The following is a 288,358-nucleotide window of genomic DNA, read 5'->3' as shown; positions in this document are numbered from 1 at the left end:
GAGGCGAGGGAACTGAGAGAATGGGATGGATTCCTTACAGGAAGTGGGGAGAAAGGATCTCCCATCAATGAGGCATGGCGCCACCTTGCGGCATAGCTTTGTAATGCAACGTTTTGATTCATAGCCCAGTATGTTGCTGCAAACGTCACTGCTCCGTAATACGGGGCTTTATGCACGGTAAAATAAGAAGTAATCTGCACTGGCCCTCTAAATGTTTGGAGATTGCATTTATTTCTGGGAGATATTATGTTGCATAAATTCCAATGAGAATACACAAAGAGGTAGCGGTAGATTCAGCGAGTGCGTAAACAATTTCATTTGTTGTGGAGAAGTGTGAAAGCAAGAAACTTCATTTCTTGTAACGTTAACAATTGTGTGAATCACAAATGTAGGTGTGTAAATAAGTCAGTCGGCAAAGTCTTCATTAAAAATCTCCAGCATTAACCCCTCGCCCCTGCAGAACATACATAATGAATCCTCTCGCAGCTATTGTGTGCAATAAGTCAAAGTACTTCCTTAAACATTAACCTGCAGATATTGATTCAGTCGGGGTTCTTTTTTTCGTCCAAATGATTCAGATTTCATTAGGTTGATTTAAATGTCACAACGTCCGCTTCAATGTTGCTTCCTGCTGGTTTTTGCAGTTTTCGGTAGTTTTGATCACCTTACGCTCTTTATTCCTTCAGGTTACATTCAATCAGTTGCTATGCAGACATCCAGAACTTCATTTGGATACATTGTTTGTTTTTTTGCCATTACCCTTACAACTCTCTTCAGCATTTCCATCATGAAATTCTTTCTCTCTTGCAATCCACCCTCACAGGTATTCGCTTTGGTACATTCTACTGCCTCCAGCAATCTACTCGTTTAAAAAACTTATATTTATATTTTTCTTCAGTTGTGATGAAAAGTCATCGACCTGAACCGCTCGGCTTGTTTATCTCCACTGACGCTGCGCTGTAAACGCTGAAGAGCTGTCAGTTGGGCAGTATCTATATTTGCACTTGCGGGCACATCTCTTTTCCTCTGAAGCTCTTTTATCGCATGCTTTTTAGCTTCAGTAGAGCATGTAAATGTAATCTGTAAGCTTCCAACTTCTTATATATAAATCATGACTTAGATTCGAATAAACAGGGTATCACTGACGCTAAATTCTCTACTATCTGTCTAAATATCTTGGACAATGACAGAACTGGAAAACTTTGCATAGCCGGGGGAAATTTATGTAGTTGCTGATGACCTGCTTGTACCACAGTAATTGATTGTAACTGGGTCGTTATATTCTGGTGTAATTAAGAATGGACAGGAGACACACAATATTCCCTAAATAAAGTCGAAGTAAATACGCAACTGAACGGGATCAGCATTTAGTAAAATAATGTTTTCTCTTTGTCTATTTCACTGTAGTATGTGTCGTAACGGAAGTACTCTATTTGGGAGCAGATTCCTATTTCTCAACGTTGTTAAAGAAGTGATGCATTCTGTAATAAGATATATGATTTATGAAACATTATGTTAATGTAGTGTTAACTGGTGATAACTTTGTTATCGATGATTCATATACTCGTTTTCCAGTTGGTGATTTCCTAGTATTGCTGCTGACTGACCTCTCTTCCCCTTCATTCATTTCTCCTGATCAAGCTTATTGACTTCGACAGTCTCCCAGCCTGCATTCTACTCCTGCACAGGCACCTCCCTCCACCCAAGCTCACTGCATTATTTACTCTGCCAACCCCCATTGCGCTCCCATGCCTTGTCCTTCATTTCCTCCACTATCAGACTCATTGTATTGCACAACCCAAGTTCACTCCAGATCACTAGTACAATGAGCAATGTCACTGAAGGCCAGTCAGCGCATTGAGCTGAAATCAAGAGTGAGATGGTCAATGAGAGTCTTTACCCAACTTAACAAAATGGATCATGAGGGCAATTCGAAGAGGGTCGAAAACATATAGATTCACAATTGCTGCTGGACAAGCCATGTGTCTAACATCAATTCATATTACAAACAATGGAACAGAATATTGGCAGGATTGTATTACGGGGAAAAAAAATCGCAATCCGCTTGTTTTCAGTCCTCAACAATGTCCATTTTCACCATCAAATTATGAAAATGAATTTCAGATAGATCAAGAGATTTACTAAACGTCATTTCATTCTCGGAATGTGATCACGCCTTGAAGGCGAGTGCAGCAGGGGATGGATGCAGCAAGGATAGGCTCGCGTCTGTTTGAATGGGCCCATGATTGCTGCCAGCGATCCCTACTTCACACTTTTTTAAGCGCCAAGTGGGACATTCTTGTTTTGGATGAGGTGTGAAAGGTGGGGCGCTATTATTCACTGGGGACCATTACAGAATGCCAGATCCTCATGGAATCAATGGAAGATGTTGAAAAATCAATTTGATAAGGAGGACGCTATAGACCTAAGAGAGACATAAACTAAGGTGAAATAAAAGTAAATGTCGAAAGGACCAAATGTTCCGGTGAATAGGAAAGAAACAAGGAAGAACAAAAGATGAGGTAAACATGTAACAAGAGCTACAAAAGGTAATATGATAAGAAACGGGCAAGTATGTTAATAGCAGCATACTTGCATAATTACTAGAGAGTGAATGAAAATAGTGAGATAGAAATGCTAAATATTGAGCATCATACGATGTTAAGAATGTCAAATCCTCTTGGAATCAATGGGAGATGTTAAAAAAACTATTTTAAAAGGAGGCACTTGTAGACCAGTGGGAAACTATGCTAGTCCACTGAAAAACATCCACTAAAGTGGCAAGCGAGAATGTAAACTAAAATAAAATTTCAGAAGAAATGCTGGGAATACTGGACATTTCAGATAGCATCTGTTGACAATGAAAGAGATGCGAAATTGCAGAGTGTTTGGTGAATTGTTAATTTGAGCTTAACCTCTGCTGGAAATCTACATAAAGCTTTTGCCTGAGAGGGTTTGGAAGGAGATTAAGTATTGTGAGAGATCATTGGCATCGCAGCCATGCAGAGTACATGTCGCTTCCAAGCAATTCAGCAATGGGGTACTCACTGTGCGATTTGATATTTTGTTTTTCCCCACGTGCTTCAACTTAATTTGTAAAACATTAGGAGGGGAGGGTGGTTAATATTAGGGAGAGTAGCCGAAAACTGCAGGCTGATATCAATGAACTGGTCAGGTGGGCAGAGCAGTAGCAAACGGAATTCAACCATGGAAATGCTCGGAAAACATTGAAGATCAGTGGGACCTTGGCCTGCATATCTACAGAGGCATGAAGAAACCAGGGCAGGTAGATAAGGTGGTTAAGGAGACATGTGGGATGCTCACCTTTATTAACCGAGCAGGGAGGTTATGCTGGAACTGTTTAAAACAATGTTTAGGCCACAACTGGAGTACTGTGTGCAGTTGTGGTTACCAAATTATGGGTAGGATGTGATTCCACTGGAGAGGGTGCAGAGGAGATTTACCAGACTGCTGTTTGCGTTGGAGAGACTGAGCTAAGGGGAAAGATTGAAAGGGCTGGTGTTGTTTTCTTTGGAGCAAGGAAGTTTGAGAGGGGACCTGATAGAGGTGTATAAGATTATGAGAGCTGTAGATATGATGGATAGGAAGCCACTTTTCCCATTAGTAGAGGGTCATTAGCTCGGAAACATTGATGCTAGGTAAGAAGTAGAAGGCTAAGAGGTGAGTAGAGGAGAGGTTCATTCAGCCAGAGAGTGGTGGAAGTCTGGAACTCACTGCTGGATAGGGTGGTTGTGTCAGAAATTCTCGCAACATTTAAGAAGCATATAGATATTCACTTGTGTTGCCATAGCCTCCAGGGCTATGGGCCAAGCACTGGAAAATGTGGTTACTGTAGTCAGATTTTTGTTGACACGATGAGCCGAGTGACCTCCCCCTGTGCTGTAAACGTATATGGGTCTATCACAGCCCGTTGTGCAGCATTTTAGAAGTCATATTGAAACAGCAAGTGATTTTTGGCCTAGCCAGCGGTTTAATTCCTATTCAAAATGTATTTTTAGAATAGGCTTTGCTGAACGAGGCAGAGTTTGGTTTTTTGGGAAGCTAGTTATTGTTTTGTGTAGGGTGTTGTTAATAGCCTGAATTCAACATATTGCACAATGTATCAGATTATCTATGAGGCGAAATTGTGCTCCTTGTGGTTTGCATTCGGCAGAATGGTTTTAACTCTGAGAAAATAAAAAAGAGGAAAGCAGCCTTTGCTGCGCAGCTTTGTGAACTTCGGAACTTTCAGGCAGCTCTTGGAATAAATTTGTCCTTCCAGCTCACTGGTGACCTGAAGCTTTGAGTTTGCAAAAATGAGAGTTCTGATGTTCCAGCTGATGCGTGATTAGACAGTGAGGAAGAATACTGGATTGTCCATTCACTGATCGACTGAATCAGAATATCACTTGATCTCACTGGGGAAATTGGAAGGCTGTGAATGTTTACCTCAGGTGCTTAGAGCATGGTGCATATGATGCACAACTCGCAGGATTGATACCCATACTGGTACGTGAAGCTTCTCCATCGTAAACCTCATGTTGACTGCAATGTTCAGTTACAGCCCTGAAGTAGTTACTGGCACGCTGCAAGACTGTTTCAACCGGGGTCAATTACTCCAGTCGGATTGCAGTTTTCATTTCTTTCGTGCTTCTTGGAAAATTTGCGTTTTTTGTTCAGACAAATCCTGGCTTATTTAAAAAATTCCGTGCCACCAATCTATCGGTAACATGTGATCAAGCAATTTGTACTCTACAGCCGAACACTTGCAAATGAGCAGTGACATCGCTGTCAACTGTGCCATGCCTGTAGTTCGCTGTAATGTTGCAGTCAAATTCACTCGAGCCAACAGCAATCGCAAGTGCAACAAATCACGCTCTCCTATCTTAAAGCGATTGTATTCAAGTCATCATCAGTCCTCTACATGGATTGAAAACTCGCCTCCAAACAATTGACGCACATGCGCCCCCTTTTAGCAACGCCTATTCATGAGCACATTTCTCAACATTCAGCTGCTGGATGGGCCAAAACACATTTGATGCTTCTGTATACCTTTTTTAAAAAGCCGCACAACGGACTCTTAATTTGTTGCTAATTGCTTTCAAACAATCCCAGAGCAGAACATTATACCTAACCGCGCAACGTGTCCTTCAGTGTTGAGGTATATTTATGGAGTTCTTTATCTACGTGGCTGAGAAGCCAATGCTTTCAAGCATAACGTTTTCCAATTCCAATCTATCTCACATCATCTCCCTAGGGAGACACCCAGCAGAGGATAAACGCAAGACAAAAAATTAGTGAGCTCCCCCAACCGTGAATTGTCACTGCTGCATGATGTTACCGAGGTAAATGCATCAATCACAAGGGCAGCTGGCCTATGAATTGTTCTGTCATTTGCTAGTTTCCCAACTTGCTCTAAACCCCCAAAGTCATTGATTGAGAGCCAGGGGGAAATATATTTAAGTTCTCTGTCCTTGCAACTCCCACGAATTTAAATACCAAATTTAAATCCAACGGGGAATTGATCATTTCGCGCTGAAACCCCAGTCATGTGTTAGTAACCACCTAAATTCTCATTCGCAATTAAGTTCAAAAGGTTAAATTGCAACAAACTTGCGATACGGCAACATTTCAAGGCTATTTTTCCTTCAATGTTTGAATTGCTTTCAATCTTTACATTTAGCGATCCTTGTCAAGGCAATTCTGGATGAGCAACTTACGCTGATCATGCGAGACATGCCCACTTACCATGAAAGAAATAAAAAAGAGAGATGGCATCATATTTCATGGCGAGAATCTTTTTTCATTTTGACGTTTGCTTGGGATATCAGCCTATTTATGGGGAAAATATTTAAACTTGCGGCAGAGTATTTGCAACATTGAGAAAACGCTGGACGCCGATGCTGCTCAGCAGCTTCATGTAGATCGGAGCAATCAGACAAATCTAGGGAAAAATGTTTCCTTCCAGCTCGCTGCTAACCTGAAGGTTTCAATTTGCGATATTTTTAATTCTTTCACGGGATGTTGGCTTCGCTGGTTTGGCTAGCATTTCTTGCCCATCCCTACCTTCACTTGAAATGTTGATGGTGTGCTGCCTTAATTAACAGATGTAGTTCATGTGGTGTGTGTGCCCATGGTGAAGTAAGGTGGAGCTCCAGTATGTTGACCCAGCGACAGTGAAGGGACGGCAGAAATTTCCAGGTCTGGATGGTGAGTGGCTTGGAGGGGAGCTTCCATGTGGCGGTGCTCCCATCCCTCTGCTGCCCTCGTACTTCTATATAGTAGTAGTCGTGGGTTTTGAAGGTGCAACTAAAGGAATCTTGGTGAATCCCTGCAGTACACCTTATAAATGATACAAAACAAAAACAGAATTACCTGGAAAAACTCAGCAGGTCTGGCAGCATCGGCGGAGAAGAAAAGAGTTGACGTTTCGAGTCCTCATGACCCTTCGACAGAACTTGAGTTCGAGTCCAAGAAAGAGCTGAAATATAAGCTGGTTTAAGGTGTGTGTGTGGGGGGCGGAGAGATAGAGAGACAGAGAGGTGGAGGGGGGGGTGTGGTTTTAGGGACAAACAAGCAGTGATAGAAGCAGATCATCAAAAGATGTCAACGACAATAGTACAATAGAACACATAGGTGTTAAAGTTAAAGTTGTTTGCATAGCCGGGGGAAATTTATGTAGTTGCTGATGACCTGCTTGTACCACAGTAATTGATTGTAACTGGGTCGTTATATTCTGGTGTAATTAAGAAATCCACAAACAGAACTGCCCCGGTAGACAGATCGTCTCAGCTTGCTCCTGCCGCATAGAACTCATTTCTCGTTATCTTGACTCCCTTCTCTCTCCCCTTGTCCAGTCACTTCCCACCTACATCCGTGATTCCTCTGACACCTTACGTCACATCAACAATTTCGAGTTCCCTGGCCCCTACCGCTTCCTCTTCACCATGGACGTCCAATCCCTCTACACCTCCATCCCCCACCAGGATGGTCTGAGGGCCCTTAGCTTCTTCCTCGAACAGAGGCCCGAACAATCCCCATCCACCACTACTCTCCTCCGTCTGGCTGAACTTGTTCTCACGCTGAACAATTTCTCCTTCAACTCCTCTCACTTCCTCCAAATAAAAGGTGTGGCTATGGGTACCCGCATGGGCCCCAGCTATGCCTGTCTCTTTATGGGATATGTGGAACATTCCTTGTTGCAGTCCTACTCCGGCCCCCTTCCACAACTCTTTCTCCGGTACATCGATGATTACTTTGGTGCCGCTTCATGCTCTCATCAGGACTTGGAAAAAATTATTAATTTTGCTTCCAATCTCCACCCCTCCATCATTTTCACGTGGTCCATCTCTGACACTTCCCTTCCCTTCCTTGACCTCTCTGTCTCAATTTCTGGTGATAGACTGTCCACCAATATCCATTACAAACCCACCGACTCCGACAGCTATCTCGACTACAGCTCCTCACACCCCGCTTCCTGTAAGGACTCCATCCCATTCTCTGTCCCATCCCTCTGCTGCCCTCGTACTTCTATATAGTAGTAGTCGTGGGTTTTGAAGGTGCGACTAAAGGAATCTTGGTGAATCCCTGCAGTACACCTTATAAATGATACAAAACAAAAACAGAATTACCTGGAAAAACTCAGCAGGTCTGGCAGCATCGGCGGAGAAGAAAAGAGTTGATGTTTCGAGTCCTCATGACCCTTCGACAGAACTTGAGTTCGAGTCCAAGAAAGAGCTGAAATATAAGCTGGTTTAAGGTGTGTGTGTGGGGGGCGGAGAGATAGAGAGACAGAGAGGTGGAGGGGGGGGGGGGGGTCCATTACACCACCAGCCCTTTCAATCTTTCCTCTTAGCTCAGTCTCTCCAACGCAAACAGCAGTCTGGTAAATCTCCTCTGCACCCTCTCCAGTGGAATCACATCCTACCCATAATTTGGTAACCACAACTGCACACAGTACTCCAGTTGTGGCCTAAACATTGTTTTAAACAGTTCCAGCATAACCTCCCTGCTCGGTTAATAAAGGTGAGCATCCCACATGTCTCCTTAACCACCTTATCTACCTGCCCTGGTATCTTCATGCCTCTGTAGATATGCAAGCCAAGGTCCCACTGATCTTCAATGTTTTCCGAGCATCTTCCTTTTGTAGCTCTTGTTACATGTTTACCTCATCTTTTGTTCTTCCTTGTTTCTTTCCTATTCACCGGAACATTTGGTCCTTTCGACATTTACTTTTATTTCACCTTAGTTTATGTCTCTCTTAGGTCTATAGCGTCCTCCTTATCAAATTGATTTTTCAACATCTTCCATTGATTCCATGAGGATCTGGCATTCTGTAATGGTCCCCAGTGAATAATAGCGCCCCACCTTTCACACCTCATCCAAAACAAGAATGTCCCACTTGGCGCTTAAAAAAGTGTGAAGTAGGGATCGCTGGCAGCAATCATGGGCCCATTCAAACAGACGCGAGCCTATCCTTGCTGCATCTATCCCCTGCTGCACTCGCCTTCAAGGCGTGATCACATTCCGAGAATGAAATGACGTTTAGTAAATCTCTTGATCTATCTGAAATTCATTTTCATAATTTGAAGGTCAGGTGGGCAGAGCAGTAGCAAACGGAATTCAAACATGGAAATGCTCGGAAAACATTGAAGATCAGTGGGACCTTGGCCTGCATATCTACAGAGGCATGAAGATACCAGGGCAGGTAGATAAGGTGGTTAAGGAGTCATGTGGGATGCTCACCTTTATTAACCGAGCAGGGAGGTTATGCTGGAACTGTTTAAAACAATGTTTAGGCCACTTTGCAGCGTTCCTGACTTAACATTGAGTTCAACAATTTCAGATCATGAATTATTTCCTCCATCCCCACTCCTTTCCGATCCACCCTTTACTCTCATAATTTATATACTTTTTAAATATAATTTTCTTTTCCAAATTTTTTCTATTATTATTTTGAGACTGATTTCCAATCAATGTTTTATCGCCACCTTTTAGCGCATTTTGTTTCCTTTCCCCCTACCCCATTCCCAGTAGGGCCATCTGTCACTTGCTCGTCCTGCTTTCTTCCTTTAATATCACTATTAGTGCATCCTTTGTTAATATCACCGCCGTTTACACCCCTTTGTCCTTTTGTCTATGACCTCTTTGGCAATATCTTCTTTGCCTCCACCTATCACTGGCCCTCTATTTAGTTCCACCTGTCCCAACTTGCAACACTTTTGTTTATTAATTCAGTGCACGCATTTTTAAACACGTTCATATTGCAAAATAGTTGTAATGGCACTATCAAGTTTCCCATCGTGGATGGCATTCATCCGGCACACATGATATGCTGGGTCATAACAGTAGGAACTGTTCCAGAGTCTAAAGAATCTCGAAAGATGACCACCAATGCATTCACTATTACTAGGGCCACTCCCTTAAATACTCTGGTATGTAGATTATCAGGCTCCAGCTATTTATCGGACTACAATGCAATCAATTTCTCCAACACCATTTCCCTACTCATATTGATTTCTTTCAGTTCCTCCTGATCACTCTCCAAAGTGTTCCAAAGGACGACTGTCGAAGGGTCATGAGGACTCGAAACGTCAACTCTTTTCTTCTCCGCCGATGCTGCCAGACCTGCTGAGTTTTTCCAGGTAATTCTGTTTTTGTAATCACTATAACCTCACGATAGTAACTACCAAACGCGATATTTCCAACATGCCAGTCAGTGCACAGCCAGTCAGCAAGGCAAAATGCTGCATTTCCCCCCTCTGCTGCTGGTCTGAGTTTGAACAGCAATTGATCACACTCGGACTGCGTGGAAGCAATCGCTGATTAGGTGCTTAGATTTTTTTTTATTAATAACATCAAAATCGGGGGTTCCATACTAGTATTGGAGAATGCTGTATTGAAGCAAGCTTTTGGCGTTGCGTCACAATGCATATATGCTCGCCGTCATACAGCAAAACAAATCCGGATAGTGGCACTTGCTCCTGTAGCAGTGCAGTTTTTCTTGCTTTTCAAAAATACCTGCCTTCTGATGTGACAAGCATACCCGTTTAACACCTCTGTGCCACTAATATGTCGGTAACATGCGATTAAACGTTAGCAACTTTACAGCAGAACACTTACAGATGAGCAGTGACATCGCTGTGAACTGTGCCCATGCCTGTCATTCGCTGCAATGTTGCAGGCAAATTTAATCGAGACAACTTGCAACCTTCAGTACAAGCATTCATGCTATCCTTTCTTAAAGTAATTGCATTCAAGTTATCAACAGCCCTCTACATGAATTATTAATGCACTTCCCAACAACTTCATGCAAATGCTGCCTCTTTCAGCAAAGCTTAATCATAAGCAAATTCCTTCAAATGCCGTTAGTTGCTGGCTCGGTCAAAAACATTTGCTGCTTTGAGATGTATTTTTGAAAAGCTGCACAACATGTACTTCATTGTTGAGTTGTTCGTATGCGGCACATAACCTGGGTCGCTGAGAAGCCAATGCCTTCCCTGATACCTTTTTTTTTATCAACCTCTGCTTAGCTTTAACCTATCCCTGGCCTTTTATCTTGCTCTACCTGCTCTATCCCTCCTAAGCAGTATAACATCCATCACAGGTATTCGTGTACATGCTTTGTCAATAATTTAATTAGTAAGAATGAGGCCCGCGAGTGCAGTCTCACTGAGGCGGTCAATGCAGGAAAGATATTTCAGATACATGTCTTGTTAATTTGTTGCAAACCGACAGTGTTGTACAGGATGAGAATGGAAAAGTTACCATGGTGTTACGGACCGTGATGGCAACTGTGTGGAGTTAAATCTAGCACCACTTTTCCACAGGTCTCTAGAATACTTTGAATGTTTATTAACTCACCAAATGGTCATCTATTTACCTTTGATATTGCTAAGCCCAATTATAAACAATCTTTAACCAGGCTTCTTTCAACAAAGACAAAATAATCGCTTTAATGGAAAAGAAATTATTTTTTGAGAAAAAGTCGCAAAACTGTTTAAAAAAACAATTTGTACTTTGGAAGTTGAATGGCTTCCCTCCGACCCCTTAAAAAAAAAGATATCCCAACACCCGTGCACTCACACACAAACAGCAAACTCAAAACAAACACGATCTCTGCAGGGACTCGCGTATCGGAGAGTATTCTTTTAAAGCATAACGTTGGTAAAGTTCTCGACACTGTTGATCTAACAGAATTCTGGTCCCAATAAATGTGGAAGTCATTTCAGACGGATCTTTGGTGAAACACTGTCTTTGATAACTCTCGCCTGTCACAATATTGTAGACTTTCAAAAAAATAGATAGATGAGTTATTCTGATGCGAAATGTCAGGTTGAAGATTAACTCACTCTGCACTGCATTTAATTCTGCTTCGATTGAGGGGGTGGGACACCGACTCGCTTTGCAGCCTGCTCTCAGGGCACAATACACACAGAAACTGACTCTGAGTTCAAAAAGAATAAAATGTTCATACTTTCTTCCAGGCCAAGTGTTTCCAATGAATCAGCAACAGTCTCTATCCTGGCAATCGTCGTTCTTCTTTTACTCTGCTAAACACAGGAGCGCTTCCTTCACCACGTGTCCCTTTTGGACATCCAGTTGTTTTTTGAACCGTGGTTTCTTCAAAAAAGATACGGCATACTCACAGGTCGGAATTAAACTTGCAGAGTTGTTAAAAAAAAAAAACAACTGAGGAGGATGATAGCCCAAATTCAATGTTTTCCACTTTGGCAAAAAACGGGTTCCTCACAATGGTTACATTTTTACAGAATATGCCGGATAGCAATGACTGCAAGGTGACAGCATGGAGTGACATTTGAAAGGGGACTGAGTTGTAATGCCAGAAATTCTGCTCTTGTTCAGGCTTGTTTTTACATTGCCGTTCAAATAATTTATTAATTAGGATTAATGGGTATTTAAGCCCGTTCTCTAACTCCTCTCTAAATTTACTCTGGGTTAGTGCATAAATGTAAGTGTTGGTGCAAGAGCTCTGAAGCAGTAGCATGAATCTACATCGTTGCAGACAATATACTGGATTGCTAATTGTTTTGGTGTGGAAAATTCTAGTTTGCAAGCTTGTCAATGTGATGAATGTGCAACATATGTAAAGCACAACAGGATAAAATTGGCAGAAACGCAGCAGTAAATTGATGGGTTTCCTTCGGTTCTCCATTTCTGGGTTACTATGATTCCCTCTTTCTCATTGGCCTCGAAGGCCCCTCTGGAGCCGATTGACAATTATAATGTTCCTGGCAGTCAGACAATAAAATAAATTGAAGCAACGGTGTTCGTAAGCTCTCAATCCACTCACACGCTGTCCAAAAGGATGAGCTTTGACTCTTGTGCTTCAATGCAAAACCATGGTACATAATCGATAATTATTAAAATAACAATGGCGACTTACCGGGGAATAGACCTCACACAGCTGACAACGCTCATAATCCCTATAAATAGAGTTGCCATTTCCTTGCTGTAATTTCGCTGCTCCTCTCACCCACTCTAACCTGTCTTTTTTTTTTTACTTGCCACATTCCGTTTTCCCAGGTCCAACCCTGACTTTGTCATCAAGCCTGCTGAGAAGGGTCTTGCTGTTGTTGTCTGGAACACTGACCTCTACGTCGCAGAGGCTGACCATCAACTCACAGACACTTCCTCCTACGTTCCCTGGACTATGACCCCACCACTGAACATCAAGTCATTGTTACCAGGACTGTCACTGACCTCATCTCCTCTGGAGACCCTCTCTCCTCAGCTTGCAACCTGAGAGTCTCCCAAACTTGGACGGCCTGCTTCAACCTCCTACCCAAAATCCAAAAACGGGACTGTCCCGGCAGACCGATCATGCCAGCCTGTTCCTACCCTACGGAACTCATTTCTCGCTATCTTTACTCCATTCTCTCCTCCCCCCCGTGCCCAGTCTCTTCCCACCTACATCAACAGTTCCTGACGCCCTACATCATGTCGACAATTTCCAGTTCACTGGCCCCAAGTGCCTCCTCTTCACCATGGACATCAAATCCCTGTACACCTTCATCCCCCACCGGGATGGGCTGAGGGCTCTCCATATCAGCCTCAAACATTTGCCTGAAAGTCCCCATCCACGATCATTCTCCTCCATCTAGCTGAACATATTGTCTCAGTGAACAATTTCTCCTTAATCTCGTCTCACTTCTTCCACAAATAAGGTGTGGCTATGGTTACCCGCATGGGCCCCAGCTATGCCTGTCTTTTTGTGGGGTATGTGGGACATTCCATGTTCCAGTCCTACTCAGGCCCCCACCCACAACTCTTTCTCCGGTACATTGATGACTGCTTCAGTGCTGCTTCATGCTCTCCTCTTGTCCAAGAAAAACATATTAATTTTTCATCCAATTTACACCACTTCATCATTTTCACATGGTCCATCACTGACAATGCCCTTACCTTCCTTCACCTCTCTGTCCCAATTTCTGGTGATAGGCTGTCCACCATTGGTCAATACAAGCCTACCGATTCCCACAGCTACTATGAAAACAGCTCCTCACACCCCGCTTCCTGTAAGGACGCCATCCCATTCCTTCAGTTCCTTCTCCTCAGTCGCACCTTTTCTGATTATGCCACATTCCAAATAATTTCTTCTGACAGATAATCCTTCTTTCTTATCCGAGGCCTCCTATGCATGGTGGTTGATAGGGCCGTCAAACGTGCCTGGCCTATCGCTCACTAATCCGCATTCACGCCTTTCTCTCCCTCCCAGAAACATGACAGGGTCCCCCTTGTCCCCACTTATCACCCCACCAGCTCCGCAATCAAAGGATTATCCTCCGCCATTTCCATCAACTCCAAAGTGATGGCACCACCGAAAATATCTTCCCTTCACCCCATTTGTCGGCATTCCCCAGGGACAATTCTCTCTGGGACACCTTGGTCCATTCCTCCATCACCCCCTATACCTCAATCCCATCCCATGCACCTTCCCATGCAATCACAGAAGGTGCAACACCTGCCCCTTTAATCTCCACCTCCTCACCGTCCATGGGCCCAAACACTCATTTCATGTGAAGCAGCATTTTGCTTGCACTTCTCTAATGCATTCACTGCTCCCAATGCAGTCTCATCTACATTGGAGTTACCAAAAGCAGCCTGGGTGACCGCTTTGTGGAAAGCCATCGGTCTGTCTGCAAGCATGGCCCAGGACTTCCTGTTGCTTGCCATTTCAACACACCACCCAGCTCTCATGCCCACATCTCCGTCCTTGGCTTGCTGCAATGTTACAGTGAAGATGAACGCAAACTGGAGGAACAGCACCTCATCTTCCGAGTAGGCACTTTGCAGCCATCCAGCCTTAAGATTAAGTTCAACAACTTCGGATCATGAACTCTCTCCTCCATCCCCACCCCGTTTCTGATCCACCCTGTTATCTCATACTTTATATATTTTTGAAATATATTTTTCCTTTCCAAACTTTTTCTATCATTATTTAAAAACTGATTTCCATCCATTGTTTTATCTCCACCTTTTAGCCCATTTCGATCCCTCCCCCCTTCCCAACCCTCTCTAGCGCCATCTGTCACCTGCTCGTACTGTCTTATATCCTTAATGTCACCATTAGCATATCCTTAGCTCATATCACCACCGTCAATACCCCTTTGTCCTTTTGTCTATGACAGCTTTGGCAATCTCTTCTTTACCTCCACCTATCACTGGCCCTCCATCCAGCTCCACCTGTCCCAAACCCCTTAAACAGTTTATATTTTACTTCATTTTTATTTGTCTTTAATTCTGATGAAGAGCCATACGGAGTCGAATGTTAACTCGGCCTTCCTTTCCGCAGATGCTGTCAGACCTGCTGAGCTTTTCCAGCTATTTGTGCTTTTGTTTTAGATTTTCAGCATCCACAGTTTTTTGCGTTTATCTTGGTGCAATATTTTCGTTTTATATTCCGACAAGAAATGGCAACAAATCGATCAAAGGTAAAAGCCACTGTGAACCAGACGGAACAAGTCAGGGCTGCAAGAGCCAAAAATATTTTCAGTTTACACACTGGAGTGATGTATAATAAATTAATTGAGAAAGTGATGCTATAAATTCGAATCAGTATAACATCAATTTTGATGAGTAGTAGAATTGCTTTTTCCATTGACATTAGTTACTGAGTGATACATTTGAAGATGCATCAAATCCCTAATTTCAGGATCACAACCACCACAAAATTGACTGCAGGGAATAGGATTAAACACCATCAGCTTAGTAGTAAAATGTCAGAGAAAAATTATGCCAGATTTACAGGGTATGCTGCAAATGATACGATTATGGATCAATTGCAACAAATCTACTACCATATCACAGAACAATACAATGCTTATTTGAGATATCATTATACAACAAGTCAAAAATTCAATTAAATCAATGGGACAACGTTTAGGTCAAATAGTGAATAGAGAAATTAGAATAAATAGATAAAGAACAACAATGGTGTATAAAGAAATCAAATATTTTGTTCGGTGGAACGTGTTGACGTTATAATTCTAATTCGTGTCAACATGCCCAGTTTTGTACATACCATAAGACGACAAAACATAGGAGTAGGAAATTAGATTATTTGGCCCATCGAGTATGCTCTGCCATTCAACCATGCTGATAAATTTCTCAACCCCATTCTCCCCGTAACCCTTTATCCACTTACCAATCAAGAACCTATCTATCACGGTCTTAAATGCACTTAATGACTTGGCCTGTACAGCCTTCTGTGGCAATGAGTTCCAAAGTTTCACCACTCTCTGGCTAAAGAAGTTTCTCCTCAACACTGTTCCAAAAGGTCTACCCTTTATTTTGAGGTTGTGCCCTCGGGTTCTAGTCTCTCCTACTAATGGAATGACCTTCTCCACGTCCACTCTACCCAGGCCTTTCAGTATTCTGTAAGTTTCAATCAGATCCCCCCTCATCCTTCTAAACTCCATCGAGTATAGACCAAGAGTCCGCAAACATTTTTCATATGTTAAGCCTTTCATTTCTGGCATCATTCTCGTAAACCTCCTCTGGATCCTCTCCAGGGCCAACACATCCTTCCTGAGATACGGGATCCAAAATTGCTCACAATATTCTAGATGTGGTCTGAACAGAGCCTTATAAAGACTCAAGGGTGCATCCCTGCTTTTATGTTCCAGTCCTCTCGAAAGAAATGCCAACATCGCATTTGCCTTCCTAACTACCGGCTCAACCTGCAAGTTAACCTTAAGAGAATCCTGGACTAGGACTCCCAAGTCCCTTTGCACTCCAGATTTCTGAATTGTCTCCCCATCTATGCCTCTATTTTTCCTATCAAAGTGCATGACCTCACACTTCCCAACATTGTATTCTATTTGCCAATTCTTTGCCCATTCTCCTAAACTGCCTAAACACTTTTTCAGCCTCCCCGCCTCCTCTATATTACCTGTCCCTCCACCTATCTGTGTATCATCTGCAAACTTAGCCAGGGTTCCCTCAGTTCCTTCATCGAGATCATTGATTTAAAACACCAAGTGGTAAAACTAAATTAAATGAGCTGGTATTGCCTGGAGTGTTACCAGACATAATCTTCGAACCTGACAGCTACACGTAAAATCAAAACTGTTTCGCTTTGTCCTGAGGTAAAGGAACCGGAGTCCTTTTCTAGACAGGCACACTCGACAATATAACAAGGTAAATTATAGCTAACCGAAGTTGAATGGATTTTCATCAAAACTGAAAAACTAAACATATGAACATAAGAAACAGGAGAAAGAGCAGACCAGATGGTCATTCAAGTCTTCTCCATGATTCAACGTGACCATTGTTGATCTATTTGTGGTGTTAACTCCGTTTTCCTAACTGGCCCTCATAACTCGCAGCCCCCTTTAGAATCGATAATCTGTCTAACTCAGCCTTGAATATTTTCAATGTCCCAGCCTCCACTGCTGTCTGGAGAAAGAAAATTTCAAAGATTAACGATCCACTGGGAGAAATAATTCTTCCTCTTCTTTCCCAAGTTACAGTTCCAACCGGTTTAAGCAAATGTCAGAAAGTGAGAATTGGCGAACAACAGAGTGTAGTGTCGGGGAGATTAGATGACGGTGCAAACGGTGTTGCTAATAAAAAGCAGATCATAACGGTACAAGTCAAGAAAGAAAGGATATTTGTTCAAACGGAAAATACAAAATCACCAGCAACTGCTTCTTTACATTGATAACCATCCCTATTGCCATTTATCCTCTCATCTCTTCTATTCTACCACAACTCTGCCCCTTCGTTCTCTCCTCCCCCATTTTCTTTCCCCGACCACTGTTCGTGGATTGCCAGGAGAAAATTGTAAAAGGGAAACGATACGGGATTTGGGAAGGAGAGGTGTTTAGGAGCAGTATTACTATTGCAGGGAAAGATGATGATGCTTTACAACAGATGTTGTCGTGTGGTCTTTACATTATGGGACTAGGCTAAGATCGAATGGTAGTTTGCCGATATGAATTTCATTCAAAAATAGCTCATTTTCGCAACATCAAAGCTGATGTCACTAAAGGGGCAGCAGCAAGGTGAACAGGAATGTGGCTGTGAATTAGGAAACTGAAAATATCTCTAAATTGTTTAATTTCACGGAACGGAATTACACACCTGTTTCCCGGTTATCAGAACCACTCGTCGTGTTAATATAAACTATTCAGCTGAATTTCGATTTACAGATAACGTTTTCAATACTTAAGATTGACACAAGACGAGGAATTATAGAAAATCGCGAGCAGAAGGAAAGAGTCGTCATGAGGACACAAACTGAGAGGTGAAAGGTGCAAAAACATGACAGACCAACGGTGATCTGGATAAATGTGGTGCTTCAGCCTAGAAGAAAAAATCCTGATAGGCTGCACTAACTTCATGCTAAAAATGTAAAACAGCTGGAGGGTCCCTGTAGTAAACTAAACAAATCAACGAAGGCGGCAGATCATGATTGGGAAACTGTTAAAAAGGCATAATAACGATAATAGAGACATTGAGAAAAAAAAACAAGAAAGTTCCGTTTAACATTTATCAAGAACTTCTACAGGGGCTTCATTCCGCGGAGAGCTTGGAGAAACTCGAAGTATTCTTCCTTGAGCGTGAAATGTAAACAAAGCACATTAAAGGTGATTAAAAGTATTAAGTGCTTTGATATATTAAGCAATTAGAAACTCTGTTCACTGGTATGAGTGTCAGTAACCAGAATACATCAATTTATGGATAATTGTCAAAATAAATACTCAGCGAGGAGATGCAGGCGTTTTTCCGTTTACACTACATATTCCTGAGGTGTGAAATACTTGTTTAATTTAATGGAGAAAGCAAATGCTTTCAGGAGATTCAGAAGCGAACTGATTACTTTACAAACGCGTTTTCAGACTACGAGAAAGAGCAGGAGCGTGGAGTTATAAGACATCGTAATTAGAAGCATTCTAAAATGAAAAAAAAAATCTTTCTATGTTGTTTGATTTAATGGATTAAAGGTCATCCAGCAGTAACATTTACTATGTAGATTTTTGAATATCGTAAACACACAATAGGTTCGCTAATATCCTGTAGGTAAAACTCGAATCTCTTATCTACCATCTGCATTTGTCCAGTAATCCATTCAGCTGCATCATTGGGTAACAAGCCGCAATGTGGAAGCACATGAACCTCACGGGCTGTAACAGTTAAAGATGGCGGATCACAAGGGGCAGGAGATAAATATCAGACCTTCCAATAGCGCACATTTCCCTAAATCTAATAAAACCAGTATTTGTTTTCAAGTTACTAATTAGCTTAATTAATTAAGATACAAGCAAAAAAAGTTGTGTTTGCGGAGCAGCATCTTTTAAATCGCCACTAATCCTGCTTACAATATTAAGCATTCATTCAACTCTGTATTTGAAAAGAAAATGGAATACATATTTACATAACCGCATTCAGGTTCACTGGAAGTCGCAAAGTTCCGCAGAGTTAATGAAGTTCTTTGGAATTGCTGCCACTGTCATACTTTAGGAAACGCAGCAACGGCCAATTTGCATGTAACAAACTCTCACAAACACCAACGTTATAATGTCAAGATAACCTGCGGTTTGTAACATTTATTCCGGGGTAAGATTTGGCCAGGATACCTGCGATATCTCGCCCAGTATATGAGAAAATGCCATGAGATTCTGAACACCCAATTCGGTAAACAGAGGTGACTGCATTTACCGACTCATTGGAAAGACAATGTAAAGCTCCCTCAATACCGCACTGAAATGTCGGCCGTTGTTTTTGTCTCCGAGACCCGGGGTCCGCCTTGAACACATAACCTTCTGACAGAAAGGCGAGAAGGCTACCAACTTAGATAAGGTGGAGACATTTGATTGCAATATTTGCAATATAAAGAGTTTTGCAATGAATTAAATTCTGGTAATAATTCAAAGAGTCTATGTCGTTGAGCTTAGGAGGTGAGGAGTGTTGTCAAGTGTCACGTCTGGTGCTAAAATTGCGAGAAAACTTTCAAACTGCATATTTCTCTAGATGCCCCTAAGGCGCTGAAGTAAGAAGAAATCGTTGCAGCCATCATTCAGAAAGGTTTCGTGCCTCCGGCAAACTATTAATTTTACATTGAGACATTAGACGTAAACGATGGAGTTATGAAAGAAGCAGGAGTTTTCCACCCCGGTAATGAGCCACAAAGCTCGAGCATTTGGTTACAAACAACTTATTGCAGATATTACCTTAAGTTGACTTGTGACCATCAAACAACATGTAGAGTGGTTGTGTACAGTATCCTTCTCCTTGCTGTACATTATATTGCTCTTTTGGTTTATATTGCTCGTACAAGAATATATATTGTATAGATTAACTTTATTCACTTAATTTGCTATTGACTTAATTTGCTATTTCTACTTCAACAAGAGAAGTATAAGTTTTGATGCTGCGGTAACGGGTAGAAAGTCATCTCGGACAATAGCGAAAAGTGCGAGGTGTCGCGTCCGTCGCCCATTACAAGAAATGCTAAGACATTTGATTCCCTGGACAATAATGACCCTCTATCTGATCCAATACCGATCCTTTTGTACTACTATTTGCGATGAGTTCATATCTGTGAGTTAAACATTACACAGCACATAGTTACAGAACGTATGGAGTACAACATTTCATCCGAAATAACATGACACATCGCGAGATATATGAAGAAAGTTAGAAAAGTTAACATGCTGGACATCATCTTTAAGTCAATACAGATATTAAATTTCTATTTGTTACATTATAACACATTGTATTGTGCTGTTTTCCTTATCATGAATATAAATTTGGACTCTGATTGTAGCATGTGCACTGGAACTTAGACTGTACATGAGTCAATAAAGGTGAAGAATGCAGCAACATTTACTGTATCGAACGCTGAAGGATACAATAAGTGTCTCTAAATAAACCTTCCACAAGAAATAGCGAAACCGCTCTTGGTTGGACTAGCAGTACTGATTTTTTTTCATTATAACACGCAGAGGAATCTGAGTAGGTTCCTGCACAAGGCGGGGACCATCAGTAGTAACAGTTGAACATTGCTTAGCGCCACTGATACTGGATTCAAAGCCTTACCAGTAAAGCCAATTTGCAAGACTGGTTTGCAAGTGCTTCCTATCTGCAAGATTAATGGATATCCCATAGTCTATGAGGTAAGTGTACCTCTGACTCTGACTACTTAAATATTATTGCATGTTCGAATATTCAGCAATCTATATTAGAGATAACAGTCCGACGAAACTATTGGACTGGTTACATATTAAACAGCATTATTTACACTTATTTTTTAAAAAAACATTAAAGCAAAAATATTGACCACGATAATGATGATAATATTGTTTTGCCATTTCTTCAGGAAAAGAAATAGAAATGCTGGTAGCAATACAGCCATTCTTATCTACATAATATTAAATGCGTGTAACCACACCCCTCAGCTACAACTCGGATACAAATGTTCTGCATGCAGTTATAGGAACCAATAGTCGCCTGGGCTTTGCTTCTCAAACTAAGTTGAATATTTCTTCTCAAGCCACACGCCATCCAGACATGGATAGAAATGATAAAAACAAAACAGAAAAAAAAAACTGCGGATGCTGGAAATCCAAAACAAAAACAGAAACAGAATTAACTGGAGAAACTCAACAGGTCTGGCAGCATCGGCAGAGAAGAGCACAGCTGAAGTTTCAAGTCCTCATGACCCTTCAAGAGAAGTAAATAAAAATAGGAAGGGGTGAAATATAAGCTGGTGTAATTGGGGGGGGGGGGGGGGGTCGGTTGTTGAGACAAGCAGCCAATGATGGGAGGAGATAAACAAAAGATGTCACAGACAAAAGAACAAAGAGGTGTTGAAGGTGTTGATCATATCAAAAGGAATGTGCTAATTAAGAATGGAGAGCAGGACACACAATGTAAAGATAGCTCTAGTGGGGGTCGGGTGAAATCAGACTAAAAGAGCATAAAATGTAAAGATACATGATGGGTGGAATTATATTTAAAAATAATGGAAGTAGGTGGGAAAAGAAATAGATTTTTAAATTATTGAGAAAAAACAAAAAGGAGGAAGAAATGGAAAGGGGGTGCAGAAGGAAGAGAGAGGACAGAGATCAACATCTAAAATTGTTAAACTCAATATTAAGTCCGGAAGGCTGTAAAGTGCCTAGTTTTAGTAAAAACTTTTTCAAACAAATTCTATTACAAGCTTAATGACTCCCACAGCTACCTCGACTACAGCTCTTCAAACAGCGCTTCCTGTAAGGACTCCATTCCATTCTCTCAGTTCCTTCACCTCCATCGCATCTGTTCTGATGATCGTACATTGAACAGCAGTTCATCTGACATGTCCTCCTTCTTCCTTAACCAAGGTATTCCACCCATGGTAATTGACACAGCCCTCAACCTTGTCCAGCCCATCTCCTGCACATCCGTCCTCACTCATGACGCCTTCTCCTCCCTCCCAGAAACATCAGATGTGTCCCCCTTGTCCTCACTTATCACCCCACCCGCCTCTGCATTCAAAGGATCATGCTCCGCCATTTCTGCCAACTCCAGCATGATGCCATCACCAAACACATCTTCCCTTTACCCACCAACCCCACCACCCCCCCCCCCCCCACCCCCCCGGCGGTATTCCATAGGGATCGTTCCCTACATGACACCCTAGTCCACTCGACCATCACCCCCTATTCCTCACGCCCCTCCCATGGTACCTACCCATGCAGATGCAAAAGATGCACCGCCTGCCCCTTCACTTCCTCTCTCCTCACCATCCAAGGGCCCAAACACTCCTTTCAAGTGAAGCAGCATTCCACTTGCACTTCCCTCAACTTTGCATACTGCATTCATTGCTCCCAATGCGGTTTCCTCTACATTGGAGAGACCAAACGGAGACTAGGTGACCGCTTTGCAGAACACCTTCAGTCTTTCCACAAGCATTACCCAGACCTCCCTATCGCTTCCCATTTTAACACTCCACCCTGCTGTCTTGCCCACATGTCTGTCCTTGGCTTGCTGCACTGTTCCAGTGAAGCTCAACGCAAACTGGAGGAACAGCACATCATCTTCCGACTAGCCACTTTACAGCCTTCCAGAGTTCAAAAATTTTAGATCTTGAGCTCTCTCCTCCATCCCCACCCCCTTTCGGTTTCTCCCCCCCACCCCCACCTTTTGTTTTTTTCCAATAATTTGAATAGATTTTTCTTTTCCCACCTATTTCCATTATTTTTAAATGTATTTCTACCCATCGTTCATCTATACCGTTTATGCTCTTTTAGTCTTATTTCACCCCACCCCCACTAGAGCTACCTGTAACTTGCTTGTCCTGCTCTCCACTCTTAATTAGCACTTTCTTGTAGATAATAACGTCACTTTCAACATCTCTTTGTTCTCTTGTCTTTGAAATCTTTTGGTTATCTTCTCCTATCACTGGCTGCTTGTCGCAACAATCCCCCCTCCCCACCACACTTAAACCAGCTTATATTTCACCCCTTTCCTATTTTTACTTACTTCTGTTGAAGGGCCACGAGGACTCGAAACTTCAACTGTGCTCTTCTCCACCGATGCTGCCAGACCTGCTGAGATTTTCCAGGTATTTCTGTATGTTTTTTTTATGGATAGAAATGATTCCTCCCTCACCATTTCTACCCAAACCTCTGGAAATAATTTCTAAGAAGGCTTTATGAGCACCAAAAGTTTACCGACTGCAGCAGCTCCAGAAGAAACACAAAGTGGCCTTGCCGATTTCACCCACATCCTAAGCACAAGTTTAAAGAAAAACCTTGGCATGAACAATGCGGAAATGACACCTGCTTATTCAGAATGATGATAGTTCATTAAAGTTGTTGATATGTTTCAAAATTAGAGGCTGAGGAAAACAGCAACAAACTTTTTACCCAGGAATTTTGGCCAGGGCCTTGCTCCGGGAATTAATTTAACATCACAATTGGTGACAAAATTTGAAAGTGGGTTCAGGCAGGAGTAGGTCATCGGTCATTCTAGGAGATCCATAGTGTCCCCTTCAGACTGCTGCACCTCCTATCCACATTATTCCCTTCAGCCCGTCGTCCTTTCTCTCCAGAATATTCCCTTCAACACATTTAGCTCAGCAATAAACAGTATTCCCTTTAGCACACTTAACTAAATGAAAAAGCCCATGCAACAAGGTATTCCCTTCAACAGCTCTAGCCTACTTATTCATAGTGTTCTCTTCAGCTCATTTAGCCCATCACCCCACAGTATTCCATTCAATCCATTTAAGTTTCCCATTCGCCATGATTTCTTCAGCAAAAAATTCCTGGAATAAGGCCCCTCAGTTTCCATTGTTTTTCATTGTTGCCGGATTAATTGCATTAAAAAGCTCCAGATACCCAGGATTCACCGACTTCCTCTAACCGATTTCCCTTCTGCCATCTCCCAATCACGTGGTCATCTAGTCCCTAGCTGTTTGTTTTCTATACATGTGCGGTCTGACTCTCCATCTCACCCATTGAATGATCGGCCTCCAGGCCAGATCATATTGTCAGTTCACGATGAGTTCTGCTGGAATGTTCACACTGTGCTCATAGTAATCACAGAACGTTTACAGCACAGAAAAGGATCGCATGTGCCATCGTGTATGCGGCTTCCAAAAAATGATCTACCTTGTTGAATCCCCGACTTGATAACCCCTCCACGACGGTATGCCAGTGCGTTGCCTCCTCTGGTGGGTCTGGCCTGTATACGCTTTGAGAGGATAATTCGGGAAACGTGCAAGTGCAGAGATTTGAAACATGTTTCCGCCTGGTTCTCAGTCAACGACTTTAGGTGCTTTGAACAAGTTAGGAAACCAGGAAATGACAGAACAAATATCAGGCCAATAGCTGTTTTGATTTATGTAATTATCTCAGTAACAAACATACAGCAACGCTGTTTCATCGTGGGGAAAGCTCACTGTTATTTTGCCTCTGCTGGGTGTCTTCATAACGAGATTGTTTGAGAGAAGTCGGAATTACAACAAGTTACACGGGGAATCATTGGCTACTCAGCGAACTAGTTAATGCATCACCTACAAGTAGCTCAGCAATGAGATAGGCATTGCCCTGTTCGCTATTTTATTTCGTTCTGGGCGAATTTCATAGTAAGAAACTACACATTAGGAGTACGTTGTGTAGCTGTTTTAAAAAGCAACATATCTGAACAACAAATGTTTTTTTGTGGCCTAGGCAACAGCAGACTGACTGTTAAGGAATTTGCTTATGAATAGGCTTTGCTGAAAGATGTAACCAAATGGCTTCCGGCAGCTGCACAGCCATAAACAGGGCCACAGGAAAATTCAAGAAAAACATCTCAAATTTAACCATTGCAAAATAGTCAATAATCGCTAAAAGGAAATGTGGGCTGTAAAATGGTCTCCGTCAACTATCGTAACTCAACGATGGAAGTCCATTTCCTGTTCCTTCAAATTTTCAACCTCCAATTCATTTCAAAGTAAACTCATAATTTAAAGCTTGGTTAATGTACACTCCAATTGCATCAACAGCAGTGGATACTTACAGTTGTGAATAATTCCACAGACGAAAGGATGCACCAGCATGCGAATTAATACAGCAAGCTTTGAGAAATCCATCCATTCATTCAACACAGAAGGAGGTCATTGGTTTGATCATACATTTGGCCATTTTTAAACGAGCCATCCGATTGGCATGAATGCAACTGCCTTATCCCGCTTGAGCTGATGTGTTCATAATTCATGGCGGTGTTCGAACGCTCTTTCAAGTGTTTTTTTTTTCCATTGGTCATGCAGCCCCTAACACAGGTGAATTCCCAATGATGTTTGCAGCAATAGTGTGAGACATAATGCAAAACTTTCCATTACCCCTTTCGAGGCTCAGAATTCCAAAAATTAATTTCCCTTTCAGCGAAGTAATTTCTCATCATCTCAGCCCAAATGTTAGGTCCCTTTTCAAGACACTGTGGCCATCACTCAGCCCCAACCTTCACCCCATCCGCACCCCCGTGTTTTAGCAGAGAAAGATATCTCAGCCTCTGTCCTATCAATCCTGTTTAGAATTGTGCGCGCTTCACTGAGTTCACCTCTTATTCTTCTAGACTGTGTAAAATCTAGGCCCAATTTACTCAGCTTCCCATAACAGCACAAGCTGTTCCTTCCTCCAGACCAAATTATTGAACATTGGCTTTAGCGCCTCCAATGCAAACATATCCTTCCTGAAATGTAGGCTCAAAAACTGCGCACATTATTCCAGATGTGGTCGCACTGAAATTCTCTTCTATTACACCAAGGCTCCTTTATTCCTATGCTCCAATCCCCTTTCAATAATAGTGAACATGTCAGTTGCCTTCCTGATTGCTTGCACTCCCTGCCAGCTAACTTTGTTTGTTAATTCAACGTGTACACCCAAATCTCAATGATCATCAACATTTAGTAGTTCAATACTTTAAGAAAACTGCTTAATATGTCTATTGTGGCCAAAGTGAGCAAAGTCTCACTTCGCCATATAACAGCATTTTGCGCTGATTCACTTAACCTGTCCTTGTTTTTTCTGAAGATTCTTTGTGCCCTAACTAACACAATGACAGTGCCTTCCTCACACTCATGTCTCTATCAGAAACTCTACTTTGTTGCCTTTTTTGTGCATAAAAGACTATCTGAAACTTTATTTTTCACATGCATATGCTCATTAAAATCCTGCTTGACAAACTGTCTCTCACAGCAAGATACACAAGAAGAGAACATGTCTTAAAATAATAACTCAGAAACGCATTTTCTCTTTCTTTCACACTCATAACATCCCGCCTCCCACCCACAAACCACACACCATGTAACCATCTCACTGTAACCATCTCACTCATTCTGTCTCCCTCTCTCTCTCACACACAAATACACACGCCAAATGCACACACAAACACATACAGACATACAAACACACACACGTTCTCTCCATTTGGATTTTCAAAGCACATTCTAATTATAATTCCGGCAATAATCAAGGAATGCAAATTCAGGACACAGGTTAGCAAGTTGACTCGAAATGAAAAATGAACGATAGAGAGCCTTCTCTGACTGTCAGTAGGTAGATTTTCACAAAAAGCGATGCAAGGGCCACTGTCATTCACCACATAGCTTTGAAACTGCAATGGGGAGTCAGAAGTACAATTTCAAAATTCACGAATGACTCGATTTTAAGGGGAAAGAGAACTGTGATAAAATGCAGGATGGCATTCATAACTGCGAGATTGTGAATGTTATTGACAAATGAACTTCAATATAAAAACATAAGGACGTGTGAAATAAGAGCATCAGGAGACCAAACTGCCCATTGGGACTGCTCCGCCAGCCAATATGATAATATGATCTTCAACTTCTTCTCCACTAACCTTCATGCCCCCCATTTTCTTTGATTTCCGGAGAGAGCAAATTGGGTCGATCTCAGCCATAAACGTATTCAATGTTGGACCATCTATAAACTCCTGGAACAAAACTTTTCATAAATTCAAAACTTTGAGTGAAAGCATTTTATCTCAAGTCAGTCTCAAACAATTGGCCCTTTTTTCTGAGATTATGACAGTTTATAGATTCTCCCAACATGTTAAAATATCTTCCAGCATGTATTATGTCAAACCCCTCTGATTCTTCTAAAATCCATAAAATATAACAGGAGATCACTCAGCCTCGAATCATTGGACAACTGTTTTTTTCGGGGAACCAATCTAGTGAACTTACACAATACGGTCTCCAATGCAATCATTTCCTTCCTAAAGTATAGTGACCAAGACTGCACACTTTATCCCAGATGAGATGTCACAGAAGCAGCTGTTGTGAGTGACTTTTTTCTGCTGTACTTGCAATATCCACTTGCGCTAAAGCCCAACGTTTCATGTGACTTCCGAATTGCCTGCTGTGTCTTTTCTGAAGCGGTATTGATGACTAGAATGTTGCTGGAAATTATATTTTAAAATAGAGTTCCAGTGAAGTCTGTCTATTGTGTCTGTCTGATTGTGCGTTAGTTGGATTAAAGTCCGCTAGTATGGTGATGATGTTACACAAAGTATCCAATAATAAGTTAACTGAGTTAGCGGATATACTACATTTCGGGTTGCAGGTAGTGGCAAGAAAGCAGACATCATTAAAGTGATAGCACATCAATTGAATTTGGAAGGAATACCTGAAACTCAGAGTCCTCCAAGGGATGGTTCATTATCAAGGCCTCAAATTCAGTTACAAATGAAACCGATTGAATTGGAAGAAAAAGAAAGAGAAAGGGAATTCTCTGGAAACAGGCATAGAGGCGGGAGAGAGAAAGAGAATAGGTATTTAGAAATTGTGGCGATAGAGATATAGGAAAGAGAATGAGAGAGAGAGAGAGAGAGATAAAGAGAATTCCAAGTGACAAGGTTACGAGTCAAAAAGGGGCGCCGAGAGGCGAGGCAAAATATCCCAAGGGTTGAAATCAGTGGCGTGATGTTTAACTTTGACATTATCTTCCAAAGTTTGAGCAAAAAAGATACTGAAACATGCTTTGTTTAATTTGAGAATTTAGCTAAAGAGATGAAATGACCACATGAAAAATCAACTTTATTGTTAGTATCCAAGTTAGTGGTTAGAGCACATGAGGTATAGTCTTCCCCATCAGGAGAAATGCCAGGGAATTATGATGTGGTAAAAAAGGCTATTTGGACTGCATATGACTTGGTTCCTGACGCATACAGGTAGAACAGGTAGAATATGAAAAACAGCCAGTGTGAACCTATACTGAGTTTGAAAGGGTCAAACAAAATTATTATGATGGCTGAATGCAGGCATTAAACATAGAGACAAATTTTGCAGCTCTTAAAGAAGTAATTCTTTCGGAGGAATTTAAAGATTCAATTTCCTCGGCATTGAAAATCATGTGAAGGAACAAACGGTTGAATCTGTAAGTGAAGCAGCAGAGAGAGCTGATGATTATGAGTTAGTGCATAAGACTACAACTTTTTCTCATCGCCCTTTTAAATCTGGAAAGGCAAGAAAGTGGGAAGGTGAAAGAAAGACGGGTAGGCATGGACGAGAAGGAGTGGCTGAAAATCCCCACGAAATTTTTTCTTTGAATAAAAATGAATGTCCTGTGGGTAGAAGTGACATTCGAGAGCTGAGGTGTTTTCATTGTAATAAATTGGAGCACACAAAGTCAGTGCGTTGGAAATTGCAGGGAAAAACCTATGAAATGATTGGATGGCATAAATATCCTGGAAGTAAATGTGTTGTGGGTTTGAGGTTCAGGTAAAGCAAGCAACAATGGTTTATGTAAAAGCGAAAGCAGGTGAATCACTGAAAGGTAAAGAAGCAGGAAAGTGCTCACAATTTAGCCAAGAGAATTATGTGGAGCAGATTGTCGAAACTTTTAAAGATTTTATGCATGAAGGGAAAGCCTTTCCATGTGAACAGGGTGAAGTAGATAAATATGATAAAATGTACGAGACACATGGGCTAGTCAATCATTAATGTTGTCGGACACTGCTATTTGTTTTTCAAAGGGAGTTTTGCAGGATCAGGTGAGTTTGAGTGGGGTTCATGAAGAGGCTAAATCTATTCCATTGTGGAAGGTATTTTTTTTTAATAAAGTGGAAAACTGGCGAGATGACTGTTGCGGTGCTGGATATAATGCACATTGCCGGACATCAGTTTATTCTGGGTAATGAAGTACAAGATCCCAAATCTGGGTCATGGCTGTGGCAGTTGAGCAGCCTTTAAAAGTGTTTCAAACGGAGGTGTTAGAAGAGGAGCACCCTGGATTTTTCCACATTGTGTGACAACGAGATGACTAGCAAATAGGTTGAAGCAAGAGAAACAAGATGGGCAGGGAGCTTAAAGGCAAGAAGAAGGTATTGGAATCCAATTATCAGCCACTGTGTTTGATAACATTGTTCATAAAGACAAAGCAGTGGAACCTTCAGCCGGCATGTTTACCTCAAGAAAGTTAATTGAGTAGCAGCAAAGGATTTGGAATTGAAAGAGTTTTAACAGTCAGCTTATTCGGAAATAAAGGCTATATGTATTCGAGAGTGTTATTGCCTTAATGGTGACATTTGAAATGCGAAAATGGAGGCCGGACCATGTCTCAGCTAATGAAATCTGGAAGGCTGTACATCAAATTGTCATCCCATTAGGATATGGAACTGAGAGTCTGAGGAATGCACGTGCTATTCCAATGGGAGGACATTTCGGAATAGCAAAGACAAAGGGTAAAGTGCAGAAATATTTTATTGGCCAGGATTGCATCAGGATTTATCCAAATTCTGTGGAGCATGTCATACATTTCAGTTGATAAGGAAACCTCAGTCAGTGATTAAGTCAGCACCTTTATTCCCGATAGCAGCATTTGAGGAATCTTTTATGAGGGTCATGATTGATTGTGTAGGGCCATTCCTTAAGACTAAAAGTGGAAGTCAGGACTCACTGACAAGAATGGATATGGCTACAAGGGTTTCTGAAGCGATGTCTTTAAGAAACATTATAACGAAGAAGATAGTGGAAGAGGTAACAATTGTTTTAAAGAGATATGTTTTACCTAAGGCAAAACAATCAGGTCAGGATTCAAAATTGGTATGATACAGCCGTTTAAGGGCCTACTGAACAGATTGCAGATAAAACAGTTTAAGTCAACTGGAATCACAAGGAGCTTTGGAAGGATGGAATCAAACTTTAAAAAAAACTTTGATGAGAGCGCACTGTCAGGATTATCCAAAGCTTTGGGTTGGAAGTGGTCCGTTCTTGTCATTTGCTATTAGGGATGCTCCGAATGCATCGGCTGGATGCGTCCTTTGGAACTAGTTTATGATCCTGCATTAAGGGGCCCGTGATATTCATTTATGAGAAGTTGGTGGGTCAAAGTCCAGAAGCTACTCCCATGGGTTATGAATCAAACATCAGAGAGAGATTAGACAGAGCATGTGAGCTGGCAAGGGAACATTTAAAGAGATCACAGCAAGTGATGAAAGTGAAACCAGACAGGAAGTCTACAGCTCAGAATTTTATTGTTAGAGAGAAAGTGCTACTTCTGTTACCAGCACTGAGTGACTCATTAAAGGCAATGATTGACAAAAAATTTAGGATGTAACTTATTTAATAATTACTCTAGTTAGAAGAAAGAAGCAGAGGTTGCGTCCTGTAAATATGCTTCAAAAATATTTTGTCAGGGAATAGGATAAAAATGAGCTATCAGTGATGGTAGCTAATGAGAAAAAGGTAGACTTGCAGGAAATTGACATTGATTTTCCTCTACTCAAATTGGATAATGAGGTGGTATGGCAAGTTAAATATAATATTGAGAACCTTCCAGATAATTGACAAAATGATTTGGGTAGGCCATTGCAGTCAAACAAAACGATATGTTTGAATGCGTTGGGGAGGTCAGATTTAGCTGTATATGTTGTCTCTGTAGAAGTTTTATCATCGATAAGACAACAGCATTATTTGTTAAATCCAGCGAAGTTATCACAAGCACAAAAATAAATTAACTTCCTGCTTCAAAATTATACTATTAAGTCTACTGCTAGTAATTGTTTTTTGCATATTGTCCTGTCACCAAAACCAGATGGAACACAAAGGCTGTGTATGGACTATTGAAAGGTGAATGCAGTGACAAAAGCGGATTTGTTTCTAATATAACGGTTGGAGGATTGTATTGACAAAGTGGGGTAATCAAAATTTATCACAAAGATTTTCCACTGAAAGTATATAAGCAAATTCAGTTCTTGGCGAGAGCAAAGGAGAAATCTGCTTTTGTAACGCCAAGTGGACTATATCACTATAAAGTCGTCATTTTGCATGAAGAATGCACTTGTGACATTTCAAAAGCTAACAAAGTAATTGCAAGTCTAAGCAACTGTGCTTTTTATATTGATGACTTCAACATCTTCAGTCAGACGCGGGAGAAGCATTTAGAGCACCTGGAAGAATTATTTACTCGATTACAGGAAGCTAATTTGTTGATGAATTTCTATCAAAATGAATGTGAAAAAAGTGCAATTTACGTATCAAAGCTATACCATTATATATGGTAACGTGGCTGCAGGAGATCTGAAAATCAAAACTATCGTGGATTTCCCAGTGCCGACAAAACAAGAAGTTTTGAGATTTCTGGACATTGTTGCGTTTTACTGGTCGATTTGTAGCAAGTTTTTGCTGTGTTATTGCTCCACTGACTGAACTATTTAAAAAGAACGAGCAGATTCATTGGATACTGGAGTTTAAGAAGACATTTGAGAATTTGAAAACTGTCTTAACTGTGACGCTGCTTTGGCAGAACCCAATTACGACAAGTAATTTAATTTGGCTGTTGAGGCAAGTGATGTAGGCACTGGGGCTTGATTGTTACAAGAAGATGACCCTGAAATTGAAAAATCGATTTGGTGTTTTTCACGGAAGTTGAATGCGCAACAGAGAAGATGTTCAAAGTGTTTATTGCTGTTGAGTGCGATAAAAAAGCATTAGGTTATTCTGCCCTGTTTGGCTGATGTTGTTCATCAGGTTTTCTGAGGGACTGAAGTGACGCCTCCAAATATTTGGTGGCGGGTTGTTTCCCATGTGAGGAGGAAGTAAAGAACGTGAAGGCATGGAATGAAAACCAGGTGTCAGAAAGCGGTTCCTTGCAAGAAGCAAATAAGAAGCATCATATGAGCGTTTCCTTAATTCCCGACATGTCGATATGAATGAAGAGCAGCCTGTCGCGATTGGATAGCTATGACGTAAATGGTATTTTGGGCACTTCTGTTGATGCCGTATCTGACTTCCTTTACAGAAGTGCAGTTTAATCGATTGATCACCGATCTGAAAGCTTACATCTCCTTCTCTCTTCACAGATGCTGCCGGCCAACTGAATATTCCCAGCATTCTCTTGATATGAGCTGGATTTTAGAATATCAAACTGTGGAAATACATCTCCCCCCACTCTTTCTTTGATTACACTGCAGCAATATAATGGTATACAATTCGCAACATTGGACTGCAATGCTTGCTTGCAGGTTGTCACCGTGCCTTTTTTTAGTGAAAGCAACTGTCTATTAAACTGAAGACTCCAATCCACTCAGCAGTGCCTCTGTTTCTGCAAAGTACGGCTTTAAATTAAGACGGTAAATAAGTCGTCATTTTCCAGGCGGAAAGGAGCAAATCAAATGTGACAATAGGGAAGCACTATTGGATCAAAATTATCTATGAAACGATGTGGACCGCTGTGCAAACATGTCGCAGCGTCTTGAATTTATCCCAAGGGAATTTGGCAGCGTAATTGAAGGATAACTGCATCTACATCTTTATTATCGTTGTCACAAAGTATTTTGATGTAGCCACTTTCAGTTATCTCTCCAGCATGAACTGAAACTAGTCTGGCATGCTGTATCATATAGGGAGCAGTTGAGGGCCCAGTATTTGAGCACAGTCAATGCGCTATGACACTGTCTGCCCCAGTGCTGATTACCATTGGTTGCGCTGTGAGTCTGGCTTGGATTCATTTCCTGTGCTGAAGCCATTCACATTCAAACTGCGATAATAATAGGTTCAGTATCACGAAAGAAATCATTACTCAATAATGTTCAGTTATTAATATTCTACCCACTTTAAATGGACAGAACCATTCAGATATGTGTTGGAGGCGGGCTTACAAGAACGGGTTGTTCATGTTAGCAAATAAGAACGGTCGTGATGTCGCCCTGTAACTCCATGAAAAAATGTCATTCAATGCATTTGGACAAATAAGGATACTGAGCCGGATAATTAAAGCATTAGTGCAAATGAACAGATGTTAGTTTTAATGACGATGTTATAGGAGGAGAGATAGGTTTTGGGATAGGATTCCAGAGTTAAGATCCCAGAGACCTGAAGGCAAGTCCAACAATAGTTTAGTGAAGAATTAATGGATGAACATGACGCCAGAATATGAGGAATACAGAATTCTCAGAAGATTGAAGAGCAGAAAGAGATCACAGACAATCGCAGAGGCAAGACCATGGGTGGATTTGAATGCAGGAATGAAAATTCTAAAATAGAAACGTGTTAAGACTCCTACAGAAACGTATTGATTAACTTGTTTATTTGCACTTTCTTGACATTCATTGGAATTGAAATTAATATGATTGATATGTTTGGCGAGTTGTGTCCAGGTGATTTAACATAAGAAGGGTGTCAAGCAGCACACTGCTTCCATGATGTGAAGGTTCAGGAACCACCGCCCAGAGATTAGAAGATGTAAGGAATTTAGAACTGACAGAAGAAGCAATCCCTTTGCCTCGAAAACGAGAGTTTGGTTACATATGTGGGTAATCGTGTTGGGTGGGTATTCTGGTTGGGCAGATGAGTAATCCAGTTATGTGGGCAGTTGGGCCATTAGGGGGCTGGGGGAAAATCTAATTTGTCTGGTCATCAGATCACGTAGGTGGATAATTAGGTTGGTCCGGCTGTAAGATTGCGTAGTTGGATACAAAGGTTGGGCGGGTAGTTGTGTCAACTAGGTGGGCATTTGGGTTGGTGGGCAGTCGGCTCTCTATTTGAGCATTCAGGTTGTGTGTGCAGTTGGGTCATGTAGGTGGGTAATCGGGTTGAGCGGGCAGCCGGATTGTGTCGGCAGTCCAATCAGCAGTAGTCAGTTTGGATCAAGTGGGAGGTTGAGTCGGGTGAGTAGCCAGGTGGCTTGAGTAGTATGGTTGGGGAGTGCAGTCGTGTTGGCAGACAGTCAGTTCAGAAAAGGGCAGTCAGGTAGTCAGGCCTTGCGGAGGGCTGGGGAGGATGGACTTGTTGAGAGAGAAGCAGCTGAATTGAAAGGAGTAGTCGGGGCTGAGAGAGGATAGTCAGGTGAGGCGGGCAATCAGTCGGGTGGGCAGTTGGATTAGATATACTGTCAGGGTAGTGGGGGTAGTCAGGATTTTCGTGGGGAGGTGGGGGTTGGTGGTTTTGAGTTGCAGCGCTGGATGTGGTGCTCATTCAGTAATGCTGCTTAGTCTCTGAGTTAGATTAAGTTTTATCCAGCGTAAGATTCGCAGTGCAAGTATGCAGGCAAGTCCTCTATATCTGACACCAATTCTCTGATTCCGAGTTCAGTGTGGGAGACAATGGCAGCGGATCCAGGACAGAGCAAACAAGCCAATCAGAAATTTAAACTTCCAGGGCAATTTCAGAGCTTGTGCACGTGTCAGGACGTCCGCAGCATTTGGGATGTGCAACAACAACTTAAATTAACTACTGTGGACATTGGACGTTTTGGGGCCTTAGTTGTCAGTATACTGGCACATCCCATTGAATTACCGGCCATACAAGGGAGTAAAGGTCAGCAAAGGTTTTACTCCAATGCAGAAACAAGTTAATGACTGTTCTCGGTGCACCCTGAGTGGCATGTAACAACTTTAGGAAGAAACAATTATAATCCCCATGGAAAAACAGCAGACATAAGACATATGACACAAACAGGAGCAATGTTTTCTGATACCTTTTAAAAACAATATATTGTCGTGGTAGCAGGAAGACCACCATTCAAAACTGGAACATTGACTACAATTTAATTATAGTTAGAACAGGAAGAGTTGGTTTATTTTTGCATTTTTTATCATAATCAGAATAATTGTCCAAGGAGATTTCACTATCCTCTTCAGCTCTTCCCTGAATATGGTTTGTGAAGCTGCATAAATAAACACGTTTGTGCAGGAACTCAAATACATGAGCATTTGTCTGGTTTGAGTGGTGATGCATGCTGGAGCTGTATAATCCGGTCGTACATGAATGACCACACCACTGACTAATGTACAAACGACTGCTGTCAGCCACAAAAGTATAAAAGTACCCGATACAGTGAACAGTAATATAATCGACTTCCTTCGGTTCTGTATTTCTAGATCACTCTGATTCTCGCTGCTGTGACTTCGGATCTCCTTCCGGGCTCGGCTGGCTACTAAAATCTGTCTGACTGTCAACCAATTAAACAGTAACATCAAAGTGAAAGGAATCCAGGGCAACAAGATAATATGTAGCCAAATGAATATTACACCGAAAGTAGTTGTATAAAATTCCTGGCTGGGTTGGAAACCCCAGTCAACGTTGTTAAAAGTTCGCTTCGGATCAAACACAAACCAATTTGGTATGTTCTCTAAAATTGAGAGGACACAGATTGTTGTTAGAACTGCAGCCGCAGTTCTCACTCTGCAATACCTTGTCTTAAACTTGTGGCTACATATTGATACAAACCTGTCAAATGTCAAGGACACTGTAAACCACATCGATAAATCCTGACAGCTCAACAGCCAATAAAGGGGAAGATTCCTGCGACATGAAATGTATCCAAAGAACCATAGAACCATAGAAAAGTTACAGCACAGAAGGAGGCAATCTTGCTCATCTTGTCCATGGCAGGTCGATGACAATCAGGTGCCTCTTTTAATCCCAGTTTCCTGCTGGTAGGCGATAGCTCTGCAGCTTACAGCACTTAAGGTGAAGATCCAGATACTTTTGAAAAGAGTTTAGAGTTTCTGCCTCGACCACCAACTTGGGCAGCGAATTCCAAACACCTCTAACCTTTGCGTACAAAGTTATTCCTCATGTCTCAGCTACACCTTCTGCAACTTCTGTTGAATCTATGTCCCCTAGTTCTAAAGATTCTCCACAAAGATAAGCAATTTTATCCTGCCCACTCTATCTATTCCTCTCATAATTTTGTACACCTCAATCAAGTCACCCCTTAGCCTTGTTCTCAGGAAAAGAACACCAACCTATCCAATCTCTCCTCATAGATACACATTTCTAACTCTGGCAATATTCTTGTAAACCTCCTCTGCACTCTCTCCAGAGCTATTACGTCCTTCCTGCAATGTGGTGACCAGAACTGCACACAATACTCCAGTGGCCTCACCAGTGTTTTGTACAGTTCCAACATTATTACCTTAGTTTTATATTCTATACCTCTGCCAATGTAGGAAAACATTCCATATGCCTTCTTTACAACCTTGTCTTCTTGAAGTGCTGCCTTCAGGGACCTGTGTACTTGTACGCCAAGATCTCTCACTTCATCCCTCTCAGTATATTCCCATTAATTGTGTGATCCCTGTAAATGTTTGACCTACATAAATGTACGACCTCACAATTCTCTATGTTAGCACACATCTGCCACTTTATCACCCGCTTCACCAACATATGTATATCAGTTTGGAGATTATGGCTATGATCTACACTATCCACTGCTCGGCCAATCTTTGTGGCATCTCCAAATTTCCCAGTCATGCACCCGCCCCCCCCCTCCCCCACCCCTCCCATACACACACACACACACACACATACACACAAACACACAACGTTCACGTGCAGATACTTAATATTTAACATAAACAACAAGGGTCCCAACAGTGAGCCCTGTGGAACACCACTTGAGACAGCTTTCCATTCGCAAGGGCATCCATTGACCTCTTCCCTTTGTTCCCTGTTACCAAGCCAAGTGGTTATTCAATTTTCCACATTATCCTGAATCCCATGGGCTTTTTCTTTCCTGACCAATCTGCCATGTAGGGTCTTGTCAAATGTCTTACTAAAACCCACGTACACAACATCCACTGCAGTACCTTCATAAACCCCTCTTGTCCCTTCCTCAATGAATTCAATCAAATTTGAAATGCAAGACATTCCTTCAACAAATCCATGCTGACCATCCTTGACTATTCTATGCCTTTCCACATTACAGTTAATCCGTTCTCTCAGGATTGATTAAACTAATTTGCTCAGTACTGATATAAGGCTAAATGGCCAGTAATTGTTTTGCATTTTATTAGATCCCTTTTTAAACAAAGGAACTACGTTTGCATTTCTCCAGTCCTCCGGTACCTCCCCTGTATCTGGCGAAGATTAGAAAATCATCCTCAGTGCATCTGCTATCTCCTCCCTGACTTCCTTCAGCAGCCCCGAAAACAATCCTCCTGGCCCTGACGACTGATCAACTTTGAAGGATTTCAATCCTTCGAGTTTTACCTCTCTTTTTATGACTATCCCGTCCAATGCCTCGCAGCGTTCCTCCTGGACTACTGTATCTGCATCTTCCCTTTCCTTTGTAAAGACGAAGACAACATATTCATTCAAAACCCTTCCCACAGTCTCTGCATTTACACACAACTTTACATCTTCATCTCTGATATGTCCCACTTTTTCCTTAACTAACCTTTTAGCAGTAATTTATTGGAAAAACGTTTTTCGGTTATCTTTAACTTTACTTGCTAATCTTTTTTTCATGCACTCTCTTTGATTTCCTTCTTTCCTTTTTTACTTCTTCCCTGCATTTCCTACATTGGTCTAGGCTATCTGCAGTGCTTAGTTCTTTGTGTTTATTGTACGCTTTATTTTTTTCTGTTTGATCTTCGTCTGCATTCCTCAAGACAACCAGGACGGTCTAGATTTGGCAATACCACTCTTATTTTTGTCGGCAACATGTCTACTTTGTACAATTAGGATCTTGCTTTTTACTGCTTACCACTGGGTTTCCACTGTTTTATCCTCCAACCGCACTGTCCAGTCCACCTCAGCCAAGTCCCTTCTCATTTCTGCAAAATGTGCCTTCACCCAGTTCAAGAATTTTGCGCTTGCCTTATCTTTGTCCTTTTCCATGGTCATGCTAAATCTAATTGAATTGTGATCACTGTCCCCGATATTGTCACCAACTGTCACTTCACCCAATTGCCCTTCTTTTTTCCCCAAGACGAGGTCTAGAATGGTATCTCCACTCGTTGGGTTTGTCACGAATTGGTTGAAAAAAAATCCTGGATACACTGTATGATTTTTTCTCTCTCAGTGCCCCATGTACTGCTGAATCCCAGTTGATATTAGGATAGTTGAAGTCTCCGACTATTATTGCACTCTTGTCCTTACAAGCAGAAATTTGCCTGCATATTTGTTCATCTTTCTCCATTTCAATGTTTGGGGGTCTGTAGTATACTCCCAGTAGTGTGACTGGCCATTTTTAATTGCTAAGATCAATCCATAAAGCCTTCTGTGTTGTCCCATTTAATATATCGCCCATTCTCACAGCTTGGTGATACAACTGTGAGTGCTACCCCGCCCTCTTCCTTTTTTACCTCCTACTTTATCGTGTTTGAAGATTTTATAACCAGGAACATTAAGCTGCCTGTTTTCCTCTTCCTTTAGCCAACTCTCTGTTATAGCAATGACTTTCTGCTGCCTTGTCTCTACCTGTGTCTTTAATTCATCTACGTTTTTTACATTACTCCTTATAAACAGTTTACCCCGTCAATTTCCCTTGTTGGGCACTTTGTAAACTTTGATTCTCCTGTAATTCCTGGTCTATCACAATGTCCCTGGCTAATGTTCTACCTCCATTTTCCTGGTCTGAATCTGACCTATCTGATCCTACTCCTGGGATCGCATCCTCCTGCCACATTAATTTAAATACTCCCCAACAGAACCAGCAAAAGCCGCCACAAGAACACTGGTCCCTACTCTGTCTGGGTAAAGCATTTCCGGTTTGCACATGTCCCACCTTCCCCAGTACCGGTCCCAGTGCCTCATGAATCTGAATCCCTCCCGGCTATACCATCTATCCAGCCACGTGTTCATTTGGTCTATCCTCTTGTCCCTGCTCTCGCTCGCATGTGGAACAGGGAGTAGTCCTGAGAGTACTACATTTGAGATCCTGCATTTTAATTTATCTCCTAACTTCCTATAATGTGATTATAGGTCCTCATCCCTTACTTTTACTTACGTTGTTGGTCTCAGTGTGTACCACGACCAGTGGTTGTTTACCTTCCCTCCCCAGAATGTCCTGCAGCCGTTCCGTGACATCCTGGACCCTGGCACCAGGGAGGCAACATAAGCATCTGTCTGTACCCCTACATATTTAATTCCCTCTCACTATAGCCCTGCCACTTGTTTTTCTCCCTCCCCTCTGAGCAGCAGGGCCACGAACTTGGCTGTTGCTGCTTTCCCGTGAGATTTCAGCCCTGCCACCCCCTCCCCCCACCCCTCTGGAAAAGTATTTGAAACGCTATATATGTTAGAGAGAGGGATAACCACAGGGGGATCCTGCGTTACATTCCTGAGTCTTTTACTTTTTATGATAGTCACCCATTCCCTTTCTGCATGTCTAACCTTCACCGGCGGTGTGATGACCTGACTAAGCCTGCTATCCATGACTTACTCAGCATCGCAGATGCTCCACAGTCAGTCCACCCGCAACTCCAGGTCCAAAATCTGATTAGTTAAAAGCTGCAGTCGGGCATACCTTCAACACAGATGGTCACCTACTTTCCCATATCCTGCAGGAGGAGCATATCACGAGCCATCAGTTCCCCTGTCATGACATCCCTCTCGGTTAGCTTGTTACTCGCTTAAAAATACGCCAGCTCGGGTCCTTATTTATGTTAGTTAGGAATCTTGTTTCTTGACTAAATATACTTATACAGTACTACAGTATGCAGCACTGAAAAAGAAAGCGAATAACTTATCTAAGAAATCTGCACACAACAAGTAGCATAACTACTCTTGGTTGAACTGGTGACACTGAATTTGTGAGTAGGTTCCTGTACAAGGCAGGGATTAAGAGTAATAACACTTCAACATTGCTTAACAACATTAACACTGGATTCAAAGCCTAACCACTAACGCCAGTATCCGCAAGAACAAGGTGGTAGCTGCTTCGTATCTGCAGGATTAAAGGACATTCCATTTTGTATGAGGTAAGAATGCTTGTTACTTTGGGTGCTTAATTATCATTTCGCGTTCAAGGAAGCTGCTATTTATATTAGAGCGAACTCTCCAGTGTGACTATTGGGCTGGCTAATGAACAAACAATATTAGTTACAGTTATTAAAGAAGCAATCAGGGAAAAATGCTGACCCAAAATAAAGACGATGATATCGTTTTGAAATTTCTTCAGAAAAACTAGAAGCACTGGTAGCAATACAGTTATTCTGATATACATATGTTTAAATGTGCATACACACCGCTCAGCTGCTACTTGATATAAATAGTTTGCATGCAGATTTAGGAACAATTAATTGTCTGGGGTTTTGCTTCACAAGTTAATTTGAGTATTCCTTCTCAAGCCACACACCATCCAGGCATGAATATATGCGATTCTTCCCTCATCATGTCCACCCAAATCTCTGGAGGTCATTTCTAACTCGATTTTACGAACACCAAATTTTAACGACTGCAGCAGTTCTAGAAGAAACGGCACGTGCTGGACGGCAACGTCTGATGGTTAATATAAATGGCCTTGTCAATATCACCCACATCCTAAGCGTAGGTTTAAAGGAAAAACCTTGGCAATCACAATGCGGAAATGAGCCCTGTTTATTCGCAATGATAATAGTTCATTAAAGGTGAGGATAGATTTCAAAATTAGAGCCTAAGAAAGACAACAATAAGCGCCCTGCACAACTGTTTTGGCTAGAGGCTTGACCTGGGAACAGACTTAACATACATCGCAATTGCTCACAAAATTTCAAAGTGGGTTCAGGAGAAGGTCATCGTCAACCCAGAAGATCCATAGCATCTCCTCCACAATATTCCCTTCAGCTTCTTGCAAGGCCTATCCACAGTATTCCCTTCGCCATCTTGTATGATTTATCCACAATAATCCGTTTAACTCATCTAGGTCGGCAGTGAACAGAGTTCCTTTCAGCATCTTGAACCATCTATTCACATTGCTCCCTTCAGTCTCTTGTACCATTTATCCATAGTAATACCTTTAATTCATCCAGCTCGGCAAAAAAAAAGTGTTCCCTTCAGCACATACAATTAAATTGTAAAGCCCTCCCTACCAGATATTCCTTTCTAGCCCACTTATTTGTAACGTTCCCTTCAGGCCATTTAGCCCATCTACCGACAGTTTTCCATTCAATCCATCTAAATTTCCCATTCGCCATGATTCCTTCGGCAATAATTACCTGGGATAAGGCCCTTGAATTTCCATTGGTTTTCATGGTTGCTGGATTAATACTGACTCTAATTGCATTAACTGGGTCAAGATAACCAGACCATGAACAGCTCCTCCCACCCTATTCCCCTTCCACCCTCTCCCAATCCTTTGTCATGGAGTCCCTAGATGGCTACAGCCGACACAAGGCAGTCTCACACCTCATCTCACCCACTGAATGATCGGCCTCGAGGCCAAATCAGGTTGTCATTCTCCTATGAGTTCTGCTGGCACCTTCACACTGTACTCAGTAAAAGACTTACAGCAAAGCTGCTTGATGGTGGGGAGAGCTCACTGTTATTTTGCCGCTGCTGAATGGCATCAAAAGAAGATTGTTCGAGAGAAGTTGGAATTACGACAAATTATACGGGAAAGCATTGGCCACTCAGTGACCTTGTCTCCGCATTACTTAGAAGTAGCTCAGCAATGAGGTGGACTTTGCTCGGTCCGGTATTTTGTTTCATTCCGCATATGTTTCAAAGTAATTTAATAAAACATTAGGAGTACATTGTGCAGTATTGTTTTTTTCTTAATGACATCTGGAAGCAGCAAATGCTTTTTGGCCTCGCCAGCAGCTGACTTTCTGTTAAGGAATTTTCTCATGAATAGGCTTTGTTGAAAGAGGTATTGGAAATAAAATTCCGGCAGCTTCACAGTCATAAACAGGGACACAGCAAAATTCAGGGAAACAGCAACTCAAATTTAAACATTGAAAAATAGTCAAAAAATCGCTGATGGGGAATATGGGAAGTAAATATGGTCGCTGTCAATTGTGGTAACTCAATGTTGGAAGCCCGTTGTCTGTTCCTTCAAAATTGTACCTCCAATTCATTTCAAAGTAAACTCATACCTTAATAGCACAGTGAAGCGGCACTCCAGTTTTTTCAATAACAAGCGACACTTACAGTTGAGAATAATTCCACAGATGAAAGGATGGACCAGGAGGTGAATGAATGGGGCAGGTTGTGAGACACTCATTGATTCATTCAACACAGAAGACGACCATTGGCTTAATCGTACATTTGACCATTTTTAAAAAAGCCATTCGATTGTTCCAGATGTTGTCCCATCAAACTCTGTGCAATTAAAGCACTAATTCTTTATTCATGTGCTCTCCTTAAAATAATTGTCAACATACCAGTTCCCTTCTTAACTGCTTGCTATCCCTGTCAGCTAACTTCATGTGTTCATTCAACAAGAACACCCATATCTCCCCGAACATCAATATTTTGTAGTTTCACACTTTAAGAAAACTGGTTTTCTATATAATGACCAAAGTGAGCAATGGCTCACTTTGCCACGTAACACTATCCTGTTACTGACTCACTTAACCTGCCTTGTTCCCTGTGGAATCCTGCCTCCTACTTTACTCAATGGGCATGCCTCCCTCGCATGCAGCCATTTATCTCAAACTCTATTCTGCTGCTTTTTTGGTGCATATTCTTTCCAACCAACTATTTGAAACTTTATTTTTCATACGCATTCTCTCGCTAACATGCTCGCTGACACACTGTCTCTCAGAAACAAACAGAAAAACAGGACCAATTTTAAAATAATATCTCAGAAAAGCACTTTTTCTCCCTTTCATACGGATACTCATAATATCTCGTCTCGCACCCACAAACCACACAAAATATTGCTCCAGTTGGATTTTCAAAGCACATTCTCAATATAATTCTGGCTAAAATCAGAGATGCATATTCAGGGCACAGTTTAGCAAGTTGGCTCCAAAAGCAAAAAAAAAGAGAGCCTTCACTGACTGGCAGTACCTAAGTCATCACAATGAACGATGCTGGGGCCACTGCCCTTCCCCATATATATATGAAACTGCAATGGGGTGTCAGAAGAACAACATCAAAATTTCAGAGAACTGTGAGCGTGTGATTGGAATTAGCAAATTAACTACAATATGAGAATTTAAGGACATGTGGAATAGGGGCAGGAGGAGACCAAACAGCCCATTGAGGCTGCTCAACCAGTCCATATGATCATAATTGGCTTTCAGCTCCAAATCCACTTTCCCACATGCTCCACATTTCCTTGGATTTCCTGACAGACGAAATTCGGTCTCTCTCAGACTTAATTATTGTCAATGCTGGATCGTTTATAAGCTTCAGGAACAAAACATTTCAAAAATTCATAAACTTTGAGTGAAGAAATTTTACCTCATTTCAGCCTCAATAATTGGCCCTTTATCCTGAGAATATGACCACTTACAGATTCTCCCGCCGTGGAAAATATCTCTTAGCATCTAATATGTCGAACCCCTTCTTGAGTGTTTCAGTAAGATCGCCTCTCATTCTTCTAAAATCCATATAATAGAACCGAGTATCCTCAACCTCGCATCATAAACAACCGTCTCTTCCGGTAACCAATCTAGTGAATTTACACATTACTCTCCCCAATGCAATCATATTCTTCTTAAAATATGATGACCAATACTGAACAGAATATTACAAATATGGTCTCAGAGAAGTCTCATGCAGCTGTAGCAAGTGATTTTTAAAAATTACACTTGCAATATCCGCTTGCAAAAAAGGCGAACGCGTCAATTGCTCTCTGAATTGCTTGCTGTGCCTTTTCCTGAAGAGATATTGATACCTAGAATGTTGGTGGATGTTATGTTTTAAAATACAATTCTAATCGGGTCTGTGTCTATGTGTCTGCCTGTAAGTGTCTTAACTGGATTCAAGTCATCTAGTTTGTGTGCTTTGATATATAACAGTTTTGAGACGGTAATTAGTTGAACCTAAGGAGGATAGAAGGTAAAGTGCTAATTTGCATTTGCTAAAGCAAAAATTCAAAGTGTGGGTGAAATCCTGCACCAAGCTAGGAGACACCACGTAATGTGTTTAGTTTGTGCTCAACTTATAATAAAATTGGCCCGATGAAAGGATGTTATTGTTAGAAGAGGTGAAGTTAAAAGGCTAGTGATATGCTGAAGAATCTGCTTTCACCGGGAAAGGTATGTATGAAGGAGAAACGGATTGTGGGTAAGGAAGAGGCATTTTACAATCAAAAAAGTGTGAGAAGCCTCAAGCCTGTTAGCCTTAAGCTGCGGTCTGCAGGAGCCCAGAGCTGAAAGAAACTCATTTGGAATGAGACTGTCTGGGATGTGCTTTGCAGGGCGTCTGTTTAAAGCTATGAGATTCAGTGTTGCCTTGCCGGGAGTCTAACTGAGAGTCAGATTAATTTGCGGGATTGTTGTATTTATTACAGAAGCTATTGTGTAGACATAATTATGTGCCATAGCCTTCCTTTTATTAATAAAGATTTAATTTAGTTTTTAAAACCCTCTTGATACTCCGTGGTCTAATTACTAATGACTTTAAAGCCTGCATTTAAGAACATAAAATCACAAAAATGTTTTATGACAAGTGTTTCAAGATTCCTCTGTGGTCTGAACAGCTCGGCATTTACGACCGGCTGTGTCATAATAATTGGGGCCTCTTTGAGCAATATATTTTTAATCCTTGATGTTTTGGAATTGGTGAATCTTGAGGCTTCGAGAACGAGAAGCTGTTTGAATTCAGGGTGGGTGTGAAGTAATTTTGAATTGGCAAGACTGCAAAAATGGCTGTATCCGTGGCTAAAACTTTTGTGGAAGCAAAGTATATAACTCTGATTGGGATATAGAAGGTATTGAAGAATATGTTAACAGAGCTGGCGGATATATTGTAGTTCGGGTTACCTGTAGCGGCAAAGAATACAGACATATTTGAAGTGATAGCAGAGCAATTGAAATTAGATTGAATGCCTGAGCCACAGAGTTGTCCACGTGTGCTTCATTGGAATGGGCTCAAATTCAGTTTCCAATTAAAATGATAGAATTCAAAGAAAGGGAAAGTGAAATGGAATTCCAAAGGGAACAGGCAGAAAGGCAGGAGTGAAAACGAAAACTTGGGTTTTGAAATTGTGAACATAGAGAAGGAAGAAAGAAAAGTAGAGAGGGAGTGAGAGATGGAAAAAGAGAGAGAGAAAAGGAGGGAGAAAGAGAGAGAGAGAGAGGGACAGATACAGATAATTTCAATTGAAAATGTTTGGGGTTACAAAAAAAGAGACGGCAGGAGGTGAGGAGGAACTTAATTCCAGAGTACAATTCAATGGCGAAATGTTTAAATTTGTACAAGCTCTTCCAAAGTTTGAGTGAAAATATATTGAAGAATTCATTATTGCATTGAGAAGAGAACTAAACAGATGAAATGGCTTCAAGAAAACAGGACATTATTGCTGCAATCCAGGTTAGTGGGTAGAGCACATAAAGTGTATCCTTCGCTATCGGAAGAAATTGCGAGAATTATGATATGGTAAAAAAAGGCTGTTTTGCGTGTGCATGAATTGGTTCCTGACGGAGACAGGGAGAACATTAGAAATATGAGAAAACGGCCTGGGAAAACTTATGTTCAGTTTCAGAGTAAAGCAAATTAGTTTTGAAAGGTTGGAGCAAGCATTAAAAATAGAGACAACTTCTCCAGCTCTTAGTGAAGTAATTCGATTGGAAGAATTTAAAAATTCAATTTATTCGGTAGTGAGAATCAGGTGACGGAACAAAAGGGGCGAATCTCTAAGGAAAGGATCAGAGAAGCTGATGTTTATGACTTAGTGCATGGAGCTGAACATTTTTCTTGTTACCCTATTATATCCGGAAAGAATAGAATGTAGAAAGATAAAAGGAAGATGGTCAGTCAGGGAATAAAGGGAATAACTGTGTATCCCCAGGAAGTTTTATCTCTGAATGAAAAGGAAGGTTCTGAAATGTGAGGTGATTTCATTCTAAAAAAGTGGGACACATGAAGGCAGTGTGTTGGAAATTGCAAGAAAAACCTGTTGGAATTATTGGGGGTCAGAAATGTTCTGAAAGTAAATGCACTGTGAATATTGATGTTCAGGCACCGGGGGAAAAAAAAACGCTACAAGTAAAACCTGTAGAATCTGTGGTAAAGAAGTTGGAATGTGCGCAAAATTTACCCAAGAGAATTATGAAGAGCAGTTTGTAAAAATGTTTAAAGATTATGTGTGTGAAGGGAATGTCTTTCAATGTGTACATGATGGAGTAGGTAAAGATTTAACATTTCAGCAAAGACAGCAGCTAGTCAATCATTACTGTTGTGGGATAGTGATGTTTGTTTTTCACACGGAGAATTGCAGGAAGAGGTGATATTGAGTGAGGTTCTTGGAAATGCTAAGCATATTCCATTGTGGAAGATAAATTTAAAACTAAGTGAAAAACTGGCGAAATGACGATTGGGGTGGTGGAAAAATGCCCATTGCAGGGGTTTAATTTATTTTGGTCAATGAGTCGCTGGACCATCAATGTGGCACTTGAGAAGCGTGTAGAAGCATTTTCAGCAGACGTGTTACAAGGGGAGCATCCTGGATTGTTTCCAGAATATGTGACAACGAGATGACTGGCGCATAGTTTGAAGCAAGAGAAACCAGATGGACAGGCAGTTCAAATGCAGGAAGAGGGTATTAAAATCCAATTAGCAGGCAATGTGTCTGATATTATTGTTCAGAAAGACACACCAAAATATATTTCTGCTGAAAGGTTTAACTCAAGGCAGTTAATTGAGATGCATCAAAAGGTTTTGGGATTAAAAGAGTTATATCAGATGGCTTATTCGGAAATAGAGTCAAATGCACCACAGAGTGTTATTACTTTACGGTTGATATTTGAAATGCGAAATTGGAGGCTGGACCATGTCTCAGAAAACGAAAACTGCTGAGAGACACATCCCATTGTCATCCCATTAGGATATAGAAATGAGCTTCAGAGCATTGTTCATTAAATTCCAATGTGGAGGCATTCCGGACTTAGGAAGAGACAGGCAACAATGCAGAAATATTTTTATTGACCAGGATTGCATAGGTTTGTCGTCACCTTCTGTAAACATGTCACAGATGTCAGGTGATAGGCAAACTACAAGCTGTGATTAATCGGTACCGTTAATCCCAATACCAACACTTGATTAGCCTTTGATGAGAGCCATGATTGATTGTGCAGCACCCTTTCATAATATTAAAGTGGAAATCAGGATTTACTGAGAATGATGGATGTGTCTACCATGCGTCCTTAAGCGATATCTTTAAAAATTTATTATAACGAAGAAGATTGTGGAAGGGTTAACAATATTTTCTATGAGATATGGTTTATCTCAGGAAAAAAAAAATCAGATCAGGTTTCAAATTTAATGTCACAGCTGTTTAAGGGCGAAAGTAACAGTTTAAGGAAAAACAGTTTAAGTCAACAGCTTATCAACAAGGAGCATTGGAGAAAAGGAAATCAAACTATTAAAATTATAATGAGAGCGTTCTGTCACCTCTTCCGAGGAGGTGGGAAGAGGACAAAATTAGTTATTAGTTGCGGTAGATAATGAGGAAGAAGTAGAAATGCAGAACTCTGAAATTGATTTTCCTGTATTCAAAATAGATAAAGAGGGAATACTTGAGTACGTAAATGTAATATTGAAATGCCTTCCAAAATCTATCAAAGTGGTTTGGGTAAGCTACTGCAGTCAAAAAAGCTTACTTGTGGGAATGCTTTGGGGAGGAAAGATTTAGCTGTGCAAGATGCCCCTGTAGGAGTTTCATCTTCGATAAGGCAAGATTCTTATGGATTAAATTCAGCAAGTGATCACAAGTACAGAAATAAATTGACTTCATGCTTCAAAATTATATCATTAAGTCTAGTTGCAGTAACTTGAATTAACCTATTGTCCTAGCACCAAAACCAGGTGGAACACAAAGGCTTTGTGTGAACATTCAAAAGGTGAATGTGGTGACAAAATAAAATTCAAATCTAATAGAACGGTTGGAGATTGCATTGAACAAGTGGAGCAAACAAAATTTATAGCAAACATTGACTTGCTAAAAGGATACTGACAAGTACCATTATCGGAGAAAGCAACGGAGAAATCGGATGTTGTGATGACAAATGGACTATAAGAGTTTAAAATCATGCCATTTGGTAAGAAGAAGACACATCACATGCTGACAAACAAAGTCGGTGCAGATCTATGCAATTGTTCTGTGTATGTTGATGAACGAATCACTTAAAGTCAGTTGTGGGAGGAGAATCTACAGCATCTGGAAGAATTATTTATTCGATTAAAGAAGCTAATTTAACTATGAACTTGTCTAAAAGTGAATTTGCAACATTGCAAGTTACGTTTTTAAGCCATACAATTGGACATGGAGAGGTGCTTCCAAGAGGTGTGAAATTCATGGCTATCGTGGATTTCCCCGTGCTACAACAAAATGGGAAGTTTTGAGATTTCTGGGCATGAGCTGGTGTTACTGGAAGTTTGTACCAAATTTAAGCCGTGTGCTTTTGCTTCACTAACTGAAATAGTAAAAATGAATGAGAATTTGCAATGGACACCGGAATTTCAGAAGCCATTTGATAGTTTGAAAATTGTATTAAATGCGACACCAGATCTGGCAGCACCCAATTACTCCAAGGAATTTAAATTGGCCGTTGACGAAGTGATGTATGCATTGACGTTTGACTGTTATAAGAAGATGACATTGAAATTGAAAAATCGAGAAGGTATTTTTTCAGGAAAGTTAAATGCACAACAGAAAGGATATTCAAGGTCTTTATTTTTGTCCATCTTACTAATAAAGCATCAGGTGGTTCTGCCCAGTCTGACTGATGCTGTTCCTCATGTTTCCTGAGGGACTGAAGTGACACAACCATAAATTTGGCAGTGTGTTGTTTCTCCTGTCCAGAGGAAGTGTAGAGCGTGAAGACTTACAATTAAAACCAGGCGGCAGAAAACGTCTCGTAGCAAGAAGCAAATAACATGCATTATATGAATATTTTATTGATCCCCGTCATGTCCATCTGAATGAAGGTCAATCTGTCGGGATTTAATAGGGCTGAGGTGAAGCTTATTTTGGACACTAACTCTGATTCGGTATCTGAATTCCGTTACAACAGTGCAGTTTATTCTATTGGCCAGCGATCTAAAAGGTTACGTCTCCTGCTTTCCTCACTGATGTTAACTGACCTGCTGAGTATTTGCAGCATTCTCTTGATATTACCTGGATGCTGGATTGTTAAAATCAGTTAATACAGCTTTCCCTCTCTTTCTTAAGATTATACTGCAGCAATATAGTGATCTAGAATTGGAAGCATTGTATTTCAATGCTTGCTTGCAGGTTGGTGTCACCGCAGCTTATTTCGTGAATGCGCCTGTCTCTTAAAATGAAGATCACAATTGTGAATCTCAGTAGTGCCTCTGTCTGTTTCTGCAACGTGTGGCTTTAAATTAATCCGGCAAAGAAGCGGCCATTTTCAATGCAGGAAGATGCAAATCACGTCCGATTATAAGGAACCACGATTGGATCAAAATCATGTATGAAGCAAGCGTGAACCGTTGCGTTAATATGCCGCGATATCTTGAGTATGTCTCAATGGTAATGGCGGGGTCCGGGAATGATAATCGCTTCGACGTGTTTTCTTGTCGTTGTCATAAAGCATTTCGGAGTTGCCACTTTCGGTTATCTCTCCAGCATACGCTGAATCTGGTCTGACATGGTGAACCCTGTAGGGAGCAATTGATGGCCTAGTAGTTTAGAACAGTCACTGCGCTATAACAATCTCTGCCGCTGGGCTGATTACCAGTGAATACCCTGTGAACAGGGTTTAGAATCTATTCTTGTGTTGAAACCGTGATTTGTGAAGATCAGGGGTTCATTGTCACGAATGGAACCAACACGCAATAATATTCAGTAATTTATGTTCCATCCACGTTAAATTTACAGGATCCTTCAGGCATGTATTGGGGACGGAATGGCAAGAATGGATAGTTCATTTTAGCAAATAACAACTTTCATTGATATCACGGTGTTAACTTGATAAAATAGCGTCGTTGAGCTTAAAAATATTGTATTTGGATAAATAAGGAGACTAAGCCAGATATTCAAAGCATTTGGAAAAGGGACCAGATGTTAGTTTTAATGACGACTGTAAAGGGGAGAAATAGATTTTGGGAGAAGTTTCCAGAGATTGCATCATAGAGATCTGAAAGAAAGTTCAACAATTGTCCAGTGAAGGACTTAGGGGATGAGAAAGACGCCGGAATATGAGGAATACAAAATTTTCAGAAGGCTGTAGAGGAGATCACAGACGATGGTAGAGGCAAGGGTAAGGATGGGATTGATACGAGAATGAACATTTTTAAATGGAGGAGTTGACCACACCAGAGTAAATATTCAGCGAGCGCTAGTGCTGTGTGAATGGGGCTCAGTGCCAGTTGCATTCTGGCCATCAGGTCTTTCGCTGATATTATGTTTCTGGATAGTTGATGGTGGAAGGCCGGCAGAGTAACAATGCATAAGCCAAGTCTGGAGTGACATCAACTTGGAGGTTGAGGTTGGCAGCAAAAAAAGGCGGAGCTGCGCGACATTGTGTAATCGATGCGATCGAGACGATACGTGGTCAGATGCTCCTATCCTGCATGCGTGTCTTCTGTGACTTTGACAAGCACCTACTCAGTGTCGTCGCACTGGGTTCCAATGTGAAGTTCGACTGTTGAAGAAACTCATCATGAATGAGAACATGGCAGACTCAGGCTCAAAGTAAGCAGCTAATGACAGGCCATTCAAAAACAGTATAATTATATCGCTATTGCAGCAGAAATGTTTTAAACAGGTTCTAGAGCATTGGAATGAATGATTCTCTTATTGAGAACGCACTCCCTGCAATTTTATTTCAAATACATTTAAAGGCATAAATTGCAAAGGCACGTAATGATTTTATATGGCGGCGGAGGCGGGTTGGAGGGCGGCGGGTGGGAGGCGTGGGCAGATACAAATCTTCAATTTTTTAATAACTGAAATACTACGATTATATTTTTACACGTTGTTCTCACTCCGTCTATATAGCAATTCCTATAAGTTTGCTTTACACTATTTTGTAATTGTTAAATTTCATTTTCATATAGTGAGAGTATAATTTGTTTATTCTTATTCAATGTTGATAATTTTCCCTACTGAACAAGTTTTTTTTTTACCAAATTGCCAAGAGTATTATTCCCTTAACTTGTTGCCTAATTGATAAATTCAATCTAGGTCAACATAATTGAAATTCTAACAATTGTTTATTTATAAACCTTGCTATTCACCTGCATCTTTGATGCAAATTGAGATGATGATTTATGATAAATTATTATACTTCTAGACGGTATCCAACGAGTAAACGTTTTTTTAAGTTTATTAATCAGTGTACAATAGCATATCTTTAAATAACTTTCACAACACTTCATCCTGAAACTGATGCTTGCTGCAGGGTCAGTAATGGCGTGATAGCCTCATGTTGTTGCAAGTTGAAATATTCTTCGCTACTTAGCATATAATGGCTAAAGATAGCAGCTACTACAATAAAAAGAGTAAACAAGAGGATATAATATGGACAAACTTGATGACAGTCTTATCAATTATAATCGAGAAAGTCTTCCAGTCTGCGTCATTTAATAGAAGGCATTCTTGTATTTTCTGCCTATCCATTCCAGAGAGATGGGCCTGCAGGTCTTTGCTTGGAATCTCTCCTGCACGGTCCCTGTCATTTGGGCAGCTCCCACCTGTAAATTCCATTCTTCTCCCGCCTGTAGATGCAAGGACACAGCCATTTCTCACTGAAACATGTTAATTAACTGGTTTAACTGCACTTTGTTGACATTCACTGGATTTTGAATTTATTTAGGGTTGAGGACGAACGCCCACAGATTAGAGAATGTAAGGAATGTAGGACTGACAGAATAAGCAATCCCTTTGCCTAGGGAACTGGAGTTGGGTTTCATAGGTGGGTAATCACATTGGGTGGGCAGTCGGGTTGTGCAGATGGGTAATCCAGTTGGGTGGGCATTTTGGTGGTTAGGTGTGCGATCGAATTGGTTGGGCAGTCAGGTCACGTAGGTGGGTAATCAAGTTGGCTGGGCTGTAAGATCGTGTAGTTGGGTACTGAGGTTGGGGGGGTAGATGTGTCGTGTAGGTGGGTAATCGGGCTGGGTGGGCAGCTGAGTCGGATAGGCAGCCCGATCAGCAGTAGTCGCTTTTGAACAGGTGGGCCGTTGAGCCGGGTGCATAGTCAGGTTGGCTGAGTAGCTGGGTTGACGAGAGCAGCCGTGTTGGCAGGTGGTCAGTTGGGGAAATAGCAGTCAGGTCCTGAGAAGAGTTGAGTGTGGCTGGGGGCTGGTTGGGAGGGAAATAGCAGAGTTGGAAGGAGTAGTCCGGGCAGAGATAGGGCAATCAGGAGGGCTGGGCAATCTTTCAGGTGGCAGTTGGATCGGTGGACCATTGCATCACATGGGCAGTCGGATCGGGACGGCATGGTTGGGGGTGGTGGTGGTGAATTGGAGAGTTGAGTGTGGTGCTCCGTTCAGTTCTGTCGTTAATCCCTGAGATAGATCAAGTCTTAACCAGCATAACATTCGCAGTGTGAATATGCAGGCAAGTCCCGTGTATCTGACCCCCAATTTTCTGACACTAAGCTCATTTTGGGAGACAATGACAGCGGCTCCCAGACAGCGCAAATCAGTCAATCAAGAATTTAAACTTCCGGGGAAATTTCAGAGCGGGTGCATGTGTCAGGACATCCGCAGTGTTTGGAATGCGCAACAGCAACTTCAATTCACTGCTGTTGGCTTTGGAAGTTTTGGGACCTTAACTGCTTATTAAACTGACACTTCTCATTGCAGTACCTGCCGTGTAAGGGAGTTAAGGCCAACAGAGGGAGGTTTTACTCCAGTGCTGAAACATGTTAATAACTGTTCTCTATGTCCCCTGACTGGCAAGTGAGCCGCTATAACAAGAAACAATTATAATCTCCGTGGAATATCAGCAGACATAAAGCACATGGCACAACGTGGAATAATGCTTTCTGATGCCTTATTAAAAACAATACATTGTCGTTCCAACAGAAAGGCCACTATTCAAAATTGAATCCTAGTCTGCAATTTAACTATAGTTAGAACAGGAACAGTTGGTTTCGTTTTCTTTTTTTTTATCAGTATCAAAATTATTGTCCATGGAGATTTTAGTATTTGCTTCAGCTCTTCCCTGAATTTAGTTTGTGTAGCTGCATAAATAAAAGTGTTTGTGCAGGAACTCAAACACATGAGCATGTATCCGGTTTCAGTAGCGATGTATGCAGGAGCTGCATAATCCGGTCGTACATGAATGAGCATACTGCTGACTAACGTGCGAACGATTGCTGTCAGCCACAATAGTATAAAAGTACCCGATACAGTGAACAGTAATATAATCGATTTCCTTCGATTCTGTATTTCCGGATCACTGTGATTCTCGCTGCTGTGACCCCGGAGCTCCTTACGGGCTCGACTGGCTATTAAAATCCGCCTGACTGTCAAACAATTAAACAGAAATATCAAAGAGAAAGGAATCCATGTCAATACAATGCTTTGTAGCCAAATAAATATTACACCAAAAGGAGATGTATAAAAATCTAGGCTGGGCTGGAAACCCCAGTGAGAATTGTTAATTGTTCGCTGAGGTTCAAATGCAAACCAATTTGGTATGTTCTGTAAAAGTGAGAGGACACAGATTGTTGTTAGAACTGTAGCCGCAGTTCGCACTGTGCAATACGTTGTCTTAAACTTGTGGCTACATATAAACACAAACCGGTCAATTATGAAGGAGACGGTAAACCACACCGATAAATACAGGTTGGTATTAATTGAGTACATTATGAACTTGCAAATGGGTGTATAGGACATGATTATATTTGGAAAACGTATACTCAGGATTTGATACACGAGAACGTTGTTGAGCATGACCAGTAAATCGGCTGTTGCCATGGACACCATATAAAAAGCGATACATTTTGAAAGGCCGCAATTTCCTCTGGAGAGAATCACGATTGTCATAAGGTTCGCTGCGGGAAAAGGGGAGAGAAGTAGGTAACATGGAAATTCAGGTACATTCCACAGAATATTATGGGAAGTGTTACTGTGCATTTCTACCCAGCGTTATATACATGTATACAATTGTAATATTAGCCAGTGTTGATGAAACTCCGAAAATAAATAAATAAATATGCACTCTATTGTGATTAAATAGTTTCATGAGCAGTAATTTTGAGACTGGCCTCTCCCTGAAACAGAGACCGGAATAAGATTTATGGGGGAGCGATCTCTTCGTTGGACAATAGAATTCAGAGAAATTAATGTGCGCATGAAATAGTTAAGGGAGTGCAAACTGGTTGGGAAGTGTAAACAGTATGGGAAATCGGATTTCAGCATGTGGTCAGAATAAGCAGGAGTCTAAAAAGCTCAATTGCTTTTCAGCAGAAGCAGCCCAGGCCCAGTGGTTCTCGTTGAAGCTGCGTGTGGGAGCAATCTTAAAAGACTAAAAGTTGAAAAAAGCTATGAGCCACCCAGGCAAGATGAAGAGCTGGCAGATTTGTTTTTCCCAGAGCTGATCATGCTGTACACGAGAGCGCTATTGATTGGTGAGTGACAGTGCCTTTGGGAAAACTCCACTATCAGGACTGTTGTGACTCGAGTGAAATAGGCCACAAAGAAGTAGGCCTTGCTGTTGATAATCATACCCTTGGAGCTGGAGTGGATTCAAGTGGTTGTTGGAGGCCACTTGAGAATCGGAGCCTGCTTTAAGAACAGTGATTGAGCACTGCTGGAGCAAGATGGAGTTGTGAGAGACATTAGGACTGAACACAATGCCACATGTGTGCCGTGGGCTAGCTGAGAAATCCGTGAGACTATCAATGTTGTATCAGCTACTTCAACATAAATAAATACCTTCTACTGAATACAACTAGCAGTTAATTAAATACTTTCTGACTTTGGTTTGATTTTTTACAGTAAATGTTTTAAAAAGTGATTTTTTGCCATTTGTCTTCTTCTGTCGGGGTCCTTTTGGAAGTTCGGTTCTTTCACGGAGTTGATCCTCAGTGTAGAGAAACACTGTGTATCGGGACTGGACCGCCGTCATCCCAGTAAATTTCAGTCGAATGTCATCATGGTGCTGGGAGAAGGGTCACTCGATTTCAGTCTGGAATATGGTAACGGAGTGTAGCTCCAAACTCCTACTACTACCACCGCCCCTTATGCATTGATGCCTGAACTGGGCCTCATGTTAACTTCGGACAACAGTGTAAAACTTGCTAAATCGGATCAGCCGTCCGGCATACATATCGCCCGATTCCCTTTCATTGACTATTTTCCCTGGCGCAGGATTGAGGCTGAATGGAACTGTACAGCTCAGGTCAGCCGTCAGCACCTTGCAAAGGCAGTCCAGTTACCGATATACATTTCGTAAAGGGAAAGTGGGATATTCTTATATCTTCTTGAATTTCAACAGTCAAATAATATACATATTTCCTTTCAAACAACCTTCCTGTCATCAGGCCGTTACCATGTGATACACCGAGCGAATTTGATAAATTGCCACTGGGGCTCCATGTTACACTAAAAATAATTTCACAGTCGGTTCCCTCTGATTATTCAGAGATGAGAATCCCGGGAAGGGTATCCGATGCCAGCCGTATTCAATATAATTTACAATCCATTACAGGACGCAATAAATTCAAATAAAACATTCAGCTGAAAATAAACTACCCAATGTAATTCAAAACGTTGGCCTTTGCCTCTTTATAAGCGGTCTGAAGTATCCGCTCAGGAACTGAACGGGAGGCGGTGGATCCGAAAAGATTCGCTACCAGAGAGGAATGAGGAGTAGCCTCGTATTCCTCAAAATAACTTCCGCCGACTGCTGGGCGGAGGACGCTGAAGTACTTGGAATTATCACTGTAATGTAGAGAATGGGCAACATTACATATGAGATGACAGCCACTGACACTAAGCAACACATGCTTTAGTTTTGTGGGGGCGTGAAATTAACCTCATTCTCCTTCCCTGTGAGCATATGCTGAGCAGAACCGCGGCTCACGGGGCCTGTGAAAGGCTAGGATTCCCGCCAATATTCAGCAATTTCTTCTGGCAGTGAAATGACTCGGCAGTGAGACATTCCTTCAATCAGCCACATAATCACTAACAGTGAAATATTCAAAAGATATTAGAAAACACTAACTTACCAGGAATACCGAAGCCTGCGAGAATTGGGTAGTAAATATCCCTTACATGTAGAATCGTTGGCCGGATCATTTTTTTTTAGAAGGATGCGAGATTTCACTCAGTTTTCTGATTGTATATAAGAACCGTAATTGTTTCCCCCTTTATAGGCCAACCTGTATCCGGGTGATGAAATCAGCTCACTTAATAATTTGTGTTAGTTATAGTCACTTAACAAACAAGCGGGTAATTTACCTCGTCAGAGACCCCTGTCCGCCAATGGGGAAATTTAACAGCTCAGCACCAGAAACTTCGTCAATTAAAACTAATGATCGGAAAGTATCCCCAGAGGCAATGTGTTCTGCGCATGCCACTTTTGAATGTTGAATGGGACGTCCCCCCTGAAGAGTGTTGGTCTCTTGGAGTTTCATATCATTCTGGTGCGATCTTGACTCAGCCATTGCAGAATGTAAACGTGTTATGGACTGTAATGTACAACTTAAACTAATTGTATTCTGTGTGGATACCTCGTGATGACTCGGCGCTATTATGACTGGCGATGATATTGCTCGAACGTTAATAATACTGGACATCTCCGTGTATTTATGCTTTTGCGTCAGTCATCAGTCCTGGTCTTTACCAAAAAAAAAACAATAATAGTAGGAAAAATTAGAAAATCATCCGTGCAGATTTTAACTTATCATTATTCATGAAAACTCCACTTAAATATTAAGATGCCCTGCTCCAATTATTTTTGTTCTCAAATACAATCATAAAATGCTAGGAATACTCAGGAGATCTTGCAGCATCAGCGGAGAGTGAATCATATTTTATTTTTCAGGCAATGGTCAGCATTGACTTTTAAGTTTCAGATTTCCAGCACGCAGCAACACTGAGGAAGCCCCTACACGAGCAATAATAGTTGTGTCCGTGCAGAAAATCATTCTAACATTTCTAGCTGTAACACTATAATGTTACTGCGGAGGCCTGTACGTAAAGTAATTCGTGATAACATCCCGCAAAGATCGCTGGGGGTCATCGAGTGCCTCAAGGCAATGTTCCGCATTGCCTGAGTTAATATTTTAATCAGCACTCTGGGTAAAATTGGGAAAGCCCCTATTATATGAATGCTCCAATCCTCTTTTTCACATTAGGAGCATTTATAATGCTTTGGCGAAATATCATGGCACAAGTACACTTGGGCACAACCAAAAAAAAAATAAGGAAAATGAAAAGATACTTTTAGGTTGTAACTGCGCTTGGAGAATGAAAGGGTGTCATGACATATCACTGTAAAAATTCTATTACGGCAGATAAATCTATTCATCGCTCAAACTTAATGCAGCAGGAACCATTTTATCCTTGAATATGCACAGTTTATATTGACGTTTACACCTTATAACTAAACACAAAGCGGAGTCACAAAATGAAAAGTCATGCTATGGAGAATATTACTGCTTCCAATTGGCGATAGATCGATTATGCATCTCCCCAGTTGACAGCGAACAAAAGAGTAATAATTCACCTAAGCGCAGTTGCCTTATGAAGGACAATGGTCGCTTTCAAGAGGGGAGCTAAATGTGGCTATTACACTTGAATGCAGATGCAAGGGGAGATGCGCCAATCTACCAATAGCAATCAATGTTATCGAAGATATAGCGGGCAGGAGCATAAAAGACTCCTGTGTCTCAATCATGACTAATCACTTAAAATGTGGTAAATTTGTTGTAAAGCAGCCGTTTTTGGCATTTGACAGCACTTAAAACAAGGACTCTGCTCTCTTTACCTCGCAACCAGGTGGAAAAACACCTTATGTTTAAGCAGCGAGCGGTCACTAGTGCTTTCATTTAAATGATATTTCTTCATTCTACCTGCCATAAATTAAAGCCATTGTGAGTGGCAAGTGTCATCCGAATTTAAATTGCGTTTGCAGAAGTTGTTACTGGATTTACAGCATCGGAGGTGACGCCTGTAACAATTTCTGCTTCAATATAATTTTCATTGTCAACCCTGCAGTGACGCATGGAGCTCGTAAACGGTGAACTAGTCTTGCACAATTATCGTTGCTCGCAAAACAGACCACAGAAACGAAAGATGACTGGTACTTCACTCCTACCAGGGTTTGTTCCGTAAAACGACGAAGAAATGGGAGGGGAATGGGGGGAAGGAGAATCTTCCGTTTCTCTGAAGCATACAGAAAACCACTGGCCACAGATGTCCTTACAGATATTTGTAATAGAGCCAGAGGATGTTGGAAATACTCGACGGGCCTGACAGCTTCTGTGAACAGAGACAGCAGAGTTAACGTTTTCAGGTTATTTATACAATAGGGAATAATTTGCTTTATACCTCCACACAATTTAAGACATGAGCATAATTCCTCCACCCAGATCATCTAACCAATCTCCTCTCAATCTTCTATTCTCGCAGAAGAACAGCTACAGCTTTGCACATTTATCCACATAACTGAAGTCTCCCATCCTTGAATCATTCTCGTAAATATTTTTGAACTATTTCTAAAACCTTCGTTTAAGTTGAACCATAATTTTATGAAGGTTCATTACCTAGTTCCTTTCGTTCTCTATGCCCTGATTTATAAAACTGAGTGTTCAGGACGAAGGACTGATTTCTAAAACTGCCCTGCCACCTTCAATGATTTATGCACATGTACACCCACATCCCTCTGCTCCTGCATCCAATTAGAATTTGGACCATCATTTTATGTCACCCCTCCTCGTTCATCTGACCGCATTGTATCGCTTCACACTTCTGTACATTCAATTTCACCTGCCTTGTGTCTTCCCATTCTTCAGACCTACCTATAACCTATTGAAGTATATTATTATCCGCCTCACAGTTCGCAATACTTCCAGTCTTGCACCATCCTCAAATTTTGAACTTATGCCCTGCACACCCATGTCTAGGCTATTGATATATAGCTTAAAATGCAGTGTTCCCACTACATACCGGCAACCCCAACGCACCCCACACCCTCACGCCCTCTCTCCACGCCCCAGTAAGAAGTAAGGAACGTTTGCTATATGTCATGCTTTAATAGGCTTGAATTCAATTATTAAGCTGTGGCACAATTGAATTCCAGCTATGCTAAAAAGTAACGATTCAGAATGCCACATGGTTTGAAATAAAATGCTTCTGGGAACTAATAATGTTAACTACAAAGCAGAGGCTTAATAATTTGCGGAATCAAATGATTAATACAGGGGGAGAGAAGGTTAGAGTAGATAAAGGGATAATATGACGAACCCATTTGCTTAGAGCTCCTGCACTTCCAAATTCCCCACTTCACCACTGAATTTCCATCAGTCATAGTGTTATTAATAACTACATCAAGTCGCATTTATATTGCACCTCTAAAATAATAGATGTGAGGTCTTGTGGACTCAGCCAGAAACTTTGGTTCCAAGTGCCATTCCAGGACTTGATTACCAATAATTAAATTTATTCAATTATGGTATTTGGCTTGGCTGTGTAGGCCAACATTGATTGCCCATCCTTAATTGCCCTTGTGGTGGTGATCTGCCTTATTGAACTGCCGCAGTCCTTGTGATGTAGGTACACTAACAGTACTTTGAGGAAGAGAGTGCCAGGAGTTTCATCCAGTGAGAGCGAAGGAACCGTGTTATATGTCTAAGTCAGGATGGTGAGTGACTTGGAGGGAAACGTTGAGCAGGTGTTGTTCTCATGTCGCAGCTGCACTTGTCCTCCTAGATGGTCGTGGTCATTTGTTTGAAAGGAGCTGGCTAAGGAGAATTGGTGAATTCCTGCAGTGCATCTTGTAGATGGTACACACTGCAGCTACTGTGCGTCAATGGTGGAGGCCGTGAATGTTTGTGGATGGCGTTAAAAACAAGCAGGGTGCTTTGTCTTAGATAGTGTCAAGCTTTTTGATTGTTGTGGGAACTGCACGCATCCAGGATAGCGGAGAGTATGCCATCAAGCCCCTGGATCATGCTTTGTAGATGATGGTGGTGCTTTGGGGGGAGAGAAGGTTTGTTTTAGTCACTGTAATTATATGGCTAATCCAGTTCAGTTTCTGTTCAATAGTAATCTCCAGGATGTTGAGAGAGAGAAACTCATTACCGTATTGCCATTAAATTCCAAGAGCAATGATTAGATTCTCACTTGCTGGGGATACTCATTGCCTGCGCTTGATTGGCACGAATTTTACTCTGCTGATTATCTTAGCCACGAGATTGCCCGAGTGATATGCCCGAGAAAAAGTGATATGGGAATGCATTGGCTTCTCAGCCACGTTGATTATGTGTCACTTACAAGAAGCACAGGAATGAAGTAAACATTGCGCCGTTCAGCATTTTGTTTCATTCCCGACGTGTTTCAGTCTAAAATTTATAGCTCATTGGGAGTCCGTTGTGCAGCATTTCCAAAATAATATGGAAGCAGTACATGTTCTTTGATCTAGCCAGCAGCTGACTGAATGCCTGTTAAGAAATTTGACAGGCAATCGGTCATTTTGCACTGAAGCACCCATCATAAGTTTAACACGTAGGAGCAGAGATCAACGATTCGGCATACTGAGTGCGCTTCACCAATCAGTGAGATCATAGCTGACCTGATAGCCCTCAATTCCACTTTTGCCTTTTCCCATGTGCCTTTTCCCCATAACGCTTGATTCCCTTATTGGCTAAAAATCTGTCTGTCACAGTCGTGAACGTACTCACCGATACATCGTCTACAGAACTATGTGGTGAAGGATTCCACAGATTCTCTTCTTTGCTGAGAGACGAAAGTCCTCCTCATGTCTGTCTTAAAAGGGCGACCACTTACTCTGAGATTATGCCCTCTGGTCGGAGACCTCCTGAAAGGGGAAACCAACCTCTCAGCCTCTATTCTGACATGCTGCCTCAGAATATTACATGCTTCAATAAGGCAGCCTCTCAATCTTCTAAACTGCAATAAATACAGGCCCAGACTGTCCCACCACTCTTCATAAGAAAATCCCTCCATACCCGGCATCAACCTAATGAATCTTCTCTGGTCTGCGACCAATGCTAATGTACCTTTCATTAGAAAAGAGGACAAAAACTGTTCACTTTGTTCTAGGTGTGGTTTAAATATGTTCTTGTATATCTTCGGCAATACTTCTCTATTTCTATAATCCATTCCCCTTGAAATAAAGGCCAGCGTTTTGTTTCCCTTCCCTATTACCTGTTTCCTGCAGCCCTTCTTTATTTAAATAATATTCAGCTTCCCTATACGCCCAGCCAAGGTAGATAAGCTCACGTTTTCCAGCATTATATTCCATCTGCCAAGTTTTTGTCTACAAACTTGATCTGCCTTTATCCCTCTGTAGGCTCTTTGTGTCATCATCTCAACTTGCCTTCCCACCTATTTTCCTGTCATGCACAAAGTTGACGATAGTACAATCACTTCCCTTATCCAAGTAATTAATATATTTCGTAAATATTTGTGGCCCCAGAACCAATCTGTGTGGCTAGTTGGAGGCTGCCACCCTGAAAATATGTGCCTGTCTCAAACCTTTGACTTCTATTGGTTAGCCCGTTTTTTATCCATACTAAAGTGCTACCCCCAACAACATAGCCTCTTATTAAGTAGCCTTATGCGTGGTACGTTATTGATGGCCTTTTGGAAATCCTGGCATCGTATATCTGCTGGTTTCTTTTATCTACCCTGCTTCTTACCTCCTCAATGATTTATTTTAAATTTGTCTGGCCTGATTTCCCTTTCATGAAGCCATGCTGACGGTGCTTGATTATATTATGCATTTCTAAATGCTCTGCTATTACATCCTTTGTAACAGACTCTAACATTTTCCCAATGACAGGTGTTAAGCTAACTGGCCAAAAGTCACCTGCTTATGTCTCCCTCCCTTTTAAATTAAAGTTGTTAAATTGGTAGCTTTCCAATCCTCTTGGAATTTTCCAGAATCTAAGGATTCGTGAAGTAATACTACCCGTGCATCCACTCGGCCTTTAACCCCATTAGTTTCCCTAGTCCTTTTTCTCTAGTGATAAATATTCTATTTATTTCTCACTCCGCAACTCCACCACCCATTTGCCCCCTTGATTATTTCTTATTTTTGGAATGCGATTAATGTTTTCTACTGTAAAGACTGATGCAAAGTATTTATTCAACTCCTCTGCCATTTCCTTTTTTCCCTTTATTATTTCCGCAGCCTCATTCTCTAAGGGGCCTATGTTCACTTTGGCTTCTCTATTCCTCCATATATGTTTAAAGAAGCTCTAGCGATCCGTTTTGACATTACTTGCTGGTCTATGCTCCAATTTTATTTTCTCTCTTTTGTTATTTTTTGGTCAGCTTTGTTTTTTAAAGCTTCTCCATGCTTCTGGGTTTCCATTAATCTTTGCCACATTGTATATATTTTTCTATCAATTTGATACGATCCTCAACTTCCTTCTTTAACCGTCGAGCCTGCTCCGTCATTCAATAAGATTATGGTTGATCGAACAGTCCAATGACCTTTACTCAAACTATCCCCACAACCATTTACGTTATTGTAAATCCGAAATCTTTCAAACTCCTCCTTAAACATACTCAATGACTGAGCATCCATGGCCCTCTGGGCTAGATAGTTCCAAAAATTTACAATGCTCTGAGAAAATACATTTCTCCCATCTGGGCCTTAAGTGGCTTCCCTCTTATTTGGAATTGTGTCCCGTGGTTCTAGACTCCAAAGCCAGGGGAAACACCCTACCAACATCTACCCTGTATATTCCTTTCAGCATTTTGTAGGGTTCAGTGAGATTTCCTCTCATTCTTCGAAACTCTGCTGGATGCAGGGCCAGTTTCCCCAATCTCTCTTCATATGATGGTCCCGCCAGACCCAGAAGACGTTTGGCGAATTTCGTTGCACCCTCTGTAGAAATGCTATCCTTTCTGTATAAGGTGACCAAAACTGCACATAGTACCCCAGGGGCGGTCATGCAAAGCTTCAATACATTTGAAGCAAGTGTTCACTCCTTTTTTACTCAAACCCTCTCCTGATAAAGGATGACATTTTACTCGCCTTCTTAATTGTTTGCTGCACCTGTATGTTAGCTTTCAGGGACTTATGGACAAGAACGCGCAGGTACATCTACACTTTCATTCTCTTACCATTTAGGAAATAATCTGCACATCTGTTCCTCCTACCAAAATGCATAACCTCAAATGTTTCCACATTATATTCCATCTTCCATGTTCTTGCCCGCAAACTAAGTCTATCCAAATCTTTCAGCACGGTCAATCAAGAGAGCAATTAAGCCCATTAACGGCACAATTGTTCCCGAATTTTATTGGTTCATCCAAGCTTACAGTTGGTGGATGGGCTAAACGGCCTTTACCTATTGCATTAAACATCATGCAATGGATGGATTAAATCTCTGTTTTGAAATAAAATTTATAAAAACTGTGCTTAGCATTTTATTCGGTATATTTTCAGGTGATTGACTTTGATGCCTAGACTTTTTTTTCCGCTTTCTAAAACTTTATATGATGATTTTCAGGTCAGAAGCTGCCTGAGGCAGCTGTCTGCCTTCAGGGAGCTGTGCCACAGCGCTCACTCGCACCCATGGAAACCTCATCGCCAGCCCTCTTCCCGCCCTCTCCTCGGCAGCGATGAAATTTTCAGCTCACGCTACTCTCTCTCCCCACCCTCTCTCTCTCTCTCTCAGGCAAACACACACGTGCACATTCGCAGACACACCTACTAACAAGAAGAAACAGACAAACACATATGCAGCTACTTACATACACACACACAGTCTCAGAGTACAATCACACAGTCAAAGAAACACAGTCCTGCACAGTTTGCACTCACACTCTCTCTCACATATACGCAAACATGCATACTCACACGCACACACACACAAACATGCGCACACACACACACACAAACACGCACTAACACACATGAATACACACAAAATATCACTGAAACACTTAGGATAGGCACACAAAATAGACACATACGCACTCACTCACCCATTCCTCCCTCACTTTCTGGCTCTCTCTCTCTCTCTTTCTCCCTCTTTCTCTCTCAGGCACATAGACACATGAACACTCGCAGGCACACACATTCGTGAAGAAACGCACACACAGACACAGAAAAACACAGTCAAATAAACACTCTCTCCCATAAACGCATTAGCACTCACAAACACTCACGCACGCAGAGTCACAAACCCGCAGAATCACCCATTCATGCACTCTCACATTCTTACATAAACCGCCATAAAATAAATCATAAACACAGCCATGCACATACGCACACACAGGCTTGCACACAAATGCACTGCAGCGGACAGAAATTCAAAAACACTCACAAGTACTGAAAATCAGACACATAAGAACAAACTCTCTCTCTCTGTCTCTCTCTCTCTCACACACACACACACACACACACACGTGCACCGTCACACACTCAACCACTCATTTAGCAGCTCATGCGCACAAACACACGTGTTCGCACACATACAGAAACACACATACACACAGAAACCCACACACGCAACTTCACCGAGACTCAGGCAAGAAAACACGTACCCTCACTCACAGATACATACACACACACACTCAAACAGACAAACCCGTGCACAATCATGCACTCAGAGTCACACACTCGGTGAAGCATGCACATACGCACAAAATATCACAGAGCGCAATGGTCACATACACACATGCACAATCACACAGAAACACAGAGACGCACACAGACACAGATACAGACGCACAAATGCAGATACAGACGCACAAAACACAGACACAGATACAGACGCACAAGACGCACACACAGACACTCTCAAACTGAAGCACTAATACACATTCTTACATGGGCATAGATACGGACACACGCATTCACACACAGACACACTCATGAATACAGAGATAAACACACACAGAGACACAAAGGCACACGCACACAGGAACATACACGAACAGAGAAACACACACACAGAGACACACGCAGACACACAGGCACACACAGACACACACACTGAAACTTTCAAACTCGAGCACGAATACACATTCTCGCATGAGCACAGAAGCACACACGCACACGCATACACACACAGTCATGAATTCACACAGAGAAAAACACACAGACGCACACACACACACACACACACACGCACGCACACAATCACACACACAATCATGAATTTACACAGAGAAAAACACACAGATGCGCACAAACAAAACATAACATACACACACACACACACACACAGGGCCACGCAAACACATGTACACTGACAGGGAAAGTGACAAGCAAGTGAAGGAAAAAATGAAGAGTTTGGGATAAAGAGACAGAGAATGGGATTAAATTTGATGTTCCGGAGAGCTGATAGAGGCTTGATAGGGGATAGAATGTCATCCCTACGTTTTGTGCTTTTCGATGATCCTATTTTTGCTGCTACCCAGAATTTCCCTATTTTCTGATTCTTTCCAAAGCATTTGATAAAGTCACACATAGACGACTTGTTAACAAAGTTTAAACACATGCAATTAAAGGAGGGATTACAGTGAGCCCTGGATATTGCATTGGTGACAGAAAGCAGAGGACAGTAGGGAATGGTTGTTTCTCGAGATTGCAACTACGTGTCCAGGGTATTCCCCAGGTTCAGTGTTGGCCTCAATATTCTGTTGATGTATTTTAATGCCGTGGGATTCTTCAAACAGGGATTGTTACAAAAGATTTCAGATTGCAGGAAACTCTGAACTGTTAAAATCAGTGGAAAGGAAAGTAACAGCTTTCAGGAGGGTTGATGCTGACTGGTGAAATAGACAGATAAATGAAATATATAATTTAACATAAAGAAGCGTAAAGTAATCGATTTTTGTAGGAACGAGAAAGGGAGACAGCATAAACTAATGGGAAGCAATTTACTTCTGGTGCAGGGACAGAGAGACTTGGACAGTGGTGGGGGTTTCTGTGTTGTGGGCTCAGAAAACACAAGTCTGACCAATTCCCAGCTTCAGAAAACCTGTACCAACCTCCTAGCATGATTACTGCCACTTTCATTCTCGGAGAGACGTGGAGGGATAAGGATGGGATTTCTGACTCCCGTTTGGGTGTGGGCACGGGACTGGTCCCAGGAGAACTCGGATGTGGATATTCGAATTTTTTCGTGGGATGTGGCTTTTGCTCGAAAGTCTAACATTTGTTGTCCATCCCTAATTGTCGTTGAACTGATTGTCTTACCAAGCCATCTCAGAGGGCACCTAAGATTCATCCACGTTACCCTGGGTGTGGAGTCACTTATAGGCCACAACAGGCATGGGGGGCATACTTTGGTCCTTAAAAGGGATTTGTGAACCGGATGAGTTTTTACAATAATTGATGATAGTCTCGTGGTCGCCATTACTTAGAGCAGTTCTGAACTCCAACCTCTCTGAATAAGTGTTATGCAGTCTCTGAACGTTAATCCTATTTCTCTCTCCACAGATGTTGTCAGGTGTGCTGAGGTCTCCCGCATTTTCAGTTTTCATTTCAATTCAAGAGTTATTAACTGAATTTTATTTCCACCAGCTGCTATGGTTGGATTTAAACCCATGTCCCCAGGGCATGAGCCTGGGCTTCCGGGTTCTGTGTCTCTAGTTGAAGGATTCTGATCTTTGCAGTGTGAGAACTTACTGTTCATGTCACTGATGACTGAAGCATTGTTGCCCTGTAAGAAGTGACCTATTAAGAACATTTCCCATGGTGTACTCTTTAGCTATGCTGTGCCCACTGTTCAATTCCAATGTTGTCCATCCACTCTAACCTCTCTATACTCTGTTTTAACTATATTTTATTGCTTGTCTCTAAAGTACACAGACTTAAAACAAAAAAAAACATTATGTTTCAGCTTGCACAGATCTGTTTGTGACCACAGGAGACAGTTCCAACTGATTCATTCCTCACTCACAGCTCAGAACCACTGACACCCACGACACCTATCTAAATCTATTCCCCTTCAGACGAGGCAGCACGCTAAACACTCCCACCTTTATCCACGGAAGAACCACAAGCCAATTCAGGAAAGCTGCTCGAGGTCCACGAGAACTAATCTGTATTGGTGACGTGGGACTTGGCAAGTTAGCCTGCCACTTGTCCGGCAATGATGAGGCCACAAAGCCTGTGCCATGAAAACCGTTTTGCCATATCGCACATAAATAGCAGCACCTCTCGTCACTAACAGTACATCCCATTAGGTTAATGATGGGGATACAATCCTCACATCTTGAGTCATGTACTACCCCAGAATGGCAGACCGATGAAGAAGCCAGGAGTCTCAGGAAGCAGCAGCACCCCCCATCAAGGAGCACGGACTGGACATTCTCCTGACAGTGGTAGGCACACACACAGTGATATCCGGTTCTCTAATGGATCCAGGTTTCCTCCTGCCACAGCAAGTGTATCATGGGTGAAGATAGTGGAGCTCATCAGTTACACTAGTGACCACCGGAGGAATTCGCTACCGTGTCCAAACAACTTTTTGTTCTGCACTTTGCTAAGGTGCAGAAGGTGCCCCTACTAGGCATACAGCTTTTTATCGCTGCATCGAGCCTGTTGGTATTAGTGTGGGTACATTGTAGCTGCTGTTCAGCAGCACTACAGGTGCCTGCGCCCATGGCAAAGGTGAAGCAAACAATGTCAACGATAAAGAATGGCAATGAGGATAATGAACTTTAAACTGCTTGTAGTAATCTCCAATCAAATTGGCTCGATGAGACAGCACATCACACTGTCCCTCTTGTCCTTGAAGGATAAGAGGCCGATGAATGTACAAGGGTATAGACGGCCATGGGTAGGACGTGAAATATTCGTGCCATTCGACCTGTGCTGGACAGTACAATGTACATTTCCAGAATATCATCCAGGGAAATCATCAGGGTGACACGGAGTTCTCCCTCTCAGTTTCACATGGCCTGAATGTTGATGAAGTTGTACAGGTGGTGATGTGGGGTATTAGGTGTGTTGGTGGTAAGAGGCGGGAAATGGAGGGCTGGGATTTGGGTTTGACAGCTCATTTGGGAATGGTAATTTGTCACTCCAAGATTTTATAATATTTAGCCAGGGAGACATGGATGACATCAACCGAGTACAGATTAATCTGTGGAAGAACCGTTATTAAGAAAGTCGAAGCTCTACATGACCTCATCTAATGAAAGCCTTACATTTCTCTCACAGATACCGGAGTTGCTACTTGACCCCTGGAGAGGATTCAGGACTCGGACATGAGGAAGAAGTAGACTTGTCCAAGGAAGCAATATGATCACCATCATACTCAATGTGCCAAGCCCAGAGACTCACTTTCCAGTGGGTACTCATGTGGAATCAAAATGGGGAGAACTGGGTGATGAGCAGATCACTGCCATCCAGGAGGAGGTATCAACAGTGCAGGTTTTTGTTCACATTTCCCGCTGCAGGGGGAAGGGCAGGAAGAGGGATGCACAGCGAGACAGCCAGACTGAGCCTCTGGAGTCTCAGTTTGAGATTTTGTGCTCGCACGGACAACAGCAGTTGTGGCCATTGAACTGCATTCCCTGAGACATTGAGAGCTCATGCATTCCGATTGAAGGATTCCATGGTTACGGTGACCTCGCCCCTGTCTCTGTTGGGAAATCTAAGAGGACCAGTCAAGAGAGAGTTTCCGACTTCATTGTGAGTTTATGTAGCAGCTGTGAGACCCCATTCTGTGGCACTAGCTCCGTTGCAGTAATGGGAGAGGAGCTCAGGAGCCTGAACATGACTTTCACATGGGAGTCAGATCGCTGTCTCCAGAGGATGGTAGCTGTGCCCCAGCATTCGGAAAACAACTGCATGGGCTGAACAGTGCCAACAGGAGCATGTGCGATTGAATAATGTTATGTAAAGCTCCCGCCCTTCGGATTCCTCGCCCCTGGAGTTTGGAGTACAATATGATACATGGGTCCAAGCGAGAGTGGCAGCCCCTGCAGTGATGCAGGCAGTGCAGCCTCAGGGAGGGTGCCAACGGGTTCCTGAACTACGAAATTGATAACCACGATCCTCACAGCCATTTAGCCAGATAGGTGAACAGCCAGTCTCCACCTCCTCGGAAGGAACAGGAGGAATATTACATGTATTGTTCCAACTGAGGGGGGTATTGTGAAGTGAATGAGAAGCATTCTGGGAGAAGCCAGCGCACTCATCTCAACTCAGGGAGTTGAGGAAAATGACCCTTGCACTCGAGGAGGAATAGCATCCCACAGAGTTCGGTAGCGAGAAGTGGCTTAGAAGTATTCTGAGATAAGTCAGCACAGTCACTGCAACTCAGCTGCGGATTGAGGAGAAGGACACTTGCACTCAACAGGAGAAGTACATCCAACAGAGGCCGGTGGCGAGAAGATACTGAGAAGCATTCTGGGAGAAGTCAGTGCAGTCAGTGCAACTCAGAAGGGTGTGAAGGAGGGCCCACTGTCAAATAATGAATGGCCGCAAACATTACATTGCTGTAGTGTTTCCATCCCTCCCTCCTCCTCAAACCAAAGGAAAAGAGGGAGAGGCAGTACCTTCAGTAGTGCAGCAGACCTGCAAGGGACACTCTTCTGAAAGTGGATTTTTATAAAAGTAGCTGATAGGTGAGTAAAACCTGGTGAGTTTTTTTTAATCTATTAAAATAATTCAATGCTTTATACTGGGTTTGGAGCTATATGAAAAGTACAGAGTAGTAATGTACATGTGTAATTAGTCAAGTAACAAGTTTCCTAGCTAACATAAATAAGGCCCTGATTTAGTGTATGTTGTAAGGGTGAGGGACGTCATGGCAGGAAAACTCGGACCCGTGATATGCTCCTCCTGCAGCATGTGGGATATGAGCATTCCTGGTGACCTTGTGTGCGGAAGGCGTGTCCAAATGCTGCTTCTAGATACACGGATCTCGGAGCTGAAATGCAAGTGGACTCATTGTGGAGCATCCGTGATGTTGAACAAGTTATGGATAGCACATTTAGCGAGGTAGTCACCCATAGTGAAGAAAGGGAATGGGTCACCGTCAGGAAGAGTAAAAGACTCAGGAAGGTAATGCAGGAGTACCCTGTGCTCATCCCCCTCTGTAAAAGATATACTGCTTTGGATAATTTTGGGGGTGATAGACTCTCAGGGGAAAGCAGCAACAGCCAAGTTCACGGCACTGTGGGTGGCTCTGCTGCTCAGAGGGGCAGAAGGCAAACAAGTGGCAGGGCTATAGTGATAGTGGATTCAATAGTTAGGGGCACAAACGGACGCTTCTGTGGCCACAAATATGAATCAATGGTGGTATGTTGCCTCCGTGGTGCCAGTGTCCAGGATGTCATGGAGCGACTGCAGGACATTCTGGGGAAGGAAGATAAACGGCTAGTGGTCATGGTACGCATTGGTACCAACGACATAGGTAAACTAAGGGATGAGGACCTGCAAGTTCAATACAGGAAGTTAGATGATGAATTAAAATGCAGAACCTTAAATGTAGTAATCTCAGGATTACTCCCAGTTCCACATGCTAACGGGAGCAGGAATAAGAGGATAGACCAAATTTACATGCGGCTGGAGGGATGGTGTAGCCTGGAGGGATTCAGATTCTTGAGGCAATGGGACCGGTTCTGGTGAATTTGGGATCTGTACAACCCAGACGGGCTGCACCCAGGCAGAGCTGGGACAAGTTTATTTCCGGGGGCTTTTGCTCGTTCTGTTGGGGAGTATTAAAACTAGTGCTGCAGGGAATTGGGAACCCAGGAGTATGATCAGATAGGTCAGGTTCAGATCACAAATATTGAGTTAGAACATTAGCTCTGGACGTGGTGATAGACATGGAGTTACAGGAGAAGCAAAGTTTAAGAAGTGTCCAGAAAGGCAATTTGACAGGGTCAAACTGTTTATACTTCAAAGCTAGGCGTACTAAAAGCAAGGTAGATGAGTTAAGGGCAAGATTTCTATGCGTTTTACATCAGCCCACATAGAAAAACACCAGTTCCTGGGAAAAACATTATTTACATTCAGACCATTGGTAGTATTCTTAAGTACCTGAAGAAGACAAGGCCTAAAAATGCTTTCTGTATTGTTGGAATTACAATGATTGACACATGGCAGCAGGATGTCATTGCTATAATGCAGACCTGGCTAAAGGAGGGACAAAACTGGCAGCTAAATATCCCTGGTTTAGAGTCTTCAGACACGATATAGAGTAGGAGATAAAAAAAGGACAGGTGGTAACACTAATGGTTAAAGAATCATTCCAGTTGCGAGAAGGGATAGTATACTAAATGGGTCAAAAAACCAGGCTTTATGGATTGAGCTTAGATATAAAAAATGGGCAGTTACAACACTAGGAAGATACTACAGATCCCAAATAGTGAAAGGGAGATTGAAGATGAAATAAAAATAAAAAAACTGCGGATGCTGGAAATCCAAAACAAAAACAGAATTACCTGGAAGAACTCAGCAGGTCTGGCAGTATCAGCAGAGAGGAAAAGAGTTGACGTTTCGAGTCCTCATGACCCTTCAACAGAACTGGGTGAATCCAAGGAGAGGGGTGAAATATATGCTGGTATAAGGTGTGTTTCGGTGGGGGGGGTGGGGTGGGGGGGGGGGTGTTGGGTTGGGCGAGAGAAGTGGAAGGGGGTTGGTGTGGTTGTAGGGACAAGCGAGCAGTGATAAGAGCAGATAATCCACTCATCCATCACCCCCTACTCCTCAACACCCACCTATGGCACCTCCCCATGCCCACGCAAAAGATGCAACACCTGGAACAATGCAGTAGGCCAAGGACAGACATGCGGGCATGAGAGCAGGGTGGAGTGTTAAAATGGCAAGCGACAGGGACGTCGGGGTTATGCTTGAAGACAGACCGAAGGTGTTCTGCAAAGTGGTCACCCATTCTGCGTTTGGTCTCTCCAAAGTAGAGGAAAGGTAATCTACACTCCAGTGTACGAAAGGAGGTGGCCATGGAAATAGTGAATGCCTTGGTTGCCATCTGCCAAAATACCATAAATTCTGGAACATTCCCGGCCAATTGTAAGATACCAAATGAAAATCCAATATTAAACAAATCAGGGAGGGTGTGAACAGAGAATTACAGGCTGGTTTGCCTAATATCAGAAGTAGGGGAAATTCTAGATACTCTTCTAAAGGATGTGCTTACAGGACACATAGGAGATTACAAGGGAATTAGACAAGTCAATTTATGAAAATGGCACCATGTTTGACAGAAATACTGGAGTTTTCTGAGTTTTTAACAAACAGAATATTTAATGGAAAACCAATGGATCTGGTGGGCTAAGATTTGGAAACCTATACCAAAAAGTTCCACAAAGAAGATTGTGTGTACAATTAAAGCACATCACCTTGGGTTAATGGATTGGGAACTGATTAACAGATAGAAAACAAAAAGTAGGAATAAATCAGTTTTTTCTGAGCAATGGCAGGTTGTTGACTGGTGGAGTTCTGGAGGGGTTAAAGCTTGCACCCCAGCTATTCATATTATATATCAATGATTTGGGTGAATGTAACAAATGTAATATTTGTAAGTTTGCTGACAGCACGAAATTTAGTGAAAATCTGAGTGTTTCAAAAGGTGTTAAGAGGCTTTAAGGGGATTTGGACAAGTTTGCTTAGTGTGAAAATGCATGGCAGATGCAGTATAACGTGCAGAAGCATCAAGCTATCTAATTTGGTAGGAAAAATCGAATAGCAGTGTATCACCTAAATGGTGATGGATTGGGAAATGTTGATGTACAAAGGGACCCAGTTGTCCTTCTAAACAAATCATTGAACGCAAGCATGCAAGTGCAGCAAGCTGTTAAGATGGCAAATGGTGTGGTGGCCTTCATTGCACGAGGACTTGAGAGAGACCAAACCTGGAATATTGTGTGAAATTTTGTTCTCTTTACCTAAGAAAGAATGCACTTGCACAGAAGGAATGCAGTGAAAGTTCTCCAGACTGATTCCTGGGATTGCAAGAGTAGATATTTGGTCGACCAGACTTGTATTCACTGGAGTTCAGAAGAGTGAGAGGGGATCTCATTGAAAAGTATGAAGTTCTGTGAGGGCTGAACAGACTGGATGCAGAGAAGATGTATACTCTGGGTGGAGGTTCAGGAACAAAGGGGTGTGCAATTTTGGACTCAGCTGAGCAAAAACATCTTCACTCAAAGGCTGGAGAACCTGTGGACTTCTCTACCACAGAAGGCTGAGAAGGCCAAGTCTCTGAATATATTTAAGAAGGGAATGCATTGATTTCCAGGCTTCTAGTCAGTAGGCTGCACGTAATGTCCTCGGGGCCCAGTGGGAAAAGAAGATCGTGGTTCCTGCTGGATGCTGCCATGAGCAGACATTCAAAGGCTTTTGGCAGAACACACAATGCCAGAAACTGCAAACTATCATCAAGACGTTGTCTGGCTGGTATGGTAAAGCCCTCACCGTCAGACCCTTGTTGCATGTATAGAGACTACATCTTCTGCACGTTGCCTTCGGGGTGGCTGTGATGGAGAAGAGACCCACGTCTATCTCGTTCTGGAATTTTCCTTTAGAAAGAGAGATTCACTGATTTTTGTCGAGGTTCACCCCGAGAAGCTCATGACCCAGGACTCTGTGCTCTACTGGCTGTTCCCAGGGTCAGACAAGGAGACAAGCATTAACAGCTGCAGGAGTATAATAAACTCGGTGAAACACGTTCTTTCGCTTGCCCAGAACTTGCTGGTTTTCCAGTGCAGAGCGTTGTCCATGACTGAATGAAGCAGGCTGGCACATTCCAATGCTGATAAATATGTGCCAAGGGATGCACTGAATCTTGGGGTAGACTGCACAGAGGAGTAATGCGGGTAGGTCGCTGTCTAGGTCCTTTGAAAGTACACGGAGAGGGTGGAAACTGTGTAAAACCTCTCGGACTGCATGCCTGACAGGGAGTATATATTTCAAGCTTCAAAACTATTGAGGCAACACAGAGTGGGACATACTGTATGGAGAGAAAAAATAAATTTTATTGCAACATCTGTAATATTCAAATTTTAAAAAATGCAATGCACTTTTACACTTGTTATGAATAAAATATTTTGAAAAATAAGAGGAAGAAAACATGTATAATCCAATGTATCATACGTTATAGGAAGCTATTCTAACTTTAAACTTTATATATAGAAAGTTGAAGTAATGCCATTATAAGGGGAAAAAACTTAAATGTACCTATTCGGTGATTCTGTTAATTCTTTTGACTGGTAACTGAGTTAAGCTGTTCAAGTTAACTGTTTCTCTGGTATGTGTACAATGTTTCATTGTTGAATTTAGACACAAATTAGCACGTGTTTCATGGCAATGTTATACGTTTCTGTTTTTTTGATAACATGTTGTATTCTGCTAAGCTGCCCACTGTCGTTTAAAAGTTAATTGCAATGTAATTCTAGGTCATGGGCTGAATGTAAGATGTACGTAATTTTATCAAGTTTGCAGTTTACTGCAAGAAAAAACAGAAAATGCTGGAAAAACTCAGCGGTCCAGCAGCAGCTGAGCAGGGAGAAACATGGTTAATGTTTTGCTTCCTTGTGACCCTCTGCAGAACCTTCAGGCTCTTTTACAATTCACTGAATAAATTTCAAAACAGTCTAAACATGAGTGACAGATGTGAACAGTCCCCTCCTCAGAACATTGACCTTATGTGCGATTATCCATCCGTGAAGATATGGGGTTTGCACGAACATTGGAGCCGGATCCAGTTCATGATGAATAAACAAGTTGTGAGAATTGTAAAAGTAACAGGCCCAGGCATGAAGGAACCTCTCGTGATTGTCACAGAGCAACGGCACATTCCATAACTGTGCTGATTATTGGGAGATGGTGGACGATGTGGTAATTGGATTGGATTTGTCTTGCTTTTTGTGCACGCAACAAAGCTTGGTAATTTTCCACATTGACGGGCAGATACCAGTATTGTATCTGCAATGGAACAGCTTTTTTATTTCTGCATTTATGTGGTGTGGATGTCACTGACAAGGAGTTTGAAGCCCATCCAGAATGTTCATTTAAAAGCAATTTCAGGCAATATTCAAGTGTCAACCACATTGTTATTGGTCTTGAGCCACATGTATGTCAGGCCAGGTAAGGACGGGAGATTTCATTCCCTTAAAGACATTCATGAACGTATGGCAATTAACATTGTTTTCACTGGATTTGACCCGTGTGCCCTGAATATTTGCCTAGGACACTGAAAGCAGCGACATTAGCCTCCCACAGCCAGTGGGCCACTGTGTACAGCCAGTCCCAAAGAGTAAGAACTAAGGAAAGCCAGACTGATGTTACATCCAGGGAATTGACAAGGATCGGCTGTCAGACTCAGCAAGCTGAAGTACAGGGGCATGAATCGCAAAAGGTTAGTATGCAGGCGCTGCAAGTAATTAGGATAGCTAATAGAACGTTAGCATTTATTGTGAGGGGAATTTAATACAAAAGTAGGTAGTTTATGCACCAGAGCGACTTCATCTGGGTTACCGTGTACAATATTAGTCACCTGTTTTAAGCAAGGATGTAAATGAATTGGAAGCAGTTCAGAGAAGATTTAGCAGACAAGTAGCTGACATGGAAGGGTTTTTGGATGAGCAAAGATTGGATAGGAAAGGCTTGTATCTGCTGCAGTTTTCAAGAGTAATACGTGACTTCCTGTGAACACGTAACATCCTGAGGGGTCCTGACAGGGTGGATGTGGAGAGGATGTTTCCTCTCATGAGAGCATCTAGAACTAGGTGTGATTGTTTAAAATCAGGGGTCGCCCAATTAAAACCGAGACCATGCGAAACATAGATATTATTTCAGAGACGGTCTTCAGTCTTTGGAAAACTCCTCCTGAAAAGGTCGTGGAAGCAGATTATTTGAAAACTTTTAGGGCAGATGTGGTTACATTCTTCGTAAGCAAGTGGGTTATAGTTTTCCAGGGGTAGGCGGGATGCAGATTTCAGGTTAGTATCATGTTAGCCATGATGTTATTAAATGCCAGAGCAGGCTAGGGGGCCGAATAGCCTACAAATGCTCCATCTTGTTAATTCACTGGGGAAGCACTGTGTAGGAGCAATAGGCAAGTCAGGCGAACCCACCGGGCAGGAACTAAATGAATATGCAAGGGTACATAATTCACTTTTGTATAGTGTAATCAGATTCAGTTAAGGTGGAAGTATTAATAAATTCAGAAAAAATAACACAATTAAGATGGCAGGAAGCTCAATTCGTCTCTACTGCAGCATGTAGGCATTCTCGGAGCTCAGTGCAATCTATTGCACCACATTGGCAGTAAGTGTCTGCGGCTTGAGGAGCTTTGGTTCAGGTTAAATTGAGGCGATCTGCATTTTGACACAGCAGGGATGTGGGAGTTTCCTGGACACTTTACTCAAGAAGGCAGTGTGTCTCAAGTCATCATTTGGTCAGGGACAGGAAGGTGTGACTGCAAGCCAGGCAGAGAATGGGATTAGGAAGCTAGGAGTGAAAGAGCGTCAGCCCGTAACATTGAGCAAGAAGTTTTTGTTTTTTTACAGCTTCTATGGGCAAGAGTGAGGGCTGTATTATGGACAAGCAGCCTGACCATGTGCCATGATACACGAAGCTTTCCAAGTGAGGGGAGCTAAAAGGAATGCAGTCCTTCTAGAGAACAGTATAGTCAGGAGGATAGATACTGTTCTCTGCAACCGAGAACGATGGTCCAGTAGTCTGTGTTGCCCACCCTGTGCCAGGATTAGTGATATTGCTTTGGGTTAGAGAGAAACTTGTAATGGTCTGTGTAGGTACCAATGGCATAGGGAAGAAGTTCTGCGTTGGGAATTTGAAGAGCTTGGCTCCAAATTTTAAATCAAGCAGAACATCAAATGTAATAATTATGCATTATTGTCTGAACTATGTGCAAACTTGCAGAGGGCTAAATATGATCAGAAGATGAATGTGTGCTTCAAAGGCTGGTAAGAGAAGTGGTTTCCAGTTTGCTGGGCACTAACAACAGTATTCGGGAATTAGGGGGCTGTTCCATTAGGATGAGCTTCTCCTGAACTGTGCTGAGGCCAGTATTCCAGCGAACAGTATAATTCGGCAAGTAGGTGGGGCTTTAAACTACATAAAGTGATGAAGTGGTCATATCGGGGAAAGTTATCCAAATTAAAGTGAGCTGACAAGGCAACAGATCAGATAGCACTAAAGATATTGATAATTAGAGTATGGCAGGAAGGGAAAGTGATTATTAACTTAAGAAAGGAGCAGGTTTTAGAATAACATTTAAAATAATTAATTAAGTGCTCAGTATCAGATTGATCGCAGCATCCTCAATAAAACAGTGGAAGGTAGCAAACGTACGAAAGAGGGGAGAGGGAAAACAGCAAACTACTTTTGAGAATAACATTCATCGCAGGGAAAATGCTACAGTCTATTATATAGGATGCGATAAGGGGACAAATAGCGTTTTGCATGATTTGGAAGAATTCAGCATGGATTTATGAAAGGGAAATTATTCTTAACAGACCTGTTGGAGTTTGTTTGCTTCTATAGCTAGCGGAATAGATATAGGGGCGAGCGATGAATGTTCTACATTTGGGTTTTTAGAAAGCTTTTTATGAGACCACACACAAGAGGTCAGTAAACGCGATTAGAGCACATGGGATTGTCCTTCATATGCTGGCATGGATTGTGAACTGATTAACAGGCAGAAATCGGAGAGCATGAATAAATGGGTCAACTCCAGGTTGGCAGGCAGTGACTAGTAGGTGCTGCAAAGATCAGTGTTTTGGCCCCAGCTATTCACAATATATATCGATGATTTACTTGTGTGTTTTGAATGTAATATTTACAAGTGTGCTGATCATGGAAAACTAGGTGGAAGTGTGAGTTGTGAGGAGGAGGCAAATGTGCATCAAATATATTTGGAGAGGCTAAACGTGTAGGCAAAAAATCATGGCAAATGTAATACAATGTGGAGAAATATTATATTATCCACTTTGGTAGAAAAAAACAGAAATGCAAATCATTCCTTAACTAGTAAGAGGATGGACAGTATTGGATTTCAAAGGGACTTAGGGTGCAATATGCAGCCCCCGTAAGCAATGAAGAAGCGTCATGGAATACTGGAATTCATTACAAGGGGAATTCTGCATAGAAGTAAATATATCTTACAGCAATGATATATAGCCTTGGTGAGACAAGACCTGGTTTATTGTTTGCAGCTTTGTTTTCTGCACCTGAAAAAAAATAAATATATGCTTGCAATAGAGGGAGTGTAATGATGTTTCCGCAAACCAATTCCTGGGATGGAGGGATTCTCTAATGACGAAAGGTAAAATATCTTGGACCTTTATCCTCTAGCTCAACAGTGTAGGCGCAGGAAGGATGTTTCCCTCGGCTGGGTGTTCCAGAGCCAGGGAACATAACCACATGAAAAAATGGGGCAAGTATTTAGGGCTGAGATGAGGAGGATTTTCTTCACTCAGAGGGGGTGATTCTTTGGAATTGTCTACCCCACGTGGCTGTAGAGGCTCAGATGCTAAGCATGTCAAAGCACGGAATCGATAGATTTCTAAATATTAAAATTGTCAAGGGATGCGGTGGTGGTGCAGGAAAATCATTTTGAACTAGAGGATCAGCCTTGGCCTACTCCTACTCGTGTTTCTTACATCTTAAATGATGGAAGTGGTAGTGGGCATTTCAGGGAAGGAGATAATACGGGTTGCATTTCAACTCAGTGTCAAATGGAGCATGGAATTGTGAACTGCATCAGGTATCAGCCGGAGGTGGGGGGTGAGCGTGTGGAGGATGGATATTGGATAGATTTAGTGACTGGACCTGAACAGAATGGTTCCAACCTCTCGAAAAGTTAAATGGCAAAGACAGTACTGCAGTTCAACATTGTTTATAGAATAATTAATTGGATAGAGAGACTTACCCGGGACACCAACAATTGCCAGGATGGGATAGTAACCTGCTTGAATAACAATAAGTGTGTATTCGATCCGCGATGCTAAAGGCATCCAATCTAGTGTAAGCCAGTAAAGACTCTGGGATAAACTTCTGCCCATTGTTGAAGCATTCCAATCTATTTTCCTCATATTCAGATCCATTGTACGAAGATTCAAATTTATTGTTCTGAGATTCTCATCCATTGTTGTAACATTCCTGTCTATTGTTTTGAGATTCGGATCCATTTTTGTATCATTACAATTTAACTTTCTCAGATACTGGTCACTACGCTCCCTCTCTCTGGAGGTGTTGATGCCTGTTCGAGTCGGAGGTGATGCTCCTGCTGACAGAATTGGCGAAAGCATTGAAAGGAGTCTCTTATTATTAGAAGAGGGAAACCCAGGAACTACAGAAATATCAGAATAATGTCAGAGAATCATTAGGGAAAGCTTTGAATTGCATATGCTGGGAAGAAATCACTGGAGGCCATAATCAAGGAAAACTTTATTCTTTATTTGTGAGTAAAGGGTTTTCAAATGATCAGGATCACAGATATTTTCATGGAAAATCGTACCTGATAACATGAACGTAGTTCTTGTCTAAGTAATGAAGGGTGATGAGCGAAGTGAGCATGATGGTATTAATATGAACACGGTGTGATCAATTGTCAGTTGATGGATTTTCTATAGAAATTGAATGCCGTGGGTTAAAGGGACAGTGACAGCGCGGCTATGACATTGGCTAAGACACAGAAAGCAGAGAGAAGTGGTGAACGATCGTTATTCTGACTGGGGTAGGGGGCGGGTATTCCGGGGTTGGTGGGGAATTTAAAGTGATATTCTCCAGAGGTCGGCATTAGGAACACTACTCTTTATGATACACAGAAAGAACATAGTTTTCTGTCTTATGAAGAGAATTTGCAGATAAGAGGAGTTTGTATATGTAAACAGTGAGGAGGACAGCAACTAGCTTCAGGAGTATGCACACAGATTGGTGAATTAGAGGGACATGGAGCAGGTGAAATTTAATTCAGAGGTATGTGAAGGATACATTTGGGAGCAGGAATGAGTAGAGACAAATAAAACTAAATGGGGCAAGGTTAAATGGGGGGTGGAATTTTCCCTGCCCGCTGTAGTCGGCCGTGTTCCATTGGGTAAGGGGACAATATGGCAAGAAGTTACAAAATTGGTTTCCCAACATTGAGAAACCAGTTGGCAATCACCACTCTGCCCGGCAATAGTGATCAACAGTTCTGTCAGACATCGGCAGGCTCACAGAAATAGATCTGCATATCATTATAAGCAAAGCCCGCTGGAATCACCTCCAAGCCTTATATTTCCTTCTGCATTGCGCAACAGCATAAACCGCTCGAGCACTTGATGGGCTGCACTTCGAGGTGAACGTTGAGGTGAGTAAGACCATAAGAACATAATGTATAGGAGCTGAAGTTTGCCATTTGACCCATCGAGCCTGCTCCGCCATCCAATAAGATCACGGCTGATCTGATAATCCACAACTCCACTTTCCGAGTAACCCTTGATTCCCTTATTGAATATAGTCTGTCTATGTGAGCGTTGAATCTGCCTAATGGCCCAGCCTCTGCGGCAAAATATAAAGGCACAGATTCACCACCCTCTGAGAGAAGAAATTCCTCCTCATCTCTATCTGAGATGGTCTACTCTTTACTCTAATGTTCTGCCCTTTGGTCATAAACTCTCCCACAAGGGGAAATCAGTTCTTAGCATCTGTCCTGTAAAATCTCCTAATTGTATATGTTTCAGTAAGGCCTCCAGTAAACTTTGTGTAGGCCCAACCTACACAAACTTTCTTCCTATGAAAATCTGCCCACACCTGGGATCAACCTGGTGAACATTCACTGGCCCGATTCCAATGCCAGTAAACCTTTCCTTAGACAAGGGGACCAAAACTGTTCACAGTATTCTAGGTGTAGTCTAACTCGTGCCTTGAATAGTTTTAGCAATATTTCCCTGCTTTATACTCAATTCCCTTTAAAATAAAGGCTAATATTTATTTTGCCTTCCTTATTACCTGCCGAACTTGCATTCTTTTTTCACGGTTTTGGGGGTTGAGACTGATGCAAAAGACCCCCAAATCCCTCTGTGCTGTAGCTTTATGCAGTTTTTCATCATTTAAATAGTGTTCATCCCTCTATTGTTTCTGCCAAAGCGCGTTACCTCACATTTCCCCACATTATATTCCATCTGCCATTTTTTCCACACTCACTTAACCTGCCAATATCCCTCTGCAGACTCGTCGTTCCAGCACAATCGCAGACTAAAGGGGGGCCCATTTAAAGGAGAAATGCGGATTCATTTCTTCTCTGAGTGTAGTCAATCTGTGAATGTTCTTACCACAGAAGGCTGTAGGGGCTGTGTCGTTAGGGAAAGTCAGAGCTGAGGTAGTCAGATTTTTAATCAGTAATGGGATCAAGAGTTATGGGGAAAAGGCAGGAAAGTGGAGTTGAGGATTATCAGCTCAGCGATGATGTCATTGAAAGAGCAGACTCAATGAGCAGAATGGTCTACTTCTGCCCCTATGTCTAATGTGCTTATGGCCTTGTCAACACCATTTGCCTTCCAATCCCATTTTTGCATGATCTGCAAACTTGGTGATAGTACATTCACTTCCCTCATCTAAGTGATTATTATATATCGTCAATAATTGTGGCCCCAGCATTGATCACTGTGGCACTCCACTAGTTACAGGTTGTCATTCTGAAAATGTGTTCCTTATCCGAACTCTCTGTCGCCCATTACTCAGGTAACCTTCCATCCATGCAAGTATATTACCCCCTAATCCATTGCCCTATCTTATTATGTTACCTGATGTGCAGCACTTTGTTGAGTGACTTTTAGACGTCCAAATATAATAGAGCAACTGGTGCTCCTTTATCTATCCTGTTTGGTACCTCCTCAAAGAATTCCAATAAACTTGTTAGGCATGATTTCCACTTCATGAAGTCCTGCTGACTCTGTTTTATTAGGTTATGCATTCCGCATAGTAACGTTGCACAACACTGGCAAGGGTAGCCTGTTTTCTGTCAAAGTTGAGAAGTATTGTGTGTGTTTGTGGGGGAGGTGGCTGGAGGGGAGGCAGGCGCAAGGCCTCCCTGCAGGTGAGGCAAATTTTGGAGGGGGATGGGATGCACTGCCGTTGAGGCATGTTGGCTGGGCAGGACAGCCCTATGGTTGAGGCGAAATGACGCAGTTGAAGGGCTGCATTGCATTTGCTGGAAGTGCAAAAGCACGTTTGTGGTTGGGCGTGGGGGTGTGGGGGGGTGGTGGGATAGTGGGAGGAAAGCGGCCACGCCCTAGGGAAACATTGCTAATGTCACCATTTCTCCGCAGCTGAGAAAACTCAGACGCTGCTCCATTGAAATGCTTGGAAATGGGCCTACAGCATATCTGTCCACTTAAGAAAGGCAGAGGCATGCAAGTGACATGAAGAGCTCCGGAGCTGTTCACACGTCAGGCTGCAAACTGATAAACCTTTTAGTGGATTGCAGAACAGTTCAGCTACTGAACACGCTGTACAATCTTCTTGCCAAACCTGCCCATTGAGCAGCCTCTTCTGTTGGCTCTCACAGCCCCTTGAAACGTCAACATCCCGGTTTGGACTAGTCTCCCCTATGGCTCAAGGTAATAGTGCAGCCTTGCTGGTTCGGAGAATGCATCTGAGGAGAGAGCACAGCATGCAGTCCAATTGATGCAGTTGCCTCCAATCGGTCAGTGGGAGTGGGGCATGGGTGGGTGGGGTTTCTGGTAGCCATGCAGTGCACTAAGCTCTGTCGATCCATGTTGTGGCCATCACTGTCCAGGAGGCATTGAGGTGCCTTCAGGTTTAATCAATAAATAGTTTTAGAACAACTAAACTAAGCGGTGAGTTTCTCTCTTTCACACTGCAGGAGGAGTACGTCAGGATCATGGAGCCTTGTGAACTAGCCTTATACCTTATGGATTAAAGTGAGTGAAGAAGACGGAGATGAAGGAAGCAGAGGCGCCTGGCTGTGCAGAGGGAGGACCAGCACCCTCAAGAAGAAAGGGCCATTGGGCCAAATGCACACACTGCTGAAGAAACACAGAGAGACATCACTGGCCGGTGCCACGCTAGGATCTATATTCCTCAAAATTACGTAGAACCTGCATTGCTGATGGCTGTGTATGTCCATGGAACTGGTCAGTTGTATCTAATGCCAGCTGTAGGATTTTGCGCCATGGTAATGGGCAGCATTCAGTACCATGGCCAGGAAAGTTACGGTGGTGCACTGTTCTCATGTTAGCAGCTCTCTTCAAAGCTCCACAGGTGACATCTGCCTGATATCGCAAGCATCCACCCACAGATGCGCCCCTCAGATCGGGAATGATACTGTAAGGTTGGCACGCCACCCTTTGCTTTCCACCCATGGCCAGGAAAGCCAGGATGCGAGGCCATTTGGTCATTCCCAGACCTCATGCTGCCCACAGCTTCAGAGTGCAATTGGCTGCACTCACATAGCATTCAGATCTCTGGCGCAACACACAGTCAGCTATGGAATAAGCAAGGGATTCCATTTATTGAATTTTCAGCTAATGTGTGGCCACCACAAATGCATGCTGCAGGTTTGTGCATTGCTCCAGGAAATGTCCACGGCTCCTGCATTCTCAGACATGCTGCTAGTTTCTCAGTCAATCAGAGATCCAATGCCGTCTCCCAGAGTCCACCGCTGTTGCAGGGATGGCTCTTCGGGGACAACGGCTACCCACAGAGGACATGGCTGATGACACATCTATGATTGCCTCGCTGCCACAGAGCAAATCTTTAATGAAGTTCATGCTGCGACTCGCAACTTGGTGGATCAGCAATCAGGATGCTAACTATGAGGTTCCAGTACCTGAAACTTTCAGGACGTGCCCTGCAATATCGTCAACAGGGGGCGTCACGCAACGTTGTTGCCTGCTGTGCCCTTTACAAAGTGGCACTGCAACTGGGAGAGGAGGTGGGTGATGAAGGAGATGCAGGAGCTGGAGGTCTCCCCTGATGAAGAGGACATCAATGGGGATAAGTGTGAGGATGCGCTGGCAGGCAACAATGACGGCAAAGAGCGTATCCCTCTGGTCAGGCGTGGCAGGTGCAGTAAGGCGGCCCTTGTAGATTCTAGAGCGTGGAGGATGATGGCAGTATGCAGTGAGGATTCTCATGGATTTTCACATTGAATCTTTCAGCGCTGACTCCTGCCTGGATAATAGCAGCAGTCATAAATTCTGTGATAAGGCTATTGTCATGGAGGAGCGGTGGAGGCCTTAACAATTGTTCGATTCGAGAAGGATAACGATGACATGCAGTGATGACACTCCATAGATTTGCAGACTTCCTCTCTGACACCCTGACTCCATTCTGGCTGAGGGCAGCTCACTTACGCTCAGTCATCAGTGTCATATCATAGAGATGCGGTGTTGAAACATTAAGTGCTCCTGATACTGTACCAGCCTGCACCTAACTCCTCCAGGAGCACGGCGTCACCAGCCACAGTTACTGACGAGATTTGCATGGGCGCAGCCCGACCTTAAAGGTGCTCAAAGCACAGAGAGACAATAGACTGAAATTTGTGATGGCTTCCCTGACAGCAACGACAAGCACCTTTGAAGTGTGAGCATCAGTACTATGGCCAGGGATAGTGAGGCTGCACCATCACTTTGATCTGCAGGCTGCAAGTAGCACAGAGAAGATGGCCTGCACTGAGACACCTGACTGTATCTCGTGCAGGAAACAAGCATTCGCATCTGAGTGCACAAACACTGCTCATCAGATAAAAGAGATATCAGCACGGAGGCATTATAGGAAACTTATTTACACGACTAAACCCTGTGCACAAGTGGCTAATACCCCTCCACAGGTTGTGCAAGTATGTGTTCCGAGCCTCCCTAATCTTGGACATCCACAACGGTGGTGGAGCCAACCTGCTGACTGCTGCACCCTGTCTGTGACTACCTTAGCGGCCATCTCCGGGGGGCCGAGTGTTGGAGGGCCAGGGTCTGCTTTCAGAATGCTGCACTGTGGCAATTCTACCCTCTTTGTTCTGTGGATCTGAAACTGCTGGAGTCAGAGGAACAGGGGATTCAAATGGGCTGGAAACTCGCATAGTCACTTGGGTGCATACACCCGTGGGGTATACATATTTATCCTGCTCCCTTTAGGTTCCTGAGGGCATATGGCTGATTCCATGAGCATGAGCAGCAGCTGGGCAGAGATCGAACTGCCGACCACCCCTCTCGACTACACACTGTGGGATGGCTTCATGAATGGAGTTCAGACTGAACAGTAGTGCAGGAACAGTAGCGTCTTGGGCCACGATCTCCTTGGTGGATTTCATCCTACCTTATGTGCCCTTAACGCATGCCGGCGCTGTCACATCAGCCTGGTGGCGGACAGACTCCCCCATCATGCCTTGCAATCTGAGGAGTGCAGTGGGCATAACTTCCTGATATTCCCGAAGTTGTATTTGTAGATCCAGCAACTGAGTTATGAACAAGTGCAGAGGCTCATCATCTGATGTGGACTCAACAGGCTTCTTGCCCCAACATTCGGCCAAGTGCCAAAGACCTGAGAAGTCCATGCCCCCGCCTGCAGTGGGTCAGACAGTGCGATGTGGTCACCTGATTGTGATCCAGATGCTATTCTGGAACTCAGTCTCACCACAGTACATCCTTCTGCACCGGTGAGATGCTTGCTGAGCGAGCTGATGGTTAGTACAATGAGGCAGCATTCAGATTCATTTTCAGAGGTTTCTTCGGTACTTGGTTGGAGGCCCTGGGCTTTGGACTGCCCCATCTGCTTCCCAAATGAATCTTCAAAAGTGAGGAGTTGTAATTAATCCATGGCAGCGGCCTGTAAAGCAGGACACATCACCCACAGCATGGCTGTCTTTTGGTAATGGCTGGGTCACAGATATGGGTAAAAACAAAAAACAAAAAACTGCGGATGCTGGAAATCCAAAACAAAAACAGAATTACCTGGAAAAACTCAGCAGGTCTGGCAGCAATGGCAGAGAAGAAAAGAGTTGACATTTCGAGTCCTCATGACCCTTCAACAGAACTAGGTGAATCCAAGGAAGGGGTGAAATATAAGCTGGTTTAATGTAGGAGGGGTATGGGTAGGGTGGGGGGAGAGAAGTGGAGCGGGGGGGGTGGTTGTAGGGACAAACAAGCAGTGATATTAGCAGATCAGGAAATGTTGTCACAGACAACAGAACAAAAGAACACATAGGTGGCAAAGTTGGTGATATTATCTAAACGAATGTGCTAATTAAGAATGGATGGTAAATCTGCTTTCCAATGCCCATTCTGCACAGTGGGTGTGTGATTAATGCACAGTGCAATAAGAAGATTAAATAAAAATTGTTTGTTATCTCAAATCAACACAACAAGCGTGTAATTAATGGAGATTATCATGAGCAGATTAAATAAATATTGTTTGATCAGTCTAAACAAACCAGAATGTGTGTAACGAATGAAGAATGCAATGAGAAGATTATATAAGTATTGCTTTTCTGTCCAATCAAGACAGTAATTGAGTAATTAATGAGCGTTGCAATAAGCAGGTTGAATAAATATTATTTGCTCTGTGCAACAAACAAAGTAAGTGTGTAATTAATGAATAGACACATAAGCAGATCAAATAAATATTACATAGTCAGCCCAAACAGCATACAAATTATTTTATTAATGTGCAGTGCAATAATCAGGTTAATTAAATAATGTTTTTCCTGCTCAATCATAACTGTACACCTGCATTTAATGAACAGTCTACAAAAGCAGCTTAAAGAAACATTGTGTGTTCTGTCCCAAGAGCAGAGCAAGTGTGTAAATAATAAACAGTGCAATAAACATGTTGAATACATATTATTGTGTTTTTTGTCTAATCAGCATCCTAAGCGAGTTATTAATGAACAGTGCAATAAGCAGAATAAACAAACATGTTTTGTTCAGTAGAATATGCCCAGTAAGTGTGCAAATAATGATCAGTGTTAGAAACAGATTAAATAAATATTGTTTGTTCCGCCTAATCCGCACAGCATGCGTTTAGTTAATGAACAGTGCAATACGCAGCTTAAATAATAATTATTTTTTTCTGTCCAGTTAGCATAATAAGCGTGCTTTAATGAGCAGTGCAATAAGCAGCTTATTGTTTTTTTTTTCTGCCGAATCAGCAGGTTAAGTTTGCAATTAATGAACATTGCAATAAGCGCCTTAAATAAATATTAATAAAAACAAAAAGCTGCGGAGGCTGAAAATCCAAAACAAAAACAGAAATACCTGTAAAAACCCAGCAGGTCTGGCAGCATTGGGCAGCTTCTGGAATCAGCTTCTGGTTCAAGTCAGATTCAGCCGGAGGAAGAATACAGAGCCCTGGAACCAGCAGAGTGATAAAACCCATTTCGATCGAGCATAAGACGTCAAAATCACATCAGAGGTTGCCCCTGAGAATTGTTCTGAGCAGAAATTAACGGGATTTGCTAGCTTGCCTACCATTAACCTGGTCGAGTGGTTAAGCCTGTGGGCTCGGAATCCATTGTAGTTTTTCAGTGCAGGTTCGATTTCTGCCAATTACTCGTCTTTGCTCGTTAAGTTTCAAAAGTGATGAAGTTCTTTAAGGTGATTTATGCCTTAAGCGGAATGAGATCCCACACCTACAAGCGACAGGAGCTTGTGTATTTCTCATGATTGTTCATCCACGTAGATTCACTAAATGTCTGTCATGAAAATAGCAAAATTAACCAAATTAATGATGCTCTTCTTTCTGGCCCTCTCTCCCTTTTTCTTAGTCACTCCGTGTGTAATTATTTATGTATCTGCCGGTGTGTTTGGGCTATTTGTGTATGTTTGGTTGTGAGTTTGTGCTTGATCCAGCGTGCGTTGCTTTTGTTTATTGATCATGTGTTGTTTTTGTCTGTAAGATGTTTGTCTTCAAATAACTTTCCAGTTCTTAAAAAAAAATGTTGGACTTATCTTCCAACACCTTTTCAGGTACGGCTTTCCAGATCCCACCAACGCTGGGTGAAAATGATGTATCTGCTCCCGTCCTCTCTGTATCTTTTGTATATGGCTTTGTTTCTACGACCACTAGTTATTGACCGACATTCAGAGGGACAATTTTCCACGTTTACTCTCTCCAAACCTCACATCATCTGAAAATCACTATTAGGTCATTTTTTTAGTCTTTTAGTTTCGAAGTAAAACAAACCGAACTTGCCCAACGACTCCTCAAAACTGACGAATTTCATACTTGAAATCCTCCCAGTCTCCGACTCATTTCTAAAGACTTTACTGAAGAGTGGTGACCACCATTATACACAAGGCTCCTTTCTCTGATCGAGCAGCAGGTGTTAAGATCCTAGCATGATCCCGGTGTTTTTAAGTGCTATTTCTCGATTTATAAAAACAAGCATGATTTTCGAACTATATTGTGAAATCTGTGTATATGTAGATCAATGTCTCTCTGTCCATCGACAATTTTTCTGGCATGACAGTGTACAGGCTTTACATGTTAGTCCTCCCAAAGTTCACAATTTCTCTTCTTTCTTACTCGTATTGAAATGTTTCCACTTTTTTCATGTGTTATAATTGTGTGTGTGTGTGTGTGTGTGTGTGTGTGTGTGTCTCTGTGTGTGTAACATCCTGGTCTCCTTTCTGAGCAGATCGTTGTTCGTTTGGATGTCTTTCTCTTTGCCACTTTCGACTAATGAAGAGATGGATTTGTGACGCGAAACTCCTTCTGACACTATTGGAATGTCTGTGTTTTTGTGTCTCTTTCCCTCTCGTTGACCTCTCTATGTAATTAAATATCCTTCTAATCGGGCTTTTGCATTAACCCAGGGGTGTGCACATATCGTGTGATCTCCCCAATATTCAAAAATCGATGGATTTCAGCTTTAGAAACATTGAGCGCTCCCAGGCCGCTGGGGTTGAGATTTTCAATAATTCACAAACACCGCAATGAAGAAATGGCCCGCCGTAAATCATTAATCTAAACTCCAGAGAGTATAGAATCATTTTACACAATCTTTTCCATGTACCCAGGGATGAATCTAGGGTTCATTCTAGAATTTTAATGTCCGCTCGTTACAAAAATGGAAACTGCTGGGACGCTCAGCAGATCAGGCAGCAGTTTTGGGACACTGACCTGAAACATTAACTATGTTTCTCTGCAAGGTTGCTGAGTATTGCCAACATTGTTTTTCTCTTTTTGTTCCGACATGCAAAAGGGCTGCGATTCTCCAGCTTTTGGTGACAGAATAATTAATGTTTTGTCCATGAGTGCTGTACATCGTGCTCTGTATGAACTTGAAACGCTGCTAGCAGCCACCATGGTTGAAATGAGTATCGTCTCCCATCAGCTCCCTGACTTTAAAGTGCATTAAATTTAATCCATTGACCCAAATCATGGAACCAGAAATAGTTTATCGACATCAATGAAGTAAAATGGATTTGTTAGAAAATGAACAACCCGCAATAACGGGTGACCAGCAAACTCAGAAAATTGGCTGATATGCATTTTAACGAAAATCTCGAAATGTTTGGGAGGAAAAGCATTCAGCTCATGACGGGCAGTTAGACCGGATTTATCTGCGTAAGTCGATTGCAGCAGTACTTGAACCTGCAATCTTCTGATAATAAAACATAGGCCACCAAACTTAGACGCTCTCCCGTGTGCTGATCCACTCCTGGAGATGAATGCTGACAGTTTTCTATGAATCTTGTTTGTCGTTGTGTTTAACAGGGAAACACAATGTTTACCGCGGGAAATCAGCATGCACCGCACGGCAGGAAGTGGAGGCAATGGTTTGAATTTCACAAGAACAATTTATTTCCCTTGTAGTAGAAAGAACAGTCAATATAAATAGGAATAGGGACATGTACTGAATTTTAGTTAGGAGAAGAAACTTCTTTCTATCTTTCACTTTTCAAACCAATGTCGGAATTATCGTCCAAAAAAAATTATTCACATTTTTCAGCCCTCCCCTGAATTTAGTTTGTGTAGCTGCATAAACACACGTGTTTGCAAACACACTCGAAGGCACCAACATTGAGTGGCGATGTATGCCCGTGATATAGAATCGGGTCGGTAATGCACGGCTTAGTTGTTAGTTACGGAAAAGGCAGCAGCTGTTAACCACAACACTGTAAAGCTGCCGGATAGAGTGAGCAGGAAAATAATGGATTTCCTTCTGTTTTCCACCTGTGGATCATTCTGATTCTCACTGTTGTGAGCCCGGAGTCTCCTACAGGCTCTGAGAGCTGTTAAAGTGTATCTGATTGTCAAACAATTAAGTATTAATATTAAAACAAGTGAAAGTAATGGAGATAAAACATGTCCTAACCATTAGTGCGGAAACCCCGCAATCACAATCATTCTATTCTCCCATCACCCAGCACCATAGGGTTGTACGGCTGCGTATTCAATCTTGCTCCCAGGCGTGTCGAGTTATTTCTGTGTCTGAAATTGAGATTGAAAATTCCTGTGGAGATGGAACCAGGTTCCAAGAGGGGAGCCTATAAGACGTTGAGCAAATCTCCAGCGAAGTTCGGTAAGAAGCGGAGAAGTTCGAGAAAGGAGAGTTACTCCATCAGCATCTACAAAGTGAAGAAGCAGGTTTTCCCCGACACCGGCACCTTCTCCAGAGCCATGAGCATAATGAACTCTATTGTGGGCGATATTTCCGAGTAGTTCCAGCAACTTCTGATTTTATCTCGATAATTTCGTTCTGGTTTGGCACTACAGTTCATGGAAAATGATAGTTACTGACAATAAGTAACAGGCCTGAAGCTACGTTACATTTGATTTACAGGCACATGCATTTTGGATGTAAAACGGCCGCTAACTGTGAAAACTTCTGTTGGGTGCCGGAGCGACTGTTTTGGAATTTAACGATTGGGATGGCTGCGAATCGGACCCGGGTCAACTACTTGGCAAGCAGCTATGTTCACCACTGCACAACCACTGACGCCAAATCCTTAGCGAAGTGTTTCTCTATTTTTTGGTAGAGAATTGTTCCCGCTTGATTTCTGTTTATTTTTCAACAGCCGACAAGAGGTTCGTGATGCGCATGATTCTTTTTTTTTTATTATTGTTATTCGTTCATGGGATGTGTACGTCTCTGGCTAGGCCAACGTTTATTGGCACCCCAAATTAGCCTTATTCAGGGGGCATTTAGGAATTAACCACATTATTGCGAATCTGGATTCACATGTTCGGCCAGGCCAGGTAAGGACATCAGGTTTCCTTCCTTATGGGACATTACTGAACTTAATGGGTTTTGAATATGATTCACCTTGACTTGAACTCTAAAGCTGGCTGATACCAGCGATATTTGAAAGGCTTTAAATGGACTTTCCTGCAGTTCATATCAGCCATTAAGTAGAGCTAATTCATAATTGCAATTGTTTTTCACAAGATTCAGGCCTAGATCCTTTACTTCATTCACAGATCTATAACACGTGCCCAATGATATGAATTTGATTCAGACAGACAAATAATCACATAAATATTAAGAGCTGAAGGGGGAATTCTACCTGGCGCTGTCGAATCACTGAATAATAGCACATATTTCATCATGTGGCACCTTTTTGCATGGAGTATATTCCAGGGGAAAAGAGTTTGAAAGCAGGAGATTGTGATAAACATGCTTAAACACTGTTTTTCCCTTAACCGCAAAATTACGTCCATTTCTGGGTGCTACACTTTCGGATGGATGTGAAGCCCTACCTTCTGCTCTGTAATATTTCTGTGCACAAAATATTCAAGAGAATTGTTCGATGGATGAGGAACTTCATTCATGCAGATAGATTGGAAAGGCTGTGGCTTTTCTCCTTGGAGAAGGGAAGGTTGTGAGGAGATTTGATAGCCGCATTCATGTTCATGTGTGGCCTGGATAGAGTAGATAGGGAGAAACAACTGGAAGCATTGAGCTATGATTCCGTGAGGATGATTATGTCAGGCTGTTGCTTGAGTAGTTGGTCAAGCTCTCCCAATTTTGTCACTGTCCCCCAGATGTAAGTTACAAGGACTTTGCAGTGTGGACAGGACAGGTCTGAGAACAACTATGTCATTTCCGATGCCTCGGTCGATGTCTGCTGCTCAGTCGGGATTCATTCCTTTTTTTGTAACATTGCAGGGATTATTTAGTGTCAGCAGGCGAGCCATGGTGGGGGCGGGGTGGGATCTGCAGCCATATATAAGATCAATACGCCAGATTTCATTTTCTAAAGGGCATTAGTGAACCAGAAGTGTTTTTACAAAAATCGACAATCATTCCATTGACATCGTTACATTTTTAATTCCTGACATTTGATCAAATCAAATTCTGCTATCTGCCATGGTAGGATTCGAAACCTGGCCTGGACTACTAGTCGAGTGACAATACAACAACGCCATCTCCTAAAAGGGTGGTTGAGTTAGAAAATCTTATAGCATTTAAGAAGTATTTAGATATTCATTTGGATTGCCATAGCCCCCAGGGCTGTGGGCCAAATGGTGGGAAATGGAATTTGTGTGGTCAGGCCTTTGTTGGCCTGCGCAGACACGATGGGCCGAATGGCCTCCTTCTGCGCTGTAAGCTTCTATGAGCCTATGACTCATACTACCCTCTCTATGGCTTGTCTAAATTTGGAACATGAATGAGAGAATTCGATGAGTTTGTATATCCAAGTAAGTTCTGCAACTAATGATGACTCTCCCCGTGCTTCTATAAATGATATATCTCTGAGTCATTAGCTTTTGGTTTGTTTAAAAAGGGAGAGGAGCCACAGGCTATTCCGTTAATAAAATGTAGGCATGTAAGCAACTGAAGGGAACAATTTTTAATGAAGTTCTTTTTTTTTTCCTGAGTTGAAATCATGAATGAGCTGGCGAATGAGAATTTTGCACTATTTAATACATCGGTGGGTGAAGCTAATTTGAAGATGGGCCGGGCGGAAAACAGAGATTCCCAATTGTTGCCCATCAATACATATGTCTGATATCACGCCATATTGCAAATAATAGCACAGAATAATGAGCACAGATAAGCCAGGGAACAAGAGGCCAGTGAGCCTCTCTTCAGTGGTAGGGAAATTATTGGAGAAAATTCTGAAGGAGAGTATCTATCTCCACTTGGAGAGGCAAGGTTTGATCAGGGATAATCAGCATAGCATGGCTTTGTCAGAGGGAGGTCATGCCTAACAAATTTGACATTGAATTTTTGAGGAGGTGACCAGGTGTGTAGATGAGGGCAGTATAGTTGACGTAGTTTATATGAATTTCAACAAAGACTTTGACAAGGTCCCACATGGGAGATTTATAATGAGGGAAAATGCACATGAGATAAAGAGTAATTTGATAAGTTGGATTCAAAATTGGTTTAGTTGCAGAGGACAGAGTGTGATGACGGAAGGATGCTTTGGTGACTGGAAGCCAATGTCCAGTGGTGTACCAAAGGGATCTGTGCTGGTTCCCCTATTATTTGTCATTTGTATAAACAACATAGATGACTATGTTGGGGGTAGAATTAGGAAGTTGGAAGATGATACAAAGATAATCCTGGTGGTTAATAGTGAGGTTGAGTGTCTTGGGCTACTGGGGCATATAGTCAGGATGGCTAAATGGGCAGTTAAGTGGCAGATGGAATTTAACCTTGAAAAGTGTGAGGGGATACACTCTGGAAGAAGTAATTTAACAAGGAAGTATTCAATGAGTGCATAACACTAGGAAGTTCTGAGGAACAATGAGATCTTGGCGTGCATGTCCATAGATCTCTGAAGAAGGAGGGGCATGTTAGTGGGGTGGTGGAAAAGGCATATGGGACAATTGCCTTTATCAGTCGAGGCATAGATTACTAAAGCCGACAGGTCATGCTGGAGTTGTATAGAAATTTGGTGAGGCCACAGCTGCAGTACTGTGTGCAGTTCTGGTCGCCACATCATAAGAAGGATGTGATTACACTGGAGGGAGTGCAGAGGGGATTCAACAGGATGTTGCCTGGGATGAAACATTTAAGTTATGAAGAGAGACTGGCTAGACATGGGTTGTTTTCAATGGAGCACATAAGACTGAGGGGCGACCATATCGAGATGTACAAGATTATGAGGGGCATGGACAGGGTGGATAGGGTACAGCTGTTCCCCTTGTTGAAGGGCCATTCATGAGGGGACATAAGTTCAAGGTGAGGGGCAGGAGGTTTAGAGGGGGGATGTTAGGAAAAATGTTTTTACCCAGAGGGTGGTGACGATCTGGAATTCGCTGCCTGAGAGGGTGGTGGAGGCGGGTTGCCTCACATTCTTTAAAAAGTGCCTGGATGAGCACTTGGTACATCATAATATTCAAGGCTATGGGCCAAGTGCTGGAGAATGGTTTATGGTGGTATGTCAAGTGTTTCTCATGTATCGGTGCAGACTCGATGGGCCGAGGTGCCTCTTCTGCACTGTGTGATTCTGTGATTCTGTATAATGGTAATCTGATAGGAGTCCACTTGTTTTTAGTCCTCGACAATGCCTATGTTCACCTGCACATTATGGAAATGGATTTTAGGTTGACCAGGAATTTTACAAAAAATCGTATTATTCCTGAAAATTGATCACTACATGTAGGCGAGTGCAGCAGGGTGTGGATGCGACAATGACAGATCCATATCCATTTGAATGGGTCAGGGATTGCTGCCAGCTGCCTCTAATTCACACATTTAACCAGCGCCGAGTTGGCTATTCTGGTTTTGTATGGGATGTGCATACTAGCGTTACTTTAACCTTCAATGACGACACTTAAAACATGTCAACTTCACTTGGGATCAATAGGTGGTGTTAAAAAAACACCATTTAATATGGTGGCAGTTATAGACCGGAGGGAAAATGCACTGCTCCCATTCAAGTATCCGTGGATGTCTAAGGGAGTAAGACACAAAATAAAACTTTAAAAAAGTAGGACAAAAACAAACAAAAAAACTGGAAAAGCTCAGCACATCTGACAGCATCTGTGGAGAGGGGCACAGTTGACATTTCGTGGCTGGATAACCCTTCATCACAACTTAGACATATATAAATGATAGGAATTTTAATTGAAAGAAGGCGGTGGGACTGGAGAACTTGATAGCGTGCTGCTTCACTTGAAATGAGTGTTAGGGCCCTTGGACGGTGAAGACGGGGAAAGTAAAGGGGCAGGTGTTGCTCTTTCTGCGGTTTTATGGGAGGGGGTTGAGGTGTAGGGGGTGATGGAGGACTGGACCAGGGTGTCCCGGAAGGAACGATCCCTGTGGAACGGCTGCGGGGGTTGGGGGGTTGGCGGGTGAAGGGAAGATATGTTTGGTGGTGGCATCAAGCTGGAGTTGGCGTAAATGGTGGAGGATGATGCTTTGAATGTGGAGGCTGGTGGGGTGATAAGTGAGGAAAAGGGGAAGCCTCTCATGGTTCTGGGAGGGAGAGGACGTTTTGAGGGCGGAAGCATGGGAGATGGGCCGTGCACGGTTGAGTGCCCTGTCAACCACTGTGGGTGGAAAACCTCGTTTAAAGAAGAAGGAATACATGTTAGATGAATTGTTTTGGAAAGTGGCATCATTAGAACAGACGCAACAGAGGCGAAGGAACTGAGAGAATGGGGTGGAATCCTTACAGGAAGTGGGTGTGAGGAGCTGTAGTCCAGGTAGCTGTGGGAGTCGGTTGGCTTATAATGAATGTTGGTGGACAGTCTCTCAACACAAATTGAGACTGAGACGTCAAGGAAGAATGGGAAGTGTCACTGATGGACCATGTGAAAATTTTGGAGGGGGAGAAATTGGGAGCAAAATTAAACATTTTTTCCAGATCCAGATGAGAGCATGAAGCAGCACCAAAACAGTCATCGATGCACCGGAGAAAGAATTGTGGCAGGGGGCCGGAGTAGCACTGGAACAAACAATGTTTCACACCCAATAAAGACATAGGCCTAACTGGGGCCCATGAAGGTGCCTACAGCCACATCTTTTATTTTAAGTAAGTGAGATGAGTTTAAGGAGAAATTGTTCAGTGCGAGAACAAGCCAGACGGAGGAGAGTAATGGTGGATGGGAATTGTTCGGGCTTCTGTTTGAAGAAGAAGCAGAGAGCCATCAGACCATCCCGGTGGGGGATGGAGGTGTAGAGGCATTGGACGCCCATGGTGAAGAGGAAGCGGTTGGTGCCCAGGAATTGGAAATTGTTTATATGATGTAGAGTGTGAGAGGAATCGCAGATGTAGGTGGTGGGGCGAGGCTGGACAAGGGGACAGAAAATGGAGTCAAGATAGCAAGAAATAAGTTCGGTGGGGCAGGAACAGGCTGACACGATTGGCTGCTGGGACAGTTCTGTTTGTGGATTTTGGGCAGGAGGTAGAAGCGGGCCGTCCAAGTTTGGGAGTCTACGAGGTTGGCAGCTGTGGAAGGAAGATTTCCAGAGGAGGTGAGGCCAGTGACAGTCCTGGAAACAATGGCTTGATGTTCAGTGGTGGGTCATGGTCCAGGGGCAGGTAGGAGGAAGTGTCTGTGAGTTAACGCTCAGCCTCTGCAAGGTAGAGGTCTTTGCGCCTGACAACAACAGCACCACCCTTGTCTGCAGGTTTGATGATAATGTCAGGGTTGTACCTGAGAGAACGGAGTGCAGCAAGTTCAGAGAGAGACAGGTTAGAGTGGGTGAGAGGAGCAGAGAAATTGAGATGACTGATGTCACACCGACGGGTCTCAATGAAAAGATCAAGAACAGGTAGAAACCCAGAGGTAGGGGTCCAGGTTGAGGGAGAATATTGGAGTGGGTAAAAGGATCCATTGAATGGGGGGCGGACTCCTGCCTAAAGAAGTGAACACAGAGGCAAAGACGGCGGAAGAAGAGTTTAGCATCGTGCCGAGCCTGATATTCATTGAGATGAGGGTGTAAGGGTATGAAATTGAGTCCTTTGCTGAGCACTGAACGTTCAGCGTCAGAGAGGGGAAGGTCAGGGGGTATAGTGAATACACGGCCGGGGCTGGGATTGGAAGACGGGATGGGGACAGAAGGACAGGCAGGCGTGGAGGGTCGAGGATGGGCATTGGTGTCGATGAGTTGTTGGAGCTTGCATTCCTTAGCACCTGAAAGAAAGAGACAAAGTTTCTTGTTGAGGCGTTGGATAGGATGAAGAACAAAATGAAACTGTGGACAAGGACAGCATAGAAAATGGATGTGTTAGTGCTGCTGGAGGGAGAAGTCATGTGTGTTCATTTGGTAGTGCATGGCACTGAATGTGGATCACAGAATGCGACAGAACAGCAGTCCGAGGAGCGTTCTATGTCACGGAGATACCGCTAATTATGGGAGGGTTCGAAACATGAGGGGTGCAACATCTCTTTGAATCCACATGTGGTAATTCAAAGACTGAGACAGTCACTGAGGAATGAAATATGACTGCGAAAGCGAGTTTTAGTAAACACCTTGTCAAGCACCAGGAGAGAAATGGAAAGAAATGAAAATCAACCAGGCAAAAAAGAGAGGCAGAAATCCTATCGGAGAGAAGAGCAATTCTTCTTCAAGTTAGACCTTCCTTGAAGAGAGGTGGCAGTCAAATTAGACACTAAGGTAAAAACAAAATACTGAGGATGCTGGAAACCTGTAACACTATTAATGTTATTGTTATTATTTTATACACACTATATTTTTCTCTTTTCCCTCCGATTTTTAAATTTATTTTGATCTATTGTTCCATCTCCACTATTTAGCCCATTACTATCCTTCCACCCCACCCCACCCGTACTAAGGCCATCTGCTACTCGCTTGTCCTGTTTGCTACGATTAATGTTCCCATTATCACTTCTTTTGGATAATACGACGCCCATCAACACTCCTTTGTCCTTTTGTCTATAACATCTTTGGCAGTGTCTTCTTGGCTTCCAGCTATCACTGGCCCTTTATCGAGCTCTCCTGTCCCACAACCTTCTTCCAACTTATATTTTCTCTCATTTCTATATGTCTTAGTTCTGATGACGGGTCATCCAGACTCGAAACGTCAATGTGTCTCTCTCTGCAGATGCCGTCAGACCTGCTGAATTTTTCCAGGTATTTTTGGTTTTGTTCTAGATTTCCAAAATCCACAGTATTTTGCTTTTTTTAAAAAAGTAGATACAAGCTTAAATGTAAAGAAGAGCCTAGGTCCCGGTGAATACAAAGAAGATACAAAGAAGAACAACTAGCGGCAAAACACGGAGAGTGAGCTCCTAATAGGGAGTATAAAAAGAGACTTGCAAGGGATATGAATATCGAAGCAGAAACACTTCCAGAATTTGATAGTACTTTTATAATTACTTAAAGGGGAAAAAGAATAGGCAGATGCTGGAAATACTCAACTGTTCTGTTGAGATGTAAAGGACGGGCTCTTCAGAGCAAAATTATCAAGCGCCTGTTGAATTTTAAATTTGGCACTGTAACTTGGCAGAGTTGCAAGTGCAGGAGGCTGAAATATGTATCCGCCTAGATCTCAGTCGACGATTATAGGAATTTAGAGCAAGTTGGGAAAACAGTTCGTGACAGAACAAAAAAATAGGCCAACTGCGCTTTATCTCAGTATTTATTCCAGTTCCAGTCTTTCGGCAAAGCTACTTCACAGTGGGGAAAGCTAACTGTTGAAAACAAAAACAGAATTACCTGGAAAAACTCAGCAGGTCTGGCAGCATCGGCGGAGAAGAAAAAAGTTGACGTTTCGAGTCCTCATGACCCTTCGACTCGAACTCAAGTTCTGTCGAAGGTCATGAGGATTCGAAACGTCAACTTTTTTCTTCTCCGCCGATGCTGCCAGACCTGCTGAGTTTTTCCAGGTAATTCTGTTTTTGTTTTGGATTTCCAGCATCCGCAGTTTTTTTGTTTTTATTATTATTATTATTATTAATAATAAAGCTAACTGTTAATTTGCCTCTGCTGGGTGTCTTCGTAATGAGAATATGCCAGAGAAATTGTAATTAGACAAAGTTATATGGGAAAGCATTATCTCCTCAGAGACCTAGATTTTTGTCGCTTACAGCAATGAATTGCAAGTTTCGCTGTGTGTATTTTGTTTCGTTTCAACGTGATTCAATGTAATTAGCAACACGTTAGGCCTCCAGAGGAAAGTCGCAAACTTGATCCAAAAGTGGCTGTGAACAAATGCCAATTGCCGACGGGTGTTTTGGGGACTGGAAGGTCGTTTCAAGTGGGTTCCAACGGGGCTCAGCAGTAGGCTTCTTGCGTTTTCTGCTGTATATTATAATTTGGACAAAGAAAATCGAGGGAATGATCACAATATTTGCAGGTGTTTCAAAAAAACGGCCGTGTGGTTGATAGTGAGGAGGATAACTTTAGAGTGCAGGGAGATATCAGTGGACTGGTCAATTGGGAAGAAAAGTAGCAAATACAATTCAAACGACAGAAGTTTGAGCTGTTGCAAGGCAAAGGAATACACAATAGTTCGAGATATCCGGCGCGGTGTAGAGAAAGTGAGGCACCTTGGAATTAATGTCCACAGGTCCCCGAATGTAGCAGGAGAGATAGACAAGGCTGCTAAGAAGGCTTGAGGAATCCTTCCCTTTATCAGCCGGAGTATAGAATATTAGAGTAGGAAAGTTTTGCTGGACTTATTTAAAACCTTAGTTTGTTAACAACTTAAGTACTGCGTGCAGCTGTTGTCAACTCATTATTGAAAGGATGTAATTGCACCAGAAAGGGTGCAGAGGAGATTTACGTGGGTGTGACCAGGATTTGTAATATGTAGCTATCAGGAAAGATTGGATAGGCTTAAGCTGTTCTCCTTTGAACAGATAAGACTGAGGGGAGATTTGATTGATATATACAAAATTGTGACTGGCCTGTATAGCATGGATGGAAAGTGTCTATTTCCCTTAGCAGTGAGCTCAGTGACAGGAAATATAGATTTTTCGTGATTGGTAGAAAGTTTGTAGGGGAGATGAGGAGAATATTTTTCACCCAGAGGGTTTTACAGTCTGCGGAACTGACTTCCAGGAAAGGAAGCAGTGGCAGAAACCCTCAACTCAGTTATTAGGTGTTGGGCTTACACCTCAACTGCCCTAAGGCGAAATGCTGTGGCCTGAATGCTGGAAAGCGGCAGTAGGCTGGGTGGGTCTTTTTGAGTAGGCGCAGACATGATGGGCCAAGCGGCCTTTTTCTGGGCCGTTAATCTTCTATCATTTCTATGAGTACAGTGAGAAGATGCCAGCAGAGATCATCAGGAAATGGCAACATGACTTGGCCTCGTGGTGGATCAGACAAGTTGTAAATTCCTCTGAGTGTAGGTGTGACGCGGTGTCGAGCACTCCTTGTACCGGCTCTAACCAGGCAGGAGCTCGATGAGTTAATGATTGAAATAGATCACATAACGCGCCAAGGTTGTGGTGTTGGGGAGCATGTGGGTGTGGAGTGGGGGTGGGTGGACTGGGGATCTTGAGTCATTTTTTGTTGTTGAAGCCAGAATTAACTTAACAAATATGACAACCACTGGATCGCCAATGGCATTATTCCAGGAAACGATTGCTGAAGGAAAAATAGTGAATAGGAAAATTAGACAGTTGGGTAAGTGGGCTGAAGGGAACACTGTGAATAAGTGGGCAAGAACTGTTCAATGGAAGCCTAGTTGGCTGAGCTATATTGGTTAGTTACATGTGCTGAAGGGAATGCCATTGGCTTGCTAGATGGGCGGAAAGGAATACTGTGGGTGGATGGCACGGCAGGCTGAAGGTAGTACTGCGGCAGAATAGTACGACAGGCTGAAGGAATACCGTGGATATGTGTGGACCAATGATCTTCTCTTGCATGAATCCAGTTGAGATTTTGTCACCAATTGGGTTGTGCATCCTGTTAAGTCTGTTCCCAAGGCAGACGGTGGCCAAAATAGTTGCGGAGAATACTTAATGTTGTCGTCCTCAGGCTCTAAATTATAAACCCATCATCAACTTTAATGAACTATCGCCATTTTGACAAACAGGAAACATTTCTGCATTGCTCGTGCCATGGTTTCATCTGGTGCTCAGATGTGGGCGATGTTTCCATCGTCATATTTATTACCCATTCCTCACTGCAGGCCAGGCCTTGATGTTTTTTTCTTGAACGGTTGCAGTCATTAAATTATCGTGCTACTAAAATCGTCTTAGAAATTATGTTTTATAGATTTGCCCAGAGATGATGAAGGAAAACGATATATATGCATGTCAGAATGGTATGTGACTTAAAATGAAACACTCAATTTAATTAGCAATGCAAAGTCATGGCCCCATCGCCACGACGATAAATTGTTCATATGTCTCCATGCAGAGTTGCTGAATTCGAGTAGGAAGTGAATGGTATGCACACTTATTTAATAACATGTATATACAACAATGTTGTATACAACATTTCTTTCCTTCATTTTCTGAAGAGATATTAAAACAATATTATCATTGTTGCTTTGGTGTACATATATACTTTACTGTTTGTTAATTGACTGTAACTAATGTTGTTTATTATGTAATGTGTGTAACATTCTCACGGGATTGCTTTCTCTCATATAAATAGCGTCTTCATCGGACAAGCATATATATTTACTCAGTCAGAGTCGCGGATATACCTAGCTGACAGAAAATGGACTATCCAGTCATATTTCAGATAGAAAGCATCTACTATCCTGTCCTTGCAGCTATTGGCGTCACTGGTAAGGCTTTGAAGCCAGCATTAATTATGCTAACCAATGCTGACTGTTCAAATCGTGTTAGAAATGAATTTCCAGAGATGATAAAGGTGCAACGATATGTATACACCTTGCTCTCTTCCTGGTACTGTAACATTCTCAGATATTTCTTTCTGTTATAAAGTAAAAAAAAAATCAGTGTTACCAGTGCAAATAAAAGTTGTTTTACTATTAGCTGTGGAACTGTTATACAGAGAAGTTATTTATTTTCTTCACTGTTCGATACACTTTATGTTGTCGGAGTAAATGCAATAATCAGAGTCTAAATATAAAATAATGGTTTATGGCCAGTTTTAGTTCTTACATAATGGTAAGTGTTTGACATGTTCGATTAGATCATTTTAGTTACAGCCTTTTTAAAGAATTATTTTGCATGAATGCTTTAAATGAATGTTTAATTTTATTCCTAGCAAGGTGTAATCGAATGGGCTGTTATGGTGGGATTGATAGAATTCTTTGGCCATTCAAAAGTAAAATAGTACAATATTACATGGTCTCATCCTGCAATATCACACATAGAAATTTAATTTCAATATTACCTTAGAGATGAGAACCAGCATATTATTATTTGCCGTTGCATTCATGTATCATGAGGTGTGTTATATTAATTCCTATGCAATGTAACACTCCATACTTAATGTATTTATGTGTTGTGGCATTTTAAGCTCTGAGGGGAAGACATTCATCTCAAATAGAAGCACAAAAGAGACGGCATTGGATCAGCTGGCTTTCATAGTCAGCAACCGATATGTAGGACCATTGCTGTAAATGCAATTAAATAGCAGGCATTGATTGTAATTGGCAACTGACACAATACCTCTGATTTTGTGCTACAGTCCGAAAAGGTTCTCTATCTCTCACTATTTGACGTAGCATTAAAAAAATTACCTGTTTTTGTTGGAATAGAGGCAAAGTAAGATAAGTAAAGCTATTCAGCTTTAAATGGTATACATTGTCTGTACAAACAGTAGGAGGCAAAAGTACAATCGACATTACATGAAATATATTGCACATAACCACTCTATATGTTGACTAATGGACACAAGTAAACGTCAGGTTAAAGCTGGAGTAATTCAAGTTTATCATTCAATGCTCCAGTATTGCACCTATTGATAAAGCATCCTCCTGTGCATTTCAGACCTCCATCGTTTGCCCTTAATGGTTCAATTGCAAGAGAGCAGTTTTCCCCAGGAACAAAGCCAAACTGAATGATTGCTGTAACAATTATTAATTACATAAAAGCCTCAATCACATCAGGAGAAATATGCTCTTTGAAAGCTTTCTCACCAATTTGACCAAAGGCCTGAAAATTGGCAAAACACCATAAATCCCCAGCCCCAAGGATAGACTCTTTGACTCATAGCCGGAAATTAATTCATTGCAAAAATGTTTAATTTTGTAATAAAACGTGTCAGTCATATTCAGTAGGTACCACTCTCGCCTTTGTCTCAGAAGGTCATGTGCTGAAGCCCAACTCCAGGTCTTGGGAACAGAGGTAACGGCCGACATTTCAGTGAGGTTTTGCAGGAGAGTTTCACTGTCAGAGTGAAACCTTTCAGAAGAGTCGGAAAGCGGAGTCCCTTATCTCTCAGTTGGGTGTTGAAGATCGCATGGCATTATTTAATAAACAAGGAGAGTTTCCCAGGATGTGCTAGCCAAAACCTATCCCCCAACAATACTTACAAAGACACTGATTTTCTTGACATTACATTGCTACTTGTGAGAATTTGTAATGCACAAAGCGGCCACTGCATTTCGTAAAATAAAACATTGACAACAGTTCAACAGAACTTCATTGCCTGTGAAGAACTTTATGAAGTCTTGTGGTAGTGAAAGCAGTTACGTAAGTGCATGTACTTCAGTTTTATTTTCAAGTACTAATCAGTTTTATTGAATGTTTTGTACAATATATAGAATTAATTGTTATTTAAACGATGACCTCGATTCACAAACATCAGATGCTCTATTTATTTCTTAATCGAATTCAGACTTAAACAAATTAGTAATTTGGGGGAAAAATCATGTTTTGATTCGATTTTCAGAAATGTGAACCACTGGCAGGGCTGATATTTGCTACCTGTCCCTTGTGACTCCCCTTCTTTAACTGTTACAGGCCATGAGCTGAATGAGCAACTACATTGCCGCTTGTTATCCATTGATACAACTGAATGGATTACAAGCCAATTCAGAATGTCGTTAAGAGTCAACCAAACAGAACTATTATCGCTTTAGCTAAAGTACAGTACTGGACCGATTGGGCCTATGTAACAATCCAAAAGCTACAAAGTCATTTTTTACTGCTGGCACTTGTTTATTTCATTATATCACATAGCATAGAATAAAGCCATGTAGCTCATCTTCTGATGGAGATATCAAATAATTCCGTGCCCCCGCTCTTTCCCCGTCACTTAGCAGTTGTTATTTTTTAAGTGGAGGTCCATTTTGTTTTTTTAAATTTCGGAAACATCTGTTTATTTCACTAAATTAAGCAAATATTTCAGAACATGGCAACTTGTGGAGTAAATGGCAAACCTCTGCATTTCCTCCCTGCTTAGTTTTTCTTCGTTTTGTTTTAATTATCATAAATCTGTGCCTCTTGGTTACTGGGCCTGCTGCCAGGACCAAGTGTCCAATGATCTTAACTATCCAAGCAATTGGTATTTTTTAGCCCCACTTTTATAGCTTCATGACCATTTCCCGTTCAAAGTAGAGTAACCCCAGTTTCCCCAGACTCTCCACATAACTAAAATCTACCAGCCTTAGTGAAGTTCCAATCTATCTCGTATACACCTTCCCCTTGAAGGCCTCTCGATCTTCCATGAATTGTATTTCACAGAATTTCACAAAACACTATAGCTCATGTCCAACCAGTGATTAGTAAATGTTTCATTTTACCTTGTTGTTTTTCTCCTCTATAACCCCTCAACTTGCAAAGCTTTTATGCCTTGTTTACAGCTTTCTCAACTTGAGCTTCCAGCCGGACCACAGTGGCGCCTCCAACTGTATACAAGTGAACAATGTAGTTGGTTCACCTCTCAGCATGTTTCTTCCAAAATGAATCACCACAGTTGTCAATTTCAGCTTTCATCTGCCTTGTTTTTTTAACCTTTCAACTCTCAGCCTCTGCCCACCTGACGCCTGTTACCTTCCTTGCAAATTAATATAATTCCATGCCTTGTGTAATTTTAGCATTTTGAAATTATTCTCTGTATGTCGAAATTCAGCTAATTAGTGTAAACTAACACGAGGAATGTCTCAGGTTTACTGAGGGAGACCGTTATGCACTTTCTTACACTTAAAAAAGTAACAATTCACAACATTTGAGGGCTTTCGGAATTACAACCAAATTCCTATTCATCACGACTCCGTCCCTTTAATGTCATGAAATTCGCTTTTGAGAACAGGAATCATTTTAAAACGAACTTCAAATTGTCAGTGCAGCATTCGACCTTAGACTAGACTCATAATATAAACTCCACATTGTATCTATTATTAACCATTAACTATCCCTAGCACTTTAACTGTTATATTGCTCATCTGGACCTCTCCTTCCCAAATCCTTTATCTGTCCCTTGCTCCAATTTTCGCAAGGCAATCCAAGACCAACTGAGGAGGAAGGAAAATGGGGAGAGTAGGAGAGAGTGGGATGAAAGATTTGCGATGCAGTGTTAGGAATGAGAGAATAAATTAAGAAATGTGTGATGGATCAAAGTAAAAGAGGCAAGTTTCTGGTAACGTTGACTTTTGCAGTTACACCTCCTCTAGACCCATATTTTATTTTGTTCCTTACACCGTTATCATCTGTTCTTGATTCCAAAATCATCGCCTTGGTCATCTATTCCCTCCTAGCTTTCCTTGTGTTTTCCCAACACTTTGTTCCTCTTGTCCTGTATTTGATTAAAACCTGTGACATATGTAACTTGTTTTGTAAGAGGATGAATTTCTTCTCTCAGAGGTTCGTTATTCTTTGGAAATCTCTTCACCAGAGATCAGTGGAGTTCTCTCATTGAATATATTCAAGACTGAGTTAGAAATCTTTTCGATAGAAAAGGGATTTGAGGGGTTTTCGGGTCCCAAAGGAAGTGGAGTAAAAGCCACAATTGGATCAAAAATACTGAATGGCAGAGAAGGTTCGACAGGCAAAAGAGTCTCCTCCCTCTCCTATTTCTGGACTTCATACATTTTTGATGAAAACCCGAAAATCGAGTTTTGGTGAACCATCATTTAACCTAATGACATGTTTGAGGCTGTCAGTTCAGGTGATTGTTTCTTTGTCCTAAGGAGATACTCAATCAGTATTGGTTCTATGTCCGTTTCTAAGTTTGTTTCTCATTCCACTCCACACATCAGCAGCATTATTGAATTTACTTTTGGAACTTGTGATTTGAAATCACAACTTCGCCTTACGAGTTAATCAACAATGTCATTCTCCAAACAAAATATTTAATTGCATTATAGATCATTGTAACGTTTTATCTCTACTGTAATTCCTCGATTTACTTTTAACGTTTATTACTAATCGAGTTTTTATTCCATTGATTGTGTTAAATATTTGTCCTCATTGCAATTTTATGATGTCAATATACATTGCACTTTTCCGTAGAAAGGCAATACATGTATTTAATTGCTACATAATTACAATTTTTACACTAAGCCCTGTTAACGTAATGCAACTTCTCTCTCTGAATTTTCAAACTAATATGTGGTTGTGTATTTCTATTTCCTCAGTTAACTCAGCGGCGATTGCGATCCTGAAACGAGGGAAATGCGGCCTCTCCAAATGTATCACTCAGTATCTAATGGCAATGACAACAGCAGATCTACTGCTCGTCATCATTGATGTTATACTGAATCGAATTAATAACATTTATTTCCCAATTAATTTCTTATTCATTACTCCTCTGTGCTCGCTGAAAATTGTCCTCTTTCTTGCAGTTTTGCATTGCTCTGTCTGGTTCACTGTCGCCTTTACCTTTGATCGGTTTGTAGCCATTTCTTACCAGAAGCTAAAACAAAAATATTGCACCAAGAGAACTGCGATTGTGGTTGTAGTAATTGTGAGCGTTGTCAACTGTTTGAGGTCCATTCCCTGGTACTTTGTCTTTATTCCTTCAGCAATTGTTGACAATGTGCCATGGTTTTGCATTCTAGCCGCAGACTATTATACCTCTTCATTTTGGATAGCGTATGAGTGGATTGACAGTATACTAACACCGTTGCTTCCATTTGTCTTAATTTTGGTGTTCAACTCTCTGACTGCCAGGAACATTATTATTGTCAATCGGCTCCGGAGGAGTCTCCGGGGACAAGGAAAGGCAGAGAATCATACTGACCCGGAAATAGAGAACCGAAGGAAATCCATCGTTTTACTCTTTGCTTTGTCCGCCAATTTTGTACTGTTGTGGATTACCTATGTTGTACATTCGTTAAACTGGCAAGTTGTAAATTATAATTATACAGACAAAAAATTTAGCAATCCAGCATTTATCATTCAACAATGTGGATTCATGTTCCGGCTTCTGAGTTCGTGCACCAACACGTGCATTTATGCCCTGACCCAGAGTAAATTTAGAGAGGAGTTAAAGAACGGGCTTAAATATCCATTCATTCTAATTGTTAAAGTACTTTCACGATAATGTAAAACTGAACATGAACAAAAGCTTCCTTTCTAACTTTACAACCAAGTCACATTTCAAATCTGCAGTCCATACAGTCACTTTACATTCATAGAAATCCGGTATAATATATAATAACTGTGAGCATCGTAGATCTCCACTCGCATCCTAAACAACCTTGTAAGCTTCTAAACCGTTAACACCCCACTCAACTGAAACAACTATCTTCCATTTACCAGCTCAGTGGGATTGCATTTCTTACATAAAATGTCGTAGGCAGAGCATCTCCACCAATAGCTGCTAGTCTTGACCCTGCTTTGCTATATGTGTACTTGTACAATGATCTATATTTGGAGCACTCCTCTTTCGCATTTACATGCTGCAACTTCGTGATATCATAAAGCCAGGTACATTGCTGTGGCCTAGATCTACAACGCCACCATCTTTCTCAACATGAACTGCCTTTGGCTTGTGGAGCTGCTTGTTTGAATCGAAATATGAATGTGATGCAATCTCGTCTAGTTAAGCATCGGATAGATAACAGCTACCAGCCTTGGTTCCTGTTGCAAACTCAGTATGTTTGCCACTAATTCTATCCTTTTCCACAGTTATTGTGTCATGCTGCTTCACACTGTGTACAATTTTGACATCCTGTAAGCCAGCCCGCTGTGATTATGGCCTTTATATCCTGTTCATCACACAGAGAGCTCCATTTCTCCCTTGTAACATCACCTGTCCCTGAGAGGACACACCTGCTGCTAAGAAACTTATCCATGGAGGTGTCACCTGTAGATGCGAATAGTTCAATGCGCTCGTGGTCATAATTTTCATTAACCAAGGCTACTCATAAAGCATTGCACATATTGAGGACCTACATTGGCATCCAATTGACACAAAGTGCTCAAGTACTGACGCTCACCTGCGTGTTCAGTGCACTTCATGTGACTCTTTGCTGCTCCACTCGGTATAGCCACTTGTGTCTTGCCTCGGCCCTTTGCTCCCCCGTTTCCCGACGTGTCATCATTCGTGTGGCCCAGGTTCTGTAAACCACACCCCAAACCCATTTCCATCCGGACACATTTCGCTTCGTTTAAAAGCCCTCTTCAAAACTCACTTGTTCAAACCGATTTTTTTAATGCCAACTCTGCTTGTACATCTTACTCTGACTTGGCATTCATTTTTGTTCAATAAAGGCTCTATGAATTGTCATGGGATGTTGGGTTTTGTTGCATTAAAAGAGGCAAATTAATGCATTTTGCTCTTGTATTCTTTTATTTCATTTCCTGCTTTTACAATTTTACACGTTAGAAGGAAATCACTAACCCAACACATCTGTGCTGGTCCCATGAAGCAAGAAACTGCTGAAGCAAATTCCTGGCAGTTTCTATATTGTTATATTTTTTGACCCTGTTATTCCTTCATGGCCATCTGCATTAATGTAATTGTACTTTCATTTAATGGTTGTAAAGGTAAGATTTGTGTCCCCTATTTTCGGATTTATCATACTAAGTACACAATTCACTTAATCAAAATCCTCACAACTTTAAACAAATTATCTGGTCATCACTTAAATGTCTCATGTCTAATGCAATGATTTACAATAACATCGCAGTTTTGCAGATCCGTGTGGTTAGCCCTGTTACTTATTATTTTTTGGGTGGGTGCCGCTGTCAAGGCCGGCAGCTATTCCTGTTTATTTAAGCTGGGAAGATGCTTCAGTAACTCTGCAGTCTGAATGGTGGTGGTGCTCTCAGAGTGTTGACAGGGAGGGAAATACAAGATATTACTACAGGAATAATGAAAGAATGGCCATATGTATCCAGATCAAAATGCTGTGTTCTTGGAAATAAACTTGGAAGAAAACTTGGAGGTCATGCTTTCCCGTAGTATTTCCGCTCTTGCAAATAGTGCTCGCAAGGCAGAGAGGTAATGTTGTACTCAACACGTTAACTTGTGGAATTGCTTACTGTGACATGTCCACACTCCAGTCTCAGTACACTGGTGATGGAGAAGGCTTATTTCTATTGTCTGGTCACATGTGTGTCAATCAAGCCAACTACTCTAGCCTGAATTGTGTGGGGCTGCTTTAGTGCATTTGTGGGTGTACTCATCCAAGTGGTGGAGGTGGGCTCTATCACAGTCCCGAACTCAGCCTGGTATGTATTGGATATGCGTTGAGGTGTTGGGCATCGAGCCACTATTTTAGAATACCTGGACACCTGGAACATCATATGATGTTGAAGGGATTCACACAGAAGGGATATTGTCTGAATGTACAATGCAGAAACATTTTAATCCAAAAATTAGCTTGATGTCTTGGAATTTTCATATTTGCAAGACTATTTTCAGGTGCCACAGGCTGTAATTTTTCACTTATTCATGTGACTGCTGCTGTCCTGCAAACACGTGTAGGTATTCTCCGGATACATTCTTTAATGCACTCGACAATCTCTCGCATTTTGCCAGCATTCACTTTTTAAAAACAGGGCCATGGAGATATGGTTATCTGACCTCACCAGTTGAGTTTGTCTCCTATTGAGGGGTCTTTGATCCTTATGTCCTACCTGTCCCAGTCTACAATGCTATCAGTCATTTTTCGTGCTGACCCGCAGCGATGTATGTCCGGCTTCTGGGGCTGATGTCTCCAAAAATTGATTGGCAACGGTGTAACCTGTGACAGTGCTGGCTGGTCTGCCGCTGCGGCGTTTCAAGGGGCTGTTGGTGAGAAAAGCAGGACGGTTAAGACCAACCCTTTGGAGACTAGGAAGACACTGCAAATGCTTACAAAAGGTATAGATGACATTGCGACTGAGAGTGCAGCTGCTCTTGTAGCACATCCTTCAGACAGGATGTTAACTTGCATTGTTCCAGAAGGACTCGCGAATACGACGCTGTGCTTGGGTTGATTTCTTTTTTTGCCGCTGTCAGCCATCTTCCAGCTGTTCTTTCTGGACCCATCTCTCTCGCCCCCTCCTCTCCACCAAACCCCCCACCCCACCACTCTCTCTCTCTCTATCTCGCTCTGAATTTAGTTTCTGAAATGTTCACTGACTAATCATGTTATTAACAACTGCCGGCAGTGTTCTAGTCCGGAGTGGGATTATTAAAGAGTCGATTACGGACAGTGTGAGAGCTCGGTGCAGGGCTCGGCTCTACCAGAATTCCTTCAGGAGTGTCTGTGAATAGGGACGAATGTTCAAGTCTAATTTTCACTTTGAGAAACATTGAAGTGAAATGTTTCTGTTCAGGGAATGTGTGTGAATAGGGATCTATCCCCGCCCGTTAAGTATAAAAGCGACAGCAGGATGAACCAGAATTGATATAGGATTTTAAAACTGCGCCTTAGATTGGTGACGGAAAGAGCAGAATACGGCAAGCTAAAAATAAAGGATTTTAAATCTCTAAATGAGGACGGCGTTTATTTCAAAGCGCTCCTTTCCCACACCGAAATTGACGGGCATTTTGAAATGGGGAAGATCTCTGGTCTGACTGTTGTGGCGGGTAAATCCCACCCTCGCCTATCTCCCAATTATCAGATTGGGGAAAAATACAGGAAGAAGGTTTTTTAAACAGCAACCAATCAGTGTATAAGAAGAGTAAATGCTGAGTAGCCTGGTTATTCTCTTTACAGTCTGCCACTAGACATGTCTGCAAGAGGAAAGGGCGGCGGGGAAGCTCAGGCTAAAGGACAAGACTTGCTCTTTGCGTTTTATCGGTTGAAATTTTTCCCACTTCACTTGCTCTTGGAGCTCTCAGCGCTGCTCTTCTGGATATTCGGCATACCGTCCGCCCACCAGCACCAACAACCCCCTTTCCCCACAACACCCCCACCGGAGAGACGGGGACACCTACCAGCATTTTGTGAAGATCCTGGTGGGTACGGACGGGCAGCTGCGGGTGTCTGCGGATGCTGCTGCTCTGCCTTGGAGTCTCCAGCGAACTCCCGAAACCAGGCGCTGGAAGGGGAGTTTGCGGATGAACGGCTGGGTGGATTTCTGGTAGCGACGGATCTTCCTCTGTGCCACAGTGCCAGCCCTGGAGTGATGAGTCTCCTAGACTCCGCCGGTGGCTGATGCGCACTTCCGTCCTTGGGACTCTCCCTTTGGGAGTGAGCTGTTTGCGAGGAGCGTTCCCCCTGTTGATTTGAGCGCTGTCGGCTTGGCCCCGGCTACTTTCAGAACTGTTGCTTGCACACTTTTTAAAACAGGAGTTGTTAATAGCGAGTCTGCTGCATGTCCCCCTTTTTTAAACACAGTCAGTGAGCATCCCGAGCAGGAATCTGCTGAAGCAGGCAGGTTTGAACCAAACTCTGACCATGAAATTTAAAAACGGGAAACGACTGGCTGCCATTGGCTGATCTTTAATTAATCAATTTCCAAAAAAACAAACATATATTTCACTGCAGCAACAAGGAGGTGGCGGGGTTCTTTCCCCTGCATAGAAGGAAATCGAATAGAGAGTTCCTTCATATCGTCTGCCTGAAAAATTAAAAAAAACTGTTATATTGTATATTTAACATGACCATTTCCAGAAATATTGATCAAGACTGTATACTTTTCATTGTCATTCACAGCTTTCTGAATTCAATCCAATACCAGATCTATTCTGGCACTAAAACCAGAAAATGCCAGAACAACTCAGCAGCGCTGCGGGAGGGGTAATGCGGACTCGAAACTTTAACTCTGTTTCTCTCTCCACAGAAGCTGCCAGATCCGCTTCGTTTCTCCAGCATTTTCCGTATTTATTTTAAATGTCCAGTTTCCGCAGTCTTTTGCACTTTTACCAGATCATTTGCGCACCACCAGCCCCTCCGCCGTTCATTCAGCCGCAGGAAGCCCATCACATTTCTGCTACTCCCCGGTTCCGAATAAGAATCATATTGAACTTGAAGGGTTAAGCATGGTTCTTTCTTCACAGAAGTCACCAAACCGGCTGAGTTTTCCCTGAACTTTCTGAGTTTTCCTCCGTAATTTCAGTCTACAGGACACGGAGTTAATTTTTAAAGGAAGCTGGAAGGTACTGTCATTAGGATTACACCCGCAATTGCATTCGAACATGTGACTGGCTGAGATTCGAACCCGGGTTCACTGATTGGGCGGTAACCATGCTCACCACCATGCTGGTCGGTGGGGTTGTTTTTCTCAAGATTTTGTTACTGAACCGTTCCCACTCACTGACATGAAGTTCGTGACGCACATCACTTACATTTGATTCACCTTGTCTTGAAATGAAGAGATAGCTGATACCTGTGGTATCTGCTGACCTTTAAATGCACTTTCCTTTAGCTCACAACAGCCATTAAGTACGGTCAATGTGTAATTAGGATTGTTGTTCACAAATTCAGGCGTAGATTCTTTACTCCGCTTACTGATCAATAACTCATGTCCCATGATGAAACATTTATTTTATACAGACCAAGAGACACAGAAATATTACAGAGGAGAAGGGGGCCATTCTGCCTGGATCTTTCCATTCACTGAATAAGAACAGATGTTCCATCGTGTAGCACCTTTTCACATGGAGCACATTCTATCGGCAAAGTGTTCAAAAGCAAGGGACTGATGATAAAATTATGTAAAACACTGTTTTATCCTCAGCTGCAGTATTTCGTCCTGTTCTGGTTGCCACACTTTAGGATGAACGTGAAGACATTAGACTGAGTGCGGAAATTTTTCTACAGTATGGTTCAATAGATGAGGAACTTCATTCATGTAGATAGATTTTCTAATTGGGGAAGAGAAGGTTGAAAGGAGATTTAATAGAGTATTCAAGATCACGAGTAGTGTGGATGCAGGTGGTAGAGAGAAACGCTGGAAGCATTGAGAACAGGAGGGCTTAAGGTGATTAACAAAAGAAGCAAAGGCGACAGGAAAAAATATTTCTCTGTGCAGATTCGAATCTGCAATGCCTTGCCTCGGCGTGTGGTGGAGGCAGCTACAATCACTGCTTGCAAAAGAGAATTGGGTCATTAGATGTAGAGGAAACATTTGCAGAACAATGGGGAAAAGTTGGGGTAGGGGCTGCGGTGAATTGTTCTTGTCGAGAGCTGGTACAGATATAACAGGCTCCTGCTGTGCTGGAACCGCTCTATGATTCTAGCATCTTGCATTTTATGGCACCTTTAAAGTAGTAGAGCCTCTCAAAGTGAATAATAAGAATTTTACCTCTTTCAAAAAAGCTTACGCTAAGCCGCAGAAGGCAGAATTAAACGCGTGAAAGCAGTTTGGTCAAAGAGTCAGATATTAAGGAACCCCTTACAGAGAATAGGGAGCTGGAGAAAAAGAAAGGGGGACATTTGAATAATCAAGTCTAGAGCCTAAACAGTCTCTCTAACATTATGTAATTTAGTGAGAAATATTGGGGGTGAAATTGATACAGTCTCAACTCTCATTGTCTAACAATTAGAGCGTTTCTCTGTCTGTATTTCTGGAAAATTATATATCTATGCAGTCATTTTCACATGTCAAAGTTAGCAGAAATTGAACTTGTAGTATAGACTGAGAGCTTGCGAACATTGCCTTAAAATTTTCCATTTGGGAACATTCCCTGCAGGATACTTGATGATCATAAGGCCAATAATATCAATCATTCTTGGCACTGAGAGAGATGAAGAGTCTGTGAAGAGAGTAGAGTGTCACAGTTGTCTTGTTCCTGACTCTCCAGCTCCCGATCTGTTAGTGCCGATTCGGTCTCCCAGGAAATGTGTTGTCCCCAGTTCCATCCGATCCCCGAATTAACACTGGGTGAACTGACAGCTGATGTATTAAACTCCAGTATATGGTTGTTGGTGAGATGGCAGCTAGTCTATTCGTGGGAGGGATTCAATAATTATGAAACAGAGTTCAGTTCACTGACCATTTAACACTTCAAGCAGTGGTGGGGGGGTGGGGGATGAGGGTGGGGTGGGATGGGGTGGGGGTGGGTGGGCTGGGTAGGCGGCAGTGCTGGTGGTGCAGGGCTTGGTGATTAATGCGGCATTTGCCGTTGTCCAGAGATTTCTGACCCTCATTAAAACATATCATAATAGAATGATGAAGGCTCTCTGAAAGAGCTATCCTATTAGTTCCACCCGCTTTACTTTCTCCATAAGCACTTAACCTCTCAACTTTACGAATTAATGAAATCCATTACAATAATCAAAATTGATTTGCTTCCACCACCCTTTCAGGCAGTGAATTGCAAATCAATACAACCCGCTACATCCATGGAGCTCTCTCCATTTCCCCTTTACTTCGTATTGCAGTCCCGTTTCTAGCTGTGGCACTATTAGGGTCTCACTGCTGAAGGAGCGCTGCGCAGTCAATGGATGAGGACTCAGTGAGCGCTGCACTGTCGGAGGGTCAGCAATAAGGCAGCGCTATGCTATCAGTTGGTCAAAACAGAGGGAGAGCTGCATTCACAGTCGGTCAGAAATGAGGGACCATTGCACGTTCAAAGCGTAAGGAAAACGGGAGCACTGCAAAGTCAGTGGGTCAGGAATGAGGGAGCGCTTCACTGTCAGAGTTTCGGGAATGAGGGAGCGTCGCACAGTCAGTGGGTCAGCGTTGTTAGAGGCGAGCTGAGCCCTGGACCGAACTCATAAACTGACGCTAATCTGCTCCTTAATAATTCCACTTTGAACTGGAACACTGCCGGCAATTCTTTGATCATAAGAGGAATAGCCAGTAAACATTTCAGGAACTAAATTCAGACACAGAGAGAGAGAGAGGGAGAGGCCTGAGTAGAACAACTGGAAGAAAGCTGAAAGCTTTGCTGAAGTCCAAGTAGACTACGTCAATTGCATTGCTCTCATCTGCACACCTGGTCACCTCTTCGAAAAATTAGCCCCACCAACAATTAGCCCTCTCACAAACAGATTTCTGATTAATCCATCTATTTCTAACCTTTAACCTTCTTTTCCTAATTACTTGATTACAAACTGTAGATAACATACCAAAGGTATTAAAATGATCAGAATCAACAACATAAACCTTTGAGCTGCCCCCAAGAATACATTTAAAACCTTTTCCAGTAAAACGTGGTAACTATTGACTTTGATTCATCCTCCCCACCTGCAGATCACCTCACGCAATTCTAAATTGTTGGAATGTCGTAAGTACATACAGTTCAAACAAAAGTTTATGCATGGACTTTAAAGATTCTCCAGCTCTCTTCACCTGCATCCACCTTGTGGATATTTTCAAAATCAAAATCCCTTTTCATTTAAATTTTCCTCCTCCTGTTAGGTACCAGTGTGTTTAATTGTACCCCGATTCTTCTAATGTCACTTCTTCTGTGGAATATTTGTTTTATGCCTTGGTGATTTACAATGTTTTATCACAGTACTGATCACATGAATCCATTTATGTGGTTCTGTTGCCAAGTATCGGAGCAAGTCTGGGGCCCATTCTCCAGTGCAGGACATTTCCACATGCTAGTTACTGCACGTTAACAAAACAGATCTGCACACTCATACCGATATGCCAGTATCATGCCATCTAATACAAATCACTCTTCAAACTTAGGTCATCTTACCAGTACCAGAAGTTGTTCTGGGGAAAGGGGTTGATGGGAGGAAGAGGTGGCATCTGCCTGCAGATATTTACTTATCTCCCTCGTGTGCTGCAATGTCCGAGGGAGTGGACAGACTATCAAAAGGAGTTTCCTTAAATCATTCAGAGACAAACACACAAAGATCTCAAGAAAACGCTTTCAAAGTACTAGTTTCATCTACACTTTCCTGACTGTCATTAAAATGTCCATAGATCTATATGCATGATATATTCTAATCAAGTATCGTTATTCATTTCCATTTATTGGTGTGATTTTGCTCTTATATTCTAAGTGGGACATCCCATTAATTACTCTTTGCTCTCACGCATGAACCCTGGAGGAAGTTATCATCCAATAATATTCACATAATCCAGTGTTTTACATCAGAGACTGAAGTTTTTGCAAACGGTTTAGGGATAACTCCCAAATCTCCTGTTCTCAAGCAGTTTGTCCTGTAAGATAACAAATGGGATGAAGACACATCTGTAAAAGGGAAAGGTTTTAGTTCAATAATCACTCTGCTGACAGTGGAAAGGGTGAACTTCTCTGCTTCTTTTCAAAAGGGTGGAGCAAACATTCTCAAATGTGCACAACTGTGTCAACTTTTAGTAATCAGGTAAAAGACAAAGCAAAAACTATTTTAATCATTTTTTTTCAATCCTTTTGGTGTTTGTCTCAGCTTTGCCCAAGAGCTTTTTTTTTTGCTCTTTCATCAGACACATTTCCAAATGCCTGTAATATTACTAGAAATAAAACTAAAACAGTTTGCTTTCACTGGAAGAGAAAAACTTCAACGTTGTTAGAACAATAAGAGTAAAAGTGGGCTGAGCTTCCCACAGCTTGTGAGCTGCGAAAAGAGGCCTGAATTTGATGCACTGTGGCTGGCTGGTTTGCAGGCGGTTGGCCGGGAAGTTGGAGGGTGGCCGAAGGGGGCGGCTGGTTGAGCGTGCAGTATCACTGATAGGCTTCCCACTGCATTCACCGAGAGCAGGAGCAAAGAGGGAGCAAGAGCATGAGAGAGCAGGAGCACAGAGAAAGCAGGAGCACAGAGAGAGCAGGAGCACGAGAGAGCAGGAGCATAGAGAGAGCAGGAGCATAGAGAGAGCAGGAGCATAGAGAGAGCAGGAGCAAAGAGAGAGCAGGACCACAGGAGGAGCATGAGCTTGCAGAGAGCAGGATCAAAGAGAGAGCAAGAGCAGGAGAGAGAAGGACCAGAGGGGGAGCAGGAGCATGACGAGAGCAGCAGCACAGAGAGAGGAGGGGATGGTGTTTGAATATTAAATATCACATAGGCTTCCCACTGCATTCACGCCTGCCTGATCTCTCAGCAATTTAATGCTGGGGTGGACAAGGTCTCAGATGGGCTGCCCACCCCTGTCCCAATTGAGAAACATAGGAAATAGAAGCAGGACTCGGTCATTCGGCCCTTCCAGCCTGCTCCGCCATTCAGTATGTTCATGGCTGGTCCTCTATCTCAACACCATCCTCCTGCTCTCTCCCCATAACACTTGACACCTTTAGAGTCCGGAAATCTATCAATTTCCTTATTAAATATATTCACTTAACGGCCCTTTCCTGCCCAGCCTCAATTTTTAATCTGGCGGGAGTACTTCCCGAGTATGGAGGATCCTGACAATGATCCAGTTCAGGCCTTGAGAGAAGGAGTGAATGCCCCTCCATCAGGAGTGGGTATGGTTATGTAGTGGTATTGTCACTGGAATAGTAATCCCTATTCCTAGGATACTGCTCAGGGGATACGGGTTCAAATCCCACTACAGCAGCTGGTGGAATTTGAATTGACTTAAACAAATTCTGGAATAGAAACTAGTCTCAGTAATGGTGACTATGAAACCATTGTCAATTGTTGTAAAGACCCAGCTTGTGCACGAATGTCCTTTAGGGAAGGAAATCTCTCATACGTTATCCTTACCTGGTCTGGCCTACATGTGACTCCAAACTCCTACATTACTCCAGAGTAATGTGGTTGACTCTGAAATGCCCTGGGAAGTGGCTTAATCAGCTACTCTGTTCAGTGGCAATTACAGATGGGCAATAAAGTCTTTCTTTCCTGAGACACCCACAACCCATGAACGAATAAAAAAAAAATTGCCCCCACCCTTTAAGCCCGGTAGCTGCAAGGCCACCACCGCACCCCCCCCCCCCCCCCCCCAACCCGGACTGAGGCCCCCAAAACTTACCTGTTGCTGGAATTTTGGGATTTAGGCTCTGGGAGCTGCTTCCAGTCCCGGTCCTTTCCACTCCTGGAGCCTCAGGGACCAGAGACCGCTCGGCCAATCAGGATAGCCAGCAGCTCTCTGGGGCTGGACTTCCTCCCAGTGATGGGCGGAAGTTCCACCTGCAGCCAATTGATGCTCATCACAAGGAGAAATGGCTGCGGGGCAGTGGGAGTTGGCGGGGAAGTGTTCACCACCAACTCTTCGGATGGAGGGAAGGGAGTCCTGGCCCTGATCATATGAAATAGCGCAGCAGGGTGGACGGGCTGTGTGGTTTACTCCTGCTCCTATTTACATTGTTCTTGTGTCAAATTTGTCTGTAACCCTCCTGCAAATTGTGACATTTTACTTTGTTAAAGGCGCCCTATAAATGGAAGTTATTGTTTTTGCTGCAGTTATGGATTTTTTATGTTTTAATTATGGTCGTTAATGATGAAGTGACGAGAGTATCTGAACCGCCCTTGTGGATAACCATTAGGAAACGGCTGTTACTGGTCAGGGTCACTGATTCCTTCCGAACCTGGTTAATAATCTTAGAGACCATGGGAAAGAAAGCAACAGTTCAGACGTTGTGAGGGTGACAATAAAACAGGATTAACAGGAAGAGTCCCAATCAGACAGCTCACAGGCAAGAAAGAAGCAGAGAGTTCCTATTTACTGCCGAGTGTCATCCCCAAGACACCGGGGAAGAACAACCCAGGATGTGGGAACAGGAAAAGCCTGTTCAGCTCCCTTGACCCATTTAGTAAGGAAAGTCCCCGAGTCAGGACTTCTACAGGATCCTAACACACATCTTCTCACAAACACCTCATTTCTGACCATCCAGAGACAGGAAGATTTGGGCCCATGGAATTTAAAAAAGAATGTTTTAATACAAAATAAGCAACTCTGAAACCAAAATAAAACATTATTAAAATAAAGATGGGGAAAGTTCAAATCTCTCTGTGGAGAAGCTGGATTATCTTTTCAGGTCTAGAAAAAGTTCAGGGCACTGAACTGTTAACCCGAATTTCTCCACAGATGTTTCAGAATCAGCCTGTCCAGCATTTTCAGATTTGTTTCATTTTATTCTGTTTGTATTTCTCCCCCATCTCTTTGGCTTTTATTTCCAGTGAAGCTATCAGCTTAGTTTTTATTGATATTTGTGTACGTTTTATTCAGTCATGTAAACCTAAGAAATCAGACAGAAATGGTGCTTAATGTCTAGTAAAGGATAACACGGTTAATTTACAATAATCCAATGAGTGAAACAATATCGTTATTATTTCTCTATTCTACTCATTTCCCTCTATATAATGTGGAACAATATAACATAATTAACAGACAGAAACTATTTGCTTACATTGCACATTGTGGTTGTTTTCGTAACACTGACAGTAAATGTGAATCTGAGCCGCCCTGTTACAGTTTTCGGTTCCGGCCAGCAGATGTCCCCACGCACCGGAACAATGGAGTTTACAGATGAGAGAAGAACATTACACAATAATTGTTCAAAACAAAAACAGAGTTACCTGGAAAAACTCAGTAGGTCTGGCAGCATCGGCGGAGAAGAAAAGAGTTGACGTTTCGAGTCCTCATGACCCTTCGACAGAATTGTTCACCTTGATAAAAACAAAAAACAAAAAACTGCGGATGCTGGAAATGCAAAACAAATACAGAATTACCTGGAAAAACTCAGCAAGTCTGGCAGCATCGGCGGAGATCTGCTTCTATCACTGCTTTTGCCTACAACCACCCCACCCCACCACCCCCCTCCATGTCTCTGCCCCCCCCCCCCCCCCCCAACACACACACACACACACACACACACACAGACACACACACCTTAAATCAGCTTATATTTCACCCCTTCCTGGGATTCGCCTAGTTCTGTGCAAGGGTCATGAGGACTCGAAACGTCAACTCTTTTCTTCTCCGCCGATGCTGCCAGACTTGCTGAGTTTTTCCAGGTAATTCTGTTTCTGAATTGTTCACATTGTATTGGACAGGGGAAATTTGGGAATAATAGGGAAGAAGACAAGCTCTAGGTCCATTAAACAGGAGACACAACACATAATAATTGTTCAGATCTGACAAAGAGAAAGCGTGGGTGTAGCACATGTTTCTTACTGATCGCTATAGAGAAGGAGCTGGGCCGCAGTGCCATTTTCCTGTGGTCCCAGCTCTTTTAAGAGAGATGTGATGATGCGGAGAAGAGCCTCTAAGCTCTGTATTTAGGTGTTAATCTCTGGCGCTCTCTCTCTGTTCCAGTGGATATAACACATCCCAGCCGCTCTAATACAAGAAGATTTGGGCAGCTACCCGGTTTCTGCATGAACATTTATCCCCCAACTTGCTCCTCTGGTGAGAAACTGGCATTAGAATTCAGCGGCCTCACAGAAAACTTTCAATTTCCATTTCAAGGATCTGAAACACCAGTTTTACGCCCGAGTGACAAGTTCCACCCACTTCCCAGCTGTGGCTGTCGCTAGTGAATTCACTATAATTGTCGACTCAAATTGCCCTGAGATGTCGCTGTTGGGGCATCTCCTTGAATGATCGATGTGACTGTTTGATACAACTAAGCGGAATACTCGGGCACCTCAGAGGCCGCGAACATGACAGTCAATCACATTGGAGTGTCTGGAGTCAGAGACAAAACAGGCCAGTTAAGGACGGCACGTTTCCTTTACAAACACTCAGGAAGATTAATGATCAATGACAACAGTTTCTATTTAAAATACAGCTTCTGTTAAACTGAATTAAAATTCTCAAACTGTCATCTGAACTCAGGTTCTCTGGGTTATCAGCAAAACCCCTGGATTGTTCGTCCAGCAACATAATCCCAAACACAATCCTTCCCTGATAGTTGAAATCGATTCCATTAAAGGGCCCACTTATCTCATTGCAATTTGTGGGTTATGAGCGTAAACTGGCTGTCAGTGAAATCATAAAAGTGTGGAAAAGACTTTACAAAGTATGGTTGTTTGTCTCTGTTACCTGTTCTTTCCACTATATCAGTATAAATCTCTCATTACTGTATGGTGATTATGTTGACATTTCTGAGTTGATTCCTACATTCAACCATAGAGTCTTATCTCTCTGTCCCTTGATCTGTCAGTCTGTGGCCCCAGGAGATATCTAATAACAGATCATCTTTCTTGTGTGAGCCTGTTGTTCGAATCTGCTCATTACTGATTTCAAATTATTGGTTCCAATTCGTTAATTTTTTGAAGCCTGATGAACACAGTGAAACTTCACCATTTATTGCACCACAGTGAGGGGAGAATAAACAAACTGTATGTGATGGTGAATGCAAAATAAATCAGGAAATAATGTAATGTACAACAGGTCCATCAGTATCTGGAAAATAATATCAATCTAACAAAGTTACATCTTAGGGAACCTGACCCAGAACATCAAACTATCTTCTCTCTGTTTAAATGTTGGCGATGCTGCTCTGTGTTTAGACCACAATCCATGCATTAGGCCCGCAGAGGTTCAGCCTGTGGGTCCCTACATGGATCCTGTCCATTTACTGCAGTGTAGTTTCCACTGGGTCACTTAACTTCCACAACTTGTTACTCTTTGAGCGGATGGGTGAATTTACCAGGTCAACGTCTTTATTTGACACACTCCAGTCCTCTTTGTCATTCCAGCTGTTTAGAAACTCACCCTTCAGTGTGTAAATTGCAGCAATATCAATAGGGCAGAGTCTAAATTCAACACATTGTTTCAACAACTGATGATTTCTTTCTTAGGGACGACAGAAAAGCGTTGTTAATTCAGTTCAATCCCTCGTTACAGAATGCGCTGGAACCTCCCCGTTAGGATACTCTCTCTGGGACACCCCATGCAGTGGGTGTTTATCTCTATTGGACAGTGGGATCTATCCCAGCTGAACAGACCCTGTACCCACCCTGATCCCACACAGGTTCACTTCCCAGCAGGGTCACTGGGCAGTGATACTGAGCGGGAGCCCGAGGGGCTATACCCCCAATCCCAGGAATACTGAGTGTCATTGTCAATGTCCCACTGCAGCCCAGACTGATCCCCACCCTGGGCCCTCCCTGTCTGTACATTTCCCCAGTGCCCCATGGGGGAACATTCAGCCCCGTATATCCTGCAGAAGCAGCGCCATTGGTGCTGGGCGGCTGTGTCTCGTGACCCTGTTGCTGGGCCTCAGACGTCACAATGGGAGATGACGCTCACTCAGCTCGAGCTGAGAACTGGGCAACGGCCAATAGGATTAAGACCTGGAGCGCGGCCGGTTAAAGGGGAGGGACAGAAACTCCGTTAAAAATGTTCCTATAATGAGAACAGGAATGTTTATAAATCCAAAGGTTCACATCTCACACTCAGTCCAGATCTGGTTCCCTGCAGCGGCTCCAGCTGATTTTTTTTCCCTTTTGACTGAACTGATTGTATTTCAGCCTGAAGCAGATGAAAGATTAAAGAGGAATAAACAGATTGAACAACAGTGTCAATAACAGTTAATGGGACAAATCTCCTGCTCACTGGGTCATCAGAGACCAGACATATGGCTGAAGATGGGCAGCGGGTCCCTGTCATGTCCTGACTCGCGGGCCTACGTGGGAATTGCCCCAGAGGTTTAAATTTCCACTGGGTAATACCCCTGCTGCCCGGGACCCTGTGTGAATGTCTCTGACTCTGGGTTAGAATCGGAGACTTGGGACAAATCCACAGGACTTACCTGGGTAGTTACCCAGGAAATGTTAGACTGTAAAACCTGGTCTAATAACTGGGTAACTCCACAACCGAGTCCCCGAATCACCCAACCCCACCCCCCACTGACCATCATACTACACCCACACTACCCGATTAACCCCTCCAACCACCCCCACCAACCCGACTCCCTACTGACCCTCCCAATTCTGTCCTGGACCAAATCTGATTAAACTTCCAGCTTTACAGCCCGACCCAACAAGGCCGCTGACCAAGCTCCATTAGCCGTCAACTTGACCGCATTAAACCCCCCCACCGACCCCGCCGACCCCACCACTCTCCCCTGACCCGACTAGACTCTGATCTGATGGGACTCCGGGGGGCGGGGGGGGTGTTGGGGGTCACTGCTGAAGGTCCCGGGAGGAAAATGGAGCAGTTTCAGTTTGGGAGAATCTTGTCGAGCAGCGGCAATCCGCTTTTCATTGCTGCTGTTTGATAGATTCAGGCCAATTTATATTTTAAAATCCCAATTATATTTTAATTATTACACTAAAAATTAACAAAAACACTCACTTGATCAGATTCAGAGTCCTGCAGGTCAGGATGAGGCGGCAGAGAGCGGGGACAGATTAGTCTGTGAAGGAGTTAAATGCCAGGTCCAGATCTGTCAGTGACCAGTTTGTACTGAGAGCGGAGGCGAGATCCTCGACACAAGAATCAGTGAAACGGTTACCACTTTAGAGTAAGGAACAGCGGGAGAAAAATAACAGGAATCATGGTAACTCCACAGTGTTTTGACGAATACTATTAATAATAATATACAGTAAAAGACATTCCAAAAGAACAACATCCATTTACAAAGGAAAAAGAAAATACTACTAATGCTGCCAAATTAAATACACATATAATATACTGGAAATACTCAGCAGATTAGGCAAGTATTTGTGAAAAGAGAAAGAGAGTTAGACATAGAAACATAGGAATTAGGAGCAGGAGTAGGCTATTCGGCCCTTCGAGCCTGCTCCGCCATTTATTATGATCATGGCTGATCATTCAGCTCAACAGCCTGCTCCCGCTTTCTCCCGATATGCTTTGATCCCTTTCGCCCCAAAAGCTACATCTAACTCCGTCTTCAAAACTTACAATGCTTTGGCCTCTACTACTTTCTGTGGTAGCAAATTCATAGGTTCACCACTCTCTGGCTGAAGAAATGTATCCGCAACACAGTCCAAAATGGTCCACCCCGTATCCTCAGGGTGAGACTCCTAGTTCTGGGCTTCCCCACCATCGGGAAAATCCTTCCTGCCTCTACCCTGTCTACTCGTGCTAAAATTGTATATCTCTCTATGAGATCCCCCATCATTCTTCGGAACTCTAGCGAAAATAATCCTAAACGACTCAATCTCTACTGATATGTCAGTCCCGCCATCCCAGGAATCAGTCTGGTTAACCTTCGCTGCAGTCCCTCGACAGCAAGAACATTCTTCCTCAGGTAAGGAGGCCAAAACTGCATACAATTTTCCAAGTGTGGTCTCACCAAGGCCCTGTAATATTGCAACAAGACATCCCTGCTCCTGTACTCGAATCCTCTCGCTATATAAGCCAACATACCATTTGGCTTATTTGCTGCCTGCTGCACCTGGATGTTTACCTTCAGCGACTGGTGCACGTGGACACCCAGGTCTCATTGCACATTCCCCTTTCTCAATTTATCGCCATTCCGATAATAATCTACCTTCTTGTTTTTGCTACCAGAGTGGATAACCTCACGTTTATCCACATTATACTGCATCTGCCATGCATTTGCCCACTCACTCAGCTGGTCCAAATCACACTGAAGCATCTCTGCATCCTCCTCACAGCTCACCCTCCTTCCCAGTTTTGTGTCGTATGCAAATTTGGAGATATTACATTTAACTCCCTCATTTAAATAGTTAATATATATTACCAATAGCTGGGATCCCAGCACCGATCCCTGCGGTACCCCACTAGTCATTGCCTGCCATTCCGAAAAATGCCCGTTTACTCCTGTCTGTCAACCAGTTTTCAATCCATCTCAAATCACTGCCCCACTTTAATTTTACACTCTAATCTCTTAGGCTGGACTTTGTTGAAAGCCTTCTGAACGTCCAAATAAACCACATCCACTGGGTCCCCCTCATTAACTCTACTAGTTACATCCTCACAAAATTCCAGTACATTTGTCAAGCATGATTTCCCTATCATAAATCCATGCTGACTTTGTCCGATTCTGCCACTTTTCCCAACTGCTCAGCTATTAAATCTGTTATAATGGAATCGAGAATTTTCCCCACTACTGATGTCAGGCTGACTGGTCTGTAATTCCCTTTTTTCTCTCTACCTCCCTTTTTAAAAAGTGGGGTTACATTAGCTCCCCTCCAATATGTAGGAACTGTTCCAGAGTCTATAGAATCTCGGAAATGACCACCAATTCATCCACTGTTTCTCGGGCCACTTCCTTAAATACTCTGGGATGGAGATTATCAGGCCCTGGGGATTTATCGGCCTTCAGTTCCATTAATTTCCCCAACACCATTTCCCTACTAATGCTGATTTATTTCAGTCCCTCCCGTGCACTAAATCATTTGTTCCCCAAAATTTCAATAATGTTATTTGTGTCCTCCTTTGTGAAGACAGAACCAATGTATGTGTTTAGTTGGTCGGTCACCTGTTTGTTCCCCATGATAAATTCCGCTGTTTTTGTCTGTGAGGAACCTACATTTGTCTTCACCAATTTTTTTCCCTCCACATACTTATCGAAACTTTTACAGTCAGTTTTTTTATGTTCCCCGCTGGCTTACTCTCATACTCTATTTTCTCCATTTTAGTCAATCATTTCGCCCTCCTTTGCAAATTCTAAACAGCTCCCAATCCTCAGGTCTGTTGATTACTCTGGCCAATTTTTATGCCTTTTCATTGGATCTAATGCTACCTCTAATTTCCCTTGTAAGTTATGTTTTGTCCACCTTTCCTGTTTTACTTCGTTGCACGACAGGAATAAAGAATTGTTGCCGTTCACCCACGCGCTTTTTGAATTTTTTCCGTTGCTTATCCACCGACACCCCTTTAAGTAACGTTTTCCCAATACATCATAGCCAGCTCGCACCTCATACCACTGTAGCTTCCTTTATTACGATTCAGGACCCTAGTCTCAGAATCCACTACTTCACTCTCCATCTTGATGAAGAATTCTACCATATTAAAGTCGGAGCCCTTATTAGAACTGGGAAATAGCAGTGATTTGACAGATTTTAATCTACGAGGTTTGGGGGATATTGGGGCAAGGAGGGATCAAAATGGAATTTGAGGTGTGATTAAATGAAAAAAGGGATGATGGCAAAAGACAAAAGCACAGTATCTCCACGTCATGAGGGCGTGGGACACGGGATGGTCCCTGACTCAGGAAATAAGTTTGTGGTCAAGTGGAGGATGATGTTTGTGAGCTTAATGGGGCTATGAAGGCAACATCCCTGATTTACTAATGCCTCCTTGGAGGCGCTTCTCCAGGCTGCTCTGGCTCAGAAGGAGGTCTTATTCCCTCAGGACGGGAGGAAGAGATCGGCCCAGTCAATCCAAGCAAGCCTGGGTGGAGATTGCCAAGGAGGTGAGCAGGTGTGGGGCACGGTGTTGGAGTGACACAAAAGGATCAATATCCTGATGTATTCTGGGAAGGTGAGTGCAGCAAACAAGTTTAAACGTACAGCCTTATACGTAACTAAGAATGCCCAGGTAGCAGCATTGACTGTCAGAGACATGTCAGCCTCTCTGTGGAAGGCCTTGGCCAGTGCGAGTTGACTCCTGCACTACCAAAACTGAGTGGCCACATGCAAAGGGCATCTCTGTGGTGACCTGATGCACAGCCAGGCTAACATCAGCATAGACTAATGTGTATCTTTGATGGGTGAGTAGCGATAGAAATTTATGTGCTTCTGGAAGAGAGCACGTGATGTCAGGGAAGGAGCGGGTGTCCACATCTTGCCATCCTTACACCAATGGAAGATGAAGAGCTGCAGCTGGGAGGCCTGAAGGCAGGGCGGATGGTTGGTGGAGCTGAGAGGTCGAATGGCTTAATGAATGGCCACAGGAGAGCCTCTGGTGGCCACAAAGCATAATGCTTCTCTATCCATCACTGGTCACAGATTCTAGTCTGAAGAATGTGTTGGAATAAGAACAGAATAACTAGGAGCAGGACTAGGCCATTCAGTCCCTCAAGCCTTCACCGTCATTTGATAAGATGATGGCTGATCTGATTCTGGCCTCAACTCTGCTTTCTTGTCGTTCTGCCATAAACCTCAATTCTCTTGTCAAACAAAAATCTACCTTAACTCAGCCTTGAATATATTCAATGACCCAGCCTCCACTTACCTCTTGGGAAGAGAATTCCACAGACTAACTGCATTTCTTCTCATCTCAGTCTTAATTAGAAGACCCCTATTTTTTTAAACAGTGTCCTTTAGTTCTACTCCTATAAGAAGAAAGACCTTCTCAGCATACGCCCTGTCAACTCCCCTCAGGATCTTGTATGTTCAATAAGATCACCTCTGAGCGTCCTGAACTCCAACGTGTATAATCTCTCAACTTTTTCTCATAAAATAAACCCCTTCATCCCAGCAATCAGTTGAGGGATCCTTCACTGAACTGATTCTAATGCAATTATACCCTTTCTTAAGTAAATGGGCCAAAACTGTAAACTTTACTTCAGATGCTGCCTGACTAAGGCCCTGTATAGCTGCAGCAAAACTTCCTTATTTTTACAATGCATTCCCCTTGCAATAAAAACATATGAAATAGGAGCGGGAGTAAGCTATTCAGCCCTTCAAGCTTACTCCACCATTCATTGAGATCATGGTTCATCTTCCACTTCGACAACATTTCCTTCTATTAACCCGATATCCCTTGATGTTTTCAAAGTGTAGAAATCTGTACCTCTCAGTCTTGAACATATTAAATGACTGAGCCTCCACAGCCCTCTGGGGCAGTGAATTCCAAAGATTCACCACCCTCTGAGTGAAGAACTTCCTCCAAATCTCAGTCCTAAATGGCCTGCCCCTTATTCTGAGACTGTGTCCCCTGGTTCTAGACACTCCCAGCCTGGGGCAACCTCCTACCTGCATCTACACTGTCAATCCCTTTAAGAATTTTGTATGCCTGAATGAAATCACCTCTCATTCTTCTGCAATCCAGAGAATAGAAACCCAGTCTATTTATTTTTTGTCACCAAGCATTGCTCCAGGAATGATTTTAGTGGAATCTTCATTGCACTTAGTCTAGACAAGTATATCTTTCCTTAGATAAGAAGACACAAACTGCATATAATGCTACTGTTGCGGCCTCACCAAGGCAGTGAGACATCTTTACCCCTAAACTCAAATCCACCTGTAATAAAAGCCAACATACCATTTACCTTTTTAACTGTTTGCTGTCCCTGCATGTTAGCTTTAAATGAGTCATGAACAGGGACATTAAAATACCTTTGAAGATCAACGCTTCTTAGTCTCCCACTACTTAGCAAATAACCTGTATTTGTTATTTCCTGCCAATGTGGATAACGTCACATTTCTCCAGATTGTATTCCTTCTGCCAAATTTTGGCCACTCTCTTATGCTCTCCAGACCCACTTGAAGCATCTTTGCATCCTCCCCACAACTCACACTTCCACCTAATTTCCTGTCACCTGCAAACTTCTAAATATTACATTTAATCCCCACATCCAAATCATTGATATAGATTGTGAATAGCTGCGGCTGTGATCCTTGCGCTACCTCACTGTACCATATCCTTGGGTCTCCTCTTGTTTACTTTGCTGACTGCATCCTCAAAAAACCCCAACAGGTATGTTAAACATGATTTCCATTTCATAAATCCATGTTGAATTTGCCCAATGCTACCATTATTTTCAAAGTGTTCTATTATCACATACTTTATCGCAGAATCTAGGATTTTCCCTACTACTTATGTCAGGCTAACAGGTCTCTCGTTCCCAGTTTATACTCTCCCTCCTTTCTTAAACAACATGGTTATATTTTCCACTTTCCAATCTGCAGGAACCATTCCAGAGGCTACAGAATGTTGAAATATGATCACCAACTACTATCTCTGCAGCCACTTCCTTCAACATTCTAGGATGTAGATCATCAGTTTCAGGGAATTTATCTACTTTAGGTCCCAGTAATTTCTCTATTTTATTTTTCACTAAGATTAATATCTTGCAGTTCCTCGTTTACACTAGTACCTTGATTCTCCTTTATTTCTGAGCAATGTTTAGTATTTTTCTCTGTGAAGAAAGACAAACAATTTGTTTAATTTCTCTGTCATTTGTTTATTCTGCATTGTAAATTTTCTTGACTTTCCTTGAAATGGACCCACATTTATATTTCCTAATATTTTCCTCTTTACATACCTACAGAAGCATTTACAATCACTCTTTGTGTTTCTTGCTAGTTTACTCTCATATTCCATCTTTTCTTTCTTCATCCATTTCTATGTCCTCCTCTGCAGTTTTCTAAAATGCTCCCAATTCTCAGGCTTTCCTTTTTCTGGCAACTTTGTACATCTCTTCCCTTGATCTAATACAATTCTTGATTTCTTCCGTTGGGACACTTTGGTTATGGGGTTTTTGTGCATCAAAAGGATATATTTTTGTTGTAAACACGTCACATTTCAAAACCTCGTATGGAAATTGGGTAAAGACACCACTAAGATTCACACTTAGGATCTTCAGTTTACTAGGCAATCGTTGCAACTGCTTTATCCACAACATCCATGTAAACGCCAGCATACCAACTGTCTTACTAATCACTTGCTCCACTGCATGCCGAATTTTAGGGATTCATGAACTGGGGCACCCAGATCCCTCAGTACCATACAGTCTGCAGTCTTTCTCCATTCAGGTAAGATAATGCTTTTCTATTCTTAGAGCCAAAGAGGACAAATTCACATTGTCTCACATTAAACTCCATTTGCCAATTATTTGTGGAATTAACCGATCTAAATCCCTTTGTAGACTCGTTATGTCCAAGTAACTTGACAACTTACTTTCCTACCTTTGCGCCATAGGAAAATGTAGCTACCATCCATTCTGTTCCTTCACCCAAGTAATTTACACAGGTACCTGGAAAAATCTCAGCAGGTCTGACAGCATCTGTGGAGCGGGACACAATAGACATTTTCAGTCTGGATGACCCTTCATCAGAACTAAGACAGAAATAAATGAGACAGAATATCGCATTTCTACATGTCTTAGTTCCGATGAAGGGTCGTCCAAACTCGAAACATCAACTGTGTCCCTCCCCGCAGATGCTGTCAGACCTGCTGAGTTTTTCCAGGTATTTTTGGTTTTGTTCTAGATTTCCAGCATTCGCAGTATTTTGCTTTTAATTTACACAGGTACTTGAGGCCCCAGCACTGACCTCTGTGTCACTCCACTAGTACCAGTTTGCCAAACCGAAAATGGCCCTTTACCCCAACTCTCTGTTTGCTGTTAGCTAATCAATGATCTATGCATACTAATATGCTAACACCTGCATAACAAATTCTTATCTTGTTATCTTTTTTTATCTTTGATGTGACACCTTCTCAAATTGCTTTTGGAAATCCAAGTGCACCAAATCTACAGATTCTCCTTCAGCAATTTTCATGTTACTTCCTCAAATAAATCTAATACATTCGCCCCATGTGATTTCCAATCCGCTGAACCTTCCATGAATCTAGGGAATTTTGGAAGATCACAACCAATGCATCTACTATGTCTGCAGCCACTTCCTTTAAGACCCTATGCTGAAAGACATCAAGTCAAGGGACTTGTCAACCTTTGGTTCTAATAGTTTCCCTAATACCTTTTCCCTCATAACCCTGATTGTTTTAAGTTCCTCCTTTATTTTCCCCCCTTGAATTTCAAGTATTTTTGGGATGTTTCTTATGTCTTCTACTGTGAAAAGAGACACAAAATGCCTGTTCAACACTTCTGCCATTACCTCATCTCCCATTGTTAGTTTCCCGGCCTCATTTTCAAAGAGACCTATGCACACTTTAAAACTCATTTCCTATATAAATATTTGGAGAACCTGTATTAGCTTTTGTACTTCTAACTGGCTTGCTCTCATACTCTGCTGATAAAAGGCACCTTTACTAAGATGCCATTAATTAATCCGGTCTCATTGAACATTCGCAGGTCTGAAATAGCCATTCTGTGGTTGGCACTGGAGCATACTCACTACGAAACTGTCTTGAATACAGTCTACGAACACATCTTTCAGGCAACCTTTGCCATTCTGTTTCATCCAATATGTATGAAGATTAAAATAACACGCAATTATTGCAGCACCATTCTTACAAGCGCAGATTTTTTTTTTTGTATATTCTGTCCGAAAGTGTGAAGATATGAGGGGCCTATATTCTACCCCCATATGGACTGCTGCAGTTCAAGAAGGCAGCTCACCACAACTTTCGCAAGGATAGGTAGGGATGGGCAAGTAATGTTGGCCTAACCAATGATGCCTAGATCCCATGAAAGAATAAAAAAATGACATTTTACCGTTGCCAATACTTATTTCTGCTCAAACTAATTCTACATCTTGATCTTCTGAACTAAGGTCATCTCTGACTACTGTACTAATGTAATCAGTTATTAACAGAGCGACCTCACCACATTTCCTCGCTTCTGACATGTAACCATTTTTCTCTTTTTCGCAAATTAATGGCCATGTGACTGGGACAGCTGCCCAACTCTGAGGAGGAGGGTGGTCTTCACATTATTCCCCTAAACCCCCAACAGAAAGATCTTTGGGAACGGCATCCCATAGCCTAAGGGTCAGAGAGAAATAACATGAATCAAATTAAATGTTTGCTTTTATTCATGGTTAACACTAATAATAAAGGAGAGTTTTTTTTCAATACTAGTAACAGTGCTCAAAATATATTGTTAAAAATTTAGTTACTCTAAACACAATCTCACACTGTCTAGTACTTACCCCAGTTTCTGTATTTTACAGTCCTGTCTCCTCAGAGCTACAGACAGTTGTTTCACTCCTGAATCTCGCAGTTTGTTGTTACCCAGGTTCAGATCCTTCAGTGAGCGATTAAAAACAGAGGCAAGATCCTTTGCACAAGAATCTGTCAGATTAGTGCCCCATAGACTGGGGGGTGGAGGAGGGTTCGAGGTAGAAAAATAACAGAAATCAGAATATATTTCCAGTTTCTTTCAAAGAACGTAACTAATTAAAATAATAATAAACAGTGTGAAACATTCAAGAAACAATTTCAAAACGTAAAAGCAATCTATTATTGATACTGTCATTGTGAAATATAAAGGGATATTCTGTAAATATTCAGCCTGTGAAACAATATCTCTGAAGGGATAAACAGAGCCCAGAGTCCCGCAGGAGGGCGCGTGCCGAACGCAAGCAGGTGTGGAATCGTGCGAGATGATCACGGACGAGCGTCCTGACGTCATCGCGCACTCGCGCTATTTCGCTTGGCGGGCATTCGCAAACGTTGAAGAGCTCCCCGCCCCGCGTACAATTAAGCGGGAAATTAAATCCATTAACGGCCCAGTTGTCAGCGGGTTTTCGTGGCCCATCCAACCTGACGTTGGCGGACCAGCCAATCGACCTTTACACTGTTGATGAAGCCTCATCCAAGGGAGGGATGAAATCTCCGTTAGGATTTATAATAAAAATAAATATCTGGGGACTTTTTTTTTGTGAGACCTGCTTTCAAGTGTTTGATAGTGCTGCATGGACAGTTTTGCAGCACTTTTGTGCTTTTCTTTTATTATCCGGGGGGCTGCAGCTCTCTGAGGCATCTGTCTGCCTTCAGGGAGCTCACTGGAAGCGCTCACCAGCACTTACAGTGAGGTCGGTGCCGCCCTCTTCCCTCCCCCAGCGGCAGTGCTGAGCCTTTCCCCGGGAACGCTTCACACTGGCTGCCTCTCCATTGGCCAAGCAGCGTAAGATCATGGTCGCGGGGCTGATCGGGCAGAGGTGCATTTTACAACCGCTTCCAGGTCCCCGATCGTGCACCCGACAAGGGAAAAAAATCAGAGTTAATGTTTCATTTCGATGAGCTTACTTTAGAACTGGGAAAGACAGTGTCTTGAGTGGTTTTAAGTGACAGTAAATTAGGGAGGAGGGGGATTACAAAACGGAAGAGCACCGATTATTAACGTGATAAAACTGGCGAGGGTGCAAAACAAATCACTGGACTCCACCACTTAAACCCGTGTCACTCGTTTGAGGACATGGAGCGAGGATGGTAAAGGAATGGAGTTTGTGGTGGGGAGAAAGATAATGGCTGTGAGGTCAGTACAAAATGTTAGCCTCATAGCCTTATATGTGACTAAGTATAAAAGTGAACTTGGTCAAAAGGTCTTGCCCACCCAGCCACCAGCAATGCCCAGGCAACAGCATTGGCTGCCAGAAGCTAATACTGGTAACAGTGCTCAAAATATATCGTTAAATATTAATTAATCCAAACACAATCTCACACTGTCTTATATTAACTCCAGTTTCTGTATTTTACAGTCTGATCTCCTCAGAGCTAGAGACAGTCGTTTCACTCCTGAATCTCCCAGTTTGTTATTACCCAGGTCCAGATCTGTCAGGGAGCGATTAAAAACAGAGGCAAGATCCTCAGTACAAGGTCTGTCAGAGCGGTGCCCCATAGGGCTCGAGAGAGAACAAATAACAGGAATCAGAATAAATTTCCATTTTTTTTCAAAGAACATAACTGATTAAAATAATAATATACTGTTTGAAAAAAATCAAGAAGCACAACTTCAAAACCTAAAAGCAATCTATAATTGATGCTGTCGATGTGAAATATAAAGGAATGTTCTGTAAATAGTCAGCCTGTGAGGCAGCATCTGTGAAGGGAGAAACAGAGCCCAAAGTCCCGCAGGCGGGCGCGTGCCTGACCCAAGCAGCATGGAATCGTGCGAGATGATGTCGGACGAGCGTCCTGACGTCAACGCGCACTCGTGCGATATTTTGCTTGGCGGACACGCGCAAATGTTGAAGAGCTCCCGCGGAGAATGAAGCGGGAATTTAAACCCATTAAAGTCCCAATTTTCAGCGGGTTCTCGTGGCCCATCCAACCTTACGTTGGCGGACTAGCCAATCGACCAGGCGACCTTTACATTATTGATCAAAGCGCATCCCAGGGAGGGATGAAATCTTCATTAGTATTTAAAATAAAAATAAATATCTGGGGCCTGTTTCTTGGGAGGCCTGCTTTCAGGTGTTTGATTGTGCTGCATGGACAGTTTTGCAAACTTTTGTGCTTTATGCTATTATTTGGAGGTCTGCAGCTCTTTGAAGCATCTGATTGCCTTCATGGAGCTCACTGGAAGCGCTAACCAGCACTTACAGTTCAGTCGGTACTGCCCTCTTGCCTCCCCCAGCGGCAGTGCTGAGCCTTTCCCCGGGTACGCTTCACATTGGCTGGCTCTCAATTGGCCAAGCAGCGTAAGATCATGGTCGCGGGGTTGATCGAGCAGAAGCGCATTTCGCATCTGCTCCCAGGCTCCACGATCGTGCACCCAACAAGGGAAAAATTCAGGCCAGGTTAATGTTTCAGTTTGATGAGCTTACATTAGAACTGCGAAAAGCAGGGGCTTGACTGGTTTTAAGTGACAGTGAATTACGGAGAGGCGGGGTGGGGTGGGTTGTGGGGATTAGTACAAAGTGGAAACGCACCGAGTATTAACGTGATAAAACTGGCGAGGGTACAAAACAAATCACGGGACTCCACACCTTAAACCCGTGTCACTTGTGTGAGGACATGGAGGGAGGATGGTAAAGGAATGGAGTTTGTGGTGGGGAGAAAGATAATGGCTGTGAGTCCAGTACACAGTGTTAGCCTTACAGCTTTATATGTGACTAAGGATGAAAGTGAACTTGGTCAAAAGGTCCTGCCCACCCAGCCACTGGCAATGCCCAGGCAGCCGCATCGGCTGTTGGAAGCATGTCAGCCTCTCTGTGGCGAGCCCCAGTCAGTCAGAATTGACTCCTTTGCTCCCGTGACTCATTGTGTTCCAGCATGAAGCATCCCTGTGTCTCCATGATGGACAGTCAGGCTGTCACCAGCATAGGCTCGTGTATGTCTCTGTTGCGTGAGTAACAATGGAAATTTAGGTGCGTGTAGAAGAGAGCACACAATGTCTTGGAACGATCCAAGATGGGTGGCTATATCCAGATCTTTTCACACTTAAGCCAATGGAAGATGGAAAGCTGGCGATGGGAGATTGGAATCAGGGCGGGCAATCACTGACAGTGAGATTGTTGTGGAACTGGGAGAGTGAATGGCCTAAAGGATGGACACAGGGCAGCCTATGGAGACCACAAAACATAGTGATCATGCATCAATCCCTAGTCACATGGATTAGTATGAAGGAAATATTGGGATTCACATTGCCCGATAATCACTCTCCTCGCTCTCACAAATCAAGGGCTGCTGTGATTGGGTGCAGCCATCCACCTCTGAGAAGGGGGAGAGTGCCCCTGGATGTACTGTCACATTTCCCCCCACACCCTTGGCACACACATCTCTTGGACTGACATCGCATAGGGTGGGGATTAGACAGAAGTAACAGGAGGCAGATGACATACAGTTTCATTTCCAATAATAACATAATAACTGACATTAGTAATAATGGACAGTGTTTATTTATTTTTTAATAACATTGCTGAAAATGTTATGTTAGACATTCAGTTATTATCAACATAATCTCACACCGTTTGGTACTTACCTCAGTCTCTAATTTGCAGTCCAAGTTCTGCAGAGCCACAGACAGTAGTTTCACTCCTGAGTCACCCAGTTCATTAAGCCCCATGTGCAGATCTGTCAGTGACTGGTTTGTACTGATAGCCGAGGCAAGATCCTTGGCACAAGAATCTGTGAGATTGTTATTCTTTAGACTGGAGATATGGGAGAGAAAACCAACAAGAATCAGGGTAAATTCCCGGAGTCTGGGGGAACAGCATTAATAATAATAGTAGTGTAGAGTGTTAGACACTCCATTATATACAGGGAAAATACTATTGATGATGAAAATCTGAAATATAAATAGAAAATGCTGGAAATACTCAGCAAGTCAGACACTATATGTGAAGGAAGAATTAGAGATAGCAGTTTGAATTTTAAGCTCACCCGCCATTGGGTTGTTAAGCAATGGGTGAGAGTAATGTTTTTCGGCTGGGCTTCCCACCAGACGACGCATCTCACCAACTGACGCTGGGGTGATCGAGGCCTCAGAGGACCATTTGCCCCTGCCAGAGAAATGGGGGAGATGGAGGTAAGAAAGAAACAAAATGGAAGTGCAGGAGTGATTAAATGACAAAGGACGATGGTGCATGAAGGATAGCAATCATTAACTCCTGGTGTGAGACTTTGCTTTTTGAGAGCGAAGCTGCAGCATGAAATTTGGTCAAACAACTGTTTCAGGTGACTACTAACACCTGAGTAGGAAAGCTGGTTTGGCGTCCGCTAACATAATCAGGCAATGGGGCCTGTATGGGTCAACCATCAGCAGAAACAAGGCCTTGGTGATTCTTGATTAACGATCAACCTCTGTTTAAAGTGAGTGAGAACATAAGCTAACAAAAAAGCCAAATTGGCCTCCAGAGAAAGAGCAATCACCATTTTGTGAAGAGGGCTGCAGAAGTGTGAACTGAGATCTGTAGTATAATACACACACCTGCAGCAAAAGGTAGTCACCAGAAGCAGGATCTACACCCTCATCAGAAGACCAGCCGAGGGGTGATTGTAAGTGTTATTCTAGCAGCTTTGGGAATAGCTAGCTCAGAGAGAGGTAGCCTAGGGACTTGATGTCTCATATATATCACATGTGCGACTCAGTGTAAGCTTACTGTAAATTGAAGTAATGTGGGAACAGTTCAGTACAGCCTGAGAGTTCATTCTGAATGTCCAGTTGGGCACTGAACCACGTCGCACCCGCTGTAATTCTATGGTTAACACCTCTAATGGATAATTTCCCTGCTTGCAAGTCCAAATCACAGCACCCCCGAATCCTTGCCCGGGGTCGCTAGAGGACATGGAGCATCAGTGATCAGGGTATGGAATTTGTAGTGGGGATGAGCATAATGGAAGTGAACGTAGCACACAAGGTGAAGCTTACAGCTTCAATTATGACGTATGATAAAAGTGAAATTGGTAGAAATGTCAGCCCCAAGCAGCCACTGACAATGCCCAGGCAGCAGCTTTGTCTGTTAGGGATATGTCAGCCTCTCTGGAGGGCCCTGTCAGAGTTGATTTGTGACGACCAAATGGCTCCATGTAGGAGTCATGCCTGTGGTGTCATGATGGACAGTCAGCTGCACCAGCTTAGTCTCATTCCGGACCTTGATGGAAGGTGAAGCGCTGGAGCTGGGAAGCCTAGAGTCTGGGCGGCAATCACTGATGGTGAGATGGGTTGCAGAGCTGAGAGAGAGAGTGGCCTAATGGATGGACACAGGAGAGCCTCTGGTGACCACAAAACATCGTGTTCATGTGTGCATCACTGTTCACAAACAATAATCTGAAGGGTGTGTTGTAATGTGCATTGGCCTCGAATCACTCTTCTCACTCTCACAAATCAAAGACTCCTGTGACCGGGGACCAGCCCACCTCTGAGGAGGAGGAGGGGTCCTTTATTCTCCTGCACTCTCAGCACAAAAATCTGTGGGACGGAAATGTCATAGATGGGATTAGAGACAGAAATTACATGAATCAGAGTAAATGGAGAATTTTTAAATTAATAACTTTGTCACAGGCACTAATAAAATTGGACAGCATTAATTTATTATACCAGTAATTGTGCTGACATTGTTTTGTTTTCTATCCTGCTATTATAAACATAATATCACACAGTCTGTACTTACTGCAGTTTCTGTATTTTACAGTCCGGATTCCTCAGAGCCTCAGACAATAGTTTCCCCCTTGAATCTAACTGTTTATTAAGACCAAGGTTCAGATCCGTTAGTGACCATTTTGTACTGAGAGCAAAGGCGAGGTCCCCGGCAGCAGAACTGGTGAGATCATTATAACCCAGGCTGAAATTCAGAGGGAGAATGATAAAAGGTTTCAGGGTAAGGTCAGTTTTTTTAAAGACCGTTAATTACGACAATAATACATGGTGTACAAAATTCAAGAAGCAACTTCCATTTATCTAATATGTAAAATACAATCCTTGGTATAAATCTGAAATCTAAATAGAATATGCTGGAAATACTCAGCAGATCAGCCACTATCTGTTCAGAGAGAAAAAGAGTTAAATATTTCTATCAATGCGCTTTCAATAGAATTTTTTTTAAAAGTAACCTAATCAACATGTTTTAAGCAAAAGTGAAATGGGGACGGATGGGTGGCAAGGAAAGGACGAAATGGCAAAAAGGATGATGATATGACACAAAAGCACAGGATTCCATGTCCGTATCCGGGTTCCTAGGGAGGGGCAGGGGATGGTCAATGGCTTGGGAATGGAGTTAGTGATGGGGCTGAAGATAATAACTGGAATTTTACCGGAGGGGGCGAAGGCCTGATCAGATTGTAAGTGGGTGTTTGGATGTAGGCTTAGGGAAGTCAGAGTTAACAATGCGATATTATCAGAGCTGAGAGGTGGGAGGAGCCGTCCATTTCGGCGGTGCAGACGGGGGAAATCCTGGTTCAAAAAATGCTGGGGCCATCTGTAAAGGCAGCCAGCAGTACTTTCAAACACAGCAGCTCTGGAGGGACTAGCGAGGGAGCCCTGGTTACTGAATGAAGAGCTGAAATGGCAGAAGACAGATCAAGGGTTGCAGGCTGATGAGTGCTGCATGCAGGAGACATGCATGTGGTGCCATGTGGGACAGTCAGGCTGCCACCAGTATAGGCTTGTGTTTCTCTTTGATGGGCGAGGTACATGAAGATTTCGATGCTTGCAGATGAAAACAGCTGACGAGAGGGCCTGAGCCAAGATGGGTCACTGTGTCCCAGATCTCCTCATCCTTAGACCCATGGAAATTCAGACACATGAACTGGGAGATCTGGAGGCAGGGTGGGCAATCACTGATGTTGAGGTGGGTTTTGGAGCTGAGAGAAAGAGTGCCCTAATGGATGGACACATGAGACACTCTGGCGAGCACAAAACAAACGTTTCTCTTGTAACGCTACTTTTCCTTTCACAGATCGAGGGCTGAGACCGGGTCACAGCCATCCACCTCCGAGGACGGGAAGTGGATCTCAGAGGGTGCATTGTCACATTATTCTCCTCGCACCCTCCTCCAGTGCAGGTAACATCACGTCGGCAGATAGTCACATTCCATAAGTAAAGAAGCCACAATCTCGTGAACAGCATAGACACGCCCGAGCAGCTGACGTAGACAGTAATAGCCAAGGTCACTCACACTCGGAGGGCTATGGGAGGGAAAGGCAATGTCAAGCTTCAGGCTGATGACATATCACCAGCGTCTTCAACAAGGCAGCAGACGTTGGAATTGAAGCATGAGGTATGTGAACAACTGGCAGCACTTCAAAACGCTATTTGTAACAAGACGCAAGGGATGTAGGAGTTAATTCAATTTTTGAGTATTGATGTGTCCCGAGAATGAGTGCCCTAGGCATACTCTGCTGAGATATTGGTGACCTTGATGGACAGTCAATCCAGCAGAACAACTCTTGGAGGTACACACTGACCTGCATGTCATCAACATCTCCATGAGCAATGGCTGGGTGAGAGGAGGTGATGTGACTGGAGTCACCACCAAGTCCTCGGACTCGTCAGATGAGCAGGGAGGGTCCAGTGTGCCCTGAAAGTATTTCGGAGTGCAGGAGACAGAGAGATACTCAGAAGACAGATGTACACAGACACACACACACATATACAGACACACAGATGCACACGGACAGACAAGACACGCACACTCACTCACAGAGATTGAGGTGTTAATCAAGGACAGACATGGTTTCAAAAAGGGCCTGTCTTAATTTGTGGGTTAATATTAAATCTATATTTCTTACCCTGTTGATTGTGTTACTCCAGTTCCAAACCCTGATCTCACACAAACCTCTAAAACACTGGCAGTAACCCTCGCCCCCCACGAAACACAGGGAGCGGACAGAGATTGGGAGATTGTTCTTTTTTATTGAGGTTGTGTCTGTGGATGTTTTAATGATCTCAATGTCGATTGTAGAGGGTGTGAGTGTGTCCCACACAGCGATGCACACACAGAGACACACACACTCACAGAGACACACACACAGACAGACACACTCATAGAGACAGACACAGAGTCACACACACACAGACACATACACAGATAACACACACACTGAGAAAGACACACACAGACAGACACACACACACAGACACATAGAGGGACACACTCACACCCTCTACAATCGACATTGAGATCATTAAAACATCCACAGACACAACCTCAATAAAAAAGAACAATCTCCCAATCTCTGTCCACTCCCTGTGTTTCGTGGGGGGCGAGGGTTACTGCCAGTGTTTTAGAGGTTTGTGTGAGATCAGGGTTTGGAACTGGAGTAACACATTCAACAGGGTAAGAAATATAGATTTAATATTAACCCACAAATTAAGACAGGCCCTTTTTGAAACCATGTCTGTCCTTGATTAACACCTCAATTGACAGTATCAGCAAGGTGTCCTGTCCTGGGATTAACATTGTGGACAGGATCAGCAAGGTGTCCTGTCCTGGGATTAAAAATGAATGGACAGGATCAGCATGGTGTCCTGTCCTTGGATTAACATTCAATGGAGGGGGCACATAGGGGAGAGACCGAGAGACATTCCAATCATGTCCGAGAATCAGGGGGTGGAGTCTGTATGCAGCTCACTCAGGATAAATGTGGATCTGGATATTCCCAAACCAGTCCAAAACCAACAAACTCCCTGTTCACTCTCTCTCTGGAGACAGTGAACACCCTCCCAACATTGGTTCAATATGTGCGTGCGTGTGTTTCTATGTGTCTCCATTTAGATTAGGAAAGATAAACACAAGACGGCATGGCTTTAGCGTGAAAGGGGAAAGGTTTAGCGGGAACATTAGGGGGAAATTCTTCACTCAGAGAGTGGTGAGAGTGCGGAACGACCTCCCAGCTGATGTAGTAAATGCGGGCTCACTCTTCAGTTTTAAGAATAAATTGCATAGATACTTGGATAGGAGAGGTCTGGAGGGCTATAGACTAGGGGCAGGACAATGGGACTAGCGGAAAAATACGGATATCTCTAGTATAGTTAATTGTAGAACAATATTATCACCAGAATTAATAATGCTGGGTCATCACGAAGCGTCGCTACAGAAGACAGAAAGTTTAAATCACGTACTTACAGTTCAGACGACGTTCACATTCTGCAATGGCACAGTTAATATCGCAACGGAATAATATGAAGCTCATAAAATCCAATACTGTCCAGGAGGGACATTCGTTTCAACATTCAAGGGGCCATGCACAGAATGCATTCCCTCTGTGGTTACTTGCCGATCATTAATTTTAATTGACGAAGTTTCTGGAACTGAGCTGAAAAATTTCCCCATTGGGGTACCAGGGTCTCATAACAGTGAAATTATCCACTTGTTTGTGAAGTGTCGATGAATAATCCGAATTGTTGTGTAAGCTGATTTCCTCACGGGCAGACAAATTGACCTATACAGTGGGAAACATTTATGGAATCTCAACACAATTAGAAAACTGAGTGAGCTCTCACATCGTTCTAAAAAAAAAATGATCCAGCCAACGATCCTACAAGTAACGAATATTTACTACCCAATTCTCGCCGCCTTTGCTATTCCCCGTAAGTCAGTGTTGTCGAATAGCTTTTGATTATTTCACTCCTAGTAATTATGTGGCTGAATGTGGGAATGTCTCACTGCCGACATATTTCTCTACGGGGATAAACTGCTGAAGAGCAACGGGAGCCCTACCCGTTTGCGGTGTAAGCTGCGATGCTGCTCAGTATATTGTGAACACCTCACACTCCTCTTCACACTGAAGAATATGGAGGTTGATTTCCCGGTCTTCCAGAAGTTCATAGGCCACTAAAGAATGTGCTGCTTACTATCCAAGGTAACCATCTGATAGGTAATCTGGCCCATTGTCTAAATTACAGTGATAATTCCAAGAACTGCAGCGTCCTGCGTCCAGAAGGGGACGGGAAGTTAATTTGATGAACAGGAAGCTGCTCCTCATTCCTCCATCGGAAAGAATCATTGGCGATGTCTCGGTTCAGTTCAGTTCCTGAGCGAGTCTTTCAGATCGATTACGCTTTGGAAATGGGCACCGTTTTGAATTACTTTGGATAGTCTATTTTTTTCAGAAGAATTTTTTGTTTGAATTTATCGCTTCCGGTAGTGGCCTGGAAATTATATTGACCACCACTGGTATCTGATATCCTCCTGAAGAATCCCCATCTCCAAATTAGCCGACGGAGCAGACTGTAAAATTCTGTTTAGTGTAACATGGATCCTCAGTGGCAATTTGTCAAATTCGCTCAGTGTTTAACATGGTAACTGGCTGATGGCAGGAAGGTTGAATGTAAGGAAAGCCGTTTATTGTTTGGCTGTTGAAATTTAACAAGTTAAATAAGTATCCTATTTTCCCTTTATGAAAATTATATTGATAACCTGGTTGCCCCTGCGAGGTACTCACGGGTAGACGTGCACTTTACAGTTCCATCGAGCCTCATTCCAGTGCCAGGGGCGAAGTTCATTTAAAGGGAAGAGAGGATTATATATGACGGACGGCTGATCCGATTTAGCCAGGTTTACACTATTGTCCTAAGTCACCATTAGCCCCACTTGAGGCATCGAAGCCCAAAGGTGGTTGCCGTAGGAGTTTGGGGAATACTTTCCAAGACTGAAGTTTCCAGACTGAATTCGAGAGACATTTATTTCAGCATCATGAAAACTTCGGACTGAAATTCACCAGGAGGAGGCAGAAGCCTAATCATTAGACAGTATTTTACTGTCTCCACTTGAGGATCAATTACCTGAAAGAACCGAACTTCCCCAAGGAGCCCGATGGAAGAAAGCAATGGACAAGATGTTACTTTTTAAAACGTTTATTGTAAATGAACAAACCAAAGTCAAGACATATATAATTAAATGCTAATTGTATTCAGTAGAATGTATTAATTATAGTTGAAGTAGCTGACACAACAATGGAAAGTCTCACGCATTTCTCGCCTAGTTCCAAACACATATTTCCCACTGTGTTCAGTCCAAATGCCTCTCACAACTCCATCATGCTCCAGCAGTGCTCAACTACTCTTCTTCATGCAGGGTCCGATTCTCAAAAGCTCTCCAACAGCCATATGACTCCATCCCAGCTCCATGGATATGATTATCTTCAACAAGGCCGAATTCTGTGAAGCATCTTTCACTCGGGTCACAACATGTCCTGATGGCTGATGATTCACACAGGCACTCTCACCTAATATCCCATAACTCTCTAATACACACTCTGATCAGCTCTTGGTAAGCTCATAGCTTTTCACGGGTTTTAGACACACAGCTTTAGCAAGAGCCCCTGGACATGGCCCTGTTCTGCTGAAAATAAAGTGAATACATAAATCTCGTCTTTCATTCTGTTTCTACTTCCCAATCAGTTTCCGTTCCCTTAACAATTACATGCACAGCCTCATTTCCCAGAAGTCTGATGTCCACTTAGGAGATCCTAGCATGCTTCTTGTCTCTGTTTCACCTAAGGGCATTCACAAAAATAATGTCTTGGAAACTATTTTATCACAATAGAGTGCATGTTCGTATATTTATTTAGGAAGTTCAAAAAACACAGGCCAATATTATAAATCAAATATATGGATATAACGCTGAGTGGAAATGCACAGAAACATTTCTTATAATGTTCTGTGGAATGTAACTGAGTGTCCATGCTACCTACTTTCTCCTTCTTTCCCCCCCAGGGAACCTGATGACAATCGAGATTCTCTCCTGAGGAAACTGCGGCCTTTCAAAATGCATTTATTTCTATATGTTGTCCATGGCAACAGCCGATCTACTGCTCGTGCACAACAATGTTCTCGTACATAAAATCCGGGGTATGCATTTTCCACAAATAATCATGCACTATACACCCATTTGAAAGTTCACAATGCACACAGTTAATACCTATATGTATTTATCCGTCTGGTTTACAGTCTCCTTCACGTTTGACCGGTTTGTCTCCATATGTATTTACAAGTTTAAGGCAAGATATTGCACAGTGAGAACTACAGTTCAAACATCAATCTTTGCCCTCTCGTTTTTAGAAAACATACCATATTGGTTTGCATTTGACCCTAAGCGAACAGTTAACATTGTTCAAAGGAGTTTCCAACACAGCCTGGAATTTTATACATTTCCTTTTGGTGTGTATTTACTTGGCTATAAAGCATTTTATTGATTTGCGTTCCTTTCTCTTTGATATTGCTTCTTAATGCTTTGACAGTCAGAAGGATTTTAGTAACCAGACGAGCCCGGAACGAGCTCCGGGGTCAAAAAGCGAGAATCAGAATGATCCGGAAATACAAAACCGAAGGAAATCGATGATTTTACTGTTCACTGTATCAGTTAGTTTTATAGTGTTGTGGTTGACAGCGGTCGTTTGTTCCTTAGTGGGTGGTTTGCTCATTCATGTAGGCCCGGATTATACAGCCCCTGTGTACATCGCCCATCAGACCGGACACGTGCTCATTTATTTGAGTTCGTGCGCAAACACGGTTATGTATGCAGCTGCACAAACTAAATTCAGGGAAGAGCTGAAGAAGATAGCAACGTTTCCTTGGACACTAATTTTGATACTGATAAAAAATGCAAAATGAAACCACCGCTCCCCGTTCTAATTATTGTTAAATGGTATCCAACGTTTCAGTTGGCCTTTGTGCAGCAATGACAAAGTATTTTTATTTAAAAGGAATCAGAAACCACTTTTCCAATTTGTTTCATTTATTTAATGTCTGCTGATTTTCCACGGGGATTATAATAGTTGTTTTTCTATATATCTTGCCACACAGGTTACGTCATTAACATGCTTCAGAAGTGGAGTAAAACCTCTGTGTGTTGCCCCTATCTCCCTTGCAAGGCAGGTACTTAAATGAGAAGCACCAGTTTAATGAACAGTTACGGTCCTAACACATCCAATGCCCGCGGCAGTGAATTTAAGTTCCAGTTGTGCATCCTAACCACTGCGGGCGTCCTGTCACGTGCACACGTGCTGAAATGGCTTCGGAAATTGAAATTCCTGATTGGTTGATTTGCGCTGCCCTGGGCCCGCTGTCAATGTCTGCCACTCTCAGCTCAGTGTAAGAGGATTGGGGGTCAGACATACGGGACTTGCCTGCATATTTATGTTGCAAGTGTTAGGCTGGTTAAAACTTGGATTTAACTCAGAGATTAACCAGCATAACTGAACTATGCAACACATCCAACACCACAACTCAGCATCACCTGCCAAACCTGGATACATCCCCAGACCTGACAGCCTACCCGATCCGAATGCCCACCCGAAGCAATGGCCCATCCAACATAACTACTCCCTCTTCGACCCAATTACACCCTCCAAGCCGACTACTCATTACCGAACTAGCACAGCCTTGCCTCGTGACCTGATTGCCCTTTCCCGAACTGGCTACTTGCCACACAATGACACTCTCTTGCCCAACTATCTCTCAACCTGACTACCCACCCGACTCAACGGCCCACCTGAAGCAAAACAACTATGCAGGGTCGGAGTGTACACACAATCGAATTACCCACCTGTGTCACCCGACTGCTCACCCAAACTGATTACCTACTTATGAGACCTGATGCCCAATCAACCCGATTACCCATCTCTATGATCTGACTGCTCACGCAACCTGATTGTTTATCCTAGCCAACTAGATTCCCAGTTCTGAACCGACAACCCATGCCCAGCTTAACTACCCACCCCAAGCTGACAACCCACTGACCCAACAGCCCAACTGACCTCAGTTCCCCCACGATCCGGCTACCGACCCCCGACCCAACTACTAATCCTAAATGACATCTGAGTTACTGTTTCCGAAATGCTGGTTTGACACCAGCTGGGAGGACAGGATAATCAGAACAATGGTTGTCATTACCTTTCAGCACTTCGCTGTGATTTGGGTCAAACGGCCTTTGAGCTGCGAAGGGTTTGCTGCTCTTTCAGAGGCGACGGTGCAGTTTAAATTAGTCAATTTATGCGAACTGGTGGAATGTGTTAAAGACAGATGAGACTGAAGCTTGTGTCAGTTTCATGATTTTCTGTATTAAGGCTCAGCAAACAATTGAAGCTATTGGGTTATCATCTTGGCACCTGGACGCGACCATCCACCAAGCTTGGCTGCACCATCGACCCGAATGCTTACCCGACCGGGCTGTTCACCTGACCCGACTAAACCCCGACATAATGCCCACCCTACCCAAACTGTCCAGATGACCGAGTATACAATCGACACGAATAAACCCTTGACCCCAATATACCTCCGAACGAACGACCCCACCAACAGGACTACATCTCTAACCCATGCATCACGACACCCAGCTGACCCGGAGTATACAGCCAAACACTGAATACCCAAGCCGCATTACCCAAACGACCTAACTGTCTACCTGACCCAACTGCCCAGCTGTCACCAACTGCCCAACCGACCCAACTGCCTCCCTGACCCAACTGCCCATCAGAACCGACTATACCCCCGGACTGATTGCCCAATATACCCGACTGCTCAGCCGACACTTCTATAAGCCCTACCTGGCTGCTCACTCCACCAGACTGCTCAGCCAACCCGTGTATGCATTCCATGCGACTACCTACACACATACTCAGTCAGTCACCCACTCACCCATTCAGTCACCAATCCACATTCATTCATTGACAGTCTTGTAATGTGTATAAACATAACTGAATATGGCAGATTGTAGCATAAAATTAGATCCGTGCCCTCTCTTCCGCTACCTTTTTTTTCCTCATTAGACTTGACTTCGAGAGTTCGTGTTCACCCATTTTAGCTTCAGCTGGGATCAAATGTTCTGCCTGAAAATTGGTTAAGTCTTCGGGGATCGGAAAACATCAGGGGTAGTAGGAACCTGGCCAACATTACAGCTGGCTGGAAGACCTGCGATATAAGGGCATTCTTCATGAATTCCATAGCCTAAGTTCTCTGCACAAAGGGATTGTTTCTTCTGTCAGTTCGAAAATTGTTATGTATTATCATTTGTGGTCGTTCGTTCCTGATCCTTCAAATCATGGAAGCAGTGTGCAATATCCTTCCCTTCGTATGTTAAATCACGGGTGCAAAACATACCAAACTATGTCAATCATATACCAATTCAAACACCAGTGAATTTCAATAAAGTGCAGTTAAACCAATTAATCAACACCCTTCTATAGGCGGTGGTAGTGGCCTTGCATATACTGACCAGAGAAGGATGGATTTTACAGGTGGCAGAAGGGCAAATGACAAGGACAGTGCAGGAGAGATTCCATTCAAAGACCAGCAGACCCATCACTCTCGAATGGATAGTCGGAAAGTAGAGAAATACCTTCTAACAGATGGTGCAGACTGGAAGACTTTCTTGATTGGAATTAGTAAGATTGTCATTAAGTTTGTCCATGTTATTTCATATTTCTAACTCCGTATTTTGTAGTAATAGCTATCATTAGCCATTGAAATATCACTAGGCTATTAGCCGAGAACTGACCCTGCAGCAAAGATCAGTTTCGGTGGGCAGCTGTTCATGATCCTGCCAATCAACTTCCATCTGTTATTTATTTACTTATCCCATCATCTATCACTCAGTAAACACCATGAACCTACGAACGCAACCTCTATTTTCTAGTCACTGTACAAATCAGCATCTCCTTGGCTCAAAGATTAATTTATTTTTCTTCTTTCATTGAGTAAAAGTTGAAAGTTGATGAACGCCATTCACGTTCCTCGATCTTCCTCCTCGACAATATTTCAATTGTAGTCCTCTATATCTCTGCTTGGCTTTTGAACTCCCTCCTAACCCTCTTCGATTTCCCGCAGTAAACCATAGCTCAGACCCTATATTTAAAACATTGACTGTCCCTTCGTCGTCCTCCTTCCTCATGATTGCAGGAAGGATTCGATATTTTTATTTTTGTAACTTTGAACGGTTAAGATCAGACCATATACCATTGCCGCCTGCTGGCAATCCTGGACATAGGGCCACAGTCACAGAAGTAAAACTAAAGATTTCTCTGCCGGAATTAGAAAACAATTCTACGCACAAAGGGAGCAAGGACTTCTGAGCATGCCAAATTATATTTAACCCATGGTTTTATTTTTAAAAATCAGGTTCAAAGAGTTATCTTAAACGAGGTTCTTAACGAATATGAGGGGTAAACGAACATATGGAGGTAGACGCCAACCAACCAGGATCTCAGAATAACGAACATACACCAGCGAATAAAGGGTCTTAACAAGATAAAATCTCGACGAAAAGTGCCTGCTCTTTCAATGGGGTACGACAGAGCCGTCTGGATTCAACACTGATTTCGACAATTTTAGATCCAATCTTCTGCCTCAATATTATTTGTCATGTTCTTTTCTTTATTCCTTCATGTTAAATTTGCACCGTTGCTAAGGGGCCATTCACAACCTCATATGGACGCATCTATTATCTTTCCTTCCTACAGGCATTACAATATTATTGTAACCATGAATTGCCCCCCCTCACCCCCCCCCCTCCCCCCCCCAAGTCTCACATTGACAATCTGTTTTGTGCATCCCACCCCGTCCTGCACTCCACTGGTATAAAATATGTTGTTTTTACGTATTTCTTCAATTTTGATAAGAGAATATCGACCTGGCCTTTTGTCTCCTTAGATGCTCTATGACCTGCTGAATATTTCCAGTGTTTTCTGTTCATTCATCTTTTCCAGTGTCTGTACTACTGTCCTTTTCTACCTGGAAACATTTTGGAAAAAATCCTGAAGACAATTCATATTCCTCGCTCTCACTCCTCGCCAATCTTTCAGTTTTCTTGCTCTGCAACTCTGTTTGCCTCTTGAACTCACGCCTAACGCTCCTGAGTTCCTGACACTAAAACAGCACCTATTTTGAAGCCACTGACTGCCGCTGTACCGAATCCTCCCTCGTGATTTTTGCACTTATTTGATCCAAGGTTTGGGGTTGCAAGGAGAAACTTAAGACCAATCCAATAATCTATTTCCACTTCCTGGAAGTCACGCATGAAGGCCCATAGTTTAAAAACTAAAGCCAGGGATCCCAGCATTGAAATTATGAAACAATTCTACACGCAAAGGATGCTGGAACTTCAGAGCTCCCGTTTGGATACGGAAAATAATGCTCAATTAACTGTTGTACTTAAAGTCTGAGATTCATAGATGTTTTTCAGAGGGTATTAAGGACAATTGAGGCAATAGCGAGTATATTGGGATAGTCACAAATCAGGCACAACATCATTCAGCATGTTCTAGGGGCTTAAAGGCGTTAACAGCAGCAAACATCGAGGAACATCACCTCGTGTTCCAACGGGGTAATCTGCAGCTTCCTGGACTCAACATGAGTTCAACAAATTTAGATCCTAACATCTGTCCCCATTTTCTTTCTAGCATGTATTTATTGGTTTGGTTTGTCCCGTTTGTTCTTTTAACCTCCATGTTACATTCGGGAGGTTGTTGTTCTCCCGTTCACAACCTCATCTGGCCATATATTTTGTGTGCAACATTATACCCACAGAATTACAGAAGATCAGAATTGCCACAGCACAGGTGAATGTCATTCGACCCATCATGTCTGTACCATTTCTCCGAATCAGCAATTCACTTCGTGCCATTACCCGCCTCTTTCCTTTATGAATGTTCTTCATTTCCAAATAATAGTCTTATCTTCTTTTCAATGCTTCCCTTGAACCCGCCTCCCCCTCTTATGGGGTGCATTCCAGGCCTTAACCATTTTCATCGAAAAAATTAACGTTTTTTTTATTTTTTTCTCCGTTTCACTTTTGATTTTTGTGAACAAATACATTAAATCTGCAACAACTCGATCTTGATCATTTCACGAACGGGAACACTTTCTTCCCATCGAATCTCCCAGGCCTCTAGTAATTTTGAATCCCTCTATCAAAACTCAGCTCAGCTTCCTTTTCTCCCAAGGAATCAGTCCTATCTTCCCCAATGTATCTTCGTGACTGATGTTCCTCATCCCAGGAACCATTCTCGTGAATTTGTTCTGCCCTCTGCCCATCATTCTTCGCATCTTCACATCCTTCCTAAGGACAAGCGACCAAAACCAGACGGGATGCACCAGCTGAGGCTGAAGTAAAACCTTCTGCAAACCTTAGTTATCTTATTCCCATTACAACTCTCTTTGTTTATTTGCGTCATGAAGTATGTTGTCTCCTGTCCTCACAGACAATCGCACTCGAGGTGATCCCACAACCAACGAATCAGATTTTCGCTCTGTAATCTTGCCACATGGAGTAGACAATTAAACACCTACTGGAGAAGGAGGCTCCACAAAGAAATGATGACCTTACCAGCGATTCTCACATCCTCAAAATAATAAAAGAAAAAAGCTGTTAATGTATTCCAAGCATCGCAGCAATTTTTCCCTGGGGCCCTGTCCCAGTCTCAGATGGGCAATGGCCCAAAACGCATCACCGGTACGTTGGCAGATACCACACGGTTACCATTTTCTTCAGTGAGATCCATTCCAAGAAGAGTTTCTGGGTGGAATGAAAGCGGGAAACAAAATGCATTGAAATAAATTGTGGTTGATTGAGATATCTTTAAAGTCTTGTTTTTTTCTGCAAGAATTACTTTTCAGATCTCTTGAGGCTTTCATAAATGGACCCGTCAAATCATTTTTTTTTAACGTGTGTGCGGCGGATAAAGATCTAACAGGAAATGAAAATGGCATCCGCTGCAGACCTTTTGCAATAACCCCGAACCGGATTTCGTTCGGGTAACAGTGCAAACCCACAAGTTCATTAGGATGAAAAGAAGAGGGAGCGATTCTTAAGAACAAGGGTGCATGTTCACTTCGAAGAGAATTTCGACCCTATTGTGCTTCCTTATATTCGCACGTCATTCTCTATGCTTCCTCCCGACTTGAAAATGTTCAGCTGTTTACCTAATTAAATTGAAATAACTAACCTCTTTATTGAGAACCGAACTCAGAACCGTCTGCATTATTAAATGTAAGATAGCATCCGCGATGCTAAGTTACAAGCAACATCACCCAGCCCTGTTTTTAACCGTGTTTGTTTATCTTGCAGCAAACTCATTTGGAATTACTTATTTGCTAAGGGGCTGTAGGGCAGCACGAATTGAGAATTTTCAGCAAGGAGGAATTGAAACGGATGTTCAAACAGAAAGTTCCGGAATGTTTAAGAAGACGTGAGACACATGACACACCTGCTTCTATTTCTCATTTTCTTACAGACACCACTCAGAGGAAACACAAGGATTATTCTGAGCTTGCAATTGAAGCGGTGCAGATTCACCAGTGGGATTCCAGAGTTCAGTAAGTTATATTTGGAGTTAAAGATTCATCATCCTAGATTCGAATAAACGTAGAATGTGTAAAGAACCGAGAGAGGCCATTTGCCCTATCCTGCCTGTACTGGCTCTTTGAAGGAGAAATTCGCCCACTGTCAATCCCCCCCGACTTCCCCCCATCCCTGCACACTTTTTTTTCTACTTTTAGGGATTCATTTTTTTTTTCTGTTCCCTTGATTACAGGAGAATGAAGTGTGATCTGGTTGAAGTTTATAACCTGTTAAAATGAATTTTTAGGTTAAACGTGGAGAAGTCGTTTCCTCTGGTGGCAAGAACGGGCTTGAATTTTAACATTTTGTTTTGCCACAGGTCCACAACGATTGTGCCAAACAACAGATATGTCGGGAAGCACTTATCACACTTGGAGCATCAGGAATCCCAGTAACAATTCATAAATTGATCAAGGCTACCCCAGTTTCGAGAGGGTGGATCTTTCCTTGGAAATAAACGAAACATTACTTCAGTTTTCCTTGAGATGTCAGCGTCCATTGCTCTGTCTTTTGTCGTTTCACTGCAAATCAACACCTTGATCCAAAAGGCAACCCACAGACTGAGACTTCAAATCTGGACCCTCAGGTTAAATGTCTGATGCTCTACAGAGCTCTCTAGAGCTACACGGACTCTAATCACCATCACTGTCCAACAAGAGGTATCACAAGCTTTTGTTCAATTTTCTTATTAGGTATTTCATACTCTGCAGCGCGTTCTCCTCACACGCAGAAAGGCAGACTCCCTTTGGCTTCATTTCACAATTATTCTAATTTGAAACAACTACTCCTTCCTTACGAGCGACGTGTGATTTGAAAATTGCTGTTGCCCAGCCATCTGCGCTGGGCCTTTAAACCTTTGAAGAATTCGTTGGTTTCAGGAAGATATATTTGAAGTGAGAAGCTACAAAAGGTTTCAGAGGTAGATTTCTCAAGTGGATAAAAAAAAGTCATACGGTGCTTGTTGTGGGAACCAGTGACACTGTCACACTGAAAACAACAAAGCTCATTCGGAGCAACGCCATACATTGTGCAAATCACAGAGTGTCGGGCTGGAAAAAGTGTCAGCCCAAGGGTCTCATCAAAAAAGACTGCACCACTTATCCCTCCTCATTCATTCCTGCCGAACATGCAGTCACGTAAATAATTCAACCCTCGCTCATAATTTTCGCCGGCAATATTTCAATTTGCTCCTTCCACTTGAACCTCCGAAGGAAACGGTGATCCTCTATGACTTCATTACATTGGCGCCTAATTCCATATTCTGCTTCAGGACGTCATTGGTTAAATATAAAACCATGCATTGACTGAAAGGATAAAGGCGCCGCTGACATTTAAATGCAGAATCTCGCGTGCATTAAAGAAGCAGTTTAAAAACCAAGTCACAAGCCCAACAATGACCAGAGTTTACCAAGCAAAGTTCAGAATTGCATCCCACTTCTTTGCTGCAAGCATTATTGTTCATTCGTGCGAATTGAAAACTTTCACCTGCACTGGGCTTTCAAAACTTTAAAGATTCTATTTCTTCAGGTGAGAAATTAAGTTTCAAGCATGAACGTTCTTCCTTTCCAGATAACAGTCCCTTCTTAATGCTTCCCTTGCAGTTGCCTTCACCTCAATCACAGGCGCTGCATTCCAGACCTTAACCTCTTTCTGCGAGAAAAAAGAAAGTTTTATCTTTCTTCGTCTCAGTTTTTTGTAGCAACTACTTTAAATCTGCAATAGCTCGAACTTGATCCTATCACCAACGGGAACACTTCCTTCCCATCAAATCTGCGCAGGCCCCTTGTGATTTTCCATCCTTCTACCAAATCTCCTTTCAGCCTTCTTTTCTCCCAGAAAAACACTCCTAACTTCCCCAATCCATCCTCCTAACTGAAGTTCCTCATCCCAGGAGCCACTCTCGTGAATTTTCTCTGCCCTCCTTCCAGCTTCCTTCATATCCTTCCTAAAGTGCAGCGCCCAGAACCTGACGGGATGCAGCAGCAGAGGCTGAACTATTAGGGACACTTACAAATCCTACTTATCTTATTCCCATTACACCATTCTTTGTTTTTTGTGCCAATTCTGCTGTCCTCACAGACAATCGCTTTCGATGTGATTCCATAACCAACGGATCGGATCTAAGCTGTGCAGCTATGTCACTTCCAGTCGGGAAAGATGGTGGACAATTAACCACTGATTGGGAAGAAGTCACCGAATATAAATGATGACCTCAGCAGCGAATCTCACATTCAGGAAGCAATAAAATAAAAAACTGTCAATGTATTCCGAGCGTCGCTGCAGTCCTACCCTGGGGTCCTGAACCATCCTTAGGTCAAAGCTACCCATAGTGGACCAAACCTTATCGGTCACCCTCTGTTTCAGTGAGATTCATCCCAAGGACAGTTTCCAGGTGGAATGAAAGTGGAGAAAAACATTTGATTTTACATAATTTGTGGTTGACTGAGATGTCTTTAAAATCTTGTTTTTTTTTGCTGGAAAAATGTCTCAAATCCCTTGAGATTTTGGTAGATTGATCCGTGGTATCCCTCTTTGTGTAAGTGCGTGCGGTGGATAAAGACAGTGAGGAAAAGAAAATGTTATCTGCACAACTTCCGCACTGACCCCAAAGCAGTAATCATTCACGTAATCCGGCAAACCCACTGGTTCATTGGGATGAACTGAAGAGAGAGCGATACATAAGCATAACGGTGCACGTTCTATTCAAAGGGAATTTCGATCCTATCATGCTTCTTTATGTTCACATTCATTCTATATGCTTCCTCCCGACTTGAAAATGTTCAACACTTTGCCTGATTAATTTGAAATAAATAACAGCACCATTTAAATCTGAACTCAGGATCGTCTGCATGACTATATGTAAGACATGACCGATTCCGCCACGTTGCTAAGTCACAAACAGCTATGTTTTGAACCGTATTTCACTATTTTGCTGTAAACACATTGAGAATTCTTCATCTGTTACGGGGCTGTAGGGCAGCACGAAATGAGAATTTTCAAGAAGGAGCAATTGAGGTGGACATTCAACATAAAGGTTCTGGACGGTTTGTGAAGCCGTGAGACACATGACACACCTGTCCCTATTTCTCATGTTGTTACAGACACTGCTCAGAGGACACATCGGGATTACACTGAGCCAGGAAAGGAAGCGGTGCTGATTCACCATTGGGTTCTGGAGCTCTGCAGATTACATCTGGAGTTAAAGTTCATCATCCTCGATTCGTATAAGTATAGAATGGGGTCAGCAGATAGATAGGTCATTTGGCTCATCCTGTCTGTGCTGGCTCCTAGAAGGAGAAATTCACCCTCAATCAATCCACCAGACTTCTCCCCGATCCTTGCACAATTTTTAGTTTCATTTTCAGGGATTAACTGTTTTTTTTTCTATTCTCCTCATTGTAGAAGAATGATCTGATCGAGGTTTCTAACCTGTTAAAGTGAATTGTTTGTTTAAACACAGAGAAACCTTTTCCCCCGGCGGGAAGAACGGGGTTGAATGTTGACTTTTGTTTTGGTCACAGTTCCACAGCACGAGTGCCAGCCAACCAAGAGGAATGTCAGGAGGCACTCTTCACACAAGGAGTATCTGGAAACACAGGAAAGAATATTAAATTGATCGAGGCTATCACAATTACAAGAGAGTGGATCCTTTGTTGGAAATCAAAGTAACGCCGCCGTTTGTTCAGCTCCCCTTTAAGAATTCAGCATTCATGGCTGTTTGAGTTGGTCGTTTCACCAGGCGTGAACATCTTAAACCGAAAGTGAACAGCCAGACATGGACTTATAACCTGAACACACAGATTAAAAGTCTGGTGCCCTAACGACTGAACTACCCAGTGATAGCAGCCATCACTACTTAAAAAGAGGCGTCACCATCTTTTTATGCATTCCCTTGTGAGGTGACTCATCTTCTGCAGCTCATTTTCCTCACAGACAGACCAGCAGCCTCCCTTTGGCTTCACTTCACAATTATTCTAATTTGCACCAACTACATGGCGTGTGACCTCGCAACTGTTGTTAACCAGGTATCTGCACTGGGCATTTAAAGCTTTGAAGATTGCATTGATTTTGGGAAGATATAATTGGAGTCGCAAGCTACAAAGCGAATAAGCAATTTCATACGGTGTTTGTAGTGGGAACAGTAACGTTCTAAATAGTGTGAATCACAAATTGTTGGGATGGAAATAGATCTGCCAGCCCAAGGACTTCATCAAAAAAACACCAACACTTATCTCTCCCCGTTCGTTCCTGCCTAAAGCACAGTAACATAAATCATTCAATCTTTGCCCACAGTTATCACCGGCAATATTTTAAAATGCTCTTCCCGCATGACTTCCCAAGGAAACAGTGATCCTATCCGGCTTCATTATATAGTCGCCTAAATATCAATGCTGCTTCTGGACATCAATGGTTTAATTTAAAGACATGCATCGACTAAATCGATAAAGACACACCTGACAATTAAAAGCAGAATCGCTTTTACATTAAACAAGCGCTTTAACCAACTAAGTCACAACGCCAACACTGACTAGAGCTTTGCAATCTAAAGTTCCAAACTGTATCCCACTACTTTGCTGCAAACGTTATTGTTCATCTCTGATGGGACTGTATGAAAGTAAGCAAATTGAGAACGTTCATCTGCACAGGACTTTCAAAGCTTTGAAGATTGGATTTATTTCGGTGAGATATTAAGTCACAGAAATTCCAGTGAGAGGTACAAAGGGAGAGGGATTGATTTCGCGAATTGGGAAACTGCTTCACATCGTGCTTGTTGTAGGAATGTAAAGTCCTGGCAGGTACCGGAGATGCTGTTTCTGTATTATAGGTCAGATAGCAGACTCACCCTCCATTAATTAAAGATCAGCCTAATTTATGGATTCAAATGTGACTCCAGACACAGAGCTCTCAACTGTCCCCCTGAAGTGGTCTAGCAAAGCACAGGGTGTTATTAAAATCACAGCTGCAAAGAGCAATTAAGGGGTGGGGAAATGCTGGTCTCAGCAGTCACAGATCACAGCCCTTCACTTTGTCCATTTTGTGGCTCTGAAAAGAGCCGTTGTTACACATGGTGCTGAAACCAGTTTTAGGGTCGCTCCCCGCAGATGCGGCGGGGCAGCTGGATATGTTTGGGCAAGATGGTGACCCGCTTAGCGCAGATGGGGCACAGGTTTTGCACAAGAGTAACTTTTCCTGTGCAGGGCCTTTTATAAAAATTCCTATCTTTCCAGTAAAAAGTTGGAATTTATATACAATACCGCTAACCTCTGATGCTGCTCCCGCGCTGCCCCCCACCACCCCCCCCAACCAACACCACCCACCACCCCCCCCCACCCGCCACATAAAACCAGGGAACTAAATGAAAGCATCCATCTATTTGTTCCATGTGGTTGCGCGTGTAATTTATTAAAATGACATCTAATAGCACAAGCCCAGTTGTGGGATGGCTTTAGCACTGAATACTGCGATGAAACATTTATGTGGATTGATGCAAGTGAATCCGTTGCTTATTGACTTCCGAAAATGTTCAATTTATAGACCAATCCAAGTTTTCCCTTAAGCGGACTTTTATTGATAAAATTTCCATGTCCCTGTGAGCTAATTGGGAGTGGCTTACTCTGCACAGTGATAGTGCGAATAAATGTTGAGCCTTATACCAGGATCGATAGCCATGGAAATTAAGCCAGGAGCATGATGGGTGGCTGGGTTGGTGGTTCGGGACAGTAACATATGTAATAACCACGTGGCAGAGCCGGAATGCTACTCCATTGTACTCAGTGTCTCATCATAGGACTGTCCCCACATCCCGGGGAGCAATCAGTGAACATTCGCTGTGCCGCCTCCAAATCACTAGTATTCTTCCTGAAAGATGCAGATCAAAACTGCAAATAATATTAAAGGTATGGTGTCACCAAAGCCCTTTGTTTTTTTTTAGCAAGATGTATTCATTCTTGAACTCTATTCCCCTTGCAATACAGTCTTAAATGCAATATGTCTTCAAATAAACAAAATATGTGTCTAAGTGAGGTTATGAAACGCTGCATAGCAGCCGTCCAAAGGCAACATGAAGGAACAATTAAATAAAGGAGACCAAAAGCAGCCCGCAAAGGCAATAAACAAGAAAGAAGACGAAGAAGGATATTATGATCTTAAATTGATGAACTCATTTTTGAGTTCAGGGGCTGATGCGTGCTGAGTCAAGAGATGATCCACTTTTCCATAAGCTTTGATTTTGGTGAGGCCATTTATTCCCTAGGTTCTGTTCTATTATTTAGAGATATCCTGGCAAATTGGGAACCAAAACGCTTTTGCCATGTACATCAATGAATTTTGTAATAAAACACTATCGATCGCAGCTTTAAAATAAAGCAACCAATTAATATGTATGGAACGAAGCTCTGAACTTCCAGCACCCTTGCTGTGTCTATTGTTTCCTAATTTCAATGTTGAAATCTGTCTATTTGTTGTACCTGTGTTTCTTATTCCCAAATTCCAAGCAAGCAGAAATAGTTTCTTCAACTGACCATATCCACACCAGAGGTCCTAGTACATAAATCATTAAAATAGCTTGCATACAAGGTCCAGGAAGTGATTAGGAAAGCAAATTAAATGCTGGCTTTTATTGAGGGAGAATGGAAGTTTTATTGCAGCTGTACAGGAGATTAGTGAGCATACATCTGGAAAACTGTGTACAGTTTTGGCCACAATATGTTTTAAGAAATCGTCATGAAACGATAATATTTTTCGTAATATTATTGTTGTCTTATATGTGTGAATGTGGATGTTCCTGCCTAAGTGACTGAAGTAATTGAATTATAGTCAGATTGACTGCAGGTTTGAAATTATCGAAATAAATTAAGAGCAGGAAGACATTTGAAATGCTAATAAGTAAATATGGATGAGGTGCAGGGTGTGAAGGAAATTAGCATTTTCAGATAAGTGTAAGGTGGTTGGGCATCAAAGGGATAGTAGCATTTATGCAACGAACAAGATAAACAAGACAAGATTATTATGTTTATTTTTCCTAAAAGTAAACGGGCTTTATTGACTTTCTGAATGATTTTTACAAAACGAGAAAATTAAACTTTCAAAGTCCTGTAGAACAATGGAATTTAGAGATTGGAATGAGAGAAACATGTATACAAACGGATGAAAGAGTGTATAGAGAGCGTTGCCATGTCAGATTGAAAGGTACACCATGTGAAGCAGTCCTTGGGGAATAGCTACTTTAGCAGACGTTTACTATGCCTACAAAAACAAAGAGTTGCGTCGCAAGGCTTTGGTAATCCAATGACGAGTGCTTGGTGTGGTATCTTTGCATCATTAATTTTGTAGTTTCAAATCTATTTTAGGCTGCTGCCTTATAGGGAGATTAGAGTTGGCAACCTGTTTAGCTAAGAATTTTGGGAAATGCTATGCCTAAATAACCGTGTAACTTTAATATTGTGTGTATTTATCGTTTTTTTCGTGTTAATAAATGTTTTACTATAATTAAAAATCTCTTAAGGTGTTATTGGATTCAATTCCTCGGAGTTCAGTGCAAAGGCCTTCTCGGAATAAATACAAATCGCCTCAATTTTTGTGATAAAGTGGGCAAGTTTCCCTTGTGCATTTGGTCCACCTGGCATACATCACCTGTCATACCGAATGCATAAGAAGCATTGCCGAGAAAGTTCAGTCACTTCTTTCCGAGGATGACGGGTTTAACTTATTAAGGCAGTTTGGTCCTGTTTCCATTGCAGTTGAGAAGAAAGCGAGGTGACCTTAATGAATCATACCCGGTCCCGAAGGGACATGATCAGTTGGAATCGAGAAGGAGGGCACAGGGTAGAAAAACGAGAGGTCTCCATTTTAAGAGGAAATGCAAGGCTTTTTTTTTTTCTCCTCACAGAGCGGCGTTCTGTGTAATTTTACTTTTTGCTGTCTCCATGGACACTTTCTTTCACCCAAGGCCAGGATATTAGGCGTTTGCATCGCGTGGATGTTCTGAATGTTCATGAAATGCGAAAGGCCCTTTCTCACTTGACATACATTTTCATCCACCTGCTGTGAACGGAATTGAAATTCACCGGTAAATGTGATCGAACAGGTTAGTTTTTTTTTCTGTAAAATGCACTTTATTTTTAACTTCAGCGAACATTGCAAATACAATTTAACCGACCAGTGCACATTTTGATGTCCTTTTCACTTTGATGTATTTCGTGACTCTGCTGGCTGCTCTATTACATGCATCCAGCACTGCCTGTGTTAAAGAAATAATCACCACTATCATATTGCTCATTTTGCTCCCAAGTTCAGTCTGATTTATTATTCATTCATGGGATGTGAGCGTCGCTGGCTAGGCCAGCATTTCCAGCTGCTCCTCAATTACGCTAGAGAATTTGGTGGTGTGCTACCTTCTTGAACCGCTAAAGTCCATGTGGTGTAGGTGCACTCAGAGTGCAGTGAGTGATGGAATTGCAGGATGTTCACATCAGCATCTTTTTCTTTCTTCTGGACAACATTTGTTGTAAGGGACTTAAACTAAATGAATAATTGTCAGTATGGAGTCCCTATCTGAAAGAGGAAATGCACCCGGTAGAGCTTTCACTAGCCTCATGCGAAAGCAAGACTCGGCATGGTTTTGTAAAAGGGAAATCATGTTTAACCAAGTTATTAGAGTTTTTTGAAGGATAAGCATGTGTTATGGATGAAGGGGAGCACATATGCGTAATATACTTGGATTTTCAAAAGACATTAGACAAGTTGCCACATCGAAGGTTATTGCAGAAAATAAATGTCATGGTGAAGGGGTAAGATATTGGCATGGAGAGAAGGCTGGCTGGCTGTGAGAAAGCACAGAGTATGCATATGTGGGTCTTTGTCTGATTGGCAGGAAATGAGACTGGATAGGGATAGGTGCTGGGACCATGGATTTTTTTTGCAATTTATATCAATCGCTTAGATGAGGAGAGTTAAGTCATGATAGATAAATTTTCAGATGGCACAAATAGAGGTGAGAAAGGACTGAAGAATAAATAAGGAATGTGCAAATATAAATATATGGATTGAGTGATTGGGCAAAAACCTACAAATGGATATTAACGTTGGAACATTTGAAGTTGTTCACTTTGGTAGGGAGAATAATAATAATAATAATAATAATAATAAACAAATTATTAATTACACAGAGAACGACTGCAGAGTTCCAAGCTGCAGGGGGATCAAGGTGTCTTGGTTCATGAGTCACGAAAAGTTAGTATGCAGGTACAGCACTTAATGTAGAAGTTGAATGCAATGCTATCCTTTATTTCTAGAGGATATGGAGCCAAAAGAAAGGCTGTTAAGCTTCAGTAATACAGGGTAATCATGACTGCAAATCTGGAGTACTGTATGTCCTTTTTTTCCCCTTTCCTTTAGGAAGGATGGAAGTGAGTTTGAGGCGGTTCAGAGCGGGTTTACTGGGTTGATACCTGGAATGAGCGGGTACCTTATGAGGATTGGTCGGACAGACTGGGTGTGTTCCTTGTAGGACAGTGAAAATGAGATGTTTTTTTTTTCTCTCAGGTGATTATTTGACCTCAGAACATTCGACCTCAGAAAGCAGTGGAGGCGCTGTCATTTAAAATTAAAAAAAAAAAGTACAGGTAAATAAATTCTTGTAAGGCAAAAGATTCAAAGGTTCTCAGCGCAGATGGGAATGTGGAATGCGAAATACAAACATATCATCCATGATCTTGGTGAATGGAGGAACAGCCTCGAAGATCCATTCGATTTACTTCTGCTCCTACTTCCTATGTTCGTAGCAAATGCAGGTATTGGAAATCTGAAGTAACAACAGAAATTCATGTTATGCTCTCCAGATACTACTGCTTCCTGGGAGAGAGAAAATATTAATCTTTCAGCTCTGTAAACCAAAGGTGCTGTCTGAGCTGCTGAGTAAAGCCAGCATTTTCTAAAGGACGAAAGTCACATGTTTAAATTATAGCTTGGTCCCTAGATTCATTCTAGCAGAGAGTCAGCAAGATTTCTCTATACACTCTGGAGCTTAGCGTAATCAGTGATGAGGAGAAATTTCTTCAACAAATGTTTATGTATCTTTGAAGTTCCCTACCACAGCGGATGGGGAGAGCTCAAAATATTTAAACCTGAGATCCATATATTATTGAATACTGAAGGGATGAGGGGATATGAGAATAGCCCTGCACCTATCCATCAGTCCGATTGGAAAATGAAAATGTTGCACAGAGAGATCAAGGAGAGGGAAACAGAGAGACAAACAGACAGATATTCAAAAGGTAGAGAACGACGGGCAGAGACATGTGTCGCAATATTATTGCTTCATTAGTTGGACATGGCAAAGAGAAAGACTTCCAGAGAAACAATGACCCGCTCAGAAAATAGTTCAGAAAGTAAGAAGCACACATAATAATAACGCATTTAAAATGGAGATAGATTTCAATGCGAGGAAGTAAGCATTGTTATTATGAACTTTGCGCTATACTGTAAAAGCGAGGCTTTTATAAAGTGTGGATGGGCAGAGAGACATTTCCCTCCTTATACACAACGCTCATAATGTAGCTCGAAAAACATATTGAATATTTTGGTTTCTAAATCGAGAAAGAGCCTATTAAAGCACCGGGGTCATGCAAGAACTTGAAGTACTGCAGTTACACATTCGTAAGCAATCTTGTTAGCTTTGCTCACCACTCTTCAGCAAGGCATTAGAAAGGGACTCGAGAACGTACACTGGGACGTTTTCAAGGATGGAATAGTTCTATTATGAAGGATTGTTGGAGAAGCTTGTGTTGTTGTACTTCGGACATAAAAGGTTGAAAAATCACCAAATAGTGGTATTCCACATCATGCGAGATTTGGGGAGGGTAAACAAGGAAAAAAGCCCCTCTGCATGTACGTCAATAATAAAGGTCATGGATTCAAATTCGTTGGCAAAAGTTATGCAGATGAAGGGAGCCGAGACATTTCCACTCGGAGTTGGTGGGATCTGGAAGGCTTGACATGAATAGGTGTCAGAAGATATTTTCGTGAATAATTTTAGATAGAAAATGGAAAGGCCTTTGCAGACGAGCATCTTAGAAAACCACAATAAACAAGAACAACACAGTAGCAATAAACAAAAACAACGCACACATGCACAAATACAAGCGCACAGAAAATTTGCCTGCACATACCGTAGGGCACATCTAATTAGGCTTAAAGTGGCATCGACAAAGTGAGAGAGGGAGGAAAAGAAGGCTGGCATTAATTTAGCTGATATTTGTGGTATTCATGACAGAAATTTCGTGAACACACGGAGATGAATAAGAATGAGGAAAACGACTTCTGTTGTTGAAAGTTGTGGGATATGATTCCGCATAAGGCAGAACTCTTCTCTAAGGAACTTGGTCAAATTTTGAAACTTAGCGAGGAAAATAATTTGCGTAGTCGCAAGGATTTGAATCTGATCGAAGGTACCCTAATGGATGTGTATTAGCTTTCAGTACTCGGCCACAACTACGCAGTTTAGCAGTAGATAAACCACACTGATCACCGTCCAAAACAATTCTCATTATGTGTCTCTCTTTCGTATGATTTTGACTTCGTGTGCTGAAAATAAATGCGTGTCATCCTTCTGCTGGTTGCAGAGAGATGTATTTTCGATGTTTCTTTTGAAACTGGTTTGCTGCAGAATTTTTTTTCTGCCTGTTTCTTTCCTTTTCCCAATCACTCATAAATATATTTACACACAACGCAGATATTTACAAATACTTTGAGAGATAAAACACTCACACACGCACATTCATTGAGAACGAGCACACCGATAAACATAACATCCAATTTCAAACATCACAATGTTAATTATAAATATTCGTACATTCAGAACCTGCTGTAAATCAATTCGGAGGTGCCGCAATAGTTGCCTTAACGGTGCAACAGCAAATAAATATTTTGTTGACAGAAACACAAAGATAATCTAATTATATTCTACTATCATTTTCCGTGTTCTTTCTACAATTTAGTTTTGAGAAACTACCAAGAATAGCGCTTGTGGATTCGATAGGATGGATCGAAAGGAACTGTTCCCTTGGACTTTGTGTGTACACGGAATACAGGAGACAGAATGGGAAGACACTGGACAGTAAATGCAGAGCCAGTCAGTAAGTATATGAGAGTACACAAGGATTATATATTTCAGGTACCATTTGTGAAATGAGGACATTTTCTAGGTTGTGAGAAACAAGGGGCTGTGGAAAAGCACATTGGTTTCGATCTCCAGGTCCAGGGTTCACAAACAGCCAGTGTGCATGTACAAATAAAACCATCTTAAATCTCCACTTCTAGACTTTCATATCCGAGTTAACAATGCTTACAATCGATGTTTAGACAACTGCCCTGAGTTTGTGGCTTAAATTAGAAAACAGATCCATGCAACTAACGGAGAGGCTCAAAGCATGCTTTGAATTGTTTTCCAATACTTTGCAATGTGCATCATTGTTCACCTCTTCTATGGCTTGAAACTCATTGGGAATTCTTTATCTGTGATTGTGATGTAGGACAGGGCGAAATGAGAATTTTCACGAAGCTGCAATTTTGGCAACAGGATCAGCTGGAATGGTCGTGAAGCCTTTAAATCCATGAGGCACAAGTTTCTATTTCTCGTGTTCTTGTAGATAACACTCAAAGGAATCACCCTGTTGGCCCTAGAATGCAAAGAAAAACTGCTGATTCACAAATAGGATTTCGGACTGTAGTCGTTTACTTCAGGAATTCAGTTTTGATAATCATAGAAAGGTATAATCATATAATGGATACAGCACAAAAGGAAGCCATTCGTCCTGCACTGTCTGTGCTGGCTCTCTGATGGAGTAATTCAACCATTGTCAATCTCCCGCCTTATCCCGTGCATTTTCTTTTTTCCTTTTCAGGTCTTTTCCTTGTTTCTAGTCTCTTTAGAAATAAAATGAAGGGTGATCTGATCGAAGTTTCTATTCCATTTAAACCACTTGTTAGGTTATAAAGGGAGATACTGCTTTCCCTGAAGGAAGGAATGGGGCTGATTCATGTCATGTTGCTGGCACTGACGCAGAGCGATGAGGTCTAAGCACACCAAGATTAATAAATAAATAAATAAATAATACAGGAAGGTTTTTTCACAATTAGGGCAGCTGGAAATTTAGAAAGAATTTTTAAAAGTTGATCGAATCTACAATAAATTCCAGAAGACACTATGGTTTTGCAAATCGAATAGACATATCTGTCTCTTCTGCTCTTCTAAGAACTCAGCATCCCTGACTTCTTTATTTCCTTTTGCATCACAGCGGGGAAAACACCTCTAGTCAAAATGTAGTGTCCAAACCCGGACTCGAACAATAGACCCTCGTATTACATATGTTAGGTTTTACCGATTGAGCTGGAATAATCATTCTTCCAATAGCTGCCTTCGCCACCTGACATGAGGCATTGCAACCACTTTTTGCTTTCATTCCCTTATTTGCTAATCCATCCTCGACAGCGCATTTCCTTTATAGGCAGATCAGGAGCGTCCCTTTGGCTTTGTTTATCAAATCACCTAATTTACACCAACTGCTTGCTCCTAACTCGTGGCTTGTGAGGTGGGGACTATTGTTACCCAACCCTATCTGCACTGACCCTTGCTGATTGTGTTTACTTTGGCGAGGTGTTGACTTGTAGAAATTGGAGAGGGAAGATCAAAACCCACAGAGATGGATCTTGCGAATGGGTAAGCAATTCCATATGGTGTTTGTTGTGGGAAAGTGTGATGCTAACCCTTTTAAAGCAAGAAGGCTCATTGGGGGAAACGTTCTAAATTGTGAGAATCACAAAAATAGCGGAGTAAGGATAGAAATGCTACACAAATTTTCAGTTGGTCTAGGTGCAACGCTGAGTGGGAGGCAATGATCATAAGATAAAGGCAAGACAGTACGGATGCTGGAAATATGAAACAAAAACAATCAGTGCTGGAAAAACTCAGCAGGTCTGACAGCATCTATGCGGAGAAAGGCAGAATTTTAGACACCATAGGACCTATTCAGAACGCTTTTGGAAGAGTCATATGGAGCTGAAACATTAACTCTATCTTTCATTTCACAATTGATGTCAGAAGTGTTGACTTTTTCCAGCACTTTTTATTTTGGTATCCATTTATGTAGTCTTATTTTCTTCTCTTCCAGACAGTCTGAACGACCTCGTAATTCCACACGTTGTGCTAAATCTGTCAGTTGTTTCCCAACGCAATGAAACTATTTAAACCCCTTTTCAGACCCATTGCATCGTCCCCACAACTTAATGTCCTATCTACCTTTGTACGTTAATGAATTTAGCTCGAATCCAGTCGGATCTTTCATCGAATTGATTAAGACCAATCGTAAATAGTGAAGACCCTGCAGGTATTCCCGTGGTCCTCCAGTATGTGCAATTTGTGATCCTGAAATGGGTCCATTTATCACAAGTCTTTGTGATGTGTTAGTTATTCAGCCCATTTTCATTGCTAACATATCATCTCTTCCCCATCCTCACCGCCTCACTGCCTACTTTTTATATATTAAGCTTTAATGTGGTACCTTACAAAATGTGTTTTGGGAGCCCAGACTCTCTACATCTGCTAGTAATCCATTAGCCACCCTCTTTGTTACATCCTGATCGAGCTTTACTAAATGCGTCCTTCACATTGTTGCGAGAAGAGGATAGAACATGTCCTTTATCAGTAGGATTGCCGCTTGTAAAATTTTATCAAGAACAGGTGAATTCTGATCATGTTAGACTCATTAACAAACGCCTTTTTTTTTTTGGTTACTCGGTGCCCCAGCACGAAAAAATGAAACATCGTTTTATTTACAGTAACTGAACAATTATTGGTAGATTTTCTGCTTCAGCGCACCCAGGAGCAGCAATTGGGAAATGGCGCATCTCAGTTCATGAAATTCCCTCCTTTACAATCACGAAATGGAATGTACAACACGCTCAGAGTTAATGCTTAATGTGCTAAGGCCAAGTCTCTTGAGTGCAAGTTCCTCCTGGACACTGGGTTAAACACTTGAGGCTGGATACTCAACAGAATTTTTGAACAGTGTAATCAAGCACTCTATATTTAAAATTAGATATTTCTGTTATTGGCGCCAACGCTACACTAACGTTTTTGTTAGCAACCCAAATTTAGCTTTACTGATGCTAATCCTATTCTAACTTTATTGCGTATGACACTACTGTGGTATTAATATTCCTGAACCTACTGTATTATTGCTGGTAGTGAGTAATCTCTTTGATTGCTGACAGTGTTTGTACACAAACGTAAATGGCAGTTACACTAGGCTAACATTACAGACTGGGACCTTTTTAAAATGAAGACGATTCGAATCCTGTCGTGTTCTGTGATGTCCCTACATCTCTAGAGACTTGCAATGTTCGTACGTGGACGCTATTACCAAGACATGAATGCAAAAAAGACTCATGGGAATGTTTCCACGATATGAATGGTTGAACAATCAGACAAACTGGTCAAACAACAGCCTGACATAGTGTTACACACTGAATCGTTGCAATATTCTAGAAACCATTGCAGGCCATGTCCTGCTCCGCCAGCAGGGCCAACAACACCACCACCCCACCCCGTCCAACACAAACACACACACACACACAGACACACAAACACACACACACACACACACGCGCGCACACACACACCAAAGGAGGCAGCACAGTGGCGTGCATTAAACAGGGAGTTAGCTTTGGATTACACAAAATTGTATCTTGGACCACATGAAGTCTCCTAATACCACTGCAAACAACGACGAGGAAACCTCCGACAGATTAGCACCTACTGTTACCTTAAACTTCTTTAGAATTCTTTCGAGGCCATCGTTACCAAGTTCAGCAATTGTTTGCCCATCTCTAATTGCCATTGACAAACTATTGATGAACAGCCTTCCTGAACCACGACAGTCCATTCTGTGGGAGTTTAGTACAATCGAATGACTTGCAAGGGGACAGTAAAGAGTGAAGCAGATTTCCAGGCGTTTGAAGTGACATGTAGACCAGGCTAGCTCAGGTCGCGGGATGTCCTTTGCTACTGATGGGCATTAGCAAACTTTGTGCATATTGAATATCTTTTGCAATGGATGGGAGGAGTGTGTAGCTCATACAAGTCCTCTATTCCACAGGTCCTAGCATTAATGCAAATGTTTAATTCATGTTGCACCAACGTTTTCCTTAATTTACAGGGCCTATATCCAACTCTGCCAAGCTTCTTGGCCTTCCAAGATGCAAAGTAACATTAAATATTAAGCCCCTGTTCGTTGCCATCCTGCAGCCATGCCTCTGTAATGGCTACCAGATCACACATATGGAATTCCATTTTTAATGTAAATTCTCTGTTTTTTTCATGAACGTCACGTCCTGATCACCATTTCCTTCTGACGACTGGGCCATTTTGCCTTGTCTTCTCTACTTGTTTTGTCACATCTTCCAAAACTTGACTTCTTGCCCACACGATTTAATATAAAGCTCCTTCCAATGCCCAAAGTATATGATTTGGCAGAACGCTCGTGCCATGAAGTTTCAGGTAAAGACTTCTCGAAAGATACAGCTACCACTTTGCTGTAATGGCTGTAAGATTATAGATGTTTATATCTATTTGTGCTGCCAATATTTTTGTTAGTTTATGAACGCTTTGTGAATTTGGGCAAAGAGCTTTTATTTCATGCTTTTGTAAATCCAAGCCTTATCATAAAAATAGACCTTCCCCATTCATGCCATGCTCTGACCATCAAATTCAGCATTACCACATCTAAGATGCCCCATCAAAGGAAATAACGAAAAATATAAGCTCATGGCATAGGGTTTACATATTCACCTCCATACGAGGTAGTTCTACACGGAAAAACAAAGTATTATGCATCAAATTTTCGTTTCTTTTTTTCTGACAGACCAGATGTAATGAGCAGATTGCAGCAGGTCTTAACGTTGGAGCCTTAAACTTTACAGTGCTCATCAATGACTTGGATGAGGGGAGTGAAGGTGTGGTACCTAACTTTGACTGATTATATATAGGTTGAGTAAGTGGCCAAAAATATGGCAGAAAGAGTGTTTTATATTCATTCATGGGAGATGGACGTCGCTCGCCATGGCAGCATAGGTATGGCCGGAATTCGAACGCTGGTCCCCAGAGCATTTTCCTGTTTTTTTTTTTGCATTATTGGCCCAGCGACAATACCAGTGTGCCATCACATGTGGGAAAATGCAAAGTTGTACGGCTGCAGCATTCCGAGTGCAGAGAGGTCGACGTGTTCTTGTGCTTGTGTAGCAGGAGATTAGCATGCAGGTACAACAACTAATTAAGAGAGCTCATGGAATGCTGTCTCATATTATGAGAGGAATACAGCATGCGAGCAATTAAGTTATTCCTCAGTTCAATATGGCATTGGTGAGACCGCACCTCAAGGATTGCTTGCAAATTTGGTCTCCTTGTTTCAGGAAGGATGCACATGAATTGGTAACGTTTCAGAAGGGGGTCACTGGTTTGATGCCTGGAATGTGCGAGTTTTCAAACGAGGAAAAGCTTGACAGTCCGGGCCTGTTTCTACTGGAGATTTGAAGAGTGATTGGTGATTTGTTTGAAGAATTTGAAATCCTGAACCATCGAGAAAACATCGACATGGAAAACATGATTCCATTTGTCAGTGAATCCAGAACTTGGGGACTTTTTAATCTTTGTACCGAGCTCTTTCTGGACAGAGATGAGGAGATTTCCCTTCTCCCAGACTCAGGTGAAAGCGAGTTCATTGTACCTTCTATGGCAGACGTAGATGGCTCCATGCTAAGAAAATAAGTCAACCATTGTCGGTATAGGTTTGAATGTAGATATTGAAACATAAACATATCAGCCATGATGTTATTGAACTGTAGAGCAGGCTCAATATGCTGAACGGCCAACCTGTGCTCATATTCAGAATGTTTGTATTTTTTGCTGTTCTTGCTTGAATAACTTCCTGTACGATGCCCAATTTGCTCCCCCATCCTGCATCCACTATACCCATCCATATAGGCTACAAGAGTATCGAAACTTTGGACAATTTAAAAAGCTGAGGCTCCGACACTTCAACCTTCTTGGTCATCATAGCAGCATCACTCGCAGTCAGATCCTCCTGCCCTGGCCACTGATCCTATCAGAAGACCCTATCCCAAATTGTGTGACTGACGACTTGTAAATAGGGCAGGATTTTCCTGCACCACCAGCAGGCTGGATCGTCCGCCACTACATTCCCTGTTCCCGGCACCTTTACAACAGGTTTGGAAAGCCCAACCATCCAAATAAATATTCTTTTCCATGAAGCATAGCACTGTTTGCAGGTCGACCTCCAGATCACTGACAATGAGATCAATTGCCTCGAGATGTAGACAGACAGTACAGGCAATAACGCCCTGGGTCACTCTGTTTACCAGGAAATCACATATTCTGCAGTCGCAACGTGTAACCTGCCATGCTTTCTTTATCATGTATAATAAATGAATTCTTAATTAATTTGTAAGTAATGAACACTGCTTCAATGCCATTTGTAAGCATTACTAGAACCATCGTGTCATTGCACTTTCTCACAAAGCACATCAGTTCTGAAAATGAATAAATGTGTGATGTCACATTTTGATTTCTCGAAGAATGCGACTGCTCCATTCTGGAGCCTCTGAAAGGAATGGATTGGAAAGAATTTTTAATTTGCCTTGATGTCCTTTTTCGCACGCTTTTATGTGTGGTTCTTACCTCCACATGGTCTTGTTTTTGCCATATCTGCTAGTTGGTAGTTAGTGCTGTTAAGGCCTCTTCCTCCCCCACAACCCCCCACCCCCCGCTCACTGTTGGATATTGTATTCAGGTCCTCATTCGTCTGTTCTAAAGTGTTTCATTACGAGCCATGTCTGCATTTTATTTTTTGTGCACTGGGCACCCGTTTAGTGTCTGCCAGGCCCTGCGTTTTCCACAATCCTCCACCATTTTTGTCCTGTAATTGCAATGCATGTGCCAGTTATGTTTGAACTTTATCGCTGACATTGCCATGTCCTCTGTTCCCTTTTTAATTTTCCTTGCTTGCTTTCATCTACAGGTCTTTTATACTGCTGCAGACATTTATCAGAATCTATCTCTCAGCATCTGATTCAGAATTAAATTGACTTGCTTGGCTCGGTAGATTTGGCCTTCATACCCAATTAGTTTTGCGATCAAATTATATATTTTTCATAATTCTTTTCTACTTTATTGTAAAGTACATTTATACGGGTAAATATAGGTTGTTTTCTGTGTTAATTAATTACATTTGTAATCAAACAGGTTACAGGCTTTAAAACATCAAAAGAAGCAGTTGCTTCACACCTGAGGTGTAACGATTGATGCTGCATTAGCATGAAAGGTATGAATGGAATTTGCATTTTTAGATAAATTAAGGGTTATTTTCATTTTAAAAGGATGTTAGTGTGTTTAAAATTACCCATGTAATCAATGCAATTGAATGTGTTTAATTTTTGCAGACATTGTTGAAAATATATGTTGGCAATATAAATATTTTAATATTATTAGGAATATGGAGTTTCAAAGACATATGGAACAACAGATTCTACATATTAATAAGATTCAAACATATATAGAGGTGAACAAAAGTTTATGTGTTGGGTGGCAATGAAAATTCCAACAGGACTGAGTGAAATAGACATAACGAAATCTCCAGAATTTGTTCATAAGTCTGCTACATAACGAAATGGATGTCGGGGAAGATTAATTTTGAATTGCATTGTCCCATTGGCGTTGGGTAAATTTGCGTTTCCTATTTCAATTCTAAATTTTGTTTTGGACTGCTGCCTTAAATGAAGTGCATTTGGGAGTCATGCTATTCAGGAATTTGAGGAGTTATTGTCGTGGAAAGTATTTTGTCGTATGACATGCATACTTGAAATCATTTGTATCTTGCTAATAAATAGTTGATTTTTTTTCTACATCTCAAAATTCTTTGTGGATTCATTACTTTTGAATTCAGTGCTAACATCTTGCAGTGAGTAAAAATGGTAACTCATTTCTGATAGCTTGATCAAGATTCAATCGTGGATTTGGTCCACTGGTTACATATCTGCAGTCACTTCATAAAATATTAGTATTTTTTGCCGGATATTTGAATGTCCTTGATTGGTTTGGAGTTGGTGAATATAAAGGGTACGATTACAAGAAGCACATTGAATTCAGGAGTTGGGGGACTGATTTTAACGAGATAAAACTACACACATTGGCTGCATCCATAATTAAAACTTTTTTGGGAGTAGAAACTATAATTGTGATTGCGTTACAAAAAATATCAAAGTGCAGGTTAACAGAATTGGCGAATATGTTGCTGTTGAGGCTGTAGGTAGCAACAAAGCAAACAGGCATATTTTAAGTTAAACTCGTGAAGGCATGGCATAAAGCAAAATTTATGGGCCTGACAATATTCCAGCAACAGTAGTGATTACTTTTGCAACAGAACTTGCAGTACCCCTAGCCAAGCTGTTCTAGTAGAGCTACAACATCGCATCTATCCGGCTATGTGGAAAATTGCCGAGGTATGGCTCAGTATTTGAAGTTGGAAGTCATATATGACACTAGCTTGTCAGAGCAGGAGAAAGTCAGACTTCCGTTACAAATGAATAAGCATAAATTTGAACCAGCAATGGAAATTCATTTTAAAAAAGCTGGGACTAAAGGTATTATAAAAAGGTGCAGAAAAGAAAGAGAAACATGAAGTGTATTTAAAAGATAAATTAAAGTGTGAAAATTCGACCTTCAGAGAGAAAAGAGGGCAATGGAGGAGAGGAAGAAGGAAGGAGAATGAGAATGCCAGCTTAACATCTGGACTGTAAAGCATAGATCCGAGGCTGACGAAGTTTTCGATGATGGGAAAGACTTCAACCTAAAACCCACTGGGGAGAGGTTAAAAGTCGTGCAAAATCTTCCGAGGTTTGAGGACGGGGATGTAGAGGCGTTCTTCAGTTTATGTCAAAGGATAGCTAAGCATCTTTAAAGGCCACAAGAAAACTGTGCGTTTCTTTTACAGTATATGTTACTTGGTAGACCTCATGGTGTTTATGCTTCACAATCAAAAGAATTTAATTGGATTATGTTGCAGTAAAACAGGATTTTTTGAGTGCAGAAGAGTTGGTTCCTGGAGGGTAAAGGCAGAACTTTCGCAAGAAAAAAATCACTCTTAGCAAACTTGTATTGTGTTTGACATCGTAAAACAAAGTTATTTTGACCTGTGGATAAGGGCATTCAAAGTAAAGACAACACAGGCTTCTCTAAGAGAAGTAATTCTTTCAGAAAAATTTTGAGATTTGGTCCCATTAGTCAGGAGTAGTCATGTGAAGGAGCAGAGCCTTAAAGCACTATAACAAGCAACAGGGATATCTGATGTTAATCAGTTAGTTCATAGATATAAGCCTTTATTTTGTAAGATTTTATAAAATCAGGTAACCGCAGAAAGCGGGAAGGTGAAATGAATGTAGGTAGTAAGGGAAGAGAAGGTGTAGTTGGGAATTCCTAGGGAGTTTTGTCACATAATACAAAAGGAAGGTTCTGAGGGTGAAAACAACCCACGGTACCTGTGTATCTTCATTGTAACAAATTTGGCCATACGAAGACAATGCACTGGAGATTAGTGGGAAAACCTGCTGCAATAACTGGAATGCAGAAAAATTCTGGAATTAAGTGTACTGTGGCTTTTGTGGTCCAGACACAGGAAAAAAAAAGAGAAAAAAAAAATGTGGTTTACATAGAGCTAATACAGGAAGGATCAGTGATACATAAAGAAGTAGGAGTGTGTTAACAACTTACTCGGGGGGAGCTCTGAAGTCCTGCTTGCTGAACTGCTTAAACGTTTTGTATGTGTAGGGTTAGTTTTTACATGTGTGCAGCGTGGAACAGGTAAAAACATCAACATTTTAAGGGACACAGGGGATGGTCAATACAAAATGATTTGGGTAGTGTTATTGGTATCTCAAGGGGAGCATTGCAGGAACACGTGGTAATTAGTGGGGCCATGGAGATGCTAAACCTTTTCCATGCCGCAAGTTAAATTTAAACAGTGAGTCCGAAAAAGATGAAGAGATTGTTGGAGTACAAAATTTTCCATTGTGGAGGTATACTTTATTTTAGATAATTATATAGCTGGGCAACTGGTGTGGGTGAAGCATACTTTATTTGAGCAGTCTGTGTTATGCATTAAACAGAAATGTTGAAGAAAGAGCATCTTGGATTGTTTCCAGATTGTGCACTCACAAGGTCACTAGTTCACACGTGGAAACAGGAAGAAGAGCAAGGTTAAAGACAGGAGAAAAATGTCGAAGCTCAATCAGCTGATACGATCTCTGATAACATTGTTCAGGGAGAAAGAATGGAAGATAATGAAGCTGAAGTGTTTACTTTAAGCCATTTGGTAGAGCCACAATTAAAAGATCCACATGTTAGACAGGATTTTATATATATATATATATATATCAGACAGCTTACTCAGAAACAGAGGGAAAATGTATTCCAAAATGGTACTACCTGAAGGGCAATATGTTAATAAAGAAGTTGTGACCATATCAAGTTCTGGCGGGTGAAAAATGGATGTAAGTGCATCAGGTTGGTATATCAGCTGGGTTTATAAATTGGGCAGTAAGAGTAGCTCTGGGAATTCCATTAGGGGGAATTTAGGAATTTGAAATACACAGAAGAGAGAAAAAAATATTTCAATTGGTCTGGATTGCATAGAGATGTAATGACATTCGATAGATCATGTCACACATGGCAGATGATAGGCAACCCACCAGCAGTAATCAAGCAAGCACCTTGAACCCCAATTCCATCACTTGAGGAACTTTTTTTCTAGTGTTATGGATGATTGTGTAGGACAGCTCCCTAAAGCGAAAAGTGGAAAACAGTGCTTACTATCAGTAATGGATATGTCAACATGGTTTGTAAAGGAGATACATTTGGGAAACATTACCGAAGCAAATTTTGGAGGAAGTGACATTTTCTTTCCAAGAAACACGCTTTACCTAAAGAAATGTAATCCGGTCAGCGGACAAAATTAATGTCATAGCTGTTTTCAGAAGTAACGACCTTCTTGGGGATAAAGAATATGACCAACAACCTATCATCCTGAATTATAAGTGGCTTTGTAAAAATGCACCAACATTTAAAAACAAGTATGACGGCTTATCAACAAGAATGGATTGGTTTAGGGGTGTTCCACTCGTGCTGTTTGCTCCTTGTGTTGCTCCTCATGCATCCATTAGATTTATTCCGTTTGAATTAGTTTAAGGTCAAGAGGTAAATGTAAGAGTAAAGTTCATTAAACGGAAATTTGTTGGTCAAAATTCGGAAAATACTTTCCATGATTATGTATCAAACTTCGGTGAAATATTGACCATAGCATGCTAGCAAGCTAGGGGACATTTAAAGTCAGCAGAACATGTGATTAAAGTAAAGGTAGAGAGGAGAGCCACTGCTCGTATTTTATTTTTACATGAGGAAAATTTTACGTTTTGTCACCAGATCTGGGTGAATCGTTAAAATGAAAGTTTATTGGGCGTTACAGGATTGACAGAATACTGAGTGAAATAAATTATAAAATTAATACTCCAGCTAGAGGGAAGACACAGTGTGTGTGTCATGCAAATATGCCCAAATATCACTGTGACAAAGAGAAGCAAATGGCGGCATTGTTGTGGTAGATTAAGCGAGAGAAAATTATAAATGAAGGATTCTGAAAGTGATTTTCATTGAACCAAATTATTCATATGGGATACTTCAAATGTAAAGGTATAACAAAGTTATCTTCCAAACAAGCTTTGAAATGATATGTAGAAAGTATTGCACTTGTACAAAGCTACTACAGGAAAAAATACTGAGGCCAAATTTAACTACACATGATTTTGGTGTAGGGGAGTAAATTTCAGTCAAATAAACTTCCTGATAGATTAAACCCACCAAATTTATCACGGGAAGAGAAAGTAATAGAATTCATGCTTAAAATTACATTATTTTGTCTCAGTGCTGTAATTAGATTTTGCATATTGTGATGGTACCACAACCAGGTGGAACTCAGAACTGTGAGGGGACTATTTTAAATTGAATGTTGTGACAAAAGTTGATTTTTATCCTATACCATAGTTGGGAGATTCCTTTCAGGCATCGGGGCAATCAATCTTCATCATAAAATCTGACTGGCTGAAGGATATGGGCAAGTAGAGTTATCAGAGAAGGCAAAGGAGATATCGGCTTCTTTTGCGTTGCCAAGTTGATTACGTCAGTTTAATTCATGCCATTCTGTATGAAAAATGCACCAGCAACATTTCAAACATTGAGAAAGTCATTGCAGGGCTGCGCAATTGGACTATTGTTTTGATGGTTTGATAGTTTTCAGCGAGGCGTGGAAGAGCATTTACAACTGGAAGAATTATTTAAACGACTGCAAGAATCTAATTTGGTGGTGAAGTGGATTTGCAAAAGCACAAGTTACATGTCATTTGACCTCTTATGGTGGCTACAAGAGCTGTGAATGTCAAAGCCAAAGTGGGATTCGCCGTTCCAACAACAAAATGAGAAGTGCTAAGATTTCTGGTACTGATGGGTTTAACTGGACGTTTATACCACATTTTAACTGTCCGATTGCTCCATTGGCTGACCGATTAAAAAGAGAACATCTAGCTTCAATGAACACTGGAGAGTCTGAAGTCATGTGACAACTGTATCAACTAAGACACCAGTTTTGGCAGTAGGTACTAACGCCAATACTTTAAGATGGCTGTTGATGCAACTCATGCAGGCAAAGGGGCTTTACTGTTGCATGAATATGGAACTGAAAATAAAAATCATGAAAGTTGAAATGCATAACAAAGAATATGTTAGATGATCGAAAAGGAGACACGAGGCCTGGTCTTAGCATTGCAAAATTTGAAGTTTAATTCCAAATAGTTCAAACGAAATAATTGCTTATACAAACACCAATCCTTTAAAATATCTGGACGGGTTTCGAGGCCGACGTGCAATACTATTCAGATGAAGCTTATAACGGCCAGCACGCAAAGCACATTCAGTGAATTCGACTGTGGGAGAAAGTCTAATTGCAGCTGCATTCATGCTTACAGATGGTAGGGAAATTGAAGATTTCAAGGCTGGACAATAGGCTGAAATAACTTCAGTTGATACAAATCTGTAAGAATTCTTTGAGGAGATAATGAGTAGGTTAGACAAAGGAGAGCCAATGGATGCTATCTACTTGGACTTCCGAAGGCCTTTGACAAGGTGCCGCACAGGAGGCTCCTCAGCAAGATAACAGCCCATGGTATTGGAGGCAAGGTAATTGCATGGATAGAAGATTGGCTGTCTGGCAAGAGGCAGAGAGTGAAGATAAGGGGGTCCTTCTCAAAATGGCGGTTGGTGACCAGTGGAGTTCCACAGGGGTCAGTGTTGGGACAACAGCTTTTCACTTTATACATTAAAGATCTAGATGAAAGAACTGAGGGCATCCTGGTTAAGTTTACAGAAGATACAAAGATAGGTGGAGGGACAGGTAGTTTTGAGGAGGGGGCAAGGCTGCAAAAGGATTTTGACAGGTTAGGAGAGTGGGCAAAGTAGTGGCAGATGGAATACAATGAGGGGAAGTGTGAGGTGATACATTTTGGTAGGAAGAATAGAGGCAAAGACTATTTTCTAAATGGGTAGAGAATTCAAAAATCTGGAGTGCAAAGGGACTTGGCAGTCCTAGTCAAGGACTCTCTTAACTTGCAGGTTGTGTCAGTAGTTAGGAAGGCAAATGCAATCTTGGCATTTACTTCGAGAGGACTAGAATAAAAAAGCAGGGATATGCTGCTGGAGCTTGAGAAGGCTCTGGTCGGAGCACATTTAGAATATTTTAAGCAGTTTTTTGCCCAGCATCTCAGGAAGGATGTGCTGGCAGTAGGTTGGGTCCAGAGGAAGTTCACGTGAACGATCCCAGGAATGAAAGGCTTAACATATGAGGAACGTTTAAGGACTCTGGGTCTATACTCGATGGAATTTAGAAGGATGAATGGGGATATGATTGAAACTTACAGAATATTGAAAGGCCTGGATAGAGTGGACGTGGAGAAGCTGTTTCCATTTGGAGGAGAGACTAGGACCCGAGGGCACAGCCTCAGAATAAAAGGAAGACCTTTTAGAACAGAGATGAAGGGAAACTTCTTTAGCCAGAGAGTGGAAAATCTATGGAATTCATTGCCACAGAAGGCTGTGGAGGCCGGGTAATTGAGTGTATTTAAGGCAGAGATAAAAAGGTTATTGATTGGTAAGTGGATCAAAGGTTACAGGGAGAAGGTGGGAGAATGGAGTTCAGAAACTTATCAGCCATGGTTGAATGGCAAAGCAGACTCGATGGGCCGAATGGCCTAATTTCTGCTCCAATGTCTTATGGTCTTCTGGTCTAAAGGACTTGCATATCTATTGTTATTTTAATGCATTCATCTGGTCATGTATAGGCTCATCTATATAAAGTATATTAGGTATTGGAAGATGCGTTAGGAAATTTAGCAGTCTTTTAAAATTACAATGTGAAGAAAGTCTAGTAATATTGATAATATTTCTCTGTTTTACTGCGAAGTAAATTTAGGGGAGTATGTATAGTTGGGCCTGTGAGTAATTTAATTGCTTATCTCTGCACGTAGACGGTAAGCGGTAAATCATCAATACATGCTTGGTGCTTGAGAGCTAATGAGGAAACAGGCATGTTGGCTTAGAACGATAGGTGTGAAGGGATTTTGTAGTTTTAGATTAATGAAGGAAGATATCGTTTTCAAAGAGAACGTTGCCTTCTTTCAACTGACCAGATAGGCAAGGCTAATGAATGTGTTTATTTCCGCACCTCCCACCACCCCAAAAGCTTACTGACAATATATAATGGCAACATGAATATTTTCATAGTATGATGAAGATACAGTTTCAAAGACATAAGGAACAATTGAATTTATGAGTTAAAACAGTGTGTAACATAAATACAGGAGAATGAATTTTTATGTGCTAAATGGCTATGTAAAATCTAACAGGAGTCTGTTAAATAGCCGTAATGAAGCCTCCAGCATTTGTCTGTAAGTCTGCTTCATAACAAAACACGGGTTGGGGCAAAGCCGTTTGGAATTCCGGTATCAACTGTTTTTTTTTTAATTTGCTGGGCCCGTTTTAATTCTGAAATCTATTTTGAATTGTTGCCTTAAAGGGGTTGTGACCAGGGGTTAGTTTAATTAGGAACCTCAGTAGTTCCTATGCCAAAAAGCAATTTGTAGTCTTATGGATGTAACTGAAATCATTATATTGTCTTAAAATATATTTTAATTTAATTTTTGAAACCTCAAAAGGTTTTGGAGGACTTATTGCTTCTGAAATCAGTGCACACGTCTCTTAATATGTGCAAATTGCAAAACGGCTCTTGCAGCGCAATCAAGTTTCCCTCGGGGATTTTTGTCATCCGGCATACATCTTCTGCCATGTTATATCACTTTTCAGGAGTATACCTAGTCTTTAACGTCACTGTGTGCTCCTTGAAAACTTCCACTGTTCCGACTATGATATTGAAGAATCTGCTTTCCGTTCCTTCCAATTAAAATCACAACTCATCTGATGATCTTAGCCTTTCTTAATTTCTGAACTCTGTCTCTATGTTTGCAGTCACAATGATCACTATCACTGAAAGGTTCTGTACTGATCCATCTTCCACCTATCCAGCTTCGTTTCCTAGGCCCAAATCTCCAACGATTTTATGGGAATTTAGCTCTGATCTGGGATATTGGACGTTTTCTAACAGATCATGGAGAATTGGTCAGTTCTTGGATCCCCTGTCATATGGAAACACTGCTTTATTTCAAATCACTAAATCTTCAGTTGTGGAATTCTTTGCAGTTCTGTCTCACTGTATTCTGACCCTTACTTTGCTGGGTACCTGGTCAGTTAATAATCAGTCAGTTACTTGATTTTTGGTTAGACACTGGCCATTTTCTCAGCTTGATTGTCATTACATGGTCAATTTCTGAATGATCCAGCAAGTTATAGCCACGAATTCAATTGCCAACCTATGCTCACTAAAGTAATCACAATTTATTTTCAATTTCTGGATGTTCGGTTCGGCTATCGGCAGGTAGCCAATTGTATTCAGGACAGACAACCATGTTCTGGAGAATAATAAGATCATGATCAATTAGTTAATTTGTGAATTTTAAGTAAGCTCTGTTGACTTCAGCTGTATTTGGGCACACAACCTGAATGACATCTGAATGTCAATTTCTTGGTGAGCGGTCAGTATTTGCTCAGAAAATAGGTTTCTGAGTCCTTGTTCAGATTAATGTCAGATGCTCAGATTCTTTGAGCTCAGTCAGGCTGAAAAAGTATTTTCAGCTATTTTTTGATTATTTTTTCACAAGTAGATTACCGTGTAATCGTTCAACCAGATATTCAATGAATTGTGAGATTCTGGCTAATTGGTCAGATGTTGGTTTTTTGGTTGCTGCGATGATAGGTCAGCTTGAGGAGCCCAGTCAGTTTGTGGCAATTGTGTATTTTACTTGCTATTTGTGCAGATTCTGCTCAATTGCTAGCTCCCGATATTCAGTTTGACTGTGCTGAACAGGTCATGTTTAGCCTGGTCTTTCTACTTTTGTTTTTGTCCAAGTCTAAGCCTTTCCACAGATTGCTGTTCAGAACTCAGTTCTGTATTTTGCCAGAGAGTGGCCAGTATGTCAACATTGGAGTTTTCAGTCAGGGTATCATCAGGTAGTTATTTTTCTAAGTTTATTTAGGACATTTTATTTTCACTAGGCATCATGTTTATTAAAAGTTTGCAGCAACATCACTGATTGCATTGAGGTAGCTTGGAGAGGGATATACTGATAGGACGAATTCATTTACTCAATGACCCATCAGAGAAACAAATGTAAGACCTTGAGACAGGTCTAATAATGTTCAGAACAGCAATCCCATTAGTTGGTGGGGCGAAACAGCTTTCATTTTAACGAGTTACTATGATCAAAATATCTGGTCTTCGGGTATTCTTTTCTAAATTAATTTCAGTGCTAAACATATTGCTTCATAAGAGGGATTCAGGTCAGCTGCCGTGATGTAGTTGTTCAAATGACTAAAAGATAATAAATTGTCGGATGTTGCAGCCTCAATAACACGTTGTTATCTAGGAATACTTAAGATTACGCATCAGAGATTTATCCCCTCTGAGCTTCAGCGAGTCTATCTGTAGCATGAAGGAACAGAACGCTTCACAAAGAAAATGAATTTAAAATTTTACAGTTTCCGCAAAATATGCTATTTGATTCTTGCTGCCATTGGTATTCCTCATAAGTAGTTACAACCAAAATGGGTAAACATGATGTTAATTGATTGTCGTTTATTTGCTCAGTGATTAAATGTTATTTACATGTGGTGATCGTCAGTTCACTCAGTGATAGCATTTTGTTAAAGCCAATGTACTGCAGCTTTTTAGCTGAAAACAAATCTGTTCTTTTCAACTCACAGGTTTGCTGAATTATGGAATTCTATCATTTCGATTAATATCTTGGAATATTAACAAAGGCTCACTGCAGGAAACTCGGTAAGGGAAGTATTTGAAGGGTCTGTCATTGCAGAATTACACTGAGCACAGTTCTCTAACTAGCGTGCAGCACTTTACAATGCCGAATATGTTTTTTTTAGGGTAAATATGTCAGTGAGATTTGCAATGAGAATGTGCTATTGACTGTCATGTAACAACTAGGGTCCACGTGGAAATCACCCTTTAAAATGATTGATATATGACCTGTTGGTGTTCAAATCGTGATTAGCGACTGTAATTGTGGACAATGGGAAAGCCATTCATCATTTGTTGAAGTTGTTTATTAGTGTTAGTGTTTTCATTCTGAATGAGCCACAGCGAGAGAAATCGTTGTTAATGATTCATCAACCGGCAAACATTTGGAAAGTACTGTTGCATTCTTCAAGTCATCAGTGCAATTAGATGGTCGTAATCTAAGAATAGCCACTCTAGACATTTATTTGTTTTGTTTCTGATTATACGCCTTCTCCCAAAATGATACTCAGAGTAAGTTGGTAATGAATGCTCAATTACATTACTTGGGATTTGACACGAGGTATAACAGCCTCTCATTATCCAATTGTGGCTATCGGCAATTGGTTGAGGTTTGAGGAATTAGTCCTTATGATTCAGAAGCTCAAAAGATGTAAATTTCATCATGTTCTACACTTGTCCTAGTGAAACATGGAAGCAGAGGCATGTATAACTGAAAAACATAGTTGACCACGTTTTCCTGAATACATAGATCAGTCTGAGGCAACTAATAATAATAAAGATGATGATCTTATTAATAATAATAATATGCAGAAGAAGAAGAAGAAGAAGAAGAAGAAGAAGAAGAAGAAGCAGAAGAAGAAGAAGAAGCAGGAGAGGAAGAAGAAGAAGAATAGGGAGAGCATAAATATTTTACTTAACAAAATACATAGTACAGAGCCTCCATATATGAAGCAAGCTGGTATCTGAAATTTTATGATAGAGCTCATAATTGTCATTAATTAATGGACAATTTACAGTGAATTATCTAGGAGTAACAGCACGTCATCTCAAACATCCCACATGTTAAGAAGATTCACTTTCTTACTAATCTTTGAATGTTGAAGACTCTCCTGAATTCCATACTGGAACTGTAAAGTCGCTCAAAAGGCGACATGTTTCCTATATGTCTAGTCTATCACACACAATCATCATTTCCAAGGCATTTATTAAAGTCCTTTGACTTTCTCTTACTAAGTGAAAATATCCACAGGTTTTTAACATTTCACTGACGAACATAATTTTTCAATACAAAAACACAAAGATAATTACTTGGAAACAACTCAGCAGGTTTGGCAGCATCGGCGGAGAAGAGCACAGTTGACCTTTTGAGTCCTCATGACCCTTCAACAGAACTAAGTTAACTTGGGAAAGGGGAGAAATATAAGCTGGTTTAAATGGGGGAGCAGGGTTTTTTGGGACAAGCAGCCAGTAACAGAAGGATATAACCGAAAAATGTCACAGACAAAAGAACAAAGAGGTGTCGAATGTGGTGATATAATCTAAAGGAATGTGCTAATTAAGAGTGGAGAGCTGGACAGGCAAGGTACAGATAACTCTAGAGGGAATAGTATGAAATAAGACGAAAAGGGCATAAAAGGTAGAGGTAAAGGATGGGCGGAAATACATTTTAAAATAGTGGAAATAGGTGGGAAAAGATAAATCTATATAAATTATTGGAAAAAAAAGAAGCGGGAAGAAACGGAAAGTGGGTGGGGATGGAGGACTGAGTTCAAGAACTAAAATTGTTGAACTCAATATTCAGTCTGGAAGGCTGTGAAGTGCCTAGTCGGAAGATGGGTTGCTTTTCCTCCAGTTTGTCTTGTGCTTCACTGGAAGAATGCAGCAAACCAAGGACAGACATGTGGGTAAGAGAGCAGGGTGGAGTGTTGAAACGGCAAGTGACAGGGAGGTCTGGGCAATGGTTGTGGACAGAACAAAGGTGTTCTGCAAAGCAGTGATCCATTCTGTTTTTGGTCTCTCCAATGTAGTGGAAACCGCATTTGGAGCAACGAATGCAGTAGACTAAATGGAGGGAAGTGCAAGTGAAATGCTGCTTCACTTGAAAGGAGTATTTGGGCCCTTGGATGGTGAGGAGAGAGGAATTGAAGGGGCAGGTGTTGCATCTTCTGCGTTACCATGGGGAGGTGCCGTGGGAGGGGGTTGAGAAGTATGGGGTGCTGGAGGAGTGGGCCAGGGTGTCACAAAGGGAATGATCCCTAAGTAATGCCGCAAGGGGGTGTGAAGGGATGATGTGTTTGATGGTGGCATCATGTTGGAGTTGGCGGAAATGGTGGAGGATGATCCTTTGAATGCAGAGGCTAGTGGGATGATAAGTGAGGACAAGGGGCACGCTATCATGTTTCTGGGAGGAAGGAGAAGGTGTGAGGGCAGATGCGTGGGAGATGGGCCGGACACAGTTGAAGGCCCTGTCAATTACCGTGGTTGGAAAACCACTGTTAAGGAATAAAGACGACGTGTCAGAGGAGCTGTTTTTCAAAATAGCATCATCAGAACAGATGCAACGGAGGTGAAGGAGATGAGAGAATGGGATGGAGTCCTTACAGGAAGCGGGGTGTGAGGAGCTGTAGTCTAGGTAGCTATGGGCATTAGCAGACTTTTAATGGATATTGGTGGGCAGTTTTTCACCAGAAATTGAGACATAGACGCCCAAGAAAAGAAGGGAAGTGTCAGAGATTGACAATGTGAAAATGATGGAGGAGTGGAGATTGGAAGCAAAATTAATAAATTTTTCCAGGTCCCGACGAGAGCATGAAGCAGCACCAAAGTAATCATCAATGTACCAAAGAAAGAGTTGTGGGAGGGGGCCAGAGTAGGACTGGAAGAAGGAATGATCCACGTACCCCATAAAGAGACAGGCATAGCTGGGGCCCATGCACGTACCCATAGCCACACCTTTTACTTGGAGGAAGTGAGACGAGTTCAAGGATAAATTGTTCAGTGTGAGAACAAGTTCAGCCAGACAGAGGAGAGTAGTGGTGGAAGGGGATTGTTCGGACCTCTGTTCGAGGAAGAATAAGAGAGCCCTCTGACGATGGTGGGTGGGGGATGGCGTTGTAGAGGTATTGCACGTCCATCATGAAGAGGAGGCGGTTGGCCCAGGGAACTGGAAATTGTTGCTGTATTGTAAGGTGTCAGTGGAATCACGGACGTAGTTGGGAAGGGAATAGACAAGGAGAGAGAGAAGGGAGTCAATATAATGAGAAATTAGTTCCATGGGCCAGGAACGGGCTGACAAGATCGGTCTGCAGGGACAGTCCTGTTTGTAGATTTTGGGTAGAAGGTGGAAGAGGGCTGTCTGAGTTTAGGCAACTATCAGTTTGGACGCTGTGGAAGGAAGATCTCCAGAGGAGATGAGGTCAGTACTGGAAACAATGGTTCGATGTTCAGTGGTGGATTCACGGTCCAGGGAGATGTAGGAGTATGTGTCTGCGAGTTGATGCTCAGCCTCTGCAAGGTATTGGTCAGTGTGCCAGACAACTACAGCACCACCCTTGTCAGCGGGTTTGATTACAATGTTAGGGTTGGACCTGAGAGAACGGAGTGCAGTAAGTTCAGAGAGAGATCAGTTAGAATGGGTGAGAGGAGCAGAGAAATTGAGATGACTAATGTCACGCCAACAGTTCTCAATGAAAGGATCAAGAGAAGTTAAGAATCCAGAGGGAGGGGTCCAGGTGGAGGGAGAATATTGGAGGTCGGTAAAATGATCCATTGAACGGGGAGAGAACTCTTGCCCAAAGAAGTGAGCACAGAGATGAAGGCTGCAGAGGAAGAGTTCAGCATCGTACCGAGCCCAAATTCATTGAGATGAGGGCATAAGCTTATGAAACTAAGCCATTTGCTGAGCACTGAATGTTCAAAGTTGGAGGGGGGAATGTCAGGGTGTATAGTGAATGCACGGCGGGGCTGGGATTGGAAGATGGGGTGTGGACAGAGGGACAGGCAAGTGTGGCGGGTCCTGGATTGGTGTTGATGTTTGTGAGTTGGTGGAGCTTGCGTTCCTTAGCAGTTGAGAGAAAGAGAAAATGTTTCTTGTTGAGGCATCAGATGAGACGAACAATGAAATGAAACTGGTGGCATGCGCAGTTTTGAATAAGGGTGCGGCGGTGCTGCGGGAGGGAGAGGTCGAGTGTGTTCAAATGGTGGGGCGTGGCACTGAGTGTGGATCTCAGAATGCGATTGGTTCAGCAGTCCGAAGAATGTTGTATGTCCCGGAGATACCTATAATCCTGGGTGGGTTCGAAACATGAGGGATGACATTTCAGTTGAATTCCACGTAGGGTAAACCGGGGACGGAGACAGTAACTGAGAAAGCAAATATGGCTGTGAAAGCGGGTTTTAGTAAACACCTTGTCAAACACCAGGAGAGAAATGGCAAGCAATGAAGGTGAACAAGGCAAAAGAGAGATTCCAAAATCCTGATGGAGCATAGAACATAATATCTCAGTTCTGTACTTGCATTTTAAATTCATTCTTGCACGTGATCTGGGCGTCCCTGGAAAGGTCATTATTTGTTTCTACTCTCCAATTGCCCTGAACTCAGTGTTATGCTAAATCATTACAGAAGGCAATTAGGAGTACAATGATATTGTACTGAGCCATGCAGGGCAGAACAGGTAATATTGACAGATTCCTTTCCCTAAAGCATATTGGTGAACCAGAGGACCTCGATGACATCTGAGCAGGGCTTTCAATAGCTTGCCAATGAGAATAGAAAATAGTGGTCAATGCCTTCATGGTCAGCAGTGGCAGACGGTGGTTTCACTTTGATGTCATTACCTGCAAATTCCACCAGATGCTGAAGTGGGGTTTAACACTTTGCCAGCAAGTAATTAGTTTGAACTTCAGGTTAGTAACCCAGTTACATCACCATGCACCTCCGTCTCTCCGATAAGTCTTGCTTGTAAAAGAGCACTATGAAGCTTGCCCAATATCTCTTAATTCTGTTGATACTGTTCAGAATATCGCATCAAAACCCTACCTAGTTTCAACTGATTGAATTTGATCACCTTTCATTCAACAGAAACACCTGGAAATACAAGACTATGCAACTCATAGGAAAGCCCTCTCCCCCCAGGAACAACCTTCTAATGCTTCGTTGCATTATTTCTGTGGAAGTATGTCCTTCCTTATGTAAGGAAAGCAGAAACTTTGCACAGCAATCAGAGAGCGGTCTCAGCAATATACTTTGTAATTCCAGTGAGAATTCTTAACAATCACTTGCTGAACACTTGGGACAAAACTGAAATTTAATTTGCATTCTGAATTGTGCAATTGACCTATAAGTTCCTTTCATGTGATTCAAGGCTAAGGACCAAAAGCCCCCTCCGAATGCAAACGTGGACTGAATCTTCGGCTCAGGAAACAGCGGCAGGGCGCGCTCGTCCAGTCGTAAAATGATGAAAGTTGACGTCGGGTGTGCATCGAAGCATCACAGCACGCCGTTCAGGCTTTCAGTTCGGCAGGCGCTCACCCGACGTAAATAAAATATTGAAATTAATGAACCTGTCCCAGCTCATGTGACATTGCCCATGAGGCATAAAAACAAACATTTTTCACCGCGTTCTTAAACTTTTTGGAATTGCCTCAAGGAGATTACTGCGCTCTTTCACGCGCATGGGCCAAAAAGCACTTGTGGCTCAAGTAACACTACCTGACTCCAGTTTTGCTAGGGACCTTTCAAGCGATACATGGTCAAATGCTCACTTGATGTCAAGGGCAGCCACACTCACCTAACATCGGGTGTCCAGCTGTTGTGTTTCTGTTCGAACCAAGGGTGTAATGAGAGCATGAATTGAGTGGCATGGGCGGAATGCAGCCTTCAGTGAGAAATTTATTGCTAAGCCAATGTCACTTGATAGCACTGTTGATGACTCCTTCCATAACTTTACTGATGATGGAGATTAGTCTGATGGAGCGGTAATTGGACAGGTTGGACTTGCCCTGACATTTGTGTGGTGGGCATACTTGGGCAATTTTCCACATAGCCAGGTAGATGCCAGTTATGTAACTGTACAGCATCAAGTTTTTTAAGGGCATGGCAAGTTATGTAGTACCATTGCCGCAATATTCCCAAGGTCCACGGCCTTTGCAATACCAGGGCCTTCGGTCGCTTCTTGGTATCAGGTGGAGTGAATCTTTTTCGCTGAAAACTGATATCTGTGATGCTGGGTTCCTCCGGTGGAGGCTGACCTGTATCATTGATATGGCACTTCCGGATGAAGATTATTGAGAATGCTGCAGCCTTATCTTTTCCACTGTTCTGCTGGGCTCCTCCATCGCTGCGGATGGGGATAATTGTGGAGACTCGTCTTCCAGCGAGCTGTTTAATTGTCCAGCACCATTGACTACTGGATATGGCAGGACTGCAGAGATAGATGTGATCTATTTGCTGTTGGATCGTTTAACACGTTCTATTACTTACTGCTCTTGCTGTTTGGAATGCATGTATTCCTGTTTTATAGTTTCAATTGATTGGCAACTCATTTTAGCCAAGCTTGGCATTGCCCCAGCACTTTCCATTGAATCAGAGTGATACCCTGCCTTTATGGTAATGATAGAGTGGGGGATATGCCAGGTTATGATGTTACAGATTGTGTCCGAGTGCAATTCCCCTGCTGCTGTTAATGTCCCACAGCTCCTCATGGATGCCCAGCTTTGAGTTGCTGGAACTGTTGTCAATCAATGCCATTTAACACGCTGGTGGTGCCACATAACACAATGGTGTATATCCTGAACGTGAAGGCAGGACTTTGCCTCCACAATACTTTCTGGTGAACACTCCTACATTTGCTGTCATGAAGATATACATCTGTGGCAGACAGGTTGGTGAGGGCGAGCAAAAATGTGCATTGCTCTCTTGTTGGTTTCCTGACCAACTCCTGCAGGAGCTGTCTAAAAGCTATGTCATTAGTAATCGACCAGCTCGGTCAGTACTTTTCCTACGGAGTGATTCCAGGTTATGGACATTGAAATATCCACCCACAGCAGATTTGGCGCCCTTCCCCTCCTCGGGAAACCCTACAAGTGATGTTCAACATGGAGGAGCACTGATTCATTAGCTGAGGAAGGGATGCAATTGTTAATCAGCTGGAGGTGTTCTTGCCCGTATATAACCTGATGCCTTGAGATTTCATGATTTCTGGAATCGATATTGATTGCTCCCATGGCAACTCCCTCTCTGTAGAGCACTGTGCCGCCACCTTTGCTGGGAGGAACAGGGCATAAACCTTGATTGGTAATAGTAGAGCCTGCAAAATTATTTTGCCACTCGCCAGTGAGGGTGTGGCCTTGCTCATGAACTTTCTTTCTGTAGAGATGTTATTTGTGAATTCTCACACCAGATCCAGCACATTTTACCCTGCACCTGTCACCCACCATCTTGCCCCAATCACCATTCAGCACTCCACAATCTAACACCAACATTTCCCTCTGGCAGTCTTGAACCCTCCCGCATCTCGCTGGAACTTTTAACAATAAAACGGGACATACCTCCCCTTCCCCTGAGCCCACACACGTCACTTTGCTCAAGCTCATGCTCCCCCTGCTCAACCCCTTTTCGATGCCACCTTTACTGTCGCCCTCCATCACCCTCCCTACCAGCAATGCACCTGAGAAAGTGATGCACATTTACCCCCCCACCCTAAGTCATCTTTCTATCAATGTCACTGTAAACATATACACTAAGAAACTGAACTTTCAGATAGCTTGCAGGACCTCAACATAGCGCTAACCAGCCCAGAACAGGCAGTGACTCTAAACCACAAAGCACAAGGCCAAACCCTATAAAGAAAACCATCGACACCCGACCTTTAGAGAACGCCTTCCCCACTCCCTTTGCAGGCCACGTTCTCCAGCCGTTTACAGGCGAACCCCCAAAATTCCCTTCAGAGATTACCTTCCATGATTTCTTTTAAAAACCACATTCGACATCACCTCTTTTCTGAATTCCATTCACAACCTCAGGTGCCTTTCAAGGATGCAGCCCACCGCACGCCACCCCATCTTCCTTTGTGTCTTTCTCCTATTCCTTGTCTTCATACCATCACCTGGGCCTAAGACCCAGGCACCTAATAAAGTGGGTTGAACGGTGTGTGCACGATCACTTAGGTTAGAGAGAGTTCTCCCTCACACGGTGAACGACAGGTTGCCAGGCCTGGAATCTGAATGGTGAGAATGATGCTGATTAGGGTGTGAAGCTTTGAAAGCCCACTAGGCTCTCGTTTGATGTTACGTTAATGAGCATTCGTGAGATGAAACATGTGTTCCCGACTTTTACCGTGGGAAATGGGCCCGCGTTTAATCTGCCTTGTATTCTGACAGGAAGAACCCGACCAGGTCTCCCAACGTCGGAAAAAAGGTCTTTGTCCTCCCTCCACATCTTCCACAGTCGGCCACCATATTCTCATTGCTGGAGGGTGCGTTCGATTCAAAATGGAATATTTTTAATAGAAGTGGTCAGTCCTGAGATTGAACATGTAATAACATAAAAGAGCTCGGGCATTAATGTATCTGAATTGGGCATTTACTGTGTGGTTAGTAAAATGCATTATGTGGCAGCGGAACTGTGCAGTTTTGCTGAGTTAAATTGAACATTGGATGATGACTGATGGTAATTATTATATAGTATATATATATGGTAAATAATTGTCTCTGCTACTTACAGATTCCGTTTAATAGAACAGCAATTTACAGAGAAGTCATACTGTTCTTTATTATCATGCAATAGGTTAGAAATATTTTATAGGTCTTGGTTTACTCGCATTAAAAATTCAATTAATTTTGTTTGATGATCAAACACGGTACAAAACTGCGAGATGTTCATCATAATCCATGAAGGTTAATTTTGGGAAGATGATAGTTTTCTAACTTGAGTAACAATGATTCCAATCACTCGTCAACACCAATAAAGCTGTAAATTCTAAACACTTGGAGGCCGACAGGTTGATAGATCTCGGCCTCGTGCGCATAACCCTGCATCATCGATGTCAGCCTTCAGCCAAACTGAGTCAGTCCACGTGATAGCAGCAGATGACTATTGGACAATGTAAAGACCATGGGCCCTGACAAAATTACAGAAATAGTGCTGAAGACCTGTTCTCCAAAATTTGCTACCCACCTAGCCAAGCTGTTCCCGTATAGCTTCAACACTGGTTTCTAGCCGGCCATGTGGAAATTTGTCCAGGTATATCCTCCAAGCAAACGTACGGATGAATACAATGCGGCCAGTCACCGGTCTACGATGGGACTACTCGGTCCAAGCAAACTGTTGCAAAGTATCTTCCACATGTTTACTTTTCATTTACTCAGCAATAAGCTCCTCCATAACTCTCAATTTGGGTTCCGACAAGATCACTCTGCCCCTCACGTCATCACACTTTTAACTGGAATATAGGCAAAAGACCTAAACTCCAGAGATGAGGTGAGAGTGGAGGCTCTTGACATCAAGGCAACAATAGACCGAGTGTCGTAACAAGGATCCCAGAAAAACTGATGTCATTCGAAATCATGGGGAAAACTCTCTGCTGGTTAACTTCCTACCTGGTACAAAGGAATAATGCTGTGGTAGATGGTAGTCAAATATTTCAGTTCCAGGATATCACTGCAGTCGTTCTCATGGAGGTTTACCAGGGCCAACCATCTTCAGCTGCTTTATCATGAACTTCCTTCCACCATAAGACCCGAAGGGGCGAAGTTCATCGATAGCTGCACAATGTTCAGCACCATTTGGGAGTCCTTAGTAACCAAAGCAGTTAATTTACAAAAACACAGAGACCTGGACATTACCCATGAGTGCACTGACTGTTAGCGGGAACACATCACATCACCGAAGGCAATTCCCAATAAGAAAGAGTGCAAACATGGCCTCTTGACTTTTGTCAGCATTATCAACGCTGAATCCCTCGTTATCAACAACCTGAGAGATAATAATGGCCAGAAACTGATCTGCATCAGGTGTATATATAAAAAAAAACTATGGCTACGAGTGCAGTTGATAGGCCATGAACCCTGCAACTATTAACTTACCTCCTTACAACCCAAAGCCTGTCTACAATTCTCAAGTCTGGATCGTGATGGAATTTCCGCAGTTGCCTGGAGGAGAGCAGCTCTAACAATCTTCTAGAAGATTTAGACCCTCTCTACCACCTTCAACATCTACCGCCTGCACCCAACTATGCACAGTGGAAACAGTGTGTATCATCCACAAGATGCACTGCAGAAACAAACGACATCTCCATCTACAGCACATTTTAAATTAATTACCTCTACCATCTCGAGCGACAAGGGCAGCGAATATGGGGGAACATCACCACGTGGATTTTCCCTCCAAGGAATGTACCATCCTGACTTCGAAATAGGCCCCTTCCCGTCACTGTCAAAGGTTGAAATCCCGAGATCTGCCTTTCTAACAGCGCTGTCTGTGTACCTACACCACATGGACTGCCGCAGTTGAAGGAGGTAGCTCACCACCATGTTCATAAAAGCAACTAGTGAATGGGAATAACTGTTGGTCCAGCCGTCAAAACCCCAAATCCCATGAAAGAGTAACAACAAATAATAACTCATCATCAATAAACCTTCTTCAAGCAAGAAATTATACACAAGCAAATTTTGAAAGATATGCTAATCAGAGAACTTTATCACTTTAATAATTATTCAAAGGAATAGCTGATTTGAATTGCTCGGTCTGACAGGAATGATGTGAAGTGGGAGCTGATTGATTTACATATGTAAGATTATATCCATCACTTCATGTAATCAATTCATTCCACAGACTTATTCACCCTTTATCAGCTGTGGCCTCAGTATCTCACACATAGAAACACCGTTATCTGCAGCGAGAGAAACAGGCACGAAATGTAAAGCTTCAGAAATACACAAAATGTTCTTTCCTTCTCAGCCCAGTTTTGTATCGCCCCACCTCGGCCATCCCCCACAAAACCGGCCCCCACAACCACCACCCCACTCCCCATCCCCCGGAGAGTGCCTTATCTCCACCTCCTTATGTCCAAAAGATGCAGATGTAAATGCCAATGTTAAACTATTGGTTAAAAAAAATGACCATCTTTACCTGGGCTATTTCGTACACAATCTGGCCTCTTCCCTAGATGAGTGCAGCCCCAACAACACTGAAAGTGAAGCAAAATATTTCATAATAAAATTGGATAATTATTGAAAAAATTTAATGATTCTGACTGCAGGACAATGGGTCTCAGCCAATAGCCATATAAGACGACAGGGCGTGCTGTGGGGAAGCGGATTCCTGAACTAATATTTTCGGGACCTGGAAATACCTGATAAAAATGTAATTCCAGGAGAGCTTGGCTTTTTGAGTTAATATAACTCAGTTGCTTTTTTTATACTGAATGAATTATTTGTATATATACATATATATATGTATATATATATATGAAGGTGAAATTCGTCATGGCTACTACCATGGGTTCTGTGGCAGACTACATTTTGAGATTAGTGACAGTCAGGCCAGGGTACAGCCGGAAGGCCCAACAGAGCGAGACCGATTACTGTAAAGTAAGTTTTAGATCCGACAGTTTGGAAAGAGGAATTGCACACCTGATGCCAGGAACAGTGAAGAGATGGTTCATTTCCGTTTATTGTGTAGGGGTAGTGGTGGTGCTGGAAACTTAAGGTGCAGCACAGGGTTAAATATAAAGTAATCCTATCTCTACATTGTCTACAAAAAACACTTGCATTAGAGTTACAGCGCTGGGTTAGATGGAATACAAGTATCTCTCTACACTGTTCACTCAAAGGCATGCTACACAGGTACGGCACGGGGTTAGATACAGACTAAAGCGCCATGTACACTGTGTTGAACAAACACATCTTCATAGGTGCAACACAGTGTTAGATAAAGGGTAACACTCCCCCTATAATGTCCACATATAACACTCCCTCTACAAAAACAATACTTGTTTAGATGTAGACTTGTCTTTCCTCTACACTTTCTGAATTAAATGCTCCCTCATCAGGTACAGCATGGGATTACATACAGGATACATTTTCGACTAAAGTGTCACAATCAAACAATCACAGGGGAGGTGCAGCATGAAGCCAGCTGCAGAATAAAATGTTCGCTCCTCAGATTGCAGTCTCCTCTTCATTTTGGTGATCAAATTGGAATAGTTGACTATTCATGGAACACGTGTGGTCTGTCAGAAAACATGACCCAGATCTTCGTTTCGCTTACCATGTCAACACATCATCCTACTCCCATGTCTACATGTCCGCTCTTGGCCTGCTGCAATGTTCTAGTCTAGCCCAACGCAAATTTCCAATTCAGCTCTTTGCAGTTTTCCAAAATTAAAAACGAGTTAAACAAGTTCAGACCATAAGCACTCTCTTCCATTTTAAATCCCTTTCTTTTTATTTTTTAATTTTATTTATAGCTATTTTCACTTTCTTCCATTCATTGTCTTCTCCTGTTTATTCCCTTTTTTATCCACCTTTATATGTTTTCATTCGCACAACCTTCACACGCCTCCTCCAACACTGCCATATGTCATTGTTTCTAAGTTGTTTTTTGACAGAATTCTGAAACTTCTTCTCCTATTCACACATTCTGCTTTATCACCTGTATGCCAGTATGTGCACCTTCTTTAGCCTTCACCAGCCACCAGATGGCTGCAGGGCATTCCAAAGAGCAAACTGAACAGGCAGATGTCGTGGTCCATGTTTGGACTATTGATATGGGAAGAAATGTTGTTCTGTAATCACACTTTATGGAGTTAGGTAACAAATTGAAAAGCAGGACTTCAAAGTTAGTAATCTCCAGAATCTTCCTGGTGCTACGCAGCACTGAAAATAGGAATAGACAGAAAGGAAAGATTAATATGTGGCTTGAGAGCTGGTGTAGGAGGAACAGATTTGGATTCTGGGGGCATCGGGAACACTTCTGTGGGAGGTGCGGCCTAATCAAATTAGACGGGTTATATCTGAACAGCAACGGGACCAAAATTGTTGCAGCGAGAATTTCCAATGCCCTTGGGGCAGATGTAAACTAAATTATCAGGGTAATGCAATCCTGAAACGAAGTTCTGATGCGGGAGCAGCTTGGAAGGAACTAGAATTTTAAATGAGAGTAATTGTTTCTGGAAGGAAGAGGTTTTGGCTAGACACCAATTCAGTATGTTTTGCAAGGCTAAATAGAACATATGTTTTATGCAATGAGTTCGAGGTAAAAAGCCAGAGGATCAGAGGGCACAAATAGGCACATGGATGTCAATGCTATTACTGAGAATTGGCTAAAAGAAGAGCAGGATTGGAAACTCAACAATCCTGGCAAATGGACATTCAGACAAGGTAGCGAGGGGGATAGCAGAGGATGCAGGGTCACAATATCGATCAAGGAATCAATTATAGCAGCAAAAAGGGATGATATTTTGGAAGGGCCCTCAAATGCGGCCATATGGGTAGAAGTAAAAAGTACAAAAGGTGCTAACACGCTGTTGGGTGTGTGCCATAAGCCCCCAAATGAGTCAAGGGAGAGGTAAAGGATTAACTATTCAATCAATATTTCAGAGAAGTGTAACAATAATAGTGCAATGGTAGTAGGAAATTTTGCCTGCACGAATGTTTATTAACTGGGATAGTATTATTGTGCAAGGTTGGGGGAGAGAAAAATTCTTAAATTTCACCCAGGAGGAAATCTTTGGTAAGTACATAGAAAATTAAAGAAGGGACCGGTCAGTTTTGGATCAAATATTCGTAAATGAGCTTGGGCAGGTAGAAGGCGTGAAAGTGGGGGAACATGTTGGCAAAAATGGCCATAACTTTGTTAACTTTAAGGGAGTTATTGAAAAGGAGATGTTTTGCCTTGGAATAAAAGTTTTATAGTAGGGAAAGGCTAATTTTGATATGATGGGATTCAATTTGGCCCAAGTGGACTGTGAACACCTAATAGGAGATACAAATGTGTGAGGGCAGTTGTTTGGAATTCAAGGAGGAAATAGCAAGAGAACAGGGCAAATAGGTTTCCGTAATGACAAGCTCCATGTTATGGGACATACAGGGTTAGGATTGAGAAAAGAAGGAGAAGCTTATGCCAGATACCAATGGCTCAATATGACAGTCCCCACAGAGGAACTCAAAAATTGCAAGGGGTAACTTAGCATTGATCGTTAGATTTTAAAAAAGGGTAATTTAGTTTCTTAGTTTATAAAGAGCAATAAAATAACGAGAGAAAGAATAGGATCGTCAAGGAACGTAGAGGTTATCTGTGCAGACACAAAAGATGTCGTTACAGTTTTCAGTTAATACTCTGTGATTTTTTTCACAGTGGAAAAGAACGACGCAGGTATCTGCATCAACGTGGAGGACTGTGAAATTTTGGAGGAAATTAACGTAGACAGAGAGGAGCTGCTAGCAGGTTAGCAGATTAAAAGTGGCACAATACGCTCGTTCCAATGAAATGTATCTCCTGCTCGTAAGGGCGGCAAGGGAGGTAAACAAGGGGCTCTGTAAATAATTTTCAAATCTTCAGTATCTACTGAACTGGAGGACTGTCAAAGTTAACCCATTATTTTGAAACTAAGGAAAGTTTAGACCAGCGAATTAAAGGCTAATCTTTACAGCCTCGGAGATGGGGAAGTTACTAGGAAGAATTATGTGGGGCAGCATGCATCTGCACTTGAGAGAAACGAATTAATCTAGAATAGTCAGCATCGATTTGTTAAGGGAATATCCTGTTTGACATTGTTCTTTTGTGAAAAGGCAACTTGGAGGGTTGATGAGCATAATGCAATTGATGTGCTCTAAATAGGCTTTAGCAAGGCTTTTGATGTGGCCACTCATGGAAGACGGGTCAAGTAGGAAAAAAACCATGGGATCCAAGGAAAATGGCAAGATACAAAATTGGCTGATAGGCAAGAAGCAGCGCTTGATGGCAGAGGGTTGTTTCTGTGACTGAAAATCTGTTTCCAGTGCGGTTTCACAGGGCTTAGTGCCGGTGTCATTGCTGTTTGCGGTGTGCATACATGATTTGGAGTTAAATTTAGGAGAAATGAACAAGATGATTGTGGACTGGACGAAAATTGTTGGGTGGTAAATACTGAGGAGAAATACTGTAAACTCTAAGACTTTATCAATGGATTTGGCAGATGGGCAGAGTAGTGGCAAATGGAATTCAACCATCAAAAGTGTGAGGTAACACGCTTGGCGATGGCTAACAATGCAATGGACTATGAACAGTAGGACCCTGGCAAGTACTTATGATCCATGGAACCTTGGTGTGCATCTCCACAGATTCATGAGGGTAGCACGGCAGAAGCATAAGTTGGTTAATAAGTCATATTTGGTAATGGCCTTTAGTAGCTGAGGCTCAAAGTACAATAGTGGAGAGGTTATGCTGGAGCTGCACAAAATTCCGGTTGGTTTACAAGTGCAGTCCTTGTCATCACATTAAAGACAGAATTTGATTGAAAAGGTGAGGGTGCAGAGGGGATCTATGAGGATGCTACTTGGGTTGGAGGGTCTGGACAATGATGAAAGATTCACTAGGCTGGTGTTGTTTTCCAGGGAGCAGCGAATGTTGAGAGGGGACCTGATAGAGGTGTATAAAGGTTATTGGAAGGGTGGCTGGAGAGGCGCTTTTTCCCTTCGTAGATGGGAGAATTAACAAGGGGCCATAGATTTAAGATAAGATGTAGAAGGCTAAGAGGGAAACTGAGGAGAATTTATTTCACATTGAGGGTGGTGCGAATCTGGAATGCTCTGCCTGAAAAGGTGGCTGATTCAACATGTCTCAACATTGAAGAAGTATTTAGATATTCACTATTGTTACCATTGCCTCCAGGGCTATGAGCCAATCGCTGGTAAATAGAATGAGTGTAGTCAGGCCTTTGCTGATGGCCGCAGAAACGAAAGAAGCGAATTACCTCCAACTCTGTTGAAAAGTCTATGAGTCGATGAGTCATTCTAAAGCCACTCAGCCAGGATTGTCGTTCTCCAATTCACTGCGCCCCACTATTTAGTCAGTCATTCCAGTCAATGTTGCTGTCCGTTTGTCTCCTTACTTCAGGGTTATCATGAATGATTTGCTCTCTGAAGTGTCACAGACTTAAATAACAAAAGAGAAAGCGATTGCCATGTTTTATATTTAGGGATGACTTACCTCGAGCTTTTTGAGGCTGAGGAGCATTGGGCTGTGTACAAAGGATGCTATCCACAATCAGCTCTTCATTAAAATTCATTGTGTCTGCCTCGCCACAGTTATGGCGTAGGAGAGGCTGCAGGTAAGTTGTGGATCTCAAGACCCCACGAGCTGCGAGGTGTCATTAGACATGTGCCCTCCTCCCATCACGAACCAATCCTCAGAAGCATCTAACTTCACGTCTAAAAATGGGTTGGGGGATAAAGCTGCTGTCAGCTTCCAAAAAACAAATGAAGAGCCACATCCCCCACCCCACCAAAACATATCGTTTGTCTAATGTGTGATTGGAACTAAAACCCAGGAATTATAAAAGTAAGGCAACACACATTTACAGAGCCGCTTCACATTTCAGAATTTAATTCCAAATCATTGTCGACGTTCAAATAATTAATTACATTAAAAGTTGTCGTGCAGAAAAAGATGCAGATGAATTTCTAACAGCAAGATCCCAGAAGCTGTATCACGTTGCCACATTGGAGGCACCCTCCATATTGTTAACAGATACTGTGTGCCATTCAGCTCTTCTTACATTTGTTCCTCCCTCTGTCCCTCTCTCTCTCCCACTGTTTCCATCAATGACTTCCCTCTGCTTTTTTTCTGTCCGTCTCTCTGACTCCCTTTCGTTGTTTCGTGATTATTTTCCAATTTGACTCTCTCCCTCCCTCCACCTGTTTCTATTTCTCGGGCTCTGCCTTTCACACTATATCTTCAAACTCTACATCCATATCCCTAAATCCTCAATCCATCATCTTTCTCTTTCTCTCTCTTACTCTCTCTCGCTTCATCTGAATGACCTCACTCTGTCTGGCGCGACACTCCAATGCTCTTTGGGATTTGTCCTCTTGGTTTCCAACAGAAGCATTCCTGTCCAATTATTGTGATGGATCGCGATTATGTACTAGCAGCTCGCCTAAAGGGAGGGAGGGTCTGTTAGTGGTTGTGTTTTGTATCGAATCAGTGATCGATAACATTGAGGAATAGACAGTCCAGCCAATGGAATGCAGAGATGGAAGGAGTTATTATTCTTTCTAGTCAATAAGAGATAGCAATGATGGAGAGACAGTCCAGCCAATAGGAAAGCAGTGATGTTCGGGCTGTATTTTTCTGACATATCAGGAAGGAGTAGTGATTATGTTCATTCAGCCTGGCCAATGGGAGTTCAGTGGCGCTTGGCGTAGTGTCACTTTTTCTATTCAGTCAGTGAGGATTAACCACGATGGAGAGGCAGCTCAGATAATAAAAGCACCCAGTAATTGAATTATTCTTATCAGTGAGTTAATTGAAGTATTAAGGTTAAGGGATATTTCAACACATTCTTCAAATGCTGTCTGAATGGAGTCTGTGTTGTAGCGTAAATTGCAGTGTTAGTGCAGCAGCTCAGGAGCTGCAGCATGAAGCCCAATTCTTGAAGAAACCAATGCAATCGAAAAGAAACAAAGCCCAAATTCCACAGCCGCCTCCACACAGAATAGGCCATTAAAGTTGACCATAACAGTATGAAATTGGCTGATATCACAAACAGTAAAATGATGGATTTCCTTCGGCTCTCCATCTCTGGGTCTCTGGGACTCTCCCCACCGCTGTGAGCCCGGAGTCTCCTGCGGGCTCTGCTGCTCAGTAAAATGTGCCTGATGGTGAGAACATTGAGCAGCAGAATCAGGGCAAATGGGACACATGGGGTTAAAATGTGGTGGAGGAATTCGATTGTTATCCAGAATGGAGAAGTTTGAACATCGCTTTTGATTTTACAAAACCAGGGGGCATTCATCAGCCAATACTGACCTGTTAACATAAAATACCAGGAAATGTTCTTTAAGCAGCTCAGCACAGTAACTGCTCCCACGACCACAGACGCTGTTTTCTCGCTGCAAAAACTGCTCTTCAGCTTTGCAGAACAAATGACCACAAATCGATCTAAGGTGAACATGACAGTGAACCAGACAGAGCAGTCAGTGGCTGAATAAAGCAGGACGGCATGGATATTACACACGGGGATGGAAACCAGGAAGTAAAAGTGTTCCCCAAAAACAATCGGAATGTGTCTCAATATCAGGTCCAGGATGACGACCAGTAGATCCGCCACTGCCATGGCCACCAGGTAACAAGTGACACATTTGGATAGACCACAGTGTTTACATTTGAGGATCACAATTGTGATTAAGTTCACTGTGAGAAACGTGGAAATAAAGTGACACATTAGACTAGGAAGAAGATGCAAGTTTGATTCAGTATTTGTTGTCAGCTTCAAATGATAAACTGCTTGTTGCGATGTATTGAATAAAATGGACGCGATAAAACTTCAGAGAAGGTCTGTGATACAGTGGAAGGAAGCAGAAATATAAACAGCAAAATCCAGTTAAGGGGCGAGGAGAAGCAGGAATGACGGGTGAGTCAGAAGTAACGTGGGGAACAAAAGGTGAATTGGGATCGACAGGATAACTGGAGGATGCAGGAGTGATGGGAAAATTCACGAGTGGCAGTGAGCCAGGGGGTGACCAGACCCAGGAAAGATGTGTTTTTTTTTAAATCTCAATTTCTCTCTTCTCAACTCACTGCACTAATATGTATTCCTGGCAAGGATTAGTTGACCCCTCCATTACTGTGATGTTTAGGAACAGTCGCAAAACAAAACATGCTTTCCTGTAAAGTTAAAAATCATATCCAGGCTTAAACAATTCTTCAGTACAAAATTAGAAAGGCAAAAGATAAAAAAAATTACTCCATAGAAACACAGATGCATATAAGAAAATAAACTTTCTAGAAATGTAACATGTACTCAGAACACGAGAAGAAAATAAATCAGAAGCCAGACCCATTTTTGCAGAAGTACAATCAGAGAGGAGTACGCACACACACCTCGACACACAGGCAAATGGAAATGGAACAAAGTTACATGCATCCATACTCTCACAATCACATACAGACGCACTCATACATCATCAGGCAGAGAGAATCACGCACACGTGCACTCACAAAGGCATGTACACACAATGACATAATCGGAAAAACACACACGTTAGACGCACGTTGGCTCCCAGTGAGACAGACAGGCACACATGCACAAACACACACATAAACTCGCACACAGTCACATAATGAGACAGACGCTGAGATAGAAGAGCAGAAGAGAACAGACAGAAACACACAAATACACAAATGGACACACAGAGCATGGACACTTTTACACATAGTCTCTCTGCAGCACACATGCACGAGCACACACTTTCTCTCGCTTTCCGTCTCTCTCTCTCTCTTGCTCTCTGTCACTCACACACACAGACACAAGCACACTCAGCATAGCATAGTGAAGCATACACGAGCTGCTATAAACAAACAACTCACACTCATGCAGTAGCACACACACAAGAACGCATACGTATACAAACACTAACCTGCACACAGACAACCTCACGCTGAAGCACTCACACACAATCACAAAGGCAAACGCATGCACGCACACGCTCAGAAACACACAGAAACAGCCTCATACGCGTACATAATGACTCACACACACAAACTATCACAAGAATACCGTCTATTTTACAAATACATAGACTTTTGCAGACATACTCAAACATAGACTCGCATTCTCACACATAAGTACACATGCAAATAAATGCACTCAAGCAAAAAGGTTCAGAAACTAACATACAAAAAAAGAAACATGCTCACATTCTGTCTCTTTTCACGCTCTCTCTCTCCCTCCATCTCTTTCACTATATCTCACTCTATCTCTCTCACAAACATGGACAAACACACCGACACACAGACACCAACACAATTAACAAAGATAAATACATACTCACAAGCACTCAGAAATAATCAGCAACAGGAACTCACACATACATGCAATCACAAAGACGAATACACACAGTCACACACTCTGAAACACACACGTTCAGACTCATTTAGGCACACAGACAGACGGACAGACACACAGACATATGCTGACATATCAAAAGCCGGCAAACACACACAGTAACACATACATACACAGACGCACACACAGAACACGCACAGTCTTGCGCATAATATCTGTCCCTCACACACGCAAACACTCATACATATACAAACTCTCTGTCAATATTTCTCTCCCTTTATCAATCCCTCTCTAACTATCTGTCCCTCCACCTTACACACATACACACTCAAGCACAATCACAGAAGTAAAACAGCTGGAAGTAAACACACTCACGCAGAGCCACACACATACTCACAAATGCATATATGGACAAACTGACATGCAAACGGACACTCTCGAACTCAAGCACTCTCACACACACGTAAATACACATCCACACTCACGCAAGGCACACACAAACGTACACAGACACTAACATGCACACAGCCAACATCACACTCAAGCACTCTCACACACAGTCACTTAAGCAATCACGTATGCTCACACACACACATATATGTACATAACCACACTGTAACACATGCATACATGCTGCCACACGAACAGTCTTTATTTCCCAAATGCACACACGTACACATGCACAGATACACAGACTTCAATTAAAGGCACAAATATACATGCAGAGACAAAAATTCACTCAATAAAACACAAAAACTAGAAAAAAAAGGCACTCCCTGTCTCACAAACATGGAGAAAGACATACATACACACAAATACACACACACACACACACACACACACACACACACAGACTTCCATTCACTGCCAAACACATATACACATGCGCACATACAGGCAGCATAAATATGCTTATATGCATACCCCACGTAATCATGCATAGTCAGCCAAAGGCATTCACACTGACATGCAATCACAAAAACGTGTATGCACAATCACGTACTCAGAAACAAGCATACGTTCAGACACACATAAACAAAGAGACAGACAGGCAGGCAGGCACGCACATAAACACACTCTATATCTCTCTCTCTCTCTCTCTATCTCTATGTCTCACTCTCACTCTGTAGGTCCATACCCACTCCCTGCTCTCTCTCTCTCTGTCACACACACACACCCAATGGTCGAAAGGCACACACATAAACAGGAACTCTCATGATCTCTCTCTCTAATTCTCTCTCTCTCTCCACACACACACTCACAGAAGCATACAGAAGCATACACAAAAAGCCACAATCAAGCAGACTCACACTGATGCAGGACCACACACGTAAGCACTCATTCATCAAACGCATTAAACATGAACACAGACACTCTCACTCTCAAGCATTCTCATACACTCTCACATATGCAAACAGGCATGCACAGACATGCATGCACAGAAATACTCACACACACATGCACACATGCTGTCACGTCCACACTGTCTTTTTTCACAAATACAAAAACTCATATACATATACGCCCAGAAGATAACATCAAAAATAAGATACACACAAACTCTCTCTCAGACACACTATCTATTTATCTCTCTCTCTCTCTTTCTGTCTTTCCCACACACACTTACACAAACACGCATACACACATTCACGCACACACCCACATTGATGCAGACAGAACAACCATGCATACATTCATAATTACACACATACTCAAGCACACATACATAATCGGCCACAGGCACTAACACAGACATTTACACACATACACATGCTCAGATACGCAGACAAATTCAGGCACACGTACGCACACATGCAGTCGGACATGCACACACACACACACATAAACAAACACAAACACACAAACACACAGAGTCACACCAAGACGTGCAAATGCAGTCGATTACACTGACAAAAACATAAGTAGGCACAAACACACAAACACAAGCACACGCATACAGTCTTACATATACCCTCCCTCTCTCTCACTCACACGCACATACATACATACACTCACATACTCAGTTTCTTTCTCTCTCTCTCACACACACACACTCAGTAATAAGCAGAAACAAGCAGAAGTATACACAAAGAGCTAGAAACAAATGCACTCACACTCAATCAGGACCACGCACAAAAGCACGCATATTTATGCAATCACGAACTTGCGCACAGGCATTTTCACATTCAAGCACGTTCAAAAAAATGTACATATGCAAAAACATGCATATACACAAGCACACACAGAAACACACACTACGACACACACACATGGCACACAATGAATCATACACACATGCTGCCACACCAGCACTGTCTATTTCACAAATACATGCACCCTTACTCACACACAAAACACACGCACACAGTCTCACACATATGCATACACACAGAAAACACAGACTTTGAATGAAGCGTACAGAATTTCACCCACACAAACACAATCGCACACTCACAGATTCAAACAGCTACCCATGCACAAACAACCACACTACCACAAAAACACACACAGCTACACATGTACAAGCATGCACATGCACGGACAAACACATACAGAAACAATGACTTATGCATTCTCACATGGACACTTAAAGAACCCCATCCCCTTCTCTCTGTCTCTCTCTTTCATGCACACCTACAAGTACACACACAATCATGCCCACACAATTGCAGAAAACACACATAAGCTCACACACATATACACAATGACATACAGACTGGTGCTCTCACACTCAAACACTCTTACATACATTCACATACACACACATGCATGCACACACTCATGCACACACAGAAACACACACCCATCTTGACTTAGACACACATGCTATCAGACAATCACTGCTTATCTCAAACATAGACTTGCTCTTTCACAGACATGCTCTCACACAAACACACACGCACAATAAAGTGCACAATCACTGAAAGACACGCATGTAAACAAGCTCTATCTCTCCCATATCACGCTCGTACTCTCAAATAAACATACACACACAGGTGCACTAACAGACGCATTATCAAACACACACAAACAAAAAAGTGCACAGGTACTGAAATTTACAAACACACAGACAAGATTTATTCACCCACACACACGCTCGCACTTTCACATAAACACACTCACAGTTTCACTCACACAAGCACACACACAGTCACAAATACATAATCATGCACATACACAATCACATGCAAACTTGGAAATGCAGATGAATACACGCAGGAACACATAAACACAGATGCACACACAGAGCACAAGCACTGCTGCACATGCTTTCTCTCCATCACACTCTCTTTCTCCCTCTCTCTCTATCTCCCTCAAAAAAACAAATGATGAAGCACACTCACAGAAGGATACAGAAGCATACACAAACAGGTAGGAACAAAAGCACTGACACTCAGGCAGGACCACGCCACCAGCAAACATCTGTATATCCACACTAACATTCAAACGTGTTCTTTCACACTTAATCACACTCACAAATGCAAACTCAAGTGCACACACAAACATTCGCCCACAGAAGCAGATACATACAGAAGCACACGCAATGACTCACACCACACATGCAATCACATGGACACTGTCTGTTTGACAATTACGCACAGGCTTACATGCGAACACGCAAGCACACACACAAAGACACACATACACAAAACACGGACTTACAATAAAGCACAAAGACACTGAAGTGTGCACACACACATACTCACATACATACACACACACACACTCACACGCTCACACATACATACATACACATGCTCATACATACATACACACTTAAATACACACAAGTAGCATAAAAAAGACACACAGTCCCTCACTCTCCCTCCCTCTCTCTCTCTCTCTCTCTCTCACACACACAGACACATACATGCAAGGACACTCGCAGCAGCATATGGAAACATACAAAAATAGCTTGAAGCATGAACACTCACATTAATGTAGGACAACACACATAAGTACACATATGTATACACACTAACATGCACACAGGCACTCTCAAACTCAAGCAGTCTCACACACACTCAACTATGCAAGCAGACATGTACACACACACGCATGCACAGAAATACACATACACTCATACACATGCACAGATGCTATCACATGAGCACAATTGCACACACTGTAACAGACAGATGCAAACGCACACACACAAACATAAAACACAAACTTTTAATTAAGTGCACAGGCAGAGAAATGCACACACACCCACACTTGCACATATTCGCACACACACAAACAGGAACCCACAGACCCATGGACATGCAGTCAGTGCCAAGATGCATATATACATGCACAAACAAACATACTCATTCACACATACATAATCAGGTACAGGCACTCACAAAGACATTTACACACAATCGCATGCTCATATGCACACTCAAATTCAGGACGAATACGCACACAGATGGTCAGATATGCACACACACACATAAACTCAGAGTCACACGCATACATATAAATACAGCCAATTACAATGAGAAACACATAAATAGACAATCACACACAAACACATAAACACACTGCCTCACATACTCTCTACCTCACAGACATGCACTTACACCCACATACACAGACATGCACACAGACATTATACTTATCTCCCTCGGTCTCACACACACTCAAGAATACACGCAGAAGCATACCGAAACACACCCAAAGAGCTAGAACAAACACTCAGACCTCATGCATGACTACACACCTTAGCACACATTCGTATATACCCCTTAACTTTCAAATAGACATTATAACACTGAAGCTCTCTCACACAAATTTACACATGCCAACGCACATGCATATGCACAAGCACACACACCAGAGGACAAAAAGCAGCATGCGCACACGCACACACAGCACACATTGAATCATACAGACATGCCGCCACACAAACGTTGTTTATTTCACAATTACACACACTGTTATACACACATGCACACACACACACATACACATAAAAATACTTACAGTAGAGCGGACAGACACAGAACTTTACTTTCAGAAACACAAACACGCACACAGATTCAAACAGCTACAATCACCAACACACACACAAACACCCAAGCACTCACACAAACAGGCACACCCACACATGCACACGCATACACACGCACACACAAACACATACAGTAACGCTGAATCACTCAATCTCAAAGGGACACATAAATCATCCCACCCCCTCTCTCTATCTCGCTCTCTCTCATACACACTCAAGCACACACACACACACACACACACAAACAATCCCAACTGGACACATGCAGAAAACACACATAAGCACACACATATGCATGCACTGACATGCAAAGAAACACTCTCACACTAAAAGATTCTTACACCTGTTTAAATACACAAAAGTGCGTGTGCACACACATGCTCACTCAGGAACACACACACACACACTGACTCACACACACGTGTGCTTTCACACAATCACCATCAATCTCACAAATACACAATCCTGTTCACACACTCACACACAAGCACACACGCACAATAAAGTGCACAGACAGTGAAATACACCACAGATACACACAGAAAAGCAGGCTCTATCTCTCCCACAAACATGCTCGCATTCCCACATAAACACATACAGAAGTGCACCAATACACGCACATGCAAACGCACACGAGCATTAAAGCACATAGACACGGAAATAAACACATGGACACACACACAAACAGACTTTCTATCTTCCAGGCACACACGGAATAGCAGCCTCATATAAACACATACACAGATGCACTCACAGACACACACACATAGACTCTCAGGCACATTGATACACAACTCACACAGACAGATGTGTACAAACACATCAACCCTCACTCTCACACACACGCACATATGCACACACACACACACGAAAAAGTGTACACACAAACACATGCATGCAAACATACACACACAATAACTTAAACATTCACACTGAATTATTAGGATTCAATCACGCACTCACCGACAGATACAGTCAGATAAAAACAAAGACACAAGCATTCACAAACCATCTCTCTCTCTCACACACACAAACACACGCACATACAGACACACGTGCACAGACGCACACATGCATGCACTAATACATACACGGACAAACACACACATACATACGTACAAACACACAGACACAAACTTCCTCAAGGACATCCAGAGACGCATACAGAAGCATGAACTCACACCCAGAAGCACACACACTGACACACATGCAATACCACACATATGTGCATACATATGTATACATACACTCAGATGCACATAGACACTTTCACAAGCAAGTTCCCATACATGCCTTCACTTATGCACACACGTATGCCCGCACACATTCGCAAGCACAAACAGACACAAATACACAATGACTTAAGCACACATGCTTCTACAATGAACTCTCTATTTCGAAAATAAACATAGTCTTTGACACATAGGCAAACAATCAATAATACACAACCTCAAGGAAGTGCACAGTCACAGAAATGCACTCACACTGAAACATGGAAACACTGAATCAAACACCAATGCACACAAACACACGCACACACTCACAGGCACACACACAAACACTCTCTCGCTCTCATACATACATGCACCAGCATATGCAGGCGCTCACTCAATTGCACTCCAAAATTAACGTAAAAGTAAGACACACAGACAGTCTCTCTCATGCACACTATCTCTCTTTGTCCTTCTCTCTCATGCACACACACAACAAAACACAAACATACAAGAAAGTGCACAGACACAGAAATGCACACACACACACACACACACACACACAAACACAGACACTAACATAAACATATGCTCTCAATCTCACAGGTGCATCCACGTGCACATGAACGCACTCAATCAAATACACACATAAAACAAGAAAAAACAAAATAAAACACACACACTCCTTCTCATTCTCTCTCTCACTCACTCATTCGATCTCTGTCTCTCTCTCGCATAGACACTCACATACTCTCATGCATATAGGAATATATGCGTATACACAAAATGACTTCTGCACAGACACTCTCATACTCAAGCATGCTCACACACATTCATGCAAACAAGTATGCACACACATAGGCACGCACAAAAGAACACACAAACAGAAACACATGCTGTTACACGAGCACTATATATTTCACAAATACACATACTCATACACATTCACACAAACTCACAAAAGGCATGCACACTAAAAAGCACAGGCTTACAGTAAAGCGCTCAGACATAGGAATGCTCACACAAACACTCACACACACATAAACACGCACACACATGTTCAAATGCTTACAGACACCAATACACACAAACACATCACCCTCCTGGAATAGAGCAAGTGGGGAGCCAACGGAATCGCCATGACAGGAGCATTCTGACAGAGGGTTGGTGAACTGCCATCAGCCAGATTTCAATCAAACGTTCACAGATGCATTCTGAGGTTCTGTGGTGTTTCCTCCTCAATTCTGGCAGCAGTGGGAGAAGCCCTAGTGTCCCTGCATCCTCTGACCAGTGCGACTGCCTCACTGTCGTCATGTTCGCCTTCCAAGAACTCATCACCCACATTCCCTTCCACGCCCTCCTCATCGGAGTAGATGCCCAGATCCTCCATCTCCTCCTCAGCCTGCTTATCTGCCTGTAGCAGCACCAGGTTATAAAGGGAAACCAGGGGATAGTGGTGCATCACACCCTCTGTGGACTATATTGCCGGGCTGCATCAGACAGGCCCAGGCTCCGGATACATTTCCAACATCCTGGTTGGTTGCTGCAACAAGGCGCGAGCTGCAGCATAAGCTTCATTATAATTTCCCTCTGCTGCGGTCGACGTTCACCCACACGGGTGCCATCGGCCACATCCTCTGTGGGTAGTCCTTCTGCCTGCGGAGCCATCATTGCAGCCTTTCTGGGAGATGGAAGTCATCAGGGAAATGAGACCTACTGAGACATCCTCCTGAGAGAGGTAGACACACACAGGGACACCCTGTTCCCGGAAGGATCCATCTTCCCTCCAAAAACCAGAAAGAGATTTGTGACGAAAATGGAGATCTTCAGCTCCAAGGCTGACCATCAACGGAGCAGGACAAAGTGCCAAAAGTGCCTCAATAAGCTTCTGCACTCCGCCAAGGTGAGGGGTATATCCATTCTGGGCATGCAGCCTGGCATTGCTGCTTAAAGCATGTCAGGACTCGGGTGGGCACAGGGTATGTGTCGCATGGAAGCACTAAAGGAGCCTGCGCCCATGATCAAGGTGAAGAAAACAATGTCAATGGTAAATGATGGCAATGAGGAGAAAGAACTGTAGATCATTTGGAGGATTCTCCAATCACCGCGACACGATGAGACAGCACGTCACCCTTCCCCCCTTGTCCTTGAAGAAGAAGAGGGAGCACAATGCTCTCGAGCTACACAAGGCTGTTGTTGGACCCCAAATCTCCGTGTTATTGTACCTGTGGAGGAGAGGGCAATGCACATTGCCAGAATGCCATCCACAGAATGTTGTGGTTTAGAGCAAGTCCCCCCTCCAAGGTTCACACGGCCCCATCGTTGATGCTGTTGTCCAGGGCTGTCGGGGGATGAGGGATTGGGGAGAGCTGGGATTTGGGATCGGCAGCTCCGTTCAGAATGGTAATGTGTAACACAAAACTACGAGAGTGTTTAGCCAGGGAGTTAGTGAATGGCAGCAACCGAGTACCGGGGTAGCTTTGGAAGAAGGTCACGAAGAATGAAAACTCTCTTTATGACTTCAACTCATGACTGCCACAGATCCCGGAGTTGCTGTCCTACCCTCCGGAAAGAAGTCAGGACTCGGACACCAGGAGCAGGTAGACGTGTCCGAGGAAGCACCATCGGCATTGTTGCACTCTGCAGGAACCAGGCCTGAGACTCGCACTCCAGTGGGTACATGTGTGGACATAGAGTGGGTAACACTGGGTTATTAGCACGGCACCAGTTCACAACAGGAGGTATCAGCGACAGAGCTTTCTGTGATCAATAATCTTCCTCGCCATTCCAATCATCCCCCAGGGAAGGATATCAGCCATTGTTACCCGATCAAACCAACATATGGCTCCGTGTTCATCATTTTTCTCTGACACACTGTGTGTGGCATCCAGTAAACCTTGTTCATGTGTGACATGCCATTCAGATACAAGATGCATGTCATGCCATATCGCTGGTGTTTCGAATTTCCTCCTCTCCCTTCCACGTTTTGGTCCACACTCTTGCAAGGCAGCAATCATTTGGAGCGATGCTGGATGAACTGGCCACGATTGTCATCCTGCAGGGCCCATCGGCGCCCACATGCCCTGAAATCTAGTTAAATTTCACTGTCCTAACTTTTCCCCCTGTACTTGGCGTTACCAAGGATGGGCCTGGCAACGTTGCTCCCACAGGCAGTTCCTTCATGCCACACCACCGAACCCCGTAGAAATTGTTGTGCAGAGAAACAACTTTGACTGCAGGTGCATCCGGATTTGGTCTGTGCGTAAGTCATCTCGGTCCTGTGGGGAAAGGAGATGGTGAAACCTGTTGGGTGCTGTGCTGAGCAGACTGTCAAAACTGGTTGACAGAATCTCTGATCCCAGAACTTTCAAACAAACACCAATACAACATTCATCTGCTGGTGACAAAGGCCCTGCCTGTCACTCACTTGTTTCATGTACAGAAACTATATCCTCTACACGTTGTCCTCGACAAGGCCTTGGTTGCGAAGAGAGTATTGTCCACGATCTTCTGGAATGTCCCCTAACAATGAAGTTCTGGAGAGAGTTATAATGTTTTTTTTATCGAGCTTCATCCTGAGCAGCTCTGTGACACAGGACGCTGTGCTCTACGGGCTGTTCCCAGTGGCACACGCCGATATAAATATCAACCGCTGCTGCAGGACCATCAGCTCGGTGAAATACGCTCCTTTCTAGGCTAAGAACACTTGCTTTTCCAGTGCACAGAGTTCTCCATGACCGAGTGTTTCACACTGACACTTTCCAAGGTACAGGACTACTTGATACATAAGGGTAAACAGTTGAAAAGTTGAAATATTCGAGCTCTGTGATTCACGTTAACTCTTGATCTGTTAACCAAGGTGTAATGTTTAATTGATATGTTTACCTGGCACGTATATAATATTCTTTATAGAGTTAGATACAGTTTGAAAATGTGACTGTCACAGAGCAGTTGCTCTTTCAGAGAGAGGGAGTTCATTCAGTTTATGAGGCAGCCTAAATTCTGTGTGGGACACTTATCGGAACGTGAGTGCAGAGCCATCAACTCGACCACATTAAGTATCTGTCAAAAAACAGCAATGGGGACAAACCCTGTCACGCTCTATGCCTGAGATTCTGTGTCAGTGTCGTCAGAGATGAACTGGCCCACGTTGGAGAAAACAGCATTCGACACAGTGTGGATACCCCTGTGTGCATCTCAAAGTCAGATCCACACATGTCAGCCATGAGACTTGGAAGTAACAGGTTGTGAAAATGTTAAGAGCCGCAGAAAGCTTCAGTGTCACTGACAGTGTGTGTCTCTGGAATGAACTCTCCTGTAAGTCCTTGTGGAGAAGGGCACACAGTTCAGGCAAAACTTCCCTGCAGAATCGCAGCCACCTCATGCATTGTCTCTCACTCTCTTATAGGTAATTCATCGTGTTTCTGTAGTCACTTTGCAGTGGGAACTGCCTGAATCTCCTAAGCCTTATTCTAGCAGTGACTCGGATTTGAACTTCCTCCCACCTTCGGGCCCATCCATCTGGTACACGAGATTTTTCATGCTGCTGCTGCTGCTGCTCTGAGCCTCTCTGACTGGGAGGTAACCTCGTGCCACACCCATGACCAAAGAGACAATTGTGAGGCGACTGTCTCATGATTTAACGCAGAAGTGATCCCTGTTGCTGCCATTTATATGGCTGAGTTTAGCCACAACTGCCTCCTCGTTGTCCATACATCCTCCTCCAGCAGAGAATTCGTGCTCTTGCAGCAAGCTCTGAATGTCCTGTGACTCAATCACCTTTTGAATATCCAGATTTTCAGCAGAAACAAAAACAAAACTTAAAAAACACCTGAACTGTGGTATTCCGGACCAAATCCCTGTCTCTAGTAGGGCACGAAAACCCATCCTTTGAACACACACAATATATTTAAATGTGACAGGGCAAGTTATGGAAGCGGTGAAAAGCAAAATAATGCAGCGTTCTTGGCTTTAAAAATAGACGTACACGAAAAAAGTCAGGAAGATTTCTTAATTATGTACACCGCATTAGTTATAACCCGTGGGGAGGATTTTGTCAAATTCTAATCATCAGATTTTGGGAGGAATGAAATTACTTAATGAAGTATCAGAGGTGATTTTTTTGAATGTTTCCCAGGATCTGGAGAAATTGGTTATGCTGGGATTGTATCTGTAAAGCAGTTATGTGTTCGGGGAGATTAAATCTACATTTCAAAATTATGAATGTTTTGATATGATTGATTAATATGAAATTGGCTCAAGTTGCTGAAATTTCAGGAATAGGAAATCACTGATTTAAGCGAATTGACAGTGCTAATGCGACACTAGTGTGGAACAAAGTTTTACAGGAGGCGAGAGTCAATGTTCCCATGGGTGGAGGGAGCGGCTGACCCAATAGGAACACCCTCCGAAGGGGATGGGAACAGGTGGAAAGTGGGGTCAATGTAAGACACATAGCCCCGAGGACCTGGCAGCATTGCCAGAAGAAGCTTAATGTGCTCACATGGGTGGGTAATGTCAGTGAATTCATCTCCACATGGCATCTCCTACCCAGAACAGCACCAACCTCACATACAGCTCAATGTACCACAGCCCTATCACTCACCCATCAGCATTCACAAACAATCAGGACTAATGCCTAAAATTCACAATAACCACCGCACTCTCACACACCTTCCACTGGCACCAGGCACACATACACCAATCACTGTCATCACGTAACTCCATGGATTCAGCTACGGCAGGTACATCACCCAACGCTGTACAACACCATCACTGACATTCTGCCTCTCTCACTGGCCGGACAACGTGAACCCTTAAACACAGGGAGGGGCTTAAGAGCCAGAGGGTGCCAGGCAAACCTTCAATCGCTGTGCTTGAGGGAGGAGATGGTTCTCTGTATCATGGGAGCGGCTGTGACAGGAACTGTAACATTAGAAATCACCGCAAGTATTCAGGATGATGCGATGTTCCTGATTTATGTCCTTTCTGAATGCCCAGCCCACCCTCATCCTGCTGCCTGGGATGATGCACAAGCTTCAGATGATGGTAACATGGACATCTTGCTTTCCATCCCACCCACAACCTCTCAGCCCAAACCCCCCATTTCTGATTTCAAACTTGGCAACGACAGCCAAAAACGGACAGCTCCCCATTGAGACAAAGGGGGAGAGAGATGTGGGGCGAGAACAAGAGAGAGAGTTGGTACGAGGGGGATGGGAGAGAGGGAGGATGGGAATGCAGGGGGAGAGAAAAACATGGCAACACTGATGATGAAGCACATTAACTTGAAATGACTCACAGACACCAGCTCATGTATTTGCACTGTATGTGAAATAGAGACTAGTGCAGATTCGGAATATGTATGTGGTGAATCACCGGGCGCAAATGGGCTGCAGACAGGTCAGTTGGAAAGGATAGTTCCTGCGCCAGCTCAATGGAGGGTGTGATCACAAACAGGTTCTGGTACAGGGGACTCAGATAGGAACTTTGCTGGGCTCTGTGGATTTGGACACAAACTCCATTAAAGCAATAACGGACCATGCCCTTATAAAGTATCTGGTAGATGTTGTCCCAACTTCCGCTGCAGTACAGGCCAACTCTATACAAAATCCCATCGCCGCAGTGGTAGCACAGACTGTGCCACTGAGATCCATGCATTCTGCCATGCAGGCTGTCATCATGGCTGTGGATCTCAGTGCTCAAAGGTACATGCTGATGTCCTCAGCAGTCTAGCAATCTGTGCTCCAGCAGATAACTAGGGTTGCTGAGGTTCCGGACCGTGGGAGTGAGAGTGTCATCATGGAGCATGAATCTGCTGTCCTCTCTCAGGTTGACAGCATTTGTTCTCCTTTCAATGCCACTTCACCAGTGTCTTGCTGTCACCCCCATCAGCCAGGCTACTGCAGTCCATCCCGAGGTGGTGCAGTCCCAACATGAGTCCTCAAGCCCCAGAGCTGCTCCAGACTGTCCAGCCAGTCTATCTGCAGCCTTTCCCAGTGAAAGTCAGCAGCCTTCCCCCAGTCCTGCTGCTGCCACTGAAGAAGCACTGTGTAGGAGCACTAGGTATTTCGAGGGAACATACAGGACAGGCACCAATCAAACTCAAGTATGAATAGTTCAGTTGTGTCTGTATAATTGGATGTGTTGTTGGATAAAGATGTCAATAAAAAAGTTTCTGTCACTGATTTTTATTACAGAATGGCGACCAATGGGAAGTTGTGATGGGGTTTCTCATAGAGTTGTAACAGTGAAGAATGGTGGGAAAGTGTCCAATGGGAATCAGAGTCTTTTCTCCAACAGCCTGTCCAGGTCAAAGGCGTCCATAAAATATCCACCCTGCCTCTTCCCTCTACTCTTGAGCTGTACTCTGGATTCCTGGTGACATTGCCTATGCCCTTATGATAGTGATAATATTGTTACCACCCCAGCTGATGTTGCAACTGGGCAAGCCGGATCCCAGGGTGTAGCACAGCTGAATAGACCCTAACGCTTACATTCTTTGTTTAGAAACGTGGAAAGGGGTGACTGAACAGAATCACTGGAGACAGCTAATGAAGTTTTAACAAAAAAATAATTAAACAAGGCAAGTTGAATTATATTACAATGCTCTTTCACCCACAATTCTCCCTCTCTCTCCCTGATAGATTGATAGATAAGTAGTTAGATAGATGGATGGATAAATAGATAGATTGATAAATAGATAAATAGTTAGAAAGATAGATGGGTAGGTATATAGATAGATAGATCGATAGATCGATAGATAGATAGAAAAAATAGGTAGACAGACAGACAGACAGACAGATAGATAGATAGATAGATAGCTATCTAGGTTTGTAAGGAGTACACAAGTTACAAAAGGCTGTCTTATAATCAAAAGTTCACGGTAAGTACACGGTTCATGTAAACCAAGAGGATACCAGTATTCAGACACACCACACTGAATCCATTTGACAAACACAACTCAAAGAAATGCAATGGAACTGTTTTCAACTCCTCCCACTCGCTTGTCCCACCGTGAGCCAACTGGTCTCACTGAACTCCATCTTCCACACGAGGCTTTCTAATCTCCACTCTTCAAGAGCCCCCTTTGGAATCATCTCCCACACTGACACTTTTTCTCAGACTCCTACCGCAAGGGATCACCTTTGAGCTCTCCTTCCAATGCTCCTCTACCCTGGGTCATCACATTCATTCAAGCTGTCTTCTATTCAGTTTTCCGCAGCGATTCAGCTATCAGCAGTGCCGCTGCTTCACGTTCCCATGGCCAAGTGGTACAGGATTTCCAATGTTCACTTGGAACTTCCGACTTCTAACAAGAATTTATAAAACATGAAATCAGTTTCCTGCATACCTTTTATAGTTAGATTTGAACTTAGGGGCCTTCTACTCTGTTCCTTATTCTTAAATTTACTTAACACACATTTTCCTGGTTCATTATTGTTCCTTTGACAGGAAGGTCTTCTTGGGACGCCTTCCAGATTCTGCACCACACTTTTTCCTTCGGAGCCTATTGTGTATTTGTGGAAAATTATTTTCTCTGTAGTACCCTCTTACCTGACTGCATCCTATTTTGGCAGCTGTCTTCAAATTGAACTCAAACTGCTGGTTTGTGGGCCTGTCTGTCTGTGTGACTGTCTCCGGACGCGGGAGGTGGGGGGGAGGTGTTGGAGTGCGAGACTTGCGCTGCTTCTCTGAATCCCTGTTGCTAGGCAACCGCACCATATTTTTCTGCTCTTGCTTGCTTTAAATTTTCAGAATCGTAAAAGGCATTAGAAATGCAGACAGTTTATAAATTGAAACGAAAACTCAACTAGATATTTCCTTAACACAGACAAAGAAATACAAATCAAAATTAAACTTCAAAGCTAAGAATATTTCCTGACATCCACAAGGGCGGAGAGCATGAAGCAGGATCACTTGCAGCTTAATTCAAGGGGAGGAATGGTGCTGCCAGTAGCAATGAATGTGACAGTCACCGCAACTCCTTGGCTCAGATTCTCTCCAGTTGGTCAATGTAGACATAAGTGACTTTAATTAGCCTGAAGTACATCACTGCATAAAGCAATTGAAGACTTCCTTATTTTTCTCTACTTGTTAACAATATGAAGGGTGCAGCAGAACACCATGGATTTGAACACCGGCTCCAGCCGTGTAGTGGATTGTTCACTGTGAGCAGTTCAGGAATCAGAAGCATTACTTCATCTCATCAATGGTCTGCTCCACGTTATTGCTGGTGGCTCCATTGCTCTCTGTTTGCTCGTGTTATATTCACATGGTCGTTTTGCGGTTGGCAGTGTGGTTAGAGCCAGGTGTCGGGAGGGTAAACCTCGTACTACAAGAGGGCAACCTCTGATTCCGAAAGAGGTCCAAATACGATGGGAATGGCTGCCTAATTCAGAATGATGGTATTGTTAGTGCTGCCAGGATGGTGAACATTCACCAACATGATTTACTGTGCATCGTCATATAGCTGCTGTAAATTATGGCAGCTCACCACGACCTTCTCAAGGGAAACTAGCCAGGGAAGCCCACGTCCATGAAATAATTAAATTTGGGAAACATTGACTGACAGTTCTTTCAGTTAATGGACATTTGTCATGGGGGCTCAGCGGAGCCACATACACCATCGGGAATCCCTCTGTCCTGGTAAAACAACGGGTCCTCCCATCATACTTCTTCCTGCTCTGGGATAAAGCGATTTATGCACTTCACTCGGCATAGATGGTCTCCGTCACCTGGTGGATACATAGACGGACAGCATACTGAGCGATGATGGATATGTTATCCGCTCCTTTCTGCAAAGTCCTGCTCCATAGAAGTTCAATGGAACTCTGACCTTAACTGCCACTGAGATCACCGTCCTCACCCTGTTGTGATGCTGCAAGTCATGTTGAAGAAGTTGACAAAGCTCTGTGACCACCCCTTGTTTTATCAGAGCAGACTCATACTCTTTTCCTGAGCTAGGTGTAGTTTGGTAAAGTGTTCTTGGAAAACCAGGGGTGTTTAGGACAGAGCCCACCTTGTCCACGCCCTTTACAGGGTTTCCTCTCTCTGCAGCCTCTGAGCCAAGTTTGATCATGTTATAGTCACAGATGCACCACAACTAAATGCCCCATACCTCATCCAGTGCTGGGTCAGCAAATGATCTGCCCTCCCTGAATGTAAGCAGCTGCTCACAACAGAAACTCCAAAAAAAACATCCACAGCACCTCCACTAACTTTCCAATTACAGAAGTCAGTCAAATCCTCTCAGCTGCAAGTTAGAAGCCTGGTCCTTTTAAATAGAGCTAGAAGGGGGCTGGAGTATCCCCGTGTTCCTGAACACATGTTTAGCCAAGACTGACTAACACAGGCGTTCAATGGACAGACACATATTAAGTCACTAAGAAATGTGCTAAAGCTGCTGAAACTGCCTGTCCAACATAGAGCACCAGGTGGGATTCGCTGGGAGCTGAAAGGCCCCACGGTTCCAACCATTTCATGGTCTGAGCATCGTAACTCTGGCACCAGTGACCCTAACCTGCTACAAAGGCTGGATTCATATATGGGTGGGGGCGATACTGAGGGAAGCATATCCAATTTAAAATTAAACTGCATAAAAATTAAAGGGAAACAATTTGCACGAGCAATTGAAAAAGACAGAGGGATTTAGATTAATCTGAGGAGCGAGGCCATGGAGGCAAGAAATCATTAAGTGATAATATTAAAATTGAGGTGTTACCAGAAAAGGAATCAATGCAGCTCAGTGAGCACAGGGATGAAGGCTGAACGGGATTTGTTGTGAGTTAGGATACGGATAGGATAGTTTGGGATGAGCTGGGGTTTATTAAGGTTGGTAACTGACGTTAACACTGGAACAGGTGAGTGTGGGTTGAGGAAATGGTGAGGGTTTATTCTGTAGCAGGGATGAGGCGGGCAGTTGATGAGTGATATTTTGGAGGTGGAAGGGGGCAAGATTGGGAATGGAGAGAATAGGCGTTCAGCAATCAGCTCAGTGTCAAACGGATCGCACATGGAGTGAACAGACTGGTTCTACCTCAGATATTGGCCAGGGAGGCTCGTGGATCCATTGGATCGGGAGCGGAGTTTCTGAGAAAAAATGAAGGCAAGAGATTCCATTTTCCCAAACTTCAAACAATAAGAACAAAAATGAAGTTAATTTTCATTTTTGCTAGAAAGAACCGGACAGAGTGACTTACCAGGTACACCAACAACAGCCAGGATGGGATAATAACCTGCTTGAATAACCTGAAGAGTGTAACCGATGCGAGAAGCTAATGACAACCAATCATAATATGTAGACAGCATGTACAACCCAGAGGATAAACTCCTGTCCATTGTTGGAACGTTCCACTCTATTGTTCTCAGATTCTGATCTCTCCTCTCCCTCCTCCCTTGAGCCGCTGATCCCTCTCGGTGTCGGAGTTGAAAATCCCGCAGACACTATGTGATAACACGTTGAAAGGAGTCCCTTATTAATACAAGTGGCAAGGCCTCCAGTGGCACAATTGGGGTCCATGGAGACAGACGTTAATTACAGTCAATGAACAAACAGTTTTTGTTAATACCATTCAATCCAATACTTCTTTATCCAAATAATGTAGAATATTTACCTGATCCAGTTGGGATATATGAGGGTGGCTGAGTGAAGGAATGGTGGAAATAATGAAAGCTCTGGCGATAATATTTCACTCATCCTTAGATTTGGGTGGTGCCAGAGGGCTGGAGGTTTCTAAATGTCCCAACTCCATGTTTATTATATGAGAGATGGATACGCTCTGGAACGACAGAGCAGCAGGCAATTTCGATGGTGGGAACATTTCTGGAGGCCTTAATCGTGGACAGAAATATATGTTTATTTGCAAGAAAATACGGATTATAAATGAACAGAAGCATGGTATTGTCAATTGGAATTAATATCTGATAAACTTAATGTAGGTATTTTTCTAAGTAACGACAGTTATGATGAGGGAAGTGAGCTTGATGTTATGTCCATCAAGAAAGTATGAACAAGAGTCGTTTTTGGAGTGTTATAAACTGAACCCCATGGATTAAAGGGACAGTAACAGTGTGGATGTGATATTGGTGAGGAGACGGAATGCAGAGAGAAGTGGTGGCCGATGGTTATTCAGACTGGAGGGGAGTTTAACTCATGTTACCCGGGGATCGATATCAGATGAACTGCTCCTAATGCTACAAATAAAGGACAAATTATTTTATACAAATGTAATAATTTCTACAACTGGAGGGAATGGTTTATATATTAGGGATAGCCCGTTTATGACAGATCTGACGAGATTTATTGTTCTCTCAGTGCTGTGTGACTTTGGAACTCATTGATTCAGAAGGCAGTGCAGGCGGCGTCACTGTGTATTTTTCTGGTAGCCGAACATGGACTCTTGTGATCAAGAGAATGAAAGGAAATTGGGGGTAAATAGAAATGTAGAATTTGAAACACAAAAAGATCATCAATAATCATGTTCAATAGCGGAATAATACAGAGCTGTTGGAACCTAGAACACTCTGCCTGAGGACCAGGTCGAATCCTCCTGCTCGGGCTGAGGTAAAATATACTATGACCCTATCTCAAAGAAGTGCAGGGAGCTCTCCCCAGTGTTTTGGTCAATACTTATCTCCCCATCAACATCACAACACAACAGATGATATTTTATTGAGAGCTCTTTCGAGTGGCGAAGATCATGTCTGCGGTTTCCCCGGATGGTGAGATTCCACACTGGGTCTTTGGTGGGATGTTTCACTGACAGGTCAATGGAGGTTCAGTGGGACTCGTATGAGAATCGTCCCCACGGTGGAATGAAGCAAAATGTCTCTATAGTTCCCACAAATTGATTAACCTCCTTTCTTAAACAGTGACACAATGATGACATTTCAGGAGTCTGGGAGTGGCAGCACTTCTTCCCAGATCTCATTAAAAAAAAGTTCAGAGAGTTTGAGCACGGCCAACAATCCTGTTGTTGTCACCACCCTTCTGTATGGCAGTGAGATTTGGGTAACCTACCAAGGGCAACTCCGAATGCTGGAGAAATTCCTCCAGCGATGTCTCCAGAGGATAATCAATGTCAAGTGGGAAGACAGGTGAACAAACTCCAGCATCCTCAACGCAAACCTATCCTCCAGTATCACAACCTTGACCATGTGAAATCAGCTCCACTGGTCTGGACACTGCATCCACGTGTCAAACAATCAGCTTCTGAAGCAGATCCTCTTTTCACAACTTGATGGTGAAACCTGATCGCAAGGAGGACAGAGACAAGGTTTTAAGGACACTCTGACGGTCACAGTGAAAAGTGGGCAAACTGACCTCGGTGTACGGGAGGAATTTCGCTCATCAAACAAGCTGCAACACAGTCAGAGACGGAACACATAATCACTACTATGGAGAAGTGACAAAGACGGAAAGAGAGAGAACAGAACCCTGACTCAAGGAATCCCCTTCCTCAGGAAAATTCAGATCCTCCCTGCATGAAGTCCTTTGTCTCCAGGTTTGGGCTGCTGAGACACATGTGGACACACAAATCCTGAACCCTGGCAGGCGTCATTCTCGCTTCGAGCAAGTGATGATGATGACGATGTGATTACAATATATGGTTATGAGAATGCATTTAAAATTCAATCATTGTAATGGTTTCACGTTCAGGAAGCCCAAACCCGACCCCCAACACCCAGCCACCCCCCCACCCCGCCCCCGACTCCCGAGCTAAAAGGGAGGGATTGTGTACAGATGTAGCAACTTACAACTGAGCATCCATGAGGGGAGGTGGGCCATCAGCAGCAGCAGAATTGTAAAGTCTTCAATCTGTGACCTCAACCCCCACTCTTCTGTACAATAACCTCAGAGAATCTACCATGGCTTCAAGTAAAGTGCGGGAGGGCATACGAGGGGCAGCACCAGCCATACTTAAACATGTGACTTCAATGTATGGAATCTACACCACAGGACTCCGGGCAGGAAAAACAACACAAGCAACAAGCGACAGACGGAGCTAAGAGATCCCACAATCAAAGGTTCAGGTCAAAGCTCTGCAGTCCTGCCACATCCAATGGTAAATGCTGGAAAATTTAACAGCTCCATGGAGCGGGTGGTACTACAAATATCCCACCCTCAATGCTGTGAAGCCCAGCACATCAGTGCATAAAACAAGGCTGAAGCAATTCCAACCATTGACAGCTGGAAGTGCCGAGTGAACGATGCATCTCGCTCCCCTGCGGATGCCCCCAGAATTGCAGGCGCAGTTTTCAGCCAATTCAATTTGCTCCACGTGATAACAAGTAACGATGGAAGGCACGGAATGTTTCAAACATTTTGGGCCCTGACAACATTCCAACATTAGTACTGAAGACCTGTGATCGATTACTTGCCGCCCCTAGTCAAACTGTACAACACTGGAATTTACCCACAGATATGGTAAATTAAACAAGTTTTTCCTGTCCACAAAATGTAGGACAAATCCAGTTCAGCCAGTAACCGCTCCATCAGTCTAATCTCAACCAGGAGGGGGCGATGACAGAGTGATATTGTTACTAGACAAGTATTACAGAATGCGAGGATAATGCTGTGGGGGAGCCGGTTCCGAATCTCACCAGGCTAGATGGTTAATTTAAATTCAACCAAAAACATGACTTATGCAACTCAAAATTATGGTGACCACCGCTGCCACTCATCTATTATTTTTCAGTAAATGCACCCATTTTATACAATAATGATTCGCTTTTTGGGAATGAAATCGGCTGTCTTAACCTGGCGTGAACTACATATGACTCCAGATCGGCAGCAATGACGTTGCCTCTTAAATGTCCTTTGAACAGTGCAAACGGCAATAATTGCTCTCCGGCTAACGGTTTGCCTTCCTTCAGGGTCACTAGACCCCTGATCACATTGCAGCCTTGGTTCAAACATGGGCAGAAGAGCTAAGGACCCATGGTGATGGGAGATTGACTTCCCTTGTGAACAAGGCCGCATTTGACCAGCTGTGGCATCATAAGGCCTCAACTAAACTGCAGCCCTTCGGAATCACGGGGAATTCCTGCGCTGTTTGGAGCCAAACCTAGCATAAATGAAGATGGTGGTGGTTGTTGGAGTTGAGTTATCACAGCTCCTGGACATCACTGCAGGAGATTCTCGGTGTATTGTGCTCGGCCTAAAAAAATCAGCCGCTTCATCAATGACATTTCATCATAAACTGAGAAGTTTTGGATTGGGAGAGAGAAGATTATCATAAAATAATACAGGATCTGGCCAAGGTAGCCTGGGAACAGTTACACGTGGGAAAATCTACAGAAGAGCAGTGGGGGCTGTTCAAAAAGGAAATGGGGAGGGTACAGGCTCAACATATTCCATCTAGGGATATAGGAAGGAGTTACAAGCACAGAGAACCATGCATTACTAGAGATATTCATGTTAGGATGAGAAGGGAAAGAGATATTTTTCACAGTTACAAGGGGAGCAAATCAGCGGAGACATTAGTGGAGTACAGAAAGTGCAGTGTGGAGCTTATGAAAGCAATTAGGAGAGCAAAGATGGGATATGAGAGAGTTCTGGCTGATAAAAGTAGGGAACATCCCAACATATTCTATAAGTATATCAATTGGAAGAGGATAGCCCAGGAAAGAGCAGTACCCATTAGGGATTAAGGGGTCAGTCTATGGGTGGAGCCTGAGGAGATCTGTAGAGTCTTAAAGGAATACTTCACTTCCGTCTTCACCCACGAGAATGACGATGAATGTATGGAACTCGGGGAGAGAGTCTGTGAGGTTCTTGAGGTAAATTGATATAGGGAGTGGCAAGGAGTTGGAGGTGTTCGCAGGCTTAAAAGTGGTCAAATATCCAGGTCTGGATGATTTGAGTCCTAGAGTGCCAAGGGAGGCAAGGGAAGAGATCTCAGGGACTCTGACACAATTTTTTTAGTTCCTCTATGTCCATGGGGGAGGTGCCAGAGGACTGCAGAACAGCAAATGTGGTTCCGCTAATTAAGAAAGTTTGTAGAGATAAACCAGGGAACTACAGGCCAGTGAGTCTCACGTCAGTGGTAGGGAAGGAAAGAATCTATCCCCCCTTGCAGAGGAGGCACGGTTTCATCAGGGATAGTCAGCATGGCTTTGTCAGGGGGAGGTCATGTCTGACTGAAATTTTTGAGGAGCTGACCAGTTGTATAGAACACGGTAGTGCCATTGATGTACTTTACATGATTTCAACAAAGCCTTTGACAAGGTCCCACATGGGACTCTGGTAAAGAAGTAAAATGCACATGGAATAATGGGTAATTTGATAAGGTGGATTCAAAATTGGTTTAGTTTTAGGAGACAGACGATGATGACAGAAGTCTGTTTTTGTGACTGGAAGCCCGTGCCCAGAGGTGTACAACAGGGATATGAGCTGTGTCCGCTAATATTTGTCATTTATATAAATGACATACTTGATAATGTTGTGAGTTGGAGTAGTAAGTTTGCGGATGACACAAAGATTTGCAGGGTGGTTAAGAGTGGGGTTCGGTGACCTGGGCTACTGGAAGATATAGACGTGATGGTAAAATGGGCAGATAAGTGGCAGATGGAATTAACCCTTAAAAGTATGAGGTGATAAACTTTGGAAGGGGCAATTTGACAATGAAATAGTCAATGGCCGGCATTACTCGCGGAAGTTCTGAGGAACAAAGGGAACTTGGCGAGTGTGTCCATAGGTCTCTGAAGGCGGAGGGGAATGTTAGTGGGGTGGTGAAAAAGGCATATGGGACACTTAGCTGTATCAATCAAGGCTTAGATGACAAAAGCAGGGACGGCATGTTGGAGTTGTATAGAGGCTTGGTGAGGCCACAGCTGGAGTATTTTTTGGCAGTTCTGGTCACCACATTATAGGAAGGATGTGATTTCACTGGCGGGGGTGCAGAGGAGAATCACCGGGAGGTTGCCTGGGATGAAACATTTCAGGTTTGAAGACAGGTTGTAAAAACTTGGGTTGTTCCGTTGGAGCAGAGAAGACTGAGGGGCGACCTGATCGAGATGTTCAAGAATATTAGGGGCAGGAACAGGGTGGATAGTGTGCAGCTGTTCCCCTTAGTAGAAGTTCAAGGTGAAGGGCAGAAGGTTTAGGGAGATATGAGGAAAATCTTTTTTACCCATTGTGGTGAAGTTCTGGAATGCGCTGCCTGGGAGGGTGGTGGAGGCGGGTTGCCTCACATCCTTTAAAAAATTCCTGGATGAGCACTTGGCATGTCAAACATTCAAGGCTATGGGTCACGTGCAGGTACCTGGAATTAGTTCGGTAGGTTAGGTCTTTCTTACATGTCAGTGCTGACTCGATGGGCCGAAGGGCCTCTTCTGCACTGTGTGATTCTGTGATTCTGTGAGAAGTTAAAATTCTCATTCATGATTGGACAATGTTCAGCACTAATCATGAATCGTCTGATATTGAAGCAGCCCATGTCCAACTGCAGCAAGACTTTGAAAATATCCAAGTGGCAAATAGCAATGCAAACAGAGAATCTAGATCAATGAACAGATGACATGCCAGCAGTGAGGGAGCTGGGACTCAACAGCAAGAGACTAATACCCACGTAATGCTGTTAGCCAAAAATTAAATTTTCCGGGGATAATTAGCAGGTTTAGATTTTGGAAAACTCAGAAGCCAAACAAGAGACCATTGCCTTCTCCCCCTGATGGAGCTACACAGGTGCTTGTTATAATCCTGATAATTGTTGCTCAATGTCACTGCTAAGTCTGTAGAGTAACAAATAAGTAGTTACGTAAACACATGCACAAAATCAACAAGCACCTCATTTTGTACACATGAGCATAAACAATAAACACACGTTTATTTGCACAAATATGTGTAAACAAACATTAACAAAAATAAAGCCCTGATGTAGAGTCATACAGAGTCGACACGATAAATCTGTCTCTCTTCACAGATGCTGCCAGACCTGGCTTTTGTTTTCTAGTGTTTTTTGTCTCTATTAGAAAAAAAATGTTACACACGTGACACACACGCACACACACACACAATAGACACTTGGATTTTTTTTCTTATTGTCCACCGAATCCAAATCCCTGGAGCCAAGCGATCAGCTCCCATTAGGAGAATATTAAGTGTTGAGTCACATCTTCGCCTGAAGAGGGGACATTCCTCAGTAATGTGCATCACTATTTGTGTCCCTCCAGAAGTGCATAAGGGGGTTATAACTGAGGCATGGCCTGAGGAGATTTGCTGCAAAGGGAACCCTGCTTGTCACACATCTGCTTAGCCATGGCCACTCCACCGTGATAGATCAAAGCCTGCCATTCGATAAGCTGGAGTTAGTCACAAGCAGCTTATTCGTAACCCCTCGTATTTCCCAGTCCTTGGCCCAAAGGATGCCTTAAAAGGTAAACCTTGCAGAGGGAGATTACTCCATATGGGGCATCGAGATGGAAGGCTGGAAATAGGTGGTTTGAATATAACATTGTACAGTGGAAAGTGTGGAGCATTGCGAATGTTTCCAACTAACTTATGGGTTTCCATCAGTCTGCAGATGTGTGTAAGAATGATGCTTGCAAGAACAGGGAGCCGGAGGAGGGTTGTTGAATGGAGAGTTGCAGTTATGATGCGCATTATTGCATTCAAGTGAGTTCCAACAAGATGTGTGTGTGATGCGTTGTGCAACACAGTTTCACAGTACTTTGCTATGGAGTATAATGGGGCAAGTGCTGAGGCCCAGAGTGTTGTAGCAGCAGGACCCAACCTAGTTTCAACAAGGTTTATTAATATGTTGTTTCTGGTTTGGAACGTCGCTGCTCTTTTCTCCAGATGATCCCGAGAGGGCAGACTCCTGTCTACATTCAGACCCAATTATGTTGTGTTGGGATCATACTTTAGCCTCTGAGTATCCACTTAAATAGGCAGTTTTATTTTGGCACTAACATTATGGAGATGTCATACACTGGATAGAGGTTGATAGGAATTCAAGTTCCCATGTGCTGCAGTAGTCCTCAAATTTGTATCATTTTTATCAACGAAATGCTACAGGGCGCAGAAGGATGGGGCTTGGGTCCAACAACAGATACCATCAGCAGAGATGAACTGGACTGGAAATCTTCTGTTTGCGAAGGAGCATTTCAACAACTGCCTTCATCCAGTTTGGAAGCATTTTGGACAGTTTTAGGATAGGCCAGGATGCCACCCCCTCTCCTTGCCATCTGTGAGGTCCAGCAGCACGAGCCCTGGTCCTTTGGAAGCAATTTCCCATGTAGGAGGTAAGTGACAGACTTTATCACATGCACTTCACCCCTTACGGAAACCAGCTTGTTCAATATTAAGCATCGTTCTTCTTCTGGAGATGTGCGTTGGAGAACAAATTCTCAAATATCTTAAAGCACACGGAAGGTAGTGAAATCGATCGATGGATGGCTGCCAGTGGGAGATCTTTTTCAGGGTCTGGTATGAAAATGATTTTTGGAATTGTGACTGAGATTATCATTTTTGTGCAGAACGGAGTAAGCCAAGCACGAGCAAGGAATTCTCATTACTCGAAAGCAGTCCAAGGCCTCGTTGAATTTTTGACAGTTTTCATGCATCCCATTGCGTCTTCGTTGTACTGCTGATGGATGGAAAGCAAAGACCAATGTGGATGAGCGATAGCCTGTGTTGACCATGTCAGAAATCATCCAGTACTGGGCACTGTGCTGGTTGTTGCTGACCATCAAAGGAACGGTGCCAGCACAGGACAGGTGATTATATCTGGATCCATCTAGCTAACTGGAATGTCCTCTGCTGCTTGGGGTCATGGAACAATGTGATAACGTTTCTGGAGGTGCACTGAAGAGCAGTTCACCAACAATGTTTGGGCTCAGTTATCCCAGTCAGTATGGTGGCTGTTGAAGTCCCCTTTTTGGTGGCTGAGTGAGGGAGAGCTGACAGAACTTTCTTTCCCCAGTTGGCACTTGGAGGAATGTATTTACGATATGGAAGGTGCCGACACGAATTGTGTCACAGAATGGTGGTGATGAAACAGCAGCTGCATTAGCAATGTCTGATCGCACAAGGGCGTAGTGGCCGTGTTTAGTGAGGCAGGAGTAGCACAGCAGGTTTTAATCTTTGATGCAATAGCGATGTGCCACAGGCGTATTATGTCGATGGAGTGTTGTTTGACAAGGTACCCAATGAGCTTTCACTGTCCTGCCGACAGTCCCACAATATATCGTTCAAAGATTTGGAGAAAATGCCCAATTGCCATCAGTCTGGAGGGCTGCTCACTGCAGGATGGCTGGCTCTGGAGGGAATGGTGATCCAGGCGCTTTCACATTCCTCATACGTTCTCTTGAATTTCAATTTGAAGGTAGGATCATTTGCTTCATCAGGAACACTTCCTTTGGCAAACCATACATTGTAATAAAAATTGTCCTCCACAATTCTCCTTGTTGGAATGTTTTTCAAAGGTATCACTTCAGTAAGCCTTGAAGACAGCTCCATTTTTGTCAGTAAGCACGGATTTCCACTTTTATCCTTAGGGATTGTTCTGACACAATTAATAATGAACCTAGTAAAAAATCATAGTAACCATGGAAACATAGAAACTAGTAGCAGGAGTAGGCCATTCAGCCCTTATAGCCTGCTCCGGCATTCATTATGTTCATGGCTGATCATTCAACTCAATAGCCTGATCCTACTTTCTCCCCATACCATTCGATTCCTTTAGCCCCAAGAGCTATACCTAACTCCTTCTTGAAAACATACCAATTTTTGGCCTCAAGTACTTTCTGTGGTAACGAATTCCACAGGCTCACCACTTTCTGGTGAAGAAATTTCTCCTCATCTCAGTCCTAAATTGTCTACCCATTATCCTCAGGCTGTAAGCCCTCGTTCTGCATTCTCCACAAACGGGAACATACTTCCTGCATCTACACTGTCTTGTCTTGTCAGAATTGTATAGGTTTCCATGAGATCCCCCCTCATTCTCCTGAGCTCCAGCGAATGTAATGCTAATCGACTCAATCTCTCCGCATATGTCAGTATGCACTCACTCTATAGCAAGTACATCCTTCCACAGATAAGGAGATCAAAACTGCACACAATATTCCAGTTGTGGTCTCACCAAGGCCCTGTACAATTGCAGCAAGACGTCTCTGTTCCTGTACTCGAATCCACTGGCTATGAACCACAAAATACAATTTGCTTTCTTTACCCCCTGCTGCACCTGCATGCTTACCTTCAGCGACTGGTATACAAGGACACCCCAGGTCCCATTGCACATTTCCCTCTCTCAATTCATAGCCATTCATTTAATAATCTGCCTTCCTGTTTTAGCTACCAAAATGGATAACCTCACATCTATCCACATTATACTGCATTTGCCATGCTTTTGACCACTCACACAGCTTATCAAAATCACACTGAATCATCTCTCTATCCTACTCACAGCTCACCCTCCCACCCAGCTTTGTGTAACATGGAAATATGGAGAAATTACATTTAATTCTCTCATCTAAATGATTAATATATATTGTTAATAACGGGTCCCAGCACCTGCAGTACCCCACTGCCTGCCATTTGGAAAAAAAGACCTGTTTATTCCTACTCCTTGTTTTCTGTCTGACAATCAGGTTTCCATCCTTCTCAATACACGGCCCCCAATCCCATGCCCTTTAATTTTACACGCCAATCTCTTATGTGGGGCTTTGTCGAAAGCCTTCTGAAAGTCCAAATAATCACGTCCACTGGTTCCCGCTCACCAACTCTACTAGTTACTTCCTCGAAAAATTCCAGTAGATTTGTCAAGCATGATTTCCCTTCCAATAAACCCATGCTGACTCTGCCACTGCTTTCCATGTGCTCAGTTAATAAATCTTCTCTAATGGACTCTAGAATTTTCCCCAGTACCGAAGTCAGGCTGACTGGTCTATACTTCCCTGTGTTCTATCTGTGTCCCTTTTTTAAATAGTGGGGTTACATTAGCTCCCCTCCAATCCGTAGGAACTGTTCCAGAGTCTACAGAATCTTCGGAAGATGATGACCAATGCATTAGCTATTTCTGGGGCCACTTCCTTAACTACTCTGGGATGTAGATTATCAGGCCCAGGGATATAACGACCTTCAATCCCATCAATTTCCCCAATACCATTTCCCTACGAATACTGATTTCTTTCAGATCCTGCCTCTCACTCAAACCTCTGTTCCCCAACCCTTCTGGGATGTTATTAGTGTCCTCCTTTGTGAAGACAGAAAATAAGTAAGTAGGTACTTAGTTGGTCAGCCATTTCTTTGTTCCCTAACATAAATTCCACTGTTTCTGACTGTAAGGAACATACATTGTCTTCACCAAACTTTTTCTCTTCACATCCCAATAGAAACTTGCACAGTCAGTTTTTATGTTCACTGGAAACTTTCTCTCACAATCTATTTTCTTTACTTAATCAATCCCTTTGTCCTCCTTTGCAGAATTGTAAACTGCTTCCAATCCTCATGTCTGTTGTTTTTCTGGCCAATTTGAAAGCCTCTTCTTTCCATCTAATATTATCTCCATTTTCCCTTGTAAACCATGGTTTGGCCAACTTTCCTATTTTACTTTTGCACCAGGCAGGAATAAACAATTGTTGCAGTTCACCCATGCGCTCTGTGAATGTTTGCCATTGCCTTTCCACCGTCATCCATTTAAGTAACGTTTCGCAATCCATCATAGACAAGTCGCACCTTATACCAGCGTAGTTTCCTTTATTAAGATTCAGGACCTTCGTTTCAGAATCAACTATGGAACTCTACAACTTTTTGAAGAATTCTATCATATTGTGGTCGCTCATCTCCAAGGGGCCTCACACAACTGGATTGCCAATTATCCCTTTTTCATTACACAATACACATTCGAGGATGGCCTGTTCTGTCTTTGGTTCCTCAATGTATTGGTCCAGAAAAGCATCCCATAAACACTCCAGGAATTCCTCCTCCACGGTATTGTTACTAATTTGATTTGCACAATCTGAATGCATGTTAAAGTCACCCATAATTACAGATGTCCCTTGATTACATGCGTCTCTAATTTCCTGTTTAATGCCATTCCCAACATCACCACTACAGTTTAGGTATCTATATACAACTCTCACTAGCGATGTTTTGCCCCTTAGTGTTTCTCAGCTCTACCCATACAGATTCCACATCGTCGGAGCTAATACCTTTCCTCACTATTGCGTTAATTTCCTCATTAAATAGCAATGCAACTCTACCACCTTTTCCTTTTTGTCTGTCCTTCCTAAATATTGAATACCCCTGAATGTTCCGTTGCCACCCCAGGTCACCCTGCAGCCATGTCTCTTTAATCCCAATTATATCATACCCGTTTACATCTATTTGCGGGGTTAATTCAACTATGTTATGCAAATGTTGCTTGCGTTAAGGCACAAAGCATTTAGGATTGTCTGGTTAACATTACTTGTCCCATTCTCACTATAATTCATTGAGGCCCCTATTTGATTCTTGTACCTGATTTCTCTGCCTATCACTTAATCTTATTCTGCTTTCTGTCTTGTGATTTCTTCTTTGATTCCCCTTCCTCTGATTTCTTGAATAGGTTGCCATCCCCCTGCCATTTTAGCTTAAACCCTTCCCAACCACTCGAGCAAACAATCCACCTAGGACATCAGTCCCGGTCCAGCGCAAGTGTTACCACTCCAGTTTGTGCTGGTCCCACCTCTCCCCGAATAGGCCCCAATGCAGCAGGAAACTGAAACCCTCCTCCCTTTCACACCATCTATTCAGTCACGTATTAAACCGATATATCCTCATGTTTCAACTCTGCACAATCCTTCAAATGCTTGAATTAGAACTAAATGTGCTGGATTAATTATGTTTTATCTTTTATCTATCACTTCACAGGTGCGACATGTTCTACAGAATTTAAATACATATATATGCAATCCAGACCAATATATAGGATTTGGCACTTTCACAATTCCTAAATAACCACCCATTGTCATTCTCCAGATAACATTTCTAGATGCAGGTGGTATTATAATTTGATGCCCTTCCTTCCAGGTTTCTTTTCCTGAAGCATGGCAAAGTCACCATTTTCTAATGAAATAATTACACACCAGGTAATAACAGTCACTAATACATTCTGCCTCTCTTCTTGTGTACGTGGTCTGATATAACTCTTTCATTTGCAAACCATTTCTATGCAACTCTTGAACTAGCCTTGACCTAAATACCCCAACGGCATCCTGTTCCATTGTCTCTTCCTGAACAATCTTACCAAAAATGGTGTCAACTGATTGGACAACAGAAGCTTCTCCCTGCTGCGTAACTTCCTGTTGTTCCTGTTTCAACCTGTGAGTTTGTGGTTTTCTTATCTCACAATCTAGAAACAATCTAGGATGCTCCTTCTGCAGCACGTCTGTCTAAGCACATTTACGGCTGTTCAACTTCCATTGGCATTACTCGCATATGTGACCCAACTATTCCTTTACCCAAAATAAATTGGAAACGTGCAATGTGCATTTTTCGACGACTCCAACAATCACCTAAACAGCTTTCCACTAACGCTTTAAATTTAACTTCCAAAAGTTAATATGCTTTGCATCTCCATCAACCCCACCTATTATCATTTGCTCCTGCGATACTCACTCGGAACAACAAGTATTGCTATCCCTCAAAATTAGGGATTGAGTAGCCCTTGTATCTCTTAAACTTTTAACAGCTTCACTTACTCCACCCTCTGCACATGAAATAATTCCCGTTCACGTTCAAAACCTTTAACATTTCCACACCCTGCACCCAAGAACATCCTTGGGTAAAGTAGAAAACATTCCTGCTTCTTTGTCTATCACTGATACTTCCATTTGAAAAGCACACAAACCTCTCATTTTTCATGTGCCTGAACCTCGGGCCGCACAGTTATTTTCATTCCAGAACTTTTCTGCACCAAAACAACCCCAACAGATGGTAATGTAATTGCTGTTTGTAGGCAATTACCCCTAAGAGAAGCATTGTATTTGCATCTCCTTGCTAAACTTGTTTTCCTTTTTCTGTATCTACTTCCCCTAGTTCGAGATTCTTCCACTCGTGGAAACATCTTCTCAACATCTATCCTGTCAGGCCACACCAGAATCGTGTATTTTTCAACATGATCACCGTTCATTGTTTTATACTATAATGAATAAAGGCCAAGCCTGTTTATCCTTTCTTGATAAGTCAACCCCATTAACCCAGGAATTAATCTAGCGATTCCCTGTGGAACTTCCTTCAATGCCAATCTATCATTTCTTAAATACTGGGGCCAAGAGGTGCTCTCATTACTCCAAGTGCGGCCTTGTCGACACCATGTACCAGTGGATCAAAGCTTCACTATTCTAAAACTTGAACCAACTAGGAAAGTAAGCGGAAATACAATTTGCCTTTTCAAAAACTTGCTGCACCTGCATGCTAACACACACAATAAGTTTCAAGGAGAGAGAGGTCAGCAAACCACGTGGATGGATAATGTCAACAAGTGTGAAGTCAGTGGTCAAACTGAATGCAAAGTGAAAAAAAAGTGTAGGTAATTGATCTAACTGGACAGATAGTGACAATGAGATTCAGGCCCATAATGAAACTGAATGGATAGTGACAATAAGAATTAGATCAGCTATCTAACTGGATGCATAATGACAATACAACTGATGTCAGTGATCAATCTGGAAGTATAGTGACAATAAAAGAGATGTCAGTGATCCAACTGGATTAAAAGTGACAATGCGAGAGAGGTCAGTGATCTAATTGGATGGATGGTGGCAATAAAGTTGAGTTCAGTGAAGTACCTGTGCAGTAGTGTCAATAAAAGTGAGGTAAGTAATGTACCTAGATGTCTGGTGTGAATAAGACTGATGTAATTGATGCATCAGTTTGGGTGGTGGAGATCAGACTTAATAAGTGATGTACTCACCAAACTCCAACTTAAGCACTCTCCTGCTGCCCAGAGCAATATCAGCACTGGCACATGGGCTATTTTTATTGTCTCTGACTCTTAACTCTGTTAAAGTCAGTCGGTAGTCGGGAAAGTTCTATAGTCCTTTATAAAAGATTCAATAGCTGAGAAAACGGAAAACATTGGCAGAATCGGACAGAGTGAGCATGGATTTAAGAAAAGGAACTCATGCTTGACAAATCGACTGGAATTTTTCGAGAATGTAACAAGTAGAGTTGGTGAAGGGGAGCCAGTGGATGTGGTTTATTTGGACTTTCAGAAGGATTAGGACAAAATACCACAAACAAGAATAGCGTGTAAAATGAAAGCGAATGGGTTTGGGGACAGTGTATTGAGATGGGTAGAAAACTGGTTGCCAGACAGGCAACGATGAGTAGGAATAAATGGGATTTAATCTGAATGGCAAGAAGTGATTAGTGGGGTACCACAGTGATAGATGTTGGGAGATCAACTCTTCAAAATATATATTAATGATTTAAATGAGGTAACTAAATGTAACATTTCTAAAGTTGCAGACAACACAAAGCTGTGTAGGAGAGCGAGCTGTGAGGAGGATGAAGACATATTTCAGTGTGATTTGGATAAGTTGACTGACTGGAAAAAATACATGGTAGATGCAGTACAATGTGGATAAATATAAGATTATCCATGTTGGTACCAAAATCAGGATGGACGATTATTATCTGAATGCCTATAAATTGAGTGAGGGGAGTATGCAATGAGTCCGGGTTGCCCTCGTAAACCAGTCACTGAAGGTGAGCATGCAGGTACAGCAGGTGGTAAAGAAGGCAAAAGAAATGTTGTTCTTCATAACGAGAAGTTTCCTGTACAGGAGCATGGATGCCCTACTGCAGTTATACAGGGCCTTGGTGAGACAACACATGGAATATTGTGTGCAGTTCTGTTCTACTTCTCTAAGGAAGGATATTCTTGGAAAAGAGGGAGTGCAGCAAAGGTTTACCAGACTGTTTCCTGGGATGGCGGCACTGACATATGAGGAGAGATTGAGTCGGTTAGCATTATATTTGCTGGAGTTTAGAAGAATGATGGGAGATCTCATAGAAATCAATAAAATTCGAACAGGACAAGACAGGTAGGTGCAGGAACGATGTTCCCGAAAGTGGGGGAGTCAAGAACCACAGGTCACAGTCTGAGGATGCAGGCTAGACCATTTAGGACTGAGATGAGGAGACATTTCTTCACCCAGAGAGTGGTGAGCCTGTGGAATTCGCTACCACAGAAAATATTTGAGGCCAAAAAATTTCATGTTTTCAGGAAACTGTTAGATATAGCTCTTGGGGTGAAAGGGATCAAAGGATATGTGGAGATAGCGGAAGCAGGCTATTGAGTTGGATGATCAGCCATTACCGTAATAAATGACGGAGCAGGCTCGACATGCTGAATAACCTACTCCTGCTACAATGTTTCTATGTTTATCTGCACCTGTCGGGCAGTGACAATAAGAACATGGTAGCTGTTAGTTCTGTTTGATATTCAGAATCATGGTCAGGTCATTGATGTTCCAGGATGGGTCGTCAAAATGTTATCGAGGTGGGTGAAGTATTTGCATGGAAAGTGACCAGATGACTGAGCTCAGTGAGGCACATGACAAATGTGCAAATCAACTATTCCCAGGACAGCTGCAACAGAGGCATGGATAGTGATTTATTCTCATTTTCCACTGTCCAATTCTACACTCCCAAGACAGGTATAGTCATTCGGTTTAATAGTGAGCCCAACTCCCTTTCCGGAGTCACCACCAGACATTGACAGAGCTTCACATCATGATGCTTAATACATAGAAATTCTCATTTCGCACTCTCTCATCAAAAACTCCCCAGCCTATCAGCACACGGGGAAAAAGATCAGACTTAATATCTCTCCAAATTTTTCCCATCAAACGCTTCCAATTTAATTTCCTCCCGATGTTATATGCAGAGAGGTGCTCCCCCTACTCTGTCCATCATATACTCCCAGGGCAGCTACAGCACGCGGTTAGATACAGATCAAACTCCCTGTTCTCAGTCCTATCATCATACACTCCCAGGGCAGGTAATGCATGGGCTTAGATACAGAGAGCAGCTCCTTGTATCCTGTTCCATCAAACGCTCATAGCAGATATTGAATGGGTTTACATATATATTGCTAATTAATTTACACTGTCACCTTCCAGCATTATTAATGTAGGGGCAGCTCAGGATCAGTTAAAGAATAAAGCCCCTTCTACATTTTCTCATCAAACACTCCTAAGCCAGGTACAGCAAAGGGTTAGATAAAAAGAAAACATATTTGTTCACTCTCACCACCAAACACAAGGTTGTGCAGGCAAAGCACATGTTATATAGAAATTAAGCTCTCTCTCTTCTGTTCCCATCAAACACTTCCAGAGTAGATAGATCTCATTGTTAGATACAGGACCATCCTTCCTCTGTACAGTGCCCTTCAAACACTCTCAGGGACCTCTAAAAAACCCATCAAACTCCCCAGGGACCCGCAGCAGATCAGAAGACACTCAGTATAGACACACACCTAATGCCATCACACTCACTAGGGAAGCACAGCAGAACCCCAGACACTCCCCAGGGGAGCTCAAAATTCACATCACACTCCCAAAGGACGCGCTGTAGATCCCAGCACACTCCCCGTTGACACACACTTATCCGAAAACACTCTCAGGAATTGGCAGTAAATTCTAGCACACTCCCCAGGGACAAAGAGCTGGTCCCAAAACACTCCCCACGGACACACAGCTATTTCCAGCATGCACCCCAGCGACCGGTAGTAGATCCCAACACACTCCCCAGGGACACACAACAAATTCCAGCACACTCCCCAGGGACACACACCTAATCCCAGCATACCTCCCAGGAACCGGCAGGAGATTACAACACACACCCCAGGGACACACACTTAAATTGAACATAGTCCCCAGGGACACACAGCTAATCAAAACACACTGCCCAGGAACCAGCAGGAGATTACAGCACACACCCCAGGGACACACACTTAATCCAAATACAGTCCCCAGGGACACACACCTAATCCCAACACAGGCCCCAGGGACACACACCTAATCTGAACACACTGCCCAGGAACTGGCAGGAGATTACAGCACACACCGCAGGTGCACACACTTAATCCCAACACACTCACCAGGGACACACGCCATTCCCAACACAGTCCCCAGGAACTGGCAGGAGATTACAGCACACACCCCAGGGAAGCACACCTAATCCCAACACACTGCCCAGGAACCGGTGGTATATCCCAGCACAATCCTCAGGGACACACACCTAATCCCAACATAGTCCCCAGGGACACACACCTAATCCCAACATAGTCCCCAGGGACACACACCTAATCCCAAAACTCTCCCCAGGAACACATAGCAAATCCCAGCACAATCCCCAGGGACACACTACAAATTTCAGCACACACCCCAGGAAAACACAGAAAATCCCAACACTCTCCCCAGGGACACATACCTAATCCCAAGACACTCCCCAAGGATATACAGCAAATCCCAGCACACTTTCAATGGAAAAACAGCAAATCCCAACACACTCCACAGGAACGCGCAACAGATCCCAGTACACTCCCGAGGGACACACACCTTATCTCAACACACTCCCGAGGGACACAGTTAATCCTAAAACACACCTCAGGGACCCGCAGCAAACACTATGCACACTCAGCGGGGACCCATAAGAGATCCCAATGCACTCCCCAGTTACACGCAGCTAATCCCAACAGACTCCCCACGGGATCCCAGCAAATCCCAATCACACCTCAGGAACCCGCAGCAAAACCCAACACACTCACGAGGGCCGTCACAGCAAATTCGGAAACACTCCACAGGGACCCGCTACAAATCCAGACTCACACCCGAGGAACCCACAGTAAATTCCAACCCACTCACCAAGAGCCCGCAGCAAATTCAGACTCAATCTCTAAAGGGACCAGTAGCAAATCCCAGCACACTCCCCAGGGAATCACGTCAGATCCCAGCAAACTCTGCAGGGGCCCCCAGCAAATCCTGACACTCTCCGCATGGACGCCCAGCAAATAAAAACTCACTCCCCAGGGACCCACAGCAAATCCCAACACACTCAACATGAACACCCAGAAAATCCAGAATCACTCCCTAGGAATCATAAGGAAATACGGTCGAACTCCACACGGACCCGAAGCAAATCCCTACTCATTCCCCAGGGATCCCCAAGAGATTCTGACACACTCTCCAAGGACACGTAGCAAATCCCAACACACTCCATCTGGGTGGCCTACAAATCATGAAACACTCCACAGGGCCATGGCAAATTGCGGAATATTCCTCAGGGGAATACAACAAATCCTGGTAAAGTCCCCAGGGTCAGTCTGCAAACACAGAGACACTCACCAGGACCCACCGGAAATATGGAGACAGTCCACAGGGAGCCAGACGAAATCCCGACACACTCCCCACAGAGAGCCATGAAATATCGACAAGCTCCCCACCGTCCAACAGGAAATACAGACACAATCTCCCCTGACACACATAAAATAAGGAGACAGTCTGGAGAGACCAAAAGGGAAAACCAGCGCATTCCGCAGGGACTCAGGGAAACATGGAGACAGTCGCCAGGGACCCGTTGGAAATTCGAAAAAAAACTCCCCAGGGACAGACAGCAAATACGGAAAATTCTCCAGTGACACAGAGCAAATACCAACACACTCCCCAGGGACAAGCAGAAAATCCCGACACACTCCCCAGGGACACGCAGCAAATTGCAACACACTCTCCAGGGAGAAGGAGCAAATTCTGACACACCCCACAGGGAAACACAGCAAATGACAACACACTCCCCAGGGACAAACATCAAATCCTGACACTCTCCCCAGGGACGCACAACAAATCCCAACACACTCCCCAGGGATACACAGCAAAACTCAACACACTCCCAAGGAATGCAACACAAAGAACAAGACTCTCACCAGGGATACACAGCAAATCCTGAGAAACTCCACAGGGACACACAACAAACCCCAACACACTCCCCAGGGACATACAGCAAATCCCAGCACACTCCCAAGGGACACACAACAAACACCAACACACTCCCCAGGGACACACAACAAACCACAACACACTCCCCAGGGACAGACAGCAAATCCCAGCACTCTCCCAGGAGACACAGCAAATCCCAGCACTCTCCCAGGAAACACAGCAAAGCCCAGCACACTCCGCAGGGACAGACAGCAAATCCCAGCAATCTCCCAGGGACACACAGCAAATCCCAGCACTCTCCCAGGAGACACAGCAAATCCCAGCACACTCCACAGGAACACACAGCAAATCCCAGCACACTCCGCAGGAACACACAGCAAATCCCAGCACTCTCCTAGGAGACACAGCAAATCCCAGCACGCTCCGCAGGGACCGACATAGCAAATCCCAACACACTCCTCAGGGAAACACAACAAATCCCAGCACACTCCGCAGGGACCGACAGCAAATCCCAGCACACTCCCCAGGGACACATAGCAAATCCCAACACACTCCCCAGGGGCACACAGCAAATCCCAGCACACTCCCCAGGGACACACAGCAAATCCAACACACTCCCCAGGGGCACACAGCAAATCCCAGCACACTCCCAAGGACACACAGGAAATATGGACAAACTCCACAGAGACCAAACAGAAATAACAACACTATCTGTAGTGGACGCTGGGTAACTTCGAGACACATCCCAGGGGCCCACAGCAAATCCCTCATCCTTCCCAGGGGTCCCAGATGTATCCCGAATCTCTCCCCAGGAACCCACAGCAAATCCCAATACAAACCCCAGGGACTATCTGCACTCCAAACACGCTCTGCAATGGCCCCCTAGAAAGATGGAGACACTCCCAAGGGAAGCACAGGGAATACTGAGACACTCCCTAGGGAATCACATGAAATATAGAGTTAATTTGCAGGGATCCAGAGGAAATCCAGACTCACACTCCAGATACCAACAGGAAATACAGACGGACTCTTCAGGGACACCCAGGAAGTACATACGAATAGAAAAACTAGGAGCAGGAGTAGGCAATTCATTCCCTCGACCCTGCCCCGCCATTCAATAAGATCGTGGCTGATCTCATGTCAGCCTCAGCCCCCATTTCCCGGCCTCTCTCCACAATCTTTCAACGACTAACTAATTAAAAATCAACTTATCTCATCCTTAAATTTATTCAGCATTCCGGTATCCACTGCAATATGAGTTAGTGAATTCCACAGATTCACGACACATCGAGAAAAGTAATTCCTCCTCATCTCTGAATTAAACCAACCACCCCTTAAACTAAACCTATGGCCTCTCCCTTTAGAATGCTCCACAAGGGGAATGCTCCATGTCCACCTTAATTAGATCTCCTTTCATCCTCCTTAACTCTAGTGAGTATGACCCTAAACTGCTCAATCTCTCCTCATAAGAAAAACCCCACATCTCTGGAATCAATCTAGTGAAGCTCCTCTGAACCGCCTCCAATGCAAGTACATCCTTCCTCAAGCTAGGGGACCAAAATTGTGCACAGGTGCAGTCTCACAAATGCCCTCTACAGTTGCAACAACACTTCTGTATTTTTATACTCTATTCCTTTAGCAATAAATGCCAAAAATTCCATTTGCCTTACTTACCTGCTGTAACTGCATACTAACTTTCAGCGATTCATGCACTAGGACAGCCAGATTACTGTGCACTGAAGTATTCTGAAATTTCTCTACATTTAAGTAGTTCTTCTGACCAAAATGGACATTAGTCCACATTAAACTCCATCTGCCAAATTTTGGCCCATTTACCTCACCGGTCCATATCCACTTGTTAACGTCTTATTTCTTCATTGCAACTTACTTTTTTTTTGGTGTCAGCTGCAAATTTAGCTATATGACCTTCTGTCGCTGATTCCAAATCATTAATATAAAATGTAAATATTTGGGGCCCAAGGACCGAACCCTGTGGCACTCCACTAGTTACAGCTTGCCATTCAGAATTATTCCAACTCTCTGCTTTCTGTTGGTTTGCCAACCCTCTATCCAAGCTAATATAATACCCCTAACTCCGTGTGAGCTTATATTGTATATTAATCTTTTGTGCAGCACCTTATCAAAGGCCTTCTGGAAGTCCAGGCATGTTACAGCTACAGGATCCCCATTATTCGCTTTCCTTGTCACATCTTCAAAGAACTCTAGCAAATTCGTCAAACACAATTTACTCTTCATTAACCATTCTGACCCTTATGGATTGCATTTTGATTTTCCAAATGCCCCTTCACTGCTTCCTTAATATTCGATTCAAACAATTTTCCAACGACAGGCGTCGATCTAACTGGTCTATTGTTTAATGTTCACTGCCTCGCCCAATTTGAATAAGGGCGTTACATTAGAATTTTTGCAAACAAATGGCAGCTCTCCATAATTCAGGGAAGTTTGGAGTAATATATTCAATTCATGCGTTATTTGCGCTGCCACTTCCTTTAGGAGCCTGGGATGTAGGTCATCAGATCTTGCATCTGGTCACCCTTTAATCCCAATGGTTTTCTCAGTATTTTTTTCCATAGTGATGGTGATTGTTCTAATTTCCTCCTTCTTTATACCCTCTGCACTACCTGTTTCCATTAGGGCGGTACTAGTATCTCCCAAAGTTAAAACTGAGGCAAGATGTTGATTAAGCGTCGCTGCTTTTTCTGCATTCCCCAGTATTAACTCCAAAGTCTCATCCTCCATGTGACCAACATTCACTTAAGTTAGCCTCTTCCCATTGATATTCTTGTCGATGCTTTTGCTATCAGTTTTTATGTTTTGCGCTATTTTCTATCATAATTTATCTTAGCTCTTTTTTATATTTTTTTTAGTAACCCTTTGTTGTTCTTTAAAATTTTCCAAATCTTCCAGCCTGCCACTGACCTTGGCAATTTGGTATGCCTTAGTTATTGCCTTTGTGTTATAAATAACTTCCTTGCTTAGCCCTGGATGGTTTTTCCCACTCTTACCATCTTTCTTTCTCTTTTGAGCATTTTTTTCCTTGGAAGGTATTGAATATCTCCTTAAATATCTTCCCGTGTTCATCAACTGTACGACCTTATAGTCTTCCTGCCCAGTCCACTAGGGCCAAATCTGCCATCATACCTATGCAGTTGCCTTTGTTTAACTCAAGAACACTAGTGTGGGACTCAAGTACCTCGCTCTCAAACTGAACTTGAAAATCAACATGCTTTGGTCATTCTTCCTTAGAGGATCCTTTACTATGGCATCATTAATTAATCCCATCTCATTATGCAAAACCACATTCAGAAGAGCCTGATCCCTGTATTGTTCCACAACATATTGCTTCAAGAAACAATCTGTAATACATTCTATGTACTCTCCCTCGAGGTTACCCTTGGTAACTTGATTGGTGCAGTCAAGATGGAGACAGTCTGGGGAAACTGAAATGAAACACCAACACACTGCCGAGGGACTTCCGGGAAACATCGAGTCAGTCCACATGCAACCTTAGCAATTCCCACAAAATGTCCAGGGAGCAGCAGAAAATAGGGAAATGCCTCACAGGGACCCCAAGCCCATCCTGACACAATCCCTAGGGACACCAAGCAAATCATGACGCAGCCTCGAGGGCAACTAACAAATCCCGATAAACTCCCTATGGACAAGTACAAAATCCTGACACACTCCCCATGGACCCCAGCAGTTCCCGGCACACTCCCCAAGGAACCCCAGAAATGTTGACACACTCCCCAGGGAACTCATCAGATCCCAGCATACTCCACAAAGAACCCGAGAAATGCGGACACACTTCCCAGTGACAAGCAGCAAACCCCGACACATTCCCCAGAAACACACATCAAATCCCAACACACTCCTGGGGATTCCAAGTAAATCCGAACATTCACCCCAGGGACCTGAACGAAATATGATGCACTTACTAGGGATCCCTTCAAATATCAGCACTCTCCCATGGGATCCCATCAAATACCGATGCACCCCCCAGGGACCCACAGCAAATTCTAACACACTCCCCAGGGACACAATTTGAATTCTGACTCATGGCTCATGGACCTTCAGGAAATACTGAAAATCTCCCTAGGGACCCCAAATATATCTCCACAGGTTTCCCCAGGAACTACAGACACAGTGTCCAGGGATCCGCTGCAAATCAAGACACGCTCCCCAGGGACACACAGGAAATGGGCAGACACTCACCAGGGGCCCCCTAGGAGATAATGACACACTCCCCAGGGACCCACAGCAAATACCAACACACGCCCCAGGGCCCCAGTGAAATACTGACACACTCCCTAGAGGACCCCATGAAATACTGACACACTTCTCACAGGCCACAAGGAAATATAGACTCAATTCCTGTTACCCTTTCCAAAACAGTGAATGCGGACTCACGCCCTGCTTTGAACTCATAAACATTTGCTTACAACTCGATTACCACCTGTAACTACCAATACACTCAATAAAGGCACTCTCTATATACAGACAAACTGCACAGTGTGCCCTCTAAATACCGACATACTTCCTGGGATCCTGTGTAAATGCTCAGACATAACCCTCGACACCCTGAAAATACTCTCTCACACCCCTGGGAATTCTCACTAATGCTGTCTCACGAGCAGGAACAAACCATTACCTGATTGTACTGTCCTGGGGAGCACACTGTAAATGCAGACACTTTCCACAGTAACTCCTACCCGCAGTTACGGGTAGGGGGCTGAGTGAGATGGATCCGGGGGTCTCCGAGTGTGTAGACACTGCCCATCTCCCAGCCGCAGGAGGAAAAGCCCTCACCACATTCTTCTGGAAGGTAGCAGCAGTTACAGAAATAACACTGGCACATTGAGAGGGTGAATCCCCGTGCCTTGCTGATCTATTTTGTTTAAAATACATTTCCCCACCCGGCCTTTTTATCAATTTTCATCTAAAACACTTTTATCTGGCAGGTCACAGGGTTTGCTGCATGGGATTCCTCTGTGCACAAATACCCAAAGAATTTCCTCAATTCCATCAATGACCAAAATTTAAGAAGGTTAATTTATCGACCGCGAAACAGTCAGGAGTGCTCGAATTTAAGTAGTAAACGTGAAGATGTTACATTTCCAAAATAATGCTAGCATCTTATATAATGCGATGGATTAAGGGTTCAATGAAACTTCAATTCAATTTATTTAGATCTAGAATGTCTTTCTCTCTCTCTCTTTCTGCATCTCCATCCAAAGCAGTTGAGAGGGAGAGTGAGAGGTGGAGCCGGAGTTGGGGGCGGGGTTTTGGGGAGATGGCGTTGGGTGTGGTGCAGGAGAGACAAGTAGGGAGAGAGAATGGCAGAAAGACAGAGAGAAGAAACTGATGGGAACTGCGAGAGAGAGTGGGATAGAGGGAGAAATCAAAGCTTGAAGGGAAGGACTACATGATGGATGCAGCGAGAGAGACTGCGAGTGTCAGAGACAGAGGGAGAGAGTGCACGAGAGTGTGAGCGAAGGACAGAGGGAGAGAGGGAAAAGATTGGGGAAACATAGAGAAAGAGAGATGGATGAAATATTGAAGATACAGTGAGTGAGACAGAAGGACATATATATATAGATAGATATATAGAAAGAGAGAGAGAGAAAAGCAGACACAGGGGAAGAGGAGAGATTGACGGTAACAATGTGAGAGAAGGGCAGAGGGAATAACAAATGGAGCAGAGGGGCTGAATTGACACAAGGTATATGCTGGGGGTGGGGGGGAGGGACATGTTCTCCAAAGTGCCCATGTCCCTTATGGCACTGGCTGCGGGATCTTCCCGCATCTTTGTTGCCATGCAACTTTACAAACACATTATTACACCGATTCTGGAATGTTTCCGGGAGCCTGGAATTAAATTTGGAAAGGTGACGTGGCCCTGTATAGGCCTGTTTTTATTCCTGAATAATTCCTGAGCATTAGGATGAATGACACATTAGAAAGGTGAAAGGTCTTCGTGGGGCGGGGCATATGGGGGTAGATTTTGAAGCAATCAGCAGTTTTATCCCCACCCCAGATTCTGGGAGGGAATTGAGACATTTCTGAGGGTTGAGGCGTGAAGAAGGAAGTGCACCTGGCTAATGAATTGTTGCTATTTGCGGGATCTTGCTGTGCACACCTTACTTACAGACTCCTCTAAACTGTGACCGTGCTGACACTGACTTAAGTGAGTTTTACTGAAGACCTGATTGTGAATTGTTTCCAATTCCCCTGCAAACTCCCTCCACCCCCACAGTCCTCTACAAAAATCATTGGTAAATAAAATACCCGGCCACACAGCCATGTGCCATTAGTTAAAACTGAGGTGGAAAACTCTTCAGAGAGCATTTCTATCAAGAGTCGCCCTGTTATGGGGAGGAAAATGGACAGAGACTTCGACAAGACTGCGCGGATAAGGGGTGGAGTGCAGTTAATGGTTGGGGGCAAATCCGGAGTGAGAGGGTATCGGATGATTTCAATGGTTCGGATGAGTGGGCAGAAAAGTGGCAAATGGAATTCAATCCGGTGAAGTGTGAGGTAATGCACTTGGGGAGGGCAAAATAAGCAATGGAATATTCAATAAACTGGGAGGATATTGAGAGGGATAGAGGAAGTGAGAGGCATTGGATCGGATGTCAACAGACCCTGAAGTTAGCAGGACAGGTAGATAGGTTCATAAAGAAAGCAGATGGAATTTTTTTTTGAATTTGACGAGGTATTGAATACAGTAGCCGGGATCTAATTTTGGAACTGTGAGAAAAACTCTGGATATTCCACCGCTGGAATTTTGTGCATTGTCCTGGCCAGCAAATTACAGGAAGGACATAATTGCTCTGGAGAAAGTACAGAGGAGATTTACAAGCATGTTGCCAGGGCTGGAAAATTGCGAGCTATGAGGTCAGTTTAGATAGGCTAGAGTGGTTTCCCTTGGAACTGATGAATTTGAGGGGTGACCTGTTTGACGTTTACAAGAATATAAGGAGCCGAGATAGTTTAGACAGGAAATACGTGTTTCCCCCAGTGGAGAGGTCAATTACCAGGGGGCACACATTGGCGGTGATTGGTAGAACGATTAGAGTTGACTTGAGGAAAAACCTTTTCACCCAGAGAGAGCTGGGTTTCTGGAACCCGTTGCCCGGATTGGTGATGGATCAATGCATTGAAAACGTACCTGGACCAACACCTGAAGTGGTGTAACCTGAAAGGATATGGTTCGGGCACTTGAATGTCGGATTAGAATGGGTGGCAACATGTTTTCCTCCATCGCAGACACAATGGACTGCATGGCTTATTTCTGTGCTTTAACATTTCTATGCTTGCTTGGAATAGATGAGGGACAGTTCTGGGCTAAGTAGGTTTGGGTCGGGCTGTGGGGGTGTCAGTGGGAGAGAGACAGTCCTGGACTGAGAGGGAATGAAGAAGTTTGGGGGGTGTAAATGGCAGAAGGACAATTGCGGGCCTAATGAGTATGGGGGGTGGGGGTGGGGGTGTGGGGTGGGGGTGCGGGGGTGTGAATAGCAGAGTGACAAATATTAGCCATCATTGTTTGTGCGTATGTTTTCAATGAGTCAGTAACACAAATGGAGGGGGTCATCAGAACTAATGAGGGAGGCTGAGAATGATTATGCGTCGGGGGTTTCTCAGAAATATTGATGGCAACAAAGTTAATGGGTGTCTCAGAATTGTTGGGGCTTGAACCTAATTAATGGTGACATCCTCGTAATAAGGTGGGTGCAAAATAAAGAGGGGGAATGACAAATATTGAGAAGGGGCCATACATTCAAGCGTCAGCAATTTAATTAAAAATCTCTCTCTATCCGGGAGTCTGAGAGTCTATAAACCCATTTCTCACTCTCGCTCTTAATTTCTCCTGTTCTACGTCTCTGTCTGCATTCTCCCAACCTCGCAATCTCCCCTACAATATCGCCTATAACTCTCTGATTCTGTATCTCCCTCTCTCAAATTCTATGTCGCTGTCACTATCTCTCTCTGTCTCTTGCTCATTCTCCCTCTCTGTCTCTTTTACTCACTCCCTCTGTTTCTCTGCCTGTCCCTCCCTCTTTCTCCCTCTCTCTCTATCCCTATGTCACTCAGTCAACCTACTTCTCTCTCTTTCTCAATCACTCTCTCTCTGCTCTCGCTATGTCTGTCTCTCTGTCTCTCTCCCCATCTCTCTCCTTGCCTGTCTGTCTCTCTCTCTCACTCTCGCTGTCCCTCTTTCTCTCTTTTTCTCCCTCCGTCTCTCTGTTTCTGACTCACTCTCGCTCTCTGTCTCACTCTCTCCCACTTTGTCTCACTCTGTCTCTCTCTCTAATTCCCCCATAACCCGCAATGTTGAACCTGAATTGGCCCCCGAGCCTTAACTAATGACCCCTACCTCACTTTTTTTATATGACCTCACATCCTTTGACCCGGTTCTCTGTGAGTTGTTCTCCTGTTTTCTGGTAGAGGTATTCCTGTCCAATCAGTGTGATTGATCGCGGTGATGGACATTCAGTGCAGCGAATGGGTGAAGAGAGCTGTTTGGAAGTGGCTTTTTCGCTCCAATCAGCCTGAGGGATCGCGATGACACATAGGCACCTCGGACAATGGGAGCGTGGATATATTACGAAATGGAATTTCAGTCCAACCACTGGCCGAAAATGATGATGGACAGGCAGCCCGGCCAATGGGAGGACAGTGACTTAAGGTCGTCCGTTTTTCTGTACAATTAGTGAGGGGCATCCATGATGGACAGGCAGCCCGGCCAATGGGAACTCTCATTGTTTGAGTTATTTTCATCATTGAATGAATTGAAGAATTGGAGTAAAGGGATATTTCAGCACATTCTTCAGCTGCTGTCTGAACCGTTTCTGTGTCACAGCGTAAATCCCAGTGTTAGTGCAGCAGCTCAGGAGCTGCAGCATGAAGCCCAATTCCTGAACAAACTTATTTAACCATACACTGAAGTGCCCCAAATCATACATCCGGTTCCATATAGAATACACCATTATCATTGACCATAACAGGATGAAATTGGCTGAGATCACAAACAGTAAAATGATGGATTTCCTTCGACTCTCCATCTCTGGGTCTCTGGGACTCTCCCCACTGCTGTGAGCCCGGAGTCTCCTGCGGGCTCTGCTGCTCAGTAAAATGTGTCTGACGGTGAGAACATTGAGCAGCAGAATCAGGACAAATGGGACACCCGGGGTTAGAACGTAGTGGATGAACACGATTATTACCCAAACCGGAGAGGACAGAATATCCGCACTGGAAAGACAAAACCAGGGGGTGTTCTTCAGCCCATACCGACCTGTCAATATAAAATACCAGACAATGTTCTTTAAACAGCTCAGCACAGTCACGGTTCCCAGAACCACAGCAGCTGTTTTCTCGATACAATATTTAATTTTCAGCTTCAGGCAAGTAATTGCCACAAATCTATCAAAGGTGAAAGTGACGGTGAACCAGACAGAACAGTCAGTGGCTGCATAAAGAAGGATGGCGTGGATATTACACAGGGGGATGGACTTCAGGAAAATGAACTGTTCCCAAAAAACAATCGGAATGTGTCTCAATATCAGGTCCAGGATAACGACCAGTAGATCCGCCACTGACATGGCCACCAGGTAACAAGTGACACATTTGGTCAGACCACAGTTTTTACATTTCAGGATCACAATTGTGATTAAATTCACTGTAAAGAAGGGAAAGAAAGAAGGACATTATTCACCAGGCTGATAAAGGTAATACCAATCTGCTTGAGGAGTTGTTGATTCCTTGAAATGTGTGACGGTATTCAGTGGTGAGCTAAAATAAATGGATATGAAGGAACGTAAGAGGAGGTTGTTGATACAATGGAAGGAAGCAGAGATTAAATAAGAAACATTGGATGTGAGGAAGGAGGTTGTGAAGAGTATCGGGGATGTCAGGCATTATAAAGGGGGACCCAGTGGAGACTTGGGGATGAAGGGATATCGACACGACACAGGGATGACGGGTAGGAACCATGTGTGATGGGGAACCGAGGGTGGCTGTGTCAAATCAGAGGTGATACGTGTGTTACGGGCTGGGTAGGTAATTGGAATAATTTCTCATTATTACCTCTTCTCCACTAACTCCAACAAGATGCAATAACTTGAAAGATTGTTTAACACCTGCAGTGCTGTAGCTTTTAAAAACAGTCACAAAGTAGACTTTCTTGTTATTTTCAGAGTCAAATGAAATGATAAAAATGTATTTAGTACAACACTGGAGAGACAATGCATAACAAATGGTTACTCCATAAACACACAGGCACACACATATGAAAATATCATCTAGAAATATAATACACACTTAGATTATTAGAAGTTTGGAAGATAAACTAGTCAATATTCTACAATGCTTCAGGTGGTGGTTGAAAACTTTTGCAGGTCTGAAGGATTCATTTCTGATTTCTTGAAGATAAATAATATCTATTACAGAATGCTTTAATAAAGTCTTTAATACAATGTCAATTTTTTTTCATAAACTACCTCCATGTCCTGTGATAAAAAATTTGAATTTCCATTGTCCACAGATTAACATTCCCGTTACGAACAAACTCCGAATCTCTCCTCCATCCTCCCAACAAGCTCATGCGCATGTGACATGTCTGTAACATGAATATCTGGAGACACATTCATCAGGGATGCGGGGTGGGTGGGGGAGGGGGGGTGAGTTGGTTGGGGGGTTGGGGCGGGGTGGAGCCAGGAGTGACAGGAGGAACAAAACAAAAACAGAAATACCTGGAAAAACTCAGCAGGTCTGACAGCATCGGCAGAAAAGAACAAAGTTGACGTTTTGAGTCCTCATGACCCTTCAACAGAACTAATTAAAAATAGGAGAGGGGTGAAATATGAGCTGGTTTAAGGTGGGGGTTTGGGGTGAGAAGTTGTGGGGGGGTGGTGGTTGTAGGGACAAGCAAGCAGTGATATGAGCAGATAACCAAAATATGTCACAGACAAAAGAACAAAGAGGTGTTGAAAGTGGTGATATTATATAAAAGAATGTGCTAATTAAGAACGCAAGTTACAGATAGCTCTAGTGGGGTGGGGTGAAATACACACACACAGACATGCACACTTACATGGACACACACACACAGACATGCACAGTCATTCACACAGAGAGGCACAGGTGCGCACACAGACTTCAACACATACACACAGAATAACAAACACACACACAAATAAACATACACACATGCGCACAAACTAGTGCCAACACAAAGTGAAACACGTGCACTCACACGTAATTCCACACATGCAGTTGCACACCTTTATGCACACATACATAAACAAGCGTTCACATGCAGGCCGACACGCTCACTAAAACACAATATTATCCTCTCTTAAGCACAATCACATGAACGTACACATGAACACACTGAAAAATGCAACGACATTCACACACACACGTTCAAACAAACTAAATTTCTCGCTCTCTCTTACAAACACACACACATAAACACGTAAAACAATCACACACACTCACATGCACACAAACACGCAGGCTGACAAAAATACATCCACATGCACACATAAACACACATATATGAATGCACAGATGCACTGACACACAAGAAGCACACACGCCTGCACACAGTCACACACACATAAACACACACATGCACCTACGCACACAGACACACACACAAACAAACACATAAACACACAGACACAAGCACACACACAGACACACACACAGATGTAAACACAGACTCGCATGCACACTCACATGCACACAGCTCGCACACAGTCACATGCACTGACCTATGGGCACATGTATTCACATTTGAAGACACACAGGCATCCACACAGACACAAATTGCACAAAGTCATAGGCTCTCTCTCACCCGCACACGCACATGCACGCATGCAATCATAAAGACACAGACATACATGGACAGATATACACAAGTACAATAAAAATAACAGCCATATTTATGGAATCAAACAGACCAAACCTCTGACTGAAACATCAACACAGAATAATCATAATATACCTCACTCTAACTCTTTCTCCCTCTTTCTCTCTATGTGTGTCTCTCTCTGTCTCCCCCTTTCTCCATCTCTCACACACACGAACACACACACATGCATGCAGACACACGCATATGTCACACACGCACATGCACTCACACAAACATGTGCACACTGACAGACGCACACACACATATGCACAGGTACATCCACAACCAAGTGCTCAGAGAGGCACACATACATGCACACAGATGCGCACAGACATGCACACACACTCTCATACACACTCTCAAACACGCACAAAATCTTTCTCACACACACACATATGCACAGGCACGCATATGCACATGGACCTGCATTCACGGAAGCACTGACAAACAAGTGCACATGCCTACACATAGCCACACAAACGCACCTATGTGAACACACACAAACGCATGCACACACGGACTCACACACTCACACACGCAGACACACGCAGACACATACACAGATGCACGAACACGCACACAGCCTCACACACACTCCCACACAAGGAGTCACACACAGACAGGCAGACAGACTCACAAAAATACACACAGACGGACTTGCACACAGACAGGCATGCATATGTATAAGGACTTTCATGAACAGATGCACTTAAACACAAAAAGTGCACATGCCTGCACACAGTCAATCATGTGCACACCCACATACCCACACACACCCTCACAAATGGACTCATGCACAGACACACACAAACACACAGACACAGGAACACAACAGAAAGAGAAACTCGCACAAGCACAAACAGACACATAAGCACACAGACGCAGAATCTGACATAGTTATCAACATTGACACAAACACAAACACAGAGGCATGCAGACACAAACACATTGATATCTGCGAAACTCACGCATACTTACACAGACACACACACACACACAAATAAATGCAGACGCACACACAATCTAATTGAAAGAATCACATGCAGGGATGCACCCAAATGCATGCATGCATACATATACAGTCTCATGCAGTCATGCACACACACACTCAAGCACTGCCTCTTCCTCTTGCATACATTGCCACACACATGCCAAAACTGAAAAATGCACTTACACTCATACAGAAACTGTTAGACAAACTCTCTCTCACTCACACAAAAACACGCTCACAAGGACGCACAGATGCACACACACTGATAGCCACAAACACACACACACACACACACAATGATACACACACACAACCTATGTGGATGCATACACACTCACGCGCAAAAAAATGTCCACATGCTCACAGACATTATTACAGAGGTAGACACACTAATGTGCACACACAGATAAACTTCACAGACACTCTCTGGCTCACAAACTCACAAAACCACACATGCACACACACAAAGAGAAACACGTTAAAACAGAAACAAAAACACACAGAAGTATTCACACACAGAGAAATTGGCATACAAACCCACACACTAACACATTGAGTAATATTCACAGGAAAACACACGCCGTTATCACTCTTTCTCTCTGACTATCTCTACCTCTCTCTCTCTCACTATCTCTCTCTCTACTCCTCTCTAGCTCTTTCTCGTACAGAATCATATGTTCATGAACACACACATGCAGAAAAACATAGACAGACACATACGAACACAAACACCAGCAACCATACTTACACATTTACATTGATGCACACACACACATGCACTCACGCTCATTCACACAACCAATCCCAAACAAGAAACACAAATACTCATACACGTGCAAACACAGAGACACACACATGCACTTATGCACACGCACACACACACATGCACTTATGCACATGTGAACACACACAAACACGTATACAGAAACAAACACACACAAAGGTACTCGTACAAACATACAATCACATGCACACACATACACACATTCACACACACACAGACAGAAACACAGAAGCACTTGTCAAAGGAAATTAGGGGTGGGTGTATAAATGCTTGCATAGACAGTGAAAAACAAATCCCTAAAAAGTGCATTAAAAAACTCACAGATGTGCACTTTTATACACACAAACTCATACACACTCGGAGAAACACATAAGCGCACAAACACACACACAATACACGCACGCACACGCACCCAAACACAAACTCTCACATGCACACACATATAGACACACTGATACACATTTCGAGAAATACACACATACAAACAGGAACTCTCTCCCTCTTGCACACACTCACACACACACACACACATTCACTCACACACACACATACTCCCATAGAAAGCCACATACTCTCACATGCACACACATATAGACATGCATATCCACATATAAAGAAACAAGCACACACACTCTAACAGTTAAGCACAGCAAAATACATTAACTTCTCAAGGGCAATAAGGCATGGGAAATAATTGCTGGCCTAGTCAGTGAATCCCACACCCCGTAAAAACAAAATTGAAACACTCACACATACAATGACACACACACACACAAGTACTCACACACACATCCAATCACATGCACACACAAAGACAATCAGATATGCAATCAAATTCACAGAAACGCACATGTAATAGACATATATGAACACAATATAAACAGAAACTCACACAAGCACAAAAACACACACAAGCACACAGACTCAGAAGCTCACATATTTATCCACATTCACACAGTCGCGCACACACACACACACACACACACACACACACACACACAGCACACACACACACACACGCATAAACACACAGGCACAAAAGTATAGATATCCATGAAACAAACAAATACATACACTTAGACACACAGACATACAGACACACACACACACACACACATAAACACACAGACACAGGGAGACAATATAAACAGAAGCTTGCACTATCACAAACACATACACAAGCAGACATACTCAGAAGCTTATGTAGTTATCAACATTCACACAAACACAGACACACACACACACAGACACAAACACATTGATGTCCGCAAAACAAACGCATACATACACAGACACACAGACATACAGACACACACATACACAAACAAGCAAACACAAACACACGCAGACAGACACACAAACAAAGTGAAAGACTGACATGCAGGGATGCACCCAAATGCATGCATGCACACTTACACAGACTCATACAGTCGAGTACACACACTCAAGCATTGCCTCTTCCTCTTGCATACATTGCCATATACATGCCCACAAAGAAAAATGCACTTACACTCATACAAATACCGTCAGACAAACTCTCTCTCACTCACACAAAAACACCCACAGGCGGACACACAGGCGCACACAAACACAGAGTCCAATGCACGCACACACACACACACACACACACACACGACACCTATATGGATGCCTACACAATCATGCACATAAAATTGTACACAAACTCAGACACATAGTTGCAAAAACAGAAACAATAATATGCACACACAGACAACCCCTCAGACACACTCTCTGACTCACAAACGCACAGAACGACACACGCACACACAAAAAGAGAAAAATGTAAAAACAAGCACATAAAAACACACAGCAGCATTCACACACAGATAAATAGGCACACAAAAGCACACACTCACACATACAGTAATATTCAATGGAAAACACACGTTGTTATCTATCTCTTTCATAGTCTCTCTCTCTCTCTTGCTCTCTCTCTCTCTTTATCTATCTGTCTCTCTTACGCAATCACACGTTCATAAACACACACATGTAGAAAATCATGCACAGACACACACAAAAACAAACACACAGAACCACACTTACATATTCAGATTCATGCCTACGCACACATTCACACACGCTCAATCCCACAAACAATCCCAAACAAGAAACACAAATACTCATACACATGCAAGCACAGACACACAGAAATGCACTAACGCACATGCAGACACAAACACGTACACAGAAACATACACACACAAAGGTACTCGCACAAACACACAGTTACGTGCATGCACATGCACTGATATACACACACACAGAAACACACAAGCACTTGTCAAGGGCTTTTTGGGTTGGCTATAAATGCTGGCTTCGACATTGAAACAAAAATCCCTTAAATCGTGCATTAAAGAACTCACACTCACACACTTGTACACAGTCACACACATACACTTTCGTAGAAACATATAAGCGCACTGACACACAGCGTACCTGTACGCACACGCACACAGAAACAAACTCTCACATGCACACACATGTAGACACACTGATTCACATTTCAAGAAATGCACACGTACAAACAGGAACTCTCTCCCTCTCCAATGCACACACACTCATGCACACACGCCACACACTTACATACTCTCACAGGCACCCAAACACTCTCACACGCACACTCATATAGACATGCATATTAACATATACAGAAACAAGCACACACCACACTCAAACACAGAAGCATAACCAAATACATACACTTCTCAAGGGCAATAAGGCTTGGGAAATAATTGCTGGCCTAGCAAGCAAATCTCACAGCCCATATGAACGAAATTGAAACACTCACACATACAGTGACACACATACACACACGTACACACACACACACACGCTCAAACACATACACACACAAACTCATGCATGCGCACACAAAGGCACTCAGACACTGCATCCAATGCACAGGCATGCACACAAAAAAACAACCACATGTTCAATCCAGAGAAACGAACAATTGAACACACAGACGTACACACACACACACACACACACACACACACACGTGCGCAAATCCACAGACACCCATACAGATGAACACATTTTCACGCGGATGAAGATGCACACATACTCACACAGTGAATTGCAGAAACAGGCACACTCACAGGCAGACACAGAAAAACTCTCACAAATGCTAAGAAAAACCAACACGTGTACACTAAGAGAAACACATAAGAATAACCACACAAACCAGCACTTTCACACACAGAGAAACTTCCACACAAACACAAGCACCCACATATGTAACAATATTCACACAAAAAAAACAAACATCTCTCTCTCTCTCTCTCTTTTACATGGGCACACGTTCATGAACACAGACATGCAGACACACATAGGCAGAAATGCCCAAACACAAACATGCAGAAACACACATAACCTGCATTCATGCACACACACACGTGCACTGATGCTCATTCACTCAAACAATTGAATTCAAGAAGCACACACACACAATCGCAAAAGCTCACACTCGGATAAACACACAAGCGCACAAACACATGTACATGAACGCACACACACAAACACACACACAAACACAAACTCTCACATGCGCACGCATATGGGCACTGATTCACATATAGAGAGAGACTCACAAACACAAGTGCACTGTCTTTTTCTCTGTCTCGCACACACACACACACACACACACACACACGCATGCATGTATTGAAGCACACACAAGTTCACATGCATGTACACATGCCAGCAAAGGAACACGTGCACTGAAACTGGCACACGCATAGACACACACACACACACATACACACAAGCACATATGCACACACGCACGGAAACAAATAAACACTTGTCAAGGGCAAGTAGGGGTGGGATATAAATGCTGGCATAGACAGCGAAACCCACATTCCTTAAAAAATGCATTAAAATAACCTCATATTCACACATTCACTCATGCACATGCACATGCGCAGAAACACACAAGCGCACACAGGCACACATGTGTATGCGCATACACACAAACACACACACATAAACAAAAACATTCACATGCGCAGACATATGGACAAACTGATTCACATTTTAAGAAACAAACACACACAATCACAAAATGTCTGTCTCTCTCACACACACATACACACATACACACACACACACACGTACATACACATGCACACAGGCGCCCACATAATCTCACATACACACACATATGCGGATGCATGTTCACATATAAGGAAACAAACACACACACTCAAACACAGAAACACACTAAAGAAAAAAACTTCTCAAGTGCAATAAGGCATGGGAAATAATTGCTGGCCTAGCCAGCGAATCCCTCAACCTATACAATTGAATTTGAAACAATCATATATACAAACATTGACATACATTCAGACCCAGACACAAACGAACGTGCGTGTGCACACACACACACAGATGCATGCATGCACGTGCACACACACAAGCACTCAAACACATGCACACACAAATGCATGCATGCACACACATAGGCACTGAAACACACAATCCCACCAGCAGAAACCCACATGTGCACACACAAATATAGCCACACACTCACACACGGCACCACACTTGCTCACAAACACACATGCACACACAAATACAATTGCATACTCAATCCATATCACACAAGTACACACGTATCACACACACACATACACACAAAGTCATTCTCCCAGAAACACACAGGAGCACATACTCACTGTCAGACGCCCAAGGGAAAGGCACATGGACACACACACACACACACACACACGCAACCAAAGATAAACAAATACAGAAGATCACATGGATACACACTCACACTTAGACAAACATAAACTCACAAATGCGGTCAAATATGTGCACACAAACACACACACACACACAAACACAAACACACAGCCACACACCAACACAAAGTGAAACCCATGCACTCAAAAGCACTTTTACACATATAAGGGCACGCCCATTTGCACGCATACATACACACACAGTCACAGCCAGATGGACGCACACATTCAAGCGCTCTCTCACTCTCGCTTATAAACTCACACATGAACACACACATGCAGACAGCTGGAAACAAAGCGAAACACATCTACACACTGGCGCACTGGAGTGCTTTGACCTGCTTTACAGTGTTTAAGTTGGAGGTTGGTCACTGAAGGAATTTAAAGCTAATTTCTATCAAAATCTGGTCTTAATTTACATTAGTAATTAACTAAAAATGCTGTTTGGCGTGGAAGAAGGTGAGTTATAGGCCAGCTTTAAAACAGTGTTTATACAGGTACTGCTTGTAGCTACAACTATTTAACCAAATAACTGGCTTAAACAGGTTTTCAGAGGCTAGGTTCAGAGAGTATAAAAGCAGACCATCTTACATTGCTGACTGCACTGGAGAGCTGCTTTGGGCAGCAGTAGAGTGCTTAAGTTGAAGTTGGTGAGTGAGGGGGTTCGGTGAGGGGGGAACAAAGTGATCCTTTGAGCACCGTGAGCATAGTCGGTCAAGTAATTACTACTTTTATCACTGATAGTTTTTATGGTCTTATTTTGTGGTTCATCGTTTATTAGGGTCGTATTCTGTAAAAACAAGAAGCAAAAAGGAAGGGCCCTAGAGCAATTGATCTTATTTGATATTAAGTATCTTCCATATGATTCATGTAATTTAAAGGGGTAAGTCATGGTATGCTCCTCCTGCTCTATGTGGGAAGCGGTGAACATTTCCAGTGCTGGGGCGCAGCATGTGTGCGGGAGGTGTCTCCAGCTACAACTCCTGGAAGCCCGGGTTTAGGAGCTGTGGTGGGGCTGGAGACACTGTGGAGAATCCGCGAGGCAGAGAGAATTCTGGATAGCACTTATAGAGACGTGGTCACACCGCAGGCTATGTGCCCGCAGGTAGGAAGGAATGGGTGACCACCAGGCAGAACAAGAGGACTGAGCAGGCAGTGCAGGTATCTCCTGTGGCTATTCCCCTGAAAAACAGATATACCACTTTGGATACTGGTGAGGGGAGTGTCCTCTCAAACGAAAACAGCAGCAGCCAAAATCATTGCAGCACTTGTTGCTCTGCTGCACTGGGCAGGAGTAAAAATTGTGGTATTGAAATAGTTGTAGGGGGTTCAATTTTAAGGGGTATAGATAGGCGTTACTCTGGCCACAAATGATACTCCAGGATGGTATGGTGCCTCCTTGGTGCTAGAGTCAAGGCTGCCTCAGAGTGGCTACATGATAATCTGAAAGGGGAAGGTGAAAAGCACATGGTCGTGTCACACATTGGTACAAAGGATAGTGGCAAATAAAGGATTAGGACATAAAAGCAGAATATAGGGCTTTAGGAATTAAGTTGAATATTAGGGCCTCAAAGATAGTGATTGTAGGATTACTACCAGTGCCACGTGCTAGTCAGGATAGAACTAGCAGGATATATCGAATTAATACGTGTTTCTGAAGAGATGGAGTGAGGGGGAGAGTTTCATATTCCTGGGACATTGGGACCAGTTCTGTGGGAGGTGGGACCACTGTAAACTGGACGGGTTTATCTTGGGCAGGAACAGGACTGATGTACTAGGGGGAATATTGGGAATGGGTTAAAATAAAATGGTAGGTGGGTGGGAAATTTGCAAGGAATCAGGGAGGGAGAATCTAGGTCAAGAACAAGAGCCAGGAAGGAGAATGAGACAAGTGATTGGCAGAGAAATCCAGGGCAAGAATCAAACAGGGCTCAGTGAGATATCGTGGGAACGAGACATGGAATGCAAAGAGGACAAAACTCAAGTCTTTGTGCTTTAACACGAGGAGCATTCGCAAAAGAGGGGATGCATTAACCGTGCACGTAGGTGCAAACAGGTATGATATAGTCGGGATTACGGAGACATGGCTGCAGGATTACCACGGTTGAGAACTGAACATCCAGGATTATTCAGTATTTAGGAAGGACAGATGAAAATTAAGACACGGTTGCACAGCATTGCTGGTTAAAGAGGAAATTAACGCAATAATGAGGAAATATATTAGCTCCAAGTGTGGAAACTGTGTGGTTACAGCTGAGAAACACGAAAGACGAAGAGTCAAAAAAAATTATTTAACTTTTATGTTGTATATGGGCCCCTAACCTGTTGTGGTGATGCTGGGAATGCCATTAATCAGGAAGTTACTGACGCATGCAATAATGGAAGATCGGGATTTAATCTGCATATCGATTGGGAAAATCAAATTAATAACAATACCGTAGAGGAGGAAATACTGCAGTGTAAACGGGATGGATTTCTGGACCAATACATTGGGGAACCAAACAGAGAACAGGCCATCATAGACTGGGTATTGTGTAATGAGAAGGAAATAATTGGCAATCTAGTTGTGTAAGGCCCCATGGGGATCAGCCATCATATTAAGATAGAAATCCTCATCAAGAACATTGTTGAGTGTGAGACTATGGTCCTGACTCTTAGTAAAGGAAAATACGTTGGTATGAGGCGCGAGTTGGCTATGATGGATTTGAAAAGGGTTACTTAAAGGGATGGCAGTGGATAAGCAATGTCCAACATTCAAAGAACACATGGCTGAACTGCAAACATTGTTTATTCCTGTCTGGCGCAAAAGACAATCAGGAAAGGTGGCCGAACCAGGGCTTACAAAGGAAATTAGAGGTAGTATTAGGTCCAATGAAGAGGCTTGCAATTTGGCTAGAATAAAACAACAGGCCTGAATGTCTGAAGCAGTTAAGAATTCAGAAAATGAGAACCAAGGCAATGATTAAGAAGTTGAAAATGGAACACCAGAGTAAGCTTCCGGGGAACATTAAAACTGCCTGTAAAAGTGTCTGTAGGTATGTGAGGATAAAACTATTGCTGAAGACAAATGTTCATTCAGAAACAGGAAAATTTAAAGTGGGGAACAAATCAATGGCTGTACAACTAAATTCACACTTTGGTCCTGTCTTCACAAAGGAGGAAACAAATACCATACCAGAAATGATGGGGAACACAGGATTTACAGAGAGAAAGGAACTGAAAGAAATCATTATTAGTAGGGAAATGGTGTTGTGAAAATTGATGGAATCGAAGGCCGATAAATCACCATGGCCTGATAATCCTCACTCCGGAATATTAAGGAACTGACACTAGAAATTAGGAATGCATTGGTGGTCATCCTCCGAGGTTCTATAGACTCTGGAACAGTTCCTGGAGATTGGAGGGTATCTAATATAAGCACACATAAAAGATTTAATACCTAAGCTACTTCGAAAACAGTGGCAGAATGGGGGAGAGTCAGCATTTATTTATGAAAAGGAAATCATGCTTGACAAATCTATTGGAATTTTCCGAGAATGTAACCAGGAGAGTTGATGAGGGGGAGCCAAATGATGTGGTTTATTTGGACTTTCAGGAGGCTTTCGACAAAGTCCCACATAGAAATTAGTGTGTGAAAATAAAGTGCATGGGTTGGAAGTAGTTTATTGAGATGGATAGAAAACTGGCGAGCAGACATTAAACAAAGATAAGGAATAAACGTATTATTTTTTCCGAATGGCAGGAAGGGACTGGTGGGGTAATGCAGGCATCGGTGCTGGGAGCCCAGATATTCACATTATATATTAATTATTTAGATGAGGGGACTAAATGTAATATCTCGACATTTACGGATGACGCAAAGCTGGTTGGAAAGTTGAGTTTTGACGAAAATGCAGAGATGCTTCAGTGTAATTTGGACAAGCTGAGTGAGTTGGATAATGCATGACAGATGCTGTATAATGTGATAAATCTGAGGTTACCCACTTTGCCGGCAAAATCAGGAAGGCAGGTTATTACCTGAATAGCTATATATTGAGAGAGGGGGAAGTGCAACGAGACCTGGGTGTCCTTGCACACCAGTCGGTGAATTTAAACATGGAGGTGCAGAAGGTGGCAAAGAAGGCAAATGGTACGGTGGCCTTCATAGCGAGATGATTCGAGTGCAGCAGCAGAGATGTATTGCTGCAATTATACAGGACCTTGGTGAGAACACAGCTGGAATATTGTGTGCAATTTTGGTCTCCTTATCTGAGGAAGGATGTTCTTGCTACAGGATAAGTGCAGCAAAGGTTTACCAAATTGATTCCTGGGATGACGGGACTGATAATTGAGGAGGGATTGAGTCTGTTAGTATTGAATTGTCTGGAGTTCTGAGAAAAGAGAGGGGTCACATAGAAAATACTAAATGGACTAGCCAGGGTAGATTCAGGAAGCGTGTTCCCAATGGTGGTGGAGTCCTGAACCAGGGGTTCACAGTCTGAGGACATGGGGTAGACCATTAAGGGCTGAGATTAAGAGACATTTCATCAACCAGATAGTGGTGTGCCTGTGGAATTCGCTACGACATATAATAGTACAGACAAAAACATTGTATGTTTTGAAGGAGTTAGATATCGCTGTTGGGGCAAAAGTCATCAAGGGTATGGGGTGAAAACGGATTCAGGCTATTCAGTTGGATGATCAGCAGTGATCATAACAAATGGGGGGGCAGGCTCGAGGTGCCGAATGGCCTACTCCTGCTCGTGTTTTTTTCTATTTCTATGTTCCTGTATTTCACACAAAATCTCTCTTTCTCTCTCACACTCTCTCACTCTCTCTCTCTCACACACACACACACACAAACAAACATAAACATACACACAGAGAAACACAAACACACAGGCACAGCACAGAGACAGATACTCAAACAGACATGCAAATGCTCAAATGCAAATATACGCATAGGAATGCAAACATAGGCAGACACTAAAGGATGCCCACATGCTCACAAAATTACTCACACAAACAGGGATACTCATGCATGCACACTAGATCTCATAAACACTCCCACACACCAATGCAGAGAAAAACACACGCACACCCACACAAACAGCAACATACATAAAACAGGCACAAAAACACACTCATAAATGTTCACACTCACAGAAAATTTCACAAAAAGTAATGCTCTCACATACATAGTAATATATCACAGGGACATAGACACACGACTCTCCCCCTCTGTCTTACACACACACAGACTAACACGAAAGAAAGAAATGCATATTCACACACACAAACACACAGGCACACACACACACACACATACACAAAGACACTCACAGAGAGACACACACACACACACACTCACAGAGAGACAGACACACAAACACACAGACACTCACAGAGAGACACACACACAAACACACATGCACATACACACACACATACACAAACACACGTGCACACACAAGCACAAACACACACAACTCTCACACACAGCACAACTGAATGAACCAAGGACTGTCAGGCACACATATGGAGGATGATCCGCTGATGCACACCACGGTGCCTATCCACTCTGATAACTCCGGGAGTGTCTGGCCTATCCGGATTCCCCTTTCCTGTGACCTCAGCAGCTCCAGCTCCATGTGCCGAGGAGCGTGCCACTGACACACAGCCGGACCCCAGAAGCACCTCCAGGTCTGGGATCTCCAGAGGCCGCCCGTCAAGGTCATCACAAGCAAAAGGCTGCATCCACCTCCGCTCTGGATATCTGGGTCTACGAATAAGTAACAGCCAATTTAGGGAGGTGAGGGAGATGTAGTTGCAGAGCCTAGACAAGTGTGTTCATCACTTTTACTTCGCTAATGGAAATTACCTCCCCAGGATATTTCTTTTTCATGTCTCCTTGTTATGATGAGCAGTATTCGTGTCAATCAAATGTGAAACTTTGATTTTTGCACAAGGTAAAGGCAGGTGTCTCAGATAAGGGCCCCTTCCCTGTGCTTTGTGCAGCCTTCAGACCAAAGTGATGGTCCAGCTTCACACTCAGTGACACATCACTGATGCCTGATCATGGACAGTGCTTGTTATTGCTGACAGAATGCAGTGAGCCGGCGTCACAGAGATCCATCATTCTCTCTGTGTGCTCTCAGGGACTTTAAGCTGGTGCTGGCCCCCATCTCGTCAGCACCAGTCACTGGTGACGCTGTGATCCTGAAGGGGTCAGGTGCTGAAGGCTGACAAAGGATCAGGTATATTAACGTTCCATGGCTGCATTTCCATGATATGATCCTGATCCCAGAGCGCAAGTGAGCTGCCCTCAGCCAGGCAGGAGTTAGGCATTCAGAGGGGAGATGTGAAGATCTATGGAGTATCCGCAATGCATGTCATCATCACCCTCCTGGAATAGAGCGAGTGGGGAGCCAACGGAATCGCCATGACAGGAGCATTCCGACAGAGGGTTGGTGAACTGCCATCAGCCAGATTTCAATCAAACGTTCACAGATGCATTCTGAGGTTCTGTGGTGTTTCCTCCTCAATTCTGGCAGCAGTGGGAGAAGCCCTAGTGTCCCTGCATCCTCTGACCAGTGCGACTGCCTCACTGTCGTCATGTTCGCCTTCCAAGAACTCATCACCCACATTCCCGTCCACGCCCTCCTCATCGGAGTAGATGCCCAGATTCTCCATCTCCTCCTCAGTCTGCTTATCTGCCCGTAGCAGCACCAGGTTATAAAGGGAAACCAGGGGATAGTGGTGCATCACACCCTCTGTGGACTATATTGCCGGGCTGCATCAGACAGGCCCAGGCTCCGGATACATTTCCAACATCCTGGTTGATTGCTGCAACAAGGCGCGAGCTGCAGCATAAGCTTCATTATAATTTCCCTCTTCTGCGGTCGAAGTTCACCCACACGGGTGCCATCGGCCACATCCTCTGTGGGTAGTCCTTCTGCCTGGGGAGCCATCATTGCAGCCTTTCTGGGAGATGGAAGTCATCAGGGAAATGAGACCTACTGAGACATCCTCCTGAGAGAGGTAGACACACACAGGGACACCCTGTTCCTGTAAGGATCCATCTTCCCTCCAACCACCAGAAAGAGATTTGTGATGAAAATGGAGATATTCAGCTCCAAGGCTGACCATCAACAGAGCTGAACAAAGTGCCAAAAGTGCCTCAATAAGCTTCTGCACTCCGCCAAGGTGAGGGGAATATCCATTCTGGGCATGCAGCCTGGCATTGCTGCTTAAAGCATGTCAGGACTCGGGTGGGCACAGGGTATGTGACGCTCGACAGCACTAAAGGAGCCTGCGCCCATGGTCAAGGTGAAGAAAACAATGTCAATGGTAAATGATGGCAATGAGGAGAAAGAACTGTAGATCATTTGGAGGATTCTCCAATCACCGTGACACGATGAGACAGCACGTCACCCTTCCCCCCTTGTCCTTGAAGAAGAAGAGGGAGCACAATGCTCTCGAGCAACACAAGGCTGTTGTTGGACCCCAAATCTCCGTGTTATTGTACCTGTGGAGGAGAGGGCAATGCACATTGCCAGAATGCCATCCACAGAATGTTGTGGTTTAGAGCAAGTCCCCCCTCCAAGGTTCACACGGCCCCATCGTTGATGCTGTTGTCCAGGGCTGTCGGGGGATGAGGGATTGGGGAGAGCTGGGATTTGGGATCGGCAGCTCCGTTCAGAATGGTAATGTGTAACACAAAACTACGAGAGTGTTTAGCCAGGGAGTCAGTGAATGGCAGCAACCGAGTACCGGGGTAGCTTTGGAAGAAGGTCACGAAGAATGAAAACTCTCTTTATGACCTCACCTCATGACTGCCTTGTGATTCTCCCACAGATCCCGGAGTTGATGTCCTACCCTCCGGAGAGAAGTCAGGACTCGGACACCAGGAGCAGGTAGACGTGTCCGAGGAAGCACCATCGGCATTGTTGCACTCTGCAGGAACCAGGCCTGAGACTCGCACTCCAGTGGGTACATGTGTGGACATAGAGTGGGTAACACTGGGTTATTAGCACGGCACCAGTTCACAACAGGAGGTATCAGCGACAGAGCTTTCTGTGATCAATAATCTTCCTCGCCATTCCAATCATCCCCCAGGGAAGGATATCAGCCATTGTTACCCGATCAAACCAACATATGGCTCCGTGTTCATCATTTTTCTCTGACACACTGTGTGTGGCATCCAGTAAACCTTGTTCATGTGTGACATGCCATTCAGATACAAGATGCATGTCATGCCATATCGCTGGTGTTTCGAATTTCCTCCTCTCCCTTCCACGTTTTGGTCCACACTCTTGCAAGGCAGCAATCATTTGGAGCGATGCTGGATGAACTGGCCACGATTGTCATCCTGCAGGGCCCATTGGCGCCCACATGCCCTGAAATCTAGTTAAATTTCACTGTCCTAACTTTTCCCCCTGTACTTGGCGTTACCAAGGATGGGCCTGGTAACGTTGCTCCCACAGGCAGTTCCTTCATGCCACACCACCGAACCCCGTAGAAATTGTTCTGCAGAGAAACAACTTTGACTGCAGGTGCATCCGGATTTGGTCTGTGCGTAAGGTCATCTCGGTCCTGTGGGGAAAGGAGATGGTGAAACCTGTTGGGTGCTGTGCTGAGCAGACTGTCAAAACTGGTTGACAGAATCTCTGATCCCAGAACTTTCAAACAAACACCAATACAACATTCGTCCGGTGGTGACAAAGGCCCTGCCTGTCACTCACTTGTTTCATGTACAGAAACTATATCCTCTACACGTTGTCCTCGACAAGGCCTTGGTTGGGAAGACACTATTGTCCACGATCTTCTGGAATGTCCCCTAACAATGAAGTTCTGGAGAGAGTTATAATGTTTTTTTTTATCGAGCTTCATCCTGAGCAGCTCTGTGACACAGGACGCTGTGCTCTACGGGCTGTTCCCAGTGGCACACGCCGATATAAATATCAACCGCTGCTGCAGGACCATCAGCTCGGTGAAATACGCTCCTTTCTAGGCTAAGAACACTTGCTTTTCCAGTGCACAGCGTTCTCCATGACCGAGTGTTTCACACTGACACTTTCCAAGGTACAGGACTACTTGATACATAAGGGTAAACAGTTGAAAAGTTGAAATATTAGAGCTCTGCTATTCACGTTAACTCTTGATCTGTTAACCAAGGTGTAATGTTTAATTGATATGTTTATCTGGCACGTATATAATATTATTTTATAGAGTTAGATACAGATTGAAAATGTGACTGTCACAGAGCAGTTGCTCTTTCAGAGAGAGGGAGTTCATTCAGTTTATGAGGCAGCCTAAATTCTGTGTGGGACACTTATCGGAACGTGAGTGCAGGGCCATCAACTCGACCACATTAAGTTTTTGTCAAAAAACAGCAATGGGGACAAACCCTGCCACGCTCTATGCCTGAGATTCTGTGTCAGTGTCGTCAGAGATGAACTGGCCCACGTTGGAGAAAACAGCATTCGACACAGTGTGGATACCCCTGTGTGCATCTCAAAGTCAGATCCACACATGTCAGCCATGAGACTTGGAAGTAACAGGTTGTGAAAATGTTAAGAGCCGCAGAAAGCTTCAGTGTCACTGACAGTGTGTGTCTCTGGAATGAACTCTCCTGTAAGTCTTTGTGGAGAAGGGCACACAGTTCAGGCACAAAATCCCTGCAGAATCGCAGCCTCCTCATGCATTGACTCTCACTCTCTTATAGGTAATTCACCGTGTTTCTGTAGTCACTTTGCAGTGGGAACTGCCTGAATCTCCTAAGCCTTATTCTAGCAGTGACTCGGCTTTGAACTTCCTCCCACCTTCGGGCCCATCCATCTGGTACAAGACATTTTTCATGCTGCTGCTGCTGCTGCTCTGAGCCTCTCTGACTGGGAGGTAACCTTGTGCCACACCCATGACCAAAGAGACAATTGTGAATCATTAGGCGACTGTCTCATGATTTAACGCAGAAGTGATCCCTGTTGCTGCCATTTATATGGCTGAGTTTAGCCACAACTGCCTCCTCGTTGTCCATACATCCTCCTCCAGCAGAGAATTCGTGCTCTTGCAGCAAGCTCTGAATGTCGTGTGACTCAATCGCCTTTTGAATATCCACATTTTCAGCAGAAACAAAAACAAAACTTAAAAAACACCTGAACTGTGGCTATTCCGGACCAAATCCCTGTCTCTAGTAGGGCACGAAAACCCAGCCTTTTGAACACACACAATATATTTAAATGTGACAGGGCAAGTTATGGAAGCGGTGAAAAGCAAAATAATGCAGCGTTCTTGGCTTTAAAAATAGACGTACACGAAAAAAGTCAGGAAGATTTCTTAATTATGTACACTGCATTATTTATAACCCGTGGGGAGGATTTTGTCAAATTCAGATTTTGGGAGGAATGAAATTACTTAATGAAGTATCAGAGGTGATTTTTTTGAATGTTTCCCAGGATCTGGAGAAATTGGTTATGCTGGGATTGTATCTGTAAAGCAGTTATGTGTTCGGGGAGATTAAACCTACATTTCAAAATTATGAATGTTTTGATATGATTGATTAATTTGAAATTGGCTCAAGTGGCTGAAATGTCAGGAATAGGAAATCACTGATTTACGCTAACTGACAGTGCTAATGCGACACTAGTGTGGAACAAAGTTTTACAGGAGGCGAGAGTCAATGTTCCCATGGGTGGAGGGAGCGGCTGACCCAATAGGAACACCCTCCGAAGGGGATGGGAACAGGTGGAAAGTGGGGTCAATGTAAGACACATAGCCCCGAGGACCTGGCAGCATTGCCAGAAGAAGCTTAATGTGCTCACACAGGTGGGCAATGTCAGTGAATTCATCTCCACATGGCATCTCCTACCCAGAACAGCACCAACCTCACACACAGCTCAATGTACCACAGCCCTATCACTCACCCATCAGCATTCACAAACAATCAGGACTAATGCCTAAAATTCACAATCACCACCGCACTCTCACACACCTTCCACTGGCACCAGGCACACATACACCAATCACTGTCATCACGTAACTCCATGGATTCAGCTACGGCAGGTACATCACCCAACGCTGTACAACACCATCACTGACATTCTGCCTCTCTCACTGGCCGGACAACGTGAACCCTTAAACACAGGGAGGGGCTTAAGAGCCAGAGGGTGCCAGGCAAACCTTCAATCGCTGTGCTTGAGGGAGGAGATGGTTCTCTGTATCATGGGAGCGGCTGTGACAGGAACTGTAACATTAGAAATCACCGCAAGTATTCAGGATGATGCGATGTTCCTGATTTATGTCCTTTCTGAACGCCCAGCCCACCCTCATCCTGCTGCCTGGGATGATGCACAAGCTTCAGATGATGGTAACATGGACATCTTGCTTTCCATCCCACCCACAACCTCTCAGCCCAATCCCCCCATTTCTGATTTCAAACTTGGCAATGACAGCCAAAAACGGACAGCTCCCCATTGAGACAAAGGGGGAGAGAGATGTAGGGCGAGAAAGAGATAGAGAGAGATTGGTACGAGGGGGATGGGAGAGAGGGAGGATGGGAATGCCGGGGGAGAGAAAAACATGGCAACACTGATGATGTAGCACATTAACTTGAAATGACACACAGACACCAGCTCATGTATTTGCACTGTATGTGAAATAGAGACTAGTGCAGATTCGGAATATGTATGTGGTGAATCACCGGGCGCAAATGGGCTGCAGACAGGTCAGTTGGAAAGGATAGTTCCTGCGCCAGCTCAATGGAGGGTGTGATCACAAACAGGTTCTGGTACAGGGGACTCAGATAGGAACTTTGCTGGGCTCTGTGGATTTGGACACAAACTCCATTAAAGCAATAACGGACCCTGCCCTGATAAAGTAGAAGTTGTCTCAACTTCCGCTGCAGTACAGGCCAACTCTATACACAATCCCATCGCCACAGTGGTAGCACAGACTGTGCCACTGAGATCCATGCATTCTGCCATGCAGGCTGTCATCATGGCTGTGGATCTCAGTGCTCAAAGGTACATGCTGATGTCCTCAGCAGTCTAGCAATCTGTGCTCCAGCAGATAACTAGGGTCACTGAGGTTCCGGACCGTGGGAGTGAGAGTGTCATCATGGAGCATGAATCTGCTGTCCTCTCTCAGGTTGACAGCATTTGTTCTCCCTTCAATGCCACTTCACCAGTGTCTTGCTGTCACCCCCATCAGCCAGGCTACTGCAGTCCATCCCGAGGTGGTGCAGTCCCAACATGAGTCCTCAAGCCCCAGAGCTGCTCCAGACTGTCCAGCCAGTCTATCTGCAGCCTTTCCCAGTGAAAGTCAGCAGCCTTCCCCCAGTCCTGCTGCTGCCACTGAAGAAGCACTGTGTAGGAGCACTAGGTATTTCGAGGGAACATACTGGACAGGCACCAATCAAACTCAAGTATGAATAGTTCAGTTGTGTCTGTATAATTGGATGTGTTGTTGGATAAAGATGTCAATAAAGAAGTTTCTGTCACTGATTTTTATTACAGAATGGCGACCAATGGGAAGTTGTGATGGGGTTTCTCATATGGTTGTAACAGTGAAGAATGGTGGGAAAGTGTCCAATGGGAATCAGAGTCTTTTCTCCGACAGCCTTTCTAGGTCAAAGGCGTCCATAAAATATCCACCCTACTTCTTCCCTCTACTCTTGAGGTGTCCTCCGGATTCCTGGTGACATTGCCTATGCCCTTATGATAGTGATAATATTGTTACCACCCCAGCTGATGTTGCAACTGGGCAAGCCGGATCCCAGGGTGTAGCACAGCTGAATAGACCCTAACGCTTACATTCTTTGTTTAGAAACGTGGAAAGGGGTGACAGAACAGAATCACTGGAGACAGCTAATGAAGTTTTAACAAAAAAATAATTAAACAAGGCAAGTTGAATTATATTACAATGCTCTTTCACCCACAATTCTCCCTCTCTCTCCCTGATAGATTGATAGATAAGTAGTTAGATAGATGGATGGATAAATAGATAGATTGATAAATAGATAAATAGTTAGAAAGATAGATGGGTAGGTATATAGATAGATAGATCGATAGATCGATAGATAGATAGAAAAAATAGATAGACAGACAGACAGACAGATAGATAGATAGATAGATAGCTATCTAGGTTTGTAAGGAGTACACAAGTTACAAAAGGCTGTCTTATAATCAAAAGTTCACGGTAAGTACACGGTTCATGTAAACCAAGAGGATACCAGTATTCAGACACACCACACTGAATCCATTTGACAAACACAACTCAAAGAAATGCAATGGAACTGTTTTCAACTCCTCCCACTCGCTTGTCCCACCGTGAGCCAACTGGTCTCACTGAACTCCATCTTCCACACGAGGCTTTCTAATCTCCACTCTTCAAGAGCCCCCTTTGGAATCATCTCCCACACTGACACTTTTTCTCAGACTCCTACCGCAAGGGATCACCTTTGAGCTCTCCTTCCAATGCTCCTCTACCCTGGGTCATCACATTCATTCAAGCTGTCTTCTATTCAGTTTTCCGCAGCGATTCAGCTATCAGCAGTGCCGCTGCTTCACGTTCCCATGGCCAAGTGGTACAGGATTTCCAATGTTCACTTGGAACTTCCGACTTCTAACAAGAATTTATAAAACATGAAATCAGTTTCCTGCATACCTTTTATAGTTAGATTTGAACTTAGGGGCCTTCTACTCTGTTCCTTATTCTTAAATTTACTTAACACACATTTTCCTGGTTCATTATTGTTCCTTTGACAGGAAGGTCTTCTTGGGACACCATCCGGATTCTGCATCACACTTTTTCCTTCGGAGCCTATTGTGTATTTGTGGAAAATTATTTTCTCTGTTGTACCCTCTTACCTGACTGCATCCTATTTTGGCAGCTGTCTTCAAATTGAACTCAAACTGCTGGTTTGTGGGCCTGTCTGTCTGTGTGACTGTCTCCGGGCACGGGAGGTCGGGGGGAGGTGTTGGAGTGCGAGACTTGCGCTGCTTCTCTGAATCCCTGTTGCTAGGCAACCGCACCATATTTTTCTGCTCTTGCTTGCTTTAAATTTTCAGAATCGTAAAACGCATTAGAAATGCAGACAGTTTATAAATTGAAACGAAAACTCAACTAGATATTTCCTTAACACAGACAAAGAAATACAAATCAAAATTAAACTTCAAAGCTAAGAATATTTCCTGACATCAACAAGGGCGGAGAGCATGAAGCAGGATCACTTGCAGCTTAATTCAAGGGTAGGAATGGTGCTGCCAGTAGCAATGAATGTGACAGTCACCGCAACTCCTTGGCTCAGATTCTCTCCAGTTGGTCAATGTAGACATAAGTGACTTTAATTAGCCTGAAGTACATCACTGCATAAAGCAATTGAAGACTTCCTTATTTTTCTCTACTTGTTAACAATATGAAGGGTGCAGCAGAACACCATGGATTTGAACACTGGCTCCGGCGTGTAGTGGATTGTTCACTGTGAACGGTTCAGGAATCAGAAGCATTACTTCATCTCATCAATGGTCTGCTCCACGTTATTGCTGGTGGCTCCATTGCTCTCTGTTTGCTCGTGTTATATTCACATGGTCGTTTTGCGGTTGGCAGTGTGGTTAGAGCCAGGTGCTGGGAGGGTAAACCTCGTACTACAAGAGGGCAACCTCTGACTCTGAAAGAGGTCCAAGTACGATGGGAATGGCTGCCTAATTCAGAATGATGGTATTGTTAGTGCTGCCAGGATGGTGAACATTCACCAACATGATGTACTGTGCATCGTCATATAGCTGCTGTAAATTATGGCAGCTCACCACGACCTTCTCAAGGGAAACTAGCCAGGGAATCCCACGTCCATGAAATAATTAAATTTGGGAAACATTGACTGACAGTTCTTTCAGTTAATAGACATTTGTCATGGGGGCTCAGCGGAGCCACATACACCATCGGGAATCCCTCTGTCCTGGTAAAACAACGGGTCCTCCCATCATACATCTCCCTGCTCTGGGATAAAGCGATTTATGCACTTCACTCGGCATAGATGGTCTCCGTCACCTGGTGGATACATAGACGATAGCATACTGAGCGATGATGGATATGTTATCCGCTCCTTTCTGCAAAGTCCTGCTCCATAGAAGTTCAATGGAACTCTGACCTTAACTGCCACTGAGATCACCGTCCTCACCCTGGTGTGATGCTGCAAGTCATGTTGAAGAAGTTGACAAAGCTCTGTGACCACCTCTTGTTTTATCAGAGCAGACTCATACTCTTTTCCTGAGCTAGGTGTAGTTTGGTAAAGTGTTCTTGGAAAACCAGGGGTGTTTAGGACAGAGCCCACCTTGTCCACGCCCTTTACAGAGTTCCCTCTCTCTGCAGCCTCTGAGCCAAGTTTGATCATGTTATAGTCACAGATGCACCACAACTAAATGCCCCATACCTCATCCAGTGCTGGGTCAGCAAATGATCTGCCCTCCCTGAATGTAAGCAGCTGCTCACAACAGACACTCAAAAAAAAACATCCACAGCACCTCCACTAACTTTCCAATTACAGAAGTCAGTCAAATCCTCTCAGCTGCAAGTTAGAAGCCTGGTCCTTTTAAATAGAGCTAGAAGGGGGCTGGAGTATCCCCGTGTTCCTGAACACATGTTTAGCCAAGACTGACTAACGCAGGCGTTCAATGGACAGACACATATTAAGTCACTAAGAAATGTGCTAAAGCTGCTGAAACTGCCTGTCCAACATAGAGCACCAGGTGGGATTCGCTGGGAGCTGAAAGGCCCCACGGTTCCAACCATTTCATGGTCTGAGCATCGTAACTCTGGCACCAGTGACCCTAACCTGCTACAAAGGCTGGATTCATATATGGGTGGGGGCGATACTGAGGGAAGCATATCCAATTTAAAATTAAACTGCATAAAAATTAAAGGGAAACAATTTGCACGAGCAATTGAAAAAGACAGAGGGATTTAGATTAATCTGAGGAGCGAGGCCATGGAGGCAAGAAATCATTAAGTGATAATATTAAAATTGAGGTGTTACCAGAAAAGGAATCAATGCAGCTCAGTGAGCACAGGGATGAAGGCTGAACGGGATTTGTTGTGAGTTAGGATACGGATAGGATAGTTTGGGATGAGCTGGGGTTTATTAAGGTTGGTAACTGACGTTAACACTGGAACAGGTGAGTGTGGGTTGAGGAAATGGTGAGGGTTTATTCTGTAGCAGGGATGAGGCGGGCAGTTGATGAGTGATATTTTGGAGGTGGAAGGGGGCAAGATTGGGAATGGAGAGAATAGGCGTTCAGCAATCAGCTCAGTGTCAAACGGATCGCACATGGAGTGAACAGACTGGTTCTACCTCAGATATTGGCCAGGGAGGCTCGTGGATCCATTGGATCGGGAGCGGAGTTTCTGAGAAAAAAATGAAGGCAAGAGATTCCATTTTCCCAAACTTCAAACGATTAGAACAAAAATGAAGTTAATTTTCATTTTTGCTAGAAAGAACCGGACAGAGTGACTTACCAGGTACACCAACAACAGCCAGGATGGGATAATAACCTGCTTGAATAACCTGAAGAGTGTAACCGATGCGAGAAGCTAATGACAACCAATCATAATATGTAGACAGCATGTACAACCCAGAGGATAAACTCCTGTCCATTGTTGGAACGTTCCACTCTATTGTTCTCAGATTCTGATCTCTCGTCTCCCTCTCCCTTGAGCCGCTGATCCCTCTCGGTGTCGGAGTTGAAAATCCCGCAGACACTATGTGATAACACGTTGAAAGGAGTCCCTTATTAATACAAGTGGCAAGGCCTCCAATGGCACAATAAGGGTCCATGGAGACAGACGTTAATTACAGTCAATGAACAAACAGTTTTTGTTAATACCATTCAATCCAATACTTCTTTATCCAAATAATGTAGAATATTTACCTGATCCAGTTGGGATATATGAGGGTGGCTGAGTGAAGGAATGGTGGAAATAATGAAAGCTCTGGCGATAATATTTCACTCATCCTTAGATTTGGGTGGTGCCAGAGGGCTGGAGGTTTCTAAATGTCCCAACTCCATGTTTATTATATGAGAGATGGATACGCTCTGGAACGACAGAGCAGCAGGCAATTTCGATGGTGGGAACATTTCTGGAGGCCTTAATCGTGGACAGAAATATATGTTTATTTGCAAGAAAATACGGATTATAAATGATCAGAAGCATGGTATTGTCAATTGGAATTAATATCTGATAAACTTAATTTAGATATTTTTCTAAGTAACGACAGTTATGATGAGGGAAGTGAGCTTGATGTTATGTCCATGAAGAAAGTGTGAACAAGAGTCGTTTTTGGAGTGTTATAAACTGAACCCCATGGATTAAAGGGACAGTAACAGTGTGGATGTGATATTGGTGAGGAGACGGAATGCAGAGAGAAGTGGTGGCCGATGGTTATTCAGACTGGAGGGGAGTTTAACTCATGTTACCCGGGGATCGATATCAGATGAACTGCTCCTTTTGCTACAAATAAAGGACAAATGATTCTGTACAAATGTAATAATATCTAGAACTGGAGGGAATGGTTTAAATATTAGGGATAGCCCGTTTATGACAGATCTGACGAGATTTATTGTTCTCTCAGTGCTGTGTGACTTTGGAACTCATTGATTCAGAAGGCAGTGCAGGCGGCGTCACTGTGTATTTTTCTGGTAGCCGAACATGGACTCTTGTGATCAAGAGAATGAAAGGAAATTGGGGGTAAATAGAAATGTAGAATTTGAAACACAAAAAAGATTTCAATAATCATGTTCAATAGCGGAATAATACAGAGCTGTTAGAACCTAGAACACTCTGCCTGAGGACCAGGTCGAAGCCTCCTGCTCGGGCTGAGGTAAAATATACCATGACCCTATCTCAAAGAAGTGCAGGGGGCTCTCCCCAGTGTTTTGGTCAATACTTATCTTCCCATCAACATCACAACACAACAGATGATATTTTATTGAGAGCTCTTTCGAGTGGCGAAGATCATGTCTGCGGTTTCCCTGGATGGTCAGAATCCACACTGGGTCTTTGGTGGGAAGTTTCACTGACAGGTACATAGAGGTTCAGTGGGACTCGTATGAGAATCGTCCCCACAGTGGAATGAAGCAAAATGTCTCTTTAGTTCCCATACATTGATTTACATCCTTTCTTAAACAGTGAAATAATTATGACATTTCAGGAGTCTGGGAGAGGGACCACTTCTTCCCAGATCTCTCTAAAACTGGTCAGAGAGTTTGAGCAAGGCCAAAAACCCTGCTGTTGTCAGGACCCTTCTGTATGGCACTGAGATTTGGGTCAGCTACCAAGGGCAACTCCGAGTGCTGGAGAAATTCCTCCAGCGATGTCTCCAGAGGATTCTCAATGTCAAGTGGAGAGACAGGTGAACAAACTCCAGCATCCTCAATGCAAACCTATCCTCCAATATCACAACCCTGATCATGTGAAGTCAACTCCACTGGTCTGGACACTGCATCCACGTGTCAAACAATCAGCTTCTGAAGCAGATCCTCTTTTCACAACTTGCGGGTGAAACCTGATCTCAAGGAGGACAGAGACAATGTTTTAAGGAAACTCTGATGGCCACAGTGAAAAGAGAGCAAACTGGCATCGGTGTGCTGGAGGAAGTTGCCTCATCGAACAAGCTGCAACACAATCAGAGACTGACCACATGATCTCTAATGTGGAGAAGTGACAAAAGCGGAAAGAGAGAGAACAGAACCCTGACTCAAGGAATCCCCTTCCTCAGGGAAATTCATATCCTCCGTGTATGAAGACCTTTGTTTCCAGGATTGGGCTGCGGTCACACATGTGGACACACAAATCCTGAACCCTGGCAGGCGTCATTCTCGCTTCGAGCATGTGATGATGACGACGATGTGATTACAATATATGGTTATGAGAATGCATTTAAAATTCAATCATTGTAATGGTTTCACGTTCAGGAAGCCCAAACCACACCCCCCCACCCCTCCCCTCCCGAGCTAAAAGGGAGGGATTGTGTACAGATGTAGCAACTTACAACTGAGCATCCATGAGGGGAGGTGGGCCAAAGCAGCAGCAGAATTGTAAAGTCTTCAATCTGTGACCTCAACCCCCACTCTTCTGTACAATAACCTCAGAGAATCTACCATGGCTTTAACTAAGTGCGGGAGGGCATACGAGGGGCAGCACCAGCCATACTTAAACATGTGATTTCAATGTATGGAATCTACACCACAGGACTCCGGGCAGGAAAAACAACACAAGCAACAAGCGACAGACGGAGCTAAGAGATCCCACAATCAAAGGTTCAGGTCAAAGCTCTGCAGTCCTGCCACATCCAATGGTAAATGCTGGAAAATTTAACAGCTCCATGGAGCGGGTGGTACTACAAATATCCCACGCTCAATGCTGTGAAGCCCAGCACATCAGTGCATAAAACAAGGCTGAAGCAATTCCAACCATTTACAGCTGGAAGTGCCGAGTGAACAATGCATCTCGCTCCCCTGCGGATGCCCCCAGAATTGCAGGCGCAGTTTTCAGCCAATTCAATTTGCTCCACGTGATAACAAGTAACGATGGAAGGCACGGAATGTTTCAAACGTTTTGGGCCCTGACAACATTCCAACATTAGTACTGAAGACCTGTGATCGATTACTTGCCGCCCCTAGTCAAACTGTACAACACTGGAATTTACCCACAGATATGGTAAATTAACCAAGTTTTTCCTGTCCACAAAATGTAGGACAAATCCAGTTCAGCCAGTAACCGCTCCATCAGTCTAATCTCAACCAGGAGGGGGCGATGACAGAGTGATATTGTTACTAGACAAGTATTACAGAATGCGAGGATAATGCTGTGGGGGAGCCGGTTTCGAATCTCACCAGGCTAGATGGTTAATTTAAATTCAACCAAAAACATGACTTATGCAACTCAAAATTATGATGACCACCGCTGCCACTCATCTATTATTTTTCAGTAAATGCACCCATTTGATTCAATAATGATTCGCTTTTTGGGAATGAAATCGGCTGTCTTAACCTGGCGTGAACTACATATGACTCCAGATCGGCAGCAATGACGTTGCCTCTAAAATGTCCTTTGAACAGTGCAAACGGCAATAATTGTTCTCTGGCTAACGGTTTGCGTTCCTTCAGGGTCACTAGATCCCTGATCACATTACAACCTTGGTTCAAACATGGGCAAAAGAGCTAAGGTCACAAGGTGATGGGAGATTGACTTCCCTTGTGACCAAGGCCGCATTTGACCAGCTATGGCATCATAAGGCCTCAACTAAACTGCAGCCCTTCGGAATCACGGGGAATTCCTGCGCTGTTTGGAGCCATCCCGAGCATAAATGAAGATGGTGGTGGTTGTTGGAGTTGAGTTATCACAGCTCCTGGATATCACTGCAGGAGATTCTCGGGGTATTGTGCTCGGCCTCAACATTTCAGCCGCTTCATCAATGACATTTCATCGTAAACTGAGAAGTTTTGGATTGGGAGAGAGAAGATTATCATAAAATAATACAGGATCTGGCCAAGGTAGGCTGGGAACAGTTACATGTGGGAAAATCTACAGAAGAGCAGTGGGTGGTGTTCAAAAAGGAAATGGGGAGGGTACAGGCTCAACATATTCCATCTAGGGATATAGGAAAGAGTTATAAGCACAGAGAACCATGCGTGACTAGAGATATTCATGTTAGGATGAGAAGGGAAAGAGATATTTTTCACAGTTACAAGGGGAGCAAATCAGCGGAGACATTAGTGGAGTACAGAAAGTGCAGTGTGGAGCTTATGAAAGCAATTAGGAGAGCAAAGATGGGATATGAGAGAGTTCTGGCTGATAAAAGTAGGGAACATCCCAACATATTCTATAAGTATATCAATTGGAAGAGGATAGCCCAGGAAAGAGCAGTACCCATTAGGGATTAAGGGGTCAGTCTATGGGTGGAGCCTGAGGAGATCGGTAGAGTCTTGAAGGAATACTTCACTTCCGTCTTCACCCACGAGAATGACGATGAATGTGTGGAACTCGGGGAGAGAGTCTGCGAGGTTCTTGAGGTAAATTGATATAGGGAGTGGCAAGGAGTTGGAGGTTTCGGAACACTTAAAAGTGGTCAAATATCCAGGTCTGGATGATTTGTGTCCTAGAGTGCCAAGGGAGGCAAGGGAAGAGATCTCAGGGGCTTTGACACAATTTTTTTAGTTCCTCTATGTCCACGGGGGAGGTGCCAGAGGACTGCAGAACAGCAAATTTGGTTCCGCTATTTAAGAAAGTTTGTAGAGATAAACCAGGGAACTACAGGCCAGTGAGTCTCACGTCAGTGGTAGGGAAGGAGAGAATCTATCTCCCCTTGCAGAGGAGGCATGGTTTCATCAGGGATAGTCAGCATGGCTTTGTCAGGGGGAGGTCATGTCTGACTGAAATTTTTGAGGAGCTGACCAGTTGTATAGAACACGGTAGTGCCATTGATGTACTTTACATGATTTCAACAAAGCCTTTGACAAGGTCCCACATGGGACTCTGGTAAAGAGGTAAAATGCACATGGAATAATGGGTAATTTGATAAGGTGGATTCAAAATTGGTTTAGTTTTAGGAGACAGACGATGATGACAGAAGTCTGTTTTTGTGACTGGAAGCCCGTGCCCAGAGGTGTACAACAGGGATATGAGCTGTGTCCGCTAATATTTGTCATTTACATAAATGACATACTTGATAATGTTGCGGGATGGAGTAGTAAGTTTGCGGATGACACAAAGATTTGCAGGGTGGTTAAGAGTGGGGTTCGGTGGCCTGGGCTACTGGAAGATATAGACGGGATGGTAAAATGGGCAGATAAGTGGCAGATGGAATTTAACCCTTAAAAGTGCGAGGTGATACACTTTGGAAGGAGCAATTTGACAATGAAATAGTCAATGACCGTCATTACTCGCAGAATTTCTGAGGAACAAAGGGAACTTGGCGAGTGTGTCCATAGGTCTCTGAAGGCGGAGGGGAATGTTAGTGGGGTGGTGAAAAAGGCATATGGGACACTTAGCTGTATCAATCAAGGCTTAGATGACAAAAGCAGGGACGGCATGTTGGAGTTGTATAGAGGCTTGGTGAGGCCACAGCTGGAGTATTTTTTGGCAGTTCTGGTCACCACATTATAGGAAGGATGTGATTTCACTGGCGGGGGTGCAGAGGAGAATCACTGGGAGGTTGCCTGGGATGAAACATTTCAGGTTTGAAGACAGGTTGTAAAAACTTGGGTTGTTCCGTTGGAGCAGAGAAGACTGAGGGATGACCTGATCGAGATGTTCAAGAATATTAGGGGCAGGAACAGGGTGGATAGTGTGCAGCTGTTCCCCTTAGTAGAAGTTCAAGGTGAAGGGCAGAAGGTTTAGGGAGATATGAGGAAAATCTTTTTTAACCAGTGTGGTGAAGTTCTGGAATGCGCTGCCTGGGAGGGTGGTGGAGGCGGGTTGCCTCACATCCTTTAAAAAATACCTGGATGAGCACTTGGCATGTCAAACATTCAAGGCTATGGGTCACGTGCAGGTACCTGGAATTAGTTCGGTAGGTTAGGTCTTTCTTACATGTCAGTGCAGACTCGATGGGCCGAAGGGCCTCTTCTGCACTGTGTGATTCTGTGATTCTGTGAGAAGTTAAAATTCTCATTCATGATTGGACAATGTTCAGCACTAATCATGAATCGTCTGATATTGAAGCAGCCCATGTCCAACTGCAGCAAGACTTTGAAAATATCCAAGTGGCAAATAGCAATGCAAACAGAGAATCTAGATCAATGAACAGATGACATGCCAGCAGTGAGGGAGCTGGGACTCAACAGCAAGAGACTAATACCCACGTAATGCCGTTAGCCAAAAATTAAATTTTCCGGGGATAATTAGCAGGTTTAGATTTTGGAAAACTCAGAAGCCAAACAAGAGACCATTGCCTTCTCCCCTGATGGAGCTACACAGGTGCTTGTTATAATCCTGATAATTGTTGCTCAATGTCACTGCTAAGTCTGTAGAGTAACAAATAAGTAGTTACGTAAACACATGCACAAAATCAACAAGCACCTCATTTTGTACACATGAGCATAAACAATAAACACACGTTTATTTGCACAAATATGTGTAAACAAACATTAACAAAAATAAAGCCCTGATGTAGAGTCATACAGAGTCGACACGATAAATCTGTCTCTCTTCACAGATGCTGCCAGACCTGGCTTTTGTTTTCTAGTGTTTTTTGTCTCTATTAGAAAAAAACATGTTACACACGTGCACACACACACACACAATAGACACTTGGATTTTTTTTCTTATTGTCCACCGAATCCAAATCCCTGGAGCCAAGCGATCAGCTCCCATTAGGAGAATATTAAGTGTTGAGTCACATCTTCGCCTGAAGAGGGGACATTCCTCAGTAATGTGCATCACTATTTGTGTCCCTCCAGAAGTGCATAAGGGGGTTATAACTGAGGCATGGCCTGAGGAGATTTGCTGCAAAGGGAACCCTGCTTGTCACACATCTGCTTAGCCATGGCCACCCCACCGTGATAGATCAAAGCCTGCCATTCGATAAGCTGGAGTTAGTCACAAGCAGCTTATTCGTAACCCCTCGTATTTCCCAGTCCTTGGCCCAAAGGATGCCTTAAAAGGGAAACCTTGCAGAGGGAGATTACTCCATATGGGGCATCGAGATGGAAGGCTGGAAATAGGTGGTTTGAATATAACATTGTACAGTGGAAAGTGTGGAGCATTGCGAATGTTTTCAACTAGCTTGTGGGTTTCCATCAGTCTGCAGATGTGTGTAAGAATGATGCTTGCAAGAACAGGGAGCCGGAGGAGGGTTGTTGAATGGAGAGTTGCAGTTATGATGCGCATTATTGCATTCAAGTGAGTTCCAACAAGATGTGTGTGTGATGCGTTGTGCAACACAGTTTCACAGTACTTTGCTATGGAGTATAATGGGGCAAGTGCTGAGGCCCAGAGTGTTGTAGCAGCAGGACCCAACTTAGTTTCAACAAGGTTTATTAATATGTTGTTTCTGGCTTGGAACGTTGCTGCTCTTTTCTCCAGATGATCCCGAGAGGGCAGACTCCTGTCTAGATTCACACCCAATTATGTTGTGTTGGGATCATACTTTAGCCTCTGAGTATCCACTTAAATAGGCAGTTTTATTTTGGCACTAACATTATGGAGATGTCATACACTGGATAGAGGTTGATAGGAATTCAAGTTCCCATGTGCTGCAGTAGTCCTCAAATTTGTATCATTTTTATCAACGAAATGCTACAGGGCGCAGAAGGATGGGGCTTGGGTCCAATGACAGATACCATCAGCAGAGATGAACTGGACTGGAAATCTTCTGTTTGCGAAGGAGCATTTCAACAACTGCCTTCATCCAGTTTGGAAGCATTTTGGACAGTTTTAGGATAGGCCAGGATGCCACCCCCTCTCCTTGCCATCTGTGAGGTCCAGCAGCACGACCCCTGGTCCTTTGGAAGCAATTTCCCATGTAGGAGGTAAGTGACAGACTTGATCACATGCACTTCACCCCTTACGGAAACCAGCTTGTTCAATATTAAGCATCGTTCTTCTTCTGGAGATGTGCGTTGGAGAACAAATTCTCAAATATCTTAAAGCACACTGAAGGTAGTGAAATCGATCGATGGATGGCTGCCAGTGGGAGATATTTTTCAGGGTCTGGTATGAAAATGATTTTTGGAACTGTGACTGAGATTATCATTTTTGTGCAGAATGGAGTAAGCCAAGCACGAGCAAGAAGTCTCATTACTCGAAAGCAGTCCAAGGCCTCGGTGATTTTTTGACAGTTTTCATGCATCCCATTGCATCTTCATTGTATTCCTGATGGCTGAAAGCAAAGACCAATGTGGATGAGCGATGGCCTGTGCTGACCATGTCAGAAATGATCCAGTACTGGGCACTGTGCTGGTTTGGGTGACCATCAAGGGAATGGAGCCAGCACAGGACAGGTGATTATATCTGGATCCATCTAGCTAACTGGAACGTCCCTGCTGCTTGGGGTCATGGAACAATGTGATAACGTTTCTGGAGGTGCACTGAAGAGCAGTTCACCAACAATGTTTGGGCTCAGTTATCCCAGTCAGTATGTTGAAGTCCCCTCTTTGGTGGCTGAGTGAGGGAGAGCTGACAGAACTTTCTTTTCCTAGTTGGCACTTGGAGGAATGTATTTACGATATGGAAGGTGCCGACACGAATTGTGTCACAGAATGGTGGTGATGAAACAGCAGCTGCATTAGCAATGTCTCATCACACAAGGGCGGAGCAGCCGTGTTTAGCGAGGCAGGAGTAGCACAGCAGGTTTTAATCTTTGATGCAATAGCGATGTGCCATAGGCGTATTATGTCGATGGAGTGTTGTTTGACAAGGTACCCAATGAGCTTTCACTGTACTGCCGACAGTCCCACAATATATCGTTCAAAGATTTGGAGAAAATGCCCAATTGCCATCAGTCTGGAGGGCTGCTCACTGCAGGATGGCTGGCTCTGGAGGGAATGGTGCTCCAGGCGCTTTCACATTCCTCATACGTTCTCTTGAATTTCAATTTGAAGGTAGGATCATTTGCTTCATCAGGAACACTTCCTTTGGCAAACCATACATTGTAATAAAAATTATCCTCCACAATTCTCCTTGTTGGAATGTTTTTCAAAGGTATCACTTCAGTAAGCCTTGAAGACAGCTCCATTTTTGTCAGTAAGCACGGATTTCCACTTTTATCCTTAGGGATTGTTCCGACACAATCAATCATGAACCTAGTAAAAAATCATAGTAACCATGGAAACATAGAAACTAGTAGCAGGAGTAGGCCATTCAGCCCTTATAGCCTGCTCCGGCATTCATTATGTTCATGGCTGATCATTCAACTCAATAGCCTGATCCTACTTTCTCCCCATACCATTCGATTCCTTTAGCCCCAAGAGCTATACCTAACTCCTTCTTGAAAACATACCAATTTTTGGCCTCAAGTACTTTCTGTGGTAACGAATTCCACAGGCTCACCACTTTCTGGTGAAGAAATTTCTCCTCATCTCAGTCCTAAATTGTCTACCCATTATCCTCAGGCTGTAAGCCCTCGTTCTGCATTCTCCACAAACGGGAACATACTTCCTGCATCTACACTGTCTTGTCTTGTTAGAATTGTATAGGTTTCCATGAGATCCCCCCTCATTCTCCTGAGCTCCAGCGAATGTAATGCTAATCGACTCAATCTCTCCGCATATGTCAGTACAGTATGCACTCACTCTATAGCAAGTACATCCTTCCACAGATAAGGAGATCAAAACTGCACACAATATTCCAGTTGTGGTCTCACCAAGGCCCTGTACAATTGCAGCAAGACGTCTCTGTTCCTGTACTCGAATCCACTAGCTATGAACGACAAAATACAATTTGCTCTCTTTAGCCCCTGCTGCACCTGCATGCTTACCTTCAGCGACTGGTATACAAGGACACCCCAGGTCCCATTGCACCTTTCCCTCTCTCAATTCATTGCCATTCATTTAATAATCCGCCTTACTGTTTTAGCTATCAAAATGGATAACCTCACATCTATCCACATTATACTGCGCCTGCCATGCATTTGACCACTCACTCAGCTTATCAAAATCACACTGAATCATCTCTCTATCCTACTCATAGCTCACCCTCCCACCCAGTTTTGTGAACATGGAAATATGGAGAAATTACATTTAATTCTCTTACCTAAATGATTAATATATGTTGTTAATAATGGGTCCCAGCACTGAGTCCTGCAGTACCCCACTGCCTGCCATTCTGAAAAAAAAGACCCGTTTATTCCTACTCCTTGTTTTCTGCCCACCCATCAGTTTTCCAGCCTTCTCAATACACTGCCCCCAGTCCCATGCGCTTTAATTTTATGTGCCAATCTCTTATGTGGCGCTTTATCGAAAGCCTTCTGAAAGTCCAAGTAATCACATGCACTGATTCCGACTCAGCAACTCTACTAGTTACATCCCCGAAAAATTCCAGTAGATTTGTCAAGCATGATTTCCCTTCCATAAACCCATGCTGATTCTGTCACTGCTTTCCATGTGCTCAGCTAATAAATCATTTCTAATGGACTCTAGAATTTTCCCCAGTACCGAAGTCAGGCTGACTGGTCTATACTTCCCTGCTGTTCTACCTGTGTCCCTATTTAAATAGTGGGGTTACATTAGCTACCCTCCAATCTGTAGGAACTGTTCCAGAGTCTACAGAATCTTCGGAAGATGATGACCAATGCATTAGCTATTTCTGGGGCCACTTCCTTAACTACTCTGGGATGTAGATTATCAGGCCCAGGGATATAACGACCTTCAATCCCATCAATTTCCCCAACACCATTTCCCTACGAATACTGATTTCTTTCAGATCCTGCCTCTCACTCAAACCTCTGTTCCCCAACCCTTCTGGGATGTTATTAGTGTCCTCCTTTGTGAAGACAGAAAATAAGTAAGTAGGTACTTAGTTGGTCAGCCATTTCTTTGTTCCCTAACATAAATTCTGCTGTTTCTGACTGTAAGGGACATACATTTGTCTTCACCAATCTTTTTCTCTTCACATCCCTATAGAAACTTGTCCAGTCAGTTTTTATGTTCACTGGAAACTTTCTCTCACACTCTATTTTCTTTACTTAATCAATCCCTTTGTCCTCCTTTGCAGAATTGTAAACTGCTTCCAATCCTCATGTCTGTTGTTTTTCTGGCCAATTTGAAAGCCTCTTCTTTCCATCTAATATTATCTCCATTTTCCCTTGTAAGCCATGGTTTGGCCAACTTTCCTGTTTTACTTTTGCACCAGGCAGGAATAAACAATTGTTGCAGTTCACCCATGCGCTCTGTGAATGTTTGCCATTGCCTTTCCACTGTCATCCATTTAAGTAACGTTTCGCAATCCATCATAGACAAGTCACGCCTTATACCAGCGTAGTTTCCTTTATTAAGATTCAGGAGCCTCGTTTCAGAATCAACTACAGGAACTCTCCATCTTTTGAAAGAATTCTATCATATTGTGGTCGCTCATCCCCAAGGGGCCTCACACAACTAGATTGCCAATTATCCCTTTTTCATTACACAATACGCATTCGAGGATGGCCTGTTCTCTCTTTGCTTCCTCAATGTATTGGTCCAGAAAAGCATCCCATAAACACTCCAGGAATTCCTCCTCCACGGTATTGTTACTAATTTGATTTGCACAATCTGAATGCATGTTAAAGTCACCCATAATTACAGATGTCCCTTGATTACATGCGTCTCTAATTTCCTGTTTAATGCCATTCCCAACATCACCACTACAGTTTAGGTATCTATATACAACCCACACTAACGGTGTTTTGCCCCTTAGTGTTTCTCAGCTCTACCATACAGATTCCACATCGTCGGAGCTAATACCTTTCCTCACTATTGCGTTAATTTCCTCATTAAATAGCAATTCAACTCTACCACCTTTTCCTTTTTGTCTGTCCTTCCTAAATATTGAATACCCCTGAATGTTCAGTTGCCACCCCAGGTCACCCTGCAGCCATGTCTCTTTAATCCCAATTATATCATAGCCGTTTACATCTATTTGCGGGGTTAATTCAACTATGTTATGCAAATGTTGCTTGCGTTAAGGCACAAAGCATTTAGGATTGTCTTGTTAACATTACTTGTCCTGTTCCCACTATAATTCATTGAGGCCCCTATTTGATTCTTGTACTTGATTTCTCTGCCTATCACTTAATCTTATTCTGCTTTCTGTCTTTTGCTATTTTCTTTGATTCCCCTTCCTCTGATTTCTTGAATAGGTTGCCATCCCCCTGCCATTTTAGCTTAAACCCTTCCCAACCACTCTAGCAAACAATCCACCTAGGACATCAGTCCCGGTCCAGCGCAAGTGTTACCACTCCAGTTTGTGCTGGTCCCACCTCTCCCCGAATAGGCCCCAATGCAGCAGGAAACTGAAACCCTCCTCCCTTTCACACCATCTATTCAGTCATGTAGTAACACGAGATATATCCTCATGTTTCAACTCTGCACAGTCCTCAAATGCCTGAATTAGAACTAATTTGTTGTATTATTTATGTTTTATCTTTTATCTATCACTTCACAGGTGCGACATGTTCTACAGAATTTAAATACATATATATGCAATCCAGACCAATATATAGGATTTGGCACTTTCACAATTCCTAAATAACCACCCATTGTCATTCTCCAGATAACATTTCTAGATGCAGGTGGTATTATAATTTGATGCCCTTCCTTCCAGGTTTCTTTTCCTGAAGCATGGCAAAGTCACCATTTTCTAATGAAATAATTACACACCAGGTAATAACAGTCGCTAATACATTCTGCTTCTCTTCTTGTGTACGTGATCTGATATAACTCTTTCATTTGCAAACCATTTCTATGCAACTCGTGCACTAGCCTTGAGCTAAATACCTCGACAGCATCCTCCTCCATTGTCTCTTCCTGAACAATCTTACCAAAAATGGTGTCAGATAATTTGACATTAGAACCTTCTCCCTGCTGCGTAACTTCCTGTTGTTCCTGTTTCAACCTGTGAGCCTGTGGTTTTCTTATCCCACAATCTAGAAACAATCCAGGATGCTCCTTCTGCAGCACATCTGTCGCAGCACATTTACGGCTGTTCAACTTCCATTGGCATCACTCGCATATGTGACCCAACTATTCCTTTACCCAAAATAAATTGGAAACGTGCAATGTGCATTTTTTGATGACTCCAACAATCAACTCAAGAGCTTTCCACTTACGCTTTAAATTTAACTTCCAAAAGGTAATATGCTTTGCATCTCCATCAACCGCACCTATTATCATTTGCTCCTGCAATACTCACTCGGAACAACAAATATTGCCATCCCTCAAAATTAGGGATTGAGTAGCCCCTGTATCTCTTAAACTTTTAACAGCTTTACTTACTCCGCCCTCTGCACATGAAATAATTCCCGTTCATATTCAAAATCTTCCACATTTCCACACCCTGCACCCAAGAACACCCTTGGGTAAAGTAGAAAACATTCCCACTTCTTTGTCTATCACTGATACTTCCATTTGAAAAGCACACAAACCTCTCATTTTTCATGTGCCTGATCTCGGGCCCCACAGTTATTTTCATTCCAAAACTTTTCTGCACCAAAACAACCCCAACAGATGGTAATGTAATTGCTGTTTGTAGGCAATTACCCCTAAGAGAAGCACTTTATTCGCATCTCCGTGCTAAACTTGTTTCCCTTTTTCTGTATCTACGTCCCCTAGTTGAGATTCTCCCACTCGTGGAAACATCTTCTCAACATCTATCCTGTCAGGCCCCACCAGAATCGTGTATTTTTCAACATGATCACCTTTCATTCTTTTATACTATAATGAATAAAGGCCGAAGCCTGTTTATCCTTTCTTGATAAGTCAACCTCATTAACCCAGGAATTAATCTAGCGATTCCCTGTGGAACTTCCTTCAATGCCAATCTATCATTTCTTAAATACTGGAGCCAAAATGTGCTCTCAGTACTCCAGGTGCAGCCTCGTCTACACCATGTACCATTTTAACAAGACTTCACTATTCTAAAACTTGAACCAACTAGGAAAACAAGCAGAAATACAATTTGCCTTTTCAAATACTTGCTGCACCTGCATGCTAACACACACAATAAGTTACAATGAGAGAGAGGTCAGCAAACCATGTGGATGGATAGTGCCAGCAAGTGTGAAGTCAGTGATCAAACTGAACGGAAAGTGACAAAAAGAGTAAGTAATTGATCTAACTGGACAGATAGTGACAATGAGATTCAGGCCCATGATGTAACTGAATGGATAGTGACAATAAGAATTAGATCAGCTATCTAACTGGATGGGTACTGACAATACAATTGATGTCAGTGATCAATCTGGATGTATAGTGACAATAAAAGTGATGTCAGTGATGTAACTGGATTAAAAGTGACAATGAGAGAGAGGTCAGTGATCTAATTGGATGGATGGTGGCAATAAAGTTGAGTTCAGTGAAGTACCTGTGCAGTAGTGTCAATAAAAGTGAGGTAAGTAATGTACCTAGATGTCTGGTGTGAATAAGACTGATGTAATTGATGCATCAGGTTGGGTGGTGGAGATCAGACTTAATAAGTGATGTACTCACCAAACTCCAACTTAAGCACTCTCCTGCTGCCCAGAGCAATATCAGCACTGGCACATGGGCTATTTTTATTGTCTCTGACTCTCAACTCTGTTAAAGTCAGTCGGTAGTCGGGAAAGTTCTATAGTCCTTTATAAAAGATTCAATAGCTGAGAAAATGGAAAACATTGGCAGAATCGGACAGAGTGAGCATGGATTTAAGAAAAGGAACTCATGCTTGACAAATCGACTGGAATTTTTCGAGAATGTAACGAGTAGAGTT

Source organism: Carcharodon carcharias (assembly GCF_017639515.1).
Source record: "Carcharodon carcharias isolate sCarCar2 chromosome 24 unlocalized genomic scaffold, sCarCar2.pri SUPER_24_unloc_2, whole genome shotgun sequence".
In the NCBI taxonomy this organism is placed as follows: domain Eukaryota; kingdom Metazoa; phylum Chordata; class Chondrichthyes; order Lamniformes; family Lamnidae; genus Carcharodon; species Carcharodon carcharias.
The sequence above is the reverse complement of the archived record's forward strand: the minus strand, read 5'-3'. Positions refer to the sequence as shown.